Raw genomic sequence first — 268,486 nt, 5'->3', positions numbered from 1 at the left:
AATCCTTGGGCAACACAAGAAATATTGAGTTTAATTGATGAAAGGAGATAATATAAAAATGCAGTAAATGAAGCAGGCGAAAAGGAATACAATGAGATCGACAGGAAGTGCAAAATGGCTAAGCAGGGATGGCTAGAGGACAAATGTAAAGATGTAGAGGCTTATCTCACTAGGGGTAAGATAGATACTGCCTACAGGAAAATTAAAGAGACTTTTGGAGACAAGAGAACCACTTGTATGAACATCAAGAGCTCAGATGGAAACCCAGTTCTAAGCAAAGAAGGGAAAGCAGAAAGGTGGAAGGAGTATATAGATGATCTTTACAAGGGCGATGTACTTGAGGACAATATTATGGAAATGGAAGAGGATGAAGATGAAATGGGAGACACGATACTGCGTGAAGAGTTTGACAGAGCACTGAAAGACCTGAGTCGAAACAAGGCCCCCGGAGTAGACAACATTCCATTGGAACTACTGACGGCCTTGGGAGAGCCAGTCCTGACAAAACTCTACCATCTGGTGAGCAAGATGAATGAAACAGGCGAAATACCCTCAGACTTCAAGAAGAATATAATAATTCCAATCCCAAAGAAAGCAGGTGTTGACAGATGTGAAAATTACCGAACTATCAGTTTAATAAGTCACAGCTGCAAAATACTAACACAAATTCTTTACATAAGAATGGAAAAACTAGTAGAAGGCGACCTCGGGGAAGATCAGTTTGGATTTCGTATAAATACTGGAACACGTAAGGCAATACTGACCTTACGACTTACCTTAGAAGAAAGATTAAGGAAAGGCAAACCTACATTTCTACCATTTGTAGACTTATAGAAAGCTTTTGACAATGTTGACTGGAATACTCTCTTTCAAATTCTAAAGGTGGCAGGGGTAAAATACAGGGAGTGAAAGGCTATTTCCAATTTGTACAGAAACCAGATGGCAGTTATAAGAGTCGAGGGGCATGAAAGGGAAGCAGTGGTTGAGAAGGGAGTAAGACAGGGTTGTAGCCTCTCCCCGATGTTATTCAATCTGTATATTAAGCAAGCAGTAAAGGAAACAAAAGAAAAATTCGGAGTAGGTATTACAATCCATGGAGAAGAAATAAAAACTTTAAGGTTCGCCGATAACATTGTAATTCTGTCAGAGACAGCAAAGGACTTGGAAGAACAGTTGAATGGAATGGACAGTGCCTTGAGAGGAGTATATGAGATGAACATCAACAAAAGCAAAACGAGGATAATGGAATGTAGTAGAATTAAGTCGGGTGATGCTGAAGGAATTAGATTAGGAAATGAGACACTTAAAGTAGTAAAGGAGTTTTGATATTTGGGGAGCAAAATAACTGATGATGGTCGAAGTAGAGAGGATATGAAATGTAGACTGGCAATGGCAAGGAAAGCGTTTCTGAAGAAGAGAAATTTGTTAACATCGAGTATAGATTTAAGTGTCAGGAAGTCATTTCTGAAAGTATTTGTATGGAGTGTAGCCATTTATGGAAGTGAAACATGGACAATAAATAGTTTGGACAAGAAGAGAATAGAAGCTTTCGAAATGTGGCGCTACAGAAGAATGCTGAAGATTAGATGGGTGGATCACATAACTAATGAGGAAGTATTGAGTAGGATTGGGGAGAAGAGAAGTTTGTGGCATAACTTGACCAGAAGAAGGGATCGGTTGGTAGGACATGTTCTGAGGCATCAAGGGATCACCAATTTAGTATTGGAGGGCAGCATGGAGGGTAAAAATCGTAGAGGGTGGCCAAGAGATGAATATACTAAGCAGATTCAGAAGGATGTAGGTTGCAGTAGGTACTGGGAGATGAAGAACCTTGCACAGGATAGAGTAGCATGGAGAGCTGCATCAAACCAGTCTCAGGACTGAAGACCACAGCAACAACATGCTTTGCATGGGTGTTATTGGGATTTGATGCTGATTACAAAAATAAGCAATACATTTCTGCTCCTGAGACCTCGTGCAATCAGAACAAAGATAGTTTGACAATAACGGAGCTGCAGGGCAAAATTTATTGAATTATGAGCACATATACAACTGAGTTAAGAAAATTACAAGCAAATGTAATTCTAGCTGTGAAAATGCTCTCGTCTGCAAGACTAAAGTTCCATCGTTCGAGTTGGCTGACTCTTTTTTTAAAAAAAAAGAAAAAAAAAGAATATTGTTGACAGGAGGGAAAGCTACACAAATCAAGAAGCTGCATGCTTTATTCAGCGTTCGTCTGTTTAAAACGTCACAGCAGTGCTCCCCATTCACATATGTTTGAATTTTGAAATATTGCCACTGTACAGATCTATCTTCAAGAGAGTAGTTTGCAAACCATTCTCTTCTTAATGCGGCCTGCTTCTATTAATTACTGCTGTTAATGTCAATAATTATTACTGTTAATGTTAATAATTATTGGTGTAAATGAAAAAGCGTCATCACCACTAAAACCGCATCTTATAGCACGATGAGTGTTCTCGATTGTAATGCACATAATGTAGATTAGATTAGATTAGTACTTCTTCCATAGATCATGAATACGACACTTTGTAATTATGTGGAATGTGTCAGGTTAATTTAAGGTGTCTATACAAGATATTACATTACACAAGATATTACATGACACTTAATTTTTTTTTTATTTGGTGGGGGTTGCGGAAATTACGCACTTACTATATCCAAAACTTCATCTAATGAGTAGAAGGAGTTGCCATTAAGAAATTCTTTTAATTACCTTTTAAATGCTATATGGCTATCCATCAGACTTTTGATGCTATTAGGTAAGTGACCAACGACTTTTGTGGCAGCATAATTTACCCCCTTCTGAGCCAAAGCTAGATTTAATCTTGAGTAGTGAAGATCACCCTTTCTCCTAGTGTTGTAATTTCAGTTTTGGCGACAGTGTTTCATGCGTTACGTATCTTTATTCCTTATAGCACAATTAACTCTATTTAGATTAAATTAATTATTCATTCATAGACCATTACAACCAAGTATTGTCATAAATTAAAGTAAATTATTCATTTCAATGATCCTCAGTTAAGAACAATCAAATTATGTACCAGATTTAGACTTAAGACTTACATCTGCTCTCCATACATCCTCATTCACACAGTAGGTAGTTACTTGGCTGTTACAACCAAGTATTGACAAAAATTAAAGTATAGTAAATTTTCATTAAAATGGCCTACTGCACTTGTTGATAAATTCATGGATGGAATAGAAGAAGTTGCCCACCAAAAATTCTTTTAAATTATGTTTGAATTGTGCCTTGTCTGAATGGTTGCTGCTAACTTATTGAAGATACATGTTGATGAATATTGGGCTCCTTTCTGGGCAAGAGTAAGTGATTTTAAATCTTTATGTGTATTGTTCTTTTCACTAGTACTGATACTGTGTACTAAGCAGTTAATTGGAACAAGATACGGATTATTTACAACAAACTTCATTAAGGAATAAATATACTGAGAAGCTGTGGTTAGTATGCCCAATTCTTTGAGTAGGTTTCGACATGATCTTCTCGGATTTACACTACACATTACTCTTATTATACAATTCCATACTCTAAAAAATTTTTTCTCAGTTTGTGGAGTTACCTCAAAATATGATACCATACGACATAAAGGAGTGAAAGTAAGCAAAATATGCCAGTTTTTTTATATTTATATCTCCTATATCTGACACCATTCGCATTGCAAACACAGACTTGTTTAGGCACTTTAGCAGTTTGTTAGTATGTCGCTCCCAACTGATTTATTATCAAATTGTAATCCCAAGAATTTTACACTCTCAACTTCTTCTATTTCCATGTCATCATATTTTATACACACACTAGAAGGAAATCTCTTGGAAGTTCTGAACTGCATATAGTTGATCTGTTCAAAGTTTAATGACAGTGAATTGGCTATGAACCTCTTATTAATGTCAGAAAAAATTTGATTAGCTGCCCTTTCTAAATTTATATTTGATTTACTATTTATTGCAATGTTTGTATCATCTGCAAATAAGACAAACTTGGCATCTGGTAATGTAACAGATGACAGGTCATTAATATACACAAGAAAAAGTAGTCGACCTAGTATGGAACCTTGGGTAACACCACATGTAATTTCTTCCCAGTCATATGATGTCCGATTTCCTACTGCTGAAGTGTTACATAGTGACACCCTTTGTTTTCTATTAGTAAGATATGACTGAAACCACTTTGTAGCACTACCAGTGATGCCATAATGTTTTAATTTACTTAAAAGAATGCTGTGGTTCACACAGTCAAAAGCCTTTGACAGGTCACAGAATATGCCAGTTGCCTCTAATTTGTTGTCTAATGAATTAAGGACATTTTCACTGCAAGTGTAAATAGCCTTTTCAATATCAGAACCCTTAAGAAACCCAAACTGTGACTTTGACAGTATGTTATTTTCAGTAAAGTGCTTAAGTAGATGCTTGAACGTAACCTTTTCCAAGATTTTTGAAAAAGCTGTCAAAAGTGAGATCGGTCGGTAATTTCACAGCATTTATTTGTCCCCTTTCTTGTGGAGAGGTATAACTTCAGCATATTTAAGCCAGTATGGGAATGAAACTTCCTGGCAGATTAAAACTGTGTGCCCGACCGAAGCAGGAGAGCTTCTGTAAAGTTTGGAAGGTAGGAGACGAGGTACTGGCAGAAGTAAAGCTGTGAGTACTGGGCGTGAGTCGTGCTTCGGTAGCTCAGTTGGTAGAGCACTTGCCCGCGAAAGGCAAAGGTCCCGAGTTCGAGTCTCGGTCGGGCACACAGTTTTAATCTGCCAGGAAGTTTCATATCAGCGCACACTCCGCTGCAGAGTGAAATTCTCATTCCAGTATGGGAATGTTCATGTGATAAGTGATTGATTACATAAATAACTTAAGATATGAGTAAGCTCACATGAACACTCTTTTATTAACTTTATGTTATCATAACCACTAGAATGCTTTAATTTCAAGGACTTTATGATGGATTCTGTTTCTTTGGGTGAAGTAAGTGTCAATTTCATTTTACTGATATTGCTTGTGTGCACTGGTCTCAGATACTCCATCGCATTATTTACTGATCCTGACATCCCCATGCTATCATTAGCAGAGACAAAATACTTGTTTAAATGGTTTGCGACACAATATGCGTTTGTTACCAGGGTTTCATTTATTTTTAGAGCTATTTGTTCCTCCTCATTTCTGGTCCTATATGTCTCTGACTTAACTATATCCCATACAGTTTTTATTTTATTGCTGGATGTATTTATCTTCTTCTCATAATGCAGATGTTTAGATTTCTGGATAACCTTCTTCAATATTTTGCAGTAATTTGTGTAATAATCTATAATGCTAGTATCAAAGGAGTCCCTACATATCAGATAGAGTTTCCTTTTTGTCTCTCATGATATCTTAGAAGGAATGTGAACAGTTCTGGTGACATTCTAAGATAATTAAAAGAACATCTTGGGTCTTCCATTATAAATTATTTCAGCAAGGATGCTAAGCAACCGGGATTTTCTTCATCCAGTCACGAATCGAAACAAGTTCATTTTTTTTCTTACGCAGTGATTCCACCCAACAAACTTTAACTCCATCACAACTCGTGCGACGTGCAGTTGCCAAAACTTTCATTTCAGACACGACTCAGGAACCCACAAACCGACGAAAATGAATTGTATACCTGTTTCGCCGTGTCTACAGTAACATATGAAACCATCTGCTCGCAACAGATTTTTCTGTCGTCAAGATATCTTCTTGAATGCCGCAGCCATTCTAGCTGGCGATTTAAGGCAGAAACTATTTATATATTCAGCTGGTTCATTCATTGGAAGTCTGGAAAGTATTACTGTGTTTCCTTTCTCTGTAACTGGCACCTCTCTGATTTATATACATTAGATATATAGTGGTATAATATGAAAAGTATTTAAGAAGCTCCCCAGCGCTACAAAAGTGTGCTGGTTATGTGAAGTTTGTACTAATTTGTGCGAAAAAATACAATTTACAGCCAGGAAAATAAACGTCTTCCTTTGCTCTTGAAAATAACTGAAACACCAGCAGAAATATGCCTGTGCCGGGACCATAATATATTTTGTTTGCATGTGTGCTTAATATGAAGATGTTCTTGTTTGGAGAAGAAGTCTCCTAAAATAACTAGCTTATAAATTTTCTATTATACCTCATAGATGACTGACAATAAGACTAAGTCTTCATACTTTCTCATATGTGTCAGTCTTTTCCACGTTTTTTGTTCTAATGGCGAATGGCATTTTGTTTCTAACAGACGATCAACATGTTTTGAATATTCACTCACATTACAATGTTTTTGTTCGAGTCCTGCCATCTGCAAAAATTTTATGATTCACCTTCACAGTTCTGAGAGCTTCTGGGACTTGTCATTTTCGACCTGCTTCCCCACGAAAGTGACCAACTCCAATTCTGTAATTAGTCCTGTGTCATATGAAACCCTTAAATGCCAATAACTCATTGTTTGAAATTTGATACAAAAAACTGTACCTTTTCAAGAAATTCTCAATGTCCTCCTTTTTTGGAATAGCACTTATTTATAGAACATAGGTTGCAATGTGGATATAATATAAAACACACCAAATACCAGCTTGACGAATTTCAATAAGGCCTAACACATATGCTTCAGGCAAAGTCACAAAGTCATCTTTGAAAGGAGTGCAGTCACAGTAACTCTCAAAACGTATATGCATATAAAGGCATGTCAGCCCGCAACGATTTAACCGCACAATGGTATGCGCACAACACATTTGCGGAATATGTGACATCTGATCACTGAGCACAACCCTGGAAGTTGGAGTTGGCGGTTTAATCCAAACTGCTCAAATCTGTGGGCAACACCACAACAATAACTATGACAAATCGTAGTGTGTGGAAAAGAGATCACCGCAAATCTGACACACAAAACGTTTTCCAGACAGCTATTTCATCAGTGTAGAATTTCTCAACTGTATATGCATAGTGGATTTGAAAATGGCATATATATATATATATATATATATATATATATATATATTTACTGTAACATACAGAAGTCAGATATGTTTGTGGCAAATTAAGAGCTAGTAATACACCAATCAAGATAAGAAAGCATCTGCTTACTATTCTGTAACAGAGAAAATACGAGCGGTTGAACCTACAGCAAACAGGGAAACGGTTATAAAAAAAATCGATGCGGACTATATAAAGCCCAGAAATAAGCAAAGTAACAAAATCTTAAAATAATGTGTGGTTCATAACAAGAGTAAACATGTAGAATTCGCTACCAGTACCCGATCCTCTGCAGAGGGTGTGAAATGTACCAATATGTGATCGTTAGGATCTACATCTACATCCATACACTGCAAGCCACCTGACGGTGTGTGGCGGAGGGTACCTAGAGTACCTCTATAGGTTCTCCCTTCTATTCCAGTCTCGTATTGTTCGTGGAAAGAAGGATTGTCGGTATGCCTCTGTGTGGGCTCTAATCTCTCTGATTTTATCCTCATGGTCTCTTCGCGAGATATACATAGGAGGGAGCAATATACTGCTTGACTCCTCGGTGAAGGTATGTTCTCAAAACTTCAACAAAAGCCCGTACCGAGCCACTGAGCGTCTCTACTGCAGAGTCTTCCACTGGAGTTTATCTATCATCTCCACAGCGCTTTTGCGATTACTAAATGAGCCTGTAACGAAGCGCGCTGCTCTCCATTGCATCTTCTCTATCTCTTCTATCAACCCTATCTGGTACGGATCCCACACTGCTCAGCAGTATTCAAGCAGTGGGCGAGGATAAGTATAAGATGAAGTGTAGACCTTAGGAAACAGGTTGCCATAGTTATTGACTTACATAAATTCAGTAACATTCAAAATTTCATTTATCTGGTCATTTTAAAAATTAGTTTATTAAATGCTTCATATTCTATCATTAATTTCATTTCATTTTTATCAAGTGCAAAAACGTCTCTGTGTTCGACTGCGACTAATCGATACTTAAACATATATCATAAACAATTTTCATTTTATAATTCTAGAATTATAGAACTGAAACTAGTTTTTCGTTTACATTTGTGTAAAGAAGTCATATACTAGTTAGGAATGTTTTGCAGCCAATAATTTTCATTATATAGTTGATTTTGTAAAAACGTGTTGTTTGTGAACATATTGTGTAAATTCGGCACCAAAATCAAAAGAAAAGGATTCTGCTATCGCTTTGTGAATGTAAACATGATTTTGATTGTAATCGTGAAACTTCCTGTCTGTAATAATGGATGGCATCACCTGTAATTCTAGAAACGATATGTAAGTAGTGACAAATCAGCCATTCGAGAGCCGAGCAGTTTTTTAACAGTTTTTGTACATGAAACTTCTACTAGTCGAGGCAATAATGAGTAATTATAAAATCGAAGCTTCGTGTCAATCTGATTACTATTGGCATACACAGTCTTTAGCTATGCTTTGAAGAGCTCGGGAAGGTGCAGCGAATTTGGTGAAGCAGTATTCTCAATTCTTTTACCACCACTACAGCATCAGAGTTCACCAAATAATGATTATTTCCTGCTAAAGGTTACAACCACAAATCAGTGCTTTAACTTAAGATAAATCTGGATCGCCCCCCTTTGGCCCTGTTTATTTCAACTGTGGTGAAGGAACTAGGATTACAGCTACCTTGCTAATGAGGTAATGCTATCAGAATTTTGAGTTTCAGGTTGATTTGTGAATTAATGGACGCTAGTGTAACGGAAAATTTAAAGGAACACACTGGCATAGAAATCTGAAATGCACGATATACTAATGCATGAACATGAGTAAGGAGACGATAACTAAAAATGTTAACCCTTTGAGCACTGCAGACGTGATAAGCCACCTTCCCACAGGGCCTGCGGACTTCGTTTGCAGCTGAAGTGTGCTTTCCCATGGTCCCTGCAGACAGCATTCGCCACGCGGCCTGGCCGGTACTTGAATCCTAATGACGGCTTATACCGCAGCCGGTTCCACTGCCAGTGGACCTGCGGACGTCAATAGCCGTCCACGGCTGCATGCCGGCCCGTCGCAATTTCTTTTGCCCTGTGCACTCCCTGGGATGAATGCACCCTATTTATTGTTCTGTGCCGCTGTCCCTGTTATCTGGGAAACACTCTGCTAGCGATTTCGCAGTTGCTGTTCGACATTCGTGCTAGCTGGTTCATGTGATCTTCTGCTTCTGTGGTGTCGTTTAGCTCTCTGCTGTTTCATCAGGATTGTTAGAGTGCTCTCACTTTTGTGTTCCACCGACAAATGGCACATCGGCGTCGTTGCACTGACGAAGAGATACAGGAGATACTGACAAGGAGTGACAGTGAGTGTGGCATCTTCAATGAATGTAGTGATGATGAAGGTTCATCAGAAGAATCTCTTAGTGATAGACTTTTGCTCGCCAGGACCGTTCTTCTTCAGATTCTGAAAGAGAAGACGAATCAATCCATAAAAGCCACGCCATAGTGAGAATGAGAAATTTGATTGGCAAAATCGTGATTTCAGTCCAGCACTTCACGCATTTGATGACTCACCTTCAGGACGTAATTGCCAACTAGCGCCTGATTCAAACGTTCTATCCTTTTTCATGCTATTTCTATCAGAAGATCTGTTGGAATTTATAGCACTTGAAACGAACCGATTTTTCACTTTCAGCATTGCAAATACGTCGGAATCAGTTCGTTCTCAAGTATCCACCTGGAAAGATTCAGGTTTTGAGGAAATGTACAGCTTCATTGGTATTTGGCTCCTCATGGCTCGTGTTAAAAAGTTGAGAATAAAGGAATATTGGTCCAGAGATGTACTTCTGAGTACTCCAATTTTTGACGAAGTTATGTCCCGTGACCGTTTTATGTTACTTTTGAGAGTGTTGCATTTTAGTGACAACTTGGCCAATCCTGGAGATGACAGTTTGTTTAAAATTAGGAAAATAATTGATACAGCTCGTGTGGCGTTCCGTAGTGCATTTAATCCATACAGAAAACTCTGTTGTTGAAAGCCTATTATTGATCAAAGGTCACTTATCTTTTAAACAATACGTTCCTTCGAAATGAAGTAGATTTGGAATCAAAACATTTGTGTTGTGCGACTGTAAAACTGGACACGTCTTGGATTTCATTGTATACACAGGCACAACAACAGAAATTGAAGTCCATAATTTGGGGAAATCTGGTGATTTTGTGGCAACACTAATGAAGCCATACCTTGACCGTGGACATACCCTATATGTCGACAATTGGTATACAAGTCCAGCCTTGTTCCACTGGCTTCACAACCAGAGAACAGTAGCATGCGGTTCTGTACGCAGGTACAGGCGCAACTTTCTGAAGCTACAAAAGAAACTGAAACGAGGAGAAGTTGAGTTTACGTCAACTGACACAATGCTTGCCATCAAGTGATGCCACATGAGAGAAGTGTTCATGCTGACTACCTGCAACACTACAGAAATGCGTGACATGGGAAAGACAAACATGACACTGGCGAAAAAGTAGTGAAGCCGCAATGTGTTGTTGATTACAGTGCAAATTTGGGAGCAGTAGACCACTCCGATATGCCATTAAGCTCTGTTGCATCTGTGCATAAATCTGTTAAGTGGCACAAAAAGATTTTTTTAAGTTGTGGACCTTTGTGTTTTGAATGCTCACACTCTTCACAGATCGGTGACAGGGAGCAAAATATCACTAGCAGATTTTGATTTATGTCTGGTACGACAATTTGTGGAAACATTTGGAGAAGAGACAGGAAAGGAAGACGCTCTGATGACGACAATCCTCTTCGCTTTGCTAGGAGGCACTTTCCACATCTCATTCCAAGTGACCAGTCCAATTAATGCAGACTATGGCGTAGATGTGCAGTCTGTTCGAAATAGAATGTGCGTCGACAAACGAAATATGACTGCAGAACGTGCAATGTACCTTTGTGTGTGACCTATGTTTTGAAACATACCATATAAAGAAGAACTTTTAGCCAAGTTATTATAGCTGGAAGATGAAATGAAGCCCTTATTTCTGAAAAGAAATTACTTAAAAATTTTAAAAAATAAAAATAATTACAAAAATTAAAAAAATTTTTTTTAACTTCGCCATTGTTGGTCCAAAGCCCAGATGAGAAATAAGGATGGGAAATATAACTGTGAAAAAACATGGAATTATATGAGCATGGAATTATATGAGCCTCTCCAGATGAATTACCTTGTTGACAAACACCTTATGTACGAATATGTGAAACATGTGCTGACAAACACAGACTGAATGCTTCAAATGTTCATACAGAAGGTGCAAAAATAAAAACTTAGTACAAATTTATGGATTCTTCCATAACTTCTTGGTAGAAGTTAAAACTTAAACTTATTGCAAATATCATTAATTAAACAAAAAATTCTAGCACTATTATTACTACAAAATTGTAGCCTTGATTGCAGTAAAATATATTTATTTAGGTGGCGACTAATTTCGCACGAACCCCATTTCCAAACCACCATGTAAAACAAAGACTGTAACAACCACATGATAGCTGTTAATAAAACAATAGAAGATGGATAGCTATCGATATTCTATGGTTTTATTAGCAGCTATAATGTGGTTGTCACATTCCTTTTTGACATGGTTGTCTGAAAATGGACTTCGCCTGAAACTAGTCGCCACTTAAATAAATATCTTTTACCGCAACCCAGGCTACAATTTTCTAGTAATATTCAGCAACAGATTGCTCTCCTATTTTCCCAGGACACTGAATTTGTGAAAAAATTCCAAGCCTATACTTGGAAAGGGCATCTCAGCACATGTTGGTCAGTTGCACACACTTGCCCATTTCTGAAGCACAAATGGTCATTAGGAATTAAAGGTGGCGTTTAATTGGGTAGTTTAGAAACTTGATCTCCTTATCTAATTCTTAAACAAAAGTTATAAATCAGTGTTTATTTCTACTGTACAATAACAATTGTGTCCCATATAAAAACAATTAAGAAACGTTGCATTTTTTATTCTGAAGTTTCCTTGAGGATAATTTATTGGGTTAATGCTCTCAAAATATAGTGATTAGCTTCAAAAGTGCGTCTCAGCGTCCACACACTTCCCTCGAAGGTTGTTTGCAGGTGAATTATTGCACTAGTACAGAAGAACGTCAACATTCGGTCGTTACGGATTCTACAGCGTTTACATCATAAGTGGCGTACAGAAATCTGATAATTAAGTATCACTATGCCAAATAAAACACAGATGTATACTGAGACCTTATGATGATTCTCAAGAACTAATTGCAAATGAAAGATGAGGAGTTACATGTCAGCAGCATAAGCAGTTTCAGTGTACATTAGGTCTGTCGAGCAGTTCATCCCCAGATTCAAAGCTACGGAATAAGTATCCAGATATCCTGCGTTTATTTGTAACGTTGGGGATCACACTAACTGTGAGACCGTCACGACCGCCGTAGTTCCAGAAATGCTCAGGCCAGGGCGAGGACGGCCGAGTGGAGAGCTCAGGCACACACAGTAGTCAGGAGACGTGGCTGCCAGCGCAGGTACACGGATTAGGCGGCCCCAAGAGCAGGCTTGACACGGCCAGCCGCACGCACCGGTGCAGCACTCAAAGGGTTAACAGAGTGGACAAAAAATTTATGTTGCGGTCATGAAATTACGTCGTCTCGCACAATGAGATAGGTATTTTGAAGTTTATTCCTTTTCTATGTGGTAGAAATTTCGTGTGAAGTAGTTCCTTGTGAAGACTGAAATTTTCATTCAGAGTGTTTAGAACCAAGTTTGTTTATCGATATGGTAAGCAATAGTAATCACGACAGTGTACCAGTAGAAAATCATGAACAAGTAGTTGAAAATGTTGCGAGTTTAAACTGCAGCATTGCTGGTAATGAAGGTGAAACCAACGTAAATAGTGAGACTAGTGTCTAGGAACAGCAAATCTTGGTACCAATCGTGTGAGCCAATCGATTGCGCTCAGCTGGTTTCGGGTCTGCAGCTTGTAGTGCTGTCTGGTAGCAGACAGCAAAAGCTTACAGTAGTTTCCTGTGTTCTGTTCACGTGTTTTGGTTATTATGCATTGATATGAAAGTAGAGAAACGTAGTCGCAATTTGTGCTCTGCATGTAGGGCAGTAATAAAAGTTTATATGGCCACATTGTCCAAGATACAAGCAGGATAATCAAAATTTTCGTAAAAACTAAAAATACTTCCAAACCTTTTTCTTTACTTTAGGAGAGTGACAGTCAGTTGAGAAGCTGAGAAATACAGATTTGTCTTTAACCCTAATAAAAATTACATTTCAAGATCGTTCTCACTGAGTTGTAATCTTGGATGCCTCAAATCTTGCTATCCCAGAAAATTATTGAAAGTACTATACTGCGACAACATTATTCTTCCCACATACCAAATATTAGGCTTTCAAGTGAGTAATTTATACAAAATTTCATCAATATCGAAAGCAATGAGAAAAAATACTTATTTGAAGAATCTGATATAGATTGTCTCATTTGCCTTATATGCAATTTCAATATTTCGTTTCTGAGACCATTTTAAGTTTGCATATCGCATCAAAGAAAGATCCTGTCACCTACATTATCATGATTCTCCCCATAAAAATCGGTTTTGACAATTCGCTTTACTTTTTTAACGCACTGTAATCAGCAGTGACAACTTTCATTTGCCATTTATTTATCAGCAATTCATTAATGGCAATCAGACAGCATAGGCAGTTTTTATCCTAAACCCATACAGTTGTACTAAAGTATTCTTAATATCAATAATCCTGAATTCCCGCAACAAAGTGCACCTTACAGACGATTTCTTCATGCGGAACATCTTTGAAAAGAAAATTTTCTGTTTCACTACTATTGAGGCTATGGACTATAGAAGCAATTTGCCTAATTTTCTAAATATTTCAAACACTGATAAAAGTACATAATCACTGGTATTGTGTGGATCTTTCTCCAACAATACACTCATTAAGTTAACTATGTGCTTATACCACAAAACCTGTCAGCTGTTTCTGATTCTCCATACCAGTTCAGCACATTAACAAATACTTCTCCACCTCCAGGACTGCGAAACAGAATTACAATTGCATTTATCTTATTGGCAAATGTAATGAACCAAAGGGAATGTTATGGCACATAAAACATATACATAATCGTATATTGCTGTAGTTGGATGTGAACTTCTCTAGAGAAGTACATAAAGCTGCGCTTTTTAAAGATCAAATTCAGCTACAGGTTAATGAAGGAAACTAGCGTCCATAACGTTTGTGCAGACATCAGCGATAAATACAGGATTCTGATTAATTTAGCTGCATACTCCTCCACACCCAGAAATGTATAGAATTAATCGGTCACGATAGTAAGAACTGCAACACTCCTCTCATGAAAAATTACTTGTTGTTTTATTATTATTACGTTTTTAGTTATGGGGTATATTTTTGAGGACTTTTTTTGTAAACTGTAGGTCCTAAAGACTGGAAAAGCAGCTTAGGCACTTTGACACATTGTGAAGATTGTCAACCCATACAAGATAATAAACGTAAATAATGAACAATTCTGAATTTCGCATGGAATGAATCAAACAGTTACTTGCCCCAAGTTCGAATGTAAGTTTTCGCTGTCTGCCACCAAGAAGGGCTATGGGCTGCAGACCCAAGGCCTGCCGAGCGCAGCCGATCGACTCATCCAATCGGCATGAAGACTTGTTGTCCCTTGACACAAGTTAGAGTGAGGTGGCACTGAACCAGATTTGTGATAATAAAACTGTAGGAAGCGTTAATGTCGGTGCTCGTTCACCATTCCTTGGTTTTGACATAATTGAAGCTGCAGGCTCAAAGAGAGAAATTGTAGAACTATTGTTGAAGTTATTAACAGAAACCAAGAATATAACTGAAATGTTATGTGGCAGAATTACCGAAACAGCTAATACTTTAACTAGTACCTCAGATGGTCAGGTTAGGTTAAGTTAACTACATGCTCCATGGATCGTTTTGCATCATAGATTTCCCCCCCCCCCCCTGCTTCCCTCCAATACTACATTGGTGATCACTTGACGCCTCAGACAGTGTCCTACCAACCAATCCCTTCTTCTAGTCAGGTTACAACACAAATTTCTCTTCTCCACAATTCTACTCAATACCTCCTCATTAATTATGTGATCTACCTGTCTAATATTCAACATTCTTCTGTAGCACAACTTTTCAAAACCTTCTATCCTCTTCTTGACTAAACTGTTTATCATCCATGTTTCACTTCCATGCATGGCTACACTCCATACCAATACTTACAGAAAGGACTTCTTGTCACTCAATTCTATACTCAATGTTAACGAATTTCTCTTTTTCAGAAAAGAGGAGAGATGATGAGGAGATACAGGGGAGTCTATCTATCTTTGTTAAAACTGATAACTGAGTAATGAACTGTTTGGTAGACACTAAGAAATTGAGGGACAGTATAAATAAAATAAAAACTTTACTGGATTAACTGTTAGGATGTCAAGATTTAGGGAGCTAATGGAATGCACAGAAAAACAGTAAAGTTTCAAGTAAGGCTAGAGTTTGAAACTCATGATGAGCCCTTTATACAATGCTGTCTTACTATTCCTGTGGTTAATGAGAACTTAATTTTGCGAATTGATTGGATTGTTAAAATTAAGACATGTTTTAATTGGGAAACTGGGAACTGGGAACAGGGCCAAAGAGTGGGATTACTGGAAAAACGTAATTGTTAATGTTTAAAAGGGATTGTTTCTAATGAAGCCAAGTGGCTATGTATTTGTTGAAGAATACAGTAGTGAAGAGTAACAAGAGAAGGAAGAATATATGAATTGGTAAATTCTAATGTAATTAAGCTTGATCATGATCAGGATAAGGAATTGAAAGAATTTTTGTTTGAATATCAAGATGTGTTTAATGTGAAGAATGAGGAACTATCAGTGTAAATTACAGTTGTAACGTCATGAGCCATTTTTCATAAAGCTGTACTATATTCCAGTTTCAAAAAGAGGAGCTTTTAAGTGTGAACTACAAAAAATGAAGAGCTGAGAGGCCATAGAAAGGTATTGAAATGGATGCAATAATCTGTTACTCATTGTGGCAAAAAGCTATCAGGGAGTGAGGACTGTACATTATTCTTGAAAGTTAAACAAATATTTGCAAAGAGAGATTCAGAGCATATAGAGAATACAGAGCTTCTAAATAAATTTGAACATCTTTTCTTTATGTCAAGTCTTGATCTAACGTTTGGTTTTCAACAAATTTCGCTTGAACCTTATTTTAGGAAATAAACAGCCTTTTCGTGCAGTGGAGATGTTTAGAATGTTCTGTGGTACCTATACGGTTAAATGTGTCAGTGGTTGAATTCTTTAGGGTTTTGGATTATGTGTTTGGGAAGGAATTGTTAAGTAAATGGGCTCTATGTATTGATGACATATTTGTACCTGGGAAAATCTGGAAGCACAGACATTAAGGAAAGGGGGAATGAATTTAAAATTAAAAATCTGTAAGTTAACTGTTACTAAATTGAAACTTCTGTCACACAGCATAATGGAGGAGGGAGTTCTGCCTGATGAAGAGAAAATCTTTGCCACACCGAAATTTCCTGGCCCTAAAAATACAAAAGGGTTAAAGTCATTTTTGGAGTAACAAATTTCCAGCCATTTAATTACACCATTGGACATACTGAAAGTACAGAAAATATCTTTGTTGAAGCATTGTCTAAATTACCATTGTGGAGGAGGTGAGAATAGGAATGAGTGAGAATGGGAAAAAATTTCAAAATCATGTTTGTGAGGGGAATTGACGATGTGCAGCAGATAACTAAGGTTTGTAAGGACCACAGGAGGAATCACAATCGTGATACAAACTAGAAACTACTGAAAAACATTAGTGTGAAGGGAACAGAAAAAATGGGACTGTACTTTAAAGTTTTGAAAGGGACTCTTTATTTGGAGAAACAGTCCAGACAGTGACAAGTGGACGTAATGTTGGACAGAAACAATTTATTCACACATTTATTTGGAATATATATGAAAGCTATGGTTGTTGTGGTGCACTGAAATGTGTTCAGAAAATTCAGGAAAATTGATGTTCTTATAACATGACAAGAATGCTTAGAAATCACTTACCAACTTTTGGTAGATAGCACAGAAAAAAAGAAACATATAGAGGCTATATGCAAAATGTTCTGCCAAAAACACAAATGGTATTAGTAGGGGTGGATTTTTTGGCCAGTGACAAAAATATTAAGTCAGTTAGGGCTACCTCTTTGTAATGGTTGATCTATTTTCAAAATTCATCAAACATTACCTGTTAAAAAAGCTACGAGCAGAAGGTAGGAGGACCCGAAACAATACTGTCATATAATGGGGCACAATTCATAGAAAAATATTTTGGGGGATGAAAGCATAAAACACATGATGTTAATTTCTGTATATTTTCAGTTCAGTAGTCCAACAGAGAGATTTATGAGGGAGATAGGTAGATTGTTTAGAACATATTGCAGTAATATAATTGTGGATAGACAGACTATGTGTGGGATTCTGTAGAAATTTTAAATATTTTACAGCACACTACAAAGAACTGACAAAATGTTCAATGAACAATAAGGGAACTAAGATTGAATCCTGTGGAATGCCATTCTAGATACCTCCCCAGTTAGAGGACTCTGCTATTTTCACAGACTATATGCACTGTTAATTTCAATGTTCTGCATTTGTCCAGTTAAATATGAATTAAACCATTTGTGCAATGTCCCAATCATATCTAGAAGAATTTCATGATTCGCACAGTCAAAAGCCTCTGAGAGATCATAAAATATCCCAATGAGTGGTGTTCGTTTATTCAAAGGATTTTATATTTGATCAGAGAAAGCATATATAGCATTAACTGTTGGAAAGCCTTTCTGAAAACCAAACTGACATTCTTTTAGTACTTAATTTTTTTTTTTTTTTTTTTTTTTTTTTTTTTTTTTTTTACCGAGCGAGGTGGCGCAGTGGTTAGCTCACTGGACTCGCATTCGGAAGGCCGACGGTTCAATCCCGTCTCCAGCCATCCTGATTTAGGTTTTCCGTGATTTCCCTAAATCGCTTCAGGCAAATGCCGGGATGGTTCCTTTGAAAGGGCACGGCCGATTTCCTTCCCAATCCTTCCCTAACCCGAGCATGAGCTCCGTCTCTAATGACCTCATTGTCGACGGGACGTTAAACACTAACAACCACCACCACCACTTAATTTTTACTAATATGTGAAGCTACTTTTAAATAAATTATTTTTTCAAGAATTTTGGATAAAGCAGTCAGAAGTGAGACTGGGTGGTAGTTGTTAGCATCAGACCTACCCCTATTTCATGCAATGGTTTAACAATATCGTATTGCAGTGTTTGTGGAAAAATGCCCTGTCTCCATAAGCTACTACATACGTGGCTGAGAATACCATGTATCTATTGGGAACATCCATTTAGTACTCTGTTGGAAATGCCATCAATTCCACATGAGCCTTTACTTTTGAGTGAATTTATTATTTTCCTAATTTGGGTACGAGAGGTGTGTTGAATTTCAATTTTATCAAATTGCGTAGGTATTACTACTTCAATACACTGCCTTGTCTTTTATAGCGAATAGCTGGAGCTAATTTTTCTACACCACTTAAAAAAATTACTCCAAATTAATTTAATTTTATTATCAGATGTGCTAATCTCAGACATAATGCACATACTTCTGGACTTTTTAACAACTTTTCTTAATACAGTACAGTCATTTTTACAATTTTTCACTGTTTCTGGATCATTACTCCTTCTAGTTATAAGATACATTTCGCTTTTCTGTTCACAAAATATTTTTGTCCCTTTAGTAAACCATGGCTTTTTAGATGGTTTCTTACAATTATATTTCACTGATTTCTTAGGGAAACTGTCTTCATATACTCACAGAGGTATCAAGAAATAGGTTAAATTTTAAATTAGCATCAGGTTCCCTGTACACCTCAACCCAGTCTAGCTGTTCCCTAACATTTTCTATTGATAAATTGTTTATTGAAGGCACTATTTTGGAGGACTATTTTTAATTACTGTGCAGAGTTGTGTCACATACTGTAGATAGCTGGGCATCATGATCAAATGGACCATTTTTAACAGGAAAAGTTTTTATTTGACTAAATTTTTCTTGGTCTATAAAAACATTATCTATCAATGTACTGCTTACCGGTACCACCTCACTAGAAAAATCAAAAGCTGATGTCAAACTGAAAGACCCAAGTAATACTTCAAGTCCAAGATTTTTATCGGACTCTTTCAGAAAATCTGCATTGATATCCCCACAAATAGTAGTTTTCTTCTCTCTGTCTGACTGACAGCACAACAAAGAACCCAAGTTTTTCAAAAATAGCTGAAAATTTTCCAATGGCGACCTATTTATGGCTACAATTGTAAAAGTACCATTATATAGTTTAAGCTCACATGCACATGCTTCTGTATGTTGCTCTGCTCAAAAATTCTTAGTTTCTAAATTTATCACACTATGATAGACTGTAACATACATGGCAATCCTCTTCTCTTCATGATGTCTCTACTTACATGTGGTGAAAGCTTATATCCACCTACATTTAGCTTTTCCGTATCTGTGGCTATATGATTTTCAGACAGTCATAGTACATCCATTCCATCCTCAGTTTATAAAACTTCTAAACAAACAAGAAGCTCATCTACTTTGTTTTTTAATCACCTGATGTTCTGATGCAAAATACTAACATTATTTTTCACTGTGCTTTTATGAGAATTTTGTGACATACTAACATTATTTTTCACTGTACTTTTATGAGAATCTTGTGATATTTTAACATCTCTAGTACCAGCCTGTCTGAAGTTCTCATTGAGCCTAATTTAATTCAATGTTGAATCATTGGGCACTTGTCTTAGCTTAAGAAGTACCTCCTTTTTTTAGTTTCAGTGCCCCCCTTAAAGATTTTTCTATCCTCCCATCAAATATACCCTTCCCTTTCCTACTGAGATGCAGGCCATGTGTTGTGAAATCCCACCTACCAATACATCAACAGGAACCAAATGTATGCCTGACAAAGTAGCTGTCCGAAGCAGCTGATATATCTCTGTATTTACCCTCCTGACGGACTGTTCAACTGCGGCTGATCATACCACACAAAAGCAGGAAGCAAGCCAACGTTTCTATGGTTCATTGGAGATGCTATTTTTACCAGGTCTCACTCAATATTGTGGCCCTGATCCCTATCAGGTTCTCATGAAGACCAATGAAAAATCTAGAGAAATTAGTAAAGAGCTCAAAAAGTATTTCGACTTATACATTGGGTCATTTTAAGTGATATCAAACTCTCATCTAAATATATAGAGATTAGTTTATCCTAAAATAAGAAAAATATTTGGGTTAAGGAATGTAGTACAACTAAAAGTGTAAAGACAAGGAAAGAGAAAGTAAATTGTGATGTGATGTGGAATGGAAAGGTTAGAAATCTTTTCCATGCCATGTTCCAAATACACAAAATGTGATATATGATTTTTATTTTACAACAGTTTCATTATTTCCTTTGTGAAATTTTTTTTTGTTTTTGTTTTTGCCCATTAAAGTGTGGCAACACCCTGGGGCTCAACCTGTAACTTTTGCTTATGTAATTTAGCATGCTGATGGTACCGTTATTCTCTGACTGATTTTGCTCTATCCTTACTGTGACTTGTGAATGTCAAGTTTCTTTTAATACTTTGGAATTAAATCATTTTTCATAATTAGAATAATAAGATTAAATGATGTAGAAAAGTTACTCAGTTATGAAAGATGAGATGTTTATCTTACAAGGAATCTCAGTCTGTGTACTTAAACTTTATTTTGTTTTTTGTAGAAATTTAATGTTATTTGTATTGTATGAGTTCCTCAGTTACACAACCATATACTGAAAGTTATGTCACCAGTAACATTACACATGGGAGACGCATTTCGTTTGAAATTGGAAGAATTTGTTGAAGCAGTGGATTGCACACAGTAAGTAACCCATACATATACATATGTATATATATAGACAGACATATTTCTTCAGTATATTAAGAGATGATGAGAGGGAGCTATTTTGTTTAAATATTACTATGTGAGGATTATTTTGAAAGAAAGCACTATATTATAATGAGACTATTACTACAAATTCATGCTACATACTTTATATAGTCATTGTGGATAATTTTGTGGTTTGGTTGTAATGGGTGGGCAAGAGATGCATATTGTTTTGAACAGATGCACACATATTTTATTTGAAGCTACTTCACAGATACACATTTTCTTTGCACACTGTTTCACATGATTTCAACTTTACTGGAAAGTGAAAAATGGAGTTATTGCTACACAATTAGCGTGATACATATTACTTTGCACTATTGTTCTTTCCATCAAGCCGCCGAGTGTCTTGCAGATCATTAGGGAGAAGTTTTTGTGGCTTATCAATGGAATGTCTCAAACATACTTACTTAAAAAGTTCTACAATGTCTGTGTTACACACACTACTAAAGTAATTTTAGCTCAACTGAATGTACATACCCAATATTATTTATAAAAGACATAAATTATCTGTGTTTTATGGTACAGAAACTACTATATGTGCAAAGGGCATTCAAAACGTTTTGCACAGTCATCTCAATTTTTTTATTTTTTGCAGGAGGAGAATGAAATTTTTTGTGAACATACTTGGAATATTTAGCTATGCATTGAGCCTTCTCAGTGTAGCCTACATCAGCTGTGACGCATCTGGCCCAACGTTCATTCCATGATGTAAATGCACTTTGGTAAAATTCTAGGGAGTGATTGTTACGCCATCGCTTGACACAGAAAATAAGGTCTTTCCCATTATCAAATGTTTTACCGGTGTTCCTTCAGACGACCAAAGAGGTAAAAATCAGACGGAGCCAAGTCCAGACTGTAGGGAGGAGGAGGAACAATTTTCCAACCCATTTTCCTGATTTTCTCCTGCGTCATAATGGATGTATGGGGTTGGCATTGTCATGGTGTAGTCTGATGAGCTGATCCTGAAGCTGGTCTGTGGGTCTTGATGGCATGTCACAACTTGTCCAATGACAAACAGTAATGGTCCCAGTTAATTGTGGAGCCAGGTTCCAAACTGTCAATGAAAATGACACCACACTGATCGTAGAGGAAGGAGGCCATCGCCTTTCGGCCTGCTGTTCGTGAAAGTCTTGGTTTCGTCTTCCAAGGGGAATCCAGATGATGCCACTCCATAGATTGGGTTTTGCTCTCACTTTCAGATAAAAACAACCATGTTTCATCCTGGGTAACGACGCCATCAAAACACTGATTCCACTCTTCAGTAAAGGTCTTCATGAGACCCTCACACACATTCTTCCTCATCGTTTTGATTTCTGTTGTCAATAATCTAGGCACCCAAAATGCACAGAATTTTCTGTATCTTAGTGGCTGTACCAGTGATACCACACTAGCCAATGACAAACAAGTCATTTCAGCAAGCTGTCGTATCGTCACACATCTGTCATTTTGTATGATTTGCTCAATGGTCTTCTTATTCACATCACGCACTGCTGTCGATGGTCTACCACATCATGGATTGTCCAGTTGCGGGAAATCACCTTCTTTAAACCTGTGCGACCACCACTGGATACGGCTGTGATCCACTGTGTCCTCCCAATAAACAAGGAGCAACTTCCTGTGAATCGATGTGGCAAAGTCATCGCCGGTCCTGAAGAAGAACTCCATCACCAACTGTTGTCACAACCTGACATCTACTTCACGGTCCATTAGGGCTTACCTGTAAATAAAAGAAAATACTTTTATATACCAACTTATAGCTAAATGTATGTTCACAAAAAATTTCATTCTCCTCCTGCAAAAAATAAAAAAATTAGAGACGACTGTGCAAAACTTTTTCAACAACCTTTGTAGAAAACTTTGTCTGAGTGACGTAAGTCACAGCACTTTGTGAAGCTATTAAGTCAATGCTCGTGTTAGATACACACATTCCTACATTCTTGAATTTATGGGTTGTTCACTGAGCAGTTTTGTAATATCAGTGGTCAAGGACCAGGATGATTGGAGAGCTTCCGCTCTTATTATGCTAATTTACTACACTTGAATTTCACATTTTGCTATAGTAATGTTGAGAGATATGTTTGTACACACAGTTTCACTTTTATTGCATTTTGAGAGGCGTGTAATTGCAAAATTTCTGTGAGTGTTGAAATGCAAGTTTATTATTGAGCCATGATGTGCAAACCTTCAGCATATTATCTGAAAAGAATAATTGTATTGCAGACACAATGGATGCTATTTAGTGAAGGAGGGTTGCTTTGGATAAGCTATTTCTGAAATTGCTGATAGTAAGTGATGAGGTAGATAGGTGAAGGATGTTTGTTATCTAACTGTAATGTAATTTTGTCAGAGCAGAAAAGGAGTTCATTGAACATAAGTTGCATGTACTTTATTACTTGCAGAGGCACCTCTCACTAGGTTAATAATAGCGATATGTATAATTAGAACACTGAACATAGCAATTTGTCATTTATGAATATTTATTACATATCAATGTGAGGGATACTTGCATGAGAGCCTGTGCATCCACAGTGTTGCCTACCTTAGGTGATCACAATTGTACAGTACTAAGAAATTGAAGGAAGGAATTTATTAGTTACTAATTTTATAACTTTACAAATATATGTATCACTTTGCTGACATGATAAGAACAATAGCTCAAAAGGATGTGCCTGCACATTGATTTGTACCACTGAACAATAGATTTTTATTTCTTATCATTTTGATGATTCATGAGTTTGCAGAGTAAGCGATTTTAATACGAGAATGAATATACAAACATTCAAGGAACTTGAAAGTATTTGATGTCAGTAAACACACGAAGTAGTGATCATGCCATCTACAGACTATTTTAAATTCTACACTGTCCTGGAAGTGATATTTGTGAATGTACATGTTACCCACAAATGCCATATAGGGAAATGTATGCAGCTGTATTGGTAGAAATGACTAAACGTATCTTACTAGAAAGCTACTGATTATGAAACCAAATTTGTGTAATAACAATAAAATTAAAGAGTATTTAACATTAACTCTATGTTTTCGTTCTTGTCACTTTGATCATCAACTGCCTGTAATTGTTTCCTGTTCTGTTTCTTTGTACACATTGTTGAATAATCACTGAAAGCCAATTGTATGTATTTGGAGAAAATATTGAACCCAGAGACTGCGCATCTGGGACCACCACAGGCATATAAAGAGAATGGAAGGAGGTGTTACCACAAATTACCGGGATCTTCTGAAGCAGTGAGACAAGTGTAAGTTATTCTTTTATTTCTTTCTCAAATAATGTGCAAATGGAGCATGTTAAAAATTTAGATTATTTACAATTTGAATCTATTGTTAAGCTATGCTTTGCACAGGTTCTCAAAGTTTTTGCATATTTGATCTGCTACACTCACTTTTACCTTTTATCTTCACTGAATACTGATATCAACTTCATGTTGTCCTTAATGATAAGTTTTAGGGAATCATTTATTTATAATATGTTTCTGACCATTGACTGAATTTTAATTTTGTCAGAGTGTTTTATCTGATTTTCATCTACAAATAATCTGGGAGAGTGTTGAAATGTACCAGTATATGATCGTTAGGATAAGTATAACATGAAGTGTAGACCTCAGGAGTCAGGCTGCCACATGAAGTCGTTAAGACTTACATAAATTTCTTAACATTCGAAACTTCATTTATCTGTTCATTCCAGAATTTTGCTTTGCCTCGTATTTTATCAGTAATTACACATCAATTTTATCAAGTGGAAAAAACAATAAAAATAACGTCTCTGTTCTGGTTCACTTTTTCTAATCGATATTTAAAAACAATTCTCATTTTGTAATACTACGAGGGCATTTGAAAATTCCGTGCAAAGTCCGAGAGATAGCAACACTGCACATCGAGGTCATGTTTAGTTAGTAGGATTTTTGGAAAGAATGCACACCAAGTTCAGCCATATTGGTCTATTTCTTTGTGTTTGGTATTCGTGTGAATCAAGGAAGTCGAGTGATTGTCAAAAAATGGATGAAAAAGAATTTTGTGTGGTGATTAAACATTACTTTATGAAAAGCAAAACGCCTCATGAGACTAAAGAGAGGCTTGATAAACATTACGGTGACTCTGCACCTTCGATTAGGACAGTTTATAAAGGTTTCAAAATTATTAGAGTGACCGCATGGGCACAAGTTATGCTGAACGTTCTGGACGCCCTTAGGAGGTTAGGACTCCAGAAATCATTGATAAAATCCGTGATATGGTGATGGATGACAGAAGAGTTAAGGTGCGTGAGATTGCTAGTGCTGTGGGCATCTCGAATGAAAGGTGTACATAGTGTTTTGCGTAAACATTTGGACGTGAGAAAGCTATCCACAAGATGGGTCCCGTGATTGCTCACACTTGACCAAAAACGGAATCGTGTGAAGTGTTGCAAGAATGGTTTGCAGCTGTTCAGGAAGAATCAGCAGGACATCAAGTGTCGTTTCGTCACTGCGAATGAAACATGGATACATTACTATATGCCTAAGCCCAAAGACCGATCTAAACAATGGGTTATCAATGGAGAATCTGCACCAAAAAGGCGAAAGCCATTCCTTCTCCCGGAAAGGTTATGGCAACTGTCTTTTGGGATTCGCAAGGGATTATCTTCATCGACTATCTGGAAAGGGTAAAACTATTACAGGTGCATATTATTCGTTACTGGACCGTTTGAAAACCGAGCTGCAAGAAAAACGCCAGCGATTGGACCGCAAAAAAGTCCTTTTCCATCACGACAATGCACCAGAACACATCTCAGCAGTAGTGGTCGCAAAATTAATGGAAATAGGATTCCAACTCGTTTCACATCCCCCCTATTCTCCAGACTTGGCTCCCGCAGGCCACTATTTGTTCCCCAATTTGAAGAAATGGCTGGCAGGAAAAAGGTTTTATTCAAACGAGGAGGTGATTGCAGCAACCAATAGCTATTTTGCAGACTTGGACAATTCCTATTATTCGGAAGGGATCAACAAATTAGAACAGCGTTGGACGAAGTGTATGAGTCTAAATGGAGACTATGTCGAAAAATAAAAAAGGTTTACCCCAAACACATAAGCAGTTTTTATTTTTGCATGGACTTTTCTAACGTCCTTGTAGAATACTATTCACAAGAAGTTTAACTAGCTTTTCGTTTGCAGTTATGTAAAGGAGTTATGTACAAGTCAGGAACATTTTCCAGTCAATAACTTTCATGATAAAATTTATTTTGTAAAGCGTATGGTTGTAAAACGTATTGTTGCGTAAGTATTGTATAAATTTAGATTCTAAAAAACAAAGTACCAGCCAATACTTATTATTCTAACATAAAAGGAACAAACTAATGTTTAATACTCTCAGTTTGTGGATGCTAACATGATTTTTTATTGTAATCTTCAAATTTTCTGCCTGTAATAACAGATGACATCACCTGTAATTACTGAAACGATATGCAAGCAGTGATGAATCAACCATGGGAGAACCAGTTCTGTAGTAGTTTTTGTGCATAAAATGTGTACCAATCAAAGCAACAAATATTTAATTGTAAAAACCAAACTTCATGTCAATCTTATTGCTTAAAATATCTCTTAACAAAACCAATCGTTAGCTATGCTGTGAAGAGCTCAGGAAATTGCAGCAGATTTTTGTGGGGGAGATACTCTCAATTATTTTACAACCAGTGCAGCGTAAGCGTTCAATAGAAAACGAAGATGAGTATTTTCTACTAATTGTTAACCTACAAACACAGTGCATTAACTTGAAATAAATCTGTATTGCACCCCAATGGCCTAGTTTATGACAGGTGATGCCAGCTATCTACATGCAAATGTAGGTCAGTGCGCGTTTTTTTCCAATACATACTGTGGCCTGGGGTGCCATCAGCTCTTCTCCTGATCATGATGTCCAGGGATGAAAGTCTTTCTTCTTCTTTGGTCTCTACAGCGAATTTGATGTTGCGATGTATGTAGTTAAGATGTACAAGAAAGTCGAGAAGTTTGCTCTCTTCTTGGGGCCAGAGACTATCCTATCATCCACATAATGGGAAAATCAGGTGGGTTTTCATCTGGATGACGTCAGGGCCTCTTTCTCGAAGTACTCCATATACATGTGGAAAATGGGGTACTGGCAGTGTGAACGCAGACTAGTGACCTAGCATAGAGATAAAATTCCCACACTATTTATTAGTAAGCACATATATGTAACATGTTTAAGTGTTACTAGCATACAAAGCATACTAACTCCCACTGCCTCATAGGGTAGCGATCTTCATTTGCCCCCCTCCCTACCTCTTTTAGTGCAGAGCACATGTGGAGGGGTTACAGCAGGCTGTCGTCTGTTTGAAGCGATATAAGCAAATGTATGATAGTGGATGCGATGGAAGAAACGTCATGGTCAGTATGGTATGCCAGGGTCGCAGGCCATGCTCAAAGTGTGATGGCAGCGGATAGACTAATGGGTTGCCGTCATCAGCGTTCACAGATAAATGAGTTTCTCAGCGACCTCTTTAATTGTTGTTGGCTTGGTGGTAGCATGTTTGAGGCGTAACCTTGCATTGTTGCATCCCCAGCAGACGTTGTGGGGTCAGCGGTGGGGTAAGCTGGGATGGTGATGGTACGTGTACTGTCTGGTAAAAAGCGGGTGGTGAGTCGTGCTGTGTCAACTCCTGATGGGACAGAACTGGTGCGCAGGAAACTGTGTGTGACAGTGCTTGCACCTCACCGTCTGTCTGTGTAGATAGCGGTAATCATGTGGTCAATATCACATAACATAACAGATATGTTGTCAGGAAGAAAATTGTTGAGATTCACCTGCACTTGGAAATTGACTAACCAGTGCATAGGAGGCACTGATCCGCTAAAGTCCACGCCAGTTTAAGCCAGTTCATCGACACTGTTGTTTGTTTTCCAGCAATTATCATATCGAAAGTGTTTGTATCGCGTTTCAACAGTATGTTCCTATAAATGGCGGTTGTATGGCGGGTTTCACAGTGTCTCCACTTAGCATCTCATTAGAATATGTGGCCAGGTTTTTATTAATAAACATTCGTTGTGTTGTGTGACGGGAAGGAGGTGCCAAATGGATGTTTTGTATATGTGTGCACATGCGCGAGACTAAGTCTGGTAAGTCCTGTTCTGCGGGGAGCATTTCACGTGCTATCAATTCAGTACATAGTATTTCGGCGAGCGACGTGTGAAGGTCATCTTTATGTGCCATGCGAATGCCCAGGAGAACCTACAGAAGGGCTTCCACCCATGAATCTGTGTGTTACATGAGAGTGGCTTTCATTGTCCGATGCACTGCTTCATGAGGCGCTGGACTGGGGGTGGTAGGCGGTTTTGTGGGACCAGTGACATCTGCGTCAAATTTGTTTGGTCGCGTAGCGTGCGTTGTTGTAATTGGAGCCCTGTGTCTGGTATGTTACACAATCGGTGGAGATCAGCATCTTTCACTTGTGCATCTACGATTCTATCGAAGTTCAGCTGGGCAGAGGTAGCTGCCATATGGGAAAGATAGTCCACCACAATATTATCAGTTTTGCATGTCGGTAGTGAACAGTGCTACGAAATCTAGATGGCAGAATCAGCTGGGTGCAGAATCCTCTGACAGGTTGCGGAATGAGTCCGTCAATGGGTGATGGTCTACACATATGGTAAGGGTTCTCCCTTCAGCATCATCTTGAAAGCGACTAATTGTTTCATATTTAGCTAGATTTTTCTGGGTGTCGGTCAATTTGAGGGAGAAGAACATGACTGGCTGAGTGATTCCACCAATCTGTTGCTGTTAAGCAGCCCCTATCGCGTGATCACTAGCATCAGACGTGAGAATTAGATGTTCTTCAGGCGATGGGTGGGCGAGGGCCGTGACGTGTGACAGGTCTTCTTTTATTCCGTGAAAGACTTCCTACATTCGCAGGGTGCAATCACGGCATCGTTTACCATATGTAATCTTGGCGTGCAATGCTTGGTTGAGTGGTAGCAAAGTCTCAGCAGCATGTGGCAATTGGTTCCTGAACAAATTTATGACCCTCAGAAACATTCACAACTCCTGGTAGTTATTGGGAGGTAGGAGGAGGCAAATTTGGACAGTTTTCTCAAGAGTAGGACGCACCCCAGATGCGTCGACGTGGCGTCCAACTAAATCTGGTAAGTCCTGGTCTGTGGGGACCATTTCACATGCTATCAATTCAGTGATTAGAGTGAGGGGCTCAGTGCACAGTATTTCGGCCAAAGTCAGCACTTTTCGTCGTTTATCACGACCGCATGAGAGGCCAGCTTATCAAGGACGATATGCAGGTGGTCGTCGAAGTCTTGCTCGTTTTGCGAAAAGATTATGACGTTATTTAGTAAGGTGTAACAAAAAGGCAAATTGAACAGTACGCTACAAATAAATCCTTGCCGTGTCCGTGCCCCTTATTTTAGTCTGTACAGCATGCAGAGGAGCTCAAAGAGACCGAATGGCGCGATTATCGCAGTGTTTGGTACGTCTTCGTTTGTCATCGAGTTTGCAGGAATGCTGTTTTGCAATCGACAACGCTGAAAATTTTTACCCTGGCCTAGACGTGGAAAAAATCGTGTAAGTTCGGAATAGGGTAGCTATCAGTTACTGTACACGTATTGAGGTAGGAGCAGTCGCCTCATAGCTGCATAGTGCCGTTCTTTTTATGAACTAGTTTAATTGCAGAGGCTCAAGCACTGTCTGACTGCCTGACTGCGCGAGCTCGCAAAAGTTCGTTCACCATAGCTTTGGCCACTTCAAGTTTTGGGGAGATGGTCAGCGAGGGTGACGACTGACAGGAGGACCTAGAGTGGTTGTAATGTGGTGGACTTTACCATCCTGTACGGCACAGATTGTGTCTGGTCTAATGGGATAGCATAGACGAAGTGCAGGAAGTGGGGTGCAACGGTTCGCCATCAGTGTTAACATCACATGGCATTGTCTCAGGAGCAAAATCGAGTGGGGGTTGTGACCCTTCACTAACGTGAAAAGTGTCTGTAACAGTGGCACCATGATAGTGATTGTGTTGAGATGAGGAAGATCATTGAGATGCTGTAGAGCTGCATGTAGTGATGTGGTGGTGTGGTGTCACCGCCAGACACCACACTTGCTAGGTGGTAGCCTTTAAATCGGCCGCGGTCCGTTAGTATACGTCGGACCCGCGTGTCGCCACTGTCAGTGATTGCAGACCGAGCGCCGCCACACGGCAGGTCTAGAGAGACTTCCTAGCACTCGCCCCAGTTGTACAGCCGACTTTGCTAGCGATGGTTCACTGACAAATTACGCTCTCATTTGCCGAGACGATAGTTAGCATAGCTTTCAGCTACGTCATTTGCTACGACCTAGCAAGGCGCCATTATCAATTGCTATTTATCTTGTGATACATGTACTGTCAGACCAATGTTCACCAATTATGGATTAAAGTATTCCAGAAGCTACTTACTATTTTTGGTACTATAAAGACCTTGTCCTGTTCCAGACCTCACGCCATCCTGCGTGAGCTTAAACGCGTGCCCTTCGGCCTCCCGTCCTAGTGGATTGGCTGTCTTGGCAGTCCACAAAAGGTGGCATCCAAGATTCGTCTCTGTAGTTTTTCAGTGGTGAGGCGCATGACCTCATTGTCATGATTAATGATGAGTACTCAGCTGTCTTTCAGCATAGTTGGTTGAAAGGTCCTTCGGTTTGTAGCTTCCAGTCGAGTGGTGTGTCGAGCTGTGGCAATATGACTGAGGACGTTCCAGTGGTGGCAGGTAGTGTACCACTGACCACACCATCCTGTCATAATAGGAGGGCGCGATTTAAATTTAGCAGTAGTTGGTAGTACCAGAGGAAGTCGTCTCCCAGGACTGCTTCTACTGCCTCTATCACTAGGAATGTCCAAGATATTTGCGTATCTGTGCCAAGGTCGAGAGTGATGTGTGCAGTTCCAGCAATTGGAACTGTGATGCCTGGCGCAGCTGGGATATGAATGACGCCATAGTTTCTCTCGTGGAACTCGCGTTTGGTCGCAACGGTTAGAACAGGATTTGGAAAATCGGAATGCACAGGTACTGAAAGGCGACGTATACGTCGATCTCGCGGTCCGTTGACAGACGGATGACGAAACGGAGCGACGGAGTGGTATGGCGAAGACCACTTTGTTCAGCTGTTAACGACACTGCCGGAGGCGTCCGCATGGTTCAGGCCGTCAATGCGAGAGTCACAATGCTCATAATCACTAGCCCTGGAACACGCGATGTTTTGTCCTGTGTGAAAGTCGAAGGTACTTAAATTAACATTTGTTAGGAGGCGGGAGGCCATTGTTTATTGTGACACTCTACTGCACCTTCGTCTGAAATACCGGGAATAGATTCTCTTGGTGTCAACTCTGGAATGTTTATTGTGAAGCCACTCGGCAAAATTCGACAGTCGTCGTGCGCAGTTTGCTGCTTGGCACCGCTGACGATGTGAAGTTGGTCCGAAGATGTGGCGAATAATGAAGGCATTGTTGCTATGTCGTTCGGCACTGTGGTATCGTCCAGGCCTTGGCGCATGTTCAGCAATTCCGCACACGGGATGGCCGTGGAATTCACGAGCACTTGTTGAGAGATGTCGTCGAAGTTACCGAAGAAACGGTGAGGTTGTACCGTTTGCAAGGGCAGCTTCCTCGATGGCGTAACTGGCGTGGCAGATTTTCGACTTAACAGCAAAATCGTGAGGCGACACGGAAATTTGGTGTCACCATTGTGGGAAATGGGATACCGGCTGTGTGATAGCAGGGCAGTGACACAGCAAAGAGATAAGATTTCCACACTATTTATTAGTAAGCACATGTACATAACAAATGTAAGCATTTAGAGTGTAAAGAGCATACAAGCTCCTACTGTCTCCTGGGGCAGCACTCCTCATTTACAGAGTCAGAGATGTTACGTCGCCACATACAAATTCGCAGTCACTGGCGAGTGTGGGCTACAAACTGCACTCCCTCCGTTTGCTTCTGGTATTCTCCATAAAACAGAAATTACAGGGAGGCTAGGGCGTGCCTGTAAAGGTCGGTGGTCTTCGTGTCAAATTTCCGACCAATGAGTTCTAGTGATGCACTTAGAGGCACCCTGGTGAATAAGGAAAAAGTCAAAGATCGCCATGATATCTGTATCCATCACCCTGAAGTTGTTGAGGCATTCCACAAAATTCACAGAATTGCGGATGTGACGCAGGCATTTGCCCACATAAAGACTTATTATCTTTGTTAGACATTTTGCCAGCAATTATGTAGGAGAACTTATGTTGTTGACAGTGGGGCATAACGGCACACCATCTTTGTGGTCCTAGGGTCGTCCATAAGGTCCTGGCATTAGGGGAAGAGTGAGCAGAGTGGCCATGCTAAGGATTACTTTTTTATCTTGAAGAAAATACTCATAAATAAGAAATAAACTATACAGGGTGGTCCATTGATTGTGACCGGGCCAAATATCTCACGAAATAAGCGTCAAACAAAAAAACTACAGAGAACGAAACTTGTCTAGCTTGAAGGGGGAAACCAGATGCCACCATGGTTGGCCCGCTAGATGCGCTGCCATCTACATCTACATCTACATTTATACTCCGCAAGCCACCCACCGGTGTGTGGCGGAGGGCACTTTACGTGCCACTGCCATTACCTCCCTTTCCTGTTCCAGTCGCGTATGGTTAGCGGGAAGAACGACTGTCTGAAAGCCTCCGTGCGCGCTCTAATCTCTCTAATTTTACATTCGTGATCTCCTCTGGAGGTATAAGTAGGGGGAAGCAATATATTCGATACCTCATCCAGAAACGCACCCTCTCGAAACCTGGTGAGCAAGTTACACCGCGATGCAGAGCGCCTCTCTTGCAGAGTCTGCCACTTGAGCTTGTTAAACATCTCCGTAACGCTATCACGGTTACCAAATAACCCTGCGACGAAACGCGCCGCTCTTCTTTGGATCTTCTCTATCTCCTCCGTCAACCTGATCTGGTACGGATCCCACACTGATGAGCAATACTCAAGTACAGGTCGATCGAATGTTTTGTAAGCCACCTCCTTTGTTGATGGACTACATTTTCTAAGGACTCTCCCAATGAATCTCAACCTGGTACCCGCCTTACCAACAATTAATTTTATATGATCATTCCACTTCAAATCGTTCCGCACGCATACTCCCAGATATTTTACAGAAGTAACTGCTACCAGTGTTTGTACCGCTATCATATAGTCATACAATAAAGGATCCTTCTTTCTATGTATTCGCAATACATTACATTTGTCTATGTTAAGGGTCAGTTGCCACTACCTGCACCAAGTGCCTATCCGCTGCAGATCTTCCTGCATTTCGCTACAATTTTCTAATGCTGCAACTTCTCTGTATACTACAGCATCATCCGCGAAAAGCCGCATGGGACTTCCGACACTATCTACTAGGTCATTTATACATATTGTGAAAAGCAATGGTCCCATAACACTCCCCTGTGGCACGCCAGAGGTTACTTTAACGTCTGTAGACGTCTCTCCATTGATAACAACATGCTGTGTTCTGTTTGCTAAAAACTCTTCAATCCAGCCACACAGCTGGTCTGATATTCCGTAGGCTCTTACTTTGTTTATCAGGCGACAGTGCGGAACTGTATCGAACGCCTTCCGGAAGTCAAGAAAAATACCATCTACCTGGGAGCCGGTATCTAACATTTTCTGGGTCTCATGAGCAAATAAAGCGAGTTGGGTCTCACACGATCGCTGTTTCCGGAATCCATGTTGATTCCTACATACTAGATTCTGGGTTTCCAAAAACGACATGATACTTGAGCAAAAAACATGTTATAAAATTCTACAACAGATCGACGTCAGAGATATAGGTCTATAGTTTTGCGCATCTGCTCGACGACCCTTCTTGAAGACTGGGACTACCTGTGCTCTTTTCAACTCATTTGGAACCTCCTCTAGAGACTTGCGGTACACGGCTGTTAGAAGGGGGGCAAGTTCTTTCGCGTACTCTGTGTAGAATCGAATTGGTATCCCGTCAGGTCCAGTGGACTTTCCTCTGTTGAGTGATTCCAGTTGCTTTTCTGTTCCTTGGACACTTATTTCGTTGTCAGCCATTTTTTCGTTTGTGCGAGGATTTAGAGAAGGAACTGCAGTGCGGTCTTCCTCTGTGAAACAGCTTTGGAAAAAGGTGTTTAGTATTTCAGCTTTACGTGTGTCATCCTCTGTTTCAATGCCATCATCATCCCGGAGTGTCTGGATATGCTGTTTCGAGCCACTTACTGATTTAACGTAAGACCAGAACTTCCTAGGATTTTCTGTCAAGTCGGTACACAGAATTTTACTTTCGAATTCATTGAACGCTTCACGCATAGCCCTCCTTACGCTAACTTTGACATCGTTTAGCTTCTGTTTGTCTGAGAGGTTTTGGCTGCGTTTAAACTTAAGAGTGAAGCTCTCTTTGCTTTCACAGTAGTTTCCTAACTTTGTTGTTGTACCACGGTGCGTTTTTCCCATCCCTCACAGTTTTACTCGGCACGTACCTGTCTAAAACGCATTTTACGATTGCCTTGAACTTTTTCCATAAATTTTCGTTTTGATCTGTTAGGTAGTCTGAAATCTGCCTTCTATTACTCTTGCTAAACAGATAAACCTTCCTCTCTTTTTTTATATTCCTACTAACTTCCATATTCAGCGATGCTGCAACGGCCTTATGATCACTGATTCCCTGTTCTGTACATACAGAGTCGAAAAGTTCGGGTCTGTTTGTTATCAGTAGGTCCAAGATGTTATCTCCACGAGTCGGTTCTCTGTTAAATTGCTCGAGGTAATTTTCGGATAGTGCGCTCAGTATAATGTCACTCGATGCTCTGTCCCTACCACCCGTCCTAAACATCTGAGTGTCCCACTCTATATCTGGTAAATTGAAATCTCCACCTAAGACTATAACATGCTGAGAAAATTTATGTGAAATGTATTCCAAATTTTCTCTCAGTTGTTCTGCCACTAATGCTGCTGAGTCGGGAGGTCGGCAAAAGGAGCCAATTATTAACCTAGCTCGATTGTTGAGTGTAACCTCCACCCATAATAATTCACAGGAACTATCCACTTCTATTTCACTACAGGATAAACTACTACTAACAGCGATGAACACTCCACCTCCGGTTGCATGCAATCTATCCTTTCTGAACACCATCTGTACCTTTGTAAAGATTTCGGCAGAATTTATCTCTGGCTTCAACCAGCCTTCTGTACCTATAACGATTTCGGCTTCGGTGCTTTCTATCAGCGCTTGAAGTTCCGGTACTTTACCAACGCAGCTTCGACAGTTTACAATTACAATACCGATTGCTGCTTGGTCCCCGCATGTCCTGACTTTGCCCTGCACCCGTTGAGGCTGTTGCCCTTTCTGTACTTGCCCAAGGCCATCTAACCTAAAAAACCGCCCAGCCCACGCCACACAACCCCTGCTACCCGTGTAGCCGCTTGTTGCGTGTAGTGGACTCCTGACCTATCCAGCAGAACCCGAAACCCCACCACCCTATGGCGCAAGTCGAGGAATCTGCAGCCCACACGGTCGCAGAACCGTCTCAGCCTCTGATTCAGACCCTCCACTCGGCTCTGTACCAAAGGTCCGCAGTCAGTCCTGTCGACGATGCTGCAGATGGTGAGCTCTGCTTTCATCCCGCTAGCGAGGCTGGCAGTCTTCACCAAATCAGATAGCCGCCGGAAGCCAGAGAGGATTTCCTCGGATCCATAGCGACACACATCATTGGTGCCGACATGAGCGACCACCTGCAGATGGGTGCACCCTGTACCCTTCATGGCATCCGGAAGGACCCTTTCCACATCTGGAATGACTCCCCCCGGTATGCACACGGAGTGCACATTGGTTTTCTTCCCCTCTCTTGCTGCCGTATCCCTAAGGGGCCCCATTACGCGCCTGACGTTGGAGCTCCCAACTACCAGTAAGCCCACCCTCTGCGACCGCCCGGATCTTGCAGACTGAGGGGCAACCTCTGGAACAGGACAAGCAGCCATGTCAGGCCGAAGATCAGTATCAGCCTGAGACAGAGCCTGAAACCGGTTCGTCAGACAAACTGGAGAGGCCTTCCGTTCAGCCCTCCGGAATGTCTTTCGCCCCCTGCCACACCTTGAGACGACCACAGGTGAGGGATCAGCCTCAATGCGGGCAGTATCCCGGGCCACCACAGTCGTAGTCCGATCGGAGGATGCGTGGGAAGAGCTGGCCGTCCCCGACGAACCCCCATCCGGAACCCCACAGTGATGCCCATTGGCAACAGCCTCAAGCTGTGTGACCGAAGCTAACACTGCCTGAAGCTGGGAGCGAAGGGATGCCAACTCAGCCTGCATCCGAACACAGCAGTTGCAGTCCCTATCCATGCTAAAAACTGTTGTGCAAAGAACGTCTGAACTAATCTACTGAGAGCACAAACAAATCGACACAAAATTTAAACGGTTATTAAAATACAAGATTGCCTAGTAAATGCAGTAATGCTGCTACTTGCGCGTTGTTGACACACTGCTCGGCGGCGGAAGGAGACTACGCGATTTTACACTATTCAGGTACTAAAATGCGATGCTACCATAGGTCAAACGGATATCAACTGCGTTTCTTCAAATAGGAACCCTCATTTTTTATAACATATTCGTGTAGTACATAAAGAAATATGAATGTTTTAATGGACCACTTTTTTCGCTTTGTGACAGATGGCGCTGTAATAGTCACAAACAATTGGCTCACAATTTTAGATGAACAGTTAGTAACAGGTAGGTTTTTTTAAATTAAAATAAAGAACGTAGGTACGTTTGAACACTTTATTTCGGTTATTCCAATGTGATACATGTACCTTTGTGAACTTATCATTTCTGAGAATGTACGTTGTTACAGCGTGATTACCTGTAAATACCACATTAATGTAATAAATGCTCAAAATGATGTCCGTCAACCTCAATGCATTTGGCAATACGTGTAACGACATTCCTCTCAACAACGAGTAGTTCGCCTTCCGTAATGTTCGCACATGCATTGACAATGCGCTGATGCATGTTGTCAGGCGTTGTCGGTGGACCACGATAACAAATATCCTTCAACTTTCCCCACAGAAAGAAATCCGGGGACGTCAGATTCGGTGAACGTGCGGGCCATGGTATGGTGCTTCGACGACCAATCCACCTGTCATGAAATATGCTATTCAATAACGCTTCAACCGCACATGAGCTATGTGCCGGACATCCATCATGTTGGATACATCGCCATTCTGTCATGCAGTGAAACATCTTGTAGTAACATCGATAGAACATTACTTAGGAAATCAGCATACACTGCACCATTTAGATTTCCATCGATAAAATGGGGGCCAATTATCCTTCCTCCCATAATGCCGCACCATACATTAACCCGCCAAGGTCGCTGATGTTCTACTTGTCGCAGCCATCGTGGGTTTTCCGTTGCCCAGTAGTGCATATTATGCCGGTTTACGTTACCGCTGTTGGTGAATGACGCTTCGTCGCCAAATAGAACGCAAGCAAAAAATCCGTCATCATCCTGTAATTTCTCTTGTGCCCAGTGGCAGAACTGTACACGATGTTAAAAGTAGTCGCCATGCAATTCCTGGTGAATAGAAATACGGTACAGGTGCAATCGATGTTGCTGTAGCATTCTCAACACCGACGTTTTTGAGATTCCCGATTCTCGCGCAATTTGTCTGCTACTGATGTGCGGATTAGCCGCGATAGCAGCTAAAACACCTACTTGGGCATCATCATTTGTTGCAGGTCGTGACTGACGTTTCTCATGTGGCTGAACACTTCCTGTTTCCTTAAATAACGTAACTATCCGGCAAACGGTCGGGACACTTGGATGATATCGCCCAGGATACCGAACAGCGGCGGACGCGTCAACTATTCCATTGGTATGCCATCTTAGATGTGTTGAAGGTGGAAGCTGTTCTGATCGCTTGTTTAAAAGTTATTGAATTTTTCAACGTCCTGATGTAAGGTAAGTGCCCGTTGGGCATTTTGATCACTATAGCCATACATCAACACTATATCGACCTTTTCCGCAATTGGTAAACGTTCCATTTTAACACGGGTAATGTATCACGAAGCAAATATTGTCCGCACTGGCGGAATGTTACGTGATACCACGTACTTATACGTTTGTGACCATTACAGAGCCATCTATCACAAAGCGAAAAAAGTGGTCCAACTAAAACATTCATATTTCTTTACGTACTGCACGAATATGTAATAAAAATGGTGTTTCCTATTTTAAAAAAAACGCAGTTGGTATCCGTTTGACCTATGGCAGCGCCATCTAGCGGGCCAACCCTAGCGCCATCTAGTGGGCCAACCCCAGCGCCATCTGGTTTCCCCCTTCAAGCTAAACGAGTTACGTTCTTTGTAGTTTTTTCTTTAGTTGCTTATTTCGTGAGATATTTGGCCCAGTCACTATCAATGGACCACCCTGTATATTAACATACGATATCCTACATACTTTGCTACATAAGGCAATTTTTATTTTGACTTTATCTCAGTAAATTTTTTATATGTATTTTTTTTTGCTCTAACTCTACCAAATGGCCACTTTGCCCTTCGGGGTGGGGCAAAGTGGCCATGAGGTGGCCACTTTGGCCGATACGAAATACAAAATTTAAAATGAATTTGCATACTAAATGAAAGTGTTTTTTTTTTCAAAACAAAATTATTATTACCATCGTAGAAAAAGAAAGTTTCACAGTGAGTTTATTTACAAACGTTACAAATAAAGTCATTGTCTTCTTCTTCACACGCAGCACAAGCCTCATGTTCCCATCATAAACAGCCCGAACACCTTATCCATCCTTCATTTTCCCTTGACTTGAATGTAAGTCCCCACAGAAAAGGCAATAAGTGTCACTCACGACTCTGTCCCAGTCCTTAAACAAAGCACAGTTCGCTGATTTTGATTTCGTTTTCTGCTTTCCTTTAACTTTTTCTTTGCTTCCTTCATTCATCTTCTTACTCTGTTTTTCTTTCTTCAGTTCCAGCTTTATTTTCTTAAGTCTTTCCTTTTCTTCTTTTTCTGCTTTTGCGGCTACTAGTTCCATCTTGAAAGGGCTTGAGGTCAAAGCTGCAGCTGCTCCTTTTTTTCGTTTATTTTCACGTTTGATAATATTTGCTTTAGAGATTGGAACAATACCCTGTGAGCTCACAGCAAAAGTATAGGGCCTATTGGTCTTGGAGATGCTGGTTAAATCACATAAAGTACTGCAATGTGCAGTGGGCTGGGTTGGCATTTTGAAGTAGGCCTACTTGGCTTTGGTGAGTCTTTAGAGATTAGAACAAATGTAGAGTTTGGATCTCCAGATCCTACAGTGACACTTTGTCTGTGGTCATTGGAAAACGTAGGAACTGCAGCATTGGATGCAGAGGTTGCTGGTCTGCAATCTATCTCTCCAGAAGGCGGGTTCTCTTTACTTGCATGTGGTGTCTCTTGACCTCAAGAAATCTTGTGTTGCGAATCTGCAAACTCTTTTCCTGGCACCACAGTAGAAGTTTCCTGTTGATCTTCAACCCCTACTTCTGGATTTTCAGCTTCTTGAAGAGAGGTAGAAGCTTGCACAGAGATTTCTGTGGTCATGGCTGCAGCAAAATCCGCGTCAGTAAACTTTTGTCTGTTTATTGGAACTAAGCCCCATTTTCCAAACCTCTTTACCGCAATAGTTGGAGTAGATGCAAGGGGAAATGCCTCTCCAAGAAGTTTAGACACCTGATACTGTGTCACTAGTCTACCAGGATTATTACGCAAGAATCTTTCAATCGCTTGGACATAATAAGTATTGAAAGGTTCTATGACTGCAGTGGGTGGGGGGAATGCAAACTACAGTTTGAGATTTTCTTTAGTCTTTTCAATGAAGTCTAGATTTTTTTATAGGAGGAATGTCCATCAAGTATGAGCAAGACTGGGTCGTCTTCGGATGGCTTCGCAAACTTCAAGAAATGGTCAAACTATTGTGTGAAAATCTCAGTTTGCATCCACCCTGAAAGATGACAAACAAAAGCTGTTTCAGGTGGAGCGCCATCTTGAAGTTACACTTTCATCCGCTGCCTAGGGAAGACGATAAAAGGAGGAATAAAAACTCCCCCAGCTGACATAGAAATTACAAATGTGGGGAGAACACCTCTCTCTGCAGATGTAAGAGAGCCGACTTGCTGTCGCCCTTTTAGAGCAAAAACCTTTGAAGACTTTGACTGGACAGTCATCAGTCCAGTTTCATCAACACTGCAAACCCTATGAGGAGGATATAAGTGATGCTTTTGAACATCCTCAAAATGTCAAAAGTTTGGTTGCATTTGTTTTGTTAACTACTTGCGCCTTGCTGCTGAAGTCGCCTCAGGTTTTCGTAACACAAGTTCAGGGTGGCGCTTTCTGAACCTGGTTACCCAATCTTTGCCTGTTAATTTCGTTTTTCTATTGAAATAGTGTGGGATGTTATTCCGTTCAGCTGGTTGGTAAGCAAGGCTGCGCAAGTCAGCTACAGTAATTCCAAAAAACCGTACCTCCATATCCAAGAGATAATTTACCAACTGCTGTTCTTGGTCCTCGTTGAAAACATCTCGAAAATGGCATAATACTTTTTTATTGTCTGTGGCAACTTCATTTTGATTTAGTATACGACGTTTTATGTGTTCCTAGGCGCATTGTAAGTTTTAGCAGCTGTTTGATAAGGCATTTCGTCTTCCTTCACAGCTTCGATTGCTCTTTGCATCGCTGTGGGCTCCCATGACTGCTGATGACTCTTCCTCTGATATTTTGACACCATCATTACACCTGAAAAAAAAAACATTTTTAGTATTACATCTTAAGTAGCATTAAAATATCAGAGTAACACAGTGTGTTCACCTTAAATAAAGCTGGAATAGTCTTATAAAGTAATGTTAATTTATTGTATAATCTAAATATGTAGTACAATAATGAATCTTGGAATATAATTACTAGTCTACATTACTTGCTAAAATAGCTTTGTTGTAGGTGAAAACCCCTACACCAGGCTTTAATCCGTATGAATTCAAATAAAACACACGTTATTATGCTGTTTGAAACCCTCAGTAGTTCTGTAAACAACATAGAATACCATTATTTTTCCATGAAAATATATTTTACTTAATGTCGGGCAAAGTGGCCAAGGTCGGGCATAGCGGCCACAGACATAGCTACTTTGCCCTCTTCGCCGTCATTACATAAATGCCACAAAAAAAATTGTTCAAATGGCTCTGAGCACTATGCGACTTAACTTCTGAGGTCATCAGTCGCCTAGAACTTAGAACTAATTAAACCTAACTAACCTAAGGACATCACACACATCCATTCCCGAGGCAGGATTCGAACCTGCGACCGTAGCAGTCGCTCGGCTCCAGACTGTAGTGCCCAGAACCACACAGCCACACTGGCCGGCTAAATGCCACACTATCGGCTAAACGAATCGAGCAATACGTTACACAGACACATCATTTTGTAGCCTGAATACACCTCTTTTAAGACGTTACTATCAGTTGCTTGTATTATGAATGAAAGTTTGGTTATAATAGTTAATTAAATACACTTACATTACATCAGGACGTTGAAAAATACGAAAATATTCAATAACTTTTAAACAAGTGATCAGAACAGCTTCCACCTCCAACACATCTAAGATGGCGTACCAATGGAATAGTTGACGCGTCCGTCGCTGTGTAGCAGCAGTGTACAGTGCAGTAACAACCAGTGGCCACTATGCCCACAGTGACCACTATGCCCACCCTTCCCCTACAGGTCCTTATAGTAACAACTTGACCCCCTCCAGTAATATAGATTCCTTGAGAAACATGCTTGAAACTTCTCAAAATTCTATATAAAAATAAAAAAATTAATTACAGATTACCTTGATCATTGTACCTATTATAAGAAAAAGGGAAAATATGTATGCATTATGTTCTGAAGTTACCATTTAGGAGACTGCTGTCATCTGGTGGTGCTCCATAATAGTATACTAACAGTAATAGTAAAGTAATAGTACATTGCTTGGCAGTGTGTTGTGAGCTGACAACATTGAAAGAGCAAGTAATATCTTACTTCCGAAATGCACTTTATCAGTAACTTTGTGAGTGGTTACCACAATTATATTTTTATTACTTGCTGTATGGTGCTACCTTGGTTGGTGCATTTGATCCAGCCAAGTATGTGCACATCTGATGTGTTATATGAGTGGCGTTCAATAAACAATGCAACACGTTTTTCTTCTGAGAGCAGGTTGGCTTTGTTCAAGATTCCAATATGCCATATTAGTTTCTACTCTTTAGGCTACAAAACCCTATTTTTCAACATAATCTCAGTTCACTGTGATGGCCTTACGCCATCTTACTGGGAGAGAATGTGTATCTGCATGGTACCACTCTACTGGCAATGCTGGTTTAGCTACATAACAGGAGTTAGCAAATGCTACTGACCTGGCGCATTGGAGGGGGAGGGGGTTCTGGGCGAAAACGCTTGTCAAGTTAGAGGTTTTTTTTTTTTTTTTTTGACAGTCATTTCAAGTACAGAACTGATTTGCTGCAAGTAGACTAGCGAAAAAGGTGAATTATCTCACCATTTGGTTAAGTTCGCAACATTCTGCCAACTGCCAACACGTTTCTAGCATCACGATGAAGAATGGTGTAATCAGGGTGTTGGAGCCATCCTCAATGGCCAGCAATAGCTTCTTAGTGACTTTTAGTTCATACAACAAAACCCTTGCATGCAACCAGCGCGACACAGCACTACAATTAGAAATGTAAAAGCGCGGGAGTGTTGACATTGGCAACGGTGATTCTAAAAGGACAATCGACACAAGTCCCGAGAAGTACAGACATCTAACAATCGGTGCTTGGAGGCCAATCATCAACTTCTTTTACAAAGTAGAAGATTATTAAGTGGGTGACATCGATTTTATATAATGATTCCAAAGTTGCTGACTGAAAAGAGGGAACCACTGAAGCATAAGGTAAGGTCCCTGTTTGTTCATATACACCCGACGTTTAAACAATAAAAAAGTTTTTTTCGGTATGTAACTATGTAGGACTCAGCTATTTGTGTTTGATATCATCATATAACACTCTAGTTTTTATTTGAATGATATCGAATACAGCAGACATTTATTTAGCGCTTAGAATTTGTTCACCCGTAGTACTGGTATATACTTGAGAGTTTCTAATACCACAATGGAACGTGATCGACTTTAAGTCATATTTTAAAGAGGAAAACAGAACACTGGTGAAATAGCAACCTTGCAATTGATTTTGCATCAAAATTTGAGCAGTAATTTTGGTAGTGCCCAGCTTTGACCAACTGTGACGTACATTTTAAGAACTAGCACGCTGCAGTAAAGTGCCACACAGTATCTTATTGATGGTAAAGAGTGAAGCACTAACACATCTAATTGGTTAAACAATTATTTTAATAACAGGATAATAATTTTCAATTTACAAATGTGTAGCGTTGAAGAATCGTGTATCTCTTGAATTTGTACTTCACATTAATATTGTCAGCTTTACAATTCAAAAGAAGTGTTCCCTTAAAAGTACCTCTAACAATTTTTCAAAGGATGGTGATCTGGAGTGACGTCCAGCCAGCCACTCGTCTTCCACCCGGTTTTGTCGTCATTCCGGAAACGACAGACTCTTCAGTTCCATGTTCTTCATTCATTGATAAAGTTTTGTGACTTGAAAACTATTACAGAATGAAAACTAATGTACTGTAATCTTGTATGATTTTAGAAAACACGCCTTCTCGCGACATCCATCAGTATTCCTTATACTTATCTGCTAAAATGTCATCCACATAAAACAAACTTTGTTCATCTCGTGCCTCCAGTTTGCATGTAGCTTCTTTTAAAAGTAGAAAAAATGGCGACAGCAAGTGTCGATCTGCAGATACTGTTGGCATGTTGTGTAGCTTTATATAGTATTACTGACGCACAGCTTGCACGAGTGTGTCGTCTTTTGTCCCTTTTTTGATAGGAGGACGACCAGTAAGTTATTTCTAAAATGAAAATACACCTATACATATTATATTATGTCTATCGAAGACTCACATAGGCATGGTAACTAGGGTGTTGTTGAAAAATCCTTCACACCCAGTAAATACGATTGTTTCTGATTCTCACAAAAGTAAAGTAAAAAATAATGTTACCATTTTTCACCAAAATATTCCGGGTTTGAAGAATAAAGTAGATGAGCTCCTGGTTTGTTTAGATGACATTGAATCCGCTAATGTAATAGATATACTATGCCTGTCTGAGCATCACATTGTGTCTGATATGGATAAGGTAAATATCAGTGGTTATAAACTAGCTGCACATATGAGTAGAGAGAATAAGGTGAGAGGAGGAGTTGCCATATATGTCAAAAGTTATCATTGTGTAAAAAGCTTAGATGCAAAAAGGTTTTGTCTAGCACAACATATAGAAGCATGTGCCTGTCAATTTAAACTGAAGGAGGGCTCTTTTATAATTGTAACAGTATATCAGTCCCCTTCAGGAAATTTTCATTTATTCCTGGAAAAATTGGATGCCGTGTTGTGCTGTCTGTCAGATAGGGGAAAGTAAATTATTATTTGTGGGGACTTCAATGTTGATTTATTGAAAGAGTGTAATAGGAAGAATGATCTGGAAGTCTTGCTCGGTTCTTTCAATTTGACACCTGTCATTAATTTTCCTACTCAGGTAGTAAAGGACAGCAGCACATTGATAGATAACACTTTTATAGACCAAGATAAGTTTAAAAACATAAATTCTTGTCCTGTTGAGAATGACCTTTCTGATCATGGTGCTCAGCTGGTTATAGTATATGACATAGCTCCATTCAGTAATTCAAAACTACCCTCCAATGTTGTGTGTTCAGTTAATGACTCAGCAATTAGAAATTTCAGAGAAAATCTTCTGCAGTTAGACTGGGATGAAGTGTACAAGGAATCTGATGCTAATTTAAAATATAACTTATTTCATGATACACTTGTAAGAGAATTTGAAAACTGTTTCACCAAGAAAGTAGTTAAATCTAACTATAAGAAACCATGCAAAAAACCTTGGCTTACTAAAGGAATAAAAATATCTTCTAACTACAAAAGGGAACTGTATCTAACAACAAGAAAGAGTAATGACCCAGAAACAGCCAGATATTATAAAAACTACTGTGCTACATTAAGAAAGGCTATTAAAAAGTCCAGAAGCATGTGCATCATGCCTGAGATTAATACCTCTGATAACAAAATCAAAACAATTTGGAATATTATTACAAGGGAGACACGGCAACAAAGAGTACAGGATGATAGCATTACCATCAAAGCCAATGGAAATTTGACAAATAACAAGCCAGAAGTTGAAAACATTTTGAATAATCATTTTTTAAATGTTGTAAAGAAAATAGGATCTAAATGTTCATTAGAAGAAGCAAGGCAGTTAATGGATGAGGCCTTACCCACACCATTTGGTACAATTGAAATTCCACCCACCTCTCCTTCTGAAATTAGGAAGATAAACTCTCTCAAGAATAAAAACTCACATGGAATTGATGGTACTTCCAGCAGGATAATAAAAGCTTTTTCCCAAGAGATAGGTGGGATTCTTAGCCACATATGTAATAGCTCTCTGAAGCAGGGTATTTTCCCAGATAGACTGAAGTATGCCATTGTAAACCACTGCATAAAAAAGGAGATACATCTGATGTCAACAACTACCGCCCAATCTCTCTTCTGACTGCCTTATGCAAAATTCTGGAAAAAGTAATGTATTGTAGAGTAGCTACACACCTTTGTAAAAATAAAGTTTTAACAAAATGTCAGTTTGGTTTCCAGACAGGTTTTCCAAGGAAAATGCTATATATACTTTCACTAATGAAATATTAAATGCTCTGAGTAACCGGAAGTCACCCGTTGGGATTTTTTGTCATCTCTCAAAGGCTTTTGATTGTGTAAATCATGGAATACTGCTAGATAAGCTCAAGTACTGTGGTATGAATGGGACAGTGCTCAAATGTTTTAAATCATACCTAACTGCAAGAGTGCAGAAAGTTGAAATGAGCAGTTGGTTTAAATCATACCAAACTGTAAGAGTGCAGAAAGTTGAAATAGGCAGTCCACATAATATGCAAAAAACTGGTGATTTCTCAAACTCGGGAACAATCAAGAATGGGGTGCCGCAAGATTTGGTTTTGGGTCCTCTGCTGTTCTTAATATATATTAATGACCTGCCATTCTATTTTCACGAAGATGCAGAGCTGGTACTTTTTCCCGATGATACAAGTATAGCTATCGCACTCAACAGACAAGAATTAACTGGTGAAATTGTAAACAATGTTTTTCAGAAAACCATTAAGTGGTTCTCTGCAAATGGGCTCTCATTAAACTTTAACAAAACACAGTACATACAGTTCCACACAGTAAATGGAATGACACCATTAATAAATATAGACTTAGATCAGATATCGGTAGCTAAGGTAGAATATTCAAAATTTCTAGGTTTATGCATTGATGAGTGGTTGAAATGGAAAAAAGACACTGAAGATCTGCTGAAACGTTTGAGTTCAGCTACTTATGCTATTAGGGTCATTGCAAATTTTGGCGATATACGAGTACATCTCAGTAAATTAGCTTACAACACCTATTTTCATTCTCTGCTTTCGTATGGCATCATATTCTGGGGTAACTCATCATTGAGTAAAAGAGTGTTCATTGCACAAAAGCGAGTAATCAGAATAATTACTGTATCTCATCCAAGATCATCCTGCAAACACTTATTTAAAGAGCTAGAGATCTTCACTGTAGCCTCACAATATATATATATATATATATATATATATATATATATATATATATATATATATATATGTATATATATTCACTTATGAAATTTGTTATTAACAATCTGAACAAATTCAAAAGTAATAGCAGTGTGCACGGCTGCAACACTAGGAGAAAGGATGATCTTCACTACTCAAGGTTAAATGTAATTTTGGCACAGAGGGGGGTAAATTATGCTGCCACAAAAGTCTTTGGTCGCTTACCTAATAGCATCAAAAGTCTGACAGACAGCCATATAGCATTTAAAAGGAAATTAAAGGAATTTCTTAATGACAACTCCTTCTACTCATTAGATGAAGTTTTGGATATATTAAGTGGCTAATTTCCCCAACACCCACCACAAAAAAGTGACATGTAATATTTTGTCTAATGTAATATCTTGTATAGACACCTTTTATTAACCTGACACGTTCCACATCGTTGCGAAGTGTCGTATTCTTGATCTATGGAACAAGTAATAATCTAATATAATCTGATACCTAGCTGTTTTGTTGTAGTGAGATGGATTACCTTTCACACCACAATAGTACTCTTATTGAATACGTACACCCACATAAAAGACTATTTTAAAAAACTGGGCCCACTTGTATTGTGGTTATAATGTTCCATTGGTCAATATCTTTACGTTGCATACCATCACGTTATTGTAGGATACAATATTAAATTTATGTAGATCGATTATGTTGACCTTTGAAAACATTTGAACACACACACACACATCGCTTTCTACTCCATTTACTGTTAATTTACAGATCGTTTTTGTTATACTAATTAAAAAATCTTCTTAAGGGTCCTGAAAGATTCTCTTCTTTTCAGTCTTCGCTATCATCTCGAGCTATTACTGGTGATTTTAAATCTTCAGAGCAGTCTTCATTATCACTTACTTCCTCATTTTAGCATCCATTGTCCTACCATCATTGGAGGTTATAAAGAAGTATCGAACGTCAGTCGTTTATTTGCATTTTCATTTGGAAAGTTGTCTGTGATAACTGCAACAAAAGTGAAAGCACAAAGAAGAACTTATACACTTGGATTTGCATGTGAAATAGCCGGAAAATAATGATTTTAGTCAGTCATGTCTTTACTAGCGCTAGCTATTTTGCATTCAACCGTTTCAATTTGACAATCTTTCCATTCAAATCCAGGAACTGGCGCACTGGCTCGTGGGTAGCCGGTTAGTCGAGGTTACGTATGTACTTCGCGCTTAGGCTTGAAATGGCTGCAGTGTGGCAGAGCGAGTGAGAAACACCCAGTGCACACAATATAGTGAGGCCTTACCTGCATACTTTCCCTGTATGGCCCACATTCTCAAGCTAGGTCATTTGTGGAAGCCGACATTTTACCAGCATACTTCCCTTATTAGATTAGATTAGATTTACTTTCATTCCAACTGATCCGTAGTGAGGAAACCTCCAGGATGTAGAACATGTCAGAAAAACAACAATACATGACAAATATTTACGACTGAAACAAATAAGCTAATGTACCTTCCACAGGTCCCAAGTGGAATGACCATCACTTTTTTAATGAACACTATATGAAAGAATCATATTACAAACATTAATGCACTGAATTTAAAATAAAAAAAGTTTTTTTTATTTAGAAGGAAATGGACATGTAATATAACTACTATACTTATTTACAATGAACACATTACTGCACTGAAATGGTGCAGAAGTTAGATTGTACTTACACACACACACACACACACACACATACACTTATTTACAATGAACACATCACTGCACTGAAATTGTGCAGAAGTAATATTGTACTTCTACACACACACACACACACACACACACACACACACACACACATTAAATATACAACACGAAGCCAAGTGGATGATGTTTTGTTGAGAGCACAATTACAAATAATTTAAAGATGTTTGTACTGTTGGGTAGATAACAGTTGAGAGCTCACTCTCAACTAGTTTTCTTCTTCTTCCTGCATAATTTTTATGAGCTGAGATTCAATATATCTCGATAGGTCGGAAGCTGTAGTAGTCTAAACTCTTGGAAGGCGATTGTTGGTTTCGCCCCACTCTCATATAGTGTTAGTGAACAGATTCTCGCTTCTCCTTACACGGCATGGATCATTCGCAAAAGCTCTACGGTTGAAAAAACTCTCATATATATAGCTTAGAATTTGCGCAGTCAACTGGCACTAGCTTCAATAGAAAATGGATGTGTATTATTTGTGATACGCAATCCGACTCAGTAGTAGTGTTCCACTGTATTTTGTAATTTATTTTCCCTTCTACACAGATCGAGCTAACCACCACGAGCAGCAGACAGAGAGATACTGGACGCCACTACGCTTCTGGAAGTGCAAAGCGTAAAGCAAGAGATGAAAAGGAGAGAAAGACACATGCTGTTGTATCCAAAACACGTAAGCTGTCTGGCTTTTATAATGTTCAGAATGATTATCCCGAATATACAGAAAATGAAGTACAAAATACAAAAACTTTAGTTGATTGTAAGGATGATATACTACAGTAGATTCATCAGAAAATGCACCTTTTCCCGATGTAGTTACGTTTTCTACAAGTGGTACAGCAATTGAACAGACAGCAAGTTTCCCTGTTCAGCCATATCATCTCCAAGCCAAATGAACTGAAAAGCATAGGAAGTCCTATCAGCCCAGAGACCTCGTCTTCAATAGAAACAGAAGTCGGAAAAATGTTACAGGCTTCTGATGTTACTGCATCTTGTTCAAGTGGAACTCAAAGTGAAAGTAAAATGTGTTCTAATGGTACTGGTGAGTGGCCAAATAACTTTGACAGAGATTATTGGATTATGAAAGGAATTAGCAAAGTTCAGCATACGAACAGTTGTTTTTTGTCTTCAAGAAAATATATGAGAAGGATAATAAGCCAAGATTCTGTACAAAATCGTTTTTCACATATAAACATAAACTAACGAATAAAATTTACATTAGATGTTGGCTGTGCTATTCAGAGAGCAAAGTGTGACTGTTCTATTTTGTTTGCAAAGTGGCAGATTCTGACAGCTCGCCACGGTTTTCGAAACACGGATTATATGACTGAAAGAATACAAATATTTTGCTGAAGAGACATGAAGAAAGCAGTTCGCTCTTCGCTCAGAAAAGCGATAATTTCCCTGTTAGTTCTAAAAAAAAGCGAGTATGCATGTATTGATTCACAACTTGTAAGCCAAATTGAGAGCGAACAAAAGTATTGGACAACACTCATAGAACGAATTGTGGCAGTTATAAGTTTTTTAGCTGAGCGAGGGCTATCATTTCGAGGTAGTGAGGAAATTGTTGATTCATCCCACAATGGAAATTATTTAAGGTTGTTAGAAGTACTACCCAAATTTGATGTGTTTCTGTCCCAATGTATACATATTCATGCGAATAAAAGAAAGCAACATCCGTTGTATGTGTCAAAATAAATGTGCGAGGAATTTATCCATCTAATTGCATCATCCATACTAAATCATATTATTTGCGAAATTAAGAGATTCAAATACTATTCAGTCTCACTGGATTCTACTCCTGATATATCTCATGTAGATCAATTGACCCTGATTGTGCGCTATGTCCTACCACAAAGACGAGTGGAAAGATTTGTGAAGTTTTTGGTTATAGAAGGACATACTACTGAACAACTCTCCCAAAACTTACTATCTTTTTTAATAGAGAATGGCATTAATATCAAAGACTGTCGTGGGGAAAGCTATGAGAATGTCAATAACATGAGTGACAGGTACACCGGCTTAGAAGCACTAATTAAAGAAATAAATAAGTATGCTGAATATATTCCCTGTTTTTCACATTCGCTAAATTTGGTCATCAAGTGTGCTGCAGAACCTTGTACAGAAGCAACCATTTTCTTTGACTTCCTTGAAAACCTCTATACATTTTTTCCGCTCCTGTCTATCGATGGCGCCTTCTTTTGAAAGCACTGAAAAATGATAGCACTAAAATTCCGATTTTAAATAGGACATCGGACACTAAGTGGTCGGTCAGAGCGGATGCTAAAAAGGCGCTTTTATTAGGTTTTCATTCGATAAAACAAGTTTTGAATGACATATCTACTAATATGCATCAAAAGATAGATGCCACAATCAGGCTTATGGACTGGTTTAGAAAATGGGTAAGTTGGAAACAGGAATAATGTGTGCCGTATGTTACACAATCCCAGAATGCTTGGAAGCGACTAGCGTTTTACTGCAGTCATCTGATCAAGATCTGAGCACCGGATATGCATTTTATAAATCCTTACATGAATGTATCCAGGCAATGAGGTTCAAATTTTCATAAATTGAGGCAAAAGCCAAATCCATGACTAGCTGTGAAGAATATCAGCAACAAACTTCAAGACGACACAAGTGAAATACCAAGTACGATCATTTTAGTGGTTCAACTACACTCAATGAAGTTGTAGAAAATCAAACACCTGGAGAACATTTTGTATTTCAGCTGTTCATTGTGATAATTGACACTGTACAGGCTGCATTAGCCAAACGCATGGAAGAATAGCATCACCTGACTGATGCTTTTGGAATGTTATGGGACTCTGAATCTCTTACAGCAGAAGAGATCTTGAAAAGAACTCCCAATATCATGAATGCTTACGCAGATGATTTAGAAGAGTCGCTAGGCAATGAGTTGCTGAAAATGAATATCGCTGCCATTGACAGAAAATAGATCAAAGCTTTGGAACCACAAATTTATAAATTTTTCATGGCAAATTCGTTAAGATAGTGTTTTCCAAATGTAGAAATAGCCTTACGCATTTACTTATCTTTAATGATCACTAACTGCAGTGGAGAACGTTCTTCTTCAACGATAAATCGCAGTAAAAATGAATTAAGAAATACGATGGGTCAGGGACGTATAAATGACCTCAGTATAATGAACACTGAATACAATTTGCTCAGGCATTGATCTATCTTGTATTATTTCTAAATTTGCCGAAATTAAATCGAGAAAAGTTTATTTGTCACAATCTTGTTTTATTTTATATCCTAAATCATATAACCTAAACAAAGCAGAATGTGCTTCAGACCCCGCATTTGCTTAATCGGCACTGTCTACTGGTCGACATCAGAGCCAACGTCGTGCTGAATCAATAACCTCTCCATCATCAACATACTGCTTCCGGTGCAGTGCATACTTTGTTGGGCCAAACAGACAGACAGAAATCCGAAGGCACAAGATCCAGGCTACAGAGTGGAGGAGGAGGAGGAGGAATGAGCCAATGAAGTTCTATGAGCTTCTCTTCGGTGTGCAGACTTGTTTGAGGCCTTGCATTGTCATGGAGAAGGAGGACTTCGTTTGCATTTTTGTGGCAGTGAACATGCTGAAGTCGTTTCTTCAGTTTCCTAAAAGTAGCACAATACACTCAGAGTTGATAGTTGCACCATGAGAGAGGACATCAAAAAGAATAACCCCTTTGGAGTCCCAGAAGACCATCGCCATGACTTTACCGAGCTGAGTGTGCAGCTTTGAAGTTTTTCTTGTGTCACAGTTCCAGATTCACGCCACCTTGTTGCGGTTATGACAGACGCCTCACCCAACGACTCCCAGTGCTTTTGGTCACTGCCAGGTCTGTGAAGACATTTGGCAAGCGCCTATGAATATCTATGCTTATCTGGTTTTACGTCAAATGATACTCAATGACAGCTCTCTGCTTGGAAAGCAACTTCGTTACAGACGCTATTTTGAAGGCTACATATAGCGCTGCCACCTATTGAAACATCACAGAACCATAGAGGCTGAAATGAGAACATTCCATGATGCCCCAGAACAAATTCAGCATTTTTCAACCGAAACTGGACGAGAAAAAAAGTGTTGCATTGATGAAGTAGCTAAAAGCTGAAGCCCACAGACTTAGGAAATTAGGGAAATATAGGCAAGCAAAATAGAATTATGGTTGAACCAATAGTTGGGCTTATACAGTAACACAGTGAACTTGCCATTTCCCAACAACTTCCAAAGCTCTGCATAAGCGTCAATTTGACAAACTTAGAGCTCACAGCAGGTCGGCAGGACGTGGCAGTGTGTGGTGTGAGACGTGTCGGCCACTGCTCAGAAGTCATACTCTTTATTGTTAGATGAGGAGCCATAGTCCAATGTCCTTTTATTCCATTTTATTTTGTGAATACAATTGTCTTGGTAGACGCTTTAGCATTTTAGAATCATAAGTGAAGTTTTACAACCTGATGATACGAACATTGTCTCTTGAAACCCGTTTTGAGTTGTGCATAGGCCAAAAATTTCGGTTGAGTTGTAACAATTATTACTGTATATGTTTGTCACATACCACATTCCGAGGATTTGCTGTCTAAGTCGGCTGACAGTCAATATTTTTCAAACCAGACCTCAGAGATAGTTATTTACTGTTGCCATTGGATGTTGAGTCTCGATAGAGTTTGGTATGAAATATTCCTTTCTGGATGTACCAGTTTAATAGTGTGCTCTTTGTTTCCTTGAGCAACTTATCAAAGACGTTCCATGCTTCATTAATTATTTGAATGATGTTTGGGCAATTGGTTCCACAACACAACATTTAAAAAAATTGTGGGCAGTTTTTCGACGACTGCCAGACAAGCGGCTACATTGGAACTTTGAGAAAAGCAATTTTTTGCTCCTAGAATGCAGTAGTTAGGATAAGTGTTAAGTAAGGGTAGTATCATATGAACAACAATAGAAAATTTGCCTGTTTGTAAAAACATTAGGGAGTTACAGTCGTTTTTGGAGAAGGTAAATTACCATGCTAAATTCATTCCAAGGGCTGCTCTTCTTTGTCATCCATTAAACCGGCCTCGCAGGAAAGTAGTGAAGTTTGTGTAGTTGGAGTCATCTTACTCCCAGAAACTGAAGCGAGATCTCTGCTCCACTCCATGTTTGGCCATGTTCGAATCCTGCCTCGGGCATGGATGTGTGTGATGTCCTTAGGTTAGTTAGGTTTAAGTAGTTCTGAGTTCTAGGGGACTGATGACCTCAGAGGTTTAGTCCCATAGTGCTCAGAGCCATTTGAACCATTTGGCCATGTTCACACCCAGTAAGCATTTGATTCTGGCCATTGAGGTGTCCCAATACAGAACTACTGTCATGCTCTCTCATAGAAATCTGGATGGCTTGGAACAACCTACTGTGTTCACCTCTAACACCTTGTTAGCAGTACTGACAAGTTACTCGCACAGTGTTACTCTCACATTGAGAAGGAGGCTCTCAGGATCATAAATGCAGTAAACAAATTTGTGTTTTCTTTTATGGCACTAATTCCCGCCTCCTTATGTAGTATAATCCACTCATCTCACTGTTTGTTTCCCTGTCAAAGCTCCTGGACAGAACAGCATACTATTTACAGCATTGAGGCTTCTTTTTGAGTAATTATTTCTGACATTCACCAAAGGCCCACCTCACAGCACACGAATGTGGACGTAATGTCACAATTTGATTTCGATAAACAAAAGGCAACCTGTTTTGTGCTGGACTAGAACCTTCAGGATACACTCAACGAATTTCTTTTGCAGCATGAGAACTTGAGGGAGCTATGAATGAGGATCTACTCTCATATTAATTACAGTAATTATAGTTTTTCAGTAAGGATAGGCAGAACATTAACCTGAGATGTCAGACCCAGTGCTCCGGACGTATTTCAAACTTCACTATAGGCTGAACATTCTAGAAAATGTCCTACTGCTAGCTACAGAAGATGAAAATTGTCCCGTACTTATTTCCACCATCACTGCGACAATGCATTCTGTAGAAGCCATATGCATCCCATTTATGGATGTCATGCATGAAAGTGTTCTTCCAGTGACACCTCTATTGACACCAATTAATTGCACCATTGCACCATCAAGTACACAATCCATGCCTGTCTAGTAAGCACTCGTAATCAGGCAGTCCTACTGTGAAATGCTTGTCCATAGCCCATGTCACAGCACCAACTCAATCAGGTACAAATGGACTTTGTCAATCTCTTTTTAAGGGCCATGTGGCTATTAGTGAGAACTGCCTTATTTAATATCCAAAATTTTGCTAGGTTCTCCTTCACGACATTGCATGCTAAATTAGAGGCCTTAACTGACATTTCTGCAGTAATGGGTTGGTAGCATGCCCTAGTCTCAGACAATGTTTGCCAGGTTGTGTCTGAGGAACTGGAAGTGTTTTGCCACTGAAATGTAATTCAGCACCTGACCACCGCTTCGTTCCATCTGACGTCAAATGCAGAGGTTGAGTGATTAGTCAGGACATGCAAATCACTGCTAAAGACAAGAGTCTCGACGGTACCAGGTGAGGATGCTCCGTCCAGTGTCTTGGCGTTTTACCAAACAACTCCAATCAATAGGTACAGTCTGGCTGCGATGCTGAAGGGCCATCAGGCATGTGGTCACTTTGCCCTATTGTATATGGTGTTGTGCACACCTGGCCTGAGGGCTGAGTCACAGTATCAGCAAGGTTCTGGGCATTCTCATTTTGGTGGGTACCAGGGTGGATGCAAGACTTGTAGTGGGACATTGGGGGGCACCAACATCATGTATTTGTAGTAGGTCGGTATACCTGATACGCCACGCTAACTAGCCATGTCTGTGACAAATAGAGCAATAGATGCTGCAGATCAGACAGACTGGAGACATTTGCAGATGTGTAAAGGATCAATCAACCCTTGCTTCAAGCACTGAATGTCACCTACAGATGTTCCCCCTGCCTGTGCACTGCAGAGAAGGGAGGGGGGGTATCTAATGGAGATGGTGTTTTTCACTTCATCGTCGCCACTACAGCCAGCAGAGCTCCTCCCCCCCCCCCCCCCCCCCCCGCCAGCTGTTCTTGGTATTTTTGATTACCAGTCTCTGACGGACCATCAGCCTGCGACCACCACAACCGTTGCCCATAACGCCCTGGTGGAGAGTGCCGAAGCAGGGAGATTGCTGTCCCCCCTTATCCACTGATCAGTGACTCCAGCACAGATATGCTCAAATTATGAGGCCTACATGTCTCTTAAAGGTGGAAGGGATTTGGTGACTCAAGTAAGTCACATGAACTGCTATTCATAATCGAGAGTTGGTGCTGTTTGCAATCCACTGTAAGCAACGTGAGTGTTGCAGTGCCTCTGGAGTTATGGATTTCTTTATTCAACCACACGAACTCCGGAATTAATCACACATTAGAGCAAGCCCCTATCTCCTTACTTGGTATATGTTCGCCTTGTGTACACACTAAATTTTTTGCACTGTCACACGCTTACAGTTTCTGTGTTTGCCCTAACAGTGCCCTCAGACTCTCTGCTAGCTGGTTATATTGACACCTGGTGTCAGTCATAAGCACCATGTGTCATTGTACTCTGCATTCATTCCAACCATTTTTCTGCATCATCTCACTATGCAAGATATAATCAATATTTATATACACAAACCATTTGCATAATTATGTGTATGCTGATGATGGAATATATAACACACAGTTGTGTGTAAATCAATTTGAATTTGGAGAATAATGTAGCTTGAAAAGTGAAGTGTCTTGAAAATTACAAGGATTATCACTTTCAGGTGTATGGCCCCTTTGTGGAAGAACATTCTCAGAAGACACATCCAAGTCGTCAGAGTACATTTGCAATGTGTCATGATAAACAAAAGCACAAAATCCACTATTATAAGATGCCAACCGCGTCCAAACTATTTTCTCAAGAAACGATGACATTGTCGTCCTGTCCCATTATGTTCCACTGACAACCTGTGTGAATGCCACCATTCGAAACGAACTGTGGAATATTTTGACGTTCCACTGCGTTCTGTGAAAATATGAATTGACCCCAATATTTCGTAACTAACTAATACTGTCAATTTAAGATCGAATCACACTGGACATTACGGAATGCAACAACAAAACATCCTAAAATGAATTTGAAATAGCAGTATTCGCACAGAACATCGCGGGATCGGAATGGAACGTCGTCATGAACACTTCTGAGCAGGAAGGAGTAGATGTTGACAAATTAACCTATTCTCGCGATACACGTTAATGTTACAGTAACTGATTTTTGTGATTTTGGATCTTTTTAAACTTTATTTTATTGTTCGTATCGTATTCATGATAACAGCAAAGTTTCTTAGAGGACTATTATTCCACGAAAGAGGGACAAAGAAAGGTCTAGGAAAAGAAAGACCTAAGTCCACTTTTTCATTTTTTTGAGTTTTCGTCCGTATATGAAATTGTGGAACAGACCCAATATTTCCTACTATAGCAAATGGGAACAGACGCTGACTCATACTGTAAATGAGCATTGAAAAGAGGCTGTAGAAGGAAAGAAAGAGAGCAGTTCATATGAAACAGGGAAACAGAAAGATTAGTCCGTTAAGTGCTGAACTATATTTGCATTCACTTTTGATTCTGTGAGAAAAAGATTTTCAGCATTCTCATTGCATGAACCAGACTAGATTGTAATACCAAGTGATTACCAAGCAACCACTCATGTTCAGAAATGAAGTCTTGTTTGAGAAATTACTTGTAACTTCACCAACCATTAAATGAACTGAAATCTGTGGACGTACATATTGCATCACTTGGAAAACCAGGAGTCCCACCTTTATACCACTTACTGTTCTGGGATGTTGTCATGACAGCTCTTCTTTTAGACTACAGTGGATACACGCTTAAGCACGAAAATACTCTTTACTTATAAAGTTCTTCTTCTGCAAGGTCCTTATCACATGATTCAGATAACTGTTTCACTGCTTGAGGCGATTTATTTCTTGTTTTGTATGTTTACCTCACACAAAGTATACAACTTTCTCTTGCTATGAAGGACTGTCGTGAGGTGATGTGTCTCGACTAAGGGTAATATCTTTTGGCAACAATAGAAAATAAACAGATGTGTTAAATTACGATTACATCCCAAAGCTTTTGTTGCCCATAAATTGTTATCACTTGTGCAACAGTTCCCAAAATAAAGAAAACTCTCAAAATAACAATTATCTCAGAGCAGAATAATCATATATGCACAAAAGAGAGTTAACATGTTCAAAATTTTAATGAATAATCTGCTGCCTACAGTTGAGAGACTGTAAGTAGATCCCCTACAGTTGCAGTGGAGGGTATGTGGCAGCTTCATGGGCCTACCACTAGCAGCAACATAATGCCATTTTGTAAACATCTCTATGGCAACATCTTATTGTTGTCACAGCTCTATGGACGACTATTGCTTGCGCCAGCAACCAAGTTTGCAGTTGATGGCTAGCAAGAGCGCTACAAGTTGTCAGGGATAACTGAACACAGTCTCAGCTGTAGTCACAACATTCACTCACAGAATTAACTAAAATGTAAAAATTTAAATAAAATAGACAATGCATAGATAAGTGCTGTGACACTACCTGTCAACAGCAAAGGAAAACAAATGTAGCATAAAATAAATATGTGGATACTCCAGTACTATGTTGCAGAAGAAAGTACTAAAGACACACTTTTCAATTATATACACTTTGTTAACAGGTCTTTACACAAAGCTTGGAGCGAATAATAACAATAACATTCAAAACAGGGCATACAAAAAAAAACACACACACAGCAAGACAAGTCAAAGTAGTTCATCCGCACATAGGAGGTGATCGATTCACACTGAGTCGACTGCTGCCACAGAGACCCTCCACCCCCCTGGTAATGCGGAGTAATGAGCAATTAAGGAAGTATGTCCCTAAAAATTGTTGGAAAAGCAGTTGTTATGAAATACTCTTCCTACATTTAATAATGGAAATTGCACTTCAATTACATCCTTCAAGTAAAGTGAAAATATTGTGTTGTTAGGAATTATTATTATGAGATCATATACGTATTTTACTGCTACAAAAAATTGTCTCTGGAGTGGATATTAAATATTTTTCTTTCTGACTCAAAGTAAATTGAAAATTATTTTAATTCTGAAATATTACTTTGTCAGATTCAAACCAAAGTTAATGCAAGTTTTGGCTAGTGTGGTTTTACATAAATATAAAATTTCAGCAATCAAAGAAAACTGTGCTCTGTTAACTCAAAATTGGACTTTGTAAATAACTTTGAAATGCGGTTGTTCAGACTGTAGAATGTGCGAAATGAAAGAAAATTAATCTTAAGCTACTTTTTGGTATTAAAAAACCACACGTGCTTCTACCCTTACATACCAGTGACCGCATTTACGTAAATGGAAGTAGAGGAAAAAGTTTCTATTTTACAGTAAGAACAAATTTTTAAAATTCAACACTGATAATTATTATTTAATGGTAATAAAACTTACATGAATAGCAACAAGCTTCTATACACCGAAAGGCATACAGAGCCATGAGCGCAAGACAAGACAAGACTTAAGCAACAAGATCAAAAAGACAAGCCATAAGAAAAAGACATGTCGTCTTCCCTTTATATAGTAGTTCATGGTATCTTTACATGTCATCAAGAAATCTAAAGTTTCAATACACTATTTGTGATAAATATTTTTTGCTAAGCATATATCACTATATTACTTTTACCACTAATTGGAGGCATCACAGGAGCTTGGCAGAGGTAATATGGTGTAGGTGCTCCCGATGTGCTGAGAGGTGGTGTAACCAGCCATGTCGTAGCTGCCATGAGGGGAATGCGAGGCTGGACTGTTGCCCTGCAAGAGAGAAGAAGGTGAGGAAAATATGTAATCTTGGTGCCAAAAAGGAGGGAGGAGGGGACGACCTGCACAGGATAAGGGAATGTGAAGGGTGTGAGAGGGGATTAGGTTGAGGACGTGGAGAGAAGAGGGATGTTAATGATAAGGGAATCAGTGTAGGCAGTAACACTGGCCTTGTCTGTGGAAGAAGGCAATGGGTAATCTTTCAGAAGGGTAACGTGGGCAGTGTTGGGGTCCTCAAAGGAGTGGGGAGGGGCACAGAGAAGGAGAAGGGTATTGTCACAGATCTGAATTGAAAGATCTTCAGGGATGAATGGCGAGACGTCAACAGAGATTGTTGTGACACTCGATGGTTCTGGTTAGAGTGAATCGTCAGATTCAGCACACAAGGATCACTTGTTCCAATTACAAATCTGCGGTAATTATCGTAGGATGGGAAGGAGAAAGGTCAGAAGAGAATGCATGAATAGGTGAGTTATGGCCTAACAATGAGTCGTCACACTAGGTGGGAGGTCATGCATTGTGGTGTCTTCAATTGTGCAAGCTGGTTTTAACCTGTGCAAGGATACAGTTTGTGGTTTACCATTGAGGAGAATAACAAAGGTGTTGTTAGAGCGTGATAGTACCTTGTGAGGGCCTGAATAAGGGGTCTGCAAAGCCGTATGTACTGATTCATGACAGACCATGACAGAGCCGAGGTTGGAGAGGTCACTGTAAATGAAGACATGTGGAGTTGTGTATGTGTGAGGAGGGGGTACACGAATGTGTGAGCTGTGTGAATGGACACACTCAACTAATATGGGTAGAAAGGAGGAGGAAAGAGGATCAGAGTCCTTGATGAACTCTGTGGGAAGGGCCAAAGGTTCACCTTACAGTACTTTGGCTAAAGAAGATTGAAGATCCTCTCTGAAGCTGGTATGTATGCCCAAGAGGACACACAGCAAAGCTTCTGCCCAGGCACTGGTGTGATGCACGAGCGCTGTTTTCAGAGTGCAGTGCCAGCACTCCTCAAGTCTATTACTTTGTGGATGGTAGGTGGTGGCACAGAACTTGGCAAACTGCATAGACTACAGAACTTAGCGAAAAGGAGCGATTCGAATTGCCAACCTTGATTTGTAGTGACTGATGATGAGCAGCTGAATCAGGCCAGACAAGTGTAAATGAAAGCACAGGCTACCAGATCGGCTGAAATATTGGCGAAGGGGACAGCCTGCAACCACCTATTAGTCTGATCAATCATAGAAATAATGTATTTGAAACTTTATGAAGGAGGGAGGTGATGAATCAGATCGAGATGTGCATGACTAAAACGTCCCTTTGGGATGTCGAAGCGTTCGAGAGGACATTGCACATGTAGACCGACCATGCTACGTTGACTATGCAACCGGGCACAGCAATCACATTCAATGCCCGGCCAAGTAAGATGCTCAGTAAGAAGACGCTTTTTAGCTTTGATGCCCAGGTCAGGTCAGGTCGTGAACGGCTTTGAAAACTGTACATCACAGGGCAGAAGGATCTATGGGATGCAGTGTGCTGGTAGAAGTGTCACACAATACTGGAGTAGCTGATCTACGTAAGAGATAGGATTCCACTATAAGGGACCTAGATGAGTTTTGTAACACATTCTATAAATCAGTTGTTGCAGTAAGTGAAAGAACTTGTCCATGTCAAATGGCGAAATAATGGAGTTAATTTTCTACATGTAGTCCACGACAATATTGTCAGCACCTTCGTTCTAACAGACATTCATAGTGTACTGAGAAATGAGATCCATATGTCAAAGACGACGAAGGGGAAGGTCAGCATCAGGATAATGTAACGTGTTCATGAGGGGGAATGGTTCATAAAAATGGTAACCTCTTGAACTTCAGTGTCTTCTCAGAAGCATTTCACTGCTTCATAAATACCGTATAGCTCCCTGTCAAAGGCAAGCTATTTGCACTAAGAGGAGGACAATTTCTTGGATAAGAAGCGAAGAGGCTGAGAAATGTCGCCTGTATGTTGCTGAAGCACAGCACAGACAGAGGAATTGCTAGCGTTCGTGGTAATAGAGATACACAAACTGGTGATGGGGTGTGTAGGTGTGACAGCATAGGAGAGCGCGACCTTGAGATTTTCAAAAATTTCTAATGTAGTGTCTGATCACTCCTCTGTCTGGAAGTGTTCTTGTCTGTTAAAGCGTCTGGAAGAGGAGCTTGAAGTGAGGTGGCATGGGGTATATGGCGCCTGAAAAAATTTACCATACCTAGAAACCTGTGAAGATTACAGTAGGTTTCAGGCAGCAGTAGATTGGAGATGAAGGCGTCATGATTGGAAATTGGGTGAATTCCGTTGGCAGTAACTTCACGACCAAGAAAGGTGTTGGTGGTGTGATGAAGTTGAGTTTTGTTATGAACGGTTTCGACACCATAGTCCGTGAAAACTTGTAACACAGACGATGTACATCATCGAAAGAGGAAAACAGACAGATATCATCCAGATATGCATAGCAGAATGGCAACACTGCCAGGTTTGAATGGCATTTTTCAGTCCATAAGGCATGAGACCATATTCGAATTGGCTGGATGGTGTAATGATGACCGTTTTGTGGATTTCACCAGCAAGCATAGGTATTTGATAGTAAGCCTTGCAGCAGTCTATGACGCTAAATGCACGTGCCATACAGCTATTGCACGAAATGTTGGATGTGTGGAATGGGATAATTATCAACTATCATGCGTATGTTCAGTTTGCTGTAGCCACTGCACAACCTGCAGAGTCTGTCTTTTTAACGGACCAGCTGAACAGGCAAAGCCCCGTTGCTAAAGAGGGGCAGCCTATAGTATTGGAACAAGGATATTTCTAACCCAGAGTACCGTTATCCAAGATGGTGGAGATGAATTCATCCAAGATGGCGTCGATGTCGTCAAGATGGCGGATTTTGGTGGGAAGTTTGAATTTTGGTGGGAAAGTGAGACACACCCTTCTCCAGAAAAATCGCGCGAAGTTCAAATTCCAACAGGATAATGCATCATACCCCTCTTATCTCTTCTAAGCAAAGGAAATGGCAGGAAAAAGTAATTGTCTTTATTATTTTACTAATTTCAAGCACATGTGTTCTCCACTGGGTCAGGACTCCAACTGGCTTAGTTAATATCGTCGCCACCAGAGGATGCCACCATGACATGGTAACACAAGATCGTCTGCTCTCCCTATCCCGGGCGTTATAACAAGTCATGCGCTGCGTCAGTGGCCCGGGAGCGAGTGGCTGCTAACGAATTTAACTCAACACATGTGACACCAACATTGCTCATCTAACGTATTAATTTCCTAACTATTTAATTCCATTTTAATTTTAATCATATTCAATATCTCAATTTACAATTTCAATATTCAATGATCAAATGAGAAGTTCCACATTTTCGCACTGTGAGCACAGTGCTCATTCATGACCTAGCACCCCCCCCCCCTCCCATACCTAGAATGCTGCACTCCTAATGGCTACTGCATTAGTCGCATGATTCCACTTTATAGAACCTAGGACTATGAATCAGTTTTCGCGAATGCCACACCCACCTGGACTTGGAATCAAATAGTTAAACTCTCCACCACTATCCTCAACCGACCGCCACATCCCCCTACCAGCTCATGTTGTTGGGCAAACGTGCACTAACGTGTACTAATGCGCATAGTGCATGACTTAATAAAAGGTGGTGGGGCGAAATGGCGGGAAAACAGATCTGAACACAAGTTTTTATTTTGCAATCAATGTCTCCACCATGAGATCTAGAGTCCAACTGACCTAGTACACATTTACTGTCACCAAAAGGTACTATCATCCCTCCTATGACCTAATCCCAGATGGTGGTCTTGTAGCGTTCCCTGGCGAACTCACGCTATTAATGAACAAGAGTTTATTTGTACCATATACGCCGCTCTGAGCAAGTTGTATATACCGTAATTATTGAACAAAAAATATTATTGAATTTTGTGTAAAAGACATTTGTTATTATCGTAATATTTTTTGTAGTAATATTCTCTCTGTATTTAGGATAGTAATTTTTCTATGTTCATTATGTGATTGCGAAATGTGTCAGTATCTGCGATAACAGAGATGTGAAATTTAGCCAGAGGAGAATAATATTGTCAAATTACAAAGAAATGTTAATAGTCAGCAGTAGTATGAAAGAACCATGTACAACGTATTCTTTGGTCTTCTCTGTGTAGAGCTGAATGCGAGAGGAAGCTGTGTTGAAGCGATTTATGAATTTGTAGACTTCTTTTGTCTCTGTCTAGATTTAGCCGCCATTAGAGCAGAAGTTACAAATTAATGTGAGTTGAATTATTGTTTGATCTAAATATATCAGAATTTATCAAAAGTGTGTATTATTAATGTAAATTAGCTTGCCCATGTCATCTATAAAATTTCTTTAAAGAATTTTCAGCATTTTTAGGGGTGTTGCTGTGCTGTGCCGCGACCGATCGATTCGCAGCGGCGGCACATTTAAACAATTGTTCCGCTAAAGGAAAATCAACCAAACCCGTAAATCGGGAACAGATAGATAAAAATTAACAGTGAATTAAGAAATTGTTCTTCTTTTACAGTGATCCTGAGACTGATGAATTTTAAACTAATTATACGTTTGTGCATTCGTAGGCAAATAGTTAATGTTAGTTAACATTGAAATTTAACAATTTTGGTTCTTTCAAATAACTTAAATGTATAGCGAAGTAGGTTTGATCAGTGATAATTAAATGTCGGCTTGGCAATAATTAACCATTTTCTGCTAATAGAGATAATCTTGTGTTCCATAGTTAACGCCGGGATAAAATTCAGTAAATATTTAACAAAAAATCCACTGCATTTAGAAAATGTGTGCCAAGGCCGAATGATGTAAAGGATTTAATTCTCAACTAAATATTAGTAATCAGTCAATATGAGTTCACATAATTTTTAAATGTACGTAATTCTTTTGAAAGTGAATTTTTTTTATTACCACACGTAAATAAGAGAGAGGTTCTACAACAAAGTTCGTACTTACAGAAGAAAGTTAAAGGAAGGCAAATTAAGTAACTAAAAGCAATAATAATTAATAATTATTCTTTAACGAAAACAATAGCAATTTCGTTAAACTGGCGCCCAACGTGGGGCACGAATATGCAGTGGCCACTAAATACCCATGAGATAACTAGGGAATTATTATAGTCGAACTTTGTTGGAGAACATTTAATAATTTTTCCATGTATTGTATGTATTGCATAACCAATATTGTGTGGTAATACCTGTATATGATTTTTTGCATGAGAACACTATATACCCAGAGGCAAGCTGAAGAAGAGAGCTCATTATTTCGAAAAATTAATTACCTACCACAATATCAGGGGGCAGCTGCACCCAAGATAGATCACCAAAAGGTAAAGCTACAGTGTAGTTGTCCTGTGGGTAGTAAAGTAGCCTCAGTGCAGTGTTCTCGGATCATTAGTGGTGTGCTTGTTGTTAGTGCTTTGTTTTAAAATAACAGGACATTTGAGTAGTTAGTTACTGTAGTATATAATAAGTGCGTTTTAATAAATGACCATTTCTTGTGTGATTATGTCAGTGAAACCTGAGTGTTAGGATATTTAGTTCAGATTTTATTTCTTTTGTTTACTATGGTTAGATTGCGTAGTCAGAAGGATATCAACATGGATAATGAACAACAGTTAGTAAGTAGTGATACCGAGTTAGAAAGTGGGACACAAAGTAATGTTAGTGACGTAGTTCAGGAAGTACAATGTGAGAATCTGGGGGCAGAAGGGCAAGAAATGTTGCCACTGCCACCCAATGATTCAGTTGATAGCGGAAATACTGTGCCACCCGCAAGCACTGGACACGGACCAGAGAGTGGTGAGGTGTCAGAAGTGCAATCATTAAGAGTTATGTTCGAGCGCATGCTCAATTTCCAAGCTGAATTTGTACGTATGCAAGCAGAGCGTGAAAGAGAACGTGATGCTGAACAAGCAGAGCGTGACCAGAGATTGGTAGCTGAATTTGCATGTAAACAAGCAGAGCGTGATAGAGAACGTGATGCTGAACAAGCAGAGCGTGACCAGAGATTGGTAGCTGAATTTGCCCGTATGCAAGCAGAACCCGAAAGAGAACGTGATGCTAAACAAGCAGAGCGTGACCGACGCCTGCATGAGAGAGACTTGCAGTTAATCCAATCTTTGGAAGCTATGCAAAGTGAGGTAGTTAGTTTGAAACAAAACTATGAAACCATACCCAAAACGGTGCAAGAACTAAGCGAAAGAGTAGATAGTATCCAAGTGGCTAACGCCAGTATCGTAGAGGAAATCAGTGTACTGACTAACAGGGTGGAACAATTAGAGATTGACACAAATCAAGTAATTGAGCACAAAGTGTCCGAACAAGTGCACAAAATGGAAAGCGAATTTATAAAGGAAATAGACGAGAAAGTGCACGCCTCGATTGAAGCCAAAGATCTGGGCTCAAATGCGGAAGTGCAGAACCTGAAAAGGGTGGTACACACTGACATTCCGCTGTGGCAGCGGAATGTCAACCGTCGTCTTGCCGAAATAGAAATCAGCTTGCGGCGTGACGACTCACAGCTGTATGTCACGCCAGCCAGGTCCATTTTTTTTTTTTTTTTTTTTTTTTTTTTTTTAAATGGACTTGTAGTCCGGGGTGATAAGTTACAATACAGCATCACCGGTCTATTGCGGTCTAACTGTGTCGGTGAGGCAGTAAATTTCCACAGGGCAGTGACTGCGTCACTGCAATTCACTTTGGAGGTGTGGCGGTGGGACTTGTAGTCCCGTACCACCCTTTGACGGTGATAGTACTACATGAGTCAGGCAGAAAAATTTTGCCTAACATGGGCGGGTGAAGGTGTGGCAGTGGGACTTGTAGTCCTGTACCGGGGATGTCATGACCAGCCAGGTCCAACAATGATAGGCATATAAATATAGCAGTAAAAAATTGCGACTGCGAGACAGAACAGGCAACCAATGTAAGCGAAACAAATAAATGTCATTCCAAAGTAGTGATTGAAGAAAGCCTGATTAGAAACCGACAGTTTCAGATCTTTACAACGGAGAAGAAATCTGTTCACCCTGTAGTGTTTATCAAGGGATTTAGAAACATTTTGCCTAGCGTTTGGAGTCATACACAGAAAATACAGTTCGTTATGTCTTACATACAAGGGGATGCTGCATTATGGGCAACCGAAGCAGCTGACAGTTGCGATACATATGAGCAATTTGAAAAGGCATTCTTGGCCAAATATTGGTCAACATGTATTCAGGAGAGATTACGGAAGGAGGTATATAATCCAGAGCCGTATTCTCCACGATTAGGCAAATTTGCGAAAATATTTTGAGAAGTACATTAATAAGACCCGGTATTGGGACGAGCAGATTTCATCCCGGGATTTGATCAGACTTTTGAAATCACACTTGCCGATACACGTAAAGGAAAAACTTATACACGTGCCCGAAAATGACATGGAACATTTCTTGTCTGTTCTGGACTCAATTGACCTGATTCAGGAGGACGTTAAGGCAGCCTCTGAACAGGCTAGAAGTAACGGAAACGGTTACAGAAATGGTCGAAATAACACGCCTCCACCAAATAATGGAAACGGCGGAGGTAACAATAGGAGACAAGATTATGTACAAAACGGGAATAGAGGTAGAGACCGGAACGGCAATAGTCCGCCGGTGAATAATGACCGGAAAAGGAGGTCTGATGACCGATATGAAACAGGCCCACCAAGCAATAGTAGATGGAAAAATGCCAGGGGGCCGTGGAACACTAATACCTATAATGATGCAAACCGAACTTGGCCACAAAACCAGAGGCCCAGTACGGACCGGCCAAACAGTGAAGGATATGACAATAACCGACCGCCACCACAAAATGCGCCAATTGCGCAACCGTGGCGGCCGACGCAACACAACTTACACATAGTGGAGGTCAGTGACACAGAGCAGCCACACCCATCCACCTGTAACAATTCAACAAACTAGATTCAGCCGAGATACGCTCTCCATCGTCGGCTGAGGTTTGGAGTGAGAGCAGCCCGACACCGAACAAAACATTGGGAATCTGTATCCTCAGGTATAATGACGGGGTACAGATGGGACATGAATTGATAACTGAACCATCCACGTGCATAAAGGAGCACAAAGACAAAGTACAAGCGATAATAGAGATCAAAATTAACAATATTGATGTGCAAGCGATCGTAGATACAGGTGCTACTGTCAGTGTCATGAGTATGGACTTATTCAAAGTACTGGGGAAAGAAAGGCGTATGCTGACTTTTCCTGTGAACAATTGTAAAGTCACTGGAGCCATAAGTGCACAGCGACAAATAATTAAACTCCAAGTGCGGGTAGAGATGTATATAGGGGAAGAAGCCATAGCGTGCTCATTCCTGGTAGTAAAGGGTTTAAGGGTAGCCTGCATTTTGGGGGTAGATTTTTTGAGAGAAAGGGACGCAGTAATCGACCTTTCTCGGGGAAAATTAAGTTTGATGAACGCTGGTAGGAGGATAGAATTGTCCATGCTCAGATCTGAAGAGGTACCTGTGCCTAATTGTAATGCTATTAACATAAAGTGTAGGAATCAGTGGATACTACACTCCTGGAAATGGGAAAAAGAACACATTGACACCGGTGTGTCAGACCCACCATACTTGCTCCGGACACTGCGAGAGGGCTGTACAAGCAATGATCACACGCACGGCACAGCGGACACACCAGGAACCGCGGTGTTGGCCGTCGAATGGCGCTAGCTGCGCAGCATTTGTGCACCGCCGCCGTCAGTGTCAGCCAGTTTGCCGTGGCATACGGAGCTCCATCGCAGTCTTTAACACTGGTAGCATGCCGCGACAGCGTGGACGTGAACCGTATGTGCAGTTGACGGACTTTGAGCGAGGGCGTATAGTGGGCATGCGGGAGGCCGGGTGGACGTACCGCCGAATTGCTCAACACGTGGGGCGTCAGGTCTCCACAGTACATCGATGATGTCGCCAGTGGTCGGCGGAAGGTGCAAGTGCCCGTCGACCTGGGACCGAACCGCAGCGACGCACGGATGCACGCCAAGACCGTAGGATCCTACGCAGTGCCGTAAGGGACCGCACCGCCACTTCCCAGCAAATTAGGGACACTGTTGCTCCTGGGGTATCGGCGAGGACCATTCGCAACCGTCTCCATGAAGCTGGGCTACGGTCCCGCACACCGTTAGGCCGTCTTCCGCTCATGCCCCAACATCGTGCAGCCCGCCTCCAGTGGTGTCGCGACAGGCGTGAATGGAGGGACGAATGGAGACGTGTCGTCTTCAGCGATGAGAGTCGCTTCTGCCTTGGTGCCAATGATGGTCGTATACGTGTTTGGCGCCGTGCAGGTGAGCGCCACAATCAGGACTGCATACGACCGAGGCACACAGGGCCAACACCCGGCATCATGGTGTGGGGAGCGATCTCCTACACTGGCCGTACACCACTGGTGATCGTCGAGGGGACACTGAATAGTGCACGGTACATCCAAACCGTCATCGAACCCATCGTTCTACCATTCCTAGACCGGCAAGGGAACTTGCTGTTCCAACAGGACAATGCACGTCCGCATGTATCCCGTGCCACCCAACGTGCTCTAGAAGGTGTAAGTCAACTACCCTGGCCAGCAAGATCTCCGGATCTGTCCCCCATTGAGCATGTTTGGGACTGGATGAAGCGTCGTCTCACGCGGTCTGCACGTCCAGCACGAACGCTGGTCCAACTGAGGCGCCAGGTGGAAATGGCATGGCAAGCCGTTCCACAGGACTACATCCAGCATCTCTACGATCGTCTCCATGGGAGAATAGCAGCCTGCATTGCTGCGAAAGGTGGATATACACTGTACTAGTGCCGACATTGTGCATGCTCTGTTGCCTGTGTCTATGTGCCTGTGGTTCTGTCAGTGTGATCATGTGATGTATCTGACCCCAGGAATGTGTCAATAAAGTTTCCCCTTCCTGGGACAATGAATTCACGGTGTTCTTATTTCAATTTCCAGGAGTGTACATTTAGACAATCATTGTCAAGGACAAAATCTCTATTATCCAGACGTACAAAGTGATCAATTAAAAGCAAATGTGGACGCACTAGTGAACAAAGTATCACAGTCCGAAAATTTGAACTCAATGCAACAGCAGGATTTGGTACAGTTATTAACTAACTATGCAGATGTATTTTCAGAACGACCAGGAATTGTTAAGGGATATCAGTACAATATCGAGGTGAAGCCTCACAAAACCTACTGTCGAGCCTCATACTCCATTCCTTGGTCCAAGAAGGAAGTAGTAGCTAAAGAAATAAGAAAACTGATCGAGTGGGGAACAATAGAACCGTCTTTGTCCCCTTATAGTAGTCCCTTGGTGGCGGTAGCAAAAGCAGACGGACAGGTACGGTTAGTATTAGATGCGACAGACATAAACGAAATTATTGTACCTGTCAGGGCTCATCCGGAAAACTTAGATGAGCAAATTCAAAAATTCCATGGAGTGCAATATTTGACATCTATTGATATGAAAAGTTCATTCTGGCAAATCCTGCTCACACCCGAGTCGAGGAAATATACTGCATTTATATTTGGGGGAAGGAGCTACCAATTTAGGGTACTACCTTTCGGCTTAAATGTAAGTGCAGGAGTTTTCATAACAGCCCTCGACGCGGTTTTAGGTCCGGATTTGCTGCAAAGGGTAACAGTGTATGTAGACGATCTGGTGATTGCTACTGCCACCTGGGAGGAGCACGTAGAACTACTGAGTAGAGTCTTAGAAAGGTTTAAGCAAGCGGGAGTAACAGCGAATCTTGAGAAATCCAAATTTGGATGTAATCAGATTAAATTTCTAGGTCACATAATAACACCACAAGGCATCAAACCTGACAGCAAAAAACTTGACGCAATTCGTGGGTTTCCTAGTCCGAGAACTAAGAGACAACTCAAAGCGTTTATAGGTCTTGCATCCTTTTTTTAGACGATTTGTTCCAAACCAATTAATGAATAACGAATCTTTATTGAGTCTGTTGCGCAAAAATGCGCACTGGGTGTGGACAGAAGAATGTCAACGCGCATTTGACGCTATCAGAAACGCCTTGGTGAATGCAAACATACTGCGACACCCAGACATGACAAATGAATAACGAATCTTTATTGAGCCTGTTGCGCAAAAATGCGCACTGGGTGTGGACAGAAGAATGTCAACGCGCATTTGACGCTATCAGAAACGCCTTGGTGAATGCAAACATACTGCGACACCCAGACATGACAAAAGATTTTTGCATAGCGACAGATTCGTGTTCGTACGGTCTGGGCGCTTGTTTATTTCAGTGGGACAGGAGCAACGACCCTACAACAATCAATGTAATCGGATTTGCCAGCCGCACACTAAACAGCTGTGAGAGAGCATATTCCGCTACCGAATTAGAGGCTCTTGCAGTGGTTTGGGCGGTAAAGAAATTCAACTATTACATCTATGGTAAAGAAGTCAAAGTATTCAGTGACCACCAGGCTCTGAGCTATTTAATGTCTTGCAAATTATACCATACCCGCTTGCTAAGATGGAGGTTAGCATTACAGGAATATAAAATTAAGATTATGTACCTAAAAGGACAAGATAATGTTGTAGCTGACGCCTTGTCGAGGCTTCCACTAGGGCAATCCTCAACGCAAAGATTTTGGAACAATCGGAGGAATATCGAATACTCTTAGTACAAGATAAGGTACATAGGAGGGACTTTTTACATATTCTTACACATATGTCTATATTGCAGGAAACTGATCCGATTTGGCGAGATATCATTAGCAAAATTAAAGAAGGAACCAATCTTAAAAGTGTTCAGAATTTCAAAATAGTAGATAATATTCTGTATTATAAAACAGGTGTGTCAAATGACCATGGAGTCGTGTGTATACCGCAACAGGCTATCCCAGCTGTAGTGTGGCACACGCATTTAGCATGGGGTCACGCTGGGATAGGCAAAACAATAAGGATTTTATCCAGATTCTGTTACTTTAAGGGAGTAAGCCAGCAGACTCGCACCATTATCAGGACTTGTCCTCTGTGCCAAAAAGCTAAGTTTCAAAATAAGTCCACAAGGTTTGAACTGCATCCTATAGTGCCTCATCGTCCACTTCAGTTAGTATCTATAGACATAGCAGGACCCTACCCACGAGCCAGGGGTGGATTAAAGTACATTTTAGCGGTGTATGACCTTTTCTCTAAATACTTAAAAATATACTGCCTTAAATCAGCCACTGCTCGTGGAATAGTTAAATGGTTAGGGAAAGAATATTTTACACAAGTGGGTAAGCCTGAAGCGATAATATCGGATAATGCTTCCTATTTTACAGGCCATACCTGGAAAAACTATTTACATGAACAAGATATAAAGCACATACTAATATCCCGTTTTCACCCACAAGCAAGTTTAGTAGAGAGAACATTTGGAGAGTTAAATAAATTTTTCAGGTTATACATTGCATATAAGCACACAAGATGGCCAGATCTGATACCTAAGTTTGTGGAAATTCAAACGCAACCCCGCATGCTTCTACGGGGTATCCACCAAACGAGATTATAATGAATAATAATAGAGTTCTGAATGAGTGGCTGGCACCTTTGCCTAAGGTCCCAGTCATTCCTGAGCCTAAGGAAGAGGAGATAAGAAACGCAGGGTGCAACCTTACCAGGTGCGCTCAGAAAAGGAAAGAAAAATATAATCGACATGTGACGAATAACCAAAAATTTAGTGTTGGGGACTTGGTACTCTTACGCAATCATCCTAAGTCCTCGGCATCCTTGAAACAGAATAGCAAGTGGCAATTGGTGTACAATGGACCTTTTAGAGCAGTAAGTGTGTCACATGAGTGTAGCTATCTCTTAGCAGATCCCCACTCGGGGAGAGTACGGGGACTGTATCCGCGTAAGGATGTAAAAATATTCCTACAGTAAAAGACTAATAGTCCTATATAGATACACCATTCTTTTGTAAATGAATGAACATTAATGATGTGTGTTCTGTAGACATAATGTACTAGTGTAGAAGTATTTAGTTATAAGAATATGATTGACTTTCTCTTTTGTTTATGAATATTTGTGTTATGTCTTCTTTTAATTAATGTTAGCTTAAACATGCTCTAAATGTCTGCACAGATAACCTGATTAGTGCAATTATTTATAGTGTTAAATTGTGACAGAGATAAGTCAGGAGGCACATTTTAGTAATGATTAGTTTGTGTACTGCATAATATTCTATATGTGTGTCAAACTTGAAATATTTCTTGTACAATCTTTTCTATTATATGTGTATATATGTGTAGCTGTCAGATTGACAGATTCGAACCCAGAATAATATCAATAATATGAGGCCCTGAGAACTTTATTATCTAACCAATGTTATCAGAGAGAATAATGCACCCAGTAGTGACCCGAGGGCACCATGGGAGGCAAACTTATTGCAAATTTAAGTAGCGCAAAGTTACGCACAAAGAACCTTCAATTGAAGCATGTGCAGATTCAATCAGTAAAAAAGGAGCTAGCCTGATACAGTCCAAGTCAATTTTAGCCTACAGAGACTACACTGTAGTTACGTAAGACCTTGCAAGTGAAGTAAGACATAATTTCAAAGGAGTTATTGAACAATATGTCTGAATCCGGCTGGAATGCACAAATAAAATCTACTCAAACACGAATATAGATGATTTTTGGGCAAACTAATACGAAATTTTAATAATTGTTACCATGTACGCAAATATCACACACCTTGGTAAAGAGTTACGAATGTGCTGTTACAAAAATTGCACAATGGACATTGTAAATAAAAATAAAGGAACTTAAACAAAAGTGCAGTATTGTGTGGCAGAGACAGACAGTGACTGTTAAACCTGCAGCAATACGTCACGAAGTTGTTGTGTATAAGTAATAAAAAACTGTATCATCGCCGTGTGTGCAAGTGGACAAGGAACTAGCACGACACGAACAGTGAGCCGATAACGGACGGTGGACCAAGTTAGTGTCAAACTTTAATTCTTTGTGTGTCAAGGGACGCTAGGAAAGCGCATTGACTACAGAGATACATTTTGTCCTAAGGTGAAAACTTGCGTGTGACTAATGACAAGTCATGACATGGTGAAAAATATTGTGTGCCCATAAAACGTGTTACTGTGACAACGAAACATTGTGCAAACCAGACTAGCGAAGCCCTACTGAACAATAACTGCCAATAACGGTGTGCGTTTTTTTTCCCACAGCAGGAAAAATGCCCATAAGGATAGTACACTGTTTGTGAACTTGTTGCATGTTTGCTGGAGCACTACAAGAAGACGTCACACGGGCTCGGGCGAGCTGATACACAACGCGCATCCGGCTACATCAGCCATGCAGTGGCCGCAGCAGCCCGTAGCAGACCAGACAGCCACACGCCTCTCCGCGCCGTAGCTGTCAACACCGGGGGCGGTGACCTACACGGAGCCGACGCCCCGCTCAACAATCACTCCGCACCGCTCACCAACTACAGCATTATTGACTTTTTCCAAAATATTTACATAAACTGCATAACATGTCAATGACTCCATTTTGATAAACATTGAACATTTATTATGTATGTCCGTAAACTGATAAGAGAAAATGAACACTAACAAGTGCAAGAGATGAATTTGTAACACGTAGGTAGTGGAAACATTATGAAAAGTGATCCTGTGCTAAGTGATTTAAAAAAAAAACTAGGTGATATATCCTAGGACAAGTGACCTTGCAGTATATTCCAAAATTAATAATAACGAGTAGTTAATCACACACAAAAAAAACAAAAAAACTTTCGTTGAACTGTATGTGACTGTGATATTATGTAACCGTTGGTGACAAACTGCTAAATTAATTCAAATGAATGACTGTTAAAGAGACAATATTAATCATGAACCAACTGGGATGGCTGGGCTCCGGCACAGTTTTGCCCAGGTTTCCTGTCTGCCTTCGCCCAAATGAGGGAGCCATGAACATATATAACCCTGGGACTAATTAAAAGAGCCATTCCATAAAAAATACAGAATTGTAAAGAACGTTACTGGCACCATTGTGTCAAAGTATAGAAACTCTTTGCCAAATGCTGCCAGGGGGCAATGTAACGTTCCCTGGCAAACTCACGCTATTAATGAACAAGAGTTTATTTGTACCATATACGCCGCTCTGAGCAAGTTGTATATACCGTAATTATTGAACAAAAAATATTATTGAATTTTGTGTAAAAGACATTTGTTATTATCGTAATATTTTTTGTAGTAATATTCTCTCTGTATTTTGGATAGTAATTTTTCTATATTCATTATGTGATTGCGAAATGTGTCAGTATCTGCGATAACAGAGATGTGAAATTTAGCCAGAGGAGAATAATATTGTCAAATTACAAAGAAATGTTAATAGTCAGCAGTAGTATAAAAGAACCATGTACAGCGTATTCTTTGGTCTTCTCTGTGTAGAGCTGAATGCGAGAGGAAGCTGTGTTGAAGCGATTTATGAATGTGTAGACTTCTTTTGTCTCTGTCTAGATTTAGCCGCCATTAGAGCAGAAGTTACAAATTAATGTGAGTTGAATTATTGTTTGATCTAAATATATCAGAATTTATCAAAAGTGTGTATTATTAATGTAAATTAGCTTGCCCATGTCATCTATAAAATTTCTTTAAAGAATTTTCAGCATTTTTAGGGGTGTTGCTGGGCTGTGCCGCGACCGATCGATTCGCAGCGGCGGCACATTTAAACAATTGTTCCGCTAAAGGAAAATCAACCAAACCCGTAAATCGGGAACAGATAGATAAAAATTAACAGTGAATTAAGAAATTGTTCTTCTTTTACAGTGATCCTGAGACTGATGAATTTTAAACTAATTATACGTTTGTGCATTCGTAGGCGGATAGTTAATGTTAGTTAACATTGAAATTTAACAATTTTGGTTCTTTCAAATAACTTAAATGTATAGCGAAGTAGGTTTGATCAGTGATAATTAAATGTCGGCTTGGCAATAATTAACCATTTTCTGCTAATAGAGATAATCTTGTGTTCCATAGTTAACGCCGGGATAAAATTCAGTAAATATTTAACAAAAAATCCACTGCATTTAGAAAATGTGTGCCAAGGCCGAATGATGTAAAGGATTTAATTCTCAACTAAATATTTTTAATCAGTCAATATGAGTTCACATAATTTTTAAATGTACGTAATTCTTTTGAAAGTGAATTTTTTTATTACCACACGTAAATAAGAGAGAGGTTCTACAACAAAGTTCGTACTTACAGAAGAAAGTTAAAGGAAGGCAAATTAAGTAACTAAAAGCAATAATAATTAATAATTATTCTTTAACGAAAACAATAGCAATTTCGTTAAAGTCTCTAGGGGGGAAATGGCGTGAAAATGGCTCAGGCTGCGCTGGGCTGCTGGGGAGAGGAAGGAAGGAGTGCACTCTATTTATTCTCAAACATTTTATTTAGGGATGTAGTATGTTTATCACACTGACGCAAAATACACGCCATGTTATGCTTGGGGTCACAATACGCAGTCTGTAGACACGCAAACAACTCCCAATTTCAGTACAGACCTGCAAACTGCTCCTAAATAATGCTTCTTAGTGATGTGTAGACATGCTCAGTATTCGTAAACTATCCAAATAGCGCATAGCATAGCCTACAGACCTGCTCGCGTTATAATGCAATCAACGTGCGCAAGCACCCTCCGCCAACCCCTGTCCAGTCGAGCGCACAGGCAACCCCAACGACGGGCGCGGTCGTCAGGTGTCAAACCACGCACAGGCCCCTGCACGGGTTCCGCAAGCATGAGGCGGTGACATCTCATTCATAAATTATTTCTGAGAAATTAGTATCCAAATACGTGTTCCCCTAGACACACGTGCTGACGTAATCGGGCGGGAGCGCAGCCACGAGCTGCCGCCGAACGCAGGCGAAAGTTGGCGTCTATAAAGTGTCCCTTATACCGACGTCACAGAACTCCAAGGCGCAGCCCCCGTACTCGAGACACCTCAGGCCAGCATTATCTTTACCGCGGATGGCAGAGTAGCACAGGCAGCTTCCATCTAACGGAACAAACGTTACGTGTTCAGCTGTGCGTACCAGCCCCAGCATACCTCACACTGCGTCTCCCAGCGAAACGCCTGTGTGGCGGCTCGCCATCTAACAACGTTTCCCATGTTATTCCTGCATCACATGTCTTTGTAAGAATTAACAGCCAAGTCAACCTCTCGGGAATTGTATACTGTTCTAGAAATAGTTAACTCTCGCTTTCTTGTGCCTCAGCTTTTATGCACGGAAATTCTTCCCCGAACAGAACCTGTTTACGAAAATAACATCGAATTCACGCTCCCCAGCGATCTTATCATGTTACCCTTCCTGCTCTCAACTATGCAAATGTTCCCTGCACTACGTAAAGGCTCCTATGTCCCAGCACAAACGATGGAACATTCTGATTGGCTCTTATAGAGTTTACCCGACGAATTACTGACGTCGCCGGTACTGAAGCACTATCCTCCTATTCTTTATGGACCTTTCAGTGGTAAAATTATTTTGCACACATCGCTAAATTGCATTGACTGATAAAGCCGCAAAGTTGTCTACCGATCATGAAATACATACTAGACTCCCCAGAATATTGTAAGCCAGTAACATGTTTATCAGTCTAACTACAATTAAACATTACTATTCATGCTATAGTCTGACACCGATCAATGTACAGTGAATGTCTCCCCTCGATGACTCTGCTTCAGTATCTATAGTACATATAATATTCCACGTAAAAAATCTCTCGCTATTATCGATGTGCTGAATCTATACATCCCTCATAATAGGATACACAATCATCATCTCTAGTCATGCCATAACACAAACCATACTAACTTTACGATACAATATATACACATTTTACACAAACAGTGCAATTATCTTTTATATCTATACAGCACCCGAAAAAATTACTGTATGCCTACACTCACACAGGCTATATGTCACGATGCTCCCCAGTCCTAGGAAAGCACCGTCCACCTTTTCTTTCCTTCTACAGACGTGACATTCAGCCGCAATAAACTATTTTACACTGTTCGCCTTATTTCACCGACAACTAAACCTCGCAAAGTGCCATACATATCTTGTGTCTTTTCAACAGGCGGCTTATCTTGCCCGACACAGAGCCACAGAATGGCAGAAAAGAAAGTTTCTGTTCCTGCTCTACGTCGGTGGTCTTATTCTGATATTTCCCAGAAATCACTTCTTTCACTTGACACAAAATCAAATCAATCTTCAGGCCTCCATCGAAAATCCGTCAATTACTGAGACCTGTTAAAGATGCAGTAGGTCTCAGAACTCCTGGAGTCTACGAAATACCTTGTGAGTGTGGCCAGAAGTACATCGGACAAACAGTGTGCACTGTGGGAAAGCGCAGGAAAGAACATGAGAGGTATTATCAAAAAAATGGTTCAAATGGCTCTGAGCACTATGCGACTTAACTTCTGAGGTCATCAGTCGCCTAGAACTTAGAACTAATTAAACCTAACTAGCCTAAGGACATCACACACATACATGCCCGAGGCAGGATTCGAACCTGCGACCGTAGCGGTCGCTCGGCTCCAGACTGTAGCGCCTAGAACTGCACGGTCACTCCGGCCAACGGGTATTATCGCCTACGCTATCCAGAGAAATCTGCGTTAGCTGAGCATGCGTTAGAAAACGGTCACCACATAAAATTTGACGATACCTCTGTCGTGGCTCGCACTAACGGCTTCTGGGACAGTTGAATAAAGGAAGCTATTGAAATAAAAATTACCACAAACACCCTGGATAGAGACGGTGGCTTGGAGCTCAGTACTGCGTGGGATCCAGCGATCACGCGGTTGAAGAAGGCACATCGAACGCCGACTCAAAACATGCCCATGTACGGCAATGTCACAGGCACCAGTGACGTCACAGCCGGCAGCTAGCGTATATAAGATTGCACCAACAGCCCACTGGCAGTCATATCACTTGACAATGGTCAAGAAATGCTTGGCCGAAAGCTTGTGTAGTTTTAAGCAATTGATGCTGTTGGAAACCCGAGAACATTTTATTCAACAAACGATTGATTTTTATACGCGATGGAGCCCCAACTGATGGAGTACGACGCATTTTTACGTAAATCAACCAAGCTATCAACTCTTAAAAGTGTTGTGCTAGAGTCTAGGATCGGCACCTGGAAGGTATTCGTAAGAGAGAGAACATAAACACACGCACTCGTAAGGATACAACGTTCTGCACTTAAAACGGGCCTATAATGTTACATCACATGCGTTTGCGATCTCTCAGACGTATGGAATTGTAGCGTTTTTAATATTCCAATGTGAGAAATATATTTCAAGCGCTTGACATACATCCTTCTTCCCGATTTCTCTACCATAAACTGTCTTATCGACCAGTAAAACGAAAAACAAACTACTTCCATAAAACACGTGCTCTGCGTGATACGAGCACAATATAGGATCCATGATACATATAGTGTCCACTGTTCACATCCGATCATGGTTCAGGAATTATACTATACCTGCATCATGCCTATATAAAATGATCCTAAGTAGCAGGGTATACATCCTACAAGGAAATAGATAAACGCATAGCAGCAGTGTCCGACATGTGAAAATTACGTCATTCCGTCACTAACTATGTAAACCGCACGTGTGTCAGGCAATTGTGTACACGGGGATTGCAGCGCCTCACAAGCTCCTTTCGCTAACTTAGTTATGACGCTGGAGTCTCAATTTTACACCCAGGATGCGACAGGGAGGATCGCATAAATCAAAGTTCGTTTAGAGGAATGTGTCAAGTTTTATCACACATGAGATGGAAGTCCTATGATGACCGACAGGTTTACCATTAAAGATCGCAAGTAGACAGTGCTTTAAACCACATACAGAACATGTGGCTGTATACGAGTAGAACGAAGGCTATGTCACATGACTGATGCGTCCAGACAGAACACTGGAAAAAAATTGACCTGCATCAACTCCTTCTCTAGACTGAATCAGTCAACCATTAAATCGTACCTCATAACAGCTCTATCTCAGTCGATCAGCCGGTCCACTCTCAGTTATCCTTTAACGGAGATGCAAGTAAGTTTAGACGTGAATTGTTATTTGCACTCCTGAAAAGCATGAAATACAGTAGTAAACTCGCGTGTATCTCTGGTATTTCAATAGGCATACTGTGTAATACTGCCTCAATGGAAAAAAAATTGTCTACCTCCCTGATTCCGTTCATTTCGATGTCGACGTTTTCTCGGATTCCTCCTGTTGCCGCATACTTGCTCCCATGTACAAATTGTTCGGCGCGAACCGGAAGATACCCAAGTACTTTCTCAATTTCACAGCACTTCAGTGTATGTTCTGTCAGTTTATACCTATTAGGTCGCGATTTTTCGCAATTATTTCGATTTTAGGTCAGATCTATCCATGCGATCATGACATAACCTCTCGTTCTGTGTTCTAAATTTGCCTGTCAATGTAGCACAGCAGTCAACACCTAGCCCAAATGCACTGATCGGGACGCGTAATATAGCACTGTACTCGGCTGTATCCAGTCACCTCCACATTCAGAGAGCTTTTACCCTGTTTCCTACATGTCTATGTATAACGTCGACATCGAAATGAACGGAATCAGGGAGGTAGTCAATTTTTTCCCATTGAGGCCGTATTATACTGTAAGCCTATAGAGATACCTGACATACACGCGAGTTTACTACTGTATTTCATGCTTTTCAGGAGTACAAAGAACAATTCACGTCTAAACTTACTTGCATCTGCATTAAAGGATAACTGAGAGTGGACCGGCTGATCGACTGAGATAGAGCTGTTATGAGGTACGATTTAATGGTTGACTGATTCAGTCTAGAGAAGGAGAAGTTGATGCAGGTCAATTTTTTTTTCCAGTGTTCTGTCCGGATGCATCAATCGTGTGACCCTTAGTTCTACTCGTATACAGCCACGTGTTCTGTATGTGGTTTGAAGCACCGCCTACTTGCGATCTTTAATGGTAAACCTGTCGGTCATCATAGGACTTCCATCTCATGTGTGATTAAACTTGACACATTCCTCTAAACGAACTTTGATTTATGCGATCCTCCCTGTCGCATCCTGGGTGTAAAATTGAGACTCCAGCGTCATAACTAAGTTAGCGAAAGGAGCTTGTGAGGCGCTGCAATCCCCGTGTACACAATTGCCTGACACACGTGCGGTTTACATAGTTAGTGACGGAATGACGTAATTTTCACATGTCGGACGCTGCTGCTATGTGTTTATCTGTTTCCTTGTAGGATGTATACCCGCTACTAAGGATCATTTTTGATATTCTGAACCATGATCGGATGTGAACAGTGGACACTATATGTATCAGGGAACCTATATTGTGCTCGTATCACGCAGAGCACGTGTTTTATGGAAGTAGTTTGTTTTTCGTTTTATGGTTCGATAAGATAATTTATGGTAGAGAAATCGGGAAGAAGGATGTATGTCATGCGCTTGAAATATATTTCTCATATTGGAATATTAAAAACGCTACAATTCCATACGTCTAAGAGATCGCAAACGCATATGATGTAACATTATAGGCCCGTTTTAAGTGCAGAACGTTGTATCCTTACGAGTGCGTGTGTTTATGTTCTCTCTCTTACGAATACCTTCCAGGTGCCGATCCTAGACTCTAGAACAATACTTTAGAGTTGATAGCTTTGTTGATTTACGTTAAAATACGTCGAACTCCATCCGCTTGGGCTCCGTCGCGTATAAAAATCAATTGTTTGTTCTTCATCTTAACTGTCTGCTGTATATGAGGGCATTTTGAAATCTGTTACTATACATCCATAAGGAGTGAAAAGCTCCTCGACAAGGTCGCACCTCGAGAAATCTCGTGCACTTGGACGGGTTAGGACTAGGAAGGCTCAATTCGTTCATGAGACGTGGAGTGTAGCGGTCTTCTTCTGATTGGTTGCGTATTAATTCGCTAACTGTGCTGCAGGGCTGGTTGGTCAGTCGGTCAATGACATTCTGATGAGGGTCTTTCACTCTCTAATTTTACCCTAAGACAGCGAGGATGCTCTGTGACTCCCATACGCAGAGAGATAGATTGTAAATTAAAGACTATGCTCGAGGTGATAGAAATATGTGGTGCGCTGTCTGGTATACTTTGATGATTTATGTGTTCGAGAATTAACACTGAATGGACGTACTGCTCAGTCATCTATCCATGTTCGCAATGATACTCGCAACGTGGAGAGGGCATGGTTTAGTTATGATACTGAAATTAGCGAAACATTTTGTCACATCATTGGCTGGTGTTGAACTTAGTGTAAGATTCTTCGCGCTATCAAGTGTGATGTTTATTATTAGAGTACATGGATGGTGTCTTTTCCACCTCATCCCTGCATTGGTTAGCAGATAATGATTGACTGATATGGCTTGTATGAGTTGGGGAAAAAGTTTTGGTGGATGGAGAGCAACTTCTGGGGGTTGCTAGCAGCAAAACAGTGATCACATACAGAAGTGCAATATGAGGAATGAGTCGAAAGGGAATGCATAGCCGTCAGCTATTCCGTCAGTGTGAGAGATGAGTGTAAATGTAGAGCTCGTGGATCGCCTTTGGACTATAGTTTGGAGACCTACGCCAACGCCGTAAAAGTCTTCCAGTTTGCTTATGTTGTGTGTGTCTTTTATTTAAAATCAGCAGATGTGTGGTGTGTTATGGTTTCCGCCGTAAGGCGCAGGAGGCAGTAGCAGCAGCAGTTTGAGTTGAAAATTCTTAGAGGGACTGTGTATACACATTGCGCGCATTTCCGCCGAGAGGTCAAAACACAGTCCTGTTACACTAAGGTCGTCCTTTTCTACATGGGTTGCAGAAGGTGGTGGATATGTCTTTCTCCGACTTTTGCTCAGTTCCAACTTAAATTGGAACGATCACTCTTCTTCAGAAACGCTTCCCTTACCATTGCCAGTCTACATTTTATATCCTCTCTAATTCGACCATCATCAGTTATTTTGTTCCCCAAATAGCAAAACTCCTTTACTACTTTAAGTGTCTCATTTCCTAATCTAATTCCCTCAGCATCACCCGACTTAATTCGACTACATTCCATTATCCTCGTTTTGCTTTTGTTGATGTTCATCTTATATCCTCCTTTCAAGACACTATCCATTCCGTTCAACTGCTCTTCCAAGTCCTTTGCTGTCTCTGACAGAATTACAACGTCATCGGCGAACCTTAAAGTTTTTATTTCTTCTCCATGGATTTCAATACCTACTCCGAATTTTTCTTTTGTTTCTTTTACTGCTTACTCAATATACAGATTGAACAACATCAGGGAGAGGCTACAGCCCTGTCTCACTCCCTTCCCAACCACTGCTTCCCTTTCATGCCCCTCGACTCTTATAACTTATATTTCCAGTCTATATCTTCGGAATTATGTTGCGTGAGCAATCGGGTGTCTACTTCTGTGTGCTTGATATTGAGAAGTACCACGAAACTCATATAATATTATGGCAAAAATACGTGTGTTTTTCTAATTCCAGAGTCTGGAGATAGGTGTAGGAAAGATAGCAAGCAGGCAGGTCTGGACCAGAAACAGTAGTGCATTTTACCGAGGGGAAACGAGCTTGTTCTGAGAGTGACTTCGATTGAGTGAGGACTTTCTGATATAAAAGGGGTGGTTTTGTATGGCATAGGATAGGAATCGAATGTTTACTACATCGACATGGTACATGTTGATATATTGCTGAGTTGGAGATCGGTTTCACACACTAATATTCAAGATCCTGGCAAAAGTGGGAGGACAGTGTAAATGAATAGGTGTCTTTACGTATTTGACGATATGTATGGCACTTTGCGAGGTTTAGTTGTCGGTGAAATAAGGCGAACAGTGTAAAATAGTTTATTGAGGCTGAATGTCACATCTGTAGAAAGAAAGAAAAGGTGGACGGTGCTTTCCTAGGACTGTGGAGCATCATGACATATAGCCTGCGTGAGTGTAGGCATACAGTAATTTTTTCGGGTGCTGTATAGATACAAAAGATAATTGCACTGCTTGTGTAAAATGTGTATATATGGTATTGTAAAGTTAGTATGGTTTGTGTTATGGCATGACTAGAGATGATGATTGTGTATCCTATTATGAGGGATGTATAGATTCAGCACATCGATAACAGCGAGAGATTTTTTACGTGGAAAATTATATGTACTATAGATACTGAAGCAGAGTCATCAAGAGGAGACATTAACTGTACATTGGTCGGTGTCAGACTATAGCATGAATAGTAATGTTTAATTGTAGTTAGACTGATAAACATGTTACTGGCTTACAATATTCTTGGGAGTCTAGTATGTATTTCATGATCGGTAGACAACTTTGCGGCTTTATCAGTCAATGCAATTTAGCGATGTGTGCAAAATAATTTTACCACTGAAAGGTCCATAAAGAATAGGTGGATAGTGCTTCAGTACCGGCGACGTCAGTAATTCGTCGGGTAAACTCTATAAGAGCCAATCAGAATGTTCCATTGTTTGTGCTGGGATATACGAGCCTTTACGTAGTGCAGGGAACATTTACATGGTTGAGAGCAGGAAGGGTAACATGTTAAGATCGCTGGGGAGCGTGCATTCGATGTTATTTTCGTAAACAGGTTCTGTTCGGGGAAGAATTTCCGTGCATAAAAGCTGAGGCACAAGAAAGCGAGAGTTAACTATTTCTAGAACAGTATACAATTCCCGAGAGGTTGACTTGGCTGTTAATTCTTACAAAGACATGTGATGCAAGAATAACATGGGAAACGTTGTTAGATGGCGAGCCGCCACACAGGCGTTTCGCTGGGAGACGCAGTGTGAGGTATGCTGGGGCGGGTACGCACAGCTGAACACGTAACGTTTGTTCCGTTAGATGGAAGCTGCCTGTGCTATTCTGCCATCCGCGGTAAAGATAATGCTGGCCTGAGGTGTCTCGAGTACGGGGGCTGCGCCTTGGAGTTCTGTGACGTCGGTATAAGGGACACTTTATAGACGCAACTTTCGCCTGCGTTCGGCGGCAGCTCGTGGCTGCGCTCCCGCCCGATTACGTCAGCACGTGTGTCTAGGGGAACACGTATTTGGATACTAATTTCTCAGAAATAATTTATGAATGAGGTGTCACCGCCTCATGCTTGCGGAACCCGTGCAGGGGCCTGTGCGTGGTTTGACACCTGACGACCGCGCCCGTCGTTGGGGTTGCCTGTGCGCTCGACTGGACAGGGGTTGGCGGAGGGTGCTTGCGCACGTTGATTGCATTATAACGCGAGCAGGTCTGTAGGCTATGCTATGCGCTATTTGGATAGTTTACGAATACTGGGCATGTCTACAAATCACTAAGAAGCATTATTTAGGAGCAGTTTGCAGGTCTGTACTGAAATTGGGAGTTGTTTGCGTGTCTACAGACTGCGTATTGAGACCCCAAGCATAACACGGCGTGTATTTTGCGTCAGTGTGATAAACATACCACATCCCTAAATAAAATGTTTGAAAATAAATAGAGTGCACTCCTTCCTTCCTTTCCCCAGCAGCCCAGCGCAGCCTGAGCCATTTTCACGCCATTTCCCCCCTACAGACCACCATCTGGGATTAGGTCATAGGAGGGATGACAGTACCTTCTGGTGGCAGTAAATGTGTACTAGGTCAGTTGGACTTTAGATCCCATGGTGGAGACACTGATTGCAAAATAAAAACTTGTGTTCAGATCTGTTTTCCCGCCATTTCGCCCAACCACCTTTTATTAAGTCATGCACTATGCACATTAGTACACGTTAGTGCACGTTAGCTCAACAACATGAGCTGGTAGGGGGATGTGGCGGTCGTTTGAGGATAGTGGTGGAGAGTTTAACTATTTGATTCCAAGTCCAGGTGGGTGTGGCATTCGCGAAAACTGATTCATAGTCCTAGGTTCTGTAAAGTGGAATCACGCGACTAATGCAGTAGCCATTAGGAGTGCAGCATTCTAGGTATGGGAGGGGGGGGGGGGGGGTGCTAGGTCATGAATGAGCACTGTGCTCATAGTGCGAAAATGTGGAACTTCTCATTTGATCACTGAATATTGAAATTGTAAATTGAGGTATTGAATAGGATTAAAATTGAAATGGAATTTAGTACTTAGGAAATTAATACGTTAGATGAGCGATGTTGGTGTCCCATGTGTTCAGTTAAATTCGTAGCATATTTACAGAAGACTATTTCTGGCGCGAATATAATGGTTTAGGTTGGAGGCTGTGATGTCAGTGGCCACTATTTCGCGGGCCGCTTACGCGGCGTGTGTCCAGTTATAACTCCCAGGATATAGAGAGCAGACGATCTTGTGTCATCACCCGACATCACGGTGGGATTCTCTGGTGGCAACGATATGAACTAAGTCAGTTAGGCTCTGGAGTCAGTGGTGAACACACTGGGTGTGGCCGTCTTGAATAACGCTACTTGCTTCATCACCTGACGTCATAGTGGCGTCCTCTGGTGGTGACAATATGAACTAAGCCAGTTGGAGTCCAGACACAGTGAACACATGTGCTTGAAATTGGTTAAATAATAAAGACAAGTACTTTTCTTTGCTTAGTAGAGGTAAGAGTGATGTGGTGCATTATCCTGTTAGAATTTGAACTTTCCCACCACAATTCAAACTTCCCGCCAAAATCCGCCATCTTGATTGACGTCATCACCACCATCAAGGATGACGTTATCTTCGCCATCTTCGATAACACTACTATGGGATGGATTCATCCTTGTTCCAATACTGACTACAGGGTGGTCCATTGATAGTGACTGGGCCAAATACCTCACGAAATAAGCATCAAATGAAAAAACTACAAAGAGCGAAACTCATCTAGCTTGAAGGGGGAAACCAGATGGCGCTATGGTTGGCCTGCTAGATGGCGCTGCCATAGGTCAAACGGATATCAACTGCGTTTTTTTAAACAGGAACCCTCATTTTTATTACATATTCATGTAGTACGTAAAGAAACATGAATGTTTTATTTGGACAACTTTTTATCAAGATGGCGCTGTAATAGTCACAAACGTATAAGTACGTGGTATCACCTAACATTCCGCCAGTGTGGACGGTATTTGCTATGTGATACATTACCAGTGTTAAAATGGACCATTTACCAATTGCGGAAAAGGTCGATATCGCGTTGATGTATGGCTATTGTGATCAAAATGCCCAACGGGCGTGTGCTATGTATGATGCTCGGTATCCTGGACGATATCATCCAAGTGTCCGGACCGTTCGCCAGATAGTTACGTTATTTAAGGAAACACGAATTGTTCAACCACATGTGAAACGTCAATCACGACCTGCAACAAATGATGATTCCCAAGTAGGTGTTTTAGCTGCTGTTGCAGCTAATCCGCACATCAGTAGCAGACAAATTGCGCGAGAATCGGGAATCTCAAAAACGTCGGTGCTGAGAATATTACATCAGCATCAATTGCACCCGTACCATATTTCTATGCACCAGGAATTGCATGGCGACGACTTTCAACATCGTGTACAGTTCTGCCACTGGGCACAAGAGAAATTACAGGATGATGACAGATTTTTTGCTCGCGTTCTATTTAGCGACGAAGCATCGTTCACCAACAGCGGTAATGTAAACCAGCATAATATGCACTATTGGGCAATGGACAATCCACAATGGCTGCGACAAGTGGAACATCAGCGACCTTGGCGGTTTAATGTATAGTGCGGCATTATGTGAGGAAGGATAATTGGCCCCCATTTTATTGATGGCAATCTAAATGGTGCAATGTATGCTGATTTCCTACGTAATGCACTACCGATGTTACTACAAGATGTTTCACGGCACGACAGAATGGCGATGTACTTCTAACATGATAGATGTCCGGCACATAGCTCGCATGCAGTTGAAGTGGTACAGAATAGCATATTTCATGACAGGTGGATTGGTCGTTGAAGCACCTTACCATGGCCCGCAAGTTCACCAGATCTGACGTCCCCGGATTTCTTTCTGTGGGGAAAGTTGAAGGACATTTGCTATCGTGATCCACCGACAACACCTGACAACATGCGTCAGTGCATTGTCAATGCATTTGTGCGAACATTACGGAAGGCGAACTACTCGCTGTTGAGAGGAATGTCGTTACACGTATTGCCAAATGCATTGAGGTTGACAGACATCATGTTGGGCATTTATTACATTAATGTGGTATTTTCAGGTAATCACGCTGTAACAGCATGCGTTCTCAGACATGATAAGTTCACAAAGTTACATGTGTCACATTAGAACAACCGAAATAAAATGTTCAAACATACCTACGTTCTGTATTTTAATTTAAAAAACCTATCTGTTACCAACTGTTTGTCTAAAATTGTGAGCCATTTGTTTGTGACTATTACAGCGCCATCTATCAGTGTGCTCCCCGCCGCCGTTGGATAAGCAGCTGAACAGCAAGTCGTATACTCCTAACTCACTCGTTTGTTACATAGTTTAATTCTTAATTTCTTTGCGTGTTTTTGGTACTTGCATTGTTTAATTCATAAATTTCGGGCGTATTATAGTATTTGAGAGTTGTAGCATCGCGTTTTAGTACCTGAATAGTGTAAATTCGCGTAGTCGTTTGTCTACTGTTTTTGTTTTGAACGGCCAGTGTCGGTTGGTCACAGTCAGTGTGCTCCCTGCCGCCGTTGGATAAGCAGCTGAGCAGCAAGTCGTATACTCCTAGCTCACTCATTTGTCACATAGTTTAATTCTTAATTTGTTTGCGTGTTTTTGGTACTTGCATTGTTTAATTCATAAATTTCGGGCGTATTATAGTATTTAAGAGAGTAGCATCGCGTTTTAGTACCTGAATAGTGTAATTTCGCTTAGTCTCCTTCCGCCGCCGAGCAGTGTCAGCAGTGCGCAAGTAGCAGCATTACTGCATTTACTAGGCAATCTTGTATTTTAATAACCGTTTAAATTTTGTCGATTTGTTTGCGCTCTCTGTAGATTAGTTCAGACGTTCTTTGTAAAACAGTTTTTAGCATGGATAGGGACTGCAACTGCTGTGTTCGGATGCAGGCTGAGTTGGCATCCCTTCGCTCCCAGCTTCAGGCAGTGTTGGCTTCGGTCACACAGCTTGAGGCTGTTGCCAATGGGCATCACTGTGGGGGTCCGGATGGGGGTTTGTCGGGGACGGCCAGCTCGTCCCACGCATCCCCTGATCGGACTACGACTGTGGTTGCCCGGGATACTGCCCGCATTGAGGCTGATCCCTCACCTGTGGTAGAGTGGGAGGTCGTTTCAAGGTGTGGCAGGGGGCGAAAGACATTCCGGAGGGCTGAACGGAAAGCCTCTCCAGTTTGTCTGACGAACCGGTTTCAGGCTCTGTCTCAGGCTAATACTGATCTTCGGCCTGACATGGCTGCTTGTCCTGTTCCAGAGGTTGCCCCTCAGTCTGCAAGATCCGGGCAGTTGCAGAGGGTGGGCTTACTGGTAGTTGGGAGCTCCAACGTCAGGCGCGTAATGGGGCCCCTTAGGGAAATGGCAGCAAGAGAGGGGAAGAAAACCAATGTGCACGCCGTGTGCATACCGGGGGGAGTCATTCCAGATGTGGAAAGTGTCCTTCCGGATGCCATGAAGGGTACAGGGTGCACCCATCTGCAGGTGGTCGCTCATGTCGGCACCAATGATGTGTGTCGCTATGGATCGGAGGAAATCCTCTCTGGCTTCCGGCGGCTATCTGATTTGGTGAAGACTGCCAGTCTCACTAGCGGGATGAAAGCAGAGCTCACCATCTGCAGCATCGTCGACAGGACTGACTGCGGACCTTTGGTACAGAGCCGAGTGGAGGGTCTGAATCAGAGGCTGAGACGGTTCTACGACCATGTGGGCTGCAGATTCCTCGACTTGCGCTATAGGGTGGTGGGGTTTCGGGTTCCGCTGGATAGGTCAGGAGTCCACTACACGCAACAAGCGGCTACACGGGTAGCAGGGGTTGTGTGGCGTGGGCTGGGCGGTTTTTTAGGTTAGATGGCCTTGGGCAAGTACAGAAAGGGCAACAGCCTCAACGGGTGTGGGGCAAAGTCAGGACATGCGGGGACCAAGCAGCAATCGGTATTGTAATTGTCAACTGTCGAAGCTGCGTTGGTAAAGTACCGGAACTTCAAGCGCTGATAGAAAGCACCGAAGCTGAAATCGTTATAGGTACAGAAAGCTGGCTGAAGCCAGAGATAAATTCTGCCGAAATTTTTACAAAGGTACAGACGGTGTTTAGAAAGGATAGATTGCATGCAACCGGTGGTGGAGTGTTCGTCGCTGTTAGTAGTAGTTTATCCTGTAGTGAAGTAGAAGTGGATAGTTCCTGTGAATTATTATGGGTGGAGGTTACACTAAACAACCGAACTAGGTTAATAATTGGCTCCTTTTACCGACCTCCCGACTCAGCAGCATTAGTGGCAGAACAACTGAGAGAAAATTTGGAATACATTTCACATAAATTTTCTCAGCATGTTATAGTCTTAGGTGGAGATTTCAATTTACCAGATATAGACTGGGACACTCAGATGTTTAGGACGGGTGGTAGGGACAGAGCATCGAGTGACATTATACTGAGTGCACTATCCGAAAATTACCTCGAGCAATTAAACAGAGAACCAACTCGTGGAGATAACATCTTGGACCTACTGATAACAAACAGACCCGAACTTTTCGACTCTGTATGTACAGAACAGGGAATCAGTGATCATAAGGCCGTTGCAGCATCCCTGAATATGGAAGTTAATAGGAATATAAAAAAAAGGGAGGAAGGTTTATCTGTTTAGCAAGAGTAATAGAAGGCAGATTTCAGACTACCTAACAGACCAAAACGAAAATTTCTGTTCCGACACTGACAATGTTGAGTGTTTATGGAAAAAGTTCAAGGCAATCGTAAAATGCGTTTTAGACAGGTACGTGCCGAGTAAAACTGTGAGGGACGGGAAAAACCCACCGTGGTACAACAACAAAGTTAGTAAACTACTGCGAAAGCAAAGAGAGCTCCACTCCAAGTTTAAACGCAGCCAAAACCTCTCAGACAAACAGAAGCTAAACGATGTCAAAGTTAGCGTAAGGAGGGCTATGCGTGAAGCGTTCATTGAATTCGAAAGTAAAATTCTATATACCGACTTGACAGAAAATCCTAGGAAGTTCTGGTCTTACGTTAAATCAGTAAGTGGCTCGAAACAGCATCCTCGCACAACCGAAAAAATGGCTGACATCGAAATAAGTGTCCAAGGAATAGAAAAGCAACTGGAATCACTCAATAGAGGAAAGTCCACTGGACCTGACGGGATACCAATTCGATTCTACACAGAGTACGCGAAAGAACTTGCTCCCCTTCTAACAGCCGTGTACCGCAAGTCTCTAGAGGAACGGAGGGTTCCAAATGATTGGAAAAGGGCACAGGTAGTCCCAGTCTTCAAGAAGGGTCGTCGAGCAGATGCGCAAAACTATAGACCTATATCTCTTACGTCGATCTATTGTAGAATTTTAGAACATGTTTTTTGCTCGCGTATTATGTCATTTCTGGAAACCCAGAATCTAGTATGTAGGAATCAACATGGATTCCGGAAACAGCGATCGTGTGAGACCCAACTCGCCTTATTTGTTCATGAGACCCAGAAAATATTAGATACAGGCTCCCAGGTAGATGCTATTTTTCTTGACTTCCGGAAGGCGTTCGATACAGTTCCGCACTGTCGCCTGATAAACAAAGTAAGGGCCTACGGAATATCAGACCAGCTGTGTGGCTGGATTGAAGAGTTTTTAGCAAACAGAACACAGCATGTTGTTATCAATGGATAGACGTCTACAGACGTTAAAGTAACCTCTGGCGTGCCACAGGGGAGTGTTATGGGACCATTGCTTTTCACAATATATATAAATGACTTAGTAGATAGTGTCGGAAGTTCCATGCGGCTTTTCGCGGATGATGCTGTAGTATACAGAGAAGTTGCAGCATTAGAAAATTGTAGCGAAATGCAGGAAGATCTGCAGCGGATAGGCACTTGGTGCAGGGAGTGGCAACTGACCCTTAACATAGACAAATGTAATGTATTGCGAATACATAGAAAGAAGGATCCTTTATTGTATGATTATATGATAGCGGAACAAACACTGGTAGCAGTTACGTCTGTAAAATATCTGGGAGTATGCGTGCGGAACGATTTGAAGTGGAATGATCATATAAAATTAATTGTTGGTAAGGCGGGTACCAGGTTGAGATTCATTGGGAGAGTGCTTAGAAAATGTAGTCCATCAACAAAGGAGGTGGCTTACAAAACACTCGTTCGACCTATACTTGAGTATTGCTCATCAGTGTGGGATCCGTACCAGGTCGGGTTGACGGAAGAGATAGAGAAGATCCAAAGAAGAGCGGCGCGTTTCGTTACCGGGTTACTTGGTAACCGTGATAGCGTTACGGAGATGTTTAATAAACTCAAGTGGCAGACTCTGCAAGAGAGGTGCTCTGCATCGCGGTGTAACTTGCTCACCAGGTTTCGAGAGGGTGCGTTTCTGGATGAGGTATCGAATATATTGCTTCCCCCTACTTATACCTCCCGAGGAGATCACGAATGTAAAATTAGAGAGATTAGAGCTCGCACGGAGGCTTTCAGACAGTCGTTCTTCCCGCGAACCATACGCGACTGGAACAGGAAAGGGAGGTAATGACAGTGGCATGTAAAGTGCCCTCCGCCACACACCGTTGGGTGGCTTGCGGAGTATCAATGTAGATGTAGATGTAGATGTATCACAAAGCGAAAAAAGTTATCCAACTAAAACATTCATATTTCTTTACATGCTACACGAATATGTAATAAAAATCGGGGTTGCTATTTAAGAAAAACGCAGTTGATATCCGTTTGACCTATGGCAGCGCCATCTAGTGGGCCAACCACAGCACCATCTGGTTTCCCCCTTCAAGCTCGATCAGTTTCGTTCTGTGTAGTTTTTTCTTTTGATGCTTATTTCGTGAGATATTTGGCCCGGTCACGATCAATGGACCACCCAGTATATCTGCATCTATCAGCTCCTGCACATTGGCCTTAGTTTTTGTGGGATAGTTTGTTAGCTGTCAGGCACCTTGCCTTGTGACAGATGGGCGGGCCTTCGTTGGTCATTAGGCAATAACAGGAACTGTTTGAAATAGCCATGAGGCGTGAAGAGGGGAAGGAGGCATCGCATGCAACACTGATACAGGTAGTGTCACTGACCTGTCGAATCTGAGGAATGACAGTGTGGATGTTGTCGACCAGTGGTGCAGCAGATGGTATCATGGCAGGATGAGCGTGGAATATACGACATGCATGAGTCAGGTTGTCAGATGCATCCATGACTAACTGATGGAGCAGGCTGTTGCTGTTGCAAAGGGTGTCAATGTCACAACGCTGGAGTAAGTGCTCTGTGAGGGAGTTGGCGAGTTGAGCTGTCAGAAATGTACACTTGAATAATGATTGGATGAGCGTGTCATAGCCAGAGGTGGGGGCTGTAACCAGTGGAGTGAAGAAACCTCATATGCATGTGCCAGAAGTACGGTTGAAAAGTGCAGCAGACTGGATGTCCAGAGAGAGGCCTTAAGCGCTTAAGAAAGTCAATTCCAGGGACAGGACTCTCAACATCCGCCAGATGGAAGGTCCACAGAACTGCAGATCAGAAGCGAATTGCAACTGTAGCATGGCTTCACAATGGAGTTTGATGTCTAAACTATTAGCTGCTGGCCAGTGTGGCGGAGTGGTTCTAGGTGCTTTAGTCTGGAACCGCGCGACCGCTATGGTCGCAGGTTCGAATCCTACCTAGGGCATGGATGTGTGTGATGACCTTAGGTTAGTTAGGTTTAAGTAGTTCTAAGTTCTAGGTAACTGATGACCTCAGATGTTAAGTCCCATAGTGCTCAGAGCCATTTGAACCAACCAGTTATTAGCCAGGCAGAGTGAGGGTAAGATGTTGTTGGAAAGAGAGATTATGGGATAATGCTTGCATCAGCCCCAGTGTCAATCAAGACGTGCATTAGTTCATGTTGGTTAAACTGTCGAGCATAAAGAGGCATCCAGACCCAACGTGATTGATCGATGATGGCTGATTTTGAGGGTAACGCTCTGGACAAGAGATGTGGGATGTGGTGCCTACTGTGGCCCACGTGGTACACACTGTAGCCCATGTGGTGACTTTTAAATCACACAGCATCCTTGAAGTTCACGTTGATCCAACACAGTGGGTAGGTAGAGGGGAGTGCAAACATGAAGTTCTGATGTCTGCCACTAAAGTGTGGTGGGAGCCATCGAGTGTAGAAGGTGAGGAGTGGGTGGAAGGGAGTGTAGGTAGTGCAGCTGGTCTGCCGCTAGGTGGCTGCACTGCTCTGTCGCATTATGCATGAGATCTCATTGGACCTACTTCAGTTGGGTGAAAAAGAAGGGAAGCCACATCTGAAGAAGGACTAGCAACGAATGAAGCAGAATCTGTTAATTTGTTCTTGCAGAAGTGACGAGCTGGCAGTGTTGCACGACTTGGTATGCACAATCCGCATGCCAAAATCAATGTTCCAGTGTTTCTGTAGACAAATAATAAGAGTTGTAGTTGGATGTCCTACAGAAGCTTGACTATGAAAATGGCCCACGAGGCTAGCAGGATGTTAGAATCAAAAAGAGCACGTAAGTGACTCCAGAGTTGAAGGAGATTCTATCATCAATTTTTTCTGCATGAAAACATGATGAAAAGCTTCCTCTGGTGAACTGAGAAACGTGCTTGATGATGATCTGCCTTGTGTTGAAGTACCTCAGCAGCAGGAGGCAGTGTCATGGTTAAATCACTGAAAAGTTCCAAGGCAGTGTGTAAATATCCAGTGAGGCACACAAACCATGTATCATCACTGGTGATGCTGCTAATAATATCCAGAACAGAGTCCACCAGGGCAAAGCATGTGAAAGGTCTGTCCGTATTGAGGGGAGGCAGCTTATGAAGTGGCCAGGGGGGGGGGGGGGGTGACCTAAGCCAGCACTGAAGCACAATTCAGGGGGTCACTCATCACAGCAGATGTGGATGTTGTTTGATAACATGGGTGCGAATGCAGATGATGTGGAAGACACTACCAGGGTCGTAGCGATAGCTGTAGCTGTTATAACATGAAAGAGTCCAGAATGCTCGAACTGAGTGGATGGGGCGGCACTACCCAAAGGCCAGAAAAATGACACAAACTGTGATAGGTAAATGCTCACGTGCTGCACAGCCTGATGTGGGGACATTACGCCTGGATCCTGTTTGATCACCATTTGTTCGAGCTGGGCATTCATTGCGCTATAATCTAAAGTGTCCAAGATGGCTGCCATCGACGGTGGAGGGGCGGCAGCGGACTCCACTCAGAAGACGTGAAGGGGGCGTGAAACGTAGTATTCGACATACTTTAGACGACACTCTGTACTGCACTCGAATATATTGCTTGGCACACGATCTCTGATGTGTAATACGACAAAGAGGCACTGGTCCTGGCAAACATTCTTCACAACTAATGGCGGTAACCACTGAGGAAAGTCAGCTTGACACGAAACGCACAGTAAAGGGGTCACCACTGTGGTTACTCCAATACTACGTCATAGTAGAAAGTATTAGAGGCACACTTTTCAATTATATACACTTTATTATCAGCGTCTTTACACAAAGCTCGTGGCGAATAGTAACAATGACATACAAGATGAAGCAGACAAGAAAACACACAGCAAAACAAGTCAAAGAGTTCATCTTCACGGAGGTGGCTGTCGACTCATATTGAGTCAACTGCCGCAAAAAAAAGTATAATACATCTTGTTTACAGTACCTACAAGCACCTTTAAGGAAACATTACTATGAATTGTGCTTCTGCAAATATCAGTATTTATAGAAATAATGAGAATTGTAAAACTACACAGCATTAAATTCATACTTTAGGGCTATTAATTTACTATAATTTTAACTTTTAAAATTATTATATGATCTCGGAACATGAATATTAAGAAGTAAATCATTCAGCAATTCTTGATTATGTGTGATACATAGACTGAGGTGCCAAAGAAACTAGTATAGTTATGTGTATTTAAATACAGAGATATATAAACAGGCAGAATAAGGCGCTGCAATCGGCAATGCCTACACAGGGTGTTACAAAAAGGTACGGCCGAACTTTCAGGAAACATTCCTCACACACAAAGAAAGAAAATATGTTGTGTGGACATGTGTCCGGAAACGCTTACTTTCCATGTTAGAGCTCATTTTATTACTTCTCTTCAAATCACATTAATCATGGAATGGAAACACACAGAAACAGAACGTACCAGCGTGACTTCAAACACTTTGATACAGGAAATGTTCAAAATGTCCTCCGTTAGCGAGGATACATGCATCCACCCTCCGTCGCATGGAATCCCTGATGCGCTGATGCAGCCCTGGAGAATGGCATATTGTATCACAGCCGTAAACATTACGAGCACGAAGAGTCTCTACATTTGGTACCGGGGTTGCGTAGACAAGAGCTTTCAAATGCCCCCATAAATGAAAGTCAAGAGGGTTGAGGTCAGGAGAGCGTGGAGGCCACGCAATTGGTCCGCCTCTACTAATCCATCGGTCACCGAATCTGTTGTTGAGAAGTGTACGAACACTTCAACTGAAATGTACAGGAGCTCCATCGTGCATGAACCCCATGTTGTATCGTACTTGTAAAGGTACATGTTCTAGCAGCACAGGTAGAGTATCCCGTATGAAATCATGATAACGTGCTCCATTGAGCGTAGGCGGGAGAACATACTGACGAAACTAAAATGAGCTCTAACATGGAAATTAAGCGTTTCCGGACACATGTCCACATAACATCTTTTCTTTATTTGTGTGTGAGGAATGTTTCCCGAAAGTTTGGCCGTACCTTTTTGTAACACCCTGTATAAGGCAACAAGTGTCTGGCGCAATTATCAGATCGGTTACTGCTGCTACAATGGCAGGTTATCGAGATTTAAGTGAGTCTGAACGTGGTGCTACAGTCGGCGCATGACTGATGGGACACAGAATCTCCGAGGTAACGATGAAGAGGGGATTTTCCCGCACGACCCTTTCATGAGTGTACTTGAACATCAGAAATCCGGTAGAACGTCATATCTCCGACATCGCTGCGGCCGAAAAAAGATCCTGCAAGAACGGTACCAAAGACGACTGAAGACAATCGTTCAACGTCACAGAAGTGCAGCCCCTTCGCAAACTACTGCAGATTTCAATGCTGAGCCATCAACAAGCATCATCGATATGTGCTTTTGGAGCTGAAGGTCCACTCTTGCAATCTTGATGACTGAAAGACACAAAGCTTACTCCTCGATGGGTGATGACAGGAGACATGTTGCCTGGTCAGGCTAGTCTCGTTTCAAATCGTATCGAACAGATGGACGTGTAGGGGCGTGGAGACAACCTCATGAATTCATGGACCATGCATGTCAGCAGGGGACTGTTCAAGCTGGTGGAGGCTCTGTAATGGTGTAGGCGTGTGCAGTTGGAGTGATAAGGGACGCCTGATACGTCTAGATATGACTCTGACAGGTGACATGCACGTAAGCAGCCTGTCTGATCACCTGCATCCTTTCACATCCATTGTACATTTCGACGAACTTGGGCAATTCCAGCACGACAATGCGACTCCTCACACGTCCAGAATTGCTATAGAGTGGTTCCAGGAACACTCTTCTGAGTTTAAATACTTCTGCCGCCCACCAAACTTCCCAGACATGAATATTATTGAGCGTATCTGGGATGCCTTGCCATGTGCTGTTCAGAAGAGATCTCCACACCGTCGTACTCTTATGGTTTTATGGACAGCCCTGCAGGATTCATGGTGCAGTTCCCTCCAGACATTAGTTGAGTCCATGCCACATTGTGTTGCGGCACTTCCGTGTGCACACGGGGGCCCTACATGATATTAGGCAGGTGTACCAGTTTCTTTGACTCTTCAGTGTATATTTTATATTGTAACATTATCTTGGAATCTACGAATTAACCATTTTGTGGCTGCTGGGTCCGAGTGTCCTGCTTGCCCGGCCAGCTAGAGAGTGAATCTACTATATTGTGCACCTTGTGCAGGCAGCTGTCTCAGCCCTATGACCCCTCAGGCTACAGCAGCTGTAGACTAATCGAATCGGATGTTCGCAAGTGCACATTGAACCAGTCTTCAACAATACTCTTTATAACATTAGTATCATACTGTGAGGTCTCAGTGGTTGCAATTCTTACAACCACAAAAGAGACTAATCAAGCTTTCTATTATAAGATTGCTATGTGCTGAGAAGAAGTTATTTTAAAAATATGATATGAATTTCTTATTTGAAATTGAAAACTTGTGTAACCTGAGTTATATAATACCAATATATGTGCCTATAACCTATTAAAATCTCATTAACACTGGATAAACAAGTTCCGAGATATTTAGTTTTAAAGTGAACAGTTCCTAGCGAAGATTCCCAAAATATGGACCATCTTCCGTTCTGCATGACAGTGATACATCAGTTATGTATGATAATTCACACTATTTCTAATTGAGCATGTTTGTATCATGTGTAGGTATTTTGTCGATTAGAAATTTAGTTTACAGTTACTTGGCCATGCATGTCGTTTTCTGTTCCACGCACTGTGAGAGTTGCTAACAAGAGAACCTCCCCATCGTAGATTTGGTTATAAGTTCCTGTTTTCTCGATTGATCTGTGTTCAGTTTTTCAAGGCCTATCCACTGTGCCAACTTATAACTAAATCTGAGGGGGGTGCGATGGGGAGGTTCCCTTGTAAGAAAGTGCACATATCTTGCTGCACTATTCGCCTTTTACAACATCAGATACATAATTTCTGTAGGATAACTCATGCCCTTTCACATCATACAGGGTATCTCTCCTAAGAATAGCCAGACGCATTTTCTCTGGTGTTTCAGCAGACATATGCAATTTCCTTTTTGCATTCTGTAGCATGAGTCAGCCCAGACCAATAGCGCTCATTACTTCTTTCATGCGACCCCCAATATTGACGGAAACCGCCAGTTTGTTTCCCATTACAAACAAAATAATTTTTGAAACGAGTTTTGCGTCCCCATTCGTTAGAGCGATCCCAGATTAGTCTAGTGCAATGTTTCTTTTATCGATAGGAATTGACAGGGACAGTAAAATATGAAGAAAAACCAGCACTCCATCAGTGACATCAGTGCCCTGGCCCTTGCTAGCTGCTGCCTCCAAGCATTGAGTCGTTGCTTGAGTGCTACTAGATTGACTCATAAGCAGAAAGGAACCAGGTCGAAGAGAAAGCTGTAGGGCTTTCCGACATAGGAAGAAGAACAAATAATGACAGCATTGGCAGGAAAGTTGAAACGCGAGTAACAGCGAACCGCCATTCTATTGTGCACATTCCCTGCTCCCATAGGTAGGTGAATATGAATGTCCCTAAAGCCATTGGCACAGGGACGAGTTAGCGAAGGTGCTCTACGACTTTTGTGACGCCTTTTCCGGCTATCTCACGTTCTGCAGCCACTTCGTCAAGTGAAGCATAAAATAAGTTCTGTGATATTTCGGCGCTGTGTCACGTAAAGTAGAACCTGTTGGAAGCAAGAGCGCTTCCTATGTCACAAGCAGAAAGCTTGAGCCGTCCAGAAAGCAAGCCGCCATATTGTACTTGCCTTGTTAAGTAGAAGCCCATATTCGGTAGGTTTTGTGTTATACCTTACACCCCATGAATATATGCTGTTTCTAAGCACCGGCTATTGAATGTCTCGAGAACGAATCGTTATTTTTACGATTTGTTGTAATAACATTACGAGAAACGTCATAAAGGTCGTTAAAGAATTTTCTTATTTGGTTATTATCGCTTTTTAACACACATGTTATCAGAGTAAGCTGCTTTAAGGCACGGCGCAGTAAAGAATCCTGAAAAACATGCCGTTATTGTTGGGATTTTTTATAATTAAATGTAAATTTATAACATATAGGTGATTAAAGACTACAGACGATTTCAAGATAAAATCCGAACCCTCTTATAATGTAGCTGCAGTCTAGTGAAGTGTGAAGAGGCACCATGTTACAGTGCAGAGATTAGGCTAGTATAAGGTTCGCGTCAGCTAAGTTACTCGAAATTCTAGGGCCCAAAAGTCTCCAAGCATCGGTAGATGTGCCAAAAATAAACTGACGGCTCCAGTATGTAAGAACTTATTTTGTGGAAGTAAGTTACCTCAACAATGAGGTCACTAATTCGCAACAAATAACGGCTAGAGGCATTACACTTCACAGAAAGAGACATGGAGGGAGAAACAAAATACACTACTGGCCATTAAAATGCTATACCAAGAAGAAATGCAGGTGATAAACGGGTATTCATTGGACAAATATATTATACTAGAACTGACATGTGACTACATTTTCACGCAGTTTGGATGCATAGATCCTGAGAAATCAGTACCCAGAACAACCACCTCTGGCCCTAATAATGGCCTTGATACGCCTGGGCATTGAGTCAAACAGAGCTCGGATGGCGTGTACAGGTACAACTGCCCATGCACCTTCAACACGATACCACAGTTCATCAAGAGTAGTGATGCGTATTGTGACGAGCCAGCTGCTCGGCCACCATTGACCAGACGTTTTCAATTGGTGAGAGATCTGGAGAATGTGCTGGCAGGGCAGCAGTCGAACATTTTCTGTATCCAGAAAGGCCCATACAGGACCTGCAACATGCGGTCGTGCATTATCCTGCTGAAATGTGGGGTTTCGCAGGGATCAAATTAAGGGTGGAGCCACGGGTCGTAGCACATCTGAAATGTAACGTCCACTGTTCAAAATGCCGTCAATGCGAACAAGAGGTGACCGAAACGCGCAACCAATGGCACTCCATACCATCACGTCGGGTGATATGCCAGTATGGCGATGACGATTACACGCTTCCAATGTGCGTTCACCACGATGTCGCCAAACACAGATACGTCCATCATGATGCTGTAACAGAACTTGAATTCATCCGAAAAAATCACGTTTTGCCATTCGTGCACCCAAGTTCGTCGTTGAATACACCATCGCAGGCGCTCCTATCTGTGATGCAGCGTCAAGGCTAACCGCAGCCATGGTCTCCAAGCTGATAGTCCATGCTGCTGCAAACGTCGTCGAACTGTTCGTGCAGATGGTTGTTGTCTTGCAAACGTCCTCATCTGTTGACTCAGGGATCGAGACGTGGCTGCACAATTCGTTAATGCCATGCGGATAAGATGCCTGTCATCTCGACTGCTAGTGATACGAGGCCGTTGGGATCCAGCATGACGTTCCGTATTACCCTCCCGAACCCACCGATCCCATATTCTGCTAACAGTCATTGGATCTCGACCAACGCGAGCAGCAATGTCGCGATACAATAAACCACAATCGCGATAGGCTACAATCCGATCTTTATCAAAGTCGGAAACGTGATGGTACGCATTTCTCCTCCTTACACGAGACATCACAACAACGTTCACCAGGCAACGCCGATCAACTGCTGTTTGTGTATGAGAAATCGGTTGGGAATTTTCCTCATGTCAAAACGTTGTAGGTGTCGCCACCTGCGCCAACCTTGTGTGAATGCTCTGAAAAGCTAATCATTTTCATATCACAGCATCTTCTTCCTGTCGGTTAAATTTCGCGTCTGTAGCACGTCATCTTCGTGGTGTAGCAATTTTAATGGGCAGTAGTGTAGATAGGAACTGTTCGAATACTGAATGAGATGCTGTATGGAAAAATATATACAGCATTGTATAAAATGGTAAATAATATAATTAGCACAAATGAAAGGCTGAATGAAATAGGGATTAGCCAAACAAACCTGTGTCAGAAATGTTATCTTTAAGACACAGTAGTACATAGATTTACATGTGCTGGCAATATACGAAACTGGAAACGGCTCAGAGATCAACTAGCTTTTCTTATGAGATCTTCAAAAGACCATTTTGTACCAACAATGCTCTGCAGGCTGCAGGCTCACTATTTTCCAACATTTAAAAAAAATAATGGTATTCATTGGTTAATGAAACAGTACATGAGCAATGTCATTAATGATCTGGGAGATGACAATGGAATTGAATTCCACACGAATATGAAGTGCGAATTACATAAAATTATCAAGTATGCAGACCAGGAAAGTAGCATGGAAATATGCTTAAAATTGTTTTAAAAAGAGTGGGCACAGCATAACAACAGCAACCTTTAAAAATAAAAAATCTTATGTGGTAAGTTATATGGACTTTTTTAATTTCTGTTACTTAATTTATGTCTAAAAGTAGTTTAAGCAACACATCAACGTATCATGGTGAAATGCTCTGCAAGAAAATGTTAAAATCGCTTCATTCTGTGGATATGAATATTTTCCGATTTTGTCCTTCATTTTATCGTTTGTTTATTTTATTTAAAAAATAATTCTTTCATTAACATACCAATCTGAAGATTGATCTGACAGTGAATGAGTTTTGCACACACTTTTGTGTAACATTGTAATTCATTGTATTTAAATACAATGCATGGTTTTTGAAAAATCGTGCTGTATCTAATTTTTCTCTTCACCTTCATATTTTCCAGAAGTTGGTGGGGCTTCCTTACGACATTAATGGAAATAATTTCTGTAAAATTTAATGTTGTGAGCATTCTCTGTTATGGACGAGGTTGCTCATTTTGGTGAATATTTATAAGCTACTGTTCTCACTGACCCTGACATATATCCTTACCTTTTTATTACATGTTCATGGATACTGAAATTTTTATCTGTGTATACCACAGCCAGAAGAACACGACTAGCACATGGACAATGGAGGAAATGAGCATTTTAATAGCATTAACGATGGAATTTTATGCACATCTATTTTAGTGAACAAACTGTATTGTTTGCCAGCCAAAGGAAGCAGACAACTCCACTGCAGAGCGCTGAAAGCCTAAAATCACATTAACTAGTTCCTCCTGTATCCTGACAATGCTGTGTCCCTGACGTTTGACATTCTGCCTGTGTGCACATCAACGTTAGCTGCCTTGTCTGGTGTACTGATGCCTTAAACCTTGTGTTCACTAGCAAGTAAATTCCGCAAGTAACTTCTGCAAGTACTTGTTGACACGCTTATATTGGAACAAAAATTTGTGCAAGTTTTCTTCTGCAAGTTGCTTGTGTAAGAAACTTGCTGTAAGTAGTTAAGGGAGTGTTTCTGCAAGAGTCACGTTGTGAGAGAGGCAAGTTGAAGTTCACAATGTCGAGCACAGAAACCAGAGCAGCCGCTATGTTATTGCATTATTATTATTGAAGAAAGAAAGGTGAGGGATAAAGTTTTAAGAAAGCATTAAGTGTTTTGGTTAAGAAGTAGGTGCAGAGACGTACATGTTTAAGTTTTCAAGGAACTTTATTAAATAGACTAAAGTCAGAGAACTCTGGTCAGATTAAAAACTTTCTTAGAATGTCATATGCAACTTTTGAACGACTTTTGTCTGTTATAGAATCAAATATTTGGAAACAGGATACAAAAATGCAGCAAACTATTTCACCCAAAGATTGCCGTTTATCACCCTTCCATTTTTAGTAATAGGTAAGAGAAAAAGCACTTAACTATAAAACATTTGTTTATGGTTACTACACAGCCTACTCATTTATTTATTTTGTCTATTTTCAGGAGATTCGTTCCACCCCATCACATATCTTTTTCATGTGCCTTGTGCCTGTGTATACAATTTCACGCACTGATCTCAACTGCTGTCAAGCTTTGTATGAATGCTTGAAAAGAGAGTATTTAAAAGTTGGTATTTTGCTATTTCATAAGCTCACTCAAATAATTCACTTAAGCAGAACATTTGAAAAATAATTACCTTGTGAATGATCCACTTTGAATTATTCAGATAAAATAACCACCACATCTGATGGAGTGTCCATTGTGGAAACAAAGTTATATCATCTGATATCCAAAGATTATTTCAAGCATCATTCTCTGCCAAAATTTTTCAAAATTGCTTTTTGAATTCTGCCTTGTAATTTTTTGTGCTTTCTGCTTGCAACAAAGCTTTAACAAATAAGTTCTGAAGGAACACAACCACCATACACTTGAATTTCATCAGTGGGTTTCTGCATCATTCCCACAATCCCAAGGCATTTTTCTAAATAACATCAGAATTCGACAATGACAATTTCTTCCTTGTGCTAGGAGTCCTTGTGATTTCTGTTTCCACACAATGTTTCTACAAAATAGTAGGCCTATTTGCGTCAAATTAGTTTTCTTTGTTACCTTAGTCTCTTAAGTGAAACAAATACCATAATGTAGTATGTTTCTTACTATTCATTTTCGTAAATTTCAGATATAAATATAGTTATCTATATTTTTAGGTACCATCAAACTTAGAAGAATGGTTACAGATAGCCAGTGTTCAAAACAGATGGGACCTTTCAAATTGTTGGTGCTATGGGTGGAAAACTTGTAGTCATAAGAGTTCCCAAGGAAGAAACCGATGTTGTACTTCAATTATAAAGGCATACAAAGTATTGTGCTATTAGCACTGGTTGTATGTGTCTGTACATTTCATTTCTTTGAAATGGGAAGTAATGATGGAATATCTGATGGTGGAATTTTTGATAAGAATGAACTGTCAGACTGTATTGAGCCTAATAATGTGAATTTACTCGTTCCTCGAATTTTTCCCAGCAGAACTGTTCAGACATCGTATGTTATTGTTGTTGATGATACAATTGCTTTAAAAAAATTATTATTATATAGTGTCATATTGTATTATTTTAAGGGTCAGACATAGCAAAAATCGAGTGTTTGATTATCGGCTGTCTAGAGAAAGAAATATGTCTCAAAACTTTTTTCTTATTTATCTCCAAACACCTTTGATTGTTACAAAGTCCAGTTCTTCTGAATTCAGAAAAATCAAGGAAAATTGTCAAGGCAGTTTGTATTCTCCACAACTTTTAAATGATAAGTGAGAGTAGCAATTCCCTTTATTCAGCACATTTGATGTTCAAGATTCACAAATTCAAGGATAATGGCGTGAAGACAGGTAGATGGAAGCAAATGTACTACTGGATCCCTAAACATGCATAATTGGCCACTGCCAGTCAAGGAAGTGCGAAATGATTTTACAGAGTACTTTGTTTCGCCAGAAAGGAAGTTGACTGGCAATAAGGACGTCTTTAAATTTTCACTGTGTTTTTCATCTTAGCATATACATGCATTTGTATTGAATATGGCAAATACTATTTGTAAAATGTAAAATTTGTTTCAGTTACTAAATTGTCCTGTGTATTCTTTGGTGTGTAGGGTTGAAAAAAAAATTTCAATGAATCAAAGTGTTCCATCTTGCTTGTGTACAAATAATCTGGAATCCGTCCACTTTTTCATTTGCTCATTTTGATCACTTCTTGACTATATTCCGCATGCACATTATGAACTTTTTTTCCTGTTTTGTCGTCTGTTGTACCAAAATCTGTCACAGTGTTTTCGAGATCTGGTTTTTCATTCTATTTTTGAAGCCCATGTGATTTATGTCCCACAGTTTTGGGATGCTCTCCGTTTTTGTACTAGTAACTGCGGTTTTTCGCAATTCCACACGAATTTTGTCACCGACACTGTTTCCACGTCAAATAGCCTGGATGTAGTTTTTGCAAGCTACTTGCGGAAGTTTACATACCAGCAGGCACGCATTTTTAGCGGTCAGGCCGTCATGCCTGTTGGACGTAAATGAAAATGAAAGCCCATAACCGTCTGAAAGTTTTACCTGTCAGGTGTACACGTACGCTGTCTGGGCGCTCTGCCTGTCATACGTGTATGCTCCTAGCCACGAAATGGTTAACGTAACTTTTTCAGATGCTTTGAATGAGCAGTAAAATTTGACGACACACCATAAAGTGTGACATTTAGACGCTCGCTGGTTCTTTGTCCTCAGGGTGTTCATTCACAGAGCTCTCCGATCTTCGTCGTTTGGAAATCTGAAATCGTACAGGAAAAAATAATGTACAGTACAGTAATGAAGTAGCGAAGTTTTGTTCACAATACAAGTGGCAAGATAACAAGTTAGTGAGACTACTTACACTTTAAATGTTTTTCATTTAGTTTTCGCATCACAATCGGAACTATTTGTGCATCCAAGACTACGCGTGTCACCATTACAGCTCTAAACCTTACCAAAAACTAGAGCTAAACCTATGTACACAAGCTTAGAACAGCAGTATTTTGGTCAGATCAAGATGGCTCACCACTGAATTTCTTGGCTTCACAGTTCTGACGTCAGGGCCTCACCTTTTGTTTTATACCTCCTGAATATTTTCTCAATAATTTATTTAGTTAAGTCGGTCTTGTTATTTGTAAGACCTCTTAGTATCATCCATCCTCCAGTATTACATGGCAAGAGCAGATAATCGGCGACAGCCACGGTTTCTTGCAAGGGAGGCCGTGCCACAGCGCTATATTTGAAAAGACATATCGATTTGCATCGATAGTGCCAGAGGCGACAAAGAACATCAAGCGACGAAACAGAGCTGCCAATAAAACGAAGGGCTTTTGACAAACAGCTGAAACATGAAATTGCTGTGTAGTGCTTGAAGATAACCATTGTTCATATGGTGTTTTGCTGACAGTTGTATTTAATTTAACATACTATTTATTTTCATACGTTTTTGTCATGTCAGTGAACAGAGAAGAAGTTCTAGCCGATTTTCAGGTTAGTTTCGAACAAAATTTGAGTGTCTTACAAATAATACAGTGCCTCTGTTAGTTACTTTGGTCGCGCGTATCTGGATAACAATGAATATGTGTATAATATGCAATTTTTGTGTTGCAGGCATGTACAGGAATAGATGATGTTGCAGAAGCAATTCTGCATTTGGAGGAAACTAACTGGGATCTTTTGGTACAGTTCTTTACAGGTTAATTGATACGCTTTAGGTATTTTTACTTCATTTGTAATTAATCATTACTGAAATGTGTTTTAGGGTGCTATTAATCGTGTGATGCCCCAAGACACACAGACACTACCGTCAGAAGTGGATCCTGATGTTCAAATGGTGGAAGAAGTGAAACGTCCACGTTCTGTGTCTACAAGAGTTACTCGCGCTAGCAGTTCTAAACTATCGAGTGGTGCTAACAGTTCTCACCGTTTTCGTATGCCAACGAGTATCAGCGCCGATGTCATATCTCTTCCTTCAACGTCTCATGGTCGTGAAGCCAGATCACTGAATTTTCATGTGTACTTCAGAGAGAGGGATGCTAAACTCACAGTTTCAGATACAGATACTGTTGGTTAGTATGTGTCATGTTATTTATTGGGTGTGTTCTGTGTTCTTAATTAATGTTGGTGCTCATCTGTTCACATAATGTGGATAATGTCTCAGGTGTGTAGATTCATGGGTTTATTTTTCCTAATCTAATAAGTGTCGGAAACATCAAATGCCTGCTTATTGCTTGGCTGCTTCAGGATTTTAATGCACCTTTATCTTTCTTGTCTTTCATGGTATGTATTGTTACCATTCTATTAAGGATTGTATTATCAGAATATTTGCTGTTGAGAAAGAATTGCAGGCGTGCCTGTATCTTGAGCTTCAGTTTTTTAATATCTGTTGAGGCATGGAATCATGTTACCAAAATGATTACAGATATTACAATGCCCTCCATCTTAAATACACAGTGACCTTTTTTTCAAATTCGATTTCAGTTCATGATTATGTGTGAACTTCTCAAACTTAAAATTTTACTTGTTTCATTGCTATGAAATGTTAAAGTATGCCTGTTACATACCTCTGCCAATAAGTGGACGTTGTAAACTAGTACACTGTTGTAGAGATGATGCAACATGTTCAATTTGTGTTTGTTTACAATCTCTCTAAACACAAAACCATCTATGAATATAGATGTTCTCTCCCTCTCTCTCTTTCTCTGTAGAGAAGGAACAGTACTTCATTATGTCAGGGTCAAAAAGATGGCAGACTTGCCCATTTAGGATTCATTGGTGCAGCAAAGCATCTATGACTTACTGAAGAAAACATCTGACTATTTGTTCATGGCTTACTTAGAAAAAACTGAATCATAGTTTTGAACACTGGTCTTGTGAATGTCATATTAAAGACAGGCATTCATGATGAACATTTATGGCCATTGCCACTGAGTTACAATGATTGTAAATACACAATATGACCGATTTCACACTTATCCTACAGACATCTATAAGTATGTCTGTGGAATTCATTGTGCCTCTTGGGAGCTTCACTTTAACAACACTAACCCTACTGTGTTCCATCCTCATGGGATGTGTGTAGTTAACAACACATTTTCACTGTGCTACACAAATGCATTAAAACATAACTTAGCCTGCCATCTGAGTAACACGACGTATATAAGTTCTTGTACACGTAGCGAGATGTGTCGTTATACTAAATGAAAATTGCTAGTTTGCTTTTTTACTACAGTATTATTTTTATTGTTAGCTGGTTTTTGGCTTACAAGGCCTTGTAAGCTGAAAATCGTTTAACACAATAAAAGTAATGCTGTAGAACAAAAGCAAACTAGCACTTTTCATTTATAGCCTAATAATGTTGTTCTACCTAGAACCGACTTAAGATTCAGTTGACATGTATCATTACATTGATTGTTGGTGAGAAATAATAGCATTTTGCATATGTTCACTCCTTGTTGTCTTACATAAAGCTTAATTAGGGAAAAAGTGGCATTGGTCAGTGAAACACGTGCAACAAGCTGCCACCAACTGAACATTGCTGTGGTGTATAAAAGAATTTTTAGGTTCTTTTACGCCTGTACAGTTGTTTACTGTTTTAACATTACTAATGCCTAACAATAATTACAGCTTCTTTCAAATGATAGAGGCAAATAAAATACAAAAATAATACTTTTTTACGCTTCATATTTTTGTAGTGAAAGTAGTCATGCCAGTGATAGTGTATGGGCAGTAGCATTGCTACTTGGGTAAGAAGTAAGGGGTAGGTGTGGTGGTGGTGGTGGTGGTGGTGGTGGTGGTGGTAGCAAAGGTAATAAGACTTAAATTAAGAAAGAATGAATAACCTACTGTCTGGGCTTCACATCGGGCAAGTTGACGGAATGGTTAAGACATCACATAGCAGAATTTAAATTTGAACATTCTGATTTAGGTTTCACTTCAAAATCATTTGGGGCATATGCTAGTTTGATCCTTAAAACAATGCCAAGGCAGAGTCCTTGTTCTGTACATTTCAAATTGAGCGTGTATAGGCCTACAATCTGTGAAGATGTTGAACTACAGGGTGTGCACCAAAAACCAATCCTGACCAGGCGACTGCTCATTGTCGCCAGTCTATTGCCACCTACTATTTTGAAGCTGTTGTGATTATGTTTTGCATTGTCAGGACGGTGTGAGAAATCACTCTTCATGTGAGTAAATCTCATGAATTTGCCAAACCTAACCACGTGTTTCTTTTGTCCGTGGGACAGTCTAAAAGGGAAAAGTGTGTGAAAATAACCAAATAACATTACAGGATTTGAAGGAAATTCGTTGTAATGAAATTTTGGGAATTGATGCATCAGCATTATGCAGAATGTATATCTACATCGATACTCCGCAAGCCACCCAACGGTGTGTGGCGGAGGGCACTTTACGTGCCACTGTCATTACCTCCCTTTCCTGTTCCAGTCGCGTATGGTTCGCGGGAAGAACGACTGTCTGAAAGCCTCCGTGCGCGCTCTAATCTCTCTAATTTTACATTCGTGATCTCCTCGGGAGGTATAAGTAGGGGGAAGCAATATATTCGATACCTCATCCAGAAACGCACCCTCTCGAAACCTGGACAGCAAGCTACACCGCGATGCAGAGCGCCTCTCTTGCAGAGTCTGCCACTTGAGTTTATTAAACATCTCCGTAACGCTATCACGGTTACCAAATAACCCGGTGACGAAACGCGCCGCTCTTCTTTGGATCTTTTCTATCTCCTCCGTCAACCCAACCTGGTACGGATCCCACACTGATGAGCAATACTCAAGTATAGGTCGAACGAGTGTTTTGTAAGCCACCTCCTTTGTTGATGGACTACATTTTCTAAGCACTCTCCCAATGAATCTCAACCTGGTACCCGCCTTACCAACAATTAATTTTATATGATCATTCCACTTCAAATCGTTCCGTACGCATACTCCCAGATATTTTACAGAAGTAACTGCTACCAGTGTTTGTTCCGCTATCATACAATAAAGGATCCTTCTTTCTATGTATTCGCAATACATTACATTTGTCTATGTTAAGGGTCAGTTGCCACTCCCTGCACCAAGTGCCTATCCGCTGCAGATCTTCCTGTATTTCGCTACAATTTTCTAATGCAGCAACTTCTCTGTATACTACAGCATCATCCGCGAAAAGCCGCATGGAACTTCCGACACTATCTACTAAGTCATTTATATATATTGTGAAAAGCAATGGTCCCATAACACTCCCCTGTGGCACGCCAGAGGTTACTTTAACGTCTGTAGACGTCTATCCATTGATAACAACATGCTGTGTTCTGTTTGCTAAAAACTCTTCAATCCAGCCACACAGCTGGTCTGATATTCCGTAGGCTCTTACTTTGTTTATCAGGCGACAGTGCGGAACTGTATCGAACGCCTTCCGGAAGTCAAGAAAAATAGCATCTACCTGGGAGCCTGTATCTAATATTTTCTGGGTCTCATGAACAAATAAGGCGAGTTGGGTCTCACACGATCGCTCTTTCCGGAATCCATGTTGATTCCTACATAGTAGATTCTGGGTTTCCAGAAATGACATGATACGCGAGCAAAAAACATGTTCTAAAATTCTACAAGAGATCGACGTCAGAGATATAGGTCTATAGTTTTGCGCATCTGCTCGACGACCCTTCTTGAAGACTGGGCCTATCTGTGCTCTTTTCCAATCATTTGGAACCCTCCGTTCCTCTAGAGACTTGCGGTACACGGCTGTTAGAAGGGGGGCAAGTTCTTTCGCGTACTCTGTGTAGAATCGAATTGGTATCCCGTCAGGTCCAGTGGACTTTCCTCTATTGAGTGATTCCAGTTGCTTTTCTATTCCTTGGACACTTATTTCGATGTCAGCCATTTTTTCGTTTGTGCGAGGATTTAGAGAAGGAACTGCAGTGCGGTCTTCCTCTGTGAAACAGCTTTGGAAAAAGGTGTTTAGTATTTCAGCTTTACGCGTGTCATCCTCTGTTTCAATGCCATCATCATCCCGTAGTGTCTGGATATGCTGATTCGAGCCACTTACTGATTTAACGTAAGACCAGAACTTCCTAGGATTTTCTGTCAAGTCGGTACATAGAATTTTACTTTCGAATTCAATGAACGCTTCACGCATAGCCCTCCTTACGCTAACTTTGACATCGTTTAGCTTCTGTTTGTCTGAGAGGTTTTGGCTGCGTTTAAACTTGGAGTGGAGCTCTCTTTGCTTTCGCAGTAGTTTCCTAACTTTGTTGTTGTACCACGGTGGGTTTTTCCCGTCCCTCACAGTTTTACTCGGCACGTACCTGTCTAAAACGCATTTTACGATTGCCTTGAACTTTTTCCATAAACACTCAACATTGTCAGTGTCGGAACAGAAATTTTCGTTTTGATCTGTTAGGTAGTCTGAAATCTGCCTTCTATTACTCTTGCTAAACAGATAAACCTTCCTCCCTTTTTTTTATATTCCTATTAACTTCCATATTCAGGGATGCTGCAACGGCCTTATGATCACTGATTCCCTGTTCTGTACATACAGAGTCGAAAAGTTCGGGTCTGTTTGTTATCAGTAGGTCCAAGATGTTATCTCCACGAGTCGGTTCTCTGTTTAATTGCTCGAGGTAATTTTCGGATAGTGCACTCAGTATAATGTCACTCGATGCTCTGTCCCTACCACCCGTCCTAAACATCTGAGTGTCCCAGTCTATATCTGGTAAATTGAAATCTCCACCTAAGACTATAACATGCTGAGAAAATTTATGTGAAATGTATTCCAAATTTTCTCTCAGTTGTTCTGCCACTAATGCTGCTGAGTCGGGAGGTCGGTAAAAGGAGCCAATTATTAACCTAGTTCGGTTGTTTAGTGTAACCTCCACCCATAATAATTCACAGGAACTATCCACTTCTACTTCACTACAGGATAAACTACTACTAACAGCGACGAACACTCCACCACCGGTTGCATGCAATCTATCCTTTCTAAACACCGTCTGTACCTTTGTAAAAATTTCGGCAGAATTTATCTCTGGCTTCAGCCAGCTTTCTGTACCTATAACGATTTCAGCTTCGGTGCTTTCTATCAGCGCTTGAAGTTCCGGTTCTTTACCAACGCAGCTTCAACAGTTTACAATTACAATACCGATTGCTGCTTGGTCCCCGCATGTCCTGACTTTGCCCCACACCCGTTGAGGCTGTTGCCCTTTCTGTACTTGCCCAAGGCCATCTAACCTAAAAAACCGCCCAGTGTTTGGATGCATGAAAAAGTGTGTTGAAGTACAAGGACCTGATATATTGTACTCTGGTTTCTTTGTCAGTTGAAGCAAATGCTGGCATGATTGTTTTATGAAAGCCATAGCTTATTTTGTTCTTAGTTCCTGTCCAGTTAAGAAATAGTCTAAAAACTTAATTTTGAGGAACCACTGAATGTGATTTGGAAACTTGTGTGGAGAAATGTTAGAGGTACTCTGAAATTGCACGTCCTGCTGTAATAAAGAACAATGAATGTTATTAGCAGATGTCAGAAAGAAGATAATCTTTAGTTAAAATTTGTTACTGATTCTTGAAGCAACATGGTAGCTGGCAGGGTAACAGTTTTTGAGTAATGTGTTCGCTGTGGGTGATAAGGTGAATTACAGAAATAGCTTCTGCCTTTCAGGGCAAAACTGATACTCCGACAGTATTGTAGGTTAGCTTTTTTCAAGTTCCTTGGATCGTTTGCACAATAAATTGTAACTGTGGAAAGAGGCATTTTACATTCACATCACAATTAATTTGTAAATATGATTACTGTACATGCTGAAGATGTATAAGGTTTTATTATTATTATTATTGAATATAAGGATGTGAGTTAGTAATTCTGAAACACCATGTTTTGCACATTACATTAATAAAAATTATTCTGTGGAAAAATAGCAGTTCACCGAGTGAGGTGGCACAGTGGTTAGCACACTGGACTCGCATTCGGGAAGACGACGGTTCAATCCCGTCTCCAGCCATCCTGATTTATGTTTTCCATGATTTCCCTAAATCGTTTCAGGCAAATGCTGGGATGGTTCCTTTGAAAGGGCACGGCCGATTTCCTTCCCAATCCCACCCTAACCCGAGCCTGCGCTCCGTCTCTAATGACCTCGTTGTCGACGGGACGTTAAACACTAACCACCACCACCACCAAAAGGGGCAGTTCTCAAGGAGAGTTTTTTAGTTTTCAGATTTAACTTGATTGTCTTCAGATATTTTATATCACTGATAAGTTAACAGAAATTTTACTTGCATCATTGTGCACCCCTTTTTGTATTAATCCTTAACTACTATCGACCATCTCTCAGCCCGCTACTAATTTTTCTGTCGAGATATTTCTCACACCGCCGCAAAGCCAAATAAACTCTTTCCATGTATCTTCCTATTGGATGTCAAGCTACACGTGCCAGCATTCTTGCATTGTTGCTGCTCTTTGTTTCGTAATTATTAGCCTTGAGAGGTCTCACAGACGTACCATAGTGTTTGCGTGCTGCGTGTTTATTTCATGCTACTGTTTCTCCATGGTGGGGAAAGCTGGGCCTTATGTGCAACACGTGTTATGTGAGACAGATGTCTTCACTTGCAAGATGAGCCTCAGACACCGAAAGAATTCGAAAAATGTGCACCTTTTGCCCTCCTCATCTGAAGAGGAAAACAAGGTATCCATGTTAACAGCGTGGTGTTCCGATTTGTTTGGAGTGTTCCAGGAAGGTCTGCGTGAAGTGTTTGCAGGTGGAAATTGACTAAAGTATGATTCAGTGGCACATAAGAACAAGTATTTAGTTTTTACTTGTAATTTTAGAAGTAAAATGGTGGCAGGGTTTCTCCATCCGTAGACTTAGGGACTGAAATATTCGCTCTACATTGGAAAGTGAGTCGTAAAATGAAAGCTGACTTCGCACACAATTTATCATAAGTCATGTCGGATTTTTCCACCTAGTTATATTGCCAATTTGTAAAATAATCCTTCTGATGAAAATCTGTGTGTGAGTAGAGAGCTAACTATTTGTTGTTATTTTCCTAACTCATAAAATAAAAATATACTCCAGATTTCCCTTTGTTTTAATTGTCGAAGTGTTTAAAATACGGCAGTGTTTAAAAAAAATCAAATTTCTACTAAAGCCACCTCCAATATGTGTAATGAAAGACTGGAAGTCAAGAAACTATATATATATTCAGCAAAATTTTGGTTTGATATATAAAATAGAAAAATGCGGTCTGTGAGACCCCTTCGTAGTAATTGTTCCTGTGAATGACCATAGTAGTTAAGGGTTAAAGTCAACCTTAGTATGTAGTAATGAATGTCATTTTTCATTCTGGTATTGTAATTGTGTACAGCATCATTCCTATTGAAATGCAATGGGTTATTTACAACAAACATCATGTGGGAATAAATACTGTGAAGCAGTGGTCAGAATGTCCAGCCCTTTAAAAAGATGCCTACAAGATGATCATGGATGACCGCCACATATTATTCTTACAGCACATTTTTGACACTGAAGACTTCCTTTCTTATAGATGAGCTACCCCCGAACATTATGCCATGTGACACTATTGAATGAAAATGTGCAAAATATGTCAACTTACTGATTTGTGTCTTCTCAAGATGAGCAATGATTCTAAATGCAAATGAGGCTGAAATAAGTTGTTTTAGGAGTTCCAAAATGTACTTTTTCTGGTTTAAATTCTCGTCACTATGGACACCTAAGAATTTTGGTTTCAATCCTATTTGTTATTTTGTCACCATGTCATACACTTATCATTGGTGTAGTACTTGTGGATGTGGAGAACTGAATCTGTTGTGTCTTTCTAAAATTGGTGATGAGACCACTCACAGAAAACCAGTTCATGATGCCTTTAAGGACCTTGTTTTATGTTGCTATACATGTGCTTGGATTGATTCAAGAGTGTCATCTGGGGGAAAAAAAGTAATTCTCCTTGTATATTTGATGGACAGTAAGAACAATAGCAGACCTAAGATTGAGGATTGAGCCTTGGGGAACTCCATACATGACATCTCCCAGTCAGGATGATGACCCCTGATTACATTGGCTGCATTACTAAGTTCAATGTTTTGTCCTTCGATTAGTCCTGATTTAAACCTGATAATCCAATAATTTTAGTGTGTTAACAAAAGCTGTACATACAGCATGTCTTTTAATGTTCTCAGTCAGGCCCAAAATTGAAGTTTTTTTTCCAATGAGTTTAAGGTATGATCTAATAAAAATATCAGATCCATATACTTCTAAATGTCACTTGGATCGGGAATAGTATTATGGCAGCCGTGATGCAAAAATGTGTGAATGGACCATAGTGGGCCACAGTGTCCTGAAGTTAACTGGGTGAGATATCCGTTGCTGTGCGTACCTGATGACAGGCAGCATCGCAGCTATGTGTGGTGCGCACGGATGCAGATCGGCAGAAAAAGCAACGGGCAGTGCAGACAGTACAGACGCATTTTTCGAGAGTCTTATGACGTCAATCTGCGGACCACTTGAGTCAAGCTTAATGCAAGCTCCTCAGAGACTTAAGGATGTTTGTTTGATGCTCTCTGTTCATTTCAGCTTTTGCTTCATCGCATCTGTGAAATTCACAGCACCCCGCAATCACGAGAAAAAGGTTTTGTTTCATTCCAGACATGCGCCCACTGTTCTCCTGCACTCATGCAATTGGACAATGCGCTCCTCACTGCGGAGTGTACACACTCCAGGATTGGTTTTCGAGTTTAACTATTGTGCAAAGACAGTTATTGCAATCGACAGTTAATGGAAATTACGATCTGATTTCATTTTTGTCAGTAGTTCATTTACTCATTTGGCAGAATAAATACGTTTTTGGCAAGTGTACTTATCAGTTCCTGTTACCCAACTGTCACCATAGCCTGCATCCTGAACAAGTGCATAGGTGCAACGGTGAAGTTGGCTCACTGCACGACTGTCATGTATGTGGCCCACATGTACCTGCTTTGATATTATATACTACTCATCAGTTTTAGCCAGTGAAGTAATGTTAATGGCTGCATTGAAATTACCCTTTGGTGCATATTTTCAGTTTGGTTGTTAGTTGACAAAGCCAGTGATTGTGAAAGCAAAAGACCAGATAGTGGTGATGAACCGAACTGTAGCTTAGTAGCCAGCCACGTATATTGATGACATCTGTCACATTTCCTGCATCACTGCTCAAAGCCAATGACTAGTATTGAATAGTCTTCTTTATTCATGTCACTTTTGTTTGAAGACGAAGCTTTGTACACAAAAACGTAGTCTTGCCCCAATTTACGCAACTCCTGGCTTTGTTTCCAGCTCCAGTAATTAATAAAACTTGTATGTGTATGTATATAATACTTAAAATTTTATCAGAGCCCTACTGCTGTTAAATTTAGTTCTGTGGTAATACTTTCTGTATGGTACGTATTTTGTGGTTTCAGTATTGCTTAGTTGGCCTTGTTGAACTTAAAAAAATGCGCTGCAGTAGTTTGTTCATTTTCATTTTTTCAATATACTTTCTTTGGCTCACATTATCGTAACCATCATTGCTGATATTATCAGTTTCTAAACTAACATGCAACTCGTAATGCTAAGGTGCAGAAAAATTACCTTAATTTTTTGTTAATCATTTCACTTCACAACTTAAGTACTGATAACCACCATAGTCTTTTAGCATGTATACCTTGCTCTTCAAAACAACTGTTAGCAACCAGTGTATGTTCACACCATTTCACCTGTAATAAATAACTGTGGAAAGCTTTTATTAATTTTTTTTTGAAGCATTGGCCTTTTATATACATACAGTGTTCTTTATCCTCGTCATTGGAAGCTTTATTGTTATAGTTATGAATTAGTCATGGAAAACATTTTGTGGTGGTAATGGAGATGAACTAATCTTCGCTTGTTTAATGTTATTACTCTGTGAAAATTGCAGGAGCGAATAAATGGGTAGGTCACCATTTATTTCTGTCATCAATGACAAAACATACGGCCTATGTGTTGCTGACTTTTTAATTTGGTGTGCTGTATAATTGGGTGTTTGTCATGCCTTGCTTCCTCTTAAATAGAGTAAGTGATTACATTAATTAAAGGTAATCACTCCCCACGTGGTAGTTAAATATATTTATTATGATTGCAATTTAGACTTTAGTCATTGTCAACCACTGGAGGGTGTTGAAGTTTATTGTACACCTTTAAGTTGTGACATGCTGGAACACAGTTCAAACTACATAGTTCCTCAAGTGTCACAAGTTGACTTCGCAGAGCGGTCTGGGACATCCCACAGTGCTTGACAGTGACAAAATGTCAAAATTGCAATTGCAACAATAGTTTTAACAGCCATTTATGGAATGATAACTACCAATAATTACATTAAAATGGTGGATCCAGTCATCAAAATTCTGGATTACAAACCCCAGTTGGGTCTTTCCCTGTCAAACCATCCAGAAATTTTAGGAAATGACACCTATTGTCATGCAAATCCTTGAAATTTTGGGTAGTGGAAGTTTACCAAGATATATATGAACATTTCCAAAATTTAAATGTTGCAGGTCAATTACTGTTTCACTTATGATAAAAAGAAGTTATATAGATTCAGGAATCGAGGGTTTCATAGACGAGCTCTTTTACAATTTAAAAATGCAATAGTTCCTACAGCTTTTGCAGTGCTTGAATTTTGTTAGTTAAAATGGAAGGTTTATATTTTTATAGTCATGCTTCTTGTAGTGAATATTCATCATGTACATCTCAGAAAAGATTGCAAATATTTTCTTTTAAACGAAATCCATACATGGACATTATAATTTTTTAAAGGTATTGCCCCCTCATAGATACCTTTGAAAAATTTACAATGTTATTATAAATATTTCATTATGTCACACAAAAAGAATCAGTTTGTAGAAATAATGGGAAGTGTGGAAAACGACATTACTGTAAAAGAAATATTGAAGTTGCTAATTAATGACCATGCCACCACTAAATTGCTGAAGTTGTTGTTGTTGTTGTTGTGGTGGTGGTGGTGGTGGTGGTGGTGGTGGTGGTGGTGGTCTTCAGTCCAGAGACTAGTTTAATGCAGCTCTCCATGCTACTCTATCCTGTGCAAGCTTCTTCATCTCCCAGTACCTACTGCAACCAACATCCTTCTGAATCTGTTCAGTGTATTCATCTCTTGTTCTCCATCTACGATTTTTACCTTCCACACTGCCCTTCAGTACCAAATTGGTGATCACTTGATGCCTCAGAATATGCCCTACCAGCCGATCCCTTCTTCTAGTCAAGTTGTGCCAGAAATTTCTCTTCTCTCCAATTCTATTCAATACCTCCTCATTAGTTATGTGATCTACCCATCTAATCTTCAGCATTCTTCTGTTTCACCATATTTTGAGAGCTTATCTTCTTGTCTAAACTATTTATCGTCCACATTTCAGTTCCATACATGGCTACACTCCATACAAATACTTTCAATAAAGACTTCCTGACACTTAAATCTGTACTTAATGTTAAAAAATTTCTCTTCAGAAGTGCTTTCCTTGCCGTTGCCAGTCTACATTTTATATCCTCTCTACTACGACCATCATCAGTTATTTTGCTACCCAAATAGCAAAACTCATTGACTACTTTAAGTGTCTCATTTTCTAATCTAATTCCCGCAGCATCACCCGACTTAATTCGACTACATTCCATTATCTTCGTTTTGCTTTTGTTGATGTTCATCTTATATCCTCCTTTCAAGACACAGTCCATTCCGTTCAACTGCTCTTCCAAGTCCTTTGCTGTCTCTTGACAGAATTACAATGTCATCGGCGAACCTCAAAGTTTTTATTTCTTCTCCATGGATTTTAATACCTACTCCGAACTTTTCTTTTGTTTCCTTTACTGCTTGCTCAATATACAGATTGAATAACATTGGGTAGAGGCTACAACCCTGTCTCACTCCCTTCCCAACAACTGCTTCCCTTTCGTGCCCCTTGAGTCTTGTAACTGCCATCTGGTTTCTGTACAAATTGTAAATAGCCTTTCGCTCCCTGTACTTTACCCCCGCCTCCTTCAGAATTTGAAAGAGAGTATTCTAGTCAACATTGTCAAAAGCTTTCTCTAAGTCTACAAGTGCTAGAAACGTAGGTTTGCCTTTCCTTAATCTATAAGACGTAGGGTCAGTATTGCCTCATGTGTTCCAGCATTTCTGCGGAATTCAAACCGATTTTCCCCGAGGTCAGCTTCTACCAGTTTTTCCATTCGTCTGTAAAGAATTTGTGTTGGTATTTTGCAGCCGTGGCTTATTAAACTGATAGTTTGGTAATTTTCACATCTGTCACCCCCTGCTTTCCACGGGATTGTAATTATTATATTCTTCTTGAAGTCTGAGGGTATTTCGCCTGTCTCATAAATCTTGCTCACCTGATGGTAGAGTTTTGTCAGGGCTGGCTCTCCCAAGGCTGTCAGTAGTTCTAATGGAATGTTGTCTACTCACGGGTCCTTGTTTCGACTTCTTTCAGTGCTCTGTCAAACTCTTCATGCAGTATCATATCCCCCTTTTCATCTTCATCTACATCGTCTTCCATTTCCATAATATTGTCCTCAAGTACATTGCCCTTGTATAGACCCTCTATATACTCCTTCCATCTTTCTGCTTTCCCTTCTTTGCTTAGAACTGGGTTTCCATCTGAGCTCTTGATATTCATACAAGTGGTTCTCTTTTCTCCGAAGGTCTCTTTAATTTTCCTGTTGGCAGTATCTATCTTACCCCTAGTGATATGTGCCTCTACATCCTTACATTTGTCCTCTAGCCATCCCTGCTTAGCCACTTTGCACTTTCTGTCTATCTCATTTTTGAGACGTTTGTATGCCCTTTTGCCTGCTTCATTTACTGCATTTTATATTTTCTCCTTTCGTCAGTTAAATTCAATATCTCTTCTGTTACCCAAGGATTTCTATTAGCCCTCGTCTTTTTACCTACTTGATCCTCTGCTACCTTCACTACTTCATCCCTCAAAGCTACCCATTCTTCTTCTACTGTATTTCTTTCCCCCATTCTTGTCAATTGTTACCTTATGCTCGCCCTGAAACTCTGTACAACATATGGTTTAGTCAGTTTATCCAGGTCCCATCTCCTTAAGTTCCCACCTTTTTGCAGTTTTTTCAGTGTTAATCTACAGTTCATAACCAATAGATTGTGGCCAGAGTCCACATCTGCCCCTGGAAATGTCTTACAAATTTAGTACCTGGTTCCTGAATCTCTGCCTTCCCATTATATAATCTATCTGAGACCTTCCAATATCTCCAGGCTTCCCCCCATGTATACAACCTTCTTTTATGATTATTGAACCAAGTGTTAGCTTTGATGTATTGTCATCCAATTCCTTTGAGTTGTGTTCACTGAGCATGCAGTTCAGAGCTATTGTACTGAGCTGTACCCATAGTCAGTTATTGGTTAAAAATCAATTGTTGCAGTTTTTAAGTATTCATTCCAAAACAAAAGTAAGTTCCCTAATGTTCCAATAATAATGTGAAATACTTTTGTCATGAAACAATGGGATATAATGATTTTTCGATATAATGATTTTTCATTATTTAATTACTTTTTATGTTACACCAATCATCTTCTGAATTATTTACAACCAATATTGGTTTTATGACTGAAGCAGTATGAAAAGTACAAGAAAGCAGTGTTTTCTTGTACAGTACCTGCAAGATATGTGACGATGCCCTGACTTGTGTGAATGAACTAACAAGTGAAGAACAAGAACTTTATTATGGCGAAGCAACAGTCATTCATACTGTGATTTAAGTGTTTCATGCGTGTTTGTTAAACACAAAGACAGGTAGGCCTACCTGTGCAGATTCTCTCGACATAAGAAAATTTGCTGTGATCCCATTAAGTGCCATAAATGACCTGTTTCATCTGGATTGTGTGAAATTAGTTTAGAAAAAGCGAAGACCTTCAAACTGAGAGGCTTCAGAGTTATTCCTGGGGAGAAAATGTGCCCAACCTGTATCAAACTTCATAATGAAAAACAAGCAAGTGATGACTCATCACCAGACTATATAAATGACAGTAATGTGAAGGTGCAGACTCCTGAAAAATCTGTGTCCAATACTAGCTTAGAAGTATCTCCTGGAAAGCTGCATTCAGTTGCTCAGCATAGTTGGTATGCAACAGCCAAACGAAACTTGAAATCAGCAGCTGGGGCTCTGAAAACTTAAATTTCATGTAAGTATAAAGTTGTGCTGGCTGCTGATGCAAGCACTAACCCTGACAGTGATTTAACGGAACTGGAAGAAAAGGCAAAACATCATGATGAACTCTTGGACAAAATCAAACAGAAAATTGAATATGCAATTAATCATGAAAAGATTCAGTTATTTACTCTTGTGCCTCCAAATTGAACTCTACAGAAAGGCAGTTCCAATTTTCAGGTTTCTGAATATTTAGTATGAGAAGCAAGAGCTCTTTGAATGAAGAAGGGTATTTTATCGATAGCTGAGCAGAAAAGAGGAAAAACGTTGCCACATGATACAGTGCAAAAAGTAAAGAGTTTCTACTTGGACGACGAAAACATGAGAATAACGCTTGGGGAAGAAAGTCAAAGTGAGCACTAGCAAAATACCTGTGAACAAAAGTCTTGTTTTAAGTAATTTACCTGTGAACTGTATTCTCTCTCTCTCTCTCTCTCTCTCTCTCTCTCTCTCTCTCTCTAAATAAATAAAAGAGAGAGAGAGATATGATTCTCTTTGACCAAAAGATTGTATACTTGCAGGATCATCAGGAACACATGCAATATGTGTGTGCATTTACCGCCAAAATGTTAAATTGCTTCTAAATTCCATTTCTATTAAAGAAACATACCAAGATCTGATTAAAATAATATGTGATATAAATAACTGAGCATGTATGCTTTGTCTGTCTGAAAAGTGCCCCACCAGTTCGTTGCTTCAAACCCACTTAGAAAATGAAATAGAAGACTATGATCCTGATGAGATAGTTCAGTGCAATCACTGGGTATTAACTGATAGAATGACTTTGTGTTCAAATCACTTCTCTATCAGAATTCTGTGACACACTAATTAAGAAAACTGAAAAACTTACTCCACACTCTTTTTATTTCACAATCACAATCTGATTATCTAAAAATGAACAAGGAAACACTTGATGAAGGATCAGTGTTAATTTTAATGTGAAAATCTCAGCTTTGTTACTTAAGATGAAGTACACGGATACCATTGGAACAATGGCAGCTGCAGTCTCCACACTGTCCATATATATTACAAAAAGGACAGACACTTACATGCAAAAAGTATTTGTATTGTGTCTGATGATCTAGAACATGATATTGCCGTGGTGTACCATACTCAAAAGACTGTATTGAATTTTTTTAGTGTGAATTTCCAGAAATTCATCTTGTGTATGTTGAATAATTCACTCATGGTTGTGCTGCACAGTATAAAAATTGTAAGGATTTCAGAAATATCTGCTACCATGAACACAACTTCAACATAAAGTGCAGCTGGTCCTTTTTATGCTACCAGCCATGGAAAATCCCCCTGTGATGGTAATGGTGACACTGTTAAGACTTGTCACAAAAACAAGTTTGCAAAGAGTTTATAAAGATCAAATACTTACAGTTTCACAGGTATTTGAATTTTGTTGCTAGAACCTACGAGGCAGTTCAGTTCTCTTTGTTTCAAAAGATGAAATGGTACAAGTCAGACATTGTCTTTCTCATCGCTTTGCAAGTGCAAAAACAATTCCTGGAACGCGATCTATGCATCACATTGTACAAATATCGCCAACCAAGATTGGAGCAAAAAGACTGAGCTGCGATACGGATTTTAGTATTGTGCATGATTTCTTAGATGCACTTCCACCACTAATGCCAGAATGCACTGTGCAGCCCAACTGCTATGTTGCATGTGCATATGACTATTCTTGGTATTTGGGAATTGTTGGAAAGGTGAATTGTGAAGGAGGAGATGTTACAGTAAGGTTCATGCACCATCCCCATCCTTCAATTGGTCTGATAATGATATTGGCGATGTTTCTTTCTCTCATATTCTGTGTGAAGTTGATATGGCCACAGCAGCAGGCCATACTTATTCTTTTAGCAAAGAGTCCTCAAAGTTGGTGGAAGAAAAGTTGTTCTCATACAAAAAAAATATTATCTAAGCTTCAAAGTGTCTCATCACATGTAGTTCCAAATCATCTTGAATGCAGATTGCAGCAGCAGCATTTTGTGCAGTGTTGACAATATTGACTTCTGACAAACTGCTTAAATATTATAAACAAAATGCTATGTATTTTTACATTGAGTTAATTTAGTTATGGCAGAGGTAAGAAATTGTTCATATGTCATGTAATGTAAAAGTTGCCCTATATTATATAATGTGTAACTTAGTTTCAAATATTGCAATTTTTGTTTAATTTGGATATTGTTATGTGCTCTTATGTTGTTAATGTCTCTTGGATAGTAATTGTATATTTCTCCTTTTTTCCTGGTGCCATTTATTTCTCAAAACTGATTTTTTTGTGTGATGAAATTTTGTTATTTGTAGATCACCTTCTAATTTTTTCAGTGTTTTCCAGAGGGGGGGGGGGGCACTTGTCCAAAATATTTATTGTAATTCAACAATAAAATTAAATAAAATAATTTACAGAAATTTAATTGGACAATTCTAACATGTTTTCAGAAACTACATGTGTGAAAAGAACTCGGGGGGGAAAAACTATCAGCATACCATTTTTTGTTTAAAAACTGCAGCCAATTTTCAAATTTTTACAGTTTGCTGTGAAGTAATGCATTGTATCAAACTTTCAGCAATTGCTACCACCAGAATGTATATAAAGTAATAAAAATTGGCAGAAGGTCACGATATTAGGTACAAAAGCAGTACACAAAATCTCAGTTCACAACTAGATAATGGGTGTCATGGCCTAGCTGACTTGACATGGAATGACCTGTAAGGAGAGCCACTTTTGAAGTTAAAACAAACTGTGAAGAAAAATCAGTTTTTGATACAAACCATTTTATTCACCCTCAATATTTATACAATTTTGCACGCATCCAACAAATACTATTGCAAATGAAACTTCCAGGCAGATTAAAACTGTGTGCTGGGCTGAGACTCGTACTTGGAACCAGTGCCATTCGTGGGCTAGCCAAGCACAACTTATGACCTGTCCCCACAGCTTCAATTCTGCCAGTACCTTGTTCCCTACCTTCCAAATTTCACAGAAGCTCTTCTGTGAACCTTTTTTCCAGGAGTGTTAGTTCTGCAAGATTCGCAGAACAGCTTCTGTGAAGTTTGGAAGGTAGGTGATGAGGTTCTAGCAGAATTGAACCTCTGAGGATGGGTGATGAGTTCTGCTTGGGTAGCTCAGTCAGTAGAGGACTTGCCCGCAAAAGGCCCAAATTTGAGTCTTGGTCTGACACACAATTTTAATCTGCAAGAAAGTTTCATATCAGTGCACACACCTGCTGCAGAGTGAAAATTTCATTCTGTTCTACTTCTGCAAATATTTTTCCACTCTGATGTTAGCACCTTAAATATGTGGCTTAGGCGGCTTGTTAAAGTGATGGATGTCGCTCGCCGTACAATATTTGCTTGACATTGGAGAACAGAAAGAAGTCTTCAGACCATAAATTGGGTGCTGTGTGAGCATTGTCACAGTGACGAATGATACAGTATCTTCGTTTCTTGACATGATTTCATTGATGAATTGACGCAAACAAATTTTGTGCCATTCACCATTAACTATTCTGTGATCCTCTAAAGCGGTGGGACAGTGTAAGCAACAAAACAAGCAACCATTTCTTTGGAAGTGCTTCACAGACGAGCCACTTTCACTGGTTTTCAGTTAATTTTTTGACTCTTAATGTCGAAATATCATCTCCTGTTACAGTGTTGTATACAGATTTTGCATTTCCTTGTCTGAATTTTTTTTGAGCATGTCCTTACACAAAAAGACCCAATTGTTTTTGAGTTTGTCAAATTGTTCAGAACCTATTAGGTACGTATTTTTTTGTCAGCTAAATGTTCATATAAAATCAAGTGTGCTGCAGTGTTCGATACGTCTGATGATGCTTCCGTCTCATGCTGTCATATGGCAATCCTGATCAATCATCTTGCGCACAGCACAGAATCCATCCATCAAAAATATATATATGTGTGTGTAACAGACAGCCTTCGTTTATAAATGTTCATCTCACATTATTGGTTTCAGCATACTGCTATCATCAGACCTATGTGAAATAGAAAATAGAAAAAAAATGGAAAAAATCAGTAATGTGACAGTAACCTAGGAATACATAAAAAGATAATGTAATTAGCAGCCATTTACAGCAGCCAAATGTGCTTTTAAAAGTATTCAGATTCAAATACCATCATTGAATAATGCGAACATAAAGTGCTGATAATGGTCTGGGGGCATGTTATACTTCTCAAACACAGCTAAGTCAGTAGAGGTCACTAGTGGTGTGTTACATGAGTAAATCAGTATCATAAATTTTGAGTTTAAAATAGAATATGCTTGGTAATTAATTAAAATGATTTCATGTTAAAAACTGTGTGTCGAACAATGAAATACAAAATGTAGAAATAAAATGTGTTGTAAAAATATGAATGAAACATGTAAAAAGTGAGACTATTAATAGAAACTTACTGGCATGACATTGTGAACAACACAAGATTGTTTGAAAGTTATAATAAAAGGTGTGAAAAGTATTACACAGTAGAAATTTTCAACAGAAAACCTGTCAGGATGACGAGGTGGATAAAACACAACCTTATGTGAAGATGATCAATGAAACAATAATTGTTTAAAAAGTGCTAATAGTCGATATTATATTTGGAGTAGAATCTAGCTAGCACTGCTCATGGTCTCTCTGCGAGATGTTTTGTTTTCTTGTGGAGTCTGGGGCTTCCTTCTGCAAGCAGCTTCACAGGGAAACAGAACAGCTTACAGAGAGGCTGTGAGCAGTGCTACTCTGAATGTACTATCTTGACATTTATTAAATAATTTTTGTTTCATTGACCATCTTCATGTAAGGCTGTGTTTTATTCAACTTGCCATCCTGAAAGCTTTTCTGTTGCGTAATACTTTTCACAACTTTTGTTTTAACTTTCAAACAATTTTGTACTTTTTATATTGTCCTACTAGTAGGTTTCTGATAACTGCCCTTCACTATCAAGTTTCATTCAAATTTAAAGTATGGATTTTATTTTTATATTTTATGTTTCATTGTTAGAAAGAAATCTTGCTGTGTTAAATCATTTTAATTAATGACCTTGCATTTTCTATTTTAAGTTACTAAATTTATGATAATGACCACTTGTGTTCCGCAGTGGTAGTGCATCATACTGGCTTAGTTACGTTTGTTAATGATGCCCTCAAACAATTGCCAGCATATTATATATACCCATGTGTACAGATGATTTGACAATGATATTTGCGTGTGAACATTTTCATGGGATGTATAACATGTATATGTGACTGCTAGCTATGTTACTTTTCATGTATTCCCAGTTTTTCTGTCACATTACTGTTTTTTTCCAGTTGTATTTGGAACAGATCTGATCATTGCACTAGGCCAAAACTGATAATGTGAGCTATAGAAAATATGAGATAAAGATGGACATTTATAAATAAAGTGTCAATCACAACATAACTTAAATGTCTTAAGCATGTGACAACAACCTATTTCAGCTGATCTTCACAAAATTGATAGCTGGCATGAGCATGATGAAGTTCTACAAACAAGTTGTAAACAGTCCTTTCTGAAGGTGGTTGATTACCAAAAGGTGAATGGAGACATTTGAGGTATTGTTGATGAGTAAGATCTTTATGGAAATTGTAAAGGTGTCTTACAGCAACCTTTGCATGAAATTCAATTTTTTTGTGACAGCCTTTCTTTAAATGCTCAGTGTAAACAAATTACTTAGACAATTTCTGAGCTGTCATTGTTTTAACAGTAACAAATGGAAAAATTTTAAAACAGTAGTAATGTCACACCCTGATAGTGTCATCTACTGGTGATTTATAAAATTTTAAGCTTGCTGTTGTAGAATTTCAGTTTGTTTCTGTTTGTGTCTCATGATACTGTTTTGTTACAGGTGAACTAAAAAGCACTATATTTGCACGTTTGGGAGTGCCAGTGTGTCAGCAGACTCTTCAAGGATGGAAGAATAATCCAAAGTCTGATTCAGTAACATTATCTAGCCTGAATCTACCAAAAGAAAACACACTTTATGTTATTGTTCCAGACCTTGAAGACGGGTGTACTGCTGCAGAAGAGTAAGTGGTGGTCTTTTGGATTGTAGTTAGCCATTAGAACTTTGCTTGTTTTATGTTTAATCTTGTAATAATTCACGCATGGGACTTATTTTATGGCTGTTTAACATTGCTCAGTGCTTCATGTTGAGCTCAATAAACTGCAGTATTTGGCTAGTTTTCATTGCATTAAATATAGTTTTATTGGTCACATACAATTGTAGCTATTGTTTATAGCTAAACTTTTAAACTTATCAAGAAAAACATTGAGATTTTTGTTGCACATTTATTGAGGGCTTAAACATGTGCTTTATGTATCTTCATATCTGAGTCTTCTGTAGCGCAGTTTGTTAACACCCTTTCCAGAGATGAGAGAGATAGGTGCGGATATGCATAAAGAATGAATGGTTTGCTGACTTTATGACAAGCTGTGCTGTACAACACCCATTCAGTTTGTGATCAGCACTTGCTTTGTAACTTGTGTTCAGACTCTTAAACATTGTTCTGTAGCTCCATATTTCAGATATTTCAAGCCTGTTCCATTCAGGTTTTCCCATTGTACAGTTTACTTCAGTGCAATGACATGTCAAAAGTTACAATTACATGATCATTGTTCCCTGAAACTCCAGAGAGATTCATGATGTAACCTCTGTAATGCGTCTCGAGGGGATGGACAGTCAACATAGGAAAGGTTTCGGGGCTTTTTTCGGCGATTTATTTGATGAGATGTTAATGTGAAGGCCCCACAGGCAGTCAGTTTTGATTCATTCCAATACAGTCTCTGCAAGTTCAGCAATTTTCTCCTATATCTGTCAGTGGCATAGGTAAGACAGAAGTTGGTAAAGTCTGTCGAAAGTGATACATCGTTTTTGCTTGTCTTAAGAATTCTCATACCATATTAATTTCCATTATTTTCTATAGATTTGTGTTCAATTCTGATGATATTACTGCCATTGGGGCTAGGCTGAGTGGCAAATACATTCATCTACTCAAGTATCTACAAGGATCCTTCTATGACTATTCTTAAGAATGTATGTCCAGAATAGAGAGACATGAAAAGATAGTAGTTACATTAATGATCTGCAGAAGTTCTATCGTGGGCAGGGCAAAGCATGTCATTTCTGCATTACCAGTTCTTTTCATCTGAACCCAAAGGGATATTTTAGCTCAGAAGTGAGAAGAATGCTCTTGAAGAAAACTCACTGAAGCATAGTCTGCAATTCGTTTTTTATTTCATGTAATTGTAGGGATGGTATGATAAATAAGTAGTTTGAACTGAGTTAAAGGAAGCTTTTTCCAGTTGGTCATTCACTTCATTTTTTTGACCCATGTTCTGGTGGAATCAGTTGACCTTCAGATATATGCTTCTATGAATGAATATGTGGTATACCAATTTTTATGACTTGCATTTTGTATATTTGCAACGGGATGCTCTTCAGTGTAATGGGAACTTCTGTAGTAGGAACTATTTAATATTAAAAAGGGGACACTTCCCGATATTCTGCAAATATCATCTACTTGGTCACAAATTGGCTTTTTGCTTGTTAGACCACTGTCAGGTTGTAAATGAATGTCAAAACCAGATATGAAACGTCATGCGGGTTACACAAATGTACATTACTAAGCTTGTGTCTTGAAACCCAGTACCACTTGCAGGTTGCCTGTGTGACAGCTTCCAAGGGCAACCAAATTTTGATTTTCATTATTTCATTTAATTGTTAACTGAATTTAAAAATCTAAAATGCTATCATAGTCTAGTCATTAATAGGTATAATTTTATGTCGAAAGTTTACGGTATGACAGCTAGAAGCTGTATGATTGTCTTGGTGGCCCACAAATACCTCGAGTTTATTCATCCAGTGTTAGAGAATGAGGGCCCTCGGCAACTACGCCGGCCGAAGTGGCCGTGCGGTTAAAGGCGCTGCAGTCTGGAACCGCAAGACCGCTGCGGTCGCAGGTTCGAATCCTGCCTCGGGCATGGATGTTTGTGATGTCCTTAGGTTAGTTAGGTTTAACTAGTTCTAAGTTCTAGGGGACTAATGACCTCAGCAGTTGAGTCCCATAGTGCTCAGAGCCATTTGAACCATTTGAACCTCGGCAACTTCCAACAAGTTTTAAGCACAATTTCAAACACTTTTAAAATTTTTGTCACTTACACACTTAATGGAAAATATTTAACGTGTTAACTTGTTTGTAAAATAATCAGATGTATGAAGCTATTTTATGCATGAATGTCTGATTTTTTTAAAGAATCGAGGATTTACTGGTAGTTACAAATAAGAGATACAGAGTATGAGAAATACCATATGTTTACAAAAGGAAGAATTACCTTTATTGTTACACAGAAATCATTACGTTAAAAAAAAAAAAAGCAAATAAAATTGTTAAATTTTAAATAAATATATTTTTGACTATAATATTGTAATGGCATTGTTGCTTTGAGTGCCAGAGTTGATAACAATTAAGTGATGAACGATGAGAAACTGAAAATGACAAATTGGTAGTTGGTTGTCGGTAGCCGGTTAGAATTTTACCACATTGTTGAAATTTTTGGCAGAATCATAAATAATGCATGAAGTAGGTTATTGCTATGAAAAGCCTGTCTCGAACTATGCTACACATCTGTCTATTACAATTGTAATTTCATGTTGAGATTTGAATTGCCTTCACTATCAACCAAACTCACAATTTCCAACCAGACATAACCCTTGAGCTGTGCTACAGGTCTGTCTATTAGCACATCGGTTATTCTTCCTTTGAAATCGAAGACAAATTTAATCAGTTCACATCTTCCACTGAAAGAAGTCATTAGATTCAACAATTCTCATTGGCTACCATATACCACTACACAACTGTCTGTGACCAGTGTCCGTGAACTGCCAACTTCAGCACACTACACAAAAGCTCCAGACACCTTAAGTGCATTGTAATCCAGTGTTTTCTTAACTGATGTTTGGTAAATCATTATGTTCGTGAGAATAAGTGTTACATGCTTGATCTTTTGTGCACTTAAGTTTTCATTAATTTTAACGAGTGATATATTTTGTATTACTTTTCTTTTTTCACGTTGCTTCGTCTGGTACGAACTGTTTCAGTTGGACTGAATAAATGTATCTGACATTTCATTGTGTAATTGTAGAATTAGTTACCCTAATGGGTGCATGTAGATAGTGATGTCATGTTTGTTTTCTTTTTGGTGGTGTGTGGGAAACTCTTCAGTTTTCATGTTGTTATTCTGCATGTTTGGTGTTTCTTTGCGTCTGCAATAGGCTATAGTTCGGCAGCTTCATTAGGCACTACTCTCCTGTGTTTAAGTTTGAACACACACTTTGAAACCAGAAAACTTGGTTCAGTTTACAATTGTCCAGACTTCCGTCAGCTGCATTCAGCTCATACTAATTAAAGGTGAACATGGGCAATGTGGTTAGCTGTTGTAGATTTCGTAAATCTGAGGTTGACAGAACTCTCAAAGGTAAAGCACAGAAGTTCTGATGATGTAAAATTCTTTTTACAACATGAACTGTGAAAGAGAATAGGTGATATCAAGTGCCCATTTTGTGTGGAAAACATACTTACCATACTCCCATAAATATGTTGGGTCGAAGGAAACCACTCACTGAAAAGCAGAAGCATTGAACTAAAGAATACTTGCTACCTTCAGAGTACCCTTTTGTACGAGCTAGAGTAACCCCCCCCCCCCCCCCCCCACACACACACACACACACACACACACACACACAGACCTGGCTATGAGTGGTCTCCTTTAATCCCAGAGTATTAATTCTACCAGAACTCTCTTACAACATTTGTACTTAAATATTAATAAATAAAGAAATGAAGTCACAACTGTTGTGACAGAAACTCAGTTTGGACTAGAATAGTGAAATGGATAACTGAAAGATTTGAATTCATGTGGTGATGCTCAAGGTAATGAGATTGAAAATAAATATCAACACAGAAATGATAATTGGGACCCTCGGAACAAAAATTTCAAATTGAACTTCAAGACAGTTCATCATACAGAAATGTTGGGTAGTGATAAGATGGACATTTGAGGCTCTAATAAAAAGAAAAGTAAAGGAGGATATTCCACCTGAGAAAGTAACGAACCCCACTGAAGAAATATAGAGTAATGTCACCCGTGGGCTCTGAGTGAGTTCAACTGTACAGTTTAAAATAACTTGCTGTGTGATGTAGTTATGAATGTACAGTTGTTTTCGTGGAGAAAGATGGAGTCAACTGATGATTCAGGTATCTGTGAAGCAAAAGATATTTCTGCTGTAATCTACAAAATTAAGTTTGTGTTCATCATCATGAATGAAGGACAGTGAGAAATGCTTAGGCAGTATACGATAAATACTGCTCAGCATCTTCTACACACATATGGTTTTCGTGGGTAAATCTACATGGGAGACAAAAAAACTGAAGAGTAGATGTAGTTATTGATGCAATTGTGACATTTGTGATCAATTTGTATGTATGCCTGAATGTAATATTTTGTAAGGGTATGAAATGGAGCAATCACTCGGACTCAGTCATAGGTAAGGCATGGGGTAGGCTTTAGTTCGTTGGTGGGATATTGGGAAAATGCTGTCATTCTACAAGGGAGACAGCTTATAAAATACTCATGCATCACATCCTTGAGAATTGCTCAATTGTGTGGAACACAAACCAATTAGGACTAACAGGCAGTATTGAATATATGCAAGAGCACCAGGACAAGTGATCACAAGTTTGTTAAACTCACTGGAGAGAGTCATGGAAATGCTAAATAACTTTAACTGGCTGATGTGTGAAGACTGATGTCAGCTATCCCCCAAAAGCCTACTTTCACAGTTTCAACGACTAATCTATAAATATACAGTACCTGGCAACATTATTAGGTGCAGCTTCATTTTTTAACAGAATACAAATTTAGTTGGTGTAGAAAGCTGCAAAGATCATTTTGATCAGTGTAAATGAGATGATATAACTTCTTTAAACATTACATGTTATTAATAATAGACAAATCATGCAGTTTTGATATTAACTGTTGGTCAAATGAAAATTCCAGTAAGCAGAACTAGACCTAACTTCTTAATACATCATCATGCCACATTCAGCAGCTATTATTGTTTTGTTTTACCTTGACATACTGTGAATATAGGCTTCTACAATGTCGTGCATCTGTAGGTGATGATACCAGATTTGAATAATCTTTTCAATGAGACGAATTTTTGTGATGCTTGTTTCCCTTGCCACTTCCCTTGTCACCAGCTCAGAGACATTTTTATTGGGTTCATGTCGGGCCAATTTCCTGGCCACGGTAACAAATTGCTAGAAAAAAGTTTTTGTTGATAATGCTGTGTGGCATCTAGCTCTTTCCTGTATAAACATAAATGGTTCTCCTTCAGTAAGTAGTTGCCTCTTCCTTGAAACTTCCTTGTACTGATCTTGCCTCATTGTTTCCTCACCAGAGAACAGACGTCCAGTGCCCTTGCCACTGATGACAGACCATATCTTGACTTTGCACAATATAGTCGGGATGGTACTTTTCACCATGGTGCCTTTGTACAAACAGAGATTTATTTTTGTACAAACGGAGATTTATTTACCAAAATTTCAAATATGGCTTCATCACTAAAGCTAACTTGAAACAAATGAAAAAGCCCTTAAGATTTGCTTGGGTTGGTCTAAAACGTTTTCCACTACTGTATGAAGGGAAATACTGTCTTAATTTTATGATACCTGCCAATTTCCAGAAGTCTTAAATTTTGATGCTTGTGCTCCTGTGCCCAAGGAAGAACATATTGACAGAATGGCAGCAGTTAATTTTAGCTTTTGGGCAGGCCTACAAGTCGTGAAGTTTATTTGTGAAAATCTTTATTTTTAACAGATTAACTATAGGGTAAAATAATGGTTATGTGGTAAACACCACTATCTTTTACTAATGGTTTGCTAAGTTATTGAATTTGGGAGTGGACTTCATTATTTGCCTTATCATTTGTGAAGAGTGTGTGTTAATGGTATGAAACGATTCTGTTGCAGGTCGAAATTTGTTGAGAGACTGATTCAGACGTACACTCTTAACATTCATGATCAAACAAATAATAAAACTTACAAGCTAAAGTTTTTGGGCTCTAAAACTATTCTTGAAGTGAAGACCGATGTGTATACTCTCACAGATATACCAGTGAGGCATCAGGTGTGGAAAGGTTGGCCACCAAATGTTGTAAATGACAAAACGACATTAGCATGTTCTGGCATAAATTATCCATCCCATGATTTTGTTTTGGAGCGAGCAGCCTCTACAGCCAACAGTGATAAGAGAGTAAGTCACCTTATTCTTGAAAATTGAATATTATTTTCTCTGTTTTAGTTTAAGTGTTTATTCTAGTTGCAGGGGCAGCAGTCTGGACTATTGACAGATTTGGCCTTAAAATATTATCCACCATGGCCGTGCAGTGTTGATACTGTGGCACAGCTGTATGATTTAATGATGATCTATCCTCTTGGCTAAAATATTCCAGAGGTAAAAATAGACCCTCATTCGAATCTTCAGGTGGCGACTAAGCAGAAGAGTGTTGCCATCAGAAAAAAAAAAAAAAAAAAAAACATGTTTGACATTGTACGTGTTGGGAATTGGATAGCAGAATCCATTAATCAGTTAATGAGGCTAGGAAATATAAAAAGGAAAATGGGTGGTTGATGTTAGATATAGTGGAAATTATTGACGTGTGTTGACAAGGAAAACCAGTATTTTTGGTCGGGTGAGTAGAGGGTTATTAACACACAACCTATAGACCTAATGCAGGAGGAGGACAAATAATGTGTAAGAAAATGAATTGCTGGTGAACAGCACTGTGAGCACATTATCACGTGAAGTGAGACATTACATTTTTAAGATGGCATGTCCCACTTCCAAGCTTCCACTACAATGAAAGATGTTCATGACATTTAGTAGTAAGTGTCAGACATTCCACTGTGGGAGTTGTTATTACGGTATATGCAGATGGATGAACTGCTTGAACATATCACTTCTGCAATGTGAGATGGCGAGGGAATGTCTCCACCTGCTGTGTGGGGTCATGTGTTTCTTGGTGGCAAGCTTTGAGGGCGAGGGTGCTTAGAAGACAAGGAGAAAAAGAGAGAAGTTCATGGCTACAATGAACACCGTGACAGAGACTGTTGAATTGGCTTATATAAAAATATACTTCTCGGCTTGGTCTTATACAGGCTACATATGTCAACCCCCTTAGTATAAGAGATTCTGTTGTAAAAGACGATGATGATGTAAAAAAATTGGAATACAGAACATTTAAACTTCAGTTATTTACATCATTCCAGCAGCTTGGAAGACAATTAATGCTTTCTTACAGCACCCATCCATGCATAAGGGGAGGGGGGGGGGGCTGTGAAGGCTGATGGAGCGTGGTTAGGGGGGACTGACTGAAAGAAATTTTATTAAGTAAATCTACTTATGTCAAACATAAGTAGGTTGCACACTGGTAATGTAACCCAGTGCCATACTGAAAACCATAATGATTCCGTTTCAAACCAAAGTAGATACAAAGCCTACTTATTCATTGCACTTGTATAAAAACGTTTATGGTTCGTATATTGACAAAAAAAAAAAAGGCACTACAATTAGATATCTTGTATGTTCCGTCTGTTAGTCAAAATTTGACCAGTTTTCAACTGCACGCGTTTGACCAGAACAAATATTGCTACAGAACACAACTGCCAGATAACTAAATAGTAAAGGTTGGGATACTGACACTTTCTTTCCAACCACCATTTTAATGGAAGTTAATGTTCATGTCACAGATCTTTCTATTGTTGCAAACATTTCACAAATTTATTTTAATAGCAGTGTCATGGCACTGGTTCATTTTAAAACGTGGCACCATGCTGTCTCTGTTACCGGTGTGAAAAGCACGGTGCCAGTGCCTTCTTTACAGTGCTACTCCATATGTGATGATGAAAAGAGTGAACAAATATATGATGGAATAAAACAACTTGTTGAATTTATTAAAAGGGATAAAAAATTAATTGTGATGAATAACTGGGTAGAATTTTGCATAGAGCATAACATTATCTTTGCAGTCACTTGGTTTAAGAATGAATGTTGTATATGTGAGTGATACCAAGATCCACCAGAAGGTTTCATACAGACTATGTAATAGTAAGATCACAATATAGACACCAGATTTCAAACTGTAAAAAATTACCAAGAACAGATGTTAACTCTGACCATAAATTATTGTTTATGAACTGCAGATTAAAACAGAGAAAATTACAAAAGGTAGAAAATTAAGGAGATGAGACCTGCATACGTTTAACGAACCAGATGTTGAGAATTTCAGTGGGGGTATTAGGGAATTGCTGATTGCAATAGGAGTAAGAGGTACAGCAGAAGATGAATGGATAGCTTTGAGAAATGAAATAGGGAAGATAGCAAAGGACCAAATGAGCAAAAGGAGAAAGCTCAGTAGAAATCCTTGGATGATACATTAGTATTGAATTTAATTGATCAAAGAAGAAAATATAAAAATGTAGAAAAATGAATTGGGCAAAATAGTTTACTGATGTCTAAAAATGAGATACAGAGGAGATGTAAATGACAAAATCAGGAGTGGCTAAAGAATAAATACAGAAATGTGGAACCAGGCATGACTAAGGGAAATATAGATGTCATTTATAGAAAAATTTGAGAAACCGAAGCGGAAAATGAGAATCATCTGTGTTAATATTAATAGCTCAAATGGCAAGTCAGTACCAAGCAAAGAAGGGATGACTGAAAGATGGAAAAAATACATATAAAGGGAAGAGGAAGTGGGTGCAGATGATCTGGGGAAGACAACACTGTGAGAATATTTTGACAGAACTGAAAGACTGAAAGTCCCTAGTTAAAGTACAGGCACTTGGAGTAAATGATATCCACTCAAACTTATTGCGATTCTTGGGAGAGCCACCCATCACAAAACTATTTCACCTCATACACAAAATAAAAGATCCGCTGGATGCTCACAACTCATGAGTGCATGCATGGCAAGCATGCCCCCTCCTCCCTCCAAGCCATTGCAGTACTTCTTTCACTGCGGTTTTATTTTCTCACTATAACTTTTCTCTGACTTATTCTCTAGGATGGATTTCTTACTGTCAACTTGTGTCACTTTATGGAGTTGATTCTGCCTTCTCCAGCTTTGTTCCTTTAATTTACACATAATTTTGTTAATATACGTTGTGTTCCCACATCTGGTTGTGACAACCTTTTTCAAAAAAAATTATGAATTTTGTTCAGGGAAGATAACCCACTATCCAGCATGGTAGCCAGTCCTGTATGATGTCCCCTCATCATGTAGGCATCATACTGTCGATGCCTGAGCTGTCACCTGTCGGTGCATTCCGAGGAGTCGGTTCCCATCTGTGTGAAAACTCTGGGCACTGTCCATCGCACCAGGTGACCTTTGCTCTGGCTGGTACAGTCCATGGTAAGAATCCTCATTCACGGTAGGCACCATCATGACAGATATTTGGCATCATGAAACAACCAAAGTTATCAGTGAGTGACAACGATGTTCCTGTGTCTTTGCAGACAACCACAATTTAGTGCTGATAGCTACAACATGAAGAACTTTTCCTCCTTGGTTAATCATGGGAGGAAAACAAAACCAAGTGACTTGCAGACAGTTATTCCCCTCAGTTCTTGGTTTGCACCAGAATAGATTGCAGGTTCTTTCTCTCTAAGCTAGTGTTTCTTGTGAAGAATATTGAAAATGTGTTTGAACTCTCTGCTCGTAGCAATTTGCAAAGTGGTTCAAGATTAATTAAGGTGGCAAATCCTATCCAGTCGCAGTTGTTACTCCCTTGCAAACGACTTGGTTATAAACCCAAAAGAATCTCAACATAGTGTAGGAATTCAGTTTTCAGCTGGATCTTACGTAGTAGACAAAGGACTATATGAATACTTGGAGAGATGGGGAACTCACTGTGTACATTGAGATAGCCTGACAGGAGATGGGGGATTCACTCTGTACGTTGATGCAGCCCGACAGCAAGATAGACACTGGTGCATCCATCCTTGCTTTTGAGGGGAATTTGCTTCCAGATAAGATCAAAATCATGTGTTACTGCTGCAGAGTGAAGCTGTATTTCCCACCACTGATGTGTTTTAAATGCCAGTGCTTTGAGCATGTCTTCCCAGTGTACACACAACCAAATTTGTGGAGACTGTGGCTGGCTACTTCACAAAAATTCACCTTGCGTGCTACCTCCTGTATGTGTCAGTTGCTGGAAAACCCAATTTCCCTGATTCGCAATGTTTACTACCTTACTCAAGGAATGAAAAATCCAGGAAATGAAGGTCACAGATCATGTCCCATATTCTTAAGCTCAGAAAAAATATGATTGTTCGTATCCAATCTTGTCATACACACCTTTGTCATTGCTGTGGCCAGGTTATTAGCAGTACCCAACATATTTACTCACTTGACAGTGACATCCAGTAGTTGCGTAAACAAGCTTGACCGTGGGGGTGATGGACTTCTCCTCTCACGGTTCTTGTGGTGTCATCTGTGGAAACCACTACATGCATCTGGCCAGAGAACCAGTGTACTTCTCTGATGTTTAGCAGTGTCAGGGCTTCCTCTTGGCAACCTTTCCCTCAAGAAATCTGCAGACAATTGGCCCAACATCAGCCACTGAAGGAACTACAGACTGTGGGTCCCAGGACTGCCCCCTCTTCTTCTGTCCGTACACCCACAGTGGATAAGCCCTCATAGGGATCTCAAGTGCAAAAATTTGTGAAGAAGAAGAAATCTCAGCAGAAGGTGACTCCAGTGGCAACAGAGATGCCAGATCCCCCCTCCCCCAAAGCATTGGACTCAAAACCAATGTTTGTTGATATTCCATCCCACTAGTGACAGACTGTGATCCTGGGGCATGACCTGTCCTCCTGGAATCTTCACACCTAACCATGACTTCCTCCACTTGATAATCCATTGAAATTGCAGTGGCTATTACTGCCGCCTGCTGGAGCTACAACAAATAATTTCTTCATGTTCTGCAGTCTGTTGCTCTCCAAGGAATGCATTTCAGTGATGACATCCCCTAACTCCTTGAGGTTAATATACTTTCTGTTGAAATGGTCCTGAGAAAGCATTTGAATGGGTCTGTTCATTGGTTTGTACAGGTGCTGTCAGTGATTGAATTCCCCACCATACTATGTTGGTAACAATAGCAGTGTGAATGCAAACTACCCCCAGAAATCACCATTTCTAATGTTTGTTTGTCTCCAAGCAGGCTGCGTACTTATCTTGAAATGACCATCTTAAACTAACAACTCTCCCCCCTTTTTCTCCTATTTGGGGATTTCATTGCACACTATCCCTTGTGGGTAGAACACCTTTGGTAGAGGCCTTCTGATTGATCAGCTTCTTTCCAATCTCAGTGTGTGTCTCGTCAATGACAGTACTCTATTCACTTCAGTGTTGCCCATGGCACCCTTTCAGCTATTGACCTTACAATCTGTTCTCCCAGTCATGCGTCTTTGCTACAGTGGTTATTACATAACGATCTAGGTGGCAGTGAACACTGTCTGGTCATCCTGTCACTTTCTAGCCACCACCCAATGTATCAATTACCACATTGGACTCTTCAAACAGCCATCTGGCAGTTATATACCTCTGCTGTCATTTCTGTTCTGTCTGTATCAAATTGCATTCATGAAGTTGTGGGAGACGTCTCCCACAGAATCACCTGCTTCATTGGAACTGCTCCTCCCTTTCCTACAGGCCTCTTCCCCGCTGTTTAGTGCCATGGTGGACCAAAGTGATTGCAACAGCTATTCATGATCCTCAAAGCACCCTACAGTGTCTCAAATGACACTCTTCATGGATTCCCCCCCCCCCCCCCCCCCCTGCTTTTAAGTGGTTTTGCACTGAGACTCACTACCTAATTAAACACAATAAGAATGAAAGCTGGAAGTACTGGGTCTCCTCCTTGGGAATTTATGCCCTTTCTTCCCATGTGTGAGCTAAGCTCCTTAGTCTTCTGGTCCACAAAAGCTCAACTGTTACAGGTCACCTCCTTCAGGCTGGTATTTGTACTGATGTGCTGGTTCTTCCTAAATGCCGTAAAACCCACTATGTGACAGTGTTGATGTTCTGTTCTCACCAGTTACCTTTTGAATGTATAAACGACAAATTGTGGTCTCATCCTATCTACCCACCCCCTGACATGACAAATTATGTAATGATCCTTTCACTGACTGGGAACTGCTTCAGGCTGTTTGACGCATCACACGATATGACCCCAGGCCTTGATTCAATTTGTAATCAGTTGATCTATGATCTGAATGTTAATCGAAAACTCCATCTACTTGGATTTTTCAATTGTATCCGGCTAGAAGATGTTTTCCCTTCACAATGGTAACTGGTATCATTGTCTCAATCCTTATCCAAGCAAAAGCCTAGTGTCCATTGAAAGCTACTGTCAGATTAGCCTCACCAATGTGCTCTTGAAAGGGTGGTAGCCTGATGATTTTGTGTGGTTTCCGGGCGAGACAATTTGTGTGGGTAGGTTCTTTAGGTCAACACTTCATTGCAGTCTTCTTCTTCTTCTTCTTCCTCTTTCTTTTTTTCCCCCCTACACAAGGCATACAACATTGCTTGTTGCCATTCAGTTATATTGGGGGTTTCTAGGCTCCCTACCAATTTTTATTCATCAGTTCTTATTGTACGAGGTGTTTCGGGTTGGAGTTGATACATCACTCAGTTTCCCATGGGTCTAAGAGAACGGCTTCCTACAGGACTCTGTGATAAATTTTACACCCCTTCTCATTGCCATCAGTGGGCTACTTGTCTTCTTGTCAGGCCAGTGAATACCTCGTTGCAGTGGTTATCTCCCGGTCTGTAGCTCCAAGGAGCCATTCAATTGACCACCACCCATGGCTTCCAGTTCTCTTATGTAAAAACACGAATCATACATTTCTGTTGTTGCACTATGGTCCATTCTGATGCAGAACTCTACTTGGGTACCCAGTGTGTGGACATTTTTGCACAGTACTGAATTTTGGGCCTCTTGTTTGATAAAAAGCAGCCACAACAGCCACATATTCATCAATTAATGACTAGCTGAGTGCAAAAGCTTAACTCTCTCTGCTTCCTTGCCCATACCTCTTGGTGTGCAGATGACTCTATTCTCCACCATATATACTATGCCCTGGTTTTATCCCAAGTGGAGTGAGATTGGCTAATTAATGGCTCAGCAGTACCTTAAGCTTCGAAATTGTTGGATCCTTTCCATTATCACAATGTAAGACTGGCCTCTAGCATCTTCCAGGTGAATCCCTATCAATTTTTATTCATCAGTTCTTATCCCACCTTTTTCAGTTCATGTGCTTGTGTTGAGCAGGCATGTTCCCTCTTCAGTTCTGGTGGCACCAACTCTTGCTCACTTTTGTAGCCACCATTTGTCAGTTTCGTAATCATTCAACTTATCAAATTCATTCTGCATACAAGCGTCATTGACCCCCTGATACCTGCCCTCGGGTGGAATTACCACTTGAATGTGCCTCAAGGTTCTCTGCTGGGACCTCCACCTAACTTCGTTATAATATATCTAAAAACAAAGATGATGTAACTTACCAAACAAAAGTGTTGGTATGTTGATAGAGACAATAACAAACACAAACACACACACACACACACACACACACACACACACACACACACACACACACACACAAAATTCCAGCTTTCGCAACCCACGGTTGCTTCATCAAGGAAGAGGGAAGGAGTGCGAAAGACGAAAGGATGTGGGTTGTAAGGGAGAGGGTAAGGAGTTATTCCAATCCCAGGAGCGGAAAGACTTACCTTAGGGGGAAAAAAGGACAGGTATACACTCGCACACTCGTTATAAGGTGTTTTCATGCGTACCTCCCTTTAGTTCGTGCCTGGACATGAATTAGGACCAAAATATTTTGAGCCCATAAAGTGGTTTGGGTTCTGGACAAATATAGGCACATGCAAGGCTATACTGACCCTATGACTCACTTTGAAGCAGAAGCATTGAGTTGTTGTTAGGTAGATGTAAAAGAAAGAAAATGTAATGGCTTTCAGAGTTATCCTTGTATGAGATAGAGTAAAACACACACACACACACACACACACACACAATCTATGCCCCTACGTTTTGCCAGCTGTTAGTCCAGCTTGCAACTTGGAGAGACAGAGGTGTGTGTGTGTGGGGGGGCGGGGGGGGGGGGGGGGTGTATTTTACTCAGTTCATTTAAGGATAACTCTGAAAGCTAGCAACTTTTCTTTCTTTTGTGTGTGACTATCAACAACTCAATGCTTCTGCTTTTCTGTGAGTGGTGTCCTTTAATACAAAAGAATTTACTTAGACTGAAGAAGCAAACTTACATTTATGGCATTCGCGTATTTGCAGAAAGCTTCCGACAATGCCAATTGGAATACTCTTTGGAATTTTAGAGGTAGCAGGGATATAATACTGAGAGTGAAGATGATCTACTACTTGTACAGAAACAGGCTGCAGCTATAAAAGAGCGTGGAAGGGAAGCAGTAGTTAAGAAGGGAGTGAGACATGATTGCAGCCAATCCCTGGTGTTATACTATATGTACATTGTGCATACAGTAAAGAAAACAAAAAAATAATTTGGAAATAGAATTAAACTTCAGGATTAAGAAATAAAAACTTTTTTCAGTTACTTTGTAACTCTATTGTGGTGCCAAAGGAGTTGGCAAAAGATCGCTTCTATGGAATGGATATTGTCTTGGTTAGGCAGTTAAATTAGATAATGAGAGAAACTTTTCTAAAAAGAAGCAAAATGTCAACAAGAAACAGTAAAGACAAGTAGATAATAGAAGTGTTTGCAGAGTGGTGCTACAGGAGAATGCTGAAGGGTAGCTTGTGTAACTAGCAGAGAGACACTGAAGTTAAGTGTGGAGAATAGAGCACTACTGATAGAATAAATCATAAGTAGCCTACTTTTATGCTGATATCAGTGTAGCAACAATGATTACTAAAGTATAAAAGACAGAGAAAACAATTAGGGAAATTTAAAGTTCAGTAAGGTAGATAAAGAAGCAATCATGTTGTTTCTTCAAAGGGAACTCGAAATATTTACATGTGGGTAGAAGCATGTTGAAGAACTGTAGCAATAGTTTAGAAAAATAGTGCACAATGTACTGGATAGATAGATACGTAGTAGAACAGTTTGTGATGGGAGGGACATGACATTGAAACCAAAGCCCAATCATCCCAATGGAAGCATCCCGGAGAGCCAAGACCAAAAAAAGTGTGCCAAGTTCGATCAAATGTCAAAGTTTTGCTCACTGTTTTCTTTTTCCCAATTACAATGGCGTAGTGCGTCATGAATTTTTGCCTCAAGGTTGTACAGTCAGTAAGGAGTATTACCTTTCGTTATGTGTCGTTTGCGAGAAGCAATATGCAAAAAGCATCTGTAATTGTGGAAAAACAATTCATGGCTTTTGCATCACAAGAGTGCACCTGCTCATTCTTCGTTGCTTGTGAGAGATTTTTTTGGCTGAAAACAACACGACAATCATGCCTCAGCCACCATGTTCACTAGATTTGGCCTTCTGCTACCTTTTCCTGTTTCCAAAACTGAAGAGACCTATAAAAGGATGAAGATTTTCAATGATTGAGTAAATAAAAACTGGAAGTACTCAAGGCTTTACCAAAAAGTGCTTATGAGAAGTGCTTCGAGGATTGGAAAAAGCGTTGGCACAAGTGTATTGTATCTGACACCTGTCTACAAAAAGAGTAGCATAAACGAGCCTCAAAACTACTATCCAATCACATTGACATCCATATGTTGTAGAATCCTAGAATGTAGTATTAGCTAAAACATAGTGAGGTCTCTCAGACAGAATGATCTCCTCCATGGCAAGCAGCATTTATTCGAAAAACGTCAGTCATGGTAAACCTAATTGCGTTTTTCTCGCATAAAATCTTCAAAGCAATGGATTGAAGCAGTCATGTTGCTACAGTGTTTGACTTACGAAAAGCATTTGATTTGCTACCACACTGATTATTGACAGTTATACTGTTGCACTGATATTAAATAAAATTTTGACTGAACTGATTGTTTTTTGGTAGGAATGGAGAGTCATTGACAGAAGTAGAAGAAACCTTGGCTGTGCCCCAAAAAAGTGTTTTGGGATCCTTGTTGTTGTATGTTAATGAGCACGTAGGCTTTTTGCAGATAATACAGTTATCTATGACACAAATAGATATCCAGTCAGGTCATGGTAAGATTTCAAAATAGTGTATCCACAAAACAGAAAAATAGTATCCTATGACTACGTCATCACATAATGTGGTTTTTATTAAGATGTTTGTACAGCTTTAATTTTGTGTAATGTGAGTTTTTTTCTATTTAATCTTTATTTAAGTATATCAGCTGGCTATGATGATATTTTCAGATTGTTGTTGATCTGGTGGAGAGTGACAATAGCTCAGCAGAAGAGTTTGAAGATGCATCAGAGACATTTGCTGTTGAAGACGATATCTTCGTTGATGTTGAAACTAAAAGAATGCAGCCCTTAAGTATGTCACCAATATTTACTAAGTATTTGTAATCTTTACCTGTTTCATTACTTTCACAGCCAGATTATTCTTTTTTCTTCAGTTCCAGATAACGTAGAGGATGAAACTGCTGCCTGCATTCACTTTTGTGACCAGTTTACAAGTCGTTATGGTTCCTCACATCCAGACTTTTTCCCAGGATCTTTGGAAGATGCAATTAAAGAGGCTTGTATGAAACCTGCAAAAGATGTGAGCATTTTACTCCACACTGCAGCACTGGTTTAGTTTGTTTTTTGGTCACTGATATTTAGGAAAATAGTTATTTTTCTTTTTTCTTGTCATAATGGCTTTCTTTCGTAGTGTCATAAGACCGCTGGTCCCAAAAGTGTATGATCATGTTGTGTACTCTTGGAACATTTTTTTCCATCACTGGAGAGCACACAAACCATTTTTTCTCCAATTGTTTTTATGTGGAACCAAGTTACAAGGTTTGTTGCAAATCTCACCACTAGATTTTACAAGCTGCAGCAAAATGAATGTGAATGTTTGAACACTTTGGAACTGCTTGTCATTGTTCAGAGAAAGATTTGGGCTCTGCATATTCTATCCTCTCATACATTGAGAGTTGCTCATAAATTATATGCCCAACACTTTGTCTCAATATCTGCACTGTCACTGGGCAGTAAAATTTTAATCATGTTTAGACCAATTTCAATAGTGGTTGTTGTTGTTGTTGTTGTTGTGGTGGTGAAACACCTGTCAGGCATTGGTGGATCTTCAGACCCAGTTCTCAACACCATTAATTGTTATAGAATTTCTTTGTGTTGTATGGCAGACTTTTGTAGTGTATGCTGAACACTGATAAGTTTTCTGCAGCAACACAGAAGTTCCTGACATATTCAATGTTTTTCATTGATATAGTCTTTCCAAGATCTTCAAATACTCAAATTAGTACTAGAAATAGCGCTTCAGTTACATAAAGGACTGCCCTACTAATTGTCATAGAGAATAACATTTTAAAACTATTTTTATCTTAACATTTGCATATAATTCCAGGCATACTCCTATCTGTTCCGAAAATTAACATGTTTTGGGTAAGTCAGCATAAAGAATGTGTGTTTGTTATGTACACACACTGTAACTTGGTAGTGTGTATGGATTACAGAGAATGGATGTAAGTGATCCTGCCTTGCCTGTAGACTACTTACAGTCACGCAGTGTACAATAGACATATGGCTACATTAATAGTGTTGGGAGCAATCGAATGAAAACAATCGACTCATTCAGTTGTAGCTTTACGTATCAATTGAACTATCCATTCTTTTGAGTGAAACTGTCTATGGGAGTAAGCGAATGGAAACAAATGAATTAGTTGGTTGTAGCTTTATGTCTCAGGTGGATTATTATACATTCATTTCTTTCGAGTGAAACCAGTCCATGATAGCAACTGAATGCAAACAGTCGACACAATCTGGTGGTGTTTTGCGTACCGACTGAGTTATTCATTCTTTATTTTCAGGTGAAACCAGTCTGTAGTTTTTCTTTTGGTTGAAGCATGTATTCAGTTGTTTGTTAAACTGAATCCACTGTTTAGCGGTTTAGTAGACTGAATTATCCAGTTACTGTTCTGAGTGAGACTAGTCTGTAGTGCTTTCATTAAGTGAAGTAAAGGAGTGATGTACAATACAATCTGGGGTACATGTACACCCAGACGGTAGTCCCACTCTAGGTTTATTTGAAGACACCTCAATGGGTACGCCAAAGTTAAAATGTGCGATATGAATGCTCTTTTAATTATGTACTGAAACACAAATTCTTCTTTTCACTATTTAAAACTGATATATACACTGCTGTGCATTAAATTGTTCCAGATGCAGTTAACCCCATGTAAAAATAAAGCTTCATTGGGAGTAAAAAGTTGAGAAAGCGTAAAGATTCTCGTAGGGGTATGTGAAGGAGAAAGAATACATGACAGATTTTTGTGACTGTTTCCATTCTGTTTTGCTGAAAAGATGGGATGATGTCTATGTATTACAAAAAAATCTAGCCTCCAAGACTCCTGCAGGCTCCATGTCAGAGCAGCAGACAGCAGGAGGAGGCAATGACCAGTAGCCACTAACGCAGGTCCTGACAGTACTGCTCTCATGCTGGCCACTGCGCTACCTCTTCGCACTGCGTCCCTGGTGCTGGCAGCGGCAGCAGCAGCAGCAGGAGGAGGAGGTTACAGCAGCGGGCGCAGTGCACCTGCCATAATGACCGCCCGCCCCCCCAAATGGAAAAGGGTGAAAAAGTATGGGAGTGAAATCACTCAAACCCAGACACTGAGTGAAAACATTCATATAACTGGTGTCACTAACAGTTAGTTGTGTCAGTCGTGTGTCTCTCATTGAATGAAACCACTCAAACCAGGAAAGTGTGAAAACATATGTATAAAGGCCACAGTCGACAGAGACTTCTTTCAGTTGATTGTCTCACATTGAGTGAGTCTATCAGCAGGACGGGTTTCACTAGACATGGCCTGCACCTCAACAGGTATGGGAAGGGGAGGTTGGCAAAGCTTATAGGTGACAGCATAGGTGGGGGTTGTGGGATCACTCACGGGAAAATTCCTGCAGTGGTGGGTGTTTGAGCTGCACCTTTTTTAGATTGAAGTCAGCTGATAGGTATTCCTGCTTAAGGGAAGTCTCTCTAACAAAGGAACCGCTTTTGACAAAGCTTAGGTATCCGAGTAATGAGGGAATTAGTATATTTCATCAAAATATACAAGGGATTAGAGATAAAGTTAGTGAACTGCTTATAGATGTTGACTCTGAAATTATTGATATATCTGAACACTTCTTAAATAAGGAGATAATTCAGAGGCTTCCTTTACCAGGATACAGGTTGGCTGGCAGCTTTTCTAGGAGCTCTTTGCGGTGTGGGGGAGTAGCCATGTATGTGAAAAACGGCATCCCATTTGAGTCAATTGATGTTTCAAAGTACTGCACTGAAAAGTTGTTATTTATAGATCCCCAGACTCCGATTTCTCAACATTTTTGCTAAAGCTAGAGGAGATTATTGGTTCACTTTATAGGAAATACAAAAAGTTAGTTATATGTAGTGACTTCAATATTAATTGTATAAGTGATTGTGCAAGGAAAAGGATGCTGGTAGACCTCCTTAATTCATATAGTCTTACGCAAACCATATTCTTTCCAACGAGAGTGCAAGGGAACAGTAGAACAACAATAGACAACATTTTTGTTCATTCCTCATTACTAGAAGGGCATTCTGTTAGCAAAAAGGTGAATGGCCTTTCAGATCATGATGCACAAATTTTAACTCTAAAAGACTTTTGTGCTGCGACACATGTTAAATATAGTTATCAATTGTTTAGGAAAGCTGATCCAGTTGCTGTAGAGACCTTTGTAAACCTTATCAAGGAACAAGAGTGGCAAGATGTTTATAGTGCTGATACAGAAGACAATAAATATAATGCTTTTCTCAGAATTTTCTTGTGCTCTTTGAAAGTTGCTTTCCGTTAGAACATTCAAAACAGGATACTAGCACAAATAGGCAGCCTAGGTGGCTGACTAGAGGGATAAGAATATCTTGTAGAACAAAGTGGCAATTATATCAAAACATTAGAAACAGTCAAAATCTAATTGCAGCAACCCATTACAAACAGTGTTATAAGGTGCTTAAAAATGTTATTAGGAAGGCAAAAAGTATGTGGTATGCAGATAGAATAATATCTCAGGATAAAATTAAAACCATATGGTCAGTCGTAAAGTAAGTGGCTGGTCTGCAGAGACAGGTCAAGGATATAGAATCAGTGCGTAGTGGGAATGTCCGTGTTACTGACAAGTCGCATATATGTACAGTATTTAATAATCACTTTCTGAATATAGCAGGTGAACTAAATAGAAACTTAGTCCCAACAGGGAATCATATAGTGCTCTTAGAAAAAAAGTGTTCCAAGACTGTTACCTGAAATGCTCCTCCATGATACCGACAAGAGGGAGATTGAGTTAATAATTAAATCACTAAAGACCAAGAACTCTCATGGATATGACGGGGTACCTAGCAGAATACTGAAGTATTGTTCTATGTATGTTAGCCTAGTTCTCAGCCATATCTGTAACTTTTCCTTTAGGAGTGGTCGGTTTCCTGACCGATTAAAGTACTCGGTAGTGAAGCCACTTTATAAAAAGGGAGACATTGATAATGTTGACAATTTTAGACCTATTTCTATGCCATCGGTGTTTGCTAAAGTTATCGAGAAGGTTGTATATACAAGGTTACTGGAGCATTTAAATTCACATAATTTGCTGTCAAATGTTCAGTTTGGTTTTAGAAATGGTTTAACAACTGAAAATGCTGTATTCTCTTTTCTCTGTGAGGTTTTGGACGGATTAAATAAAAGGTTGCTAACGCTAGGTGTTTTATTTGATTTAACGAAGGCTTTTGACTGTGTTGACCACAAAATATTACAGTTGGTTCGCCTCTTACTTTAAGAATAGAAAGCAGAAGGTAATTCTCCGCAATATTGAGAGTGGTAGTGATGTTCAGTCCCAATGGGGCACTGTTAAGTGGGGCATTCCCCAGGGTCGGTGCTGGGGCCACTGCTGTTTCTTATTTATACAGGGTGTTACAAAAAGGTATGGGCAAACTTTCAGGAAACATTCCTCACACACAAATAAATAAAAGATGTTATGTGGACATGTGTCCGGAAACGCTTAATTTCCATGTTAGAGCTCATTTTAGTTTCGTCAGTATGTACTGTACTTCCTCGATTCACCGCCAGTTGGCCCAATTGAAGGAAGCTAATGTTGACTTCGGTGCTTGTGTTGACATGCAACTCATTGCTCTACAGTACTAGCATCAAGCACATCAGTACGTAACATCAAAAGGTTAGTGTTCATCACGAACGTGGTTTTGCTGTCAGTGCAATGTTTACAAATGTGGAGTTGGCAGATGCCCAATTGATGTGTGGATTAGCATGGGGCAATAGCCGTGGCGCGGTACGTTTGTATCGAGACAGATTTCCAGAACGAAGGTGCCTGACAGAAAGACGTTCGAAGCAATTGACCAGAGTCTTAGGGAGCACGGAACATTCCAGCCTATGACTCGCGACTGGGGAAGACCTAGAACGACGAGGACACCTGACATGGACGAGGCAATTCTTCGTGCAGTTGACGATAACCCTAATGTCGGTGTCGGAGAAGTTGCTGCTGTACAAGGTAACATTGACCACGTCACTGTATGGAAAGTGCTACGGGAGAACCAGTTGTTTCCGTACTATGTACAGCGTGTGCAGGCACTATCAGCAGCTGATTGGCCTCCACGGGTACACTTTTGCGAATGGTTCATCCAACAATGTGTCAATCCTCATTTCAGTGCAAATGTTCTCTTTACGGATGAGGCTTCATTCCAACGTGATCAAATTGTAAATTTTCACAATCAACATGTGTGGGCTGACGAGAATCCGCACGCAATTGTGCAATCACGTCATCAACACAGATTTTCTGTGAACGTTTGGGCAGGCATTGTGGTGATGCCTTGATTGGGCCCCATGTTCTTCCACCTACGCTCAATGGAGCACATTATCATGATTTCATACGGGATACTCTACCTGTGCTGCTAGAACATGTACCTTTACAAGTACGATACAACATGGGGTTCATGCACGATGGAGCTCCTGTACATTTCAGTTGAAGTGTTCGTACACTTCTCAACAACAGATTCGGTGACCGATGGATTAGTAGAGGCGGACCAATTGCGTGGCCTCCACGCTCTCCTGACCTCAACCCTCTTGACTTTCATTTATGGGGGCATTTGAAAGCTCTTGTCTACGCAACCCCGGTACCAAATGTAGAGACTCTTCGTGCTCGTAATTTTTACGGCTGTGATACAATATGCCATTCTCCAGGGCTGCATCAGCGCATCAGGGATTCCATGCGACGGAGGGTGGATGCATGTATCCTCGCTAACGGAGGACATTTTGAACATTTCTGGTAACAAAGTGTTTGAAGTCACGCTGGTACGTTCTGTTGCTGTGTGTTTCCATTCCATGATTAATGTGATTGGAAGAGAAGTAATAAAATGAGCTCTAACATGTGAAGTAAGCGTTTCCAGACACATGTCCACATAACATATTTTCTTTCTTTGTGTGTGAGGAATGTTTCCTGAAAGTTTGGCCATACCTTTTTGTAACACCCTGTATAAATGATATACTTCCTAGTATTACAGGTGATTCAAAAATATTTCTGTTTGCTGAAGACACCAGCTTGGTAGTGAGGGATCTTGTGTGTAATATTGAAACAGTATCAAGTAATGTAGTTCATGAAATAAGTTTGTGGCTTGTGGAAAATAATTTGTTGCTAAATCACAGTAAGACTCAGTTTTTACAGTTTCTAACTCATAATTGAACAAGAACCGATATTTTGATCAGACAGAATGGGCATATTATAAGCGAGATGGAACAGTTCAAGTTCCTAGGCGTTCGGATAGATAGTAAGCTGTCGTGGAAAGCCCATGTTCAGGATCTTGTTCAGAAACTAAATGTTACTTTATTTACCATTAGAACAGTATCTGAAATAAGCGACAGTTCAACACGCAAAAGTAGTCTACTTCGCATATTTTCATACGCTTACGTCATATGGTATCTTTTGGGGTAATTCTTCCGATTCAAAAAGGGTATTTTTGGCTCAAATATGGGCTGTTCAAGCTATATGTGGTGTAAGTTCGAGGACCTCTTGTCGACCCCTATTCAATAGTCTGGGAATTCTGACATTGCCCTCACAGTATATATTTTCTATAATGTCGTTTGTTGTTAGCAATATTAGCCTATTCCCAAGAGTTAGCAGCTTTCACTCAGTTAATACTAGGCAGAAATCAAATCTGCATGTAGAATGCACTTCCTTGACTCTTGTGCAGAAAGGAGTGCAGTATTCTGCTGCATCCATTTCCAATAAGCTACCACAAGAACTAAAAAATCTTAGCAGTAGCCCAAACTCTTTTAAGTCTAAACTGAAGAGTTTCCTCATGGCTCACTCCTCCTATTCTGCCGAGGAGCTCCTGGAAGAGCTAAAAAATTAAGCAAATTCCAGTGTTACATTGTTGGTTTTCTTTATTTAAACTTATAACTTGTCGCCTGAATAAGTTTCTTATATTTCATTTTATCTGTTTCTACTATTGTGTTATAATCTCATGTATTGACTCGTTCCATGACCATGGAGACTTCTTCTTAATTTGGTCCCACGGAACAATAAATAAATAAATAAAAAACCACTTAAAACTGGCGAGTAAGTGATAACATTCGTATAGCTGACGTGACCACAGACACTAGTTTCATTCAGTTTTTGTTTGACTGAAAAAAACAACTAAAGGAAAAAACAATTGACTGGTCAGTTTATTGTTGAAAAGCAGTTGTCTGACTCATCACTATATTTAAATATTTATATGCAAGTAGAGTTAATGATCACTTAAATTATTTTGTGTAATTGAAACTGAACTAGTTTCCTAAAAAATACCAAATAATACTATAAATATACTACAGAAAGTTCTGGCAGAATTAAATAATTTAGGAGTAAATGTAAAACGTCACCAAACATTAAAGCTGTTGAGTCATTGACAGGCACATAAAAAAGGCTGAAAACTTATCTGCCTTTCAGGTGAATTCTTCTTCCAATGTGCCCCTCCCCTCTCTCTCTCTCTCTCTCTCTCTCTCTTTCTCTCTCTCTCTCACACTCACACACACACACACACACACACACACACACACACACACACACACACTTGCACCTGCCTTTGAGTTGTTACCTTTACTCTTAAATTATTTACAAAATACTAATTACTGTGTTACCATGAATAGTATTGTGTACTAAGAGTAGTTAGCACTGACCAGTAACAAGTCAGTCACAGAATTCTGAAGTGCCAAGTTACAGTACGTTGATGTTAAGTTTGTAGTCATAAAAGTATTTGTTTGTCATCTTCTGTGTACTTGTGTACTAGTTAAATCATAAAAGGACATGTTAAGGGAAAAGTCTGATGGAAAAGCAATGCAGATGGACATATTTGATTAAAACAGAACAGTGAAACTAATCATTGGGGTGATGTACTTACCATACATGAAAGGCCATTGTCCATCTCATCATCTCCCATTAGTTGTCATTTATTACGGTGAAAGTGTCATGTGGAGTTTGAAAGAGTCAGAGGTACTTCGGGAGAATTGCCTGCAGAAGACACAAGTCATAATTATAGATCTGTCTCAACACAGTTTTAATCTTTTGAAACTTCATTCAGAATGATAGTACATATTTAATGTTAAATTTACATAGTTTCAAACTAAAATAAAATATTATTCTCTTTTCAGCGGCGGCTGTTGGCTATTTATCTCCATCACGATGCAAGTGTCTTGACAAATGTGTTCTGCACACAGCTTCTAGGATATGAATCAGTTCTGCAGTGCCTGAGTAATCACTTTGTTGTGTGGGGCTGGGACCTCACACATGAATCCAACAAACAAAAGTAAGTGCAAATTTGCTTCATTATTTTACTTATGTAATTAACAGGTGGAAAAGTCTGAAGGAAGCCTTTGTCCAATGGTGGATGTGGATGTGTTGGTGACGGTGACGATGACATCCTTGCTGTTCATATCACAATTAAAATGCTGTCATCGTGTGACAAAACTTTGAAGAATGTTTTTTTTTGTGAGGATACTTTAGAAGACCTGTGGAGTGCATTGTTTGTGAAAACTGTTGTAGTGTTAACAATGTACTACTTTCTAAAAATTAAATAAAATCATTCTGATTCGTTGTGGATGGGCATGGGCTCAGCACACTATAGCTCAATCATTGTTGGCTCTCCCGACCTTGTACATGTTGTTTCTCATTCAAGTAGCTCCTCAGTTGGGATCATGAGGCTGAGTGGACTCCATTCAAGTCCTCCCACCAAGGAAAAATCGCTGTCAGTACTGGGAATAGAACCTGGGTCATCAGCACAACAGCCAGACGTGCTGACCACGCAGCTACAGAGCTGGGCTAATAATTTGCTACTACCTGAAATTTTGTTTCCCATTATGGAAATTGTCAACATTTATGTTGCACTGTAACTCTGAGAGGTTAGAAAATTATTTCCTAAAAGAAGACACTTTCTTGTGTACTGTTCTTTTAGCACTTTGCATAATTGTTAGCAATTAGCTGATTTTGTCCCATGTGGCATTATGAAGCTATATTGTAAGAACAGTAACAAAAGTTAAGAGCAGCTTCAAGTATTTAGTGAAGGCGAGTCACACACAAAGCTTCTATGGCTCACCCTTATTTATTTGGCAAAATGAGACCTGTTACAGAACACTCCAGGAGTCAGTGCAAGCTGGTTTGAGTAAATATTTCAATCAAAGTCCATTTCACACAGTATCAGATTTCTGCCAATGACAGCTGAGTCGGGATTGTAAACACCATAAACCAAACTAATATGCCATTCAGCATGCACCTCACTGATCACATTATAACTGACACAGATCAAGCATGGGCCATCTTATATGTAGGATTTGTAGAGGACACTTCTGGTGACTTAAGCCATCTTGGTAATGACTCCAAAGTGGTAGAAGAAATTTTACACCAAGTAATCAATGTCCATAGTGATGTCAGGTGGTACCACTATATCCCTTCCCCCATTTTAGTGGCTGCTGAGGAGAGGGGGCAGGGGGAAGCAGGTGTTGCGTGGCCTGGCTGAGACAGGATGACAAAATGATGTCCACAGGTGTCACTGCGGAAGGCTGGGGCAGAATGAGGCTCAACGGAAGTTGCACGAACTGCTATGGTATCAGGAGGATCTACTGCCGGATGGGGAAGAATGTGGCTACTGACCAAGATGGCAGAGACGAAGTTGATTTGTATAACATCTCAGAGAGGTGTAGATGGACAACATGGTATACATCATGGATCTGTGGTGGTCAGAGATCATCCCACAGATCTGTGTTGGTGTTGTCTGAACCTGCAGGACCACAATGGAGTGTCCACCCAGAAGGGAGATACATCAGCAGTGATTTTTACCAGTGGTGGAGGCATCATGTCCAAGAGGGTGCAGTGAGAGGAGTCAAGAAGCCACTCTGCTAGGTTGTGGTATTCAATCAGGGTAGCCCTCTGAGTTGTTGAAAACTACAGAGGGCAGCTGATGCTGTGTTGGACATCATTTTCATACAGAGTTGAATCTTGAATGAGCAGATGAAGTGTTTCCCACAATTGTTGGAGAACAGGTGAAAGGGTGTGATATGTGGGTGTTCAGATCTGTTAAAGACACGAAATAGTTCAAAGTCATTAGAGGTGAAAGCCATCTTCCCCAATGCCACAATAGTATTGACAGAAGTGACCTGGGATATGCAAATCATTAAAGGGGACTGAGGAAAAGAATCAGTCACAACCAACCACATTCAGCCCAAAAATAGACCAACAAAATCTAGATGCATAAATTCTCATGGCTCTGCGGCATCAGTCCAAATAGAGAAATTTTGGGGAGGTACAGCTTGATAGACATGCAAGGCAGAATGTGCTATAGTGCCAAACTTTTCATCTGGGAGATGCGGGCAGCATGCAAGAGATGCAGCAGCCACGACGGAAGAGAGGCAGGCTCAGGACATGACAGTGGTCACTCTGAGTCCAGCAACAAAACCTCTTGGTTTAGGTGCAGGTGGTTTCACAGTGATCAGTACAGGCAGAAATCTACCTCGGGAACTGCTTCAGGCCATTCGTGTTGCACAAAGTGACTGAGTCAGTGCAATTTATGATCCCTGCAGATGGTTGCCACAAAGTCATTTGATGATAAAGGGAAAGCTGGAATATCCGAATCAAGGCAGAAGTGCATAATTTAGTGTTTGCTAAAAGCTGGATTGGGTCCCACGTGAAATCGGGACGCATTGTCCCAGGAACACGAGAGTTTTATGGACCATGGCCTTGTACCCTGAAAGGTTTACCAATACCAATGTCATCCGGTCATGAAAGCCTTCATTCGACTGTAATAAATTGTCTTAACCGGAAACACTTGTAATTATTTTGTGTTTGCGGGTGGCTGCATATTGTTGACCAATACACCATTATTTGCTGTTTGTTCAAATTCATTGAACAAGAGTTGAAACCACAAATATATAAGGATGGTTTCATAAAGGAAAAGTTGGTGCAGATTGTATTTTAGTCCTTTTGTTGCGAGCCTCTGGAACAAGAGCTTAAACAGAAGCCATATTGCATATTTACAGGTAAGCTTGTGTTACTGCATCCAAAAGGGTTTGAAAATATGCCGCTACAAGGTTAGTTTTACTTAGTAAGATGCGATCATCTAATTTTGTAAATAGTTCATTTGGGATCGGTAGGAAATAATTTTCTTCTGTGTTTATTGATACTTTAAAATCACCACAAAGCCTGAAAGTGGTGGTAGCTGGAATATTATTACCATTGCCCATTGACTATGAGGAATAGGTGTTAACATAGCTTTATGAGTGATTAAGTCTAATTCTGTTTTGTGGACATTCTTTAGAGCCAGGAACACTGGACAATTGCACATTGCCTTAAAAGTGATATGCACTTCGAAATCAGTTGCCTTCCATAACCCAGGCTAGAAAATTCTAGTGTATCTATCACAGAGACTCTTTTACGTCAATGTAAGGCCCTTTGCATTGAATTGCATTGAATGTGCTGTTTCATGAACCATAAATCCAAAAGCATGGAGTCTATACTAAAAACATTTTCTGTTTTGGGGTCAGCTACCATGAGAAAATTTACTTGATGAGCGACTTGGTTGTGAGTGAGTAAAACAGAAAATGTCCATAAGTCCAAAGATTTGTCTCAGCTCCCTGTGAAAGTAGTGAACCTAAACTTCAGATTGGTTTAGTATGGACACAGAAGCACCAGTGTCCAGGAGTAATGTTACTGTGTTTGGCCTAAGAAAGCATCTAAGAACATTTTCTGGGTTACATTCTGAGAATTCTGCGCTTTGGTAGATTATTCAGTCACTCAACTCTCTTCTGCAGATTGAGGTGTATTTGCAGCAGAACTGCTGAAACGTGTTACTGGAAGTGTATCTGTTTGCAGCTCCTGTGCTCCAATGAGGGCATACCCTGCGTGTATGATAATGTAAGAAATGTTACTCCTGGGCAACAATGTTGCCACTAATGTGGTCTGTCACCATTGGTGTAGTTTATGGGGTTGTCCAAGCCCTGCTGAAGTTGGCATAACGTCTGGCCCCACTGGTGCCAAAGAGCTGACTGTTGCAACATCTTCTGTCATAAGCAAACTTTGGCTTGCGTGGACACATGGGCTGTTGTTATTCACATTAACTTCCATCAGAAAAAAGATTGAGTTTCTTCAATGTGTGGTTTCTCGCTCCTGACTCTGGGATAAGATGTGCAGTATTTCTCCTGCTTAGAGAATCTGCTCACACAAAAATGAAATTTCTTCTTAATTCCTGTAGGTGGGCAGCCCAGTCTGCAGAAGATTGAGTGGTGGCAATAATGTGTTTCTTATTGAAAAATGTTGTTGCAGTAAAGAAAAAATTCTAGAACTCATATTCTGCCAAATTCATTAATAGCTTTAGTTTCTGGAGTGGATGATACAGTTATGAATTTTGTGACAAGAACATGACCTTTTGTCTTTCTGTGTCAGAGTTTTGGCAAGCCTTAAAATATAACCTCAGTTGTTCATGGTAAGAGTCCCACTTCTCATTTTGTTCGTTAAACAGTGGGCAAGGAAGATTAACCTGTTACACTCACTAACAACTACAGTGTGTGTAATGCTGCTGCTGTTAGCTCGTGATAACCCTCCACGGCTTGTGTTAGTAGTTGTTTAGTTCCTCCACGGTTGTAAAAACTACACTCCCACCTAATTACAAAAATGTTACAGTGTCCAGTTTGCATGCATCACAGGTTAAGAGTCTTAGCCACAGACACAAAGACAACTTGCACACAATTCTATCAAGGACTTGCCCCAGTTTATTTCCCAAAATGATATTTGTTTCAGAACACTTCTGGAGCAATGCAAACCATTTAATTAAGCATTTCAATCAAGGTCCAGACCTCACAGTATCAGAGTTCCACCAATAGCAACCAGACCAGTAACAAACTGAGTATCCAAAGTAAACACCATAAACCAAACCACTATGCCAATTAGGACGCACTTTACTGATCATATTACAACTAATTCAGATTGGCCCCGAGCCATCATACATGCAGGATTTGTAAAGGACACCGCTTGTGACAAGCACCACTTGGGTAGCAGCATCTCGGCAGTTGACAGAAATGTACTAGCTGATTGGTGTTCACAGTGACATCAGTTGGTGCCACTACAGATTAAAAAAAGAATATATAAAATTAAGGAATTACAGAAAAACATAAACACATTTCTTATTTACTTACACGACACCAGTGATCATATTATGCTTTCAATGTGTCATCCACGCCGCACCGTGACAAGAGTAACATGCAATGGTGCATCCAATTAAGAATTCAGCATAGCTATAATAACTTAGGGCTAGGCCTGTAAGTATGTCAACATTTAATATAATTTGCGCAAAAAAGAAAAAAGGGAAAAGCTATAAAAGTCATTTGGTAATGGATCACTATCAAAAATGTGTCCTATGTGCAGACTGAAAAAATTGCAACGTGTATGCAAAAAATGCAACAAATATACGTTGTATCATCTTACCAGCATACATAAAACTGAAATAACACAGCATAAAAAGACTACGGTTTTAACAGTCAGGAGATGCTCTTTACGAACCACAACTGAATTCTTACAGTTGCATATGAGGACCTTCTTTTAATAGTGGTACCATTCCAGTTTTTAAAAATTAGCGATAATTAGGCGTAAACATAATTGTGTGATAACAATTATCTGGCTGAGATACCTGATATATTGCACTACATCACATTTTCTGAAGGATTACTGTTTCAGTAATGTTGGAATAATTGGTAGATAATGGTCTGTTTTGGCAAATACTGGAGAAACACAAAGTGCATTACCATATTTTGCACATTTTTGTGTTACAAGAAGTCATTGCCCTCTAACAGCTCCACTTTCTTAACTACTATCAGTAAAAGACTTAACAGAATATAAAGACATTTCCCTATGACTTAAAACAACAACCAGTACTGAGCTTGCAAAAATATAAAAATTATGTACAAATGGTAGTTCTTGTGTGACACACTTTGTCATTCCACTGCTGGTGGGAAAGCATCTTCAGATGTTCATGAAAAGACTGTAGGATGTATTTCCCCTTCAGGCTTGAAATGTGGAAACTTAATTGATAGATTACTTCCACTTTCTAGATGAAGTTCTTTCCACCGTTCATTCATATTTCATTTTAATTGTGCTCTGTTTTCAGATTCCTCAAATTTCTCCTTCAGATCAATATTGAGAGTCCTAGAGTCTCCACCCCCACTATGTTTACTAGCAGTCCATTCAGTACATTTAATATGTGTGTGGTTAGCAATCTCTGCCATGTGCCTAGTAATTTCCTGTAACTTGCTCTCAGTATGTGGCCTTCTGTGTACAAAATATGCAGGTGCTGAATGTAATATTCCGATTTCCAGCTGTATTTTGTTGGAATTTTTCTTCCAATTCAGTAATCAGGTTGCTGAAACAGTTCGTGTGTTTCTTTAGAGGTCTGAATTCTTGTTAGTTTCCCATAACCCAGTTGCTGCATCAAAGAAACCCTCTTACTGTAATTTTCTGTGCTCGTATATGTTAGATGACACTTCTGCACAATTTTGGCAACAATTTTGTTGCTGAGCTCTAATTTCAAAATCTGTTGTCTTTAATCAGGTCATTTTCTGATGTTAGTTTTAAAATGTTGAACTGACCATTGATTATATTAATATCTGATTTTATCTGTGTCTTTTTTACTACTACTGCACATCGAAAAATTGCTTTCAATTTCACGACAGTATTAGGCAGCAGTGGGACTTCTTAACTGCAGCATCAGTGATAGCATCATCCAGTGACTGGCAAGTGGTTGTTGATCATAAAGCTTAGACAAATACAGTGCTATAAATATCAGTCTCCAAAATAAATCACCTCCAATCATTCCTCTTTAGCGTATTAAGTGGTAATTAGGGGCTATTATTTCCAAAACATTACTTTTCTTGATTCTTTGTTTCTGTTTAGTTAAAGTTGGAAACCATTTTTTTTTCCATTTCTGGGAAAAACCATTAAAAATTAAGACCACTCAACAGATGTGTCCCAGTCATCACACAATCTGTGTGATTTGCTGCTCCTATCTAACATTCCCCAATCTATCCCTGTTTCCTCTTTGTGGGAGGAACTACTAGTTCCGAATCCTAGGATTAGTTTCTTCTCTTCTTAAATGTGCCAGTTGACAGTACTGAAATTGCACCTCAAAAATGATAGAACTGCCCAGCCATTCTGTCTGTAATTTTGTTCTTCATTAACAAGAAGATTAAAATGTGTACCATATTTTACAGACTATAAGATGCACTTTTTTCATCAAAAAAATTGCTTCTAAAGTTCAGGTGTGTTTTATGCACGAAATTAATGTAAAGATGCCCAGTGTTTCATTTAAAATTCCCACCAGTCTTAAAAATGGCCATATATTCGATGCCGCAATAAAGCTCTCTCTATCTGGCAACATCGGATTCAGCTGGCGGCAGTGGCAGTGCATCAATGGGATGAACGTGAGTTGTAGGGATTCACAAGCTTGCTAACACTGTCTTCCTTCCACCCCGTCATCACAAACCCAAATCACTGTCTAGCCTATGATGCATCATTACAGTCTACGGTGCCAGTGAACTTCAGTTGAAAGTGGTTTGTGTTACAGTACAATATTTTTGTTAGTAGCTAGTTTTGTAATGGAAATAAAGGTAATCATATGATGCAAACTATTAATTGAAGGTAAAAGTATATGCAGAACAACTTGGAAACAGAGCACCTGAGCAGTATTTTGGCCCTTCACCAAGAGAAAAAAAAACTGTCGCGAGGAAGACTAAACATGGCCGAGACTAGAAGGTGACATACTGAAATGGATTTAAGAGGTGACATACTGAAATGGATTCAAGGACACCATCAAAATGGCATTGGAATTACTACAAAAACGATTCAAATACATTCTCATAAGCTAGCGCTACCCTGGAACTTAACAGACTTTAAGGGCGGTGTTGGTTTGTGCTACAGGTTTTTGAAGCGTCATGGACTCAGCATGCAAACCAAAACCAGAATATCGCAGAAAGTGCACAAGAGCATGATGAGAAAATATTATCTTTCCATCACTTTATTATTTTACATCAAAAGAAAACCAAACTAAATATAGAGCATGGATGAAACTCCTCTGACATTTGATGTGCATAGTAACAAACTATTGCTATAAAAGGTGCTAAAACTGTAACTATAAAGACAAGTGGACTTGAAAAAATGCACTACACTGTTGTCCTTTCATCTTGTGCTGACAGTGATCAATTTCAAGTGCAAAACAATGCCAAAATCTTCTGAAATACTGCCAGGTGGTATTGCTCACTTACATGACAAGGGTTGGATGAACGAGGCTGGTATGACATTACGCTTTTAACAGTGTGTGGAGAGAAGGAAAGATGATTTATTGAAAAAGAGTTCTCTTCTTATGTTAGATCAGTTTAATAGTCACTTGAAAAATTCTGTGAAAGAGAAATTGAGACAGGGAAATAAGAGCTTGCTGGGTCATTCCATGTCAGTTCAACCAGGAGCTCCAGCTCATAGTCTCAGATTTGACTGAAATTCAGTACACTAATTCTACCACGTGTGGAACACTCGTGTACATAGTATTAGTTTCCCCTGCCAATTAGTTCCAGAATTATGACTTGCGAAAGAAGGTGGCATGACCCGGAAATTGCACCTCGCATCTGGCACTCTATCTTCAGACCCAACTTCAGGTCTTAATAACTTTGGAACTATTCCACACAGTCCAGTGAAATTTTTACAACCCAGTAACATCCAGTTAGAGAACACACTCCATGGATCAAAACACCAACAATATATTTCTGAGGGAAAATAAAAAATTCCAAAATATGATTAAAAAAATGTAATACGTTCAAAGGTACATATTGTAGTTGCCATCTATGCCAAATATAAATCGCTCAAAAAGGGTATAATTTTTTTGTGGTAAGCTTAATGTGGCCTAAACACACACATAACTAATCTTGCCCATATCAGTCACACAAGAAGGTTACATGCACACGAAAATACAAAAATTTGAAAAATTACCTGAAAAATGTGGATTTTTGAAGTGTGGTAGCACAAAAGGGACAAGTGATATCTAAGCCAAATTTCAAACACTGTGAAAGTAGACCATAATGATATATATCTCAAAATTTCAGCATGTTATTGCAAGACAATTGTGTACAATGGAAGTTGACAGATGCATTTGGTGATGTGGCCATTGTTCCACAACACAATTTTGTAAAAACATATCGTAAACTGTTCTGCCTCTTCTTATCCTCTCCCACAACTGTTTAATCATTAAGCAACAACATATAGACAGATTAACACAACCTATCATTAATGTTTACTGCACCTTAACTGCTAAAAACCAGTCGATTGTGCTTCGAACGGAAGTTCTCCCACAGTTTAGCTACTGTACTCCGTACATTGAGTGGCAAATTGTAGTGTCTTCCTGACACTGTGGTAGGAACTGGAACTGTCATAAGAATATGTTCAAAAAGAACCCAACACCTGTCTGCCAAACATGACCAATGAAATGATCTTGCTGGTCCTGCTGGTGCCATGAAGTTCACAAATACATCACCTTTTGCTTCACAGCACTCTGCAACACCTCCTAAGTACCATTTGTCATCATAAACAGCAATAACATAGCAACCTGGTTGTATGTTGCTGCTTTTGCTTCTGAATCCTGAATCGGACACACTGCAGAGAGACATGTTGTGCATGAACCTATAGTTATAACCAGACAGTCTGCTCATCTGCACATTGTCAGAGTCCGCCGGAGGGAAGTGATGATGGCTCCTTGTGCCTGCAACAGTTTTAACATATTCTAGTCTGCTTTTTAGCAACTCTTCGACTGATTTCACCTCATCTTTCGAAACATAGAATGATTGTATGGCAGAGATATTTTTCTGTACCCAGGTAAATAATTGAAGAGATGTTAGAATGTGACCTTCTGTAGGGTGCTGCAGACTAGCTTGTGATGCCATGCACTTAATGTTAGCACCAATACCAGCACATACATTTTTACCATGACTTGTAGTGAAAAAATTCCATTCTGCGTGAATCTGAAAATCGTGGTAGGGCATGCATAAATTTTTGAGATTTTTACAGTTTTTGTACTGACTAGCTGCCCCATCACTGAAATATTTCGCAAAATGTATGTGAGGCAGCTTGTTTTTCACATATGCCATGATAGTGCGAATGTGGGCATGAACTGCAGTGGCATCATGAATTAAACAGTCACTAAAAATGCACAGGTTCATGACACACACATCACCTGATTCACCTCTAAAGTAAATCACAAATGGCTGGAGAGTTGCTTGACTGTTGTCCCAATGATATCCTTGGATGGCATCTTGAACTATAAATGCATAATTTTCAGAAAAGTCTGGTGTTACTATAATTTCATCGTGTTTCAAATTATCCTTACAAAGTTGGAGATTGTGCTGTTGCTGTGAAGCTGTGTGTGGTCAGTTTGTCCATTTTTTGACAACACATTTCAACAAAAACTTCCACTGTACTTTGCTTTGTTTCAAGACGTGAGTGATCCATGTGTGTCCATTGTTTATAAGAAACAAGTTCGTCGTCATCCATAAGGAGTTCACCATACAGTTTGTTATTCATATGTTCTGCAAGATTTGCCTTACCAGGACACTTTTCATACCTGTGTATCATGCACTGGTAGGAACTGATGCCACACACTAGCAGCTTCATTGCACCTTTGTAATCAAGACCAGAATCCTTAATAGCAGCAAACATCAGCTTAGCATTTTGATGGGTCTCACGTACACAAACATTGTGTGTGTCCTTTGCACTTACAGGCATAACCCATTTTGGCCGAAGATTGAAAAAAGATGATAAACCTACTTTGGTATTGGGATACTTTTCCTTGAATTCTACATATAGTTCTGATATGTTGCATAGCAACAGTCTTTTTTGCATCTGTACATGTACATTTCCCATTTTCACCATTACATAGTCTTTTTTCCAGGCGTTATTCAGCTGTTGTCATTATTTTCATAAAACTCGGACGCTAGCACTTTTATTTCTGAACTCGGTTGCTTACCTGGGCTTGCTGAAGGTGTGGAAGCACTCCTTGGGTTGCTTTTATTTTCCTAGCTTGCTTTACAATATATGTAGAAACATTGAATTCCTTTGCAGTGTAGTCAATAGACCAGCTGGAAGGTGAAAGGATAAGAATGGCTACTTTTTTCTGGCGTGTGGATATGGCACATTTTTCTTTCAAATCATGCACAATTTTGTCCAAATCAGAGCATTTCTGGCATGATTTCTGTTCCTTTGGAGCATACAGTTCTTCCTCTTCCACCGTTAGTGTGTCAGCTATTTTGTGTTTTAATTCCATTTGAGCTTCTTGTAGTTTCCTTCTACCATAGCTGGGCCTGTCTCTTTTCCCAACTTTGTGTGTCTTCATGGGAGACAAACCAAGAGCAGTCACTGAAGTATTTAATTGCTCATCCGCAGTGGTTTTAGGTGGCTGATACTCTTCATCACTGTCATGTAAATTATCAGAATATTCTTCATTTTTTAGCAGTGTTACACACCTGGAACATAACTTTTGTCCTGGTTTCATGTTAAGTCCCATGCACTGATTCGCTTTAAATACTGATTTTATATCAATTTCTCCGAGACTACACTTCGCTGTCTTCTTTGTAGGAAAGAATACTTAACCAGAAACACTTTCATATGATGATAACAAACACTAAAGTTTCGTGGAACTGTACTTCTTGTGCCCACAGGGTGTATCCCAGATCTCCATAGCAACAAATCTTGGTCCGATTCATCCAGATCATACAGTACAAAGCGAATGCCACATTTTGTTCCATATGACATTAAGATGCTTGTGCTCTGCCAATACTGCAACTTGTTTGAACAAAAGCACCACTCGTACACTCTTATGCCTTCATACTGACTTTCCACAACAGTACTGACCAGTCTGAACTAGATTCTTAAAAACATGAGTAACCTTTGATTGTTGCTTGTTTCCTTTGTTGTTCCTGCCTAACAATGACTCATTCTGTACCTGAAAACTACCATTGTTTAACTTTCTGTTGCTTAATGGTTCCCAACAATTGCTGCAGCTTTATCTGAAACAAGCTGTCTGCATCATCACTATTACTTGATAAACCGTGTTAAAAGAAACATAACCAAATACATATGTCAACTTTTATTGTACACAAATGCCTTGCAATAAGTTGAAATTTTGCCACATATTATATTATTGTCTACTTATGCAGTGTTTGAAATTGGGCTTGGATATCACTTGTCCCTTTTGTGCTACCACACTTCGAAAATCCACATTTTTCAGGTAATTTTTCAAATTTTTGTATTTTCGTGTGCCTGTAACCTGTTTGTGTGACTGATATGGGCAAGATTAGTTATGTGTGTGTTTAGGTCACATTAAGCCTACCACAAAAATATTATACCCTTTTTGAGTGAATTATATTTGGCATAGAGGGCACCTACAATATGTACCTTTGAACGTATTACATTTTTTAATAACATTTTAGAATTTTTTATTTTCCCTCATAAATATGTCGTTGGCGTTTCGATTCATTGAGTGTGTTCTCTAAGTGGATGTTACTGGGTTGTAAAAATTTCACTGGACTGTGCGGAATAGTTCCAAAGTTATTAAGACCTGAAGTTGGGTCTGAAGATAGATTGCCAGATGCGGGTTGCAATTTCCGGGTCAAGCCACCTTCTTTCACAAGCCATAATTCTGGAACTAATTGGCAGGGGAACTTAAAATTTTGTACATGAGTGTTCCACACTTGGTAGCATTGGTGTGCTAAATTTCAGCCAAATCTGAGAGTATCAGCTGGAACATTTTCTCAAATTGGTTGAATTGACATGGAATGACTCTGCTGTTATTCCGGGTGAAATTACTTCACAGTTGCAACCTCTTGATGTCTCGATAAATAAACCATTTAAAGTGTGTGTAAGAGAGAGATGGAACAAATGGACAATGGATGAAACCCAATATGAATTTATGTCGAAGGGAGCTTTAAAAGTACTTACAATCAAACAAGTGTGCCAGTGGAAAGAGAGAGGGAGAACATTATTGTTAAATCTTTTCAAGAAGTGCAGCCTAAGTGATGTCCTTGATGGCAGTAAGACCATCTTGTATATAAAGAGGATGATAGCGATGAAGAGGAAGAAGCAGGAGGAGGAGGAGGAGGTTCATATGATGATTTTCAGGGATTTGAAAAGTCGGTTCAATTTTATAAATTAAGAAATTTTTTTTCTGGCTTTGCAATCTAATAATAACAATGGTAAAAATGTTATTCGTTTTTTAAAAAAAATGTTTAAAAATTAAGGTGTGTCTTGTAGTCTGTAACATCTTACAGTCCATAAAATATGGTATTGTGTAGGTATGCCAATTTTTCAAGTTATATTGGTTATATACTGTCTTTGCCCCCCCTCCCTTGCCATTGGTGGGGAGGCTTGCATGCCTCAGCAATACAGATAGCTGTACCGTAGGTGCAACCACAACGGAGGGGTATCTGTTGAGAGGCCAGACAAACGTGTGGTTCCTGAAGAGGGGCAGCAGCCTTTTCAGTAGTTGCAGGGGCAACAGTCTGGATGATTGACTGATCTGGCCTTGTTAACACTAACCAAAACGGCCATGCTGGGCTGTTACTGCGAATGGCTGAAAGCACGGGTAAACTACAGCCATAATTTTTCCCAAGGGCATTCAGCTTTACTGTATCGTTAAATGATGATGGCGTCCTCTTGCGTAAAATATTCTGGATGTAAAATAGACCCCCGTTCGGATCTCCGGGTGGGAAATACTCAGGAGAACGTTGTTATCAGGAGAAAGAAAACTGTCGTTTTACGGATCGGAGTGTGGAATGTCAGATCCCGTAATTGGACAGGTGGGTTAGAAAATTTAGAAAGGGAAATGGATAAGCTAAAGTTAGATACAGTGGGAATTTGTGAAGTTCGGTGGCAGGAAGAACAAAACCTCTGGTCAGGTGAATACAGGGTTATAAATACAAAATCAAATATGGGTAATGCAGGAGTAGGTTTAATAATGAATAGGAAAGTAGGAATGCAGATAAGCTACTACAAACAGCATAGTGAATGCATTATTCTGGCCAAGATAGATACGAAGCCCACACCTACCACAGTAGTACAAGTTTATATGCCAACTAGCTCCGCAGATGACGAAGAGATTGATGAAATGTATGATGAGATAAAAGAAATTATTCAGATAGTGAAGGGAGACGAAAATTTAATAGTCATGGGTGACTGGAACTCAATAGTAGGAATAAGAAGAGAAGGAAATGTAGTGGGTGAATATGGAATGGGAGTAAGGAATGAAAGAGGAAGCCGCCTGGTAGAATTTTGCACAGAGCATAGCTTAATCATAGCTAACACTTGGTTCAAAAATCAGAAAAGAAGGTTGCATACATGGAAGAAGCCTGGAGATACTAGAAGGTAAGACAGAGATTCAGGAATCGGGTTTGAAATAGTAAGACATTTCCAGGGGGAGATGTGGACTCCGACCACAATCTATTGGTTATAAACTGTAAATTAAAACTGAAGAAACTGCGAAAAGGTGGGAATTTGAGGTGATGGGACCTGGATAAACTGAAAGAACCAGAGGTTGTAGAGAGCTTCAGGGAGAGCATTAGGGAACGACTGACAAGAATGGGGGAAAGAAATACAAAGGAAGAAGAATGGGTAGCTTTGAGAGGTGAAACAGTGAAGGCAGCAGAGGATCAAGTAGGTAAAAAGACGAGGGCTAATAGAAATCCTTGGGTAACAGAAGAGATATTGAATTTAATTGATGAAAGGAGAAAATATAAAAATGCAGTAAATGAAGCAGGCAAAAAGGAATACAAACGTCTCAAAATGAGATCGTCAGGAAGTGCAAATTGGCTAAACGGGGATGGCTAGAGATCAAATGTAAGGATGTAGAGGCGCATATCACTAGGGGTAAGATAGAAACTGCTTACAGGAAAATTAAAGAGACCTCCGGAGAAAAGAAAATCACTTGTATGAATATCAAGAGCTCATATGCAAATCCAGTTGTAAACAAAGAAGTGAGAGCAGAAAGGTGGAAGGAGTACATAGAGGGTCTATACAAGGGCAATGTACTTGAGGACAATATTATGTAAATGGAAGAGGATGTAGATGAAGATGAAATGGGAGATATGATACTGCATGAAGAGTATGACAGAGCACTGAAAGACCTAAGTCGAAACAAGACCACCAGGAGTAGACAACATTCCATTAGAACTACTGACAGCCTTGGGAGAGCCAGGCCTAACGAAACTCTACCATCTAGTGAGCAAGATTTATGAGACAGGCTAAATACCCTCAGACTTCAAGAAGAATATAATAATTCCAATCCCAAAGAAAGCAGGTATTGAAAGATGTGAAAATTACCAAACTATCAGTTTAATAAGTTATGGCTGCAAAATACTAACACTAATTCTTTACAGATGAATGGAAAAACCGGTAGAAGCCGACCTCGGGGAAGATCAGTTTGGATTCCATAGAAATGTTTGAACACTTGAGGCAATACTGACCCTACGACCTATCTTAGAAAACAGATTAAGGAAAGGCAAACCTACATTTCTAGCATTTGTAGACTTAGAGAAAGCTTTTGACAATGTTGACTAGAATACTCTCTTTCAAATTCTGAATGTGGCAGGGGTAAAATACAGGGAGCGAAAGGCTATTTACAATTTGTACAGAAGCCAGATGGCAGTTATAAGAGTCAAGGGGCATGAAAGGGAAGCAGTGCTTGGGAAGGGAGTGAGACAGGGTTGTAGCCTCTACCCAGTGTTATTCAATCTGTGTATTGAGCAAGCAGTAAAGGAAACAAAAGAAAATTCATGGAGAAGAAATAAAAACTTTGAGCTTCACCGATGACATTGTAATTCTGTTAGAGACAGCAAAGGACCTGTAAGAGCAGTTGAATGGAATGGACAGTGTTTTGAAAGGAGGATAAGATGAACATCAACAAAAGCAAAATGAGGATAATGGAATGTAGTCGAATTAAGTCGGGTGATGCTGAGGAAATTAGATTAGGAAATGAGACACTTAAAGTAGTAAATGAGTTTTGGTATTTGGGGAGCAAAATAACTGATTGATGGTCGAAGTAGAGAGGATATAAAATGTAGACTGGCAATGGCAAGGAAAGCATTTCTGAAGAAGAGAAATTTGTTAACACCGAGTATAGATTTAAATGTCAGGAAGTCGTTTCTGAAAGTATTTGTATGGAGTGTAGCCATGTATGGAAGTGAAACATGGATGGTAAATAGTTTAGATAAGAAGAGAATAGAAGCTTTCAAAATGTGGTGAAACAGAAGAATGCTGAAGATTAGATGGGTAGACCACATAACTAATGAGGAAGTATTGAATAGAATCGGGGAGAAGAGGAGTTTGTGGCACAACTTGACTCGAAGAAGGGATCAGTTGGTAGGACATGTTCTGAGGCATTAAAGGATCACCAATTTAGTATTGGAGAGCGGCAGGGTAAAAAATCATAGAGGTAGACAAAGAGATGAATACACTAAGCAAATTCAGAAGGATGTAGGCTGCAGTAGGTACTGGGAGATGAAGAAGCTTGCACAGGATAGAGTAGCATGGGAGCTGCATCAAACCAGTCTCTGGACTGAAGACCACGACGACAACAACAACAACAATAATTCCATAAGTTGTGAAGGAGCTTCACAATCTTTTTGTGGACAAACTTCTTACTTGACAGCCATTTCAGGCATGCGTCGTTACCCACATCGCTGCTTCAGTCTGTCAGTACCTATCTCAACTTTCCAAATTCAGTTGGAGTTTTGTGCAAGGTCTTGTGTCCTAACCCAACAGACACTTCTAATCTGTCAGGAGGGTGTATGACAACTGATAATACTCTGTGGAAAGAAATATGTGTTATGAAGAATAGTTTTTGATGTTATCTCTGCTGCAATATTTGTCTTCAGCCCATCATTTGAAAAATGATTTACATGGTTTGAGGCAAAACTTAAAAATGAGATAATGGGAAGTCAGTATTGTTAATGCACAGATGAAATGCCATTTCCAGAAATGTGTTAAAAGGATATGTGCTATAGTTATGGTTTGAATTATTGACAAAAATTCTTATTTTCTTCTGTACCAACTTTTCAGGTTCATTGTGTATGATGTTGAGTGGTTAAACATTCGGTATTTGCCAAAAGTTAACGTCAAGTACAAATTTTAAATTCCCTATTCCTGCATCTAATAAAATAAGCGATGACCCTTATATACAAAAGATGAAGTAACATAATGTTACTGTTTTTATATGTATGACTTGTCATATTACTTTAGCACTTACATGTAGATGTTCCGTTTGCTTAGTCCTCCAGTCCCAGATGGTAATTTTTGGGACTGCAGCTATGTAAAAATACACACTCTATCATTTAAGACTGAATATAATGCCCGAATTCTTTGACTGCTCATTTTACACATCAATTTTTTTTTCCTCTCAGCTTAAAATGTATTTGAATTTTACATGAAAGAGCTGAAAGTGTCACGTAATTTGCTGAAAATTACTGAATTTTCATTTATTCGTAAGACTGTCAGCACTTTAGATATAAAAGCAGTTTTGACAAACTTCAAATTTGTTATTAATTTTAATCTGATGAATAGTTTTCTGTTCATATTAAATTCTTGCACTGTGACTCAATTTGTATGATGATTTGATGCCATCATGTATGTTTAAAAGGTGTGATTGCATGGAAAATACAAGGTGTACAACTTTTCTTTCCGCTGTTTGCTGACAGGTGGCAACAACGGTAAGTAGCGGTTGAAAGAAGCAGATCGCAGGCGTCAGGCAGTTAGCTTGGACCTGGGTCAACATAACCTCATTCAAACATTAGTTGATTTGTGTCTGCATCATAAAGTTGCTCTTGATTGAAAATGTCAGTTTACGAGTGTAATTCTTCGTCATTTGCGGGAGATGTTACTGTTTTGTTTCAATATGAAGAAAACAGCGGCTATGTCTCATCAAATGCTCTCAGGTACGTATGGTAAGGGTGCTATTAGTGAAAGTATGTGTCATGAGTGGTTTCAAGGCTTCAAGAATGGTGATTTTAACGTCATAGACCGGCATAGTGGTGGAAGAGAGAATGTTTTTGAAGATTCAGAATTGGTGACATTGCTGAGTGAAGACTCGCGTCAAACTCGAGAAGAATTGGCATGATTAGTGGGAGTGACACAGCAAGCCATTTCAAAATGTCTCAAGGCTATGGGAATGATTCAGAAAGAAGGAACTTGGGTCCCGCGTGAGCTGAAACCAAGAGACGTTGAACGGCGTTTGTGTGTTTGTGAACAGTTGCTTCAGAGGCAAAAACAGAAGGTATTTCTGCATTGCATTGTGACCGGGGACGAAAAATAGGTTCATTACGATAACCCTAAACGCAAAAAATCATGGGGATATCCCGGCCACGATTCCATGTCGACAGCCAAACCGAATATTAACGGCTCCAATGTCGTGCTCTGCATTTGGTGGGACCAGCTTGGCATCCTGTACTATGAGGTGTTCAACCAAGTGAAACCACCACAGGTGCTCGTTAACGAATGCAATTAATGTGTTTGAACAGAGCATTAAAAGACAAACGGCCGCAATACAGCGAAAAACACGATAAAGTGATTTTGCAGCATGACAGCGCTTGACCCTACGTTGCAAAAGAGGTCGAAACGTACTCGGAAATGTTAAAATGGGAAGTTCTACCCCACCCGCCATATTCTCCAGATATTGCTCCCTCTGACTATCACCTGTTTAGATCAGTGGCGTATGCCCTGGCTGACCAACACTTCCGATTTCGTGAAGAAGCCACAAATTGGATCGATTCGTGGATTGCTTCAAAAGATGAACAATTTTGTTGACACGGGATTTGTACACTGCTCGAAAGATGGGAGAAAGTAGTGTCCAGCGATGGAAAATACTTTGAATGGTAAATGTGTAACCAATTTGTTTCATTAAAGCTTCAAATGTTGTGGAAAAAACGGCAGAAGCAAAGTTGTACACCTTGTATGTTTTATCTTTAAAAGCATTGATGGAAGCTAGCACGTGTTCTTAATATAAACGCCTTAAAACTGAAGTGTTCAACATGATGTATGAAGTTTTGGAGTGATAAATTGTAATTACAGGGTGTATACACTCCGGGACAACTGGGAAATCCGGGAAAACCCTGAGAATTTTTTTATCTGGGAGAAAACCAGGAAAAACCCGGTAATTTTTAATTGTTTAAATGTTCAGTTACATTTTTGTAGTTTGGACTGGTAAGAACTGGTAGAATTTAATTTTAGCCCACTACTGCAAAATAATACTGCAGCAATAAATCATAAACGAGGAAAAAAAATAACACTTAAGTTGCAAAGGAAATGTACCATTTACTACAATAAAACACAGTGCACACACAAACATCTACCAACAGCAAAATGTGTCAAGGGTTTAAGAACGAAGACTATGCAATACTTCATATCAACGAACTGCTGCCGATGGGCGTGATGTCCCAACGGTTTATATTAGCTTCATTTGAGTAGTTTCCAGCAGGCTTATGCACATTTGCAGTGGAGTCGTGTATGAGCCGTAGCTTCTAGCGCTTCTGGCTGCTTGAAGTGTGGCTGTTAGCTCTGTCAGCAGTAGTAACAAGCAGCCCAAGCTGCCAGATTTGTGTATGCACAGAGCAGTCAGAGTTGTAGTGGGATTAGGGGCAGTCTGCATGAGAACCGCATTTACGTTTAGCGATTTTGCTGTTTCCTCTTGGTTTACAGCTCTCACGTCAAATAAAAATGAAGCGGATTTCTGTGGCTGGGAGTTACAAAGTGAATTAAAATACATTCACATAATTATGGAAGGCTAAATTAAGTTATTAGTTTCAGTTTTCTGATTTGATTTGATTCCAGGTTTGTGGCAGTCCCGCATTAATTGCCTTGCAGAACAATGAATTCATTTTTGTCAATTTGCTAAGAAAATTTAATAATATTTTCTGCAGAGGTAGTCAATTTATTTGAAACACTGTTACTAGTGTCAACTGTCTGCGGAATTTCAAGTGCATTTTGTTATCTTCTGGGACGTATGGCATTATGCCATAATAAAGAACTGAACATGAGATAATACAGTACAGGTACTCCAAGATAATTTGCATCCCGAAAACCACACTGAAAAGGTCCATATCAGGATGGGGCCCACTTCTGTGTGAATCTGGAAATATGAATGTGCCCATTAAGTCAAATTATGCCTTTTCGTATGATTTATGAAATTCCGATGCTCTTGGAGTATTCTCTGATGTCCTGTTTCATTTGTGACTTAATGTATGGTCTCTTAATGCTATATATGTACGAATATATGGGCTACCTATGTCATTGTAGCTGCACAGGCACAGTAACGCCATTTTCTTGCTCTCTGACAACTGGTGAAACGAATTGTAACAGGTCACGGGAAAATATTGCGATTGGTGGATTGAAAAGCGTTATTGGTGCTTTGGAAATCATTACTTTCAAAGTACATTTCATTTTACGCAATACGTGTTATGTTACATGTCTGAATGTGCTTTGAATTTCTTAAATCAAAGAGCGTTTGATTCTCATTTGAAGCTTAACAGTTTGAGGGCCAGTCACTTAGAAGAATTTCGAGCCCAGAAGACCAGACATTTACGACATTACTTAAAATTTTACTGGCACATTTGTGTAACATATCGAAATGCAACACACACAAAATGACATGTGAAAGCTTAGCTTTTCTTTTAGCTACACTATGTGCATTAATTTAAATCATTAACTTTTCCTATTTGTGTGTTCGCACTACTTAACAGTGAAGTTGCTATAGGCTGACTAGGCCTACATCACGTGTCCTACGCTCTGAATCACTACATTTACATGTGACACATCTTCTGAAAGACGAAAACTAAATTTCGGAAACCGTTTTTTGCCGTCATGTTCACATGTTATTAAAGTCTGAAGCAGGTTTGCTAACCCAGTTAACTATGGTGCCTGGAAAACAGCTGATATGGTTCATGATTTAGCCAGCACAATCACTATTTATCTTCAATTAGACAAGGTGTAAACAGCTTCAGTCTAATATTTCTACTTACCATTCACTGTACAAATAGCCACTCCATTAATAGTAGCCAAAATTTTTAGAAAGCAAGACGAAACCTGACAGCCCAAGCATGTTTCTATACTGGCTCTGTTTACATGAGAGCAGAAATCGATTGCGGAATTGGAAAACTGGCAACCAGAAATGACGACCCAGAAGTGGTATTGGGAGATCGGTTTACGAAATCCACTTTTGGGAGCCCCATGTAAACGCAGTGAGATCACACGATTTGAGCTATGATTGGCTTACAAAAGCGCGCCACAATCTCGATTTCAATGCTTCATAAACTAACGTTCTGTGTTTGGTGGAATTCGACTATGTGCTTTCATAATATGAAAATATGCAGAGTCCATGTTGCTGCAAATCAAAGATCTTTCGAAAATGCATTTTTTTTCTGGGGTTCACTTCCTAAAGTGGCGGGAGGTTCTACACCAGTTTATAAAACCTTAACCATTCGAAGGATTGATAAATTTTATGATTCCGAGGGAAAGTATACAGGCACTTAACATGGAAAAAGTGTATTTTCATCCGGAAGAAAGTGTATTTTCATCCGAGAGAAGGTGTATTTTTTAACTGGGAAATCTGGGAATTTTGTTTCCTTGTCCACGTATACCCTGAATTAAATATTGGTTTTGCCATAAAAACTTCATTTGAATTATGATTTCATAATATGTCACTGTCATAGCTATTAGATGGAAAAAATTTTACAGAAGTGTATTTAAACATTGAATAAAGCAACTGAAAACGTAAGCTACCAGTAACAAAGAAAAGTTCTTGAACAAAATGTTTGTGTCACAGTTTTTCTGATTTAGTGTCAGCAGTTATGGGATTGCTGATAATTTGAAGTTAGTTAACTCATTAATAAAAACAGAAATTTTTCATCTAACAATGGCTTTCATTTACGCATCACGCCTGTTTACTTACCATTCAGATCATAAATCCTGTAAAGGAGACAACTTGGTGTTCATTCAAAACTGGAGGGTAGTAACATGTCTAGAAATGCAGAATTCCTAACTTTTTTTTTTTTTTTTTTTTTCAACTTATGTTTTTTCACTTGGGGAAACTTGGGGCAACTCCTAAAATGTCACCTCTTGTTGGAGTTGAAACTGTGTTGCAACCACCAGTTGTCATGCAATCTACTCCTGCATACCGCTTCTGTTGTTCAACTTGTTATTATGCCTTGGGTGATTCTGTGGATTGCCACCATTTCCCCTATATCTTACTGTATCTTTATTGGTGTCTAGTTCTGTCTTCGTGCCTTAGTCCTCATCCTTCAGTCTATAGTAATATTCTGTACACCTGGTCTGCCAGTTTGATGACTGTTATCTGTTAATCAGCTTAAGTTTTGAAGGGGAAGTATCTGCACTACCTTTTCTTTCTTTGAATGGATTTTCTAATTACTGGTTTAGCTTCCTTTTCTTGAAAATGTATGAAAGTACCATTTTCCTGGTGAATAATATTGTGTCTTCCTGTTTGCTCTGCAACCATTTTGTAAGAAAAGTGCCTTCGAATGCCTACCAAGTGAGGTGGCACATTGTTGGCGCACTAATTTCATGTTCAGGAGGAGGAAGGTTCAAATCCGTGTCTGGCCATCGAGATCGACATTTTCTGTGAATTCCCTATATCACTCCAGGCAAATGCTAGGATAGTTCCTGTGAAAGGACACAGTTGATTTTCTTCCCCATCCTCAAAACATTCTGAGCTCGTGCACCACCTCTGATGACCTCGATGTTAACGGGATATTAAACTCTTAACATTTCTTCCTTCTTTCCTTTTTTCCAAACTCCTCATAACACATCTTGTCCTTTCGTAGCCCTTTTGACAGCTCATGATTTCCTTTTCTAGTTATTAGATAATGGAACATGTCTTGGGCACTTCAGGCCACAAATCATGCTTGATATTTTTGAAGCTTCTAAAAAGTACAACTAGGTGTAGCTGACCCATTGGATTGTATTTGTTAAATGTAATGTGTTTTATAAATCCACTTGGAGATTTTATGTCTCTACAACCCATGAACCGTGGACCTTGCTGTTGGTGGGGAGGCCTGCATACCGTAGGTGCAACCACAACAGAGCAGTATCTGTTGAGAGGTCAGACAAATGTGTGGTTCCTGAAGATATGCAGCAGCCTTTTCAGTAGTTGGATTGGCTACAGTCTGGATGATTGACTGATCTGGCCTCGTAACATTAACCAAAACGGCATTGCTATGCTGGTACTGAGAACAGCAGTAATTTTTCCCGAGGGCGTGCAGCTTTACTGTATGGTTAAATGATGATGGCGTCCTCTTGGAATTCCCGATTCAGATCTCTGAGCGGGGCTGCTTAGGAGGATGTCATTATCAGGAGAAAGAAAACTGGCATTCTATGGATCAGAGCATGGAATAACCGGGCATGTAGGTTAGAAAATTTAAAAAGGGATAGGAATAGGTTAAAGTTAGATAGTGGGAATTAGTGAAGTTTGGTGGCAGGAGGAACAGGACTTCTGGTCAGATGAATACAGGGTTATAAATACAAAATCAAATAGGGGTAATGCAGGAGTAGGTTTAATAAGGAATGAAAAAATAAGTGTGTGAGTAAGCTGGTATGAACAGCATAGTGAACCACATTACTGTAGCCAAGATAAACACTAAGTCCATGCCTGTCACAGTAATACAAGTTTATATGGTAACTAGCTCCGCAGCTGATTAAGAGATTGAAGAAATATATGGTGCAATAAAAGAAATTATTCAGATAGTGAAGAGAGACGAAAACTTAATAGTGATGGGGGACTGGAATTTAACAGTAGGAAAAGGAAGAGAAGTAAAAGTAGTAGGTGAATATGGGATGGGGTAAGGAGTGAAAGAAGAAGCCACCAGATAGAATTTGGCACAGAGCATAACTTAATCATAGCTAAAACTTAGTTTAAGAATCATGATACAAGGTTGTATACATGGAAGTGGCCTGGAGATACTGGAAGTTTTCAGATGGACAGAGATTTAGGAACCAGGTTTTAAATTGTAAGACTTTTCAGGGGCAGACATGGACTCTGACCACAATTTATTGGTTATGAACTGTAGATTAAAACTGAAGAAACTGCAAAAGGGTGGGAATTAGAGGAGATGGGACCTGGATAAGGTGAAAGAACCAGAGGTTGTAGAGAGTTTCAGGGAGAGCATTAGGGATCAGTTGACAGGAATGTGGGAAAGAAATACAGTAGAAGAAGAATGGATAGCTTTGAGGGACGAAATATTAAAGGCAGCAGAAGATCAAGTAAGTAAAAAGACGAGGGCTAATCGAAATCCTTGGGTAACAGAAGATACATTGAATTTAATTGATGAAAGGAGAAAATATAAAAATGCAGTAAATGAAGATGGCAAAAAGGAATACAAACATCTAAAAAATGAGATTGACAGGAAGTGGAAAATGGCTAAGCGGGGATGGCTGGAGGACAAATGTAAGGATGTAGAGGCGCATATCACTAGGGGTAAGATAGAAACTGCATACAGGAAAATTCAAGAGACCTTTGGAAACAAAAGAATCTCAGGATAAAATTAAAACCGTATTGTCAGTCGTAAAGTAAGTGGCTGGTCTGCAGAGACAGGTCGAGGATATAGAATCAGTGCGTAGTGGGAATGTCCGTGTTACTGACAAGTCGCATATATGTACAGTATTTAATAATCACTTTCTGAATATAGCAGGTGAACTAAATAGAAACCTAGTCCCAACAGGGAATCATATAGTGCTCTTAGAAAAAAGTGTTCCGAGACTGTTACCTGAAATGCTCCTCCATGATACCAACAAGAGGGAGATTGAGTTAATAATTAAATCACTAAAGACCAAGAACTCTCATGGATATGACGGGGTATCTGGCAGAATACTGAAGTATTGTTCTATGTATGTTAGCCCAGTTCTCAGCCATATCTGTAACTTTTCCTTTAGGAGTGGCCGGTTTCCTGACCGATTAAAGTACTCGGTAGTGAAGCCACTTTATAAAAAGGGAGACATTGATAATGTTGACAATTTTAGACCTATTTCTATGCCATCGGTGTTTGCTAAAGTTATCGAGAAGGTTGTATATACAAGGTTACTGGAGCATTTAAATTCACATAATTTGCTGTCAAATGTTCAGTTTGGTTTTAGAAATGGTTTAACAACTGAAAATGCTGTATTCTCTTTTCTCTGTGAGGTTTTGGACGGATTAAATAAAAGGTTGCGAACGCAAGGTGTTTTATTTGATTTAATGAAGGCTTTTGACTGTGTTGACCACAAAATATTACTGCAGAAGTTGGACCATTATGGAGTAAGGGGAGTAGCTTACAATTGGTTCGCCTCTTACTTTAAGAACAGAAAGCAGAGGGTAATTCTCCACAATATTGAGAGTGGTAGTGATGTTCAGTCCCAATGGGGCACTGTTAAGTGGGGTGTTCCCCAAGGGTCGGTGCTGGGGCCACTGCTGTTTCTTATTTAAATAAATGATATGCCTTCTAGTATTACGGGTGATTCAAAAATATTTATGTTTGCTGATGACACCAGCTTGATAGTGAAGGATCTTGTGTGTAATATTGAAACAGTAACAAATAATGTAGTTCATGAAATAAGTTCGTGGCTTGTGGAAAATAATTTGATGCTAAATCACAGTAAGACTCAGTTTTTACAGCTTCTAACTCACAATTCAACAAGAATCGATATTTTGATCAGACAGAATAGGCATATTATAAGCGAGACGGAACAGTTCAAGTTCCTAGGCGTTCGGATAGATGGTAAGCTGTTGTGGAAAGCCCATGTTCAGGATCTTGTTCAGAAGCTAAATGCTGCTTTATTTACCATTAGAACAGTATCTGTAATAAGTGACACTTCAACACGAAAAGTAGTCTACTTCGCATATTTTCTTACGCTTATGTCGTATGGTATTATTTTTTGGGGTAATTCTTCTGATTCAAAAAGGATATTTTTGGCTCAAAAATGGGCTGTTCGAGCTATGTGTGGTGTAAGTTCGAGAACCTCTTGTCGACCCCTATTCAAAAATCTGGGAATTCTGACATTGCCCTCACAGTATATATTTTCTTTAATGTCGTTTGTTGTTAGCAATATTAGCCTATTCCCAAGAGTTAGCAGCTTTCACTCAGTTAATACTAGGCAGAAATCAAATCTGCATGTAGAATGCACTTCCTTGACTCTTGTGCAGAAAGGAGTGCAGTATTCTGCTGCATCCATTTCCAATAAGCTACCACAAGAACTAAAAAATCTTAGCAGTAGCCCAAACTCTTTTAAGTCTAAACTGAAGAGTTTCCTTATGGCTCACTCCTTCTATTCTGTCGAGGAGCTCCTGGAAGAGCTAAAAAATTAAGCAAATTCCAGTGTTACATTGTTGATTTTCTTCATTTAAACTTACGACTTGTCACCTGAATACGTTTTTTTATACTTCATTTTATCTGTTTCTAATATCGTGTTATAATTTCATGTATTGACTCGTTCCATGACCATGGAGACTTCTTCTTAATTTGGTCCCACGGAACAATAAATAAATAAATAACCTCAGTGAATATCAAGAAGTCAGATGGTAAACCAGTTCTAAGCAAAGAAGGGAAAGCAGAAAGGTGGAAGGAGTACATAGAGGGTCTGTACAAAGGTGATGCTGTTGAGGGCAGTATTACGGAAATGGAAGAGGACGTAGATGAAGATTGAATAGGAGATATGATACTGCATGAAGAATTGGATAGAGCACTGAAAGACCTAATTCGAAACAAGGCCCCGGGAGTAGACAACATTCCATTGGAACTAGTGATAGCCTTGGGAGAGTCAGCCATGTCAAAACTCTACATCTACATCTAAATCTACATCCATACTCCACAAGCCACATGACGGTGTGTGGCGGAGGGTACCTTGAGTACCTCTATGGTTCTCCCTTTTATTCCAGTCTCGTATTGTTCGTGGAAAGGAGGATTGTAGGTATGCTTCTGTGTGGGCTCTAATCTCTCTGATTTTATCCTCATGGTCTCTTCGCGAGATATACGTAGGAGGGAGCAATATACTGCTTGACTCTTCGGTGAAGGTATGTTCTCGAAACTTTAACAAAAGCCTGTACCGAGCTAATGAGCGCCTCTCCTGCAGAGTCTTCCACTGGAGTTTATCTATCATCTCCGTAACGCTTTCGCGATTACTAAATGCTCCTGTAACGAAGCACGCTGCTCTCCATTGGATCTTCTCTATCTCTTCTATCAACCCTATCTGGTACGAATCCCACACTGCTGAGCAGTATTCAAGCAGTGGGCGAACAAGCGTACTGTAACCTACTTCCTTTGTTTTCAGATTGCATTTCCTTAGGATTCTTCCAATGAATCTCAGTCTGGCATCTGCTTTTTTACCAACAATCAACTTTATATGATCATTCCATTTTAAATCACTTCTAATGCGTACTCCCAGATAATTTATGGAATTAACTGCTTCCAGTTGATGACCTGCTATTTTGTAGCTGAATGATAAGGGATCTATCTTTCTATGTATTCGTAGCACATTACACTTGCCTACATTGAGATTCAATTGCCATTCCCTGCACCATGCGTCAATTCGCTGCAGATCCTCCTGCATTTCAGTACAATTTTCCATTGTTACAACCTCTCGATATACCACAGCATCATTCGCAAAAAGCGAACTTCCGATGTCATCCACAAGCTCATTTATGTATATTGTGAATAGCAACGGTCCTACGACACTCCCCTGGAGCACACCTGAAATCACTCTTACTTTGGAAGACTTCTCTCCATTGAGAATGATATGCTGCGTTCTGTTATCTAGGAACTTTTCAATCCAATCACACAATTGATCTGATAGTCCATATGCTCTTACTTTGTTCATTAAACGACTGTGAGAAACTGTATCGAACGCCTTGGGGAAGTCAAGAAACACGGCATCTACCTGGGAACCCGGGTCTATGGCCCTCTGTGTCTCGTGGACGAATAGCGCGAGCTGGGTGTCACACGACTGTCTTTTTCGAAACTCATGCTGATTCCTACAGAGTAGATTTCTAGTCTCCAGAAAAGTCATTATACTCGAACATAATACGTGTTCCAAAATTCTACAACTGATTGATGTTAGAGATATAGGTCTATAGTTCTGCACATCTGTTCGACATCCCTTCTTGAAAATGGGGATGACCTGTGCCTTTTTCCAATCCTTCGGAACGCTACGCTCTTCTAGAGACCTACGGTACACCGCTGCAAGAAGGGGCGCAAGTTCCTTTGCGTACTCTGTGTAAAATCGAACTGATATCCCATCAGGTCCAGCGGCCTTTCCTCTTTTGAGCGATTTTAATTGTTTCTTTATCCCTCTGTCGTCTATTTCGATATCTACCATTTTGTCATCTGTGTGACAATCTAGAGAAGGAACTACAGTTCAGTCTTCCTCTGTGAAACAGCTTTGGAAAAAGACATTTAGTATTTCGGCCTTTATTCTGTCATCCTCTGTTTCAGTACCATTTTGGTCACAGAGTGTCTGGACATTTTGTTTTGATCCACCTACCGCTTTGACATAAGACCAAAATTTCTTAGGATTTTCTGCCAAGTCAGTACATAGAACTTTACTTTCGAATTCATTGAACGCCTCTCGCATAGCCCTCCTCACACTACATTTCGCTTCGCGTAATTTTTGTTTGTCTGCAAGGCTTTGGCTATGTTTATGTTTGCTGTGAAGTTCCCTTTGCTTCCGCAGCAGTTTTCTAACTCGGTTGTTGTACCACGGTGGCTCTTTTCCATCTCTTACGATCTTGCTTGGCACATACTCGTCTAACGCATATTGTACGATCATTTTGAACTTTGTCCACTGATTCTCAACACCATCTGTACTTGAGACAAAACTTTTGTGTTGAGCCATCAGGTACTCTGTAATCTGCTTTTTGCCAATATTGCTAAACAGAAAAATCTTCCTACCTTTTTTAATATTTCTATTCACGGCTGAAATCATCGATGCAGTAACCGCTTTATGATCGCTGATTCCCTGTTCTGCGTTAACTGTTTCAAATAGTTCGGGTCTGTTTGTCACCAGGAGGTCTAATATGTTATCACCACGAGTCGGTTCTCTGTTTAACTGCTCAAGGTAGTTTTCAGATAAAGCACTTAAAAAAATTTCACTGGATTCTTTGTCCCTGCCACCCGTTATGAACGTTTGAGTCTCCCAGTCTATATCCGGCAAATTAAAATCTCCACCCAGAACTATAACATGGTGGGGAAATCTACTCGAAATATTTTCCAAATTATCCTTCAGGTGCTCAGCCACAACAGCTGCTGAGCCAGGGGGCCTATAGAGACATCCAATTACCATGTCTGAACCTGCTTTAACTGTGACCTTCACCCAAATTATTTCACATTTCAGGTCTCCGTCAATTTCCTTCGATACTATTGCACTTCTTATCGCTATTAACGCTCCTTCCACTTCACTGTCCAGCCTGTCTCTGCGGTATACATTCCAATCTGAGTTTAGGATTTCATTACTGTTTACGTGTGGTTTCAGCCAACTTTTTGTCCCTAGTAGCAGTTCTGGGACCTTTCTATAGACGCTCCTGCAGTTTACTATTAGCACATTAATATTGTTATTCCCCGTTGCATTTTGCCTACTCCTACCTTGCCGCGTCTCAGGAGGCGTCTTGTCGGGCCTAGAGAGGGAATTCTCTAACCTAAAAAACCCACATGTGCACTCCACACGTACTCCGCTACCCTTGTAGCCACTTCCGGCGTGTAGTGCACGCCCTATTCAGGGGGACCCTACATTTTTCCACCCGATAGTGGAGGTCAAGAAATTTGTACCCCAGATCTCCGCAGAATCGTCTGATACTCTGGTTTAAGCCTTCTACTCGGCTCCAAACCAGAGGACCGCGATCGGTTCTGAGAACGATACTACAAATAGTTGGCTCAGATTCCACCCCGCGAGCGAGGCTTTCCGCCTTCACCAATTCCGCCAACCGCCTGTACGAACTGAGGATGACTTCTGAATCCAGACGGCAGGAGTCATTGGCGCCGACATGAGCAACAATTTGCAGTCGGGTACACCCAGCGCTCTCTATCGCCGCCGGCAGGGCCTCCTCCACATCTCGGATGAGGCCCCCCCGACAAGCAGACAGAGTGAACACTGGCCTTCTTCCCCAACCTTTCCGCTATTTCCCTAAGGGGCTCCATACCCGTCTAACATTGGAGCTCCCAATAACTAATAAACCCCTCCCCCCGTGTGCCTGCTCGGACCTTGCTGAAAGAGCGGCCACATGTCCACTCACACGCAGAGCGGGCAATGCCACACGGCCAGCATCCACATTGACCCTCCGCCTCGTGTGCCGCGAACGCCGCTGAACCTGCCGCTCCCCTTGGGGAGAGGGTGGCCCAACTGCGCCCAGTACCCGCGAAGGTGTCTCGACAGCAGGGGCAGTGGGTGAAGCATGTAACACCGGGGGTGTATCATGCGACGCACCAGACTCCCCACTGCGGCCATCAACACGTTCAGCTGTTCGCGAACAGTGGCCAGCTCTTTCTGCATCCGTACACAGCAGTCACGCATCCTATCCATGCTAAGAAATCAATTTACTGCAGAGAGTTAATCAACTCTACCATCCAGGTGTTGACAAATGTGAAAATTACTAAACTATCAGTTTAATAAGTCGCGGCTGCAAAATACCAAAATGGATTCTTTACAGACGAATGGTAAAACTGGTAGAAGCTGACCTTGGGGAAGATCAGTTTGGATTCCGTTGAAATGTTGGAACACATGAGGTAATACTGACCCTACAACTTATCTTAGAAGAAGGATTAAGGAAAGGCAAACATACGTTTCTAGCATTTGTAGACTTAGAGAAAGGTTTTGACAATGTTGACTGGAATACTCTCTTTCAAATTCTGAAGGTGGCAGGGGTAAAGTACCGGGAGCGAAAGGCTATTTACAATTTGTACAGAAACCAGGTGGCAGTTGTAAGAGGCAAGGGGCATGAGAGGGAAGCAGTGGTTGGGAAGAGAGTGAGACAGGGTTGTAGCCTATCCCCAGTGTTATTCGGTTTGTATATTGAGCAAGCAGTAAAGGAAACAAAAGAAAAATTCGGAGTAGGAATTGAAATCCATGGAGAAGAAATAAATACTTTGAAGTTTGCTGATGATATTGTAATTCTGCCAGAGACAGCAAAGGACCTGTAAGAGCAGTTGAATGGAATGGACAGTGTCTTGAAAGGAGGATATAAGATGAACATCAACAAAAGCAAAATGAAGTAGATGATATTGAGGGAATTAGATTAGGAAATGGGACACTTAAAGTAGTAGATGAGTTTTGCTATTTAGGGAACAAAATAACTGATGATGGTCGAAGTAGAGAGGATATAAAATGTAAACTGGCAATGCCAAGAAAAGCATTTCTGAAGAAGAGAAATTTGATAACATCGAGTATAGATTTAAGTGTCAGGAGGTCTTTTCTGTGAAAGTATTTGTTTGGAGTGTAGCCGTGTACGGAAGTGAAACATGGACAATAAACAGTGTAGACAAGAAGAGAATAGAAGCTTTCAAAATGTGGTGCTAGAGAAGAATGCTGAAGATTAGATGGCTAGATCATGTAACTAATAAGGAGGTACTGAATAGAATTGGGGAGAAGAGGAAATTGTGACACAATCTGAGTAGAAGAAGGGACAGGTTAGTAGGACACATTTTTTTAGACACCAAGGGATCACCAATTTAGTATTGGAGGGAATCAAGGACGGCAAAAATTATAGAGGTAGACCAAGAGATGAATACACTAAGCAAATTCAAAAGGATGTAGGTTGCAGTAGTTACTCAGAGATGAAACAGCTTGCACATGATAGAGGAGCATGGAGAGCTTCATCAAGCCAGTCTCTGGACTGAAGACCACAGCAACAACACAACCCATGTTACTTTGTTTTGGCTTCTCTTTATGGATACATTCACACACAGTGATTACAATATTTTCTTCAGTCTTGCTCTGTATAGTTTCAAGTGAAATTACCTGCACAGATGACCCATTTCTGTTGTCATAAATTTGATTTCATTCTTCCTTCTAATCTCAGTTCTGTTACCACAACCTGTTTTCCCACATTGTTTATGTAGGCAGTTAATTTTGCGTGCTCCGTACGTCCGCTGTTACCGACACATCTACTTGTGAAATAATTTGTCTTGCTTTTGAGCTTAATCTGCCTTATTCTTCTATAAGGTTGCTTCCTACCAATCCCTCGAACACAATATCTAAATTTTTTGTTAATGTATTTGCCATATCATCTTGAGATAAAGTTAATTTTTTTAGAATTCACATCTCTTCTTATCTTGTCCCTTTGATTTTACTGCATCTTCAACAACACTGCGAGTATCATTTCTGATCCTAATGACATTCTTTTGTTAGTGCTTTCTGTTCCTTTACTTGTCCCCTTCCTTCTGTACTTATCCATGTTCTCAAATGTGTCGTCCCCTGTTTGACACCCAGAGTCTTTAGATTTCATTTTCATTCCTGCATCCATCTTATATGACTAATTGTCTTCATCATGAAGAACTGTGCCCTTTAGCTTTGCATTGTCAGCCATATTATTGTTTCACAAAAAAGAAAAAAATGACATGCTTAACACACACCCAAAAGTTAAAGACACTGAAGCACATATACTAGATGTTCTTAAACTGGTTGCCATCAAAATGGGTTATTTGTAATGCAAGTGTGCCAGATACTCTTCGTTTTAGTGACACAAATTAGAAGGTAGCTTATTGCTCTGTCTCCTTCATTTTGAGCTTCTTTGTTGCTGTACTAAGACTTTTTTTTTAGGTATACCGTATGCTTCCTGCTGTGCATCTTTTCACAATTTGCTTATTAACTTCACAAGGAGTGTTCTCTATTCCATGACCATTCACCTTTGTTCATGTAACAGTTACACATTGTGGCCTGACATCTGCCACACACTGTTTTTGGCTAAATGATTTGAGTCAGATACAAAATTTATTTCTATTTTTACTGTTCTTCACCAAAGTACTGATTCTTAGTCACAGTAAGCTATGAGTAAACTACCAACCCCAGTATGCTCTATATGTCATGGACATTAGCAGACACAAATTTAATTAAAGTTACCCAGTGACTTATTTGGGGATAAACTTACATATACTAAAGGAAAAGGAAAGTCAAAGTGCTGTGATAGCATGCCTAGTATCCATCCCATGTCCCTGTTTTTGTTGAAGAAGGTTGATTATTATTCATTTCAATTAAAAAAGGTAATATTACATACAAGGTTGTAAATATAGTTCCTGTTTGTTTGACACACATTTCAAACCTAACCGTTCCAGTTTGCATTTGCTATGCTCTATGTCATTCTGGATGTTCCTCATGAAAATCACAAAAATTTGATAGAAACATGACTATTATGTATGCGATTGCAGTCTTTCTCGGCGTATTCCACTGATGAATTCTTCTCTGGTTATCAGCCAAGGGGTGGCGTTGTCTTGTCGCAACATTTCGATGAGTTTTGTACCTATCTTCTGGCGAAGTGACGCCACCACTCGGCTGATAACCTGAGAATAATTCATCAATGACTATTATGGTCCTTATCTCTCATATGCATTTGTTAACTTTAACCACATGAGCCCTTTAAAATTTAAACACCACTTCTTTAAAAACTCGTATCACCATCTTCTCCTCGGCTTTACTAATTAATATTCTTATTATTATCATGCTTCCCTCCTTTGCGTATTGTCTACATTAATGCCACATTTTTATATTCATCACTATTCCTCTTAATACTGTCCCTCAAACTTCTGACTGCCTCAATTTGACTCAAACAAGTCACTATTTGTATATGAAAATGTGTGCTCTAATCAGAAACCTCTTATTGTGAGCACTAAGGAACCCCACTGATTGTCTTCCAAGGTACCAAAGACTTTGTCTCAGTAGATATGCTACAGTTACTGTGTGTGTGTGTGTGTGTGTGTGTGTGTGTGTGTGTGTGTTGCTATGGACTCTGTCTGAAAGCTTATCAACATTTTCAGTGTGCTTCTTCAGTCTTGTTTATGTGCTTATAAATCACTCATTGTCTCAATGACAAATTATTATGTTTATGCCTTCCATTGTTTATATTCCTTGCACCAAGAACTATCCCTAGCTTTCCTCATGATCTGATAAACAACTTTTCCCACTCTATGTATAGCTAGTCCTTTTTGCAGAAACCAACTTAATTTTTATGATCTCACTATTATAACTGTTGGTTTGTTGAACAGCAAATACTAACAATAGGGAAAATTTCATGCCACTTTTTCCATTTTGGTGGCTTTTCTGTTGTCTTCATTGGTACTTATTATTGCTGTTTTCCCTCTCTTTTTATCTGTAGTTCCTTTACACTTACGAATTTTTCATCCTGTCCTTCATTCTTAATGTCTGTTACCACTTTCAGTGGTGTGCTGTTGTGGTCTTCAGTTCACAGACTGATTTGATGCAACTCTCCACAGTAATCTGTTCTGTGCAAAATACTTCATCTTTGCATATCTATTGCAATCTGCGACCATTGAAACCCGTTCGCAGTACTCTCACCATGGTCTCCAGCTACAATTGTTATGCCTCCTCACTTAACGTTTATTACTAAAGTGAAGTTTCCTAGATGTCTAAGGACATGTCTTGTTAATCTATCCTTCTTTTAGGCAAAATATTTCATAGGTTTGTTTTCTTTCCAGTTAATTATTTATTCAATCCTTTATTTTAGTCAATAATCCCTTCTTTTAGTTAGATTTTGCCACAAGATCTTTTTTCCCTAGATCATTTCATTACCTCTCCATCAGTCATTCGGTGTACCCGTCTAATCTTCAGCATTCTGCTGCAGCACCACATTTCAAAAGCTTCTATTCTCTTCTTGTCTGTAATGTTTATTTTCACACATTTCACTCCCATGCAAAGCGACTCCAAACAAATACTTCAGATGATGCTTCTTAAGCTGTACATTTATATGTGATGTTAACAAATTGCTTGTTTTCAGAAATGCTTTTCTTACTGTAGCCAGCCTACACTTTGCATTCTCTCTACTTTGGCTGCCTTCATTTTATTGTGCTGCCCACATAGCAAAATTTGTGTACTATTAGGTGCTTATTTCCTAGTCTGAATTCATCCGTATTACTTGGTTTAATTCAAATTCATTCCACCATACACTTGTTTTGCATTTGATGTTCTTTATCTTATAACTTCATTTTAAGAAACCATCGATCTGCTCATTTCTTTCATCTGATCTTGCAAGTCCTTTGCTGTCCCCGACAGAATTACAATGTAACTGTCAGAAATTTTAATTCTTCTCACTCCCCAAACTTGCTCTTGGTATCTATGACTGTTTGCTCTATGTGCAAGTTGAATAACATAGGGGATAGGCTAAATCCCTGTGTCCATCTCTCCTCGATTACTGCCTCCCTTTTGTGTCATTTGACCTTGTAACTGCAGTTTTGCTTTAGTGCAAGTTGTTGATAACCTGTCTGTCGCTGTTTTTACCCCTGATAATTTCTGAATTTGAAGGACTATATTGCAGTCAGTGCATGCAAAAGGCATCTATTAAATTAAAAAAAAATGCTTTAAATGTTGGTTTGCCTTCTTACATACTGTCTTGTTAAGTATGTCGTAGGGTTAGTAATGTCTTATAAGTTCTTCTCTTCTAAACCCAAATGGATCATGTCCCAGTCTGGCTTCTATCAGTCTTTCCGTTTTTCTGTTATTTCATTATTTGTTTCTTGTATCGCTTGATTGGTAGTGTTAACTTTATTTTCTGTCATTGGCGGTATGTCTTAAGGCTTGCAAGAGTTGCAGTCTGCTTTCAATAACTTCACTGGTCCCCCCTCCCCCCGTTGTATTCAGTTTTGCAGCAGGGTAAAACTAAATTTTGGTCTCTGAAATTTAGTGACGCTTTAGGTTTTTGTAAATTCCAGTACCAAGAAGAATATTTTCACTATTTGACCAAAGTATCCTGACATCCCCAAAACAAACGTTTTTCATATTAGGTGCATTGTGCAGCCACCTACTGCCAGGTACTCCATATCTGTGACCTCAGTAGTCATTAGACATCATGAGAAAGCAGAATGGGGCATTCCGCTGAACTCACGGACTTCAAACGTGGTCAGGTGATTGGGTGTCACTTGTGTCATACATCTGCACGAGAGATTTCCACACTCCTAAACATCCCTAGGTCCACTGTTTCCAATGTGATACTAAAGTGGAACACATAAGCGTACAGGCCAACCTCATGTGTGGACTGACAGAGACAACCGACAGTTGAAGAGGGTTGTAATTTGTAACAGGCAGATGTTTATCCAGACCATTGCACAGGAATTCCAAACTGCATCAGGATCCACTGCAAGAACTATGGCAGTTAGACGGAAGGTGAGAAAACTTAGGTTTCATGGTTGAGTGGCTGCTCATAAGCCACACATCACGCAGATAAATGCCAAATGATGCCTCGCTTGATGTAAGAAGTGTGAACATCGGATGACTGCATAGTTGAAAAACGTTGTGTGGAGTGACAAATCATGGTACACAATGTGGCGATCCGATTGCAGGGTGTGGGTATGGCGAATGCCCGGTGAACGTCATCTGCCAGTGTGTATAGTGCCAACAGTAAAATTCGGAGGCGGTGGCGTTATGGTGTGGTCGTGTTTTTCATGGAGGGGTCTTGCACCCTTTGTTGTTTTGTATGGCACTATCACAGCACAGGCCTACATTGATGTTTTAAGCATCTTCTTGCTTCCCACTGTTGAAGAACAATTTGGGGATGATGATTGCACCTTTCAACATGATCAAGCACCTGTTCATAATGCATGGCCTGTGGCGGAGTGGTTACTCGACAATAATATCCCAGTAATGGACTGGCTTGCACAGAGTCCTGACCTGAATCCTATAGAACACCTTTGGGATGTTTTGGAACGCTGACTTCATGTCAGGCCTCACCGACCTACATCGTTACCTCTCCTCAGTGTAGCACTCTGTGAAGAATGGGCTGCCATTCCCCAAGGAACCTTCCAGTACCTGATTGAACGTATACCTGCGAGAGTGGAAGCTGTTATCTAGGCTAAGGGTGGACCAACACCATACTGAATTCCAGCATTGCCGATGGAGGGTGCCACGAACTTGTAAGTCATTTTTACTTTTGATCACATAGTTTATGACTTAAAAGGAACACTATACCACAGATTAGATTCAAGAAGAAAGAAGTGGAATCAGGAATTGATGTTGAAGTCCCCATGTGCATACATTCAAAGAAATCCTTTATATGCTCTCTGGGAATCTCCCTCCATCCTTTATGAATCTGTAAAGCCTCAAGATAAAGTTCTTGATGAACTACATCTAAGATATTATTGTAGTGTGTCTTCAAATATACACAGAAGCAAAGAAACTGGTACACCTGCCTAATATCGTGTAGGCCCCCCCGCGAGCAAGTAGAAGTGCCGCAACACGACGTGGCATGGGCGTGACTAATGTGTGAAATAGTGCTGGAGGGAACTGCCACCAGGAACCCTGCAGAGCTATCCATAACAGTAGGAGGGGGTGGAGATCTCTTCTGAACTGCAGTTGCAAGGCATCCCTGATATGCTCAGTAATGTTTATGTCTGAGGAGTTTGGTGGCCAGTGGAAGTGTTTAAACTAAGAACAGTGTTCCTGGAGCCACTCTGTAGCAATTCTGGATGTTTGGGGTGTCTCATTGTCCTTCTGAAATTGCCCACGTCTGTCGAAATGCCCAATGGACATGAATGGGTGCAGGTGATCAGACAGGATGCTAAAGTAAGTGTCACCTTTCAGAGTCACATGTAGACGTATCAAGGATCCCATATAACTTCAGCTGCACACGCCCCACACCATTACAGAGCCTCCACCAGCTAGAACAGTCGCCTGCTGACATGCAGGGACCATGGATTCACAAGGTTGTCTTCATACCCGTACAAATCCATCCGCTTGATTCAATTTGAAACGAGACTCATTTGACCAGGCAACACGTTTAAAGTCATCAACAGTCCAGTGTTGGTGTTGATGGGCCCAGGTGAGGTGTAAAGCTCTGTGTTGTGCAGTCGTGAAACGTACACGAGTGGGCCTTCTGCTCCGAAAGCCCATATTGATGATGATGCATAGAATAGTTCACACACTGACACTTGTTGATGGCCCAGCATTGAAATCTGTAGCAATTTGCAGAAGGGTTGCACTTCAGATATTGAATGATTCTCTTCAGTCGTCGTTGGTGCCGTTCTTGCAGGATCTTTTTCCGGCTGCAGCAATGTCGGAGATTTGATGTTTTATCAGATTCCTGGTATTCACAGTACACTTGTGAGATGGTGGTACAGGAAAATCACCACTTCATTGGAGATGATGTGTCCCATCGCTCGTGCATCGACTATAACTCCACGTTCAAACTCACTTAAATCTTGATAACCTGCCGTTGTAGCAGCAGTAACCAATCTAACAAACTGTGCCAGACACCTGTTGTCTTCTATAGGTGTTGCCAACTGCAGCACCGTATTCTGTCTTTTTACATATATCTGTATTTGAATACCCATACCTATACCACTTTTTTTTTGGTGCTTCAGTGTAATAGCTTACTATCTTGAATTGTGATTCTCAAGTTTATGGCTGTATGCTGACAGGTTTCACTTCCTTTACCCTGTTAACATTAATGAGAAAGTCTTTCAAATGATTAGTAGTGCACTTAAAATTATATACTGTTCATTTACTTTAACGTCATAAATTGTTTCTAATCATTATCGCACCTGTTAGTTTTACTGTATTGTACTTCCATCCTGTGAAAGCCACTTTGTTTCCTTTAACTCTTTTTCCTAGTTTAAGTTTTGCTATTCACTTGCCATACTAATTTTAATTAGTAATTCTTACATTATTGCTTCCTGTTTGAACAGTCCTTCACACACTTCTGTCCGTCTGTCTTTATAGTGAACATTTGAGACTTAGAACAAAGCTGGGATCTTCATTTAGTCATGCCAATCCACATTACAAGAACACATACTAAATTGCTGTTTTCAAAACTTTTTTTTTTTCCTTCCAGATCTGCCATATAACAGGAAGTTCCTCTATGAAATTCCAAAAGAGGAAGAAAATACGTGACAGTACTATCTACAAAAACATGCACAGCAAAACAAACAAACTGTCATATATTGCAATATTTAAGCCAATTTAGTTTTAAGCTGTCTCCTGTTTTAGGAGGAACTTGATAAATCTGATCTCCTCAGTGTTACAATATTTGTTTATGTTCAATATTTCAGGTTTTTGGCATCAGTTTCTAAGGCACTTGGGTCAGTTGCCGCAATGACAATCCGCAGCATAGATGTGGACACACTTCCTGTTTTGATAATTATAATGCGTATGAGATCTACAACAGACATATATACAGTAGTGCATGGTATGTTGAAGGTTTTATAATTTTATGTATTATAATTTCATTATACTTAGTTTTTTGGAATTCATTTATGAAGTTAGTTTAAAGTTTAGAATTGGTCAAATTTAATAAGCAAGTAAAAGAAAATAAATTAATGACTCTAAAGCATAGAAAAAAAGTGAAATTTGTTTTAATGTTGCATAGATCTTAACACACCTCACAAATACCTTGTTAAGATTCCATCTGCCACTTATAACATATTTAATTTTCTTGTAGCAAATGGTAATTCAGTTGATGTATCTTACAAGAAATCTTCCTTAATTAGAAACCATTCCACCAGTGCTGATTTTGGCATTCAGATAGATGGTCAGGAATATACATCATATGTAAAATGTAAAACCGTTAAGTTCTAGTGAATTCATCGTTTCGATTGTTCTAAAACCACATTAAAGTTGTATTTTTCTTTTAAAATAATTAAAAAACCTATGCTGTAAAATTTTTCTTTTTTTTTTTTTTTTATGCAGGTGTATTTTGGGTGCCTTGGCAGTTGCTTTTTTTAAATTACAACAGGGTCCATAGCAGAGTTAAATTTTCTGAATGACAATAATCTGTCATCCTGATTGACCTAAATTACATTAGAATATCCTTTTGTGCTGTGTTTTTCACTGCTGCACAGTTTTGGCTATCTAAGCATTTTCAAGTGTCTGAAATACATGCCAGATTTAACATTGTTAAAATATAAATATAAGACAACCATTAATTGTTTGGTTGGTGGAATAAAAACTACAATAAGATAAAAGAAAACAGAACTTACACTGTACGCATATACACTATGTGATCAAAAGTATCCAGAGGCCCCCAAAAACATACATTTTGCTTCCCACTGTTGAAGAACAATTTGGGGATGGTGATTGCACCTTTCAACTTGATCAAGCACCTGTTCATAATGCATGGCCTATGGCGGAGTGGTTACTCGACAATAACATCCCTGTAATGGACTGGCCTGCACAGAGTCCTGACCTGAATCCCATAGAACACCTTTGGGATGTTTTGGAACGCTGACTTCATGCCAGGCCTCACCGACTGACATCGATACTTCTCCTCAGTGCAGCAGTCCATGAAGAATGGGCTGCCATTCCCCTAGAAACCTTCCAGTACCTGATTGAACATATACCTGCGAGAGTGGAAGCTTTCATCAAGACTAAGGATTGGCCAACGCCATACTGAATTCCAGCATTATTGATGAAGGGCTCCATGAACTTGTAAGTCATTTTCAGCCAAATGTCTGGATACTTTTGATCACATAGTGTAGCTTATCAAAAGGACGTATTTGCATTTCATTCGAAAACTAGATTGGCCATGCATTGTTAAAATGCAGTTAAGTGGCATGGTATGTGATAAAATGAAAGTAGAAAGAGTGATGATATAATAATGGATAACATTATATACTAATGTATTTTAGTATTTTGCCAGACTTTAAAATAACTGTGTGTCACCAAATATGCCTTGAATATAACATTTGATTAGATTTTAATTAATGAAGGAGGTGAGACAACAGTGGACTTCAACCCCGATTGCCTCAACAAAACTCACTTTATTGTGTGGTATCCCTCCCTTCCATTGTAGTAAAGGCAGTCATTACCGTTGAAAAGTAGTAGGGAGAGAAGAACCCTTTACAATTTTGTATCTTTTGGCCTCCAACTCTTCACATTGGAAGGTTAAATTAAGTCTACACTTAGGGGTTTCTTTCTTTATTCCCATCGTGTACAGATGTTTCTTGAAGTCCCTACAGTCAGTCATTGAACTTACCATGTGTTTAATCTGACTCCTGTTCAAGCCGAGGATTGCAGAATTCTGCTTTCAACATGGTTTTGGCATCATTAACTTGCCATCTTTCTATTTTGGGTATTAATCCAAAGTCCTGATCCAGACACGTAGTTTAGATTTTATCATCACAGAAGTGATAGGACAAGTTGTGGTCCGACAAATGGGGTAATAGCCCTTGTCCTGGGTAGCCTATCAGCTCCTTTGTTCCTTTACTACCTGAGTTATCAGGGATCCACAGTAGGCTTATTCTATTGCTGTCCCATAGCATCACAAGGAATTCATGGCATTCTTTGATGATCTTTGATCTCCTTTGCAGGAGCTGACAGATTTCAAAGCTGGTTGACTGTGAATGAATGTAGATTCTATGATCCTTATAGCATCTACATAGCTTCTACTCCACACATGCCCTGATCTTTGGCTGAAATACCATGGCCCCAGCACCTTTGTCTGATTTCAGCCTCTCAAGAAACCTGTCACCTGAACAGTACCATGGTTCATTCTTGCACTGCTACCTGCTTTCAGCTGTTACATTGAAAGGTCTATTGAAGCAATTGGAAGCAACTGCATAGTCAACCTGCAATTCCAGGACCATTCCTACGTTAACTCAACATTAACTAACTTTCTGTAATTAACACATTCATTATATTTATGTAGGATTCTAGGATTCTGATTGTTCTAAGGATTCCAGTTCTTCTCCTCCTCCTCCTCCTCCTCCTCCTCCTCCTTCTCTCTCTCTCTCTCTCTCTCTCTCTCTCTCTCTCTCTCTCCCTCCCCTCTTATGACCCTGCCACTGCCTCTATTGTAACTGAAACATGTAATGAGGGCATACCCAGCAGTGTGTGCATGCTGCAAATTCTTGGCTAAGCGGGTCCTCCTGGAGTTCCTTAGCAGCCACCGTCCATTCTACTTCATTCCACCATACTGTAGCCACACGAGTTCAAGTTAACATAGGTCTAATTACAGAGGTGTATATGAAGTACATGCGCAGACTTCAATCCCAGTTTTTCCCACAAACCCTTCTAGAACACATGAAAACATCTTTTACCCTGCAACTTATATTTTTTATATGATGGATCTGTGTTAGTTTTACATCCAGGGTTATCCATAGACACTTCAATATTCCCTCTATTGGCAGAATTTGATTAAAAATTTTATGCTTCCTGTCCATGTCCTGGATATGCTTCCTCATGAGTAGTACAACAACAGCTTTTTTTGCACTGACCGTTCTTAATGTTCCTTAACCAGTTTTGCACATTGTTAAGAATGTATTGTGCTATTGTTCGAATAGTATTTGCTAATTTTCCAGATATTACTATGACTAAATCATCTGTTTATTCTTGGCAAAAGTAACCTCTAGCATTTAACTTTTTAATGTGTTCATTCACCACTAGTTTCCACAATAGTGGGCACAAAACCCCAACTTGGGAACTCTCTCTCTCTTGTGATATTGATTACTGTTTTTACATCCATTATGATGCTTCTACCGTTTGCGTACTCGGCATAATCTTAATGCACCTATGTATAGTGATCTTATTGCCATGCTCTTATGCAGCTCTAACCATGGTTTTGAAGGTCTTATTGCTAAAGGCCCCTTTCCTGGAAGTATACAGCTTTTTGTACCTTCCCAACAAGTTGGTAAAGTGCTGTTTTCCATGATGCATCTGGTTGATATTCTTGTTGGTTTTCATGTAGAGGTACCTCGGCTAATATTTTCTCCATAACATACACATTAACCAGTTTTTGTACGGTCTTTAAAAGAAAGGACAGAGGCATATGTCTAATGTCCTTCACCTTGGTGTGATCAGTTCTATCTTGCCTCAGAATGAAAACAACCCTCACTGTCTGTCAAGCACCAGGAATAATCCTGCTGCTAGACTAACTCCAAACAGTCTGCATAGGAATCTTGTTAATCTCTCTCTTGTTTTTTTGCAGTAGCCAGAAAAAATTCCATTTGGGCCCAGTGACTTGAAAGGTTGAAATGTTCCTGCTGCCTAATGGATTTTCTTGAAGTCGGCACATTCTTTTCCAGATTCCCAGTTCTTCCATTGGTTATCTGTAAACCATTATCTCACTGGGATTGGGTCATTGACTGTCTTATCTGCCAGGAAGCGAGTCTAGAGGCATCTCTAGTGTCTTATATGCTGTTCTCGTATACCCGCCATCTTTTCCCTCCTTAGTGTCACTCCTGGATCTTGTCATTCTATGAGGATTTTGTGAAGTATCGCACTGACAGCTTTACCTTCCACCTCCTTGCAGAATACCTCTCAGAATGATTTGTTTTTCTTGTTTAATAGCAAGATTGTATTTGGTAAGGGCCTTTGTATATTTTACCCGTTGCCCTCACCTTCATGCAAAATTAAACATTATTTTTACGTTTATTGCTATGAAGTTTTTCGTGACAGAGTCTTCACGTAAAAAGTTCTCTGTTTAGTGGCAAAGTCAAATTTTGATAAATTTCCAGGCTTTCGATAACTTCCTCCTCCATCATCATCATCATCATCATCACCATCATCATTGGCTAAAGGCTGATTGTAGTGAACTGGCAAGGCTCCCATTTTTATACCCACAGGACGGTATCTGGTTGACTATATAATGTCGTGATGACAACATGGAAATGGCACGTATCGAGGTGGTGCCCTCTATGTCCATAGATATTGTTTCGCGTTCGCTATCCTCCACTGCTTGCAGCGCCTTCTCTCACAAGCAGTAAACTGCGAGAAGTCTTCCTCCACACCGTTTCTTTATCAAGTGCACGCTTGCATGCAGTACTAAGTGCATAGCCTGTGTGTCTGTTAAAATTGTTTCCGGGTTATTGTACCACCAAGATACATTCATGTTTTGTGAATTTCATGGTGAGTGCACAGCTTTCTAAGTCCAAGGTAATGATGACAGGCATTACTTCATCTGCCATTTCCTCCAAATCTACTAGGTTACTTAACAAAGTTTTAACTTCAGATGAGTATGAGTTTAGGTATTTCCTATATGTGTCACATCGGTTTTACTAGGGTCCCTGTAGGCCACAGTCTAACACCCATTTCAACACCAAGCTTTATATATACGTGGTCAGATAAGGCTGGCTCCATCAGCACATACTAACAATATGTGTGTTAGTCACACAGACTAACTGTCCGTTGAGATGGACCAGATGTTAATTCAGTTACTTCTTCCCTTCTTGTATTCCTGAAGTTGTCCCACTTACCCTTACTCAAGATCTCTAGACTGCTCTTGAAATATGCTCACTATTTTTATATACTGTATTTAGCATATTTCGTGACAGTACCTTTTCCATAAAATGCTTACAAGACAAATATCGTCTTGGCTTCAGTCGTCTAGTGGAAGTATGATTCCACAATGTAGTTTCGTCGGCTGCAGAAATGACCTGGTTCAATGCGTTTGCCTCATGTTTGGTGCTTCAAATTTCCAGCCATTAAAGCATACCACTTCAGGGCACAAATGTTAGTTGGTTTCATGACATTCCTGTCAGAAGACCTGTTGCATTTTATAACAGAGGAAGCTAATTGATTTTATGAGGAGATGCTGAAGAATAATGCCTCCAAATTTTATGCGTGAAAACTCTTAAAGATTTTTAAATAACAACAAATGTTACTAACATTCTACATCTTCATTTTTCTTGTGTATATACTATTTCTCAACAATGTAGGAAAAGACAGATTGCAAATAGCTGCTTACCGTAAAGAAGACACGTTGAGTTGCAGACAGGCACAATTAAAATACACTTACATAAAGGTTTCGGCCAAAGCCTTCATCAATAAAAGAGAAACTTGCACACCATTCATACACACAAGCAAGTACACCTCACTCACACATGACTGCCACCCCTAGCATCTAGGGCTGGACTGCAACTATCATGTGGTATGCAAGCAGCAGTCTGGAGGGGGCGGGGAAGTGTACAGGTGGGGAGAGAGATGAACACTGTATGGTGGAGTGTGGAGGGACTAGAATGCCAATAAGCGCAACATCAAGAGGTTTTGGGGCAGGAAGGGGGGGGGGGGGGAGGAGCAAAACAAGAGAGGAGCAAGGAAAGGTGGGCACATGCATTGGCAGAGGGCAGCAAATAAACAGGGTGAGAGATGAGAGTGGGGAGGAGATGAGGAGATGTTAGGACTGGGGGGGGGGGGGGGGGGGTACAGTAACTTACTTTAGGTTGAGACAGCCAGGATAATTACAGGAGCAGAGAATGTGTTGTGTTGTAAGGACAACTCCCATCTACGCAGTTCAGAAAAGGTGGAGCTGGAGGGAAAGCTCCCGATGGCTCGGGTAATGAAGTAACCATTTAAATAAAGTGAGTTATGTTCGGCTGCATTTTGTGCCACGGGGTGCTCTACTTTGCTCTTGGTCACAGTCTGGCAATGGCCATTCATCCTGGTGGGCAGCTGTTTGGTTGCACCTGGGTCTTCCACAGGGAAATGGTCCTTGTGGCAGGGGGTTGGATTGGGTGTGACATGGGGATGGATGAGGATGTTGTGAAGATTGGGCGGGCGACGGAACACCACTTTAGGAGGTGTGGGAAGTTTCTTGGGTAGGATGACCTTTATTTCAGGGCATGATGACAGGTAATCAAACCCCTGGCAAAGGGTGTGGTTCAGTTGTTCCAGTCTGGGGTGGTACTGGGTTGAAGGGAGCACTCCTTATGGCTGGGTCTTGGAATGGAATGGAGGGCGGGGGGGGGGATTGGGGGTTTGAGTGGGAAAAGGCACGGGAGCTCAGTTTGTGTACTATATCTGGGGATAGTGCCTGTTTATGAAGGCCTCTGTGAGACCCTCAGCTTGCTGAGCATGGGAGTTCTTGTCACTGCAGTACACCACTCCTGGGCGGCCAGGTTGTATGGGAGGGATTTTTTGGTGCGAAAGGGATGACATCTGTCGAATGTTGGTACTGTTGGTGTTTGGTGGGTTTTATGTGGGCAGAGGTGTGGATGGAGTCATTAGGGAGGAGGAGGTCAACATGTAGGAAGGTGACATATCGTGTTGAGGTGGACCACCTGAAGCAGGTGGAAGAGGTGGTTTTGAGGTTGTGAAGGAACAAAGATAAGGTATCTTGGCCCTTAGTCCAAATTATGAAGATATCATCAGTGAAACTGAACCAGACTGGCGGGTTTGGCTTGGAAGGTGTCCTCTAGATGGACCATAAAAAGGTTTGTGTAGGAAGGTCCCATGTGGATACCCATGGCTGTGCTGTATATTTGTTTTTATACCTTCCCTTCAAAGGAGAAGTAGTAGTGGGTTAGTATGAAGTTAGTAATGTGTGTGAGGAATGAGGTAGTGGGTTTGGAGCTGAAGGACAAGGGAAAGGTAGTGTTCAATATAGGTAAGCGGACATGAGGGATGTTGGTGTATTGGGAGGTGGCGTCAACAGTGACGTGCAGGAATCCAGGGGACAAAGGGTTGGGGATTGTGGAAGTGGTGGGTGTCTTTGACGTGGGAGACTAGATTACAGGCAGTTGGTTCGAGGTGTTGTTCAGTGAGGGACAAAATTCTTTCATTGGGGGCACAATAACCATCCACAATGGGGTGTCCAGGATTGTTGGGTTTCTGAATGTTGGGAAGCATGTAGAAGGTGGGTGTGCCGGGTGTCACAGGAGTAAGGAGGGAAATGGATTCAGGGGAGGGGTTCTGGGAAGGGCCCTATTTCTCAACATAGTCACCCTGGCAGAGAGAGACCAGCTTGTTGAGAAAATTCTTGTTGAATGTTTGACTTTGTTGACGGAGCCACAACCTCACTCTGCTTACACCGCTTCATCATTATCAAAGAGAAGTCCTCGGAGATGTTATTCAAGTTTTGGAAACATATAAAAATTGACCAAGTTGGGACTGTGTGAGGGGATGAGTGATGGCAGTGAACCCGAGGTGTCTGTTTGGTTTGTTGAAGATATTGCAGCAATCATATGGTCCAGCACTGTTGTGCTGAAGGAGAGGGTGTTCCATGTGTGGATGAACTCTTTTATAATTTGAAATTCAATTACAGCACAGTGTTTCTCACATATTGGCATCACCAGGTTACACCACATAATTTTGAAGCCTCTCGAGGCAGAGGGCTGGAAATATATAGATGTGAAAAATAAAATATATGACCTCCAAGAGTGTCAGAGTGAAAATGGTAAACAGGCCCCCTCCCACTTCCAAAGCAGGGAATAAGGGAACATGGGAGGAGTCCTTTAACCCTTTTGCTGTTACAGATATGCTTGTCGCAGGCCGTGCTGAGTGCAGTATCACTTCATTTCCTTTGTGAATTCTCTAAAAATGGTTGACTGTGCTAGCATGCAGCAAGAGCACAAACTGGAGAGAGTGGGTGTGCAGGTTGTACTGTGTTTAGCTCACTTGAAATGGCTAAAATATTCAGCACAAGGCCAGGAGACCGGCACAAGCTATTCAGCAGGCAGGGAGCAGTCCCCCACAGAAGGGGGTAATTTGGCTTAAGCCAAGAGTGATTCTGCACTCTGCACTCTTGGCTTAAGCCAAATTACCCCCTTCTGTGGGGGACTGCTCCCTGCCTGCTGAATAGCTTGTGCCGGTCTCCTGGCCTTGTGCTGAATATTTTAGCCATTTCAAGTGAGCTAAACACAGTACAACGTGCACACCCACTCTCTCCAGTTTGTGCTCTTGCTGCATGCTAGCACAGTCAACCATTTTTAGAGAATTCACAAAGGAAATGAAGTGATACTGCACTCGGCACGGCCTGCGACAAGCATATCTGTAACAGCAAAAGGGTTAAAGGACTCCTCCCATGTTCCCTTATTCCCTGCTTTGGAAGTGGGAGGGGGCCTGTTTACCATTTTCACTCTGACACTCTTGGAGGTCATAGGTTCAAGACCTCATAATTCCATCCATTAGTTCCTAAGAAGCCATTCTTTGCCTTACTTTTCTCTTTGTTATCTTAGCAGTTTCCTCCTCATGTACCCCAGCTAAGGCTTTTATCTTGATCTGTTCCAACTTCTCAGTGACGTTTTCCACTTTCCGGACTGCTCTGACCCCCAATCCAGTTGCAGAAACAACTTCCTTCAGCCCATCACCAGATTGTGTATTTGTGATGTCTTCAAGTACCTCAGTTTTTATATTAGTTTCTGTATTCTCTATTCTGGTTCCATGGAATTGGGGATGTATCAAGTTGACAACAGCATAACCGTACTCTGGTGTAAGGCTAATTACTCGGAGAGGTTGACCAGTGTTCATGAGGATCCATTTGTGACACTTCTTCCCAAGTGCCACACACTTTTTGACACAGATTGCATCACACCTTGGATTTAGCAAATGCTTTGGTTTCATCCTGCTTGTTCCATCCGACACACATTTTCATGTGAATCGGTTGGCCTAAGAATGGATATGATGTTTATCCCCTCTTCTAAAAGAATCAACTTTAACATGGTGTCAGACTCCTCAGAAATACACACATGAATATAACATACTAGTTGCAAGTATAATAGCATACTGTGCTGAGCAACACCCCATGATCAGCGAGTCGGAGACAAAATTGAGTGACAAGATATACTCTGTGTTGGACAAATTTACATAATCTTTATTCATCCAAAAAACTGTTAAAGTACATGAATGAACAACAAGAGGGGAAAGAAGGATTAATATTTCTTTATTCTGTGTACAGGGTTAATAGGGAAATCATAATTACATTTATATTACTGGCATAGTAATGTCTGTCTTGTATTTACAATTTGATATAATAGCATTGAAATGTGACAATTTTGTTTTACCAAATAAGCTATGAGACAAGCCCCTGCACATTTTTCTATCTTCCATATTAAGATTGACTACAGTGAATATGTATATTAAATGGTGTATGATAATATACCTAAAAACAAAGATGATGTGACTTATCAGACGAAAGCGCTGGCAGGTCGATAGACTCACAAACAAACACAAACATACACACAAAATTCAAGCTTTCGCAAAAAACTGTTGCCTCATCAGGAGAGAGGGAAGGAGAGGGAAAGACGTAAGGATGTGGGTTTTAAGGGAGAGGGTAAGGAGTCATTCCAATCCCGGGAGCGGAAAGACTTACCTTAGGGGCAAAAAGGATGGGTATACACTCGCGCGCGCGCACACACACACACACACACACACACACACACATATCCATGCACACATATACAGACACAAGCAAACATATGATAATAATTAGATGAAACATTTTTCATAACACATTACTGTTTTGTGTGTTATACTGTGATAGATGCAAGGCAAGTTGACATGCAGGGTTCTGTATGAAGCCAAATTGAAGCTCTCTCATGACTGGTTTCGAATCTGAAGTTCTCCTGCATATAAAGCGTATTTCTGTTCGTAATGAGATGTTACAAATTACATAGAGTTGTGTGCCAGTAGAAGGTTTTGTTAGTATGAAGTAGGTTACATTGAGGGATGGTGTGTAGGTAGTTGTCATTTGCACACATTACATTTTGCTAGGCCAGAAGTGTCTACCAAACACTTTGGAGTCTGATAATGCTTTCTTCTTTGTAATTTGGGTACATGCTTTATGCATTGCTAATAGATCTGACAAGCAAGCTGTTAGACTTCATTTTTCTTTAAATATGTCTGTCAGTATAGATGATGATATTTCAGTGTTCAATAAATTGAACATCACAGCTCAGTTCCTTTTCGGAGCACGTAAGTGTAATGTAACCAACATCACATCCTCCCCCTTGGGCACATGCACGCGTGCGCGCGCGCGCGCACACACACACACACACACACACACACACACACACACACACACACACACACACACAGATAGAGAGAGAGACAGAGAGAGAGTTGACTCTCCAATACTGATTTCTACTGCAAGTATGTGTTTTATTTGTAACATTGTGTGACTTTTTTTTTTTATGAATATGGAACATATGAGTTTCATGTAGTAATATCTGCAATATGTGAACTAAGCTTTTGTTGTTCATTTCCCCACACTCATCATATCTGCAGCTAGTAGCATGGGTATAATTGCTATGACATGCTTGCCGTCTCTCACAGAATGCTAATAGCACAGTGTCCCCTATACCATGACAGCCAGAGATCGGTGGCCCTTGAATTTTTTCTCAGTCACTATATGTCATAACTTCAGTTTGGTGAATTTTTGTGTGCGCGCCAGTATCTGTCGCTTGCTTGTGAAGGTTTAGTGACTAAAATATATAAAAATAAGTAGTGCTTCAATATCTTAATTTCTCTCGAACTTTGAAGCAAACAGAAATTTTTAAGGAGTCAGTGCAATATGTATATAACAAGAATTTAGAAAAAGATTCCTTTGCTCCAGGAAAAGACTTCCGTGCATTTTTTCCCATTTTTGTGACTGCATCCTTCTTTTCGTTTTCCCCTTAATAGATTTTTTTTTTTTTTTAAAGTAAACACATCAGCAGTGAAGGGTCAGTGATCTGTTGACTTAAACAGTTTCTGTTGCTTGAAAGCACATCTTGCACTTCCAGTCCCATGCTTTTCCTGTATTTCACCTTCCAATACTTAGTTCAATTCTCCGTATGCATATAATAAAGTGCCATGCTTAGTGTTTTGTGGTGAAGGGATACATAATATATCCTGAGAAATATTTTCCTGAACTTCACTTCTTTGTGGCATTACTTGGTACACAGTAATCTTGTTCTCAAGCAGGTTATAAATTATGTTTTTTGGGTAACGTGGCATAAACATAAATTGCCTAAACCCATTTGATATAACCATAGAGTATAGTAGTGGTTCATTGCCTGACATCTTTTCCTGTTTATGTACAAGGTGTGTTCAGAAAGTATCTGTTGGCCTACAATAGTTTTCATGAGAACATCCAGTTGTTCTGATCACTATATATGAACTGCCTGTAGTCAGGGAGTTTCCCTTGCCAAAAATAGCAGTATACTAAATATTTGTCCAATAGTATTTTTACTTCACCACTATCACAGAAGGGTGCACAAAATTGTACAAAAGCTCACAGAATCTAAAATTAAATCAGCCACAATATCTGTTTAAAATTTTAAATGCAGAAATGACTGGCAATTAGAAGACAATACTTGTCTAGATTCATAGCATTTTTTGAATACTATAACCATTGATTATAAGTACTTGGAAGTACAAGAGAGAAATCCATAAACAGTCATCTCAGTTAAAGCCTGTCAAGAACAACAAAGAATTAGTTGCAAAGATTGGCAACTTAAATTTCTGGTATGTAATCGCTCTGAAGGGTGCTTTGTTACTCATAATTACCCAAAGAGTGTGTGTGTGTGTGTGTGTGTGTGTGTGTGTGTGTGTGTGTGTGTGTGTGTGTGTGTGTGTGTAGTATTTATGACCCGATATGCCAAATTATCACTGTGTCTACAGTTGCTCAGCTAAGTTTTTGACATGATCCACGACTGTATCCAGGACAAGCAGCACAAATGGAAAGGGTGCCAGAGGCACCTAAGTACAAAAAATTTGTTTGGAGGTGTTTCACAATTAATAGCGAAAACTAAAGGGAGTGGAGATATGTGTGGGAGGGGGAGGACACCGAATGAAACATCACTTGTGTGGAGAAATGTTCTTAAGCCAGCCCTGGCTGTATCAAGTGTGATTTTCATTCATCAAATACGACTAATTTACTTCTGATTTTCAGTAGGTTGTAGAATTTAACATTGTATCAAAGCTTTTCTCTGAAAGGCGAATGACAGATTCAAACCATTCTGAAAATATTTCTTGAGCCATTCTGTGACTGTTAAATTAGTTGTGTCATTGAGACTGTGGTAATGCTTTATCAGGAACTGGATAAAGTATGCATGGGAAATAACCTTTTTATGCTAGCCTGTGTGTTGATACTTTTCGAATGCACTTTGTACACTTTGCATTCCTCGTAGTGCTTGTGTTAGAGTAGTCTGGAACTTTGATTACTCTTGTAGATGGAGCTAGTCCTATAATCTTGGTCATGCAGAATGTTTTTTCTCTTTTCAATGAGCTGCATCGATGCTTTCACCAGTTGCCTACGTTGGTAAGTAATAGCTTCTTTTAACATTTTCTGATTTGTTACACATTTCCTTAGTTTGCAAAAATAAGCTTATTGTTTCAAGTATTGGCATATATCTACATAAGCTCATAGACAAGTTATCTCCATTTTATATTTTAATTCTGTATAGTCCCTTGACTAAAAATAAATATTTGCAAGTAAATGCAGTTGAGAAATAAATTCGATGACAGTGTAGTTGTATAATTAAAGGGAATGTATAATATAGTTTACCAATAATGTGAATAAGTATCGAATGACAAATATCACTAAACTGTCCATATCTTGTGAAAAATGACATATTTTCCAAACTGGTAACATCTGTATGTATTGATATTTGTATGTGTGTATATATATATATTGAATGCTCTACTTACAGGCAATATTGGAGTAAATGAACTACTTACAAGTTTAGTTCAAGCTGTAGAGGTATTTACTGAGCAACAGCGAATAGATGTGAAGGAGGAAGAAGACCGAGCAGCTAGGGAACGTGTTAAAATGGAGCAGGATGCAGCTTACCAAGAATCGTTAGCAGCTGATAGGTAAGTACCTAATTCTTAGTTGGTGCAGTAAACTACACACCAATTGATTTTTGTTGTTATACAAGTGTCATGAACCTCTTTTAACATCTTAATATAAAAGAAAGAATAGGGTTATTTTACCAAAATACATATAGTTGGTAACGTATTTCATGTAGTTTTTCATAAGACCTGCAATATGCTTTGTATCACTATAATTTATTTCTCTCTTAACAGAAACAATTTAGAAAGATGAGGAGTATAGTTTTCATAGTAGTGCACAAAAAAGACTGGCATGGTCTTAATACTTGTTTTCTTATTCATTGATGGTAGCCTTCTGGCAGTTTTAAAAGTGGTGTTTAAGCACTTTTGGAAGCTGTTAAAAAATAAAAACAATTATGAAGGACAGTTAGATACTCCTTAACAAAATAGGTACACTCTAGATTTAATGAAAGTGTAAATTCACTTAGATATAGAACACCACCAAATTATGGAGAGTTGAAGTGTCATCTGTCAGTAACAAAGTAACTACCCAGGAAGAACATTTTATCAGTGTCTTAAGACTTGTTTGATTCAGCTCTCCACACTAATCTATCCCATGCAAGCCTTACCATCTCTGTGTAACTACTGCAACGTACAGCCACTTGACTCTGCGTATGATAGACAGGCCTAGATATCTCTTTACAGTTCACCTGCACCCTTTCCGGCATCAAGCTCAGCATTCCTTGATGTTTCAGGATCTGTCGTATCAACCTGTACCACCTCCTATTCAAATTGTGCCATAAACATTTCTCCCTTATTTGATTCAGAATCTCATTATTTATTCAGTGTACCTGTATAATCTTCAGCATTCTTCATTATCACCGCCTTTCAAAAGCTATTCTCTTCTTGCCGGTACTCTTTATTGTCCGTGTTTCATTTCTGTATAAGACTGCACATGAGACATATTTCAAAAAATGATTTCCTAACACAATTTTTTACACAATGTTAACAAATGTCCCTTCTTCAAAAATGCTGGTCTGTGCCTTACATCGTCTTTACTTGGGCCATTATTAGCTAATTTGCTGCTCTAATAGCAAAACTCATATACTACAATTAGTAACTCATTTGTATGTGGATGTACATGTACATTCTCCGATAGCCGCTGTACACTGCGTAGCGGCGGCCACCACTCATTTCCTTTCCTGTTCCATTTTCAAATAGAGAGGGGGAGAAATGACTGTCTGAATGCCTTCATATGAGCCCTAATTTCACTTGTTTTGTCTTCGTGGCCCTTACGAGAAATGTACATTGATGGCAATAGAATCGTTCTGCAGTCAGCTTCAAATGTCAGTTCACCAAATTTTCTCAGTAGTATTCCTCAAAAAGAATCTTACCTTCGCACCAGTGATTCCCTTTTTAGTTCCTGAAGCATCTCCGTAAAACTTGTGTGTTGCTCGAGCCTGTCGGTAACAAAACTTGCATGCTGCCTCCGAATTGCTTTGAAGGCTTCCTTCAGTCTGACCTGGTGGGAACCGAAACACTTGAGCAGGTGAAAAATGCTTTCCTAAAATTCTCCCAATAAACCTTCTCACCAATAAACCTACTCACTTGTTCAATTTCATATCACTTTGCATCCTGGATATTTAACCTTCATGACTCTGTCGAGCGTCATGCTACTAATGCTGTATTGAAACATTATAGGTTTGTTTTTCCTACTCATTTGCATTAAAGTGCATTTTTATATATTTTCATCACATCAACAAGAAATTTTGTCTAAGTCATCTTGTTTCTCCCTATAGTCACTCAATGACACCACCTTCCTATATTCTGCAGCATCGTCAGGAAACAGCTGAAGACTGCTGCTCACCATGTCCTTTAGGTCATTTATGTATATAGAGAATAACAGTGGTCCTATCACACTTCCCTGGGACACTCTTGATGATACCCTTGTCTCTGATGAACACTCACCGTCGAGGACAATATACTGGGTTCTAGCCACTCTCAAATCTCAGAACCTATTCTGTATGCTTGTACCTTGGTTAAGTCTTCAGTGGGGCACTGCATCAAATGCTTTTCGGAAGTCTAGGAGTATGGAATTTGCCTGTTGTCCTCATGAGTGGTTCACAGGTTATCACGTGAGAAACGGGCAAGCAGAGTTTCACACGAGTGTCCTTTCTGAAACCATGCCGATTTGCAGACAGAAGCTTTTCTTTCTCAAGGAAATTTATTGTATTTGAACTGAGAATATGTCAGTGAATTCAGCAGATTGATGTTAAGGATTTTGGTCTGTAATTTTGCAGATCCATTCTTTCACCTTCCTCATAAACAGGAGTCACCAGCACTTTTTTACAGTCACTTGGGACTTGGCAATGGCAGAGAGATTCACGATAAATGCAAGCTAAGTAAGGGGTCCATGCTGTAGAGTACTCTTTTGAAAACCGAATTTGGATTCCATTCTGTCCTGGAGACTTCCCTGCTTTCAGTTGTTTCTCTGCACCAGGGTGCTTATTACTGTGTTCTCCGTATGTGAGTCTATGCGATGGTCAAACGATGGTATGTTAGTATGATTTCCTAATTAAATTCCCTCAGAATACCCAGATTTAAGTTTTATTTCACTGTAATTGATGTTACTCACACAACTTTTTAAGACAGTACTCATTCCATTCAGCTGATAGTAAGTCTCATAATAGTCTGGCAGAATTATGTGTCATTATCAAAACATAAAGCTTTATTTCTTCTCTTGACTTTAATTCCTTTTTAGTGTTCCGTGCCTCAGTCTGTAAAAACGGAAACCTTATAGGATTGCTTTGTTGACCGTCCTTCTGTCTGTCTGTCCATCCAACTGTTAAGAACCCTTTTTCTGAGTCATGGGTTGATATATTAAATTCAAATTTATGTCATATTCAAATTTATGTCATGTATTAAGGTCTGTGGTCCCTTGACAGTATAAAATTTTTACTACTAAGTCAATTCAGTCAAAAGATACAGCCATTTATGTCACATATTTTAATAATCAAAACTCAGCAAAACTTATAGGGTACTTTCCATTGATGTAGAATTATTAAATTTGGCGAGAAGCAAGGTTTTGTGTAGAAGTAAAGCGAAAATTACGAAATTGTTAATTTGTAATTACTTCACACGAAAAAATATTTCTTTTGTCATTTATTATCTGACTTCAAATGTGAAATTAAAACATTTTCGAAAGTCTTGGAATCCCTAGGACCAATATCTTGACAGTATCAGTGTTGATAATGATCAATATCCTTGATTTGCGGAATGGATGAATCGTCTGTATACATAGTTAAGTGTGTATGAAGTACTCGGTGCATGAGTCCTACTCACACATTAAATTAAAGAGTGGGGGGGGGGGGGGGGGGGCACTAGACTACAAGCCTGTCTCACTCCCTTCTCATTTACAGCCTCCCTTTTGTGTCCTTCAACTGTTAAGACTACAACCTTCAGCTATTATGATTGTACTCTGGTTTCTGTACAAGTTGTAGATAATCTTTTGCTCTGCATATTTTATATCTGATAATTCTGAATTTCCAACACAATCAAAAGGTTTTTCTAGGCCAGCAGATGCCATAAGCTTAGGTTTTTCTTTCTTCTGTCTGTCTTCTAAGACAAGTCATATAGTAAGTACTACTCCACACATTTTGACATTCATCCGGAATTTTCCCTCGTTTTGGCTTCTTTCGGTCGTTCCATTCTTATGTAGATAATTCATGTTAGTAATTTGCAACCATTTATGTGCTAAACTGATTGCTGTGTAATATCCATACCTTTCAGCACTTGCCCTCTTCGGTACTTGCCCTCTTTGGTACTGGGATTATTACTTTCTTCTTGAAATCTGAGTGTATTTCGCCTGTCTCATGCAATATAATACGTACCAGGTGCAGTAGTTTTGCCGTGAGTAGCTCTCCAAAGGATTATAATTATTCTGAAGAAATGTCCTCTTAATTCAGGAGCCTTGTTTTGACTAAGGTCTTCCTACCGTATTTACTTGAATCTAAGCAGCACTTTTTTTCCGGTTTTTTTAATCCAAAAAACCGCCTGCGGCTTAGAATCGAGTGCAAAGCAAGCGGAATTTCTGCCGTCGAATATATGTAGCGCTACACAGGCATGCTTTGTAGGCACAAAGATAAATACTGGCGCCAAAACCTCGGCGTCAGTAAATAAATTTAAAAAAAAAAAAGTGGAAGACGAGCTTTTTTTCTCCGCCCCGAGTTTCGACCACTGCATTCTCATACATTATCCAACGAAGTAAATATAAATTCCGTATTGTTCATCTTCGAATGTAGCAGAATTACAATGTACTATGAAAATCCGACTGGCAAGACTGTTTGGGATGTTTGTCAATATGGCCAACTCTACGTTCTGAATTTTTTCCTACCTGTGAGAAGTGATGGTTGCCAATAAGAACCTGATGAAAAGTGAATCACATACAGTATTCTCTTCACCATAAAAATAATACAAATATAAACATTTTGCCATGTATTCTTTCGTGTTTGCTGCTTTCTCATTTAAATCCTGTCTGCCTAATAAACTACGAAACTAGAGTGAGACAGCAGCAAACGCGGAAGAATATACGTATCGTGTCATGTTTATATTCGTATTATTCTTATGCCTAGTAGTGATACAGTCAGAAATGAAGCACAGCAACTGACTAGATTTTTAAATCTAAGATGACTCTAATTTCTGTGCAGAATTTGATGTACTAAAGAAGCGGCCACAAAGATTTTCAAACGGAGAAAAATTTTTGCCTAACTCTCATTCAGAACATGTTCTATCATACACAGTCTATTATTTGGTTCTTGTTGATCATTATCAAAGAAAGCAGCAGTGTAAGTAATAACAAATAGCATTCTCTTGCCATTGTTTCGTTAATGAGACGATTCCTCTCTTTCTTTGTTTTTTTTTTTTAATTGGAAGCGACAGTAGCGCGCACAAAAGCAAGCCATGCTGCGAGCGCCGACAAGCCGTAAACATGCACTATCAGAATGCGACAAACAATGCATGACACAGTACAGTAATGCATTTTTCAGCTTAGAGTGACGTAAACACCTATAACAAAGAGAACAGCACTTATCAGATCAAAGCAAAATAAGCAATTGATTCAAACCAGATGAAGCACGTGAAAAAGAAAGGGTACCCGTATAAATATGGATGGAGCGTCTGACGCATAGCAATGGCTACCTGGTAAAGCTTAACTGCTAAGCTTACGACTCGAACCAAACTACTGTAGGTGTATCGTCATTCATTCGACCTAAATTGTGTCTCACATTGCAATGGACCAACTTTGTTTCGATTTGGAGGTGCGGCGTAAAACTTTTCTCTCCCCTTGAATTTCGAGTCTCAAATTTCAGGTGCGGCTTAGATTTGGGAAATTTTTTTTCCCTTTATTTCCAGTCTCATTTTTCAGGTGCGGCTTAGATTCGAGTGCGGCTTCGATTCGAGTAAATACGGTATGCTCTGTCACACTGTCTGCTGCCGCTTTCTTTAGATATGTATGTTCCCTTTTGCCTGCTTCGTTTTCTGCATGTTGATATTTACTCCTTTCATTAAACGTAATATCTCTGGTTATGGGAAGCCACAGTGCAATAAACACAATTGAAGGAGAAAAGTAACAATTCACTGGGTAGATGAGGTACTGAGTAGTCAAAAGGCACCTACCGGTAACAAATCTAGCAGCCTGCCTCTGAATTGCTTCAGTATCTTCCTTTGATCCGACCTGGTACAGATCTCAAAGACTCTAGCAGTACTCAATAAAAGGTCGCACCAGAGTTCTATATGCAGTCTCCTTTACAGGTGAACCACTCTTTCCTAAAATTCTCCCAATAAACTGAAGTCTACCTTTCCTATGACAGTTCTAACATGCTTGTTCCATTTCACAACTCTTAGCAACATTAACCCAGATATTTCAGTGGCTTAACTGTGTCAAGCAGGACACTAGTAATACTGTATCCGAACATTACAGGTTTGTTCTTCATACTTGTACGCATTAACTTAAATTTTGCATATTTAGTGCTGGCTGCTATTCATCGTATGTACTGGAAATTTTGCCTAAGTCATCTTGTATCTTCCTACAGTCACTCAACATCGACATCTTACCATACACGACATGATCAGCAGACAACTGCAGATTACTGCCCATCCTGTCTGCCAAATCATTTATGTACATAGAGAATATCAGCAGTTCGTTCATGCTTCCTGATGATACCCTTGTCTCTGATGAACATTCGCCGCCGAAGACAATATACTGGGTTCTATTACTTAAGAAGTCTTCGATCCACTTGCGTATCTGTGAACTTATTCCGTATGCTCATATTTTTGTTAACAGCCTGCAATGGGGCACCGTGTCAAATGCTTTCCAGAAATCTGGAAATGTGGAATCTGACGCTTGCCCATTATCCATCGTTCACAGTACATCATGCGAGAAAAGGGCAAGCTGAGTTTCATACGAGCAATGCTTTCTAAAACCATGCTGATTTGTGGACATAAGCTTCTCAGTCTCATAAAAGTTTATTATATTCCAACTGAGAATATGTTCAAGGATTCTGCAGGAAACCGAACTTATGGAATTTTACGGGTCTGTTCTTTTGCCCTTCTTATATACTGGAGTCACCTGTGGTTGCTGTATATTCCCCACCCCCACCCCCCCACGGTACCATCTACGGTACACTCCGAGGCAGCAGCTTGAAGGTGACTGATGATATCTAGAAGTGCATTCAGCTGTTCACAGTGAGGCTACAATGTCCTTGTGGACTTCAATGTACTGCCACTTTAGGTTGTCTAGGGTGAGGGGTTTTGTCAGTCATAGTGGGAGAATGGTGACGATAGGAAAGGAGGATTGAGGAAACTCTGGGTGACAGTGTGGAGGAAGAGGCAGAAAGGTTGCAATACAGAAATGAGGTGCAGTCCACATAAATATTCATTAATCACCTTTAGAATAAACTTCTGAACAACAAAGACAACACCCAGAAAATTGTGCACTACAGCATACAGATGCCTCATTTGTGGTAGATAATGGAACTGAAAAGGAAATACAAACTTCGTTAAGTAGCTCCAATAACTTACATAAAACACCAACTCCACCATAGAATATCACAAGGTTAACAAAATAAATTTCTCAGACATGACAATAACTAATAGAAACCAGACCCTTAACATCAATGTGCACAGAAAGCCAGCAGACACTGACACTCATTAATAAATCCTCCACACATCCCAACTCATATGAACAAACTACATTCAGACCCTTTGTAAGCAGAGCACAGAAATTTGTGCTTAATGCTGCTGCCTGAGACAGAAATAACACACAGAAAATACACATAACAATGGCTGTCATGAATATGAAGTAGAGGTGCTTCCACAATAAATAACAAAAAACAAACTCAAACAAACTGGCATGACCATCAGCCATAACATACTAAAACCCAAGTATATAACTACACCCTATTTAGGACATGACCATCAGACACAACATGCTAAAACCAGAGTATATAAGTACACTGTATTTACAAGTTTATTTCAGACATAATAGCCGAGCTGTTTAAAAACACAGGTATCAGAATCACTTTTGCCACCAACAACCACTTGAGGAAGAGAGAGAGGTTCATGACATCTCACAAAAAAAAGAAAAAAAACTGAGCAAACAGAAATCTTTTATTACATGAGGTCATTGCTAAAAATACTATATTGGCCAAATGGGAAGAAACTTTAAAACCTGGTTCATAGAACATATTAACTGTCTCAGACTTGAAAAAGTTAACAAGTCAGCCATAATGAAACTTACAGGTAACACAGGACACAGTGTTTATAGTGACTGGAACCGGACAAAACTGGGAATGACTATAGAACCAGCAGAGGCTGGCCAACTGGCTCAGAGCTTTGACAGTGAGATGCAAAAGAGTTGCAGGTGGGTAGCACGAGAGAGAGAGAGAGACAGAGACAGATAGCAGAAACGGACAGAACAAGACGTTCATTGAGTGACCCAAGATCGAAAACTAATATGTAGCAAATTCAGAACCAAGACAACAATGTGTAGCAAGGTCAGTGCTGTAGCACAGAAAAATCTCAACTGTTGTGGAGCTGCTGCATTGCTTACTTTACAGGGAAGCCACAGACACCGATAGGTCTGCTTAGTGGGTGTGTCTAGGCAGCAGTGACAGGAGCACCTGTGGAGGCAGCCACACTGCCTGTCGGCTGTCTTTGATTTCCATAGTGTCTGGCAGGCCTTCAAACATGCCAGGCCAGGATACCATATCCCTCCCTCATGAAATGGGCACATGGGGTCAGGAGTGATCCCAACAGTGCTGGGGAAGGTGGAGAGGTGGCACAGATTGAGATCTGGCATAGAAGCCCGCCAGCAGGGGGAAAAAAGTGGGGCACCTGGCAATGTGCTGGGATGCAGTAGCATAGGCGGTGATGCCTTGGGCGACAAAGGCCAAGAGGGTGGAGGTTGCACTCGGACCTCTGCTTCCGTGCTCACATCCTTGGGAACTACTGCAGGGGCCCGATAATGGAAATTGTTCCTTTCTGGGCAAGGGAGCAACAAGGGCAGACGACCCGGAACCAATTAAGTTATTGTTGGTGGAACTGTCGACAGAAGCAGATGGAGCTGTTTGGTATTGTCGTACTCCAAACCTCTCAAAGTGTCCACTATCATAAGACATTGCCCGTGGGTGACAACAACTGTAACCAGCATTCATAAGGGTTTCTACCCCCCCCTAACAAGCTTGCTAACAAAGCTGAGCCCAGAAGGAAGCGCCCAGCATGCTAGATTCATCCCCCCTGCGGGTCCGGGGTAAGAATTGGCCCGAGGTATTCCTGCCTGTCGTAAGAGGCGACTCAAAGGAGTTTCAACCGTTTCAGCCTTCCATGTAATGGTCCCCCTTGGGGTTTGACCTCCATTTTTCAAAATTCTACAGAAGTACGAGCCTTTTGGGGAAGGACACCTTACATGGTGTACCACTGGTCCTAAGTGCACTAAGACCTTGGCACTCAGCATTGCACCGGCGTTGTAACCATACCCACTATTCCTCAAATTGGGCCTAAACGCCTGATGGGTTATCCAAGTTACGCCCATAGTGCATCTCCATCTGCACCAGCGATCATGATGGACTTTCCATGGAACCAGAAATCCAGCACGGTAGCCAGCCCGTTGTGGTGGGGTCGTCATGTACCCTCTAGGTTGTAGCCTCCTGACAACACAGGGATCGTACTGCCGATACCTGAGCTGCACCCTCCCCACGTCGGCCAAGGAGTAGATGCCCGTCTCCTTGGGGCATCAGGACTTCCGGCAATGGTCATCCTGCCAGGTGGCCCTTGCTGCGGCTGGGTGGCGCCCGTGGGGAGAGCCCCTGGTCGGAGTGGGTGGTATCGGGGCGGACGTTTCGCAGATGAAACGTCAACATGTATCAGGTCGCTCTGCGGCCGAGTCTTTCAAAAGAAAAGGTACCGTTTCTAGTTCTGGTTCTCCTGCCCTTTCCCCCTTGGCCACTCCATGGGAGGAGGGACAGGCCCGCCGGCTTGGGGCGAAGTACTTACCCCGCTATTTGGTCTGTTCTCGAACCGATGGGGGGACGTTCGCCACCTCCAAGCCCATGTTCTTTGTTCAGCACATTGAGGACGTCTTCGGGGAAATCGAGGCTCTCAGCAAGATGCGTTCAGGGTCCGTCCTTATCAAGACCACCTCCGCCACACAGTCGGCGGCGCTCCAGGCGTGCGACCGCCTAGGGGACATCCCAGTATCCATTGTCCCACATCTGGCACTAAATAGGACGCAGGGGGTTATTTTTCATCGTGACCTCCTGCTACAATCTGATGATGAGCTCAGGGCCAACCTGGAGCGCCGAGGCGTGCATTTCGTCTGGCGGGTCCAGCGCGGCCCCAAAGACCGTCGCATCGACACCGGGGCCTTTATCCTCGCCTTCGAGGGGGACGTTCTCCCGGAGAAGGTAAAGGTGATGTGCTGCCGGTGTGACGTGCGACCTTACGTCCCGCCTCCTATGCGCTGTTTTAGGTGTTTGCACTTTGGGCACATGTCATCACGGTGTGAGGCTGAGCCCCTTTGTGGCGATTGTGGACGTCCTCTTTGTGAGGAACATACGTGCACTCCACCACCTCGGTGCGTTAATTGTCCTGGCGTCCACTCGCCTAGATCCTCAGACTGCCCCGCATATCAGAAGGAGAAGAAGATACAAGAAATCAAAACTTTGGATCGGCTCTCTTATTCTGAGGCCCGGAAGAAGTACGACCGCCTCCATCCCGTGCCATTGACCACTTCGTTTGCCTCAGTTGTGTCCACTCCTTACGCGGTATCCTCACCCCCTATCCTGTCCCCCCTCCGCCTCCTCCGCCCATCAGGGGGCTCTGCCTCCGCCTCCCAAATCCCTCCCTTCCAAATCCTCCTCCCCCGTGGCCCCCACCCCCTCTGCCCCAGGGGCCACCCTTCCTCCTCCTCCTCCTCCTCCCCCCACGCCACCTGAGAAGCGATCCTCTTCTCAGGCGTCCATCGGGGAAACGTTCCGGACCCCAGCTTCCGAGGTCCGGCGTTCCAAAATGGACCCCGCGCGTGAGGACCTTCTTCGGGTCCAGCCCACCATCCCTGTGCCTCCTCAGCCTTCCAAGAAGGCCTCCAAGAAGAAGTCTCTATCCCCCTCTCCACCCCGGCGCGTTTCGTCTGACGCTCCATCCGTGAGTCGCTGCTCCCGGCCGTCCTCAGTTTCCCCGGGACGCTCTGCTGCCAGGCGCTCCACCGGCCTTTCGTCGGCAAATGATGCGGCCCGTCCTACACAACCAGGGACAGCGGCCGCAGCTGGTGACGAGTCGATGGAACCGGATCCGCCTCCCGTCGGTTGTAGCGTAGTTCCCTCGCAACCTGGCCCTCCGCGGCCGTCGAGGTGACCAGCTCTTCCCCCGTCTCGTTCCCCCAACCTTTTGACTAGCGATGGCGTTGTTTCATTGGAACATAAGAGGTATTCGATCTAATGGGGAGGAATTACAACTGCTCCTCCGCCTGCACTGTCCGCTCGTCCTTGGTCTCCAGGAAACCAAGTTACGCCCGACTGACCGTATTGCCTTTACCCACTATACCTTGGAGCGGTATGACCTCACCACTGTGGACGGTATCCCAGCTCATGGTGGGGTCATGTTGCTCGTTCGGGACGATGTTTATTACCATCCCATCCCATTGACCACCCCACTCCAAGCAATAGCTGTCCGCATTACTCTTTCTGCTTTTACTTTTTCAGTTTGTACCATCTACACTCCACCATCATCTGCTGTTAGTCGGGCTGACATGATGCACCTGATCGTTCAGCTTCCCCCGCCATTTTTATTGTTTGGCGACTTCAATGCCCATCATCCCCTTTGGGGCTCTCCTGCGTCCTGTCCAAGAGGCTCACTCTTGGTGGATGTCTTCAACCATCTCAATCTTGTCTGCCTCAATACCGGCACCCCGACTTTCCTTTCGGACTCTACTCATACCTACTCCCACTTGGACCTCTCGATCTGTTCTACCACTCTTGCCCGTCGGTTCGAGTGGTATGTCCTTTCTGACACCTATTCGAGCGACCACTTCCCCTGTGTCGTTCGTCTCCTGCACCACACCCCATCCCCACGTCCTTCGAGCTGGAACATACTGAAAGCTGACTGGGGACTGTACTCCTCCCTGGCGACCTTTCCGGACCACGATTTTCCCAGTTGTGACAGTCAGGTCGAATACCTCACGGCTGTTATCATCAATGCTGCCGAACGTTCCATTCCTCATACTACTTCTTCTTCACGTCGCGTTTCCGTCCCCTGGTGGAACGAGGCTTGTAGGGACGCTATTCGTGCTCGACGACGTGCTTTACGCACCTTTCGCCGCCATCCTACGTTGGCGAATTGTATAGAATACAAACGACTCCGAGCGCAATGCCGTAGAGTCATCAAAGACAGCAAAAAAGCTTGTTGGGCCTCTTTCACCAGCTCCTTTAACAGTTTTACTCCCTCTTCCGTCGTTTGGGGTAGCCTGCACCGGCTGTCGGGCATTAAGGCCCACTCCTCGGTACCTGGCCTGACCTCAGGTAATGAGGTCCTTGTTGATCCTGTGGCTGTCTCCAACACCTTTGGCCGCTTTTTCGCGGAGGTTTCAAGCTCTGCCCATTACCATCCTTCCTTCCTTCCTTCCCAGGAAAGAGGCAGAAGAGGCTCGGCGACCTTCCTTCCACTCGCTGAATCTGGAAACTTATAATGCCCCCTTTACTATGCGGGAACTCGAACGTGCGCTTGTACTGTCCCGGTCCTCTGCTCCGGGGCCAGATGCCATTCACGTTCAGATGCTGGCACACCTTTCTCCGGCGGGCAAAAGCTTCCTTCTTCGTACCTACAATCGCGTCTGGACTGAAGGTCAAGTTCCCATGCGTTGGCGTGACGCCGTTGTTGTTCCTATACCCAAACCCGGAAGGATAGACACCTTCCTTCTAGTTACCGCCCCATTTCTCTTACAAGCTGTGTCTGTAAGGTGATGGAGTGCATGGTTAATGCTCGGTTAGTCTGGATTCTTGAATCTCGACGACTACTTACTAATGTCCAATGCGGCTTTCGTCACCGCCGCTCAGCTGTTGACCACCTTGTGACCTTGTCGACATTCATCATGAACAACTTTTTGCGAAGGTGCCAAACGGTAGCCGTGTTCTTCGACTTGGAGAAGGCTTATGATACGTGTTGGAGAGGAGGTATCCTCCGCACTATGCACAGGTGGGGCCTACGCGGTCGCCTGCCCCTTTTTATTGATTCCTTTTTAACGGATCGAAAGTTTAGGGTACGTGTGGGTTCCGTATTGTCCGACGTCTTCCTCCAGGAGAACGGAGTACCTCAGGGCTCCGTCTTGAGCGTAGCCCTTTTTGCCATCGCGATCAATCCAATTATGGATTGCATTCCACCTAATGTCTCAGGCTCTCTCTTTGTCGATGACTTCGCGATCTACTGCAGTGCCCAGAGAACATGCCTCCTGGAGCGCTGCCTTCAGCGTTGTCTAGACAGCCTCTACTCATGGAGCGTGGCAAATGGCTTCCGGTTCTCTGAAGAGAAGACAGTTTGTATCAACTTTTGGCGATATAAAGCGTTCCTTCCGCCATCCTTACATCTCTGTCCTGTTGTTCTCCCATTCGTGGACACAACTAAGTTTCTAGGGCTCACGTTGGACAGGAAACTGTGTTGGTCTCCACATGTCTCTTATTTGGCAGCCCGTTGTACACGTTACCTTAATGTCCTCAGAGTTCTTAGCGGTTCATCTTGGGGAGCGGATCGCACTGTCCTGCTTCGCTTGTATCGGTCCATAGTCCGATCGAAGCTGGATTATGGGAGCTTCGTCTACTCGTCCGCTCGGCCGTCCCTCTTACGCCGGCTCAACTCCATCCACCATCGGGGGATACATCTTGCGACCGGAGCCTTCTACACTAGTCCTGTGGAGAGTCTTTCTGCTGAAGCTGCCGAGTTACCATTGACCTACCGGCGCGACGTACTGCTGTGTCGGTATGCCTGCCGTCTGTTGTCTATGCCCGACCACCCCTCTTACGAGTCCTTCTTCGCCGATTCTCTCGACCGTCAGTACGGGTTGTATGTGTCTGCCCTGCTGCCCCCCCGGAGTCCGCTTCCGTCGCCTGCTTCGACAATTGGATTTTGCCCTCCCTACCACCTTCAGAGAGGGTGAGAGCCCGACACCACCTTGGCTCCAGGCTCCGGTTCCTATTTATCTCGACCTCAGCTCACTCCCGAAGGAGGGTACTCCGGCTGCAGTGTATTGCTCACGGTTTGTCGAACTTCATGCTCGACTTGCCGGTCACACCTTTATTTACACCGATGGCTCCAAAACTGACGATGGTGTCGGCTGTGCCTTTGTCGTCGGGGCCGCCACCTTTCAGTACCGGCTCCTCGACCAATGTTCCAGCTTTACGGCCGAGCTTTTTGCTCTCCATCAGGCCGTTCAGTATGCCCGCCGCCACCGCCATTCATCGTATGTACTCTGCTCTGACTCACTCAGTGCTCTTAAGAGCCTTGGAGCTCCCTATCCGGTCCATCCCTTGATTCAACGGATACAGCAGTCCCTCCATTCTTTCGCTGATAATGGTGGTTCTGTCAGCTTTCTGTGGGTTCCCGGACATGTAGAAGTGCCTGGGAATGAGGCTGCGGATGCTGCAGCCAAGGCTGCAGTCCTCCTGCCTCGGCCAGCCTCCCATTGTGTCCCGTCATCTGACGTTCGTGGGGATGTATGTAAGAGGCTTGTGTCGTGGTGGGATGCTTGGTCATCCCTCCCAGGAAACAAGCTCCGGGCAGTAAAACCGCTCCCAACTGCTTGGACAACATCCTCCCGACCATCTCGGCGCGAGGAGGTCCTTCTGACCAGGTTGCGTATTGGGCATTGCCGGTTTATCCACCGCTACCTGCTCTCCGGTGATCCAGCCCCGCAGTGCCCTTGTGGTCAGGCATTAACAGTGCGCCATGTTTTATTGTCGTGTCCCCGTTTTAGTCAATTTCGTGTTATCCTGTCCCTGCCATCTACTTTACCGGATGTTTTAGCTGATGACGCTCGAGCAGCTGCTCGTATTCTGCGTTTTATAGCTTTAACTGGCTTGTCCAAAGACATTTAACCTTTTTACTTATTTTATCTGCATCTTTGTCAGGTACTTCTGGTGTCCCCCCATCCCCTTGAGTTTTAGCAGATTCCATGTGCTCTAACACCAGTGACTGGGCGCTAATGATCTCAGCAGTTGAGCGCCCTTACACCCTACCCCAAAAAAAAAAAAAAAAAAAAAAAAAAAAAATGCTAGATTCATGTAGGCTGTGGGGCCAGGAGGCGGAGGACAGTTTGTGGCTGCTGCCTGTGGATGAGCTCCACCTGGCTGCCACCATGGACAGGGGTGGCCCTTTAGGTGCTCAGAAACAGTCTGAGTGCAGCAGTGGTGATGAAAGTATCCACTGCTTCCGACATTCGTTGCTCAAATATATGCTACAGACACTCTGCTTCACCATTAGCAAATGGGTGAAACGGCTTGCTGCCATTGAAGGCAGAATTGTTCGAAAGTTGCTGCCATATATTACAGTCCATTGTTCTGACATGATAGTGTGAGGAAGCCACTTGATGGCTAGAATCTGGATGAGAGCAGTGTGGGTGGTGGTGATGGTGGTTGCCATGCTGACCACATTTGGGTTGTTAGAATAAGTGTCAATGACAATGATCTGTATAGATCCCAAAAAGGACCAGTAAATCCCAGATGAATGTGGTCCCAGTGATGACAGTCGTTGGGCCAGGGGGCAAAAGTCTGGGGTGGAGCAGCCTCGTGCCGGGCACAAGCAGAACTGCTGCACATCATGCCACTACACTTTTTTTCAGTCCCGGCCAGTACACACATCACCTTGAAAGGGCTTTCATCCACGACATATCCAATGCCCACAATTTACCTCCATGTCAAGGAGGAATGACTGACAAACAGTGGGAGAGGCAAGCTCCATCCCGGAGCTGTGAATCGACAGACTTGGAACGAGAAGTGGCCCACCCGCGGAGCACATAGTGTTTGACACGCCACAAGATAGGGTCACGACCTGTCTTTAGCTATGTGAGTAGTTTAATGGGAAGCTCATGTAAGGCATGCCCTTGTTCATAATCAGTGTGGAAACAGATTATTTCCTACTGGGCAAGTGCCAGGTCAGGCACTAAGGGTAAATGAGAAAGGGCATCCACATTTGTGTTTTGTGCCATGGGCTTGTATTTAATGTCATAAATGTAGGATCTGAGGAAAAGTATCCAATGCTGTAGTTGTCATGCAGTCTAGTCTGGAAGCCAAGAGCAGAGCCTAAAGAAAGCTGGTAGTGGCTTGTGGTTCAATAAGAGGGCAAACTGGGTTCCGAATAGATAAAAGTGGAATTTCTTAATCGCAAAGATGATCATCAAAGCTTCTTTTTCTGTCTGCAAATAGTTTCTCTGAGCTGGTGTCAGCACCTCTGATGCATAGGCAATCGGTTGCTCTGTTGCATCATTGTTCCTAAGCACCAGTACTGCGCCAGTACCATAGGGAGAAACATCGCGACCAAAACCAGTGGACTTGATGGAGTAAAGGGGCATAACGCAGGGTGCTGTGTGCAACAGACACTTCAGATGCGTGAAAGCTTGCTCACAGGCAACTGTCCACCTGTAATGAGTGCCCTTCTTTTGCAACTGGTTGAGCAGATGCATGGTGTGGGCTACTTGTTATAGGAACTTGGAATAAAGAGTTACCTTTCCCAAAAAAGCCTACAGCTCCTATACGTTTTGGGGATGGTGTGGAGAGTTCATGGTAGAAATGTTGTGGTCAGTGGGGTGGATCCCATCGTTGTTGAGTAACTGGCCAAGGTATTCCACTTGCTCCTGAAAAAACCTGACATGTATGTAAGTGGCACTTTTGAGCCCTGAATCTTGTAACTTAGTAGAGAGTGTGTGAAGTTTGCACTGTTGTTCCTGACGTGCTCACGACAATTAAGTCGTCAATTGTACAAGCAGGAATGGACATGGTCAACTGTTCCAGGTACCTCTGAAAAATCGCCGGAGCGGAAGAGATCCCAAAATGGCAAACACCTGTAAAATGAACCAAAGGTGTTGTTGATGATCATAATGTATTGTGATTCCTCATCCAGGGCAATCTTCAAATACATGTCAGCAAGATCTGTTTTGTAAATATTTACCTCCATCAAGCTTTGTGAGCTGGTCCTCAGACTGCAGGTTAGGGTAGATTTCCACTTGTACTTGGTACTCGGGCATTGGCTGGTGCTTCAAAATCTACACATCCGGAGAGACCCATTGTTTCTTGACTACCAGGGGTGTGGCCCAAGCACTAGTTTTGACAGATTCAGTTATCCCAACTTTGTGGAGACAATAGAGATCTTGCCAACAGCAGCCCATAAAGAGACAGAAAGAGGCCGTCCTCGGCAGAAACGGGGTGCAGCACATGTACATAAGGAGGTGTATAGTGCTCTCCAGGCCTGATTCAAATAGAGGCATGATGGTAGTACAGAGGTCGTCAAGCTCCTGGAAGGAAACCATGCCTGAGACTACCAAAACCTCATCAGTGATGGAGAATCCAAACAGTGAGAAGGTATCATAGAGACAAAAAGTGTCGCCTGCTGATTGACTATTGACAATAGAGTTACCACCTGTATGATGTGCTTGTATGTAACATTGACTGCGAATTAACCCCAGGGAGGAATAGAGCTGTCACCATAGGTGACAGTCATATGGGAAGAGGGCCAAGTCAGGGGAATGAAGACAAGCATATGTTTGGAGGTTAATCAAAGAAACAGTAGCTCCTGTGTCCACCTGGAAGCAGATACTCTTGTTTTGAATTATGAGGTCGATAAACAAGTTAGTGGTGTAAGGATCACCCTGAGGAACAACTGCCTTTAGTTCATGGTCCGATCTGTGATGCATGTTGGGGGTGATATCTGACTGTCCCAACAGTTGATGACAGACAGTGCAAAGATGGCCACCTTTCCCATAGTGGATGCAGTGCACCCAATGATCCAGGCAGTCAGCCTGCAGGTGCACTGTGAAGCAGTCAAACACGGTGGGAAACCCCATTGCTTATTTCAACAGCATGTGATAAGCTGGTCAGAGGCCATGGAGACGTCCAAAATCTATGAATCACGATGACAACAACAGGAGAAAGACTTGGGAGAATTCCACCCCAAGGTGACAGCTGGAGCACCACTGCCTGGGATCAAGCCAGGAGACATTAGTTTGCTGCCTGGTCAATCTCAGAAGAGTGCACGATTTTCAGAATATCATCTAAGTGAGGATTGTCCAGCTTGAGGGCTGCATTGTGAATTTTCGGGTTGAAAGCCAATTGAACCATGAAATCTCGGATCAGAGAATGTGCATATGAATTTTTATAAGCTGGGTTTGTACAAGTGAAATCGCAGTGTTGACTCAGCCCATGCAAATCCATCTCCCATGGTCAATATGACTGACCTGGCAGCTTGTGGTACTGATAGAGCTAAAGGCATGATGTGATTGCATGGAATTATTCTGAATAATAATTGGACAGCAATGAACACACCTACCCAAATGTGAGCTCAACCAGATTTGAGAGTGGAGACAATTTCTTGAGCAAGAAGAATGTTTCCGGGGAAGCCCAAGAAACAGAGCAACTAATGGAGAACGTCTTCCAAAAGCTGAAAAGTTGCGAAGTTCTGTTTCAGCCACTGCAAATACATGTACTAAATACTGTCTGCGTTGTTAAATGGTGGAAATGCGGAGAAGTGACCACAGCCTGCAGTGGTTGGGAACTGCAAACCTATAAGTGATATGACAACAGTTGAAATTACTGTTGGAACTGCTGTAGCATTTGCTGATGCAGGAGCAGTTGTTGCAGTTGCCGTTCTACAAGTTGCACGAACGTGGCATCCATGAAACACCACTGACCTTTTTACCTTGACACCAGTTACAGTGACTGGAATCAGACAAAACAAGGAATAAATCGAGAGCCAGCAGGGACTGACCAAGAAAGTAGACAGTGAGCTCCAAAGAGTTACAGGTGGACAGCATGAGAGAGTGCCTTACAACGAAGACGGCATGACAGAATAACAAGTCCAGTGAGGGAGCCAAGATTGGAAAATAAGAGGTAGCAAATTCAGAACCAAGACGACAATGTGTAGTGAGATCAGTACAGTAGCACAGAAAAATCACAGCTGATTGCAGAGCCGTGTGCTACTGGCTTTAAAGGGAAGCCACAAAAGATAATAGGCTGGTGGAGTGAATGTGTCTAGGTGGTAGCGACAGCTGTGCCCACAGATGTAGCTCCGCTGCCTAGTGGCTGTCATCAATTTCCATACCATCTGGTGGGCCTTCAAACATGCTAGGCTGGAATACTGGAGTGTTGGTGTAGACAGTGATCTTAAAATACTGCACACTTTATAAAAGAGCTGAGGGGCGTGTACTTTGCTGTTAGATCAGAGGATAGAGGTGGTCGTTAGCCCAACAAAACGGAAACCATCAGCTTCATATGCACAGACCCGTAAAATTGTCCTCAAGAGTTGTCTTTCAACATTTATGTTATCATCAGCATATGTCCCAAGTCTCGTCATTCGCTGCTATCTGTTAATGATGCTACAATTACATCAAGTTTGAAGGTAAACAGAGAATGTCACATTCAAACACAGTGTGCTTTGTTAATCAAAAAAAGTTCATTTGATGATATCATACTAAGAGAATGAGGTAGCATGTGGGATATCAAATAACCATCTTAAGATTATAACAACTATATAAAATCACGGAAGACAAAATACAGTTCCGAGTGCCGAAGTAGATGCACCTATACTCTTCTGTCTCATTGAAGGGCCAGTTTAAGGGCCATTATGTTTGACGAACTGCAGGATGATCTCCCCAGGTGTGATATATACATGACTAATTTTGAGAGATTTTTGCTAATGTCCAGCAAACTTGGTAAAAGGAACAGTAACTATGGAGGAACCTGGAAACTCTTGAATAGCCTGGGAACTTTCAAGAAGTATCTCAATTTGGTTGTTACTTGAACAGGCCACTAATGATTTGCAAAACTGATGAAAAGAGTAACAATCACAATCAAGTAATCTGGAAACACTCAGTCACCATGTAAAGAGTCTCTCAGTTGGATTGATACTATAACACACCACTGTCATGGAACATAGTAATTCCTAGAGCAACAAGTAACATGATGAAGTACAGATTGTGCCTAGCATGGAACACATTGACTGAACGACAGTAATACAGGTTACAGAATAGACTGAGCACTCTTTTGCGATCATTTAAATAATACCATTTCTTTGGCAGTTCACCAGAGTACGCCAGGGGGCTGATAGAGGTGGATGTAGCCTCTATAAGTGTGCCTGTGAACTGTATGGACACAAGATCTTTGAATTCGCATGAATGAGTGAAGATACGTCAGCCTGTGAGAAGAATTGATAGAGTAATGATCACAAAAGACTTGTCAGCAATCAAGGAGGATCCCAGTCGGGTTGCTACTAGAACAACATACTAATGACCTGCAAAACCGAAGAATGAAAAATGATCCCAATAAAGTAATATGGAAACACTTGGTGAATGTGTAAACATGAAGGAAGATCCCAGTTTGGTTGTTACTGGAACAATCCACCAATAATGTGTGTAAATATAGATAGAAAGGAAGGAAGATTAGGGCTATTAGATAGACACAGATAGTGAAAGAAATTACTAATGGATGTAACAAACAATAAGAGGGTGGGATTGTTTGCAAAGCAAAATACAATGACCAACTCAGTTTCTTGTAAGTGTCTACTACAAATTCACAAAGAATGTGGACTCCCTGAGGGTTCTTTGTCAGATATTAATATTTTTATTATGTCAGTGTTATACAGTCCTTTATCTTTCCTAGTTGACATATCTGTTAGAAATACTGCCCTTTGGTGTGGAATGTTTGCCAGACTTTCATACCTATTAAAAGAATTGCTGGTCTCATTCTTTATAGTAGAACTTGGGTGTTACGTCTTAATCAACACCTGTGGGATGCCTTTTTACTTAGTTCGTCTTCTATACATTCATGAGTATTACCTATTTGATGAATTACATTATCTGGCTATTTGAACATTTTTAATAAAGGTTTTCCTGTAAAGTTCCTTTTAATGCTTCTACTGATGAAAGACCAATAGTTAAATGAAGTAATTCATTTAAAATAACTTGGGATTCAGTTGTGCTCAGGTAATTTGCCTACTTTTGCAAAAGTGTGTGACAAATGCATCCGATTTCATTTATAACTTTTTCAGAAGGATGTAATGGCAGTTAGCATTTAGATATGGTAATGCGATGTACCCCTTCCAAAACTAAAAATTCCTTTAAACTGTTGCTTACAAATTGCACATCATTACAAGCAAGTAATCTTCTAAGTTTACCAACATCTGCAAATAATATTTTAAAGAATTAATTATTATGGCAGTATTTGCTGACTTAAAAGTATATAATTTTATGTGTTTAGACCATCATTCAATAGCTACTAAAATGCACACAACTTCTCTTCCACCTTTTGGCAAAGGCCCAAATAAATCTTATGCTGTCATCATGTACTCCAGTAGGTAATATTGGATAAATCTTGTAACTCAAATTTTTATTCCCTTCATTTACGTCATGACATAATTTACAGGTACTTAAAATCTCTTGATGAACAGTGCAAGGAAGTTGAAGATAGTAACGTAATGAGGAAGACAAGAGATCTTTATAAGAAAATTAGAGAAATTAAAGGAAAATTCCAGGCAAAAATTGGAATGATAAAAGATAGAAACGGGAAAGATCTGAGTGAAGCAGAGGATGTTAAGGAAAGATGGGCAGAATATGTAGAAGACCTATACAAGAAAGAACTGCATCATGACAGGGCTCCTACTGCTGATGTTAATGTTAATTTAGAACTAGAGCCAGATATTTTGGAGAGCGAAATCCAGTGAGCCCTTGAAAATATGGCTGATAACAAAACTAGTGGACATGATGAAATACCACTGGAAAGGATGCAGTGAAAGTGCTGCACTCAATATGTCAAAAAATATGGATCACGCAGCAGTGGCCAGAAGACTGGAAAAGATCAGTATTCATCCCCATTCCAAAGAAGAAAAGTTCTAAAGAATGCTCAGATTACCGAACAATCGCACTTATTTCACATGCTAGCAAAGTTATGTTGAAAATCTTACAAAATAGACTTCGCCAATATCTAGATCGAGAGCTGCCAGAAGAACAAGCTGGATTTAGGAAAGGAAGAGGAACTAGAGATCAAATTGCTAATATTCGGTGGATTATGGAAAAAGCGAGAGAATTCCAGAAAGATGTGTACCTCTGCTTTATTGACTACACCAAAGCCTTTGACTGCGTCGATCACAACAAATTATGGAACGTACTGAAAAACATGGGTGTACCAGATCACCTCATTCATCTGATATGGAGTTTATACCTTGACCAAGAAGCCACGGTGAGAACTATGTATGGAACAACGAAATGGATAAAGATTCAGAAAGGGATCCGGCAAGGCTGCATACTGTCACCGTACTTATTCAATCTGTATACAGAACATGTCATGAGGAATGCGAAGCTAGATGAAGGAGAAACAGGAATTAAAATAGCTGGAATAAATGTAAACAACCTCAGGTACGCGGATGATACGATCCTGTTGGCAGAAAGTGAAGAAGAATTGAGAACACTCTTACTGAAGGTGAAAGACGAAAGTGAAAAGGCTGGTCTTATGCTGAATGTGAAGAAAACGAAAATTATGGCAACTACACCTACCAATTCGTGGGATATAGCAGGAGAAACCATGGAGGTAGTGACCACATTCAGTTATCTCGGTTCCCAGATCTCTGCTGACGGTGACTGCAGCCATGAAATCCGGAGACGCCTGTTGCTCGGTAGACAGGCGATGTCAAACCTTGACAAGGTTATAAGGTCCAGAGACATAACACTAGCAACAAAGATCCGTATTGTGAGGGCTATGGTCTTTCCAGTTGTGATGTATGGATGTGAGACCTGGACCATTAGAAAGGCTGAACGGCGAAGAATTGACTCCTTCGAATTGTGGTGTTGGAGGAAACTTCTTAGAGTTCCATGGACTGCAAAGAGAACCAACAGATCAATATTGGAGCAAATTAAACCAGATTTCTCCCTGGAAGGTCTAACCTTAAAACAAAAGCTGACCTACTTTGGACACACAGTGCGAAGGCATGCCTCGCTGGAAAAAACATTAATGCTGGGGAAGATTGAAGGAACTAGAAGAAGAGGACGTCAGAGGATGAGATGGATCGATGGCATCACAGAAGCAATGTGTTCCAACCTGGAAGGTCTACGGGAGAAAGTGCAAGACAGGAAAAAGTGGCGTGATTTGGTTCATGGGGCCACGAAGAGTCGGAACCGACTAAACGAATAGAGAGAGAGAGAGAGAGAGAGAGAGAGAGAGAGAGAGAGAGAGAGAGAGAGAGAAAATCTCTTTCACTTTTCTTCTTAAAATTTTAAAATAATAGAACTTAATTATATGTCTAATACATTTCCTTATTCCAAAGTGCCCAATACCTGTGTGTAAATACCATACAAGGTCATTAACAGCTATTGTAGATATACAGAGACTACTCCTTTTGTAATGAAATGTTTTGTCGTTCTGGAATATGTTCCCTATTCCCCAGATATAATTATAGTGCCATAATGTTAATATGAAGATCCTTCTTTTATTTTCATAGCTAACAACCTTACCTCATAATAACAACTACTTATTGATCTAAAAGTAACTCTAAATATTGCTCCAGGTCCCTTGGTTCTACATTCATTAGTCATACCTAACAGTAATGTGATTTTGCATAGAGCACTACATCTCGTGAGACTTCGGTATAAATAATCTCTTTAATTTAAATTCTTGTAAAAATTATATCCGTCTCATTCATTAACTTCGTAATAATCTATAATTTCCATCAAGAATGCCAAACTGTGAAGTATATATTATTATTTTAGTGACCTATACAAAAGATTTAAAAGTTTTGCCATCACCACATAATGGATAGAAGTTTGGCTGAAATCGATGCAGGGGCTTAGGAGAGTTTTCTGTCTGCGGCTTTGTCCACATGTGCATGTCACTTGTATTTAACATTAGTGAAATTCATCCTGCATTTTTGCTTTCGCTCAGATCAGTGTTTGACATCATATCTCCTGAACTATGTATCGTACAATGATAGAATTTTGCAGATACATTCAGCGGCATATGTGGATAGTGTCGGCAAAATGCATTGTTAATACAGTTACTAGTAAATAAGTAATAAATTCAAACATCACCTATGATGCGGCAGTTTTACTGCATGAACACTGAGAATATAGTAAGCAATAAAAATTTTTCATTTCATCATTTTGTGGGGGTTCTCAACGAGAAAAAGTTTTGTAAAGGTTTGAAATGAAGTATAAAGTTGCAAGTCACTACATGTCCTCTTTCTCAGATATTGGATGAATAAAGTCTGAGTATTCACACATCATGGGGTACATTTCTTTTTCATCCTCCTCCCATTGATATAATGGGTCTTACTCCCACAATGATTCTTTTCAGACAGTAAGGGACTTATGTACAAAGTTTGGTTGAAATTGGTCCAGTGGTTTAGGAGAGATGTAGAACATACATACTTACACACATACATACATTGCTTAAATGTGTATGGATAAGATCTTGTTGAAAAGATGTTAGTTGAACCTTTTGCTCTTCAGTCAAAATATTTTATTCTCATGATTTCAGTGTGTTAGTTTTCATTAATTCTTGTTCAACCTGTTTTCGCTTCCAGAATGAGATTTTCACTCTGCAGCGGAGTGTGCGCTGATATGAAACTTCCTGGCAAATGAAAACTGTGTGCCAGACCGAGACTCGAACTCGGGACCTTTGCCTTTCGCGGGCAAGTGGTAGAGCACTTGCCCGCAAAAGGCAAAGGTCCCGAGTTCGAGTCTCGTTCCGGCACACAGTTTTAATCTGCCAGGAAGTTTTATGTTTTCGCTTACGTACTACAACATCCTCATCAAATGTTGCCAGATGAACGTACTTCACTACTTGTGCTTCCTTAAACTCAAATAGATTGTTGTGGAACAGTATACTTTCGCACTCCTCTATGAACTTCCCATGTAAACCATCTTTTTATTTATTCTACTTTAATCAGTCTAAGCCCAATAGTGTGTCAAAGTTTAAATTAGGAACTATATGCATTGTTTGGTAGAATGTTTTGTGGTGTTCCACTGCTTCTTTACTAGGATATTGGGTGGCAAAGTGAAGCCTGATCAGGAGCTAAGGGTTCATATTATTTAGTCTTGCTCACCGTTATTTGAGTACACCCACGAAGCCCTTCTGATTGAACTTTGTTTCTCAAAGCGGTGCAGTTACTGCTGGAAGTTAAGGTGGTGATCATGATATGTTGGTTCGAAAAATGCTTGTGCAACACATCACTTCACCAAAGTGATATGTTACACTACAGATTCTTCCCTTTAGGCAAATGATGTCATTACTACTGTGAGACCCCAATCAAACAGTAAATATTCCAAGTTCAAAACTACTTTTAACCGTCTCAACTTCAACTGTCTCAATGTAATAAATATACTTACTCATATTTATTGTGTGTGGAATGCCTCATAATGAATTATAAACCATCAGTCATAGGCATGTATTTGCCTCAACTCCAGTTTAAGTTTCTTGGTATTTCTACCGGATAGTCATTCTTTTGCTGTGGATATAGGACCTTGAATGACAAATATTTATTCCAATATGGATCTTTAAACTGTTTTACACTGTTCTTTTGTCTCGTGAACTGTTCATCAACACAACCTACAGACCAGTGCCCATTTGATGTAATTGTCTGTATTTCACCTAATCAAATATCTTTCTTCTCATCACATTTTTCGAAACCATTATACTTAATGCTTCACCTTGGGTAAGACAACTTTTAGCAAACTTAATTCACACTATGTTTTGGGAAGAGCAGTACTGGGATATTGCTGTGTGTAATTGTTACAGAGAACACAGTGTTCGTTGTTACCAGCCAGTTTCCTCATTAGACACTTTCAGCATTCACAAAACTGTCATGAACCAGAGGAGTTATGTGCTTTGAAAGTTAACAAACATTTGTTGTCGGGCATTCTATAGTCAGTGACCTACTTTCCAAAGCTGAAGAATAGCACACAAAACTAAAAATTGCTTCATTATTTTCTCTTTAAATTAGCATGTGGAATGGATTAACAAACTCAGGTAAATTAATCTACTTCGCTACTTTGGAGAAACCTCAACTAATGGCATCGGCTTATGGAGTAACTGTCAAGTTGCATGTCTTTCCACAGAAAGATTATATCTACACAATCATTTAATTATCCACAGCGATATTGTCCCCATTTGTGTATCCTCTCCACCTACCCTTTCCGTCACACCATATAGACATACAGATTAGGGTACAATATCCAGTTAACACTAGAATGGTGGAAGTGGTCAAAATGACCCCTGTCATACTTTGCCTTCATTGTCATAACCAATTTATTTACATTGTAAATGAAGTCATATGACTTTTCCTATAATTTTTTTCTCTTGTTTACAGTGTGTTGTAGGATGTACAGAATATTTTATATTTTCTTCGGCATTTCATTCGACATACTTAGAACTGTGGAAATGGTCAGTTTGACCCCACTGTAATTTCTTTTCTGAATATATGTAAATTATCCAACAATGAAGGGGCAATGGTCAGCAGTCATGCAAGGCAGTTGCTGCTCATTGTTCCAACTGGGCTCGTGTAAATTCCAATCTACCACAGCTTATATTGTGTCATTCTGGTAATAGCCTTTGTCTGCAAAACTGGATTTTGTAAATGTATCATCAGTGTGGACTTTCTGATGAAGAAGTGTTAAACCTCTTAGAGAATTCTGAAGGTGAATTGGAAATAGACTTCACTGATAAAAATGTTGTGAATGAGGAGTGGTTAGTGGAAGAGAATTCATAGGCTGATATACATCAGTCATCACCTCTTTCAACACAACAGGCACAGTTGGAATCATCTACAATGATGGTTTCTACGGATGGAATCTTATGGGAGATAGCCAATTTTTCATCTTCTGGAAGGAGGTCAGCTGTGAAGTGTAGGTCTCACTGCTTATGCTTGCCAACAGGTAGATGATTCTGTCACCAGTGCCTTCCGACTTATTTTTGATGAAGTAATACTACATCTCAGGAAGAAATACACAGAGCCAGATACTCGAAAAATACTAACAAACAATGACTGAACTGTGTCACTGGAGGAACTGGAGAAACATGAAAGCTATCATGTATGCTCGGTGTGTCATTTGTACAAAAGGTGGTCTGTGGATGATCTCTGATTGCACTCTTGGGGGCCTACTTTCATCAAGGACATTACGCCAAGGTACAGATTTTAGGAGCTTCTCAAATTTCTCTATTTCAATGAAAAGTCAATCTGAATGCCTGGCAGCCAACAAATTCACTCTTGTATCAGAAATTTGGGGAAAGTTAATTGAAAACAGTATTCATTCTTACTACCCTGGAGAAAATATAACAACTGATGAGCAACTATGTATTACCAAGCAAAAAAAGATGCAGGATCACTCAATTTATGTCCAACAAACCATCCAATTATGGTATCAAATTCTGGTTGGCTGTTGATGTAATGGCAAACTATCTATGTAATGCTTCACCATACCACAACAAAGAGGACATGGGTAGAGAGAAGCAATCACTTGGAGAGTACATCATTCTGCATTTCATGGAGCCATTTGTAAATCAAGGAAGAAATGTAACGACAGAAAGCTTCTTTACATCTCTTCAGCTTGCTAAGAAACTCAAAGAAAACAAAACTTCATTAGCTTGTACAATGAAGGAGATCCATTCTGAAATCCCCAATAAACTAAAGAAGCCCAGTACTGAAATATGCTGCACCCCCGTCCTGTACCATAGTGGCAACACAGACTGCACCATGACTGTATACCAATTAAAGAATAATAAAATGTCATTGTTGTGAGTGCACTGCATGCTGAAGTAGCAATAAGCAAGAAAGGAAAGAAGAAACCTGAAAGTGTAACATTTGACAATGCAACAAAGTATGGGGTGGACATGGTTGATCAAATGACCCATAAATATACTCCTGTGTGCTGGTGAATGAGCTTAAGGAAATAAAAAGTGCGAGAAATCAGGCAAAGGTAGAGGATAGCGGCTGAAATCACCTAGAAAGTTGAGGGAGTGCCAAATCAGCCTTTTCAAAGGCAACAAGACCAGCGAACACTGTGTAAAGTGCCACAAAGCTTTTTACGCAAAAGTATGTGTAAAACAGAAATCACAATGATTTGCATCTAGCAGACTTCAATGGCTTGACTGCAAAGTAATACAAAGCTGTGTGTAAAACACATGCAAAAGCAATATGGACCGAATATACTATAATGTATCTAGAAGGTTGTACAGATAGTTCTTAAATGAAAATCTACAGTTTAGGAAACTTAGCATTAGCAACAATAAATGTTTAATATATTTTGTTGTTGAAATAAATAAGTAATTATTAATTTTCCTGTTAAATAATTATTGTGATTACTAGAAAAAAGGTACGGATTAACAAGCACTAAACTAAAGTATTTAAGTCAAATATGAAAATATTTTATGTGGGGTCAAAATGACCTTTTTATGCCATGTTAAGAATGTCAGAACCTCAGCCATTCTTGTGTTAATAGCATTTGTTACAACTCTACCTTCTCCTTTCACGTAATAGCGAACCTTGAAATAATGCTTTCCAATTGCTAAATATGTATGGGAATTGGCTATACATCTTGATCTCCTTTCTCCTCTCTCTTTGTCCATTTCCTGCTCAATCCGCTAAATTCACGCAAAAATATTTGTTCCATTGTCATGTCCTGGACCCTGGCCCCAATTCTAGAACATCCATGGTTTACTCTGTCAGAAATGTAATTCAGACTTTCGTGAACTATCACTTTAATATCGTTGGTCAAGAATGTCAAGTATTAACTTTCTTGAGTACTAGGAGACCAGTGCTGAGTTGTTGTTGTTGTGATCTTCAGTCCTGAGACTGGTTTGATGCAGCTCTCCATGCTACTCTATCCTGTGCAAGCTTCTTCATGTCCCAGTACCTACTGCAACCTACATCCTTCTGAATCTGCTTAGTGTATTCATCTCTTGGTCTCCCCCTACGATTTTTACCCTCCACGCTGCCCTCCAATACTAAATTGGTGATCCCTTGATGCCTCAGAACATGTCCTACCAACCGATCCCTTCTTCTGGTCAAGTTGTGCCATAAACTCCTCTTCTCCCCAATCCTATTCAATACCTCCTCATTAGTTATGTGATCTACCCATCTAATCTTCAGCATTCTCCTGTAGCACCACATTTCGAAAGCTTCTATTCTCTTCTTGTCCAAACTATTTACCGTCCATGTTTCACTTCCATACATGGCTACACTCCATACAAATACTTTCAGAAATGACTTCCTGACACTTAAATCTATACTCGATGTTAACAAATTTCTCTTCTTCAGAAACGCTTTCCTTTCCTTGCCATTGCCAGTCTTCATTTTATATCCTCTCTACTTCGACCATCATCAGTTATTTTGCTCCCCAAATAGCAAAACTCCTTTACTACTTTAAGTGCCTCATTTCCTAATCTAATACCCTCCACATCACCCAACTTAATTCGACTACATTCCATTATCCTTGTTTTGCTTTTGTTGATGTTCATCTTATATCCTCCCTTCAAGACACCATCCATTCCGTTCAACTGCTCTTCCAAGTCCTTTGCTGTCTCTGACAGAATTACAATGTCATCAGCGAACCTCAAAGTTTTTATTTCTTCTCCCTGGATTTTAATACCTACTCCGAATTTTTCTTTTGTTTCCTTTACTGCTTGCTCAATATACAGATTGAATAACATCGGGGAGAGGCTACAACCCTGTCTCACTCCCTTCCCAACCACTGCTTCCCTTTCATGGCCCTCGAGTCTTATAACTGCCATCTGGTTTCTGTACAAATTGTAAATAGCCTTTCGCTCCCTGTATTTTACCCCTGCCACCTTTAGAATTTGAAAGAGAGTATTCCAGTCAACATTGTCAAAAGCTTTCTCTAAGTCTACAAATGCTAGAAACATAGGTTTGCCTTTCCGTAATCTTTCTTCTAAGATAAGTCGTAGTGTCAGTATTGCCTCACGTGTTCCAATATTTCTACGGAATCCAAACTGATCTTCCCCGAGGTCGGCTTCTACTAGTTTCTCCCTTCGTCTGTAAAGAATTCGTGTTAGTATTTTGCAGCTGTGGCTTATTAAAGTGATTGTTCGGTAATTCTCACATCTGTCAACTCCTGCTTTCTTTGGGATTGAAATTATTATATTCTTCATGAAGTCTGAGGGTATTTCGCCTGTTTCATACATCTTGCTCACCAGATGGTAGAGTTTTGTCAGGACTGGCTCTCCCAAGGCCGTCAGTAGTTCCAATGGAATGTTGTCTACGCCGGGGGCCTTGTTTCGACTCAGGTCTTTCAGTGCTCTGTCAAATTCTTCACGCAGTATCGTATCTCCCATTTCATCTTCATCTACATCCTCTTCCATTTCCATAATATTGTCCTCAAGTACATCGCCCTTGTATAGACCCTCTATATACTCCTTCCACCTTTCTGCTTTCCCTTCTTTGCTTAGAACTGGGTTTCCATCTGAGCTCTTGATGTTCATACAAGTGGTTCTCTTATCTCCAAAGGTCTCTTTAATTTTCCTGTAGGCAGTATCTATCTTACCCCTAGTGAGATAAGCCTCTACATCTTTACATTTGTCCTGTAGCCATCCCCGCTTAGCCAATTTGCACTTCCTGTCGATCTCATTTTTGAGACGTTTGTATTCCTTTTTGGCTGCTTCATTTACTGCATTTTTATATTTTCTCCTTTCATCAATTAAATACAATATTTCTTCTGTTACCCAAGGATTTCTACTAGCCTTCGTCTTTTTACCTACTTGATCCTCTGCTGCCTTCACTACTACATCCCTCAAAGCTACCCATTCTTCTTCTACTGTATTTCTTTCCCCCATTCCTGTCAATTGTTCCCTTATGCTCTCCCTGAAACTCTGTACAACCTCTGGTTCTTTCAGTTTATCCAGGTCCCATCTCCTTAAATTCTCAACTTTTGCAGTTTCTTCAGTTTTAATCTACAGGTCATAACCAATAGATTGTGGTCAGAGTCCGCATCTGCCCCTGGAAATGTCTTACAATTTAAAACCTGGTTCCTAAATCTCTGTCTTACCATTATATAATCTATCTGATACCTTTTAGTATCTCCAGGATTCTTCCATGTATACAACCTTCTATCATGATTCTTAAACAAAGTGTTAGCTATGATTAAGTTGTGCTCTGTGCAAAATTCTACCAGGCGGCTTCCTCTTTCATTTCTTAGCCCCAATCCATATTCACCTACTAGGTTTCCTTCTCTCCCTTTTCCTACACTCGAATTCCAGTCACCCATGACTATTAAATTTTCGTCTCCCTTCACTACCTGAATAATTTATTTTATTTCATCATACATTTCTTCAATTTCTTCGTCATCTGCAGAGCTAGTTGGCATATAAACTTGTACTACTGTAGTAGGCATGGGCTTCGTATCTATCTTGGCCGCAATAATGCGTTCACTAAGCTGTTTGTAGTAGCTTACGCGCGTTGCTATTTTCCTATTCATTATTAAACCTACTCCTGCATTACCCCTATTTGACTTTGTGTTTATAACCCTGTAGTCACCTGACCAGAAGTCTTGTTCCTCCTGCCACCGAACTTCACTAATTCCCACTATATCTGACTTTAACCTATCCATTTCCCTTTTCAAATTTTCTAACCTACCTGCCCGATTAAGGGATCTGACATTCCACGCTCCGATCCGTAGAACGCCAGTTTTCTTTCTCCTGATAACGACATCCTCTTGAGTAGTCCCCGCCCGGAGATCCGAATGGAGGACTATTTTACCTCCGGAATATTTTACCCAAGAGGACGCCATCATCATTTAATCATACAGTAAAGCTGCATGCCCTCAGGAAAAATTACGGCCGTAGTTTCGCCTTGCTTTCAGCCGTTCAGTGCTGAGTAATTATGCAAAATCAATCCTCTTCATATCCTGCCTTTGCTTGGGTAAAAATGTTGTAAAAACTCTTTTAAAAAAATATGGGGGCGAACCTCCTCATCTGGCTTAAACCTAAAGAATTGTTTAGATATACAGCTTCCATTTCCCAGCCACAATTCTTCTGTTAGCTCAGTTCATAGTCCACTATTTCCACTAAACTGTCTTTTATTTAATTCCATCTTAGTTAATTTGCCCCTATTTTCTGTAGTTCATTCTCCATTCTATATATGATATGATCGTATGGCATTGTTGGCCGGGAGGCGCCATTTGGGGGAGTTCGGCCGCCGTATTGCAAGTCCTTTTTAGTTGACGCCACTTTGGCGACTTGCGAGTCAATGATGATGAAAGTGATGAAGAACACACAACACCCAATCCCCTGCCGGGAATCGAACCCAGGCCCCCTGTGTGACAGGCGGTAACGTTACCACTACGCTACGGAGGCAGACACTCCATTCTATCTGTTTCTGTATGAGAATGAAATGTATCTACAAATGTTTCAGTCTCCCACACTTTTTTATCGACTAAATCGACTGCACGCTCCTCTGTTAATGTGGAAAGTAGTCTGCAATTGTGATATACATGTCTTTGTTTTTATTTCAATTTTTAGATTTTGGTTTAGTATCCTCTGTACTAACATTTAACTTCCTTATGTAATCATTTAACTGCACACTCATTGTAACCATACTGGCATAACTACAGCGGTTCTTTTCACATACTTTGTCTGCAAAACACATGTTCAATCAATCTCAGCTGAATATTTTAACAAGGCTAGCTATACCTCTGTAGTAAACCCACAAACTCTGGTTCCTAACCACTTGCCGTTTACCCCACAAAAACACCAGAACTAGTCGTCTCGGATTTTATGCAGCTCACCAAAATCTTGCCATGACTAGATGCTTACAGGAAACTCAATTGGTGTGTAGGTCATGCTCTGTTACTGAAAATGAGTGCATCGTTGACACTGCTGCCACGATAGGTTGACATTCTGCAGCTGTGATCCACAATGGCTGTTGTAGACTAGTTGTGGGATTAATGCTGTTGAAGAATTCATAATACAACTGCATGAATAAAACATACATCCAAACAATAGGTTATACTAATTCATTAAAAAAATAATCTCTTTGTGGTGGCGATCATTATTTGTCAGTTCAGAAAATGCGTGTGTGTAAATGATGAAAGCTATTTGTGTTTCCTCTTTAATTTGTTTTCCCTTGTTTCGAGTAATTCCAGTAACATACATCCCTGTCACTGGTAGTGTAAGACATGAAAATGTTTTGCTTGCTTCTACTACGAATTCTTGCTATGGCAAAAAATATTTCACTTCCACAATTAAATGACTGTCCACTATTATTCCAAACTTTTCACCCACAATACTAGATCTTATTGTTATGTTTCTAGTTCCATCTTCTCTTCTTCAAGTAACTGCGCAAGTAGCGTTTTGGACATTTGAGTGCTACTACTTTTTCTGTGCACGGGCCTGCATTTCCTTTGACACGTCCTGGATTGTGGCCCTGGGTGCAGAATGTTCGTTGTTTTCTATGACTTGTTCGGAAAGGGCCTGTAGTTAATTGATTTGCATTTTCATTAGTTAATTTTCTGAATTAAGTGTTTGATTCCTGTTATTACATTGTTTATTTACTTTATTATTAGTGTCATTTTGTTTCTTAATATTAATATTTAGTCTCACTTGTGGAAGATGCCTACTGCAATTATTAATATCTGATCTGTGGTTTCTTGTAATATTTAGTAATATTTGTAATATTTAAGTTAGCAATTCATTAACATTTGTCCTTCCATGATTCCTTATTGTCTTCTGCGCCTGGTAAGGTAAATGACCAAGTAATCCTTTCACAAATTGGCCTTCGTATATGGGGTCATCTTAAATACACTGATCTTGTCAAATGCATTTCTATGTATTTATTATAATTACCACAACTATTATAGAAATATTGATGATTTAACAAATTAATTGCTAACTTTTATTTGCACGGTGACCCGTACTTCTTTTTAAACTTTTCTTGAAAATCAATCCTTGAAGTTAACTCTCCTCTGTCATTAATATCTCCTTGTACATAACTGAGAACAAAATCTACCTCTCTCATGTCACGCAAACATTTTAATAGTGATTTTAAAAGTGTTCTTACGATAATATGCATCCACTTCACTAATAATTCCATTGGAAGCCTAGAACCTTCATTATATTTCTTTGTCTTAACCTTTTCCTTAGTCTTTGCTAGTTCCTCCCAAAGTTTTTGAAATTCTGCTTCTGCTTTTCCCAGTTCAACTGGGCACTGCAAATGAGATGTAATGTTACTATAATTTAGCTGTTCTTTACCTTTTATTCTTGCCTATTGTGCCTTCTTGTCCTTGCCAGACTTCTGTTCTTGCATTGCTATTAAGAATGGTTACACCACACTTCTAAATCTTTACCATATAACTCTAGAACCCAATAACATTAATAACATGTGTATCCTCTTCACAAAACATTTATTAACTCATTTACATTTACACCTTCTTGGTTTTATATGTCATGCCAAACTGAGAATCAGAATCAGAATGAATAACAAAGATTATTTTAATATCTCTTTTCTTACCAAGGTTCAGTTGTTTATCTCTATGCTACTGAACTAAGCACATCTCCAAGGCAGGCCAGCAATCCATAGAACTTCTGTTCCTGCATCCGAGCAAGTGTTGCCACTCACAAAGTTGCCACTGTCACCATCTTGTGTTGAAGACGCATGTCATCTCCAGATAGAGTACGCCAAATACTGTTATAAATAACAGTCCCACACAGCATCTGCACTTCCACACCCAACAATTCATTTTATAACTTTTGGTTATGAGCATTATTCATTGGTAAGAAGACGTAAGGATACAGATCACAACTTTGGAGTGGTATGTATCATAACATAACATTGCATTGCAAATAAGCCATGTATTTTCATTGTTAGATCACTTTCCATTTCAAGGATGCCCAATTTATTCATTTTGCAGGTTTGATCATTAGAACACATTTTTCCATTTCTGGTTATTTTTGAGACATAGTGTATTTTCTACATCTCGAAGTTACATATATCTTTTCCATGGCTGGCCACATTTGATGTGAATTTCCTGTAATATTTAATGAGTAAAGCTTGATTATTAAGTGAACTACCTGAAAAGTGCTATGTTGAGGGCACCAGACAGAAGCTGCCTAATTATCTCATTTACATTTACACCTTCTTGGTTTTATATGTCATGCCAAACTGAGAGTCAGAACCAGAATGAATAACTAAGATTATTTTAATGTCTCTTTCCTTACCTCTTCATTGGTAAGAAGACATAGGGATACAGATCACAACTTTGGAGTGGTATGCATCACAACATTGCATTGCAAATAAGCCATGTATTGTCATTGTTAGATCACTTTCCATTTCAAGGATGCCATGTTGTATTTATTTTGCAGGTTTTCCCATTCACATTTTCCTGTTCTGGTTATTTCTAAGTCACAACGTATTTGCTACATTTCAAAGTAACGTAAAACAGTCACATAAAAAAGAGTTTTCAGGATACAGTTACCAAACAGCACACAGTACACAGATTTTTATGTTGTAAAGTAGTTTCTCATACTTATTTTGATTTTGCATCATCATTATCCTCGATGAATTGTCACAGATAAAAATTGTATGAATACCTCTCTGTTTCAGCTAAACACATTTATGTATTAGACAAACTTGGGCACATTTATTGCCAGTTGGCTGTAATTTTATGGTCATTTCTGTACAACTTTGCCTATTCAACCTATCTGGAAAGTTTTGCTTGATTTGACATCCCGTCAACTCCACAACTTACCTTATTTTCAAGTTGTTTCTCTCCATTTTGTATTTTGTTATTTCATTGAGAAAGAAGTAGATAATGATTTCAGATGTAACTTTTTTATTGTAGAAAATATGTGAGTGGTTCTTGCATAAATAAATTTGTCCTCTATTGGAGGTATATTTGATGTAAAATAGTTGTCAGTTTCAGTGTGTGAGATTTTGCATCATCATCATTATTATACTTGATAAAACCGTCACATAAAAAAAAGAATTTTCGGGATACAGTTACCAAACAGCACACAATACCCAGATTATTATATTGTAAAATAGTTTCTCATACTTTTTTTGGCTTACCTGTGGGTACATATCCCACTTTTAGTGAACTGATTTTAATTCACAAATGAAATTGCACAATGTCTCTTGTAAAAGAAAAATTTTGGCTTAGTTGTGAAGTTTTAAACATAATCTGTTGTGTAAATGCTTCAGTATTGTTTAGGTGTTAGGTGATAATGTCTTATTTCATAAATGGTATATCTTTCACCACATTTTATATCTACAACTAATTTATTTGGTATATTGAATTCCACTCTTAAGATTTCAGCAACAACTTCTGGAGTTCTCTTGGTTGGTAGCCTTTTGAACTTTACATTTAACACAGACCATATAGAACTCCATTTTCTAACTTAAGTTATGAATTCTGCAGTTTTAGAAATACCTGCCAGAAATTCTCAGCAAATGCTTATGTTACTTCTGTGAATGATACTGTGTATGAACAAAAAGTCTGCAATCCCTACTTCAGAAATGATGACATTCTGAAATATAACTTTGTTGCACAACTTACACATTATTTAAGCACTACCATTAATAACAGGAAAGTTTAATTTACTGTCAAGCACCTAGAACAAATACATACAAAGTTCAATGGATCTGCACCCACTAAATACCCTGGAATTGTTGTTGGCTAGTTTTAAGGGCTCAGTCAGTGTAATATTATTGCAGTGTTTGGGATAAATTAATGTGTTAATAAATATTATTCAGTGTGAGTCTTCCTGTTTATTTACTGATGAAAATTTAAGATTGGAGAAGTAAAAGTATATGAAATATATTTATTCATTAACGGTGTATGAAAAATTTGATAGAAATTATAGTATTGCTAACAGCTGCAGCAAAACATGACTGATATAATGAAAGTCAGCTTGTAATTTCTTGTTTTTATCTATAACAGAGCAAAAGAAGAAGCAAAACGCCGCCAGGAATTAATGGAGTCGAAAGAGAAAGAGAGAAAACAGATATTACGGCAAGAGATAGAACTTATTCGAGAAGTAAGTGTCCTAATTACTATTGGAAAAATTGTACAGGACAAAATAATTCAAATGACACCCATACTATGTACTGAAACTACTTCATCACTCTGTCTTCTGTGCACTGTTCTAGCTCTTGAGAACTTCTTTTAATTTTACATCAGCTGTTTCAGCCTCTTATCATAAAGTCTTTCTGGCATCATGGAATATTTAACAATCCTGTTGTGGCTTTAGGTATCCACATTTGGACAAAATTTTGACTGAGACTGAAAAAATTTTAGTACACAAGAGTTTCGTCTGTGACATTTCTCTTGTTTATAGGGTACAGTGGTATCTTTCATGTTGGTGAACATTTTTTTTTTTTTTTCTATAGGGTCACACAATTACTTGTTAGTTTACACTTAATGCCTTGTAACAGATATTCTCCAATTGAGGCTCCCAAAAACTGTCTGCCATTTCTAATGTGCCACAGCGAAGAATTGTGAAGTATGTTCTGTTTGCACTGGCCACACACATTCCCTGGTAGTCCAGACAACAGAGCAAAATTCGTGTCGCCACATTTTTGCACAGGATAGGGCAGAGTGCAGTGACCAACATACTAAAACTTGTGGCCAGTGGGTTGTGAGCATGGGGCTTGGGTGCGTTTGCAGGTCACCATTTTTAGTGTGTGTGTGTGTGTGTGTGTGTGTGTGTGTGTGTGTTTGTTTTTAACTCAAATTTTAACTTCTAGCAAAAATGTTTCCCAGTACAAAGTTAAACTACACTCAATTTCCAACAAAAAAAGGCCCCATTCATTTTTTCTCTAGGAGTAATAGCTTTCACGTTTCAGGGATTGGAAAAATTGTAGATTATTAAAAATATTGTTTAAGTAATGTAAAATTATTGTTAAATGAGGTGAGATGAAAACAATTAGCAAGTGTGTGTACCACATCTAGGTGCAATACACCCATATTAAGGGATAAATTGTGTTCTGGGGTTATAACAGGGTGAAGGAATTGGGGAAGAAAGGTCACTGGATTTGGGTCATATAGTTCCCTCCTACATAGGTATGTAAACTGAAGAGTCCCTGCTCACTATGTCACAAAAAAGCAACGACGGGATGTTTCACTAAGCTTTAATGACCCCTGAGTAGCTTACTTTATGAATCACCGACAATGAAGTGGACAGATATGCCTGGGGGGGGGGGGGGGGGGGGGGGGGGAGTTCCATAGTACACTAACACTACATAGAATACAAGAAACATGTATAGTCAGAATCTGTGTGAAAATCTGTGCACTTCTCTACATTGCAAGAGATATAATTGATTGTTAGTCATCCTCTATTACAGCTGTAGCATTCTTCTGGAAAAGGTGACTGCCCACTTCACGAGTGCTGCTTGCTTTTCAGTTTACATACAGACTATGTGTCTCCAGTACTTACTGTCCAGTTCACTGAGTTCATGTTTATATAGTGGATTTAGATGTCCTTGTCTCCACTGTCAGTTGCTGGAATATTTTTCACAAGAGAGGCATCAAGTGCATCACCTCAGTCTCAGCTCTGCCACCATCTGAAGTGGCTCAGAGGCTTAAATAGTCTCTCTCTGCAACAACAGTTAAGCAATTCATTGCAGCGGACTACTATTGTTGAAAAAATCCTAAGCCCTTTCCATCTCTCACATTCATACCCACCTAGGAAGACATAGTGTGCGTGTGTGGTATGTGACTCCACTCAGAGGAGCACACTCAAGTGCCATAAATTCCTGAATGGAATAAATCTATGCAGTCTCTTAATAACACAATTAATGGTGAGAGAAGTGCAGTAACTTTCTTGGCAATTATTATTCAACACCAAGTGACTACATCACTATCACATGGCTTTACTGTACACTGTCAATGATGGACAGTAACAAGATGCCACATTTACCAGTCCAGTCCCTTTCCCACCAATGCTACATAGGTCACTGGCAACATGAGACATACAAGCTAAAGACTTCTCAGCCACTATTTATGGGAAAGTATTTGACATAGCTCACTTCCAACAACTGCAAATAAATACTCACTTAATGAACTGAAAAGAACTTCACTATATAAACATTAGCTCAGTGAAGTTATAAGGAGTTTTCAAATGGAACTGTATGAAATGTTGTACCAACCAAACCAATTGAAGTTTGCATATGCTGCTTAGGTATAATATAGTGTGACATCTAGGCAATGGAAGCATTCTGTGTTATCACCTCCCCACAGAATTCAAATCTATGCCCTCAGCAGGCAAGGTGACGCACACTGCCTTTTTCGACGTCCAAGGGCTTACACTAATTGAATTCCTCAAGCATAGAAAATCCATTAAAGACATCTACTGTCAGACACTCCACAGCCTACACAAGTTCATAAGGAGCAAATGACCTGGATTGCTCTCAGAAGTAGTGATTCTGTTACATAATAATGCACATCTCCAAGGTCACAAATGAAAATGAAATGATCATATGGCATATGTTGGTTGGGGTAGACTCTTCAGGGTTCAGCCGCCATATTGCAAATCTTTTTAGTTGATGCCACTTCAGTGACGTGTGTGTCAATGATGATGAAGCACACACCACACCCAGTCCCCTGCCAGGAATCGAACCCGGACCCCCTTGCGTGGTAGCCGGTAACGCTACTGCTGCACTACGGAGGCGGACTCCAAGGTCACACACAAAGTGTAATGGCCAAGGTCAAGTGGGAGAATGCATTGTCCCTATATCCCGGACAAGGCACGCTGCGACTTCTTGGGTTTGGCCCACTAAAAGGTGGGGGACCTCAAAGGGAAAGGGACTTGCTTCAGCATGGACGATGAACTGAAGGACACAATGGAGGACTGGTTTCAGTCACATCCACAGGAATTCTGGGAACAAGGAACCTTCAGATTGTGAAACCGTGGGATAGTTGTCCTCAGGTCTCTGGTGATCACTTTTTTTTGTTTCGCATCTTTTCTTTTGAACACTTTTCATATTTGTTTACTAATGTAAGAGAACTAGATTGGAAATGCTGGGGAGGTGTAGTCTGTAAACTTAAAAACAATCGGCACTCACGACGGGGGAAGTCTCCTTTCTCGGAAGAACAATTCAGTTGCCTTACAGGATGATTATGAATCAATTTTTCCTCTAACAGTGTAGAACAGTGTGCAGAGATTTACATAGAATTCGTCCACAAGAGTTTCTTGCATTAATTTTATACGTAACTCTCACATACATTCCATTTAGTGTTGACACATTTTGTGGAAAATAAACATCCCCTAGGAGTATCTGCACACTGTGTCACCGGTGATTCATAGGGCACATTATGGAAGAGTCAGTATAATTTTGTGAAACATTCTGCTGTTACTTCTTGTGATGTAATGGGGTAGAGAGAGGTGGGTATCACGCATTCGCTCTTCTGTTTATAGACGTATATAGGAAGGAACTGCATGACCACAATCCAGTGACCTACCCACTGTCCCCATCCCCCATCCATCCTGTTACACTGCCCAGAACACCTAGACATGGTACACTTAATATATTATTTTTATGTTTATTTTAATATTTGTTTTCAACTCACTTCATTTAACCATAAGCATCAATTTTCTACCATTGAAACACTATTTTTAATAATCTGGAATTTTTCCAGTCTCTGAAACATGGGAACTATTAGCCCTAGAGAAAGAAAAATGAATAGGAACTATTTTGTAGGAAATTTTGATGTAATTTAATTTGGTAAAGGGAAACATTTTTCAGCTACTTAAGAAAAACATAAAAAGTGCTCTTTAACACTGACACCTCACTGGTCAGGATTTTTAGTATGTTGGTCATTGCATTCCGTCCTACCACTGTACAAAATTTTGTGACTGCTCAAATTTTTGCCCCAGTCAACCTCTTCTGTTCTTCATGGACTGGGCTATGTTGGGATTTTAACTGAAGCAACTGACAATTATTGTAGCAAACCTGTAAGGGCTCATGACAAACCAGAGTCAAATAGTTTTAAATAATGGAAGGAGTAAAAGTAATAATTCACTTTATAGCCCAGGCATTAAGTGGTTTACAGCTAAACAAAAGCTGAAAACATTGCTAAGTTTTTGGACAACGTCGTCCTTCAGAGCTAACTACTACAGAATACATACACATCGACCTGAACAGCTATGTTGTTCCAGCTGACATCATTCCTCCAGAGTTGTAGCTTGATTGGGATAGTACAGTGTAGTCGGGTGGGGCAGTGTAGCCATACAGGTTATCTGAGTGTATTGTATACTGGTTATTCTCTGAATGAGATCATCATCCTAAAGCTTAGCAATTTTTCAGACTTGTTTATGTGCATATCAACCACTCAGCTCCTCAGCTGTAATGTGTGTTGTTATCTTCACTCCCCTCCTTATTTATATTCCACCCTGGACTTTATATAATCATCTTTTATATCACAGTACATAAAGTTAGTGGTGGCAGAATATCAGGATGAGTGCAGGAAACTGATAATATTTCAAGAAGACAGTGTACTGGCGGAGCAGCCACTTACATTGAGGACGAAGATTAGAGAGGTGACATGCCAACATGAATAGAGGGGTGGGTAGAGACTTCCAGCATCTTGGCTGCCAACAGTAACAGCACAAAGGGGTGACAGGTTTCACGGAACAACCCACCCAGATGCACGGGAGACCGCACCTGCCTTAAGTATACAGAGTACTAGCTTATTTCCACCATTGACAGGAAATAACGCAAACACCAATGAAGGATGTCTAGCACCCCTTCTCATACTCAGTATCCTATCAGAACATGAACACAGTTTTTTCCCCTGGTATATAAGAACTTAAGTTTTTCCCATTTAGCAGTTGGCACAACACACAAAGGAAAGCCATTTGCAACATTGGCCATAGCATTGGAGAATTTATGTATTGACAATGCGGTCCCATACACTGAAGAATTTGACTGACAAGACATGTTGGTCAAAATAAGCATTTTATTACAACTGCAAAGGATCTTATGTTAATTGTAGGCATATTTGTTTTGATAGTTGCAGTTTCGTTTTTGCAATATGTAGTTGTATTCAGCTCAGACAAATGCTGCTCATCACATCTTCCGTGTAATGCCCAGTGCAGATGGAAAGTGTCAGTTTGTTTCCTGTTATGAACAGAATTTTTTTTTTAAAGTGGAATTTTACATGCCTATTTGGTGTAGCAGTCCCTATTAGTAACCAGTACTCCAATAGCGACTGACAAAGAGATATCCCCAGTGATGATGGGATTTACTTTCTTAAACCATCTACACACTGATGTAGGTTAAGATCCCTGGTAACACATCCTGCAACCGTTCGCCTTGGTGGACCCTCATTTATGAGTAATCGATGAAAGAAAAATTATGTATTTCACATGATGCTCTTCAACTTTAATAAAAGAATGTTATTTAGGCTGGTTGCATAGCATAATGGTTAAGGTAGGGTTCTCACATGCAGAAGGTTGTGGTTTCCAGTCTCCTCAGTTGCACTACACAATCAATGTATGCAACATTCCTCTTTTAAAGTTGTAGAGCATCATGCAAAATATTGATTTTTTGCCTGGTGGTTACTCACAAAGGAGGGTCCACCAAAGTGAATGCCTGCAAGGTGTGTATCTGGAACATTAACCTAAATCACCACATAGACTATTCCAAAAAGTTAATCCCACCACATAGGACCTCTCCTCATCAGTTGCTACTGGAATACTGGTTATTCTTTGTGTTTAACTGTGTGTTAATGCATATCAATAAAAAATGTCGCACCAGATTAATTTGTGATTGCTCTATCGAATGAGCACGTAAAATTCACTGTAAAAAAAAAAAAAAAATTCGTTTTGCTGATAATGGAAAACAAACTGACACTTTGTCAACACTGGCTGTCACATGGAAGACGTGATAAGCAGTTTTTGATTGGGGAGACTCCAGCTACACACTGCACAAACGAAACTGCATTTTGCTGAACACCAAAGAAAATGTGCCCGATGATTCTTAGGAGAGACAAATTGTGTGCAAGTGTATGAGTGAGAGGATGGTCCTTATATTGGGGTTACATAAAAATATCAAGGGATTTGAGCACACACAGGTCCTCACTCCCCCATTTTTTGGAATGTTTTTATAATGTAACAAATTTCATTATAATTAGTTAATACTAACCCTTGCTGCAACAGACTTGAATGCCTAAATAAAACTTAAACACTGAAAAAGGTGTGGTATTTTTCTATTGGCATAAACCATTGAAACCAACCTATATATGTTTGGCAAAGATGATTAAATGTATTTAAATTGTAGAAATTTAAGTATTACTATGCAGCAGAACATACTGAATGTCTGAATGCAGGATGAATCGCTACTAGTTTTAGCACAGTTTTCTTTTCAATTTCTTCTTCTTCTCTCTCTCCTTTTTAAAAGAAAAATCAGGATGCTTCAGTGATCTCACACATCTTACAAAATGAGTTCTGTTTGTTCTTAATCAGCCACTAGTACTCCATTGAAATTGTACATTAACTTCACTCCTCTGTCACCTTAAGAGTTTTCATAGTCTCTTTGGACATGAAACAGGAACTCTTTGAATCCCAAGAAGTACGACCTTCATTTAAGAAATCTAAATCTATGCTTAATTACTTCAACATGTCCAAACTCGTCAGTTTCCTCATCCGAAATATAAGAGGTGATCAAAAAGCCATCCCACAGATACACCAGGTTTAAGGTATCCATTTGATAAAACAGGGACGGATCAGAACTACGGGGTGGGTGCTCGTGTGTCTCTCCCTTTAGTTGGAATAGCTTCTGTGTTGTGAAATTTTTAATATGGTGATGTGTGTTGTCATGAAGCAGGAGCACAGAACTCCACAGTGGTGGTTCTCAACACACAAGCTGCCCCATACACATTCTCCATTCTCCGATGGATGTCTACCAGTGTTTGTTCTTCAGCAGCCAAGAAAGGAATAATAGAAAGTTAATAGTGCTTGGATGCATGTGGTAATAACAGTGCCATAGTTCGTGTTTATGCTTTTACCACACAAACATCAGAAAGAAGCAAATGTGACACTGACCTCTTGCCTACATGTCAGTAATTATTTACCCACATCAGAATCGTGCTACGTTGCATATACACTGCAGCAATGCCCGTAAATGGAAACTTTTTCATTGCCCCATATAATAGAGAGAGAAAAAACACAAGTTAGTAAATATTTTTAAAACATGTGAATAGCTTGTGCAAAAGTTCTAAAATTAAATTTATAAAATTACATTTGGTCAGAAAGAGAATTTAATTCAAAGTTTCATAACTGCAACATGTGGCACTGTGTACCTACTTTCAGTCCTCAAAGTTTCCCACAGCAGTTTTCTATACAAGGTTTATTCTTGTTGTTAACCTAGTCATCAAATAGTGATAACACGAATCTCTTCTCTTAAATATCATAAGTGCTGACAACCTGTTTAGAGTACTCAAAGAAACCCAACCATTTGCTTTTTCATACTGGTTCAACTGTTTTAAAAAGCAAATGTCATTGTAAGATGCGCTGATTGCTGATGAACTCAGAAACAAACATTTTGTGTATAATTTTATCACAAACAAAACAAGTGTTTCCTGAGGCCACCCATTCCAGTAGCACTCAGGGTTAGTTGAGAGCGAAAAAGGAACATCTTCAATGAAAATATTCCTTTGGCCATCTACATGCATAGTACAAAGCTCCAGGTGGTCTTGTATATTGAAGTCCACAGTTGTCCCCAGAAACATGATGCACAATTTATTGAGTTTACAGTAATGATTCTCAAGTTTTCTTCTTTTAGTACTTTTCACAAGAAGGTAAGTGCCTTGTCAGTTTCGATATCATTCACAATTTGCTTTTTCCATGCCATTCCACTTTTTTCTGAGTTTTTCAAAAAAATTTACTTCAAAGCTAACTGACACTAGGAGTAACTCATTTTCTAACACACTACATAACAATAGCTGGTTCGTGTGATGACACCAAGAGAACAACAACAGCTCTCTTTCCTGCTAACTATTCCAGCAATGCAGCAGCACCACAGTGTTGGATGTGGTGGTTTCAGAACAGTTTGAACTATCTCAACCAGTCTGCAAACTTTTATGGCATTTCCAAACTGTCCCTGATCGTTCTTTCCCAATAGAATTCAATAGTGCAAGCACGCCAATTAATTGTTCCTGATTTCCATAAGCTACAGCTGGACTCTCTCTGATGTAATAAAGAGAGTTTATCCTCCTCTGTTTTTATCATATCCATTGCAGTGGCAAGTGCAACATTGAAGACATTATTTAGATATGCAGAACACTTAAGCTCTCATTCTTTGTGAGTGAGTGTCTTTCTGTCAGCACTTCTTTGCAGATTGTGCCGCTTTGAATCCAGGTCTGTAAGTTTCTTTGTACAATGAGGTAGAGCTGTTGCAGGAATCCTAGCCTTTCCCCAAAATATTACACATCCGTGTGTGACTAAATTAGCTGTTCTCACTGAGGGTCAGTTTCACTTTCCATATATTGTAAAACAAGACTGGCAAAACATGTCAATTAGATGCTAATTTATGTCACTGATCTGTTGCTTAACTTCACAGACTACAAAAATAACTTCTTAAATTGTAGTGAAATGACAACTTTTTGGCTAATGTGACATGGGTTCCCCATGTTCTGTTTCAACAAAATAGGTCTCAAAATTCTTCTTAAAACAAAATGAAAAAGCAGGGAGGTTTGCACAAAGCAATATTAAACAAAAAAAATTGAGAGCAGTTAATGTATATATAATTTTTAATTGGGGAATATTGTAGTCTGTGTATGGATTTAAGACTACAATATTCTAAGGATGAAATTGCTTGTTGAGATGCCTTCCCCCACCCCCACTCTGTACAGGTGGATCTGCATGTGCAACAGTATCAGTGTGCTTAAATTGTGAAGTGCCAGCAGTGTGGGAAGAGTCGAGCAAAAGTTATATCATCAAATGATGTAAGGTTAGTTTCCATATACTAAAATATGCTGATCAGTTTGTGTATAAGCAAATTGTTTTGATCATATTAGCACATCTTAACCAGAATTATGCATTTCCAATGTCTGAGAAAAGTATTCCCCTTACAAGTGCTAGTAATTTGAATTGGAATCTGCTGTGCCAAGTATAACTTCCTCAAGGCATGTATTAGAAGACTGTGTCTACAAAAAATTTTATCTCACGCTCATTCCAACAACACTGTTATCCACTGATGATCAAAGATATATTTTTTAAGCTCTTAAACTCAGTGGTAAAGTATCAGTCTATAGATACCCTATTAGTCCTGGGATTTTTATCTGTCACTTGTCACTTCTTTCACCTCTGACAATGTTTGTTTCTATGGAAAATGCAGAGTTAGCTCTGTGATCCAGAGTCCACGGTAAACTCTAGGCCCCCTTATAACTGGCTGGGAAAGTCAATTCAAAGGTCTGAGGAAGGCAACAGTAGACCTCCTCATACAGGACTGTGCCTAGTAATACACTGTGGTATTCAGACAACCTTAGAGGAGATGATGGCTTTACCTTCTTTCTTTGTAACCTGTGAGAAAAAAAAAAATAATAATAATTATTTATATGAGTACTTGTGCCCTAGTGGGCTTCAGTGTACTTACTTTGCTAATGCATGTGAACGTGTTGTTGATACAGGCCTACCGTCTTGAAATAGAATCTCAGCTGCCGGAGGAACCAGAGGAAGATTCTGGGGAAGATATAACAAAAATAAGATTCAGATTGCCTAAAGGAGAAACTGCTGTTCGTCGATTTCGGGCACGAGCACCTTTAAAGGTAAGTATTATGAAGCATATCATGTTGTTTTATAATTTTCAGCTTCCAATCCCATTGATTTACAAGGTTACACCCAGAAACAACTTTCAAGTGTAAGGTGTGTTCAAAAAACTCTGGAACATTTGTAATTTCACGCCACTTGTGTGTTGGAGCGAAATGCTGTTGGCATCCCTGTGTGTCTAATGTGTAACTGTCTGAAGTTTCGTTGTTGTATCTCTGTTAGTTATTGTTGAGTAGAACATTGTGTCACACAGTTTGCGAATTTTGAGACGGGGAAGTTAGAGGAGCAACGTATCAGCTTTAAATTTTGGTGAAATTCAAGAAAACCTTTACTGAGGCACAGCAAATGATTCAGGAAGCCTACAGTGATGAGTGCTTAAGCCAGACTTGGTGTTATGAATGGTTCACATGGTTTAAAAATAGCCAGATGGAAGTTAAAAATGCCCTTTGTTTCGGATGCCCTTCGACGTCTACCGACGACGCTCACATCAGGAATGTCAACAAAACTGTGCTTGCCAATCAAAGACTGACTGTCCAAGAGATTGCAGAAGAATGTGACATTTCAGTTGGATCTTGTCGTGAAATCCTGTCACAGCATCTTGGAATGCATTGTGTTACTGCCAAGTTCGTCCCATGGCTCATGAGTCAAGTCAAGAAGACCTCTGCCTCACAATCTGTGAAGAGCTTTGGATCGCGCAAATGACAACGAGATGTTCCTTAAGAGAATCATAAATGATGATGAGGCTGGGTCTATGGTTATTATGGTTATGACGAGACCAAGGTTCTATCTTCACAACGGGTCTGGAAAGGTTCTACAAGACCAGAAAAAGCTCGTCAGGTCGGGTCAAATGTCAAAGCCGTGTTTATAGTTTTCTGTGACTTTGAACGATTAGGTCATCATGAATTCGTGCCACAAGGATAAACTGTAAATCGATGGTGCTATTGGGATGTATTGGGACATCTGTGAGAAAAACGTGAGAAGGAAATTGCCTGAAATGTTGTGAGACAATTCATGGGTCTTGCATCATGATAATGCATCCACACATTCATCCCTGTTGGTGTGTGACTATTGCACAACAAACAAAATCAATGTGCTGCCTCATCCCTTGTACTCTCCAGACCTGATCCCAGCGGAGTTTTTTTATTTCCAGTGTTGAAAACCCCTTTATAAAGACAAATATTTGCAATGATAGACAGTATAAAAGAAAATTCGCAGATGGCGCTTTATGCGATCCAGCAAGAGGTGTATCAAGAATGCTTCCGCAAGTGGAAACGGCATATCAATTGTGGAGGAGAATATTTTGAAGGAGACCATGTACAATAAGTAAAACGTAAAAATTTTGTGGACAAAGTTCCAGAATCTTTTGAACAGACCTCGTAGTTAACATTTCTAATCATGTAATCCTTTTCCCACCTTCAAAAATTTTAAATACGACTGACTATACACTGAATTATTCAGCTGCATCAAGTTGTACTGTGGTTTCATTGTATGCAGTGAACAAATATCTAACTTTGTATTTGTGTCTTATATTAAATATAGTTACTGTGAATATGAACTGATTTCTTGCCGATTGGCAATAACATGTCCCTACTGCAGGAAGTTTATAGGCACTTCCACTGTATTCCACTCTCCCCTCATGATTACACATTCTTACAGTCTGTTACTCATGCATTAAATATTTATCCATTTGTTGTGTGTGCATTGTCTTTTGTTAACTGTTCACAAGTACCGAGTCAAACATTTTTTATTATTTACAGCTTCCCTTTCACTGCCACACGAGTCTTCTTTTTATCAAATGAAATAACATTTTCATTCTTGCCTATTCCACTTCACCAGTTTCCTGTGATGTTCACAAAACATGTACACCACCTCTCTCCACATCAATATGTATGAGCTTTTCTGCATCTGTCACTGTTTCTTGTTGCTCTATGAAAGATGCTGCATGTCTGTAATGTAATTTTGTAGGACTAGAGAAGAAAGGCAAAAACAAGGAAAAGAATTGCAGAACAGGAGGAGGAATAGTAAAAGGAAATTTAAGAAGCAAGTACATCTCGGTATTCTTTCATCAAGATTTTCTTCAGTGCAGCATGATAGAATTACTCCTCACTTGGTCCATGTACATCACAATCAGCAATCTAAAAATTGTTACCAAAAGTTTTAAACATTTTAATTCACTGTCTCCTTTTACCTTTTGTTCTTTTTTCCATTTTCTTTCTTTTTCTCTGTCTGCCTTTCTTCCTTTCCTCCTTTTCCTCTTTGCCATAAATTTTGTTTGTGTATCACAGTTATTGTAGTAAAAATTAAGTATGTCGCATCATCTATTGCTGTTAATTTTAATGCAGAAATATGTCTGCCTTGTAAAATATAAAATCTTAGTCAAAAATAGTTTATTCTGTCAGAATTAATTGTAATGTATGACAGCTAAGATTAAAATGAAATGTCAAACACCATACTCTTAGGAATACTTCTGAATAGAACAGAAAACACTAGGAGGAGCAGCAGTTGCCATAATGTCTTTCCACTTTAAGATAAAGAACTCAAAAATTCACCATATTTTTATATGTGAACATGTGTTAGCTTAGATTCAAGGGGAACACAGAATGAAAGAATGAGCCTCGAAAGTAAAAAGATAAATTCATTGTGAAGTAGGTACAAAACAATTATCAAAATGAATGCAGTCTGTTCAAAAGAGCACATCCGAGGCTGTGTACATTCAGTACGGTGTTTTCATCCTATGTGCTACTACATGCTGGATCCACCTTAGCATGTTGTCAACAAAGTGGGTAATATGATACACCACTATCCTGTCCCACTTTTCAATGGCAGCCCACATCATGTTGTCCAGGATGTGAGGAAGATTTTCCTGCTATGTCATCCAGAATGTGAGGAAGGTTCTTCCTGTTACGATGCACTCCATGTTTTAACTGATTCTAAACATGCTCAATTGAGTTCATATCAACAGATACCTAGTGCCATACCATTTGGTTGACTTCTGCATCATGGAGGAAGCTGTTCTTATGGTGCTGTGGCATGCTTGTGTGTCATTGTCTTGAAAGATAAACCCATCACCAAAATATTGGCTGTAGGGCTGCACAATAAGTTGAAGGATTCTTTCTTGACACTGTATAGCTCTCAGATTATCATCAATAATGAACAGATGTTTCAGACATCCAGCCCAAGACATGACAAACCCTTCTTCCAGCTGAAACCATGGGTCAGCCTGCCGAGAAATTCGCTGGACCTGTTTTCTTCCACACTTTTCTACAACAGTTGTCTTCTACGCAATCATCAAGCTTCAGATAAAGCCTGCATTTGTTAGTGAAGAGAATTCAATGCCATTGATCCAGGTATCTTTCCAAATGTTCACTTTCCCCACCACTTTTGCACAGGTGAGTGTTGAAAGGTTTGTACTGCTGTGCATAGTGGACACCAAGGGGCCATATTAATCCTATGCAGATGGTTATGTACTGTCTGGGCCAACACTGCCTTCCCAGTTACCTCAAATAAGATAATTTGCAGCAACGTTTCTTTCTCCTTGAGATATCTGTGAACCATATGTAGTTATGTCATCAGCTGCTATTGATGACTGTAGGCAACCATTATGAGGCAGACCTTCAGTGTCTTACATCTTATGATAGCATATGTTTGAATGCCATCACTGTGGTGCACACCAAATGCAACCTTCTCCAGCTTCAAGTGACAAAGGATGCATGATCTAAACTTGAAAATGACTCAACAAAGCATGTTAACACATTGAACAGTGTTCACAAACAATTTTTATATAAGATGACAAAGTGTGTTGTGTATAGCAAGTGCCAGAGTTTCTCAAATCATAGTCTGGTGTGTTATTTGCTATGTAGTACACTGAGGAGCCATGCTGGAGAATGTAATGGAAGGACCACTGATGATGCTTCTTCCACTGTAACTACTTAGTGCCCCAGAACATTAAAGGTGGAATTTTCTATAAAACACTTTTTCCCTCATTGACTACATTAATTCAACCTAGCTAATCTCCTTATTGCATACAAATAAGCATAATTTTTCTCTTCCATATCTTCAGCTCTTTTTATCCGCCTCATTATTCTGTCAACACTGTTTTTATCCCATTCCTTTCCCATTTCACTCTTATCCTCCACAACCACATAAAACTAACTCTATTTTCCTCCTCCAGTAAACACTGCCCCTGGTTTTATGTTTGTGCTGGCTGGTGCCTTCTTTGACCACCTATAGCTCTGACTTTCTCTTGATTTACCTTTCATATTTTCTCTTCTGTAGAAGCTTCTTATCCTCACCGTCATTTTATTTATCTTTCTTCAAATATCAACTTATTTAGCACTTTTTTTCCTATTATTTTCCTCCCACTCAGTTACCTTGATTTTTTTTCTTTCTTCTAAGTTTAACACCTTTCTTGTCATGTTAGTCAGCCTAGTATCAATCATATTACATTAATCATTTTTATTTTTGTTTTGATCAATTTTTATTTCTGATTATGCATAATTGACATCCACAATAATGATGATTTAGTAATCAATATGACTGGAACACGTTCTAAAAGTGTTCAAATTTGAATCCAATAATGCTCTCAGTATGTTCTTTTATGCTTGGACGAAGCTTTAAGCTATGATTAGATTAGATTAATTATTCATTCCATAGACCCATAAAAGAAGGAATCCTCCTGGGTGTGGAACATGTCAGATAAACACATTACAAAAATGTAATGAGAAAAACTTGAGTTTCATTAATTTTAATGATCTTCAGTCAGTAAACAGTAAAATTATGTACATAATTAAACTTCTAATATTTACAGGTTTAATACTTACATCTGCTTTCATTAAATCCATCATTCAGACATTTGCTAGTTTCTTGACTATTACAACCAAGTATTGTCAAAAATTAAAGTAAATTATTCATTTTAGTGATCCTCAGTTAAGAACAGTCAGATTATGTACAAGATTTAAAATTAAACTTCCACTATTTACAGGCTATTGATGAATTCTTCAACTACTGCATGGTAGAATGATTTCTATTTGTCAGCAATACACAAACTATGACTGTTACAAAATATTCTAAGGGATCCAGTATTTGAATTTTCATTGGTTATTTTTAATCTCAGATATTTATTTATTTATTTCTGTTTTTGGAGTTGTCTGCTGAAACATGTGGAACTAATTTATATTTATTTTCTGCATTGTCTAGTTTGTTACATGGGCTTGATCTTTTACTATACACACTGTTGATCTTACTGTGCTGGAACGTGCATTTTGCTGCGTTGTGAACCAACAACGTAACAAAAAACCACCCCACAATTTTATTAATGTGGTGAGATATTTTTGATCAGAAACAGGACAGTATCAGAGAAGATACAATTTGCTGTTTGAAGGGGGGGGGGGGACACATTAATTGTAATGGGGCTTCAACATATTGCATTGAGTCTATGATGATAATGGAATAATATGAGGATATTTTTGTTTTTCCACTTACTTATGAGCAGTGTATGATACTTAAAGATTTTATTTGGCTGTCTTTCAGGTGTTACTCGATTATTTAGTGGTGCTAGGCTACCCTCCAGATGAATACAAAGTATTATCCAGCTGGCCACGAAGGGATGTAAGTTTTATTAATACTTTCTGTCATTATGTTTCAGAAGTTTTATGCTGGTAAATTGTAAACATGATTTTTTTACCTTCCAGCTTACTGCATTGGATCCAAAAAATACATTACAAGAACTAAAACTTTATCCACAAGAAACTGTGATTTTAGAAGAACGATGAAATTTTTCACTGAATATGCCTTACAATCTTTTTTTGTGAAGAATCTTAAGTGGCTGAAAGGAAAGTATCACGAATACTTGTTATGAGGCCAAATGTCAATACTGTACATATTTAAGCTGGGAACACTCTGTTGCCCAATAATTTTTTGTTTGGGCTAACTTTCATAAGTACATAAAATTATACTTAGCTATAAAATCATGTATATCTGCTCCACCACTTTTTTATGTAATGTTATTTATGAAACAATTAGTTATTTTTTGCCAAGAAATTTTTGCCATTTGAATTTTCTATAATTTGAAAAGAACCAACCCCGTAAACTACACAGATTGGTTATATTTATTCTTGGTATACATTGATTGAAATGCAGAATACTGCATATGAAAATAATAGAAAACTTGACTAAAATTTCTGTGTCTGTCTGTAACTGTGACAGGATTCTCTTCTGTGTTCTGTACTAGTGTGCTGCCACCTCCCACTCCCACCTCTCCCACTCCCACCCCACCTCTCCCTCTCCCACCTCTCCCTCTCCCACGCACACACGCGCATGCCCACACTCGCACACAAAATTGCCACTTGAGAACAGCTTACATGGCATTTCCAACAATAAGCACAGTATTGACAGAATGACTACTTTGATTGTATCAATCATTTTTGTATACAAACTTGATAATTCTGATGTAAGTTTTTCTGCTAATGTGTGGTGAAACTACATGTAAAGTAATTCCCATGTATGCTTGAGAGAGTTTGTGTTCAGATGGTGGAGATTTTGTTTCACACACGTTTATCACTGAAAGCGAATGTAATGTTATGCAACATATTTTATCACCTTTGTGCCTAGCATTATGCAAGAAAAACAACGTAAGGTTGGGATTTATTTCTGTGGCATTACTGAAGAACTTAATTTATGAGACAAAAGTGTGCAAGAATGAAACTACACCTAAATGAAATCAGAATAAAACTTCTGCATGTGAACTTCTCTGCTATTAGAGGAGGACTTTCGTTTATGAGACAAAAAAGTGCAAGAATAAAACAACTACTAGATAAAAACAGGAAAGACATACAAAATGTCAGAAAAGCAACACAGACAAATAGTTGTTTGGCAGAAACACTAGCTATCAGGAGAAGAGCTTCCATCGTCCAGCAAAAAGAGGCAAAGCATTTGCATCTATACCGTAGATTTAAAAATGGAAGTTGCCCAGGAATTTCATAGTTTCATTAACAAATATTTCATTTACATATAGGAAACCTTGTACTTGTACTTTGCTTAAACTATGTGGAAAAAAGTACAAGAGTAGTTTAATTATGAAGGGAAAACTTGTTTCATGAAGTCAGTATAAGTCCAGTCTTTACTAGCAGAAAAGAAACTAGGAGGTTTGAAGTATAAGATAATGGATTGTTGAGACCAGTCACCAGGTAATGGGCACTTCAAACTGTTATCTGTTCCAATTTGGTGATAGAACCTTTTTTTCCCACCATATTTCTGAAGTGATAATAAGTGTGACCAGCTGCATGGACATCCCTCCCAGAAAGCCATTGTACTTATGGCATGATGTCTTTAGTGTGTTACAAGATTAAATTATAGAAATTAGACTTCTGTGCTGGAAAGTTAGACTTCACTTAATTTTAAAAATAAAATCTTTAATTTTTTAGCACAGTGTGGTCTTTACTGGTCTTGAGCACCTGTTGTTAACTGTTATGGAATGTATGTTATGAACATATCTGAAATAAGTAAGAATTGTGGGTAAATTGTGAGAAAAAGAAAATAGCACACATAAGCTACTCTCATGTCAGCTGTGTTCTAAAATGCACAATAGAATGAAATAATTGAAATATTATAGCAGGTATTTGTGACTGACTGATAACTTAACCAAAAGTACTGGAGACCACCACTCTACAAAACACTGAAACTAACACAACTAAACATGTTAGAAATAAATCACTCAGTCTTAATGTGGGACAGTATCTTATAGATGAAAAATAAATAACACTGCATTAAAACATACTGAAATCCTGATGCCAGACCACTTTAAATTGTGCAGTCTACTGGCTGTTTTAAACAACCATGTGTGAGGCAACAGTGCACATACATGGCAACAGGTTGAAGACTGGAAGAAGATATGCCACAGTCAGATAGTTGCTTTCACCAACCACAACTTGCTGGTCCTCAAATTCAGCCACTTTTCTTTCGATTGGTGTATAAACTTTTGGTTAGACAGGAGGTTGCAAAGGAATGGCTTATCTCTATACTGCACCCCTTGCAGCCATCTTATGCTGTTGTAATTGTTACCTCTGCTACCCAGCATGATGACACATCATGTTGTTGCTACTGTTTCTGTAGCAAAAGAAGGGGGTCCTGTGTCTTTCATGCAGTTTGCTTTGAGGTCACTAAGGGAAATTCTGAGGAAAACGACCAATAATGTTCGATCCAACGGTGTGTACTGTAATAAAAACATGATGCTTAGCTAATGGATTATAACACAAAATTCGAGACTGTGGTAATGGAAAGTCCTTAGTGGAGAACAAGTAATGGAAGGAGCAAAGTTAACAACTCATTGTATTCGGGAAGACGATGACTCAATCCCGCGTCCGGCTATCCTGATTTAGGTTTTCCGTGATTTCCCTAAATCGCTTCAGGCAAATGCCGGGATGGTTCCTTTCAAACGGCACGGCCGACTTCCTTCCCCGTCCTTCCCTAATCCGATGAGACCGATGACCTCGCTGTCTGGTCTCCTTCCCCAAAACAACCCAACCCAACCCCAACAACTCATTGTATACTTCAGTTAAAACTCAGCTGAAAGGCCATGGTGTTGATGTATAAAACAATTTCCTTACTTTTGTCTCCAACTGCAGAAGGCATCTTCAGAGTTAAAGTGGCAACTGCACCGAGGGCTTAGTGGGCCCTAGAATTTATTTCTGTTGGCAAAATGTCAACAGCCTTATTTAAATCTTGGCATCATCTTCTTTTCTCTTATAATTATTATGGTGCTTGTAAATCTCAATGGCCTCTCTATGCCTGCATGCATGATAATATGTTGTCTTTGCTAAAATGCTTGTCTCACTGAACTTTGGTTTACATCTCCAAAAACATGTTCTACTATGGCCAATTTGTCAGTGAGATTAGGTGGCAGTTTCTTTTGTATTCAGCTAAGCAAGTGCTGACATTTAATTTCATGGTTCTAATGTATTAGAACTATATGGAATATGGCAATGTCATATGGGATTAGTGTAAAACAGTAGCTTATAGGCTAAGATGTACTTGGCATAAGTGTCCTATCTCAGGGTTACAGTAAACTCCTCACCAATTATTACAAAGACCCTGTATATTTTTAAATTTATTGGAGCACAAGAAGTCTCATACTTCAAATCACATATTTAGAACAAAATTTTATGAGATTTAAAATGAAAACAATGATTTTTAAGTTACCTTCTACCGGGTGTAAGTAGGGTGGTAATCTAGGCTGTTCAGTCATTTCTTGGAGACAGTGGAGCAGGTGGAACTTGCAAAAGGTGTGAAGGTCTTCATATGGTAGAAATCTTTAAGTGCTGTACAATCCATTCAACACTTGTCTTCATATATAAAGCTGTCTAATCCAGGATGTTTACCAGTTACAGCAGCAAGGTAAGTTAGTTGTGTTCTTGTGGATACACTATGTGATCAAAAGTATCCGGACATTTGGCTGAAAATGGCTTACAAATTCATGGCACCCTCCATTGCTAACGCTGGAATTCAATGTGGTGTTGCCCATCCTTAGCCTTGATGACAGCTTCCACTCCCGCAGGTATACATTCAATTGTTCAGTCACGTGCTGGAAGATTTCTTGGGGAATGGCAGCCCATTCTTCACCAAGTGCTGCACTGAAGAGAGGTATTGATGTCAGTCGGTGAGGTCTGGCATGAAGTCGGCATTCCAAAACGTCCTAAAGGTGTTCTGTAGTATTCAGGTCATTATAAGGATGTCATTGTCATATAACCACTCTGCCACAGGCCATGCATTATGAACAGGTGCTCGATCATGTTGGAAGGTGCAATCGCCATCCCCAAATTGCTTTTTAACAGTGGGAAGTAAGACGGTGCTTAAAACATCAATTTAGGCCTTTGCTGTGATAGTGCCACGCAAAACAACAAGGGGTGCAAGACCCCTCCATGAAAAACATGACCACACCATAACGCTACCACTTCCGAATTTTACTGTTGGCACTGTACACGCTGGCAGATGACGTTAACTGGGCATTCGCCATACCCACACCCTGCCATCGTATCACCACATTGTGTACCATGATTCGTCACTCCACACAATGTTTTTCCACTGTTCAATTGTCCAATGTTTATGCTTCTTACACCAAACGAGGTATCATTTGGCATTTACTGGTGTGATGTGTGGCTTATGAGCAGCCGCTCAACCATGAAATCTAAGTTTTCTCACCTCCTGCCTAACTGTCATAGTACTTGCAGTGTATCCTGATGCAGTTTGGAATTCTTGTGTGCTGGATTGGGTAGATGTCTGCCTGTTACACATTATGACCCTCTTCAACTGTCAGCAGTCTCTGTCAGTCAGCAGATGAGGTCGGACTGTATTTCGTGCTGTACGTGTCCCTTCACATTTCCACTTCATGATCACATCAAAAACAGTGGACCTAGGGGTGTTTAGGAGTGTGGAAGCCTCGCATACAGATGTATGACACAAGTGACACCCAATCACCTGAGCATGTTCGAAGTCAGAGAGTTCCGTGGAGTGCCCCATTCTGCTCTCTCATAATGTCTAATGACTACTGAGGTCACTGATATGGAGTACCTGGCAGCACAATGCACCTAATGTGAAAAATGTAATTTTTTTTTTTTTTTTTTGGGGGGGGGGGGGGGGGGGTCTGGATACTTTTGATCACATAGTGTACCTGACCACGTGGGAATTCATGGAAATAAAATTTTTAATAGAGTGTCAAAGGAGACCAATGAGGAGCCAACCACAGAGCAATGTGCCGACAAGACCCTGTATGCCATTATCACATTGTTGAGCCATAAAGTGACTTGCCAGAGGAAATATACATGGTTATGTGAGGAGCTACAATAAGCTGCAACATATCCACACAAGGCTATAGGTTACCCCCATTCAGCCGTGGAAGAAGAGATGTTCTTACATGCTTGCATAGTGGCCATACTATTTCTCATAGCTTCCTGCTTCAACACAAGGCCCTGCCTGTTTGTGATGCTTGTAACTTACTGCTTTCAGTGAAACATATTTTGACAGATTGAATTTTATAAGCTGCAGGAAGGGCAGCCATTGATTTAAATGAGGACTTGCCTTCAATAATGGGTAATGGTAGAATGAGTGTAGTGAGTATTTTAACTTACATGGATTGTCAGAACCCATCTCTAAAATGTTAGGTAGATCTGGAGGTGGCTGCCACTACTTCATCCAGAGGCCTTCGCCGCACCTGACTCTCGGACCCTAATCTGCTGGTTGTTGGCTGTGCACGTGCTTTCCCCTGAGTTAAGCATAAACAATGTTGCATCTGATTAACTTAAGCTTATCTTTATTTATGGTAGGTGCTCAAAATAGTTTCCCTCAGTGGTAAGAGCAGCCTGACATCTCCTGAACATATTAACAGACAAGCAACGAACTTCAGCTGTCAAAATCTGGGAAATGACTAGCCGAACCGTGTCTTCCAGCTCTTCGAGCTTGTGGGGATTGGTTGCATACACCCTATCTTTTAACACTCCCCAAAGATAAAAATCACAAGGATTTAGATGCGGAAAACCAGGAGGCAGTCAGCTATCCTATCGTCAAAAACACTTTATATTGCTGTGATTGTCACTTGGACTGTCCTGCTTGAAATAACTGTACATCTTTTTGTTAGGTGTTGCATCTTGAAAAAAAGTGTGCAGTATATTATTCACATATGTGTCAGAACGTATTGTTCCATGGAAAATGTTTGGTCCAATAATTTGCCTTGCACTAATTGCAGACCACACTTCTGTTTTCAGATATTGCAGATATTGTCAATGTAATTTGTGAGGATTTTCAGAGCTCCAACGTCGGTTGTTCTGAGAATTTACACATGCTGACAAATGCAGCCATGAATCATCAAAGAAAGAGACATCTCAGGATCAACTTCCCCATCATACACGACTGTAACAGCCAGTTGCAATAACAGCGTCAAGCAACATCATCGGAGTTCCCCACTTGATGCATTACTGTTATTTTGTATAGTTTCGGTTTCACTTCGTGCACAGCTCTGTGAGCAGATGCTCTTGACACACCAGTCTGAAGTGCGTGCCAAATAGTGCAGAGATTTTCTTGGACTTCTTTCCAAGGCCTCCCCTATCTCGTCTAATTAATATTTGGTTAAAACACTAGGTTATCTTGACCTCTGTTTCTGTGCCACAGATCCAATCTCTTGAAATTTCTTCACTAATCTGCATATCGTCAAATCGCTAGGAACATGCACACTGGGAAATTTTTGTATGAATTCAGACCGATGTTCCACATACAATTCTGTTTTTGCATAGTTCAACACAAGAAACATTCATTGATCCTTCATGTATACCGTACCGAATGGAAACTCGAGAGGAAACTCAAAATAGAACACCTGAACACTCAGTCGCACAGAAGACACATGCACAGTGTTTCTGTCAGAACTGGGCCCAGCAACATACGGGCAGGGAAAGCCCCGGGCTAGGTGCAGTTGCAATAATGACATATAGTAACAATGTTTGAAGCGATTAAACTTGACAAAAAAACTATAAAAAAAAGCACACTAGTACTCAGTCACACAGTATATGAGGCACACACAAAGTATTGGTGTCCAAGAATTATGCACAGCGACAACTGGCAGACGCAGCGGCAACAGCTGGCAAATGTGCCGCATGACTTGCGAACCCCTCCCAGGCATCTTTCTTGAGACACTCTGTACTTAGGACTTGGTGAAGAATTTTTTAAATGGAACAGCACCACTGCATATTGTTATTCTTCAAAACATTGAAGAAAAATAAAATAAATGCTGGTGATGCAACTTAGTGAAAAATCAAGTGGAAACTAACAATTCGGTTACAACATGCGAATGCAAATTCAACTCCTACCTTCTCAACAACTGTTGTAACCAACACTTATTTCAGGTAGGTAGTAATGTCATGTAACTTTGTTTGCATTTTTTGCACGAGTTCATCAAATGGATGAGGTATTACTGTATCTTAACAGTGTGAATGATTGCAGCAAAAAGGGAAATTTGAGCAGATCTTGTGTCGTGCAAGAAATTAAGAAATCACCAAAAATTTTGATCTAAATTGTCTGCAAGCATTGACAAAGCAACCAAGAATGGCTTTACTAGTATTTTCAGACAACTATCGTGACAGTCATTTTGCCTTATTTAGGACGAAAAAACCGGGACAGCCAAACCATTGTCTAATGTGCAATGCCACTTCTCATGGAATGAACTGATTCAAATTCTGATAGTGAAAAATTTCCTCTGTCAGTATTTGGCTGGCAAGGGAGGAGAAGAGGTGGTATAAAATTCTGATTAGCAGAATTTGTGCAAATATACTGAGTTGAATTTCAAGTCTCCCTGCAGTGTCTCATGTAATGAAACCATGTGACGTTGTTAATAGCGACTGGATGCTCAGCAGCCCTCTAGGTGCTGTTTAAGAAAAGTAGACTGTGTGTTTGTGTTAGGATTCACCTTTTATTTCTGTCATTAACAACACCAGTAGTATCAATGAAGATGTGACATTGCACTATGCACAAACTTACTGTAGTCGTATGTACAACACCTTTACAGTTAAAACACCTGATATGAAACCCACCTGCGTGATGTCAGTTAGAAAGGTTTGTATCCTGCTGTGGGCCACAACAGAAAACTATTTAAATACCTGAAGCAGCCTACCTTCTTTCAGCCTGAGCTGCACAGAATGTTTTATACAGTGTTATTTTTGGTCTTTCTCTGTGGTTATGGAGTGTTTATCATAGGCTGTACCAGGTTGCCAGAAATTGAGATATCTACAAGAAGGCAACTACTGGAAAAGGGATCGTCTTAAGTTTTATACCTTGCCTGAAAAATGTCTTTATCAGTAAAGAATTTGGGCACTTAAGTTCAGTGTCAGATTTCCAATATAGTGTCCTACCTGCTTAAGGGTGCATACTTGTCCATTCACAGTTGAATCACCATTATCAACATGTTTCTGGAGGAGGAGGATAAAGTTAAAGTTTTCATCTTAAAGCTGCAAAAAGCTTCAATATTAATTATTTTCATTTAGATTTGGTTTTGTGGCTTACAATCTGTTGTGTGATCTGATGGTGATTTAACAATGAACCTAGGCAAAAATTAATAATATAAACACCTTTTGACAGTTTTAGTAGGTCTTTTCTTAATTAAGAACTGAATAGCAGCCTACAGAATGTATTTCGTATCACAATCTGTTCTCATAAGCCCAGTTTCTGTCTCTCTCAACACATTAATGATGATGACATACTAGTTGAATGACAAGTTTGCTATTTAGGTCAAATATAATTATTGTGAGTGTCCAGAACACAGCATCTATGCTGGACATATTGCTGCTTGCCAAAGGCAAGAATCTCCAACATCATGTGATCTTCCAGCCATGTGTCTAGCCCAGACCAGCCTAAGGCACATTTGCAACAAGCAATTCCTACTAATGAATTTCATCAAATTTGAAGTACCCATGAAGAGTTGCCAATGAGATCTCCTGGTTTGAAAAGTGTTTGTAAGGGAATGGAACAACTAGTTATAAAACTTTGGAAACATTTTATAGAGAGCATTGTACATTGCCATTGGGGTGCAGCTGTAAATCACATTAACTACCTAGTTTTGTCGAGAATTTTTACACAATTTCAGAACATATGTCTGATGTACAGCAGACATGTCAAGGTTACAATTTCCTTATTTGAAATTTTGTCACACTTAAAATAATACTGTGTGAAGAATTTACTTATTTAAAATTTGTCAAACTTACAGTATTTACATCACTGTGTGAAGAATTTATTTATTTAAAATTTGTCAAACTTACGGTATTTATATCTACTATATCATAAATTTTTATTCCATTTTAGGAATCCCCAGCTCAAAGTATCACTTCATCCTTCATGAAATCTTCCAGAGTAGTAGCATCCGTTCAATTAGAAAATCACATAACTCGCTTTTTAAAATATTTATCTTCATATTCATTATGTCACACCGGTTTATTTTGTTGTGAAGTTTCATGGCTATGTACTGAGGAGTCTGGGCAGGCAGTTTTTAGCGATGTGAGATGAGCATAAAGTTTTCTTTATGTCTTGTGTTGTACGAGTGTACAAAATGATTTTTTTTAACAGATCATCTTTGCTGCATAGGAAAACAACCACCTCAAAGATATATAAAGAGGGGACAATTAATATTTTCTAGGTCTTTAAATAATGGTCAACACGATGCCCTCAGCTGTGCAGTGCACATCTTTAAAATTTGTGTAATGTTTCCCGAGTTTCCCCAAAAAATTATGCCTTATTGAATAACAGATTGAAGGCAGCTATAGTATGCTATTTTCATGGTGCCCATATCGGTGGCACAGGCTAAAATTTCCTTTGCAAATGCAAGGCTGTTTAATTTATTTGCTAGATATTCGATATGAGAATTCTAACTCAAAGTTCTGTTTAAGTTTATGCCCAGGAATCTGATTGAGCCAAGTTCTTCAATTTTTTGATTGTTGTGAGTGATAACAGATTTCGTCAGTATTGGACTGTTTGGTTTTAAAACTCATTCATGTGGGATTTTTGAAATTTTTATCCTCGAGCCATTAAAACGAACCATGTTTCCAAGTTACTTAACGTATTCGTGACACACTGTGGTATATTGTCGGAATTTTCATTTTCAATTAGGGCAGAAGTATCATCTGCAAACAGTGTTAAATAAGTATTCATTTACATAGAACAGGAATAAAACTGGTCTAAGAATTGAGCCCTGAGGAACACCTTGCGACAGGGTTTTTCCATTCTAAGAAGTAATCTGCTCCATTTAATGTGATTATTACGCATTGTTTCCTGTCCATGAGCCAATGATTCAAACCGTTTCAAATCCATATCCCTTATTCCGTACCTGTTGAGTCTGAAAAGCATTATGGCATGGTTTAGAGGCCGCTGCATTTGTAAGATCATAGGATATTCCTGTGACCTTAGCTTTCCTGTCTAATGAAGAAGTAATTTTTTCAGTAAATTCATTTATCGCATCTACTGTGTTTTTGCCGTGTTGGAAGCCAAATTGGTTATGCGAAATGTTTTTCAAATATTTTTTATATGACATGGAGTATAGAAATGGGGTGATAATTTCCAATATCTTTTGAATCTTTTTTAAACAATGGTTTTACTTCCACATATTTCAAGAGATCAGGGACGTAACCTTCCTCAAAGGATTTGTTTATTGAGAGAGGGGGGTGGGGGTGGGGAGCTATTATGTTATAAACTTTAATTACTTCAGAGTGTATCCCATCGCAGCCTGCAGAGTTGTTGTATTTTAAGGAGAGTATGACATTTTCGACAAATTTTGTTGAGACTGTGTTGAATTTTTTAAGATATTCACTGTTATTGCCTTTTAACCCAAAACTGTTTACTTTCTGCTCATAATTTGCTACATTTATGAAGTACTCATTGAAGCACTCAGATGTTTGAGCTGGATTTACAAGAGATTTTTCCTTGAGTTGGATTTTTGAAATGTCTTGTTTGTTATTTCGAACACCTAATTCAGACTTAACTACAGACTAAACTGCCCTTGTTTTATTTTTCTGCCCTAGGATGAATTTGTTATTTGTGTTGAAGCTTTCACAACTTTTTTAAAAATTGTTTATAGTTCCTAACATATGTTACAAAATCAGGATCTTTTTGTACTTCAGCTGATTGTGTAACTTCCTTTTCCTCTCACTGGAAATTTTTATTCCTGGGGTGATCCATCTTATCTTACTTGCTGTTTTATTGGAATATGATCTTGCCGAGGAACTTTCATTAAATAGTTTTTAAAAAAAAAAAAAAAAAAAACATGTAACAATGTGCTAAAGTTTTCATTTGTTGAATCACCATCCCCTAAACACCACTTAACTTTAGTTTCTCATAGAATATTTCAATATTTGTTTTATTGAAACTTCTTTTGATATAAGTTTTTCTTATATTATGTTTATCAGTTTTTGGCAGGGTGACATTATGCTCAGATGTCGTGTCATAATTACATGTGGCATTTGGTTACTCATGTTATTGCTGTTGACCAGGGATGTGGCACGTGTCTAATCATAGAATAAATCAAATCCTGATCATAATTAGTTGATATCAATACAGTAATTCATCAAGTTACCTTCCACTAGGAAAGTGGGTGCACTTAGCAAATCCAGATTTCAGCTAGTGCTTAGCCATTATCAATGCGCTGTTTTCTAGTCTCAATGCATGTCAGTTCCCTGTTGCTCGGGTGTCAGTCACAGTTCTTTGAATACTGATGTCCAAACAACAGGAAACTGTCATGCATTGAGATTAGAAAATAGCGCATTGATAATGGCTAGGCACTAGTCGAAATCTGGATTTATTAAATAAAACCTGAAAAAAAATACAGAAACTACTTTGTAAGATGCAGAACATAAAAAATGGAGTACTAAGTAATTAGTACCATTAACGTAGTCACCACTGGTCAAACAACATACAAGAACATTTTTGTGACCCACTGATTGAACATGG

The 268,486-nt window shown here is 40.0% G+C and overlaps 1 protein-coding gene across 1 annotated transcript; it reads left to right on the top strand.

Annotated features, from left to right (window-relative positions):
* The first annotated feature begins 106,075 nt into the window (after window positions 1-106,075).
* Window positions 106,076-258,438, top strand: LOC124605519 (FAS-associated factor 1). Its single transcript, XM_047137262.1, has 14 exons — window positions 106,076-106,285; window positions 106,406-106,474; window positions 106,557-106,863; window positions 126,900-127,080; window positions 133,084-133,366; window positions 143,508-143,631; window positions 143,714-143,859; window positions 151,967-152,121; window positions 191,105-191,241; window positions 204,398-204,560; window positions 241,195-241,291; window positions 250,882-251,019; window positions 256,550-256,627; window positions 256,711-258,438. The coding sequence occupies exons 1-14, from the start codon at window positions 106,247-106,249 to the stop codon at window positions 256,789-256,791; spliced, it is 1,998 nt and encodes a 665-aa protein (XP_046993218.1). The 5' UTR covers window positions 106,076-106,246; the 3' UTR covers window positions 256,792-258,438.
* The last annotated feature ends 10,048 nt before the right edge of the window (window positions 258,439-268,486 follow it).

Source organism: Schistocerca americana, chromosome 3 (assembly GCF_021461395.2).
Source record: "Schistocerca americana isolate TAMUIC-IGC-003095 chromosome 3, iqSchAmer2.1, whole genome shotgun sequence".
Classification (NCBI taxonomy): domain Eukaryota; kingdom Metazoa; phylum Arthropoda; class Insecta; order Orthoptera; family Acrididae; genus Schistocerca; species Schistocerca americana.
The sequence above is the reverse complement of the archived record's forward strand: the minus strand, read 5'-3'. Positions and strand labels throughout refer to the sequence as shown.

Bases quoted from the DNA above. Each gene is read 5' to 3' on its own strand.
- LOC124605519 (XM_047137262.1), top strand. From the start codon at position 106,247: ATGTCAGTGAACAGAGAAGAAGTTCTAGCCGATTTTCAG. The intron at 143,632-143,713 runs GTATGTCACCAA...TTTTTTCTTCAG, and splicing joins TAAAAGAATGCAGCCCTTAA to TTCCAGATAACGTAGAGGAT. The intron at 191,242-204,397 runs GTATGTTGAAGG...CTCTACTTACAG, and splicing joins CATATATACAGTAGTGCATG to GCAATATTGGAGTAAATGAA.